Source organism: Mirounga angustirostris, unplaced genomic scaffold, assembly GCF_029215605.1.
Source record: "Mirounga angustirostris isolate CCGP_5_RB_7025 unplaced genomic scaffold, mMirAng1.0.hap1 SCAF_14, whole genome shotgun sequence".
In the NCBI taxonomy this organism is placed as follows: Eukaryota; Metazoa; Chordata; class Mammalia; order Carnivora; family Phocidae; genus Mirounga; species Mirounga angustirostris.
The window spans coordinates 82,797,222-83,077,141 of NW_026991722.1; the positions used below are offsets into that span (position 1 = coordinate 82,797,222).

Sequence of the window (279,920 nt, forward strand, 5' to 3'; positions counted from 1 at the left end):
CTCTTGTCAAATCTCTCAGTCTCTATGGCGCTAGGTCCGTGGCGCTGCTCCAGGACAAGCCCTCTGAGAATCAGGAATGACTCTAAGAGAGCATCAGGATGCTACCTGCCATCCCACACCAGGTCACCTTTGCAAGGTGGCCCTTTGGAAGCAATTCTGAGAGACAGACCAGTTCTAAATGTAGTTCACAGAGAAGGTAAGAGCACAGGATTGGGAAAAGGACTGCCTGTTTCCATTCCTTGTGATCCATATGAACTTGGGCCAGTTCCTAAAATCTTGTAAGCATCAGTTTGCTCATTGGTGAAGTTAGATGATGATAAGGAATAAATATGAGGAGTAACTATGATAATGTGAAGAGTGAATATGATAATGCCTGAAAGGATTTAGCATAATACCTGGCACATTGGGAATACTCAATAAGAGCTAGCTATTATTATTATTATTATTATTATTAATTATTATTATTATTCCTGATGACAGCCTCTTCTTAAGCTTGGTTAACAGAGAGGCAGGAACTACCAGATGGTGAACATGTGTTGTCTACTGGAAAAAGCACCCCAATTTCCCTGGGGAACTCTCTCTGCCAATATCAGTCTCTGTACCTTGGATGGGACTTATTTCGCCTCAGTGATCCAGCCTGACCAAAGGATAGGTTGAAAGATGGGCATGTGATCCCATGACAGCCAATCAGAGGGCACCCTGAGATTTTAGCTGGAGACAGGCAATCTCTTTTCCAACAGGAGTAGAAAGCAAGCCTGGACCTTCTGAGGGCCGTCTTATCACCCTGGGGAGGAGGTTATGTGCCTGAGAACAAAGCCATAGAAGAAAGCAGAGCCAAGACATGACAAGGACACTAACTGAAATCCTTGAATGCCTAGATCCTGTTGTGAGCCACTAATAATAATAATGATAACTATTTTGGGGGCACCTGGGTGACTCAGTCGGTTGAGCATCTGCCTTTGGCCCAGGTCATGATCTCCAGGTCCTGGGATCGAGCCCCACATCAGGCTCCCTGCTCAGGAGGAGGTCTGCTTCTCCCTCTGCTCCTCCCCTTCCTCCTGTGTGCTCTCTCTCTCTCTCAAATGAATAAAAAAAATCTTTAAAAAAATTGTTAACTATTTTTTGTTTGCATCTGTTTGAGTTCTCTGTTGCTTACAACCACAAGTTCTAACTAAATATGCCAATGATTCTCTCTCCCTCTCCTTGCCTACCTTCCTCACCTTCCTCTCTCTCTCTCCATATATATATATACATATATATGTGTATATATATGTATATATATATATGATTAAAATGACAGTGTGTGTTGAAGACTCACTTCTAATTATTACTTTTGCTTTACAAACTTAGGTCAAGAGAGAATGTCGAGTAAGACTTTAAGATTCACAACACCTAGGTACAAATTATGGGCCTTTAACTCACTAAACTTATACTGCCATGGAGTCACAGACTTAGAGTCATGGCTTGGCTTTAACCATGGCTTTCCTTTCTGCTTTCAGGAAAACATTTAATTTCCACCCCGGGCGTAGTCTACCCTGGCTTCCTTGTGGTGCGCTGTTTCTGTCTGCCCTTTTTCTGTGAGCTGGTGGTGTCAGAGCCGGTAACTACCTGTTTACGGTTTCAGACCGAAGCATTAATTGCCTTTTGAACCTCCCATTTTCCTCTCAGAGCTCCTCACTGACTGTCTCAACTGCCTCGCTTGTATTTCTTTCTGCACAAAGAGAAATGTCTACTTTTTTTTTTCAAAAAACCTGACCACCTGCAAATCCCTGCATATTCTCTTGTGAGTAGGCAACATGAGAGAAAAACATGTAGGCAGCAAGATATCTGTGTTGAACAGAGTTTATAGGACAAGTTGTCACAACCCAGAGACTTCTGGGCCAAACAAGAAGGCAGCTGTGGTGTGGTAGGAGGAACACTGGAATTGGGCTGAGATCAACATTTGAAATCTGGTTTTGTCACTCGTTGGCTGTGTGACCTGGGGCACTTTACTTCATTTGCTAAGCCTTGGTTTCGTCATCTATAAAATGGGCACGAGGGACGCCTGGGTGGCTCAGTCGGTTAAGCATCTGCCTTTGGCTCAGGTCGTGATCTCGGGGTCCTGGGATCATGCCTCTGGTCAGGCTCCCTGCTCAGCGGGAAGTCTGCTTCTCCCTCTCCCTCTGCCCCTCCCTCTGCTCATGCTCTCTCTCTCTCTCTCTCTCAAATAAATAAAATCTTTTAATAAATAAATAAATAAAATGAGCATGAGAGTGCTGGCTTAATAAGGCTGGATAACATAGCTACTTGACAAAAGCACTTTCCTTTGCCCTTTACTTGCCTGGTGTGGGTTCAAAATCATAATATAAGAGGATCAGAGAGAGGAGGTGAGTTGCTGAAGTCACACAGCTAAAAGACAAAGCTGGGATTCAAACCCAACAGTTGCACTCCACAGCCTTCTCCCACTCATTACTAGATGGCCCCAGCTGAGGTATAAGAAGCCAGCCACCCTCACTGGAGGCCAGGCAGGACCAAAGGCTGGGGTTGCTGCCTTTGATGCCAATCACATCATTCTCTGACTTCCCTGTCTCGCTTATCAGCTCTACTCCACAGAGAGCTTGATGTTCCAACGGTTTAGACTTCACCTAATCTCGAGAGGCATGGTGGGAATAAGGAATTGGCCATTTGGCTTTGGAATCCAAAGCCTGCCCCGCCCCCTGCCCCCCCCCCCCCCAGGCCCACACTCATGCCTTCTGTGTCCCAACAGGAAAGAGGGGAAACCAGGGAGATGCATCCTGTGGGAACCTGAATGGGGGACTCCATGTGCACATAACATCCCCACATGCCTTGCTCAGTCCGCCTCATGCCAGCAGAGCAGGGACCCATGCAATCACACTCACAGTGAACATACAGGTACACGTGTGCACGTGCAACCCCACAAGTACATGCATCCCCCCCATTCACACCCTCCCCACCCTGTGCTGAATTCCCGTGCTTGGTCAGAACCTCATTAGGAAGCGTAGTGTAGTGGTCAAGTGCATACACCCTAGCTCCTGACTGCTGGGTTTGAGTCCTGGTGCTGCCATATACCAGCTGTGTGACTTCAGGCAAATCCTCTCTCCTTTGTGTGCCTCAATTTCCCCACCTGCAAATGGGAGTAATAAAAAGTACCTATTCCCTGAGGGGCGCCTGGGTGGCTCAGTCGTTAAGCATCTGCCTTCGGCTCAGGTCATGATCCCGGAGTCCTGGGATCGAGCCCCGCATCGAGCCCCACATCGGGCCCCTGGCTCAGCGGGAGGCCTGCTTCTCCCTCTCCCTCTGCCTCTCTCCCTGCTCATGCACTCTATCTCTATTTCTGTGTCTCAAAGGAATAAATAAAATCTTAAAAAAAAAAAAAGTACCTACTCCCTGAGAGGTTGTCAGGAATTTTGTGTATATTACACCTGGTGAATAGCCTGTAAATGATGTTGTGTTCTTTCTCCAATAGGTCAGGTTCCCGAGAAGCAGACTCAGAGATGGAGATTAGCAGGCAGAACTTTATTAGGAGGTGCTCTTGGGCCAACACCTGTGGAAAGGCAGGGAAGGAAGCAGGAATAGGTAGAGGTGGTGATTCAGTCTCCATGGAGGCCTCAGCCACCCCACTAGAGGCTCTGAAGCTGAGAGGGTCCATCAGAGTTGCCCTGAGCTGACATGAGGGGGCTGAGGATTTATACCTGTGTTGAGCAGTCCAAGGATATGAGCTGCCCTGAGAAGGGGGTATCCCCTATGGGCAAGCTGCAGAGACGGACTCGCCTGCGAGCCATCAGTGCCCTACGCCTCCTGCAGCTAGGGACATACATGCCTCTGTCCTAAGAGGGGACCAGGGCAGTGCACCACAGCGTCTGCCATGCAGCCCCCGCAAGCCGCAGCCGAGGAGGTCCCCTCTCCCCTCCTCTCATCACTGGACTCCAAACGAGGACCCTGAAAACAGTGAACCAAGGAACAGGAACCTCAACTTCCCCTGAGTTGGCCCTCAAACCAAACTGTTCGCTTTTACCTCTGTGTTCCGCTGCATTTTATTCAAACTCAGGATCCCATTTAGCGCATCCTTGAATAGTAATAAACGGTGTTTTGAACCAGTTCTAAGTCCTTTAAGTGGATTGACTCATTTAACACTTACAACAACCCTATGAGGTTGATATGATATATTTTTTAATATTTTATTTATTTGACAGGGAGAGACACAGCGAGAGAGGGAACACAAGCAGGGGGAGTGGGAGAGGGAGAAGCAGGCTTCCCGCAGAGCAGGGAGCCCGATGTGGGGCTCGATCCCAGGACCCTGGGACCATGACCTGAGCCGCTTAACAACTGAGCCACCCAGGCGCCCCTGATATGATATTGTTATCTGCACTTTATAGATGAGGAAACCAAGACACATAGAGGCTAGGTAATTTGCCTAATGTCACAGAGTTTGTATGTGGGGGAGCCAGGATTCAGAGAGTCTGGTTCCAGAATTCAGTCTTAACCAGGATGTTCCTGTGGCTACTGGTTAGTGTTAACATAGATGATGGATATCCATGGATGTCCCGTGGATGGACAGAAGGGTAGACAGATAGATGAAGAGAAGGACTGACAAATGAATAGACAAATCAATGGATACATGAATGCATGAATGAATGGATGGATGGATGGATAGATGGATGGACAGATGGATGGATGGATGCATGGATGGATGGATGCCTACTGTCCTGGTCTTCCTGGAATTTTCCATCTCACTAGTTGCCTCTCCATCCTTGGCATCAGAGCATCTGGATCCACGTGAGCAGGGAGCATAGCCCAGCCCTGAGCAAGGAAGACAGATCTAGATCTTCACCTCCTGGGACTCTGACCTCCAGCCAAGAGGTGATGGGACAATATGACAGAAGGTAATGTCAGAGGCAATGGGGGAATCCCAGGCTTGCCGGCTCTGTGGCCTGCGGAGAGTCTCTCTCTCTCTCTCTCTCTCTCTCTCTCTCTCTCTCTCTCTCTCTCTGCCACAGAGGCCTCATCTGTAAAATCCAGTGGCTGGAACTTCCAGGCCAGACTCCCTACAATTCTTTGAAGTGGGAACTCAGACTAGGGTATTGAGTTCTTGCTTACCTGGTTCCAATTCACTTCTTCCAGACATCATTTCCTTCTTCACTGTCTCTTTTTTCAGTCTTCTCGCAAATGCACTCCTTCTTTGGGCATTTTCCTTCTCCTCTTCACTCATCTCTTTTCTGTTCATCTTACTACTTCATACTCCTAACCATGGAATGGCCATGGCTGAACATGCATTGGGGCTGCCCGATTTCCTCCCTGCCTGGGCATGTGGGTGCTTAACTGCTATTTCCTTTTTTTTTTCTTTTCCTTTTTTTTTTTCTTTAATGATGGATAGGCAGCACCCAGCCCTGGAGGGGAGACACACAGCTGAAGCTGTGGTTCTGAGAGACTCTGAGTTTTGTTGGAACCCAGAAGCCCCACAGGAAGATTTTCTAAGACAGAATTTTGGAGTGCCTTCAGTCCCGACTCCCTGGATTAACGCCCTGTGAGCAGACAATGGAGCATAGTGGGAAAAAGTCCAGCAATCTGAGCTAGGCTACTTCTCTGGGCAGCTCACATCCCCTTTTTTGCTTCAGTTTTTCTATCTATGAAATGAGAGTGTGACCCGTCTATAAATTCATGCAAAAGGAATCCGATTGCTTGGTTCAAATTTCAACCACGCCACTTACCATCTACGTGACCTTGGGAAGTACAGTTCTGTCTTTAAGCCTCAGTTTCTTCATCTGTAAAGTGGGGATGATGAGACCACCCACCTTTTAGGCAGAGAAATACAAATTCCAGGTGTTCTGACCCAATCTTGCCCAGCTGAACCCTCCCCTTCCCATCTTTTCTCCCCCTCTAGACTGTCTCTGTCATACACTCAAGAAACAATTGGACAATTCTTGTTAAGAGCCTGAAAAATAGGAGTGCTTGACTGGCTCAGCCCATAGAGCACACGACTCTTTTTTTTTTTAAGATTTTATTTATTTATTTGACAGAGAGAGAGAGAGAGAGACAGCGAGAGAGGGAACACAAGCAGGGGGAGTGGAAAGAGGGAGAAGCAGGCTTCCCGCTGAGCAGGGAGCCGGATGCGGGGCTCGATATGGGGTTCGATGCGGGGCTCGATCCCAGGACCCTGGGATCATGACCTGAGCCGAAGGCAGACGCCTAATGACTGAGCCACCCAGGCGCCCCGAGCACACGACTCTTGATCTCAGGGTTGTGGGTTCGAGCCCCATATTGGGTGTAGAGATTACGTAAAAATAAAATCTTAAAAAAAGAGAGAGCCTGAAAAATAGACATACCCTTTAGCCTACTAACTCTACTGCTGAGATGTGAGGACATCATTTGACGTGGAGGAAAAGATGTAACTATAGTGTTCCTCTGAGTTGTTTATAATCACAAAAACTTGGAAACAACTAGTGATCATTAAAAGGGGAATGTTTGAGTGAAGGACTTTTTGTTTATGGCTGGGATATTTTGTGACTATCAAAATTATATTTGTGAATCATTTACATTAACATGGAAAAGTACATAAAAATACACGAATGAATAAAAGGAAAACACAAATTTACATATATAGACGGAATGGTGTAAAAAAAAAAAGCAAAAACAAAATCAGCTCCCCAAAGAAAAGGTTGCAGGGAAGCATTCAAAGTTTATACACGAAAATATAAATAGTGGTTATTTCTGAATAGCAGGGTTTGAGTGGTATTTATTTTCTAACTTTTGTACAAATGCATCGTTTGTGTATATTTTCCCATTAGTATATTTTTTAACGTTAACAAAATATATTTAGAAATAAAACTAGAAGGAAATAAACCAAAATGTTAACAGTGCTTGTTTTTGGACAGTATAGGGGATTGTATTTTCTTTAATCAGTGTTGTGTTTTTTTAAATGAACTTTGTGTTTATTCAATGAAAATCGTATTTTCCTTAATAAACATATATTAGAATTATATATAGCTAGGCTACATTTTTATTAGTTTTTTTAAAAATTATGAATGTATGCTTACATTAAGAGAAAAATTCAATCAGTACACAGAAGTGTAAGGTGAAAGGGCGCCTGGGTGGCTCAGTCGTTAAGTGTCCTAGGATGGAGCCCCGTGTTGGGCTCCCTGCTCGGCGGGGAGTCTGCTTCTCCCTCTCCCACTCCCCCTGCTTGTGTTCCCTCTCTCGCTGTCTCTCTCTGTCAAATAAATAAATAAAATCTTAAAAAAAAAGTGTAAGGTGAAAAGTAAAAGTTCTTGACCCCTCTTTACCCCTTAGTCTCCTTCCCCAAAAGTAACTGTTACCAGATTCATGTGTGTTCTTCCAGGAGATTTTAAATTTTCTGTGCATATACACTTAGGTATGATCATCCATTTATATATAGATCATATATATTATTATCCTGAATATGTATATTATAAATATATATTTTTAAAAAGATTTTATTTATTTATTTGACAGACAGAGAGGGAACACAAGCAGGGAGAGTGGGAGAGGGAGAAGCAGGCTTCCCGCAGAGCAGGGAGCCCGATGTAGGGCTCGATCCCAGGACCCTGGGACCACAACCTGAGCCGAAGGCAGATGCTTAACGACTGAGCCACCCAGGCGCCCCTATTATAAACATATTCTGATACATAAATTATTCTGAAACTTGCTTTGTTATTCAATGCAGTATAAATTTGGGGGCTATCTTTACATGTATGGTATTCTCTTATAATGACTACAAAACATTCTACTCTAATGTCACATGATAATTTATTTAATTAATCCCCTATCGATGACCATCAAGGTTGATGGTGAACATCAACCTTGTTGCTAGCTTATGCTTTTATAAACACTGCTACAATGAACATATTTGTTTATACTATTTACCTTTTCCCACCCCTGTGAATATATCTGTAGAATAGTACAGATGTGGAATTGTTGGGGCCCAAGGGTTTGTGTATTTTTAAATTTCAAGATATTGTCATCCATTAACATAAATATACATAAGACACATGAAAAGACAAATGGGAAAAAACTCAATGTGTTAAGTTGTGCCAAAAGTGGGCAGTGTAAGTGTGCAAAACAAACACACAGAAATAAAACCGAAAAGCCTGGAGTAGAAATAAATCATCAAAGGCCTTATACTTAAATATTAAAGGTGACTTTCTTTGGGTGCGATCAGAGGTGGTTTTTACACTTCACTTTCTCAGTGTTTTACACTGATTCTGAATTTCTTTCCTCATCAGAAAACTGTATCGCAGATATTATGAAAAGTATCTTTTTTAATTACGAAAGGCAACACACAGTCGTCGTAACAAGCCCAAAATAAAGAAATGTGTTACAAGAACATGTTCATCATGTCCTCCTCATCTCCAGATTCGTTCCCTGAGGTAAGCAACATTCAGGGCCCGGTGAGAATACTTCCAGACTTTTTTTTTAGAGCATGCTATTTTTACACGGGAAAAGAGAGAATGAATAAAAGACCTTTGGGGGGAAAAAAAATTTTTTTTTTTTTTTAAATGTAAGGCCTCCCCTGGCCCTTTCGCAGACCATCGCTCCCTACCTCCTACTCTGCCAAAGCTGTTTGCCCTCTTTCCACGTCCAAACGTCTTGGCGTCAAAGAAACCCACTCGGGGCCCTGCTCCCCGGAGGCACCTGCGCCTCGGCCTTGGCCGGGGGTCAGCAGAAATCAAGGCCAGGCCCAGGAAGCGCCCGGCCCCGGCCCGGGCGAGCAGGCGCTCCCCAGCCCGCGGAGCGAGGGGCCCCGGCCGGGCAGGCGCGGGACTCCCGGCGAGGCCTCCCTCGGACGAGGGTGGAGTCTGCAGCGCCCGGGCCCCGCTCCCGCCCGCTTTCTCCAGGAGTAATTAAGAGTGAAATCCTCCTCCCGGTGACCCCGGTGCTCCCGGCCCGGGCTGATTTACACATGAAAGGTGCACGGAGGGCCTGGGCTTTCTCCTTTTCACATTCACAATGAGGCGCGGCCTATAAATAAAACCTCTCTGAGAAACAAGAAGCTTCAAAAATGTCTTTGTGTGTGTGTGTGTGTGCGCGCGCGCACACACACGAGCGCGCGCACACACACATCACCAAGTGTTTGTTTTGCACACTTACACTGCCCACTTTTGGCACAACTTAACACACTGAGGTTTTTTCCCATTTGTCTTTTCATGTGTCTTATGTATATTTATGTTAATGGATGACAATATCTTGAAATTTAAAAATGCACAAACCCTTGGGCCCCAACAATTCCACATCTGTGCTATTCTACAGATATATTCACAGGGGTGGGAAAAGGTAAATAGTATAAACAAATATGTTCATTGTAGCAGTGTTTATAAAAGCATAAGCTAGCAACAAGGTTGATGTTCAGAGACAGAGAGACCCAGAGCGAGGGAGAGCTTGAGAGAGCTAGAGCGGGGAAGAAGGAGAAGGACATCCCAGTAACAACGGGTGTTTATTGAGTGCTTACTGTGTGCCCGGCATCTTCACATCATCCCTGTGGGAGAGACTTGATGATTCCTATTTTACAGATGGTGAAACTGAGGTTCGGGGAGGGGAGGACCTGCCCCAGGTTCCGCAGTGAATCAGGCGGTCATCTTGGACCCAGGAAGTCGGATGAGCTGCGAACGATGTTGCTCTTTCTTCATCACGATAGTCGTCCCAGCACCGTCTGTATTTGTTAAAACTCACAAAGCAACAACAGCAAAAAAAGAAAGAAAAACAACTTCACGGGACTCTACAACTGAAAGGGGAGAATTTTACTCTATGTGAAGCATACTGCAATAACCTGACTTTTAAATGATAGAATTAAAAAAAAAAAAAAAAAAGAACAAGTACAAAACCCCCCCAAAGACGTTAATGGGCTTTCAGTGGGTGAGGTCCCCTGGGTGTGTGGGGCCTCTAGCAGGGCTGTTTCCTCATTCGCCGCTGTATCTTCAGCCTCAGGGCCTGATACGTGGGAAATGTTTGCTTGCTTTAATGAATGAATGAGCCAAATAATTCTCTCTGGACTCATTTCTCCATCTACACAATGAGAAATTGATGAAACACGAAGACGAACACCTCTCAACCAACTCAGAGGTCGCCTCCTCCAGGAAGCCTTCTAGGATTCACCTCCCACTCCTGAACTGGATCAGGTGCCTGTACTGGGTTCTCACAGAGCCAGGTTGTTTTCCTATGTCTGCAGTGACCCTACTGTATAGTATTTCTCTGCTTCTGTGTGTCCTTCATTTGAATATTCAGGTTCTCTGACGTAGGGCCCATGTCTGTTTTGCTCATCTCTGTACTCCCAGTGCCTGGCACACCGCAGGTGGAATATTTGATGAACTAATGATTGGATGCATTTAGTAGTTCTGGTCTGAGGTCCAAAATGGGATCATGCTGGTGTTGGCTGAAGCTGGAGGAGGGTCCAAAGCAGCAGAAGTGGGCCAGGTTACTGAACCAGGAAATCCTGGTGCAGCAGAGATTAGTTGAAAGTCCTGACTTCTAGAGCACCTTAGAAAGCAATCTTGCCATGACTCCTGCAGGAAATTCAAGTCTTCTCCTGCATGGGGCAGGGGGGTTGGGAGAGCAGCCAGACTCTAGAGGGCAGGTGGTTTGGGCGTGGGGGGAGTCAGGCCCTGGGAGCCGCCAATCTGCCTGCATCTGTTTGGAGCAGAGGGTGGGTTGGGACACATGGGGCACATGGATCTGGTCAACTTCCAGCTCTTCTTCTTAGCTGTCATTCAGCCTCACCAAGACCCAGTCTCCACATCTGGGTAGGGGGGAGAGTATAATTATACCTACCTCAACACGTTTATTAGATAAGGCAAAGGGACATAATGAGGTCAAAATGCTTGCTATCGTGTAGCTGCACAGAAATATTTAAAAACATCTCACATCTTTTCCCATTTCTCTCAAATGTTTTTAGCCCTAATTAGAGCTGCCACTTGTGAGTCTCTAATATCGACTCTTCCTAACGTTTATTGGGTCCCTGCCGTGGGTCAGGCACTGTACTATGCATTTTACATGTATTATCTCACTTAATCTTCACAATCTCCTTGTAAGGTAGGTTTGTGATCATTCCTATTTTCCAGAGAGGAAACAAGCTCAGAGAGGTGCAGTGACTTGTCTGAGATCACACAGCCTCTAAGTGATAAACCTGGGATAGGAAACATCTGTTCATTTGAGGGAGCACCATAATCCCCTGGAAGGCTTGTTCAAACACAGATTGCTGGGTCCCACCCCTAAATTTCTGATGCAGCAGGTCTGGGGTGGAGCTCGAGAATTTGCATTTCTAACAAGTTCCCAGGTGATATTGCTGTTGCCGGTCCTGGAGTGCACTTTGAGAACCACTGCCTAATACCAGGATCTCTCCACTGTCATTATCCCACTTAGGCATGTTATGTCACGTCCAACCTATCCTATTACAATGGGCTCAATTCAAAGAATTTGAAGTCTAGTATATTCATCTAGCACTTGGCATATGTTACTGTATATTCTTAATTAACTAAAAAAAAAAAAAACCTTTCACCCATTTTAAAGGTGCAGAAAAATAACTAAAAAATATAAGAAGGACAGAATCTGCTTTGGTCTTGCAAATGACTCAGAGAATGACTTTTTGTTATACGAGGTGGTATAGTAGAAGCTTTCTGGATTAACTAACTCACTGGATTAAGAACTCACTGAAGCTGGCTCACCGGATCAACCAACACTCATCTTGCCTACTGCAAAACCCGGAACGATGCCATGCCCACAGCAGCTGGAGGACTCATTCCCAGTATGACCAGCCACTAACTCCTCCTGATGACTTAACGATGTGACTGTGTGCCTCCCAAGAGTCAGCTGGGTTGGTTCTTCAATCAGTTATTCTTGTTTTTAAATCATGACATTGTGACAAATTGATAACACAGAAGTTGGAAAAGAAAACTGATGTTTCTATAAACCCAGCTGAGTGCTCTGGAAAGATTCTTTAAAAGTTAGTTAGTATGTGTCATTATACAATTGTCCAAACCTATAGAATGCACTACCTTAAGAATGAAGCCTAATGTAAACTCTGGACTTTGGGTGATGATGATGTGTCATTGTGGGTTCATCAATTCTAACAAATGTACTACTCTGGTGGGGGATGTTGATAGTGGGAGAGGCTATGCATGGGCTGGGGCAGGGAGTATCTGTATCTCTTGCTAATAATTGCTGTGAATCTAAAACTTCTCTCAAAACCAAAATCAATAAGAAAGAAGAGGAAAAAAGAAAAGAAAGAAGCAAAGCCCCAGCTTGACCCACTACGGTCATATAGGATGAGCAAAAAATAAACTTTTGTCATAAGCCACTGATTGTGGGGGAAGTGCGTTGGGTTAGGTGTGGTCTAGACAAGGAAAGACTCTCGGATGGGAATGGAGGTGGAATTCTAAAAATCTGGACAACAAGGGCCTTCAGATCTACATCAACTTTTAAGAAGGTCAGGGGAGTGGTTCCTGTAAGAAGGATGTGGGAAAACTCCAACCAGCTGGCTCAGATCAGGCCCAAAGACAAAGCTTTGGCCCTACATCAAAAGATTGGTGAATGAATATATAGCAACAGGTTTTTAATTAAAATAGAATATTTAAGGGTTATAAGTATTATTTTTATCATTTCCTGTTTCAGTGGGCTTTTTAAATAAATTTACCAACTACTCACTCATCTGATCAGATTACATAAGAGCTCCTACTACAGAATATTTTATTTAAAAAAAAAAGAGGGAAGGGGTTGTACAGTTCCTAATTATTTATTGATTTCTATTTCATCTCTCTCCAGCCAGTAATATCTAATATTGGCACAGCACTTTACAGTTTATAAAACACTTTCAAGTCTATTTGTCTCTCACAACTACTCTGGGCAGCAGGCCTTATTACCCTCTTTCTACAGGCTGGGAAAATGAGGTTTGGAGAAGGGAAATAAAGGCTTCGAGTAAAGCAGGGCATTCAAACTGGGGCAAGAACTTAGACTTAATCCAAGTGCCTAACTTACCCCCAGGGCATTGTGTTAACAAAGGAATCAGAATACAAGCACTGAGCTTTTATCAATTGAGGCCAAGAGGCCTTGGGGTGTGAGGTAGGGATTAAGGACTAGAGACTGTGTCTGGTTCACCTCTGGATCCTGGCACATAGTAGGCCCTTGGGAAATATTCAATGCTTGGTTGAAGAAATGAAGAGTGACTAAACGAATGAATGAACGAGTGAATGAAGAAACTTAGAGCAAGGCCCCTTCTCTCTCTGGTCTCAGTCTCTCCATCTTTAACTTGAAAGCTAGGGTTCTCTTAGGAAATATGAACAGACATACACAATTGTGTCCTCTATTTCTGGATGTTCGTAGAACAGCCTCCTGAACCCCCACTATAGATTTCCTGGGAAAGGGGGGGATCTATGGAACCTTGAGTAGGAAGCTCTTGAATTTGAGGATCTGAGATCCCTTCTAGCTCTGATGTTAATGGTTGTACTGATGGGGCGCCTGTGTGGTGGGGTCGGTTGAGCAGCTGACTCTTGGTTTTGGTTCAGGTCATGATCCCAGGTCATGAGATCCAGCCCTGCATAGGGCTCTGCACTTAGCACGAGAGTCTGCTTGTCCCTCACCCTCCCCCTTTGCCCCCACCCCATGCATTTTTTTTCTCTCTCTCAAATAAATAAATAAAGCATATTTTAAAAAGATTTTATCTATTTATTTGACACAGAGAGAGAGACAGCAAGAGAGGGAACACAAGCAGAGGGAGTGGGAGAGGGAGAAGCAGGCTTCCCGCAGAGCAGGGCACCCAATGCGGGGCTCAAACCCAGGACCCTGGGATCATGACCTGAGCCGAAGGCAGATGCTTAACCACGGAGCCACCCAGGTGCCCCAATAAATAAAATATTTTTAAAAATAGTTGTAATGATAACAACAACCATAATAATAGGATCCAGAAGTTTTTGGACACTGACTTTGGGCCAGGCACTATGCTAAGAGCTTTACCTCATTTCATCTCTCCAAAGCCCTATGATGCAGGCATTCTTCTTCTCCTTCTTCTTCTTCTTCTTCTTCTTCTTCTTCTTCTTCTTCTTCTTCTTCTTCTTCTTCTTCTTCTTCTTCTTCTTCTTCTTCTTCTTCTTCTTCTCCTTCTTCTTCTTCTTCTTCTTCTTCTTCTTCTTCTTCTTCTTCTTCTTCTTCTTTCTCCTTCTCCTTCTCCTTCTCCTTCTCCTTCTTCTTCTTCTTCTGCAGATGAAGACCCCGAGGCTTAGAGAGATCAAATATGTTGCTCGCATTGCAAGTAAGGAAGTAGCATCCTTAGTTTCCAATTTAACACTGTGGACAGCGGAGACTCAACACTCTCCCACCCCCATTCCAGCAGAGTATAAACCTATGACCTCCATGTGGCTATTTTGAGGCCAAACTCAAGTTGCTGTATCTGGAGAAGGTATTATAAGGCTGGCAAACATTCATTCATTCAAGCGTTCATTCAACAATCATGTATGAACACCTCTGATGTACCAGGCTCAGACTGGCTAATGGGGGTTCACAAAGATGATGGTCCCTGCCCTCAAACGTGCGATTGTTTATTGCATCATTCCTCTGATGCCCCTCATACCAGAATCACCGTGTGAGCAGTTACAAGGCAGATTCTCAGGCCCTACTCCAGTCTCTGGAATCACTCTCTGAGGTTGGAGCCTGGGAATCTGCATCTTACAAGCTCCCCCAGGTAAGTCATAGGCACTGAGGTGTGGGAACCCCTGCGTGGAGGGAGGGGCGACCTAGATAAGCAAACAAGCAATCATTGCATAGAGAAGTTTTCTATATGGATTGTGGGGGTTGCCAGGGAAGGCTTCTTGGAGGAGGTGTTTAAGATGAAATCTGAGGAGTGAGCAAGAGTGAACAAGGCAAGAGGAAAGAGGAACAGCAATGAAGAAGCTGGTCTCTGCCCTCAGGGAGGTCACAGCCAGGGGAACTGGGAGAGAAAGCTACAACCTAGCGGAATGGTGAGGCCAGGAGCCTGGGGGAAGAGGTGCCTGGCTTAGCCTGCGCTATTAAGAAGACTTTGCAGAGGAAGGAACTGCCCAATGCTTTCTCAGATAGAAGCATCTGCTTCATCCCACCTTGGGTGAAGAAAATGGGCGTGGAAGAGAATTCGGGCTGGCCGGGAGGTGTGGTCTCCCAGGACGTTAGAGGCTTCTCTTATCAGCCTAATGGTGGGTGGAAGCCGATCATCCTCTAATCTGGATGCTGTTTTCACCTCCATTGTCAATGCTAAGCCTTTGTTTGTTTGAACTAAGGCCTTCTATCTAGAGTCCTTAGCATCTAGCAGCAAATGGTGACATTTGAATAAGTGGAGAATTCCTTTGTAAAGGGCCCCGGAGAACACCTGCTCCTTAGATCCACTCTATTACAAAACAATTGCAGGATCTCTTCCCAGTTGGAATGACCCTCCTGGTAACTCATGGAATGAACAATGGAATGACACATCGATAACTCATACTGAGGTGGGTAGCAGGATTCTGGCCCTGGCTAGCCTGGATTCAAATCTGCCCTTGGCCACTTTCTAGTTACCTGTCCTTGGACACATGTTACTTGACTTTCCAATGCTTCAATTTCCTCCACTGGCAAAGGAGGCTAATAATAATACCTACAATCTCCAAAGAGGTTTGTTTTTCTTTTTTTGTGTGGGTTTCTTTAGGTTTTGTTTTGCTTTGTTTTTAAAGAATAGACTGAATTTTTCTATGAAATGCTTGGAAGAGTGCTTAGCAGACAGTAGAACCACAGAAAATGTTGGGTGTTAGCATTCAGGTGCCAGGAACAGTGCAAAGTGTTGGGGATACAACAACTAAAGACAAATTAAATGCCTTCATAGAACTCACACTCTAGGGGCGCCTGGGTGGCTCAGTCGTTAAGTGTCTGCCTTCGGCTCAGGTCAGGATCCCAGGGTCCTGGGATCGAGCCCCACATCTGGCTCCCTGCTCTGCGGGAAGCCTGCTTCTCCCTCTCCCACTCCCCCTGCTTGTGTTCCCTCTCTCGCTGTGTCTCTCTCTGTCAAATAAATAAATAAAATCTTAGAAAAAAAAAAAAAACACTCTAATGGAAGAGATGAAGAGCAAACCAAACTAAAAAACAAAACAGAACAAAAACAGGTTACGATTTGTGCTATTAAAAAAATGATACTTGGGACACCTGGGAGGGGCAGTTGGTTAAGCCTCCAACTCTTGGTTTCAGCTGAAGTCATGATATCAGGATAGTGATATTAATCCGTCAGGCTCCTCACTCAGCACACAATCTGCTTGAGACTTTCTCTCCCTCTCCCTCTGCCCCTTCCCCCTCAAATAAATAAATAAATCTTTTTTAAAAATGATACTTCCGTGGCACCTGGCTGGCCCAGTCAGAAAAGCTTGTGGCTCTTGACCTCGGGATCATGACTTTGAGACCCATGTTGGGTGTAGAGAGTATTTTTTCTTTTTAAGATTTCATTTATTTATTCGAAAGAGAAAGCGTGCATATGTGAGCACAAGCAGGGGGAGCTGCAGAGGGAGATGGAGAAGCAGGCTCCCCACCCGATGCGGGGATTGATCCCAGGACCCCGGGATCATGACCTGAGCTGAAAGCAGACGCTTAATGGACTGAGCCACCCAGGTACCCTGGGTGTAGAGATTATTTAATAAATAAACTTAAAAAAATTCTTTTAAAAAATGATACTTGCGATAAAGACAAGTATCACCTTTTCACCTTTGGAGAAAGTGACCAAGCAAGGCCTCTTCTGGAAGGCTGATATTTAAGGGGAGGCACACCACAGGACAAGCAGGGAAGAGGGTTCCAGACAGAGGGCCCAGCAATTGCAAAGGCCCTGAGGTGGGAATGAGGTTGGCTTGTTCAAGGAACAAAGAGGCAAACAGCTAGAGTGCGACACAGGAAGTGATGAAGACAAGATATGAACCTGGGTTCAGTTTGGCCAGGAATTTCATCACGTGTTTTAATTGCATCAGTTTGCTGCAGGGTTCAAGTTCATTCCATGTTCTCAAACTTGAATGGAGACCTAGAGTCTGATTGAAGTGTGAGAGTGGCCTTCATCACAGGTTAGGTTTATCCTTTTATTTTTTATTTTTTAATATTTTATTTATTTATTTGATAGAGAGAGATAGCAAGAGCAGGAACACAAGCAGGGGGAGTGGGAGAGGGAGAAGCAGGCCTCCCGCGGAGCAGGGAGCCCAATGCGGGGCTCCATCCCAGGACCCTGGGATCATGACCTGAGCCGAAGGCAGACACTTAACGACTGAGCCACCATAACCAGGGAGCGGATAGGGCCTAGAAATTAAGGAGAGGAACTGACCATGGGCAGCCCAGGCTCCCTTCTCTTCCTCCGCTGCAAAGTCTACAAATAGAAACAAGGTTATAGGTGCCATTTAAATCAAACAATAGCTCTATAGGGTGGGCCCACGGGGGACTTTTACCTTCTAATTTATTTCGGTCTCAAGTTTTTACAACAAGCATATTTCCTTTCGTCATTAGAAGAACAACAGGAGCAAAATAATAATAATAAAAATCTTCAAGGTAAAAAAAAAAATTTTTTTTTAGGACAATTCGTATTTGTTACTGTGCTGCCTGTCATGGGAAATGCAGACATAGGGGTGTGGTGGTTACCTGGGTGGAGTTTAGGCTCTAGCCGTAGAGTGCATGATGCTGTCAGATGAAAACAGATATGACGTTATATTGCTTGGTAGAGTCTAAAAGTTGTGTCAAAATTTAAAGAAGAATTTTGGGGTGCTGGGTGGCTCAGTCAGTTGAGCATCTGACTCTTGATTTTGGCTCAGGTCATGATCTCAGGGTCCTGGGATTGAGCCCTGCGTGGGGCTCCCCACTCAACGGGGAGTCCGTTTCTCCCTCTGCCTCTCCCCCTGCTCATGCTCTTTCTTTCTCTCAAGTAAATAAATAAAATCCTTTAAAAAATAAAGAAGCAGAATCACCTTGTTTAAAAAAATATTGACTAAGCACTGTTTGGTGTTGGGATACAGGAGTAAGCAAGACAGACAAGGTCCCTGCTGTCATGGAGCTGCCAGGCTCCTTAGACGTTAGGGGGATGAGGAGCAGAAAGAGCACTGCTGGCAGAGGAAACAGCATGAGCAAAGCCCCTGAGGTTGGAAATAAAAATGGAAACAGAAACAGAAAGAAGGCTAGCTCAGAGGATGTGTCCTTAGTGAAAATAGTGAGATAGACAGTGATTGTATCCTTCAGGGCGGTGGAGGTCAGAATAAGGGTTTTTTCCTAAGGGAACAGGAAGCCATTGAAGGGTTGCAAAGTGGAGTGGCGGCATAGTCAGAATTGCACTTTAGAAGGGTCACCCTGGCTGCTAAATGGAGAATAGACTGGAGGCAGTGAGCTGTAAGGAGAGAGACCAGCCTGGAGACTACTGCAATAGTCCAGGGGAGACAGAACAGTGGCCATAACTAAAGCAGGGGTGGAGAAGATGAGAGAGACATTTCCTTCTTTTCTTTTTTTATGTAGAGGGAGCCCAATGTGGGGCTTGAACTCACAACCCTGAGATCGAGACCTGAGCTGAGATCAAGAGTCGGTTGCTTAACGGAATGAACCACCCAGGTGCCCCAAGAGATATTTCTAAGGTAAAATCCAGTTGGTGGTTGACTGGTTGTGAGAATGAAGGAGGAGGAGACAATGAGAAAGACCGATCCCTAGTTTGTTAGTGTGGGGACTACATGGATGGTGATGCTGTTCTCAGGCCACCTAACCACTGACAAGAGATGCCTGAAATTAATAATCTAGTAGGAGAGCCAGGCAGGGAGACAATCATCCATCACACACAGGAAAATGAAATGTGCAAGAAGAGTGATGCTGGCAGGGCCTCTGGGGGCAAAGAGGGAGGGGGATGGGTTCTGGCTGGGGAGCCTCAAAGGGCAAAGAGATCATAGTAGATGGAACAGTTGGAGAGAAGCTGGAGAAAGGAGGCTGGGAAGATGACACATGATATAGGGCTTGGAGAAGACCTATGTGGTTGAGACATAAAGTGGGTGGAGGTGCTCCCAGGAGGCCCTACCTGGCTGTCCGAGGAGTCAGTGAAGAGAACTCACACTCAGTTCTAGAAGAGGACTTGGTTTTTCCTGTGTTTTAGAAAATCAGTGGTGAGTGTGTAAGAGGCAGTGAAATAGGTGCTTGTCTATGCACAGAATATCTCTAGAAGATTCGTTAGAAATCTCTAGTATGGTGACCTTCTTTGTAATAAAACTGTGGTTGGAGGGGCGCCTGGGTGGCTCAGTCGTTGGGCGTCTGCCTTTGGCCCGGGTCCGTGATCCCAGGGTCCTGGGATCAAGCCCCGCATCGGGCTTCCTGCTCTGCGGGAGGCCTGCTTTCCCTCTCCCACTCCCCCTGCTTGCGTTCCCTCTCTCACTGTGTCTCTCTCTGTCAAATAGATAAATAAAAAATCTTTAAGAAAAACAAAACAAACAAAAAACAAAACTGGGTTGGAGGACAGGGATGGGAGGTGACTTTCCCTTTTTTATTTTTATTTTTTTATTTTTTGGTAATTTGAACCATGTAGATGTATTACCTATTTGATACTCCAATACTTAAATAATTATTAAGAAAAAAGTATGTACTGGGGCACCTGGCTGGCTCAGTCAGTGGGGTGTGCAACTCTTGATCTCGGAGTCATGAGTTCAAGCCCCACATTGGACGTAGAGCCTACTTAAAAAAAAAAAAAAAAGGCATGTACTGGTTGAATGCAGAGACTGGGGTCAGACAGCTGTGCATTTGATCTTGCCTCAGTCAAGCTTGTCTCTAGTTGTGTCAGTTTTTGCTTCTCTAAGGCCCAGTTTCCTCATCTGTAAAATGGGGATAATAGTGCTTCTTACTTCATGGGTTGTTGGAAGAATTAAATGGGATAATCTATGTCAAGTGCCAGCACGGCAGTGAGGATAGGCTAAATAGATGCTATTAGTATCAGTAATTTAATGGTAAATTAGACGGGCACATACCCGCTCCAAGGGTAATCTCAGTTTGACACACAGGGTCGGGTCGAGGGAAGGCATTTGGAATCAAACACAGCTGAGGTCTCTGTAAGTGAGGACTACCTCTCTAAGCTACAATGGCCCTCCTCTGCAAATGGGGATGCTAACACACCTCCCTCCTAAGATCAAAGAGCTGCTGGGTGGGGACAGTTTGTCAATGCCAAGTGCAGGACCCTGTGAATTATGTTACAAAGATGAAGATTTTCAGGATGATCTCTCTTTCTCTCTCTCTCTCCCTCCCCCAACATCCCTATCCCCAACCCAGGGGGCCCTTCGGTCTCTCCTGTCTGCCTCCCACTAAGGGGTGAGTTGGGGGGGGTGGGGACATTCTCTAAGAATTGAAGTTTTCTCTTTTTGTTCCAATCTAGGGAAGATGCAGGAAAAATTTCAGAGGCAAGGCCTTAAAGAGTCCTGAGGCAAAGGCCGGGCTCCCTCTATCCCTCTCGCAGGTTCCACCTCCCTCCCTCCTTCAATGATCCTGAGATGGGACAGCCACGTTGAAGGTCGCAGGCACTATTCATCTCCGTCCAGACTCGTGGGCGGTACCCGCACATGCGGAGCCTGCCACCTACAGGGAGAGAGCGGTACTGCAGGCGCGAGTGCCAGAGACGCCCCATCCAGTCACCCTTGTGTCAATGTTTGTTCAGTGCCTTTTCTGCACCAGACGAAGGGGTCCTTGTCCTCGTGGGGTTTACAGTCTGATGGGAAGAATACCAGCAACAGAAGTGCTGGTAGCAACTTCATAATCTGCTTTTTCGTGAAAGCTTTTTTTTTTTTTTTTTTTAAGATTTGTTTAGTTTAGAGAGATAGCACGAGCTGGAGGGGCAGATGGAGAGGGAGAGAGAGAATCTCAAGCAGACTCCACGCTGAGCTCGGAGCCCGACGTGGGGGCTCGATCTCATGACTATGAGATCAGGACCTGAGCCTAAACGAAGAGTCGGGCTCTTAACCCACTGCACCACCCAGGTGCCCCTGAAAGCCTTTGTTCTTATAACACAAGTAATATATATTCATTGTAGTAAATTTTAGAAGAAAATTAATACCCAGACATTACTTCTGTTAACATGTGAATATAGTCCTTACAGTATTTCTTTGTGCATTTTACAAAAAGTGGAAACATATATTTCATAACATTTTGTAGCCTGCTTTGTTGTGTTTAATAGCTTTATTGAGATATATTTCACATAATATATGCCAGCTTTCCTTTTAACTTAACAGTGGGAGGTTAATAATAATTTAATGCAAATTGCTATTTGTTGAGCAAGGTGCTGAGATTTTTCACACACATCATCACATTCAGTCCTCCCCAAAACCATAGTAGGTAGGTACTAATATCGTCTTCATTCTGAGATGAAGAAGCTGAGACACAGAAAAGGAAAGTTAGAGGCACCTGGCTGGCTCAGTTGGTGGAGCATGCAACTCTTGATCTCGAGGTTGTGAGTTTGAGCCCCATGTTGGACATAGAAATAACATGAATAAAAAAGGTGTGTGTGGGGGGAGTGATTTGTCCAGTAAAAGTAGCAGAGCCAGGTTTTAATTCAGCCTTGTCTGAGAACATAAGTGTTGTTGTTTTTTTTTAAAGTAATCTCTATACGCAACATGGGGCTCAAACTCACGACCCTGAGATCAAGTTGCATGCTCTTCTGCCTGAGCCAGCCAGGTGCCCTGAAAACATGAGTTCGTTCTTTTTTTTTTTTTTTTTAAAGATTTTATTTATTTAAGGGCGACTGGGTGGCTCAATTAGTTAAGTGGCTGCCTTTGGCTCAGGTCATGATTCCAGGGTCCTGGGATCGAGCCCCGCATCATTGGGCTTCCTGCTCCATGAGGAGCCTGCTTCTCCCTCTCCCACTCCCCCTGCTTGTGTTTCCTCTCTCGCTGTGTCTCTCTCTGTCAAATAAATAAATAAAATCTATTTATTCATTTGAGAAAGAGAAAGCGCACACACAAGTAGGGGGGCGGGGCAGAGAGAGAGTGAGAAGCGGACTCCCTGCTGAGCAGGGAGTCTGACACGGGACGCAATCCCAGGACCCTAGGATCATGATCTGAGCCAAAGACAGATGCTTAACTGACTGAGCCTCCCAGGTGCCCCGAGAACATGAGTTCTTAACCATTTTGTTATGCCTGCTCTGTGCCAAGCTGTATGGAATTCAGAAGAATCAGGAAAGAAAAAGGGGAGAGGCTCTCATGGAGCTCAGAGTGGAAACGAAGACAGAATGGTCTTCATACATGGTACAGTGAGCTTAAACATCACTGGGGGACCAGAGCAAGGAGTCGATGTAATCAGGAAAGGCTGCCTGTAGGAGAGAGGACTTGGTGGGGTGTGTGTAGACATAGATGGGCAACGGAGTGGGAAGGGCACTTCCAGCCAGGAGGGGCCAGCCTCAGCAAAGTTTCAGGTGCAGATATGTGTATAAGCACAAACAGGGACAAGTAAGGGAAAATAATTGAGCACCAAGTTCTATGGGAATAAAGAGATGGATGACACCTGCGGTCCGCCCTCCAAAAACTACACAGAGGGTTGGGGGAACCATAGAAATAAATAATAGTTACCCTTCACTGTGCACACCCCACATTCCAGGTTCTCTACCTACACTATCACATTTAAGTTCACAATAGCTCTGGAAGATTGGCAGTTGTTGGCCCCATTTATAAATGAAGAAAAGAAGGCTCAGAAAAATAAATGCCTTGCTGTAGGTCCCTGAGTAGGGAGGACTAGGGCCAAGAGAGTCAACCGAGGAGGCTCAGGGTCTGAATCCAGTGCTCTAACCTGCAAGCTACGCTATTCTGCCTGCCCTAACTTTCACAGCCAGCCCCCTGTGCAAACCTCCAGGTGCATTACAGTCAGGGATCTTTGTAAATTGCAAGGCTGATGATCATCTCTCTCCTAGCTTAAAACCAAGCCTTCTCAGTACCCTTCAGATAAAATCTTAACTCAGCACGACCTGCAGGACCCTTTAAGTTCTTGCTCCCTCCCTGCCTTCACACCTCCAGCTTTAAGGCACTGTTTGGAATTCCAGATACAGTACCCTTATCTTTTCTCTGTGGTGATGTCTGCCTGGAAAACTCTTCTTATCTCCCTCCCAATCCAAATTTGTCCCTGACTCACTCATATTTATTTGGGAAGGAGCCATGACTTAGATGTCACCTCCTACAGAAAGACTTCCCAGATTGCCCCACTATAATCCAGGCCCTTCTGCTCTGCTTCCATGACCCTATACCCCGTCCCCTAATCATGGCAATAATAATGGTTAACAATTTTTGAGCATTCACTTTGTGCTAAGGTTACTTGAATTATTGAAGCAGTATCACACAGTAATTAAACATGCAAGCTTTAAGACCAGACTTTCTGGATTAGAATCCTGGCTCAGTCACTTAAAGGGCTGTAAAACTTAGGCAAATGGCTTGACCTCCCTTTGTACCTCAGATTCCTCATCTGTAAAATGGGGATAAGAATAGCACCTATCTCATAGGACTGTTGTACCTGTGAAGGACCCAGGACATGGTAAGTGGTTTTTTAAAAATATTTTTTAAGATTTTATTTATTTATCTGACACAGGGAGAGAGAGAGAGAGCACAAGCAGGGGGAGTGGGAGAGGGAGAAGCAGGCTCCCCGTTGAGCAAGGAGCCTGATGCGGGGCTCGATCCCAGGACCTGAGCCGAAGGCAGACTCTTAACCGACTGAGCCACCCAGGCAACCTGATGGTAAGTGCTTAATAAATGTCAGCTAATAACTTTTATTCTGTTAAGTCCTTGTAATGACTCTAATTCACAGGTGGAGAATCTAAGAGGTAACTTGACTTCTCCTTGATTACATAGGTAAGTAGCTCACCTGGGACTTGAACTTGACAGCAAAGTGCATGCTGCACTGCCTCCCATTGTAGAACCCATCACACTGGTTGTAATAACTGTTTACCTGTCAGTCTCTCCCTCTAGACTGGGTGTTCTATGAGAGTCACTTCTGTCACCCCAGTCCAGGGACACAGTTGAGACCCTAATTAAAGGAACTAAGGATGCTGAACAGCTCAGACAAGTTATTCAGAAGATAGAGGTGGTGGTCATAACACCCTGACTTCCCCTGCAGTGTGCTTTGGAAAAAGGTTTCAGTGCCTTCTAGGATTAGTCTGTTAGCTGTTGGCTCAGGAACTGGAGGTGCTCTTATTAGGAAAAGCCACATTAGGAATAGCAGGCAGGATACCCCCAGATAAGCTTTCCCCTAAGCAAGCCCTGTCCTTGGCTAGGCAGCCTCCCCCAGTCTTACAATGCCTCCCCTCATCAGCTGCCCCTGGTATTGGGATGTCCACCTGCCAGCTCCCTGTTTCAAGGAAATAGAGCATCAGAGACCTTAGTGGCTTCAGCATGAGCATAAACATCACCAGTTGCCAGAGAGGATGACGTCAAATCCAGGCCTGGCTGGCCATGGCCTTGGGGAGGCTCCCTGCACAGAGAGGCCTGGTGCCCTGGGGGGTCACTCTGAGAGGCAGCGCAAGCTGGGAACTGCCAGTTCAGTACCCTGAGGATACATCTGATGGTCCTGTCCATTCTCAAGGACCCCACGACTTGAAATATTTTTCTTTCCAAACCCACTGATGTCAGAAATCAAATAGCTATTCCTTTTCTTTTCAGAGCCTCAGATCAGCATGAATGTGACAGGGTGACCTCTTGGGCTTGATATTATTCTACCTAAAGCAAAGCCTGTATGGATTTGAGGTTAAAAGAACTAGCTTGAGTTCCACACTGCCTGGGTCTAAAGCACTTGTCTAAAGATTTCTGACTTTGGGCAATTTCCTATACCTCCCAGAGTCTCAGTTTCCTTATATGAAAAGCGGGTAGAATAGTATCTGATTCACGGGATCTTGGTTGGGATTAATGTATATTCAGTGAGTGCCTATCATGTGCCAAGTGCGGGGGGTCATACTGGTGAACAAAACATAGTCCGTGCCCCCTGGTATTTGGTGAAGGAAAGCAGACAATAAACCAATAAATATTTAATCCAGCAGATGGTGGTAAGTGCCATGAAGATAGATAAGGCACAGTAAGGAGGATAGAGTGTCAGGGTGGGGAGGAGTTATTTCACTTCTGGGTGGTCTGGGAAGGCCTTTCTGATAAGAGGATTTCTGAGCCGACCCCTGAGTGAAATGAGGAAGCAATTCATGGGGCCATCTGGGAGAAAACTCTCCCAGGCAGAGAAATGAGCATGTGCAACAGGCAGGAGCATGGGTGGCTCGTCCAAGGAAAGGCAAGAAGGACAATGTAGCTGGAGTGAAATGGGCAAGGGGGCAAGGAGAAATGATGTGAGAGAGGTGGCTAGGGGCAGGGGGTGGAGAACTCGGTAGCCTACTCTAAGGAGTTTGGTATTTACTCTGAGTGAGATGGGAGCCATGGGAGGATTTTGAGCCAAGGAGGAAGATGATTTGACAGATTTTAAAGGATCCTTCTGACTGCCATTTAGAGAATGGACAGTAGGGGGACCAGGTAGCAGGAAGACCAGTCAGGAGACTGTTCCAGTTGTCCAGGTGAGACATGAGAACACCTTTGATCAAATTGGTAGCAGTGGGCAGTAGGAAATGGTCAGATTCTGGATGTGCCTGAAGGAAGAGCTAGCAGGATTTGTTGATGGATTGGATATAAAGTGTGTGTGTGAGAGAGAGAGAGAGAAGAAGAAGGGAGAGAGAGAGAGAATAGAGTCAAAGATGACTCCAAAGTGTTTAACTTGAGGAATGGCGTAGTCACTTAGTGAGGTGGGGAAGACAATTTGTGTAAAGTGCTTACCATGGATATGGGCACAAAATAAATGCCCAATAAATATTAGCTATTCTTTGTATTGTTGATTTTGTTTTTGTTTTTGTTTTTTTTTAAGATTTTATTTATTTATTTGACAGAGAGATTGATAGCGAGAGCAGGAACACAAGCAGGGGGAGTGGGAGAGGGAGAAGCAGGCTTCCCGCGGAGCAGGGAGCCCGATGCGGGACTCGATCCCAGGACCCTGGGATCATGACCTGAGCCGAAGGCAGACGCTTAACGACTGAGCCACCCAGGCGCCCATGTTGATTTTGGTTTAATGGGCTGTCCAAACTCAGTCACCCAAGGCTTTGGAAATGGTGAGCATCCCTGATAATAACATCATAAGCATCATGCCTAAGTATGGGTGCTGTGAGCCAAGCACATGATAGAATCTTTACTTAGTACCACCCTGCAAAGTGTACAAAAGCCCTATGAGAAAATGAATATTTGTTGAATTTTTAATATATTTCAGACATTTTTTCATTTAATCCTTTCTCCAACACTAGAATGTAGGTTACATGAGAGAGCTCTTACACCTGATGTGCACTACCGCACATGCCTGGCACATAGCGGGCACCTTAGTTAATATTTATTAAATGAAATCTCATTATTATAGATGGAGGCTGAGTAAAATCTGAAGGTAGAGCTGGGTTCTGATATTTATTGCATAAAGGATGAATAAATGGGTATTACATTACCATTTTAGAGAAGAGGAAACAGCTGGTGGCAGACCAAAGAAGTGAACCCAGGATATCCTGATCCTTGAACATGGACCCTTTCTACGGCCACACTATGGAGCCTCATAGTGTGGCCCTTTGGCTGTGTTTGAGGATGCCTAGGGATTTGATGATCCTGATGTATCATACGGTGTACCATAATATGTAAAAACCCTGACTACTCAGAGAGAGAAAGATCTAATGCGAGATCAGATTGTGATGCTCTAGTAACACAATCCTAAAGTTTTGTCTTCATGAAACTGCATAGCCTTATTGTATCATATTTGCCCAAGGTCACACAGGGTGTAAGGGATGGAAACAAAATGTGAATCCAGTCTTCCCACAACAGTGTCCCTATTTGTTCCCCTACACAGGGGTTTTAACCTGGGGCACAAGGACTCTTAGGGGGTCTCTGGATATACTTTATGGTACCTTCTTCCCCCAACATTGTGTGCTTAGGAGCAGGTGCATTTTAGGGGGAAGGGGTTCATAGCTTTCATTATATTCTCAAAAGGACCTATGATCCAAAAGTTTCCTTTCATTTTCTCTTATGAACCTTTTTTTTTTTTTTGGCCTAAAAAAACCCAAATTTATTGTCTTACAGTTCTGGAGGCTAGAAATCCAAAATCAAGGCGTTAGTAGGGCCATGCTCTGTGCGAATGGTCTCTAGGGAGAAACCCATCCCATGTCTCTTCTAGCTTCTTTGTCTTGTGGCCATATCACTCCAATCTCTGTCTCAGTCTTCACATTGCCTTCCCCTCTATTATTATTATTTTAATTTTTTAAAAATTTTATAAGATTTTACTTACTTACGCGAGACAGAGCACAAGCAAGAGGGAGGGGCAGAGAGAGAGGGAGAAGCAGACTCCCTACTGAGCAGGAAGCCTGATGGCGGGGCTGGATACCAGGAAGCTGGGATCATGACCTGCGCCGGAGGCATATGCTTAACCGGCTGAGCCACCCAGGCGCCCCTAATTTTTATTTTTAAAACTGTTTTTAGATGAGTAGAAGGAAGAAAAAGGAAGAACTGGGGGAAGGAGATTGAAGAGACAAAACATGCTAATTTTTGTTTACAGAATTTTAATGGAAAGAAGGCTAACGTGACGGAAAAAGCCAAAAGTTAAGGATGTTGAGGCAGGATTAAAATCCAGATCTTCTGGCACCAATTCCGGGGCTCCTTTGGTTCCCGTTGCTACTCATTCATTCACTCACTCACTCATTCATTTGTACTGAGTACCTGCTACGTGCCAGGGACAATTCCAGGCTCTGGCAATGGTACCCTGGAAAACTCTGGCATCATAGAGTTTATATTCTAGTAGGGGAGACAGACATAATGATGACGACGATTATGTCACGTGCAAAGAAAAGTGACGTCACAGAACGGGGAGGAACAGGAATGGCATTTCAGATGAGGTGTTCTGAGCTCAGAACCTCCAGTTGCTGTCCGCGCACTCCAACGAAGACAGCGCTTCCGGACGCCAGCGTGCCCTCCATAAACCTCTCTTTCGCGCTTAGCCTCGCCGAGCCTCACCAAGGTGCGGTCTGTAGGGAGAGGGGCGTGCACACGGGAGGTGCAGAGCGCATGCTCCTTCAAGATCTGTGGCTCTGGGGATTTTAACTAGACTCCGACGGCCAAGAGCAGAGTACGCAGGCTCATCGCGTTAAGACAAGTGGGAAGGCTCCGCCCAATAGGAGCTTGCTTTTGAGGTTGTGGTCCCGCCCCCAGCCCATTTTCTACTTCCGCTTCCGGCGCTGAGGTTGTCCCGGTCGAAAATGGCGGCGGCGGCGGTATCTGTGTCCCGTCTGTCTGGGCTGCTAGGTCGTTCCGGGGCACAGCTGGGGCGTTCTATGTCGAGTGGCGCCCACGGCGAGGAGGGCTCAGGTACTGGAGCTGCGGTTGGCGGGGCGGGCCTCAGCCCCACTCGAGCGAGGCGGAGCAGGAATGTGACCTTGGCTTGAGGACTTGGGGTTGGGGGGTGAGACCCGGGCGGGGTCCCCACACCAGGCCTGAGCGGTCGTGCCTCCTTTGCAGCTCGCATGTGGAAGGCTCTCACCTACTTCGTAGCGCTCCCTGGCGTGGGTGTGAGCATGCTGAATGTCTTCCTGAAGTCGCGTCACGGAGAGCACGAGAGACCCGAGTTCGTCGCTTACCCCCATCTCCGCATCAGGTCCAAGGTAGGCCTTTGTAGGCTCTTCGAGCATCCGTTCTCCTTTTATTACAGATGCCTAGTCTGAGTTCTTCATGCTCTAAAATCGTGTAGAATTTGTCATTTAATTCTTACAGATTTTTATTTTCTCCGGTTTTATGGAAATGTAACAGACTTGGGGGGTCACGTTTGTTTTCTTTTTCAAGGTCATACAATAAGTGCCCTTCAGTTTTCCTTTTTTTCCTGATCCATCCCACCTCTGCCTTCTGATACTGTTCTGAAACAGTTGTCCGTTGTATGAGACTTGGAGGTTTGGGAATCTCCCTTAGAGTGGCAAAATCGGAAGGTGGTTCGCACTTCTAGGACCTGGGCATCTGGCAGGTACTAGCTGCATGATGAAGAGACTAACAGCTTCTCTTATTCCTACCTCTGCTGGTTATTTTCTCAACTGTTTTATCCTTTGCTATTGATGTAGATGTAATCATTTGTTTTCCACTGCTTGTTGTAAGTATTCTTAACAAGAGGCCCTGCTGGCTCTTTAATAACTATTATATCACTTAGCCAAGATAGGACTGGCCTTATAGAAACTTAAGCTAGAGTCTTAGATTCAGAAAGAATTTTTGAGTCTGAGCCCCATTCCTGCCCTTGTACAAAGATGTAAAAGCCATATACCATGGTTTTCAACCTCAATACTATTGACATTTGGGGTTGGATAATTCTTGTTGGGGCAAAGGGCTATCCTGTGAGTCCTAGGATATTTAACAGCATCCTTGACCTCTACCCACTAGATGTCCTCTCCCAGATGTCTCCAGATATTGCCCAGTGTCTTGGGCAAAATCATCCAGGTTTGGAAACCACTGCCCTAGAGCAATGTTTTTCAAAGGCAGCATGCAAAAAATTGAGGAGGGTAGGTTGGTTTCCAATCCAGAGGTTTGTTTTAGATCTGGAGTGAAGCCCAAAGTCTGCATTTAAATAAGCATCTTCTCTCATTTACCCACCTCTACCATTCTGATACAGATGATGTGAGGATTACACTTTCATAAACACTGCCCTCATAGACTAGTTGCCAGGGAGAGGCTTATGAATAATGAACTTGAGCTTGCTTTTCCTACTGCCTACTTTAAAGGCTCTCCTGCAAGTTAAAAGAGCTCCTTTAAATTATGGGAAGGCTGAAATACGCCAGTAGTTAAAGGACTAACTACCATTTTGTTTTTATGTATGGTCTGTCACCCTTTGTCTGAAGCAGTTCATGGCAGTGCTGTTTCTGAATTCTCTTCTGGAATTGCCTAACTGACATCTTCACTCCACAGCCCTTTCCCTGGGGAGATGGTAATCATACTCTATTCCATAACTCTCACATGAATCCACTTCCAACCGGCTATGAAGATGAATAGAGAGAACCTGGACCACCACCCAGTGGGGACCACAGCACTGGTTTGGACCATGACTCTGCACACGGACCAGAAAAATCTATGGGACCTTAAGCTCACCTTCTTTACTTGTATCAAATGATGACCAGTATACTGATCTTCCATCCCTTTGCTTACGGCAGGAGATGGCTTAAATAAATAACTTAGATTGGTCCATGATCTGAGAGTTGCATTCTTTGGTGTTTTTCCCTCCAAAATCAGCATTGTTATTTTCGTTTCTATAATGAAGGTTTATGGCTGCCTTGTACAGGCCTCTGGATAACGGTGTTTATAATAGGCTTGTCCTTGGTTTCTTATGCCTGGAGTGGGTAAAGCAAAGGGACCATAAATGGAGCTAATTTAAGTATCAAGATTGGGTCCTGACAGACTTTGGGTGGTAAAGATATTGAGTAGAATACCTGCAATTTACATCTGAAAGAGGTATCTTTGACTCTCCAGAAGAAGTGCTTTCTCTTGTCCCATTCCACCAGCATTTGCTGAAGAGTATTCCCTGTGGTCAGGTAATTGGCTCCAAAGTGTCAAGTTCTCACCTTGTCATCTCTCAGCACCATGAAGGTTAGAAGGGTCAGAAACTTTTGGAGAAATAAAGGCAGTATGACACATTTCTGCATATAGCAATTAGCTTTATTTGTTTCTGGAATTAAAACCTTCCTGTAGCATTAAGAGTTAGGGAGAAACAATAGTAAGAGTAACAAAGTCACCCTTACAGAGCATTTAATTTCTCTTCAAAATTTAAAATCTTTGAAGTAGCTGAGATAGTTGGAATCACTTTATGGGCAGGATGAAGTCAAAATAGAATGAAGAACAATTGGGCACCTGGGTGGCTCAGTTGGTTAAGTGTCTGACTCTTGATTGCAGCTCAGGTCATGATCTCAGGGTTGTGAGATCGAGCCCTGCATCGGGCTCCACACTGTGTGGAGCCTGCCTAAGATTCTCTTCTCTCCCTCTCTTAAAAAAAATAAAGAACAATCAGAAGAAATTATTCCCTCAGTAGCAGTTACAATGAAAGAACATGGTTGGCTTGGAGTGGTTTTATTCTCAAGGCTCAACCAGACAGTTTTGTAGTAAGATTCAAGAAGCTACCAGGTTTTGGTATTGCATAGTAACATACAGTAAACTAGTACTGCAAAGGTGAGGCATATGGACACACAGGGTATAAAAGCCTTTTACAGAAAGGGAGAAAAGGATCCCTGCTCCCTTTTCCTTTTTTTTTTTTTTAAGATTTTTATTTATTTATTTGAGAGAGAGAGAATGAGAGACAGAGAGCATGAGAGGAAGGAGGGTCAGAGGGAGAAGCAGACTCCCTGCCGAGCAGGGAGCCCGATGCGGGACTCGATCCCGGGACTCGAGGATCATGACCTGAGCTGAAGGCAGTCGCTTAACCGACTGAGCCACCCAGGCGCCCCTCCCTTTTCCATTTTGTGATCTAACTGCGCAGTCTGTGCTTGTACTTCCAAGTCCCCAAAGAACCGTTGTACTTGTGGTCAGTCTGAGTTCAGGACAGATGTACTTTACTTTGGCTTGCTGCCTGGCCTCCCTCAGCTGGATTTCAAGTATCCAACTTTTAATCCATGTATAGAATGGACCGTAACCAGTCAAAATGTAAATGTAGAATATATTGAAATGACATTAAGGACTGGTCATGTTAAATATGAAGTGGTCACTGGTAAATTGGAGAGAGGCTAATACAATTTCCATCTTCTGTAAATTGTTTCTTACTATATTGGGTATATATAATTGAACCAAATTACTCAAGACATGCAATTTGGTGACTACGTGACATTCCAAAGTGTGTAAGTGCTCACCTGATCCTGACATTTTTTTGCAGGTATAGAAGCATATTAAGTTATTTGTGTAGCTTACTGTGGGAATAAACTTTAGAAATCAGTGAGGTTTCTAGTTGTTTTAGCACACTATTTACCTTAGATAAATTTTCACTTTTTCTTCACCTTTAAATTATAAAACAAAACTTTCCCCAGTGTACATATGGGATATGTGGGGTTACAGTGTAATACTTGTTCTGTAAAGTGCACTGAGTTCTCCAGGGGCAAATAATGAAACTAAATGTTACAATTTATTCCATCTTCATGATTACAAACATTACAGGCAGGATAGGTACACAAGGCAAATAAAACAAACTTCTCCCATTTAACTAAATGCAGCATTTTGCCAGTTTAATGATAATACAGGTTGGCTTGCTTAATTTGGGCTGAAAGCTGGCAACAGCAAATCTTTGCAATTTAGGATCTTCCTCCATTGTTACTCCAAGGATCTTCATTCCTAAACTACACTATGAGCTCAGAAATGGTGTGTACTGCAACATTCTTCAAGCTTTCACATCTTAATCAGAAATCTGACCCCTCTTCTTAAGGCAGAGAACTCTTAAAGCTGTCTTCCTCTTGGCTAACCCAGTCCACCAGCAATCTTAAAAGTTGTTATTATAAAAATAAAACCGTGCTCCCAAGCATTGATTAAAACTGTTGTGCTGGGATCCCTTTTCAGAGCCTTAGCTCCCTGAGAGAAAAGAGAGATCGTTACCAATTGTTTCCATGAATAATAACCCTAGTACAATGTACCTAATGTCCTTTGCAGCAAAACTTAAGAGGTCAGGCAACCCTGATCATCCTGACAAGTTTATCAGTATTTACATACAAAGGATATTTAAAGCTGATCCCAGACCAAGTATTGCAACCATAATCCCAAGAAGTCATTCAGTTTAAGCACATGGAGTTCCTGCAAGATGCCAGAGCAAATGAGAAATCATCTCATAGCAAAGAGTGATGGTTCATCATCTTTTACAAGTGAGAGGAAATCAAGGAGGAAAGAAAACTCCTCCCTCCTAAACTCATCAAATCGATGGCTATTTTCACAGCCTTAATTGTCGAAATCCAGTGTCCTCAATTTCCTGATTGGAGGAGTCTAATTTCAAGGTGACTGTCAAGGTCAAGAAGAGCTTTCAGGCTTTTCTTTGCCATGGCCCATGAATTCCAGTCCTTCAATGGGAATCTCTTTCTCCTTTATTGCTTTCTGATGGAGAAGAAAACACATGACACAGGTCTATGTGAAGCTTAAGGACCAAACTTTGTAACTATGATGGTACAAAAGTAAATCAGATCAGACCAAGAGAACACCCAACCATGACTGGGTTGTACTTTTTTTACTGTACTGTACTTGACTACTTTTTTTTTTAACCTGAGTACCATTACAGAGAAATTAAATGTAAGACCAGAGAGAGAGATTGGAAAGGAGTTGTGAGGAATTGTCAGTGTTTCAGATGTGGAATGTGGAATTTAAACAGTTATCTCCACTCTGTTATGACAGACACAAATTCAAATCTGAGTTCCAGGACTTGGTGGCTATGTGACCTTGAGCAAGCCTCACTTTCCTATCTATATCCAGCAATTTGGAATTACCCTGAGGATGTTTTAACTTAACTAATTGGGAGTGTTGTGTCCAGTGCGGTTCTTAAAATCCAAAGCAGTTTCACATTCATTGAACTAGAATGAAAATTTCCTAGCGGGTTGAGAGATACAGCAAGCCAAAGAAGGAATTGTAACAACAACAAAATGAGACCCTCATGTCTAACACGCCAGAGAGACTAACACCCCTCTGCGCCCCCCAACAATAATAGTGGAATAGTGCACCACCGCAAAAATCAAGGAAACGATTCTGGTGAACTTGAACTAATCACTTCCTATTTGGGGAACGTTCCATGTATAAAATACCAACAACTATGCCCACTTTTACGAGTTTAGGAGGAGCACCAAATGAACCAAAGGATGTTTCTGTGCTCGGTAAAATGTAAAGCATTGTAAAAATATTTAACTTTGTCATTCAGAGAGATACCGGGCGGCCTTGGTGGTGATGGTGGGGAAACAGCTCCGGCCACTGTCCTCACTGAGGCTTTTCTTCACCCTCCCCATCCCAACCTCCGCGAGATACTACGCGTGTGGCGGGGACACCGCAGAGAGAAGCAGGGGCGGAGGGTAGAGACGAAAGGGCCCTGGCCACCTAAGGGCTCACCTGAACACACTGCTGATAGCGCTTGAAGAGGTCGGTGCACGGGTCTCCGGAGCCGTCCCCCTTGAGGAACTTCTCGGCAAACCAGCGATTGAAGCACTGGTCGTACTCGCGCTTCATGTCGGTGCAGGCCTCCCCTACGCTATTCATGGCGGCGGCGGCAGTCGCGGCGCGCTCTGATGTCGTCACTCTTAAGTGCGTCGTCGGCTTTACGCGAGGACGCACTACGGCGGCTGAAGAGAGAAATGCGGGCGCGGGCGGTGAAGCTGGGCCTTCGGTCCTGGATGGGCTGGCGCCGGGGCTTAACCTCCAAGGCGGATCCTCAGGTAAAGTCCGGGGGCGTCTAAGCGGGTGGTGAAGCAGGTCAGGAGGCGGAGCAGGCCCCACCGTGACCCCTATTCTCCGCCTCATCCCCCCAGCGTAGTGGCAGGGTCACGGCCGAGGTGATCGAACACCTGGAGCGTCTAGCGCTTGTGGACTTCGGCAGCCAAGAGGCCGTGGCACGGTTGGAGAAAGCCATCGCCTTTGCCGACCGGCTCCGCGCCGTGGACACGGACGGCGTGGAGCCCATGGAATCAGTATTGGAGGACAGGTAAACACTCGCGGCTGCGCACCCCCAAGCCTTGCCTGTGGCGCTTTCGCAGCCATTTGAGGTGGCGATGATTAGTGTGTCCTTTCACAGAAGGGAAAAGAGCTTTAGCGAGATGCAAGAACTTGCCCACGGTCACCCCGCGGGTAAGTGTTTTCATGCTTTCCTTTGTTCATTATGGATCTTGTCACTCCGTTTAAAGTCCCCTTGGCCTCCCAGTGTAACTAGGAACCGTGTCCCAACTGCTAATCATCGCCTTTGAGGCCTTGCTTCACAGAGTCCCTGCCTACCACTCGGGCATACTGCTCTTTTTACTCCAGCTACATTAGCTTCCTTACTGTTTCTCCAGCATGACAAATTGTTTCTTGTCTAGGATCTTTGCGTTTGCTACTCCCCTTTCCTTGGACAGCCTGTTTCCTTGGCAGGTCTTAGTTTATCTCCTCCAAGTATCTTCTCCCTTAACAGTCACCTACTCCTGATCTTGTTGGATTTTCTTCTATTTCTTGATTATCTTATTTCTGGTGATTTGTCTCTTGTTAATAGAATGTGAGCTCATGTTTGACTTGCCTACTTGTTGGATTCCTGTCTCAAAATATGGCCTGTACATATCTTCTGACCTAGTGGTTCCCTGTGGAAACATCTGTAAAAGTGCATCAAGATGTATGCACGAGTGTTCACGGTATCCAAACCTGTTTATAATACAAAACAACAACAACAAACTCGCTAACAAGGGGCACCTGGCTGGCTCAGTCCATAAAGCATGCTGTGCTCTCCAGGTCATGAGTTCCAGCCCCAGTTGGGGGTAGAGTTTACTTAAATTAAAAAAAATTTTTTTGAACCCCAAGAAACAAAAAACAGAAACAGTCTAAGTGTCCTTCATGGCTAAATACATCATCATACAATGGAATATTTGACAGTTGTTTAAAAATAATGAAACAACTGGGGCGCCTGGGTGGTTCAGTTGTTAGGCGTTTGCCTTCATCTCAGGTTGTGATCCCAGGGTCCTGGGATCAAGCCCCGCATCGGACTCCCTGCTCTGTGGGAAGCCTGTTCTCCCTCTCCCATTCCCCCTGCTTGTGTTCCCTCTCTCGCCGTGTCTGTCAAAAAAAAAACAAAACAAAAAAACTTAGGATACATTATATCCCCCCATTAAAATAAATAAATAAATGTAATGAAACAACTATGCTGATATGAAAAGATATATTTAATAAAAAAGGCAAAGTTCAGAACATTGTGTATGGGATTATCAATACTTTAATGTGTTACCTGTTTGACATATTCTGGTATATGCATTAAGTTTTGTTTTGTTCCCTCAGAGCATGCAAGAAACTGTAACAATAATTAGTTTTAAAAGAAAGTGGAAATGCAGACAGAGAGAAGTTCTAACTTTTCATCTTATACTGAGGGCCAAAACACAAATGCCTAAAGGAGCAGAGTAGTAACACAAAAAGTGATGTAGTGTAGTGCAATAGGAAGGAGCAGGTCTTTGACAAAGCAGTTTGGGAATATTATACTAAAAGGATGCACAGCCTCTCCCCCCTTCTACCAATTCTTGCCAAATCTTAATACATTTTTAATTTTTTAAAGATTTTATTTGTCGGAGAGAGAGCAGGCACAAGCAGGGGAAGAGGCAGGCAGAGGGAGAAGCAGGCTCCCCGCTAAGCAGGGAGCCCAATGCGGATCTCAATCCCAGGACCCTGGGATCATGACCTGAGCCGAAGGCAGATGATTAACCAACTGAGCCACCCAGGCGTCCCAAAATCTTAATACATTTTTTTATTTATATATATATATTTTTAAAGATTTTATTATTTGAGAGAGAGAGAGCACAAGAGGGGGGAGGGTCAGAGGGAGAAGCAGACTCCCTGCTAAGCAGGGAGCCCGATGTGGGACTCGATCCTGGGACTCCAGGATCATGACCTGAGCCGAAGGCAGTCGCTTAACCAACTGAGCCACCCAGGCGCCCTCTTAATACATTTTTAAAGAAAATGCTCTTTTCTGAAAAGCAGACTTGTTTGCTGGTTAGGACTACAGTTTCTTGGGCAGGATGGGTATGTGGCTCTTAAAGACAGAGGCAGTCTACAACTCTGTCCTACCCTTTTCTTGATGGGGTTTTTTTAAAAAGATTTTTTAATTTGAGAGAGAGTGCAGTGCAGTGTGCAGGAGAAGGATCAGAGAGAGAGGGAGAGGATCTGAGAGAGGGAGACAAGAAGACTTCTCGCTGAGTGGGGAGCCCAATTCTCCGCTCGATCCCAGGACCTGAGATCGTGACCTGAGCCGAAACCAAGAGTCGAACATTCAGCTGAGTCACCCAGGTGCCCCCTTGATGGGATTAAAAAAAAAATACACTCTTAGGATGCCTGGGTGGCTCAGTCAGTTAGGTGTCCAACTTTTGACTTTGGCTCAGGTCTTGATCTCAGGGTTATGAGTTTGAGCCCCACACTGGGCTCCATGCTGGGCATGGAGCCTACTTAAAAAAAAACAAACTTAAAAACAAAATATTCTTAATATAGATGGGAGCAAAAAAGATTAGCTGCCATTTGCACCATTTAGGAGAACCAGACCTATCTGTAACCATAACCTCTGTGTAAAGTGCTTGCTAGCCTCCCATTCTCACCTCCAGTCTTTGATTCCTTCACATTCTTTCTCTATTTTGTAATCTGATGCTCAAATCTACATAAGTCAGTGTTTCTCCAAAATTATATAGCACTTCGAAACAGACATTTTTATTAAAGTTTTTTTTTTTTTAAGATTTTATTTATTTGACAGAGACACAGCGAGAGAGGGAACACAAGCAGGGGGAGTGGGAGAGGGAGAAGCAGGCTTCCCGCAGAGCAGGGAGCCTGATGTGGGGCTCAATCCCAGGACCCTGGGATCATGACCCGAGCTGAAGGCAGATGCTTAACGACTGAGCCACCCAGGCGCCCCTAAAAGATTTATTTATTATTCATTTGAGAGAGAGAGACAGCAAGAAAGGGAACACAAGCAGGGGGAGTGGGAGAGGGAGAAGCATACTCCCCACTGAGCAGGAGCCTGATGCGGGGATCAATCCCAGGACCCTGGGATCATGACCTGAGCCGAAGACAGACAGTTAATGACTGAGCCACCCAGGCACCCCCAAAATAGAAATTTGAGGTTATTCTCCTACCCAGGCTCTTCAGGTGGCTCTCCAGTGTTCTTTAGGATAAAGACAAAAGCTCTACCATAACCTACAAAGCATCATTTAACCTAGCCCCTGCCCACCTCCGGGATAGGGCTGTAACTTTCAATTCCTCGAGCTCTCCATTCTATTTCCTTCTTAGAATCCCCTACCTCATCCCAGCCACTACTCTTTTTTGCCTACTTTTTCTTTCTTCAGATTTCAACTGCCTCTTCCTCAGATTCTTCTCTATCAAGTCAGGCTCCATTTCAAGACCTGTGGCTCTCTCATGGTATTCAATAGAGCTGTAATTTTACATGTGTTTATACATCTGAGTACTATTTATTTATATATTTATTTATTTTCCTAGGTAATCTGTACACCCAATGTAGGGCTTGAATTCATGACCCCGAGATCAAAAGTTGGATGCTCTACTGAGTGAGCCAGCCGGGCATCCCGTATCTGAGTAATATTTCTCTGTCCCTCTCCTACTGCTCATCCATGTTCCAGGGAGCATATCTGTTATTACTCATCATATGCTCAGTATCTAACACCTAGCACTCAGTAAATGTTTGTTGAATGTTCTTTAAAGATTTTATTTGAGAGAGAGAAGGGGGGCAGAGCAAGAGGGAGCAAGAGTCTCAAGCAGACTCCGCACTGAACATAGAGCCCAATGGGGACCTCGATCTCACGAGCCTGAGATTACGACCTGAGCTAAAGCCAATAGTCAGGCATTTAGCCAACTGCACTACCCAGGCACCCCACTGAATGTTCTTCATTAATATCTTTGGGAAAGGAGGGAATAGAAGCACAAAGAGGAGACAGCATTTCCCAGATCGTGTAGAGGGAAACTGTAAAGAAATGCAACTATTACTCAGGGAAGAGTTTGTGAAAAGGATGAGGGATTTGGATCTGGTAGCTGGAATAGTGACTTCATATTCATTGATCTGCAGTCTTGCCATAAACTTGGAAACCAGTTTAATTATTCCATTTTAGAGATGTAGCACTTGTAGGACTTTGTTTTTTGAACATATTGCCTCACTGAATCATGTTTGAAATGGAACCCAGTTAAGACAAGTGTTAAACCGTTTTAGCCCACACTAGGTGTAAAAGTGCTGACTGGCTATTAGAAAGCTCTTGGCACATTAATACCCTATCTTTTGGTTTTAGCTAAAAAGCATTTGGTGCCTTTATGTGTCAGGCGCTAAGATTTTATATGCATTGTCTGAATTATCACATACAACCCTGGGAGGTAGATACTAGTATCTCCTTTATAGATGAAGAAACTGAGGCACAGAAAGCTTATGTAACATGCCCCAGAGTTTCCCATGTGTAGTAAGAGAATCCAGAACTTGAAATTCAGAGCTTCAGTTCTCAAATATACTTCTAGATATGCCGTCCAAGGGACACCTGGTGGCTCAGTCAGTTAAGTGTCTGCCTTCAGCTCAGGTCATGATCCCAGGGTCCTGGGGTCTAGTTCCACATCGGGCTCCTTGCTCAGCAGGGAGCCTGCTTCTCCCTTTGCCTGCTTGTGTGCGCGTGCTCTCGCTCTCTCTGACAAATAAAAAATAAATTTTAGATATGCCGTCTAAAAGTCAACCCCTAGGGGCGGCTGGGTGGCTCAGTTAAGTGTCTGCCTTAGGCTCAGGTCATGATTCCGGGGTCCTGGGATCGAGCCATCATCGGGCTCCTTGCTTGGCAGGGAACCCGCTTCTCCCTCTTTGTGCTCTCTGTCAGATAAATAAAATCTTTAAAAATAAATAAAAGTCAACCCCTAGAACCTTTATTTTCTCCCATCTCCAGAGACTGACTCAGATGATATCTCTGACTGCAGCCAAATACTTCTTCAGTGCCTAGGATGTCCCTCAGAATCTTATTTGAACCAAAAATTCTTAGCCAAATTGATTCTCATTCCAGTCTGCATCAAACTAGAAATTAATTAGGAAGGAGGGAAAAGGCTTGTAGATGGAAATAGAGTGGTGCCCAGAGAAATGACTCCTGGCAGCCTGACACCAGCAGCAGAGTGGTTCTATCTGGTCTAAGGGCCAATAAAGAAAGGCATTTCTCCAGTGCTGCCATAGTGCTTTCCATTAAATTGCTTTTTATTAGCATTTCCCACAGTTACTGGTTAAAGTGCTTTGTGAGCCTTTCTCAACCAGGATTTCATCTGAACCAGAACACATAAAGATTCAAGTGATTTTTTTCAGTGCTTCCCAGGATAGTATATAATTAATATTAGCCCATATTTTATTATCTATCCCATAGTTATATTAGTCCATAGTTGATTTATTTTTTAAGATTTTATTTGAGAGAGAATGAGAGAGCACGAGAGGGGGGAGGTCAGAGGGAGAAGCAGACTCCTTGCCGAGCAGGGAGCCCGATGTGGGACTCAATCCAGGGACTCCAGGATCATGACCTGAGCCGAAGGCAGTCGCTTAACCAACTGAGCCACCCAGGCGCCCTCCATAGTCAATTTATTATCAAAATGGGTGTCCTATAGTACTTGGGCTAAAATTCTCTTGTAGAACCCTGAGAAAGAGGAAGTGAGATAGACATTTAGTCAGTCAGCAACTGATAGGCACCTGGTCCAGTTTGGAGTTTTATGCATGATTCTGAGGTCAAGAAAAGTTAAGCAACTTGCCAAGTGAACCACTGATGTGCCACGCTCACAGAGACACTGGGTTCAGTAGCCTATGATTATGAAAATAGGAAGGTGTGAGTTTCTTCTGCAAACAACTCCATCATAAACAGTATAACTAGGTGAAAATGTGTGGCATTTAAGGGAGTGAATTTTTTCTGGAAAACATTACTTACATAGGAAACCTGATTATCAAATGAGTGAATAAATCATTTGCTATTACATCTGTGGAGCAGCAGTAGCTTTTAACCACCTGTTGGTGGTAGTAGAGTCTCACTGCATCAAACTCTCCCAGCGCCAGGAACAATCAGCCTCCGGTATGTAGGGGCTAGGCAGGTATTGTGTGCTTACGGCAGGTTAAGTGTGGAGGTATACTCTGAATGAGGAGAGGTGACTGAGGTGTGCCCAGGTGCACTTTCTGAAAGGAGCAGGTGCTATTCAGTACCCACCTCTTACTGCAGTGAGAATGCAGGTCCTGAGAATTATCAGATCTTCTTTAACACTTACTCTTCCCAGCAGTTTTAGGAAGCATTCCACAAATAAGGAAACAGGTACATGGAGAGGGTAAGTAACTCGCACATGTGCCATGTGTGGTACTAAGATTTGAATTTATCTGTGACTCAGGAGCCCAAGCTCTTAGCCATTTCATTATACCACCCAACAGAAATACAAACTCCAGAAGGTCCAATGGTCACCTTTACAGAGGATTTTTATTTTGTTCTCCAAGTTCTCATAGGCCCCCATATGGTTTAAAAAGAAAAGAAAAAAAAAGTGCAACCTTTACTTTTTTGGCAAGAAAGTTAAGGTCTGGGAAGATCCATACTTGTCCAAGGCCACAGAGTTAAGCATGCCAGATCCTGGAATAGACTGCAGCTCTCTACAGTGCGTACCATGAGTGCTTTTGTATCTAGCCCTAGGGTGGGTGCCACAAAAGAAACAGAACAAGTCCTTTCCTAAAAGAATCTTATCATGACAACTTCACCCTCTGCAGCCTTTGCCTGGATGTTCATGTCACATCCTTGCCCTTTTGTCCCATTAGGTTTAGCCCTCAGTCTGTCTGGCTCAAAGCAGAAAGAGCTTGGCTGCTCCCCTATCAGTGATTGAGCAGACTGCTTATTTTTCAGCCCAAGTATCTGGAAGCAGGCTCAGCTATCTTGCCATGCACTTTTAAACCTTGAAACAGCAGTAAAGCCCCATAGATATGTTCAACCTCTGTTTGGTTTCACTAGTTTGCCATCTGGACATTTTAATGAAGCCACCAGGCCGAGAGAATAGTGGAATATTCTTCAGCTATGCAAGGGCAGGCACCTCCATGTCCCTGAAGGTGGCTGCTGTGAAAAAACAGCTCATGTTAGGGGCACAAGAACTGTGCCAATTCCAGTCCCGTCACTTGGGACCTACTGTCTAAGTCACTTATCCACTCTTGAGCAAGTTTCTTTCACCTGCCTGGAAGTCCATTTCCCATCCCACCAATCCATCGGTTTCTTGCTCATCCTTTAGCAGTGACATCACCTATTCTGAGTACCCGTTCCTCACCCAGGCTGGTTTAGGTGCCCCTTTCTACTCCCTTGGCAAGCTCTGCTTACCTATTAAACACATCATATTATAATTGCCTTACCTGTCTCCACCAAAGGCAACTTACCCATGGTAATCATGCAGAAGTATCTGTTGAACATACCAGTCCTCAGGAGTAATTACCACTTACCTCATTGAGTGGTTGAGAATCTATAAACTGTAGATTGTTATTTGGTCGACTATTGACAATAGCTCCTCCATCTTTGAGTAGTGACCATAACTTAAGAATATGCCGCTCCATTTTCTCCCATTCTTGACCCTCTCCACCCATGCTATAGAAGCCTGTTCTTTGAGAAGGTAACCTTGAGCTTCTGGTTTTGTAGATGTCTATACTTGAGATCTGACAATGTGGTAGAAGGCAACTGTGCTGAAGTACTACTACAAAATGCCCATCGAGTTGTGGAGGAGTATTTTGTGGCCCCCCCAGGTACGTGTTCCCCAAAGTGGCTTATTAACAGATTGTCCCTCAGGTGAACTAAGAATATAGTAGGAGCTGTACGGTCCGAATTTGCTACATGAAAGTACTTTAAGAAGTATAAAGTGGGAATTAGGTGGTCAAAAGGTACAAACTTCAGCATACAGCAGAATGACTGTAGTTAACAATACTGTATTCTGTTCTTATCACAAGGAAAAAGTTGTAACTATGTGAGATGATGGATGTTAACTAATCCATTTTGCTGTACATATATATATATCAAATCATTGGGTTGTACAACTTAAACTTAGACAGTGTTGTATCTCAATCTCTCAATAAAAGTGGAATGAAAAACCCCACATATATTAACAGTGAAAAAAAAGTGTAGGTAGTGGCAGTAGACTGGAGGGGTCACATGCACCTCTAGGGGCCAGTCTGTAATAGGAATGTGCAAAACAGGACTGGGGCGGGGAGGTGTGTATATGGTGTCAAATCCTGAGCTCAAGCTCTGCCTGAAGGGGCAACTAACACTCACTGCTTCTCATTCAGTGCCAGGCAGTAATGTGAGCCCATTTTCCCCAAGAACCCGGACATCTGGCATTTTCATGTGTGTGTGGTATTTCCCAAATTTTAAGTATGGGAACTAATTCAAAGATTAAAAAAAAAAAAAAAAAACCATGTAAATAAAACATACCTGCAAGCCAGATGCATCCTGTGAGCCATCATTTTGCAACCTTGGTGTTGAGATTTGCATCTTTAAAATTTACTGTGACTATTTTAAATAAAAATTTAAAATAACTCTGGGCTAATACTAAAATCCAGTCTTGGGTGGGTTGAACTTTTTAATCTCCTCTGCAGACACCTGCTGCACCCTTCTGGATATTTGGGAATGGGACTAGCTTGAGCACTCAGGTAGCTGGTTTTCCAAGTACCAGCCTCAGGTTCCGATCATCTCAGAGAACCATTCTAACTAGCCTCACAGACAAACACCAGTCCCCCAGCCCCTTCAGGGGTTACCTCTATGACCAAGACCAGCTAATTAAAGGAAAGCTTTGCTTAAAGCAAGAATGGGAAAGAAAGCTTAGAAAATTGTGGACTTGACTCTAAATCATGCCTCTGATTCACTAAACCACCTCAAATTAACTGGGAAGAGAAAAAAGATTTTATGATCTCTCTCAGAATCTGATAGTTGTCACTATTTTAGCAAACATAGCCATTGATCACATATGCTATTTGTCAAAAAGAATTTGTGTCAGACTTTGCTTCTTGAGACAAAGTGAATTCACAATCATTAGTCTTTCCTTCCACTCCTATATGCATAGAACTGGCTAAACTGTCTCTGCTCCTTATTGAAAAGTGTGCATTTATTAGGCTTCACTTACAAGTGTTACTCTTTCAGACACTCAGAAAAACAGGATAATAGCTACACTTATTTGCATTGCTTATTTTTCATCACAAACCAAGTGATAACTTAGCTCAGTAGAACCAGCTGGGAAGCAGACTCAGCTATAACATTCTTTTTTGTTACTGTTTTCAAACAGGTAATATCTCTTTGCCAAAGCAGGATGAACAAGAGCCTTTTTCACACAACTGAGTAGCTGTTCTGAGAATGGGTACCCTGTGAACACGTGGAAGCCCAAAGATAGTATTTCGTTACTGTGAACAGTAATGTTCCAACTTTCTTCAGTCACCTGAAAAAAACTGATGGTTAAGTATTTTTTAATAACTCTCTGAAGACAAAATTGGGAAATAATCTAGCCCAAACAAGGCAGTGAGTTCCTACTGCTACTGGAAGAGGTATTGTTACTTTCCAGGTATTTATTCACAGACTGTTCAGTATTTAAGATGTCATCCTCCTTTATCTCCTCTAGAGACTATCTACCAAACTGCACTTAAGTGAATTTTTCTATTGATGTAACTATTAGTGCATCTGATCACTATGTGACAACAGGTGTTGTACTTTTTAGTTGCTGTTTCTGTCAATCCAAGAAACCTTGTATCTTTATCAAATTCAGATTTGTTCCTGGGTACCCACTCTGCTGTTTGTTCCCAGCAGAAGGCTAACTTTCTCCTAAAGTGTGAAGAGTATTCAAAGTAGACTCTACAGCTTGTGAACTCCTAACCTACAATCATCCACTATCCCACAAAGTGATCACATGCAAGAGGGATGCTAGCCACAGCTACAGTTTTTCTGTAAAGAACCTGTCAGAAATAGCCCTGGGATAGCTAACAGTATGGTACTGTACACTAAAAATTTGCCAAGAGGGTAGATTTTGTATTAAATGTTCTTACCACAAATAAATCTTAAAGGAGTAGGGAAGCAACTTTGGGAGGTGATGGATATGTTTATAGCCTTGATGGTGGTGATTCTTTCATGAATACACACTTAACCCCAAACTCATGGAGTTGTATAGATTAAGTAAGTACAACTTTTTACATGTTAATCATACTTCAATAAAGTGGCTTTTTAAAAAAAGCCCAGGCCTGGAAAAAAAGTAACTTCCCCACCCCCACCATGGTTACTGAATTGAGTAGAATCCAAGATAGTTGAGTTTTTTGGTTTTGTGTTTTAAGAAAGTTCAGATACCAAGGATAAATGAAACAGATTTACGGAAAGAAGTGATAGAACCAAAATTTAAAGAGATCCCCCCCCCCCCAAACTGCCACATTTGGTTTTAAAATCTTCCAATGATCTTTATGCTGCTGCCAACTTTAAAGTCTGTTTTATTCTTTCCATTTCTTTGCCCTATCTTAAATGCTCCCTTCTTCTTTAAGGCAGCTTTATTTATAAGCTTGGCCTTGAATTATAAGATAATCCTGAAGCAACTCTTGGGATTGAAATTCTCAAACCACCAACATAGCAACTATCTTTTTCCCCAAATAGTTATCCACTTCTGCTCCTTACCAACTGGGTATAAGCTGCTGCTACTACAACTCAATTACTTTTTTCTTTTTAATCAGTGTTCCTGTTTGGTGAAATCTATTAACTTAATCAAGGACAACCACACATATCAATTACTAAACGTTTAAAATATATTTCTAAACAGAATGGGCCGACTCAGTCACAGTAACTGCTGATCTCCATAGTAGAGCAACCCACAAAGACACAGCACTGATTTTTTTCCCATAATCAGGGGTGAAAAATATACAACTTATTTCTGAACCAAAACCACAATTTCTGCAGTTTAAAATGCTTCACTGCCAATATGGCCCTGGTAGAAATTATGTATTTTATTTCCTTAAAAAAAAATTAAAAAAATTTCCTAAGACACTAAATCATCAATCTGGAATGTAGATTCTGAGCACAAAGCAGCTCAGTTCACCTAAAAAATAAAGAAAAATTTCCCATCACCTGTCTCAGTAGGGCCTGAAAGGAGAGAAGTAGTGTGGGGAACCCCTGCTTTGGTATGGAGAGTCACGGCCCCTTGACCCAGACCGAGACCGTGAGTAGCCATAGCTGGTGCTTCTCTCTGGATAAACTCGGATGTAGGAAGTTTCACCCTGCAATTCAAACAAAGAGTACAGGAAAAAATAAGACCCAGAAGAATACAGCACACTAATACCTAACATGGCTACTTAACAATAATAATTAAGTACTGAGCACTTACTGTTTTTCTGGCATGATGTTATGTCATTAAACCCTCACAATAATGCTATGAGATAGGTATGCTTACCAGCTCATTTCAAGAATCAGGAAAACAATGTTCTTATCTGGTCCAGGGTGACACAAATAATAAATGGCAACTTCACATATGGTAAATGCTCAAATACTAGCCACTACTGTTAACATACCTGAATTACTGCCACTGACCCCTGAATCTAAGAACTAGAAAGGATCTCAGAGGTCATACAATTCAATCCTCTGCCACTTCATATATGCATCTTTGGATAAATACCTATGGAAGAAGCTAACCTGTATTCAACACTTCTCAGGTGTCAGGATTTGGGTTAGATACTCAGTTATCTTCGTAAGTTAGCTTTTTGGCAAGTCTTACAAGACAGTGCTATTATTGTTCCTATTCTGCATATCAAGGAATCAAGGTTCAGAGCATAGCTCAGCTAAAAAATTATTAAGTGGCAGAGGAGTCATGTCCAGGCTGGCCTGTGCCCTTTGCCCTCAGCCAACACTCTCAGAGGATCTAAAAATGCTAGGATGAAAGAAGTCGGACAGATAAGTCCCTAGGTGAAGTCAGTAATTAGATTTATCCTTACTGAGGCCCTGCTTTGCAGTATAACTGAGGACCAGATCCTGTTTTGTTTCTGCTCCAAATTCAGTCTGAGCAAAAGCACTGTTAAGCTGTGTACTTTCCAAGTCATAAAATTAGGGAACTATATGACTCCTTAGAGAAATAAATGGACCCCAGACATAGTTAAACCCCATAGTAAGTCAAGACAAGATAACCAGAAAAAGCAATGTCCAGTTGGGTCTGCTGTCTTATCTCAGTGATATCAAAGGGATAGTCAGCATGTGAATCAAATTGAGAGATCTAAAGCAGCGGCTGCCTTCGTGAAAGGAAAAACATCAAGAACTAAGTCCTGAGGATAAGGTGATTGTAAGAAAATGCATTACTCTGGGAAAGGAAAAATAAGTGATAACTTGGCACAACGCAGTACCTTAGGAGAGCTGAGATGATGAGGTTGGCTTGCAGAGCCCAGACTAGACCCAGAGGAGAGACAACCATAATAATTAGGTTCACAGAAGTACATAACAGATTAAGCCAGTTGTGAAAGGGATGGTATCACAGAATAGCTCACCACATTATGACAGACTGCACCAGTATTCTCTCCAGGTTAAAAACACTATGACTACAGATTCCTCTCTGTCATGACCCTGAAGGGTTTGGGCACGATGAATTCCTTGGCTTCATCCACTTAAGATAGATCTTTAATGGTACTGTGAGGTCATCAAATGGCAAACACATGGCCTGTTCCTACTTCTGCTAGGTCAGCTTCAGGTGGAGTGGCTTAGGTGCAAGCTCAAAAGAAGGTGGGAACTCACCTCATGAGAGCGGAATTTGGTGTCATCCAGTTTACGCAGGGCGTATTCCATGTCTTCTTTTCTGAGATATTCAACCATCCCCATTCCATCCTTCTGCACATCTGCATAACAGACATCCCCAGCTTCTCGCATGTGATCCTTCAGGTCCTGCCAGCTGCCTGATGGCGGAAGTCCTAGGCATGGACAACATAAAAGGCCATATCCTTCAGCCATGTTAACTGACCTGTTAAGAGCCAGCAATACCTAGGTTCCCTTTTTCATCAATCATTACTTTACAATCCTGAGGATCCCCAAATCACAAATCGTAAGGGGCATAAAACCAGCGAAGAGTACTAAAGTATGTGTGGTAAATCACCATAAGAAGCTGGTCCTAGGCTAATCTTCCAGAGACCAAGCTCTTCCAACAGAGCAAGAAGTCCACCCCATTACAGATTTAATATCTCTGAGAATTCATAGCCTTTCTTTAGCCTTCGTATTTAATATCAAACTCCCAAGACTTTGAGTTCTAATTTTCTCCATTATGAAATTTATCAGTACCAATTATCTCTTGCTTGACTGGGTTCTCAGGACATGGGAATTTTGTGGTTTTTTTAAAGATTTTATTTATTTATTTATTTATTTGAGAGAAAGAGAGAAACAGCATGAGAGGGGAGAGGGTCAGAGGGAGAAGCAGGCTCCCCGCTGAGCTGGGAGCCCGATGTGGGACTCAATCCCAGGACTCCAGGATCATGACCTGAGCCGAAGGCAGTTGCTTAGCCAACTGAGCCACCCAGGCGCCCGTGGACATGGGAATTTTGAAACTATCCAATGAAAGTAACCAAGGCGTAGCCGAAGGTGACAACACAACAAAAATCTAAAGTTTGTTTTCTTGTAGGTGTCAATGACTAACAAACTAAACAAAGTACCTTTCAAAAGATCACCAACATTCTTCAATACAGTGGGGGAAAAGGTAAGACTCAGACGCTACAACTAGTCGGGAATTATACAACCCTACCTGATGTCATGAAAGGGAAATGTGCTCCTGCTCTCAAAGGCTGTGTTTACCGCTCACAGCTCAGGATTGCAGCCATTTCCTAATAGTTTTCTAAGCAGGATTTCAGAGCAGCATGGAGAGAAAAAAAGATATGTATGACATCCTGAAGGAGGGAATAGAGTTCTGGGGTTAAAAAATTACAAAGGGACACAAGATAGGCAGATACTGAGAGGATCACTCCTAAGTACCATGGGGGTCTGCTGTAACTGTGTGACATTCACATCTAAGAAAGTGCCAGGTTTCTCAATACATTTCACTCCACCATGGTCCTAAAATGCCCCTGCAATGTGCAGAAGGCCCCAGGTCTTTACCACTGTTTTAGTATTTTGAAAAGATGCATAAACCTCTGAGCTTGGCATTTCATCACTTGTCAACACTAGACATTTCATTCTGTATTCTGCAGTACAACCCCTAAAACTCCAAGTTTTTTGTTTTCTTTTTTATATAATTCCAAAGCCACCACCAAAATCTGGCCTTTTCCAGCATCCAAGGCTAGGCAGTAGTTCAAATCTGGTTCCTGGAATGTCTACCAAGTCTGATACCAAGTACATTACAAAAGAAAACATCTCTATAGAATTCTAGCTCACAGGGTTTTGCCCTCATCTTCCCTCTCAACACTAGAAAACTTTATAAGAAGCAAGTTGATGTTCTACCAAGGCTACACTACCACTGAAGTTTCATTTGCAAGATACCTGCCTCAGTGGCAAGACGGCAGGTCTTCAGACTGCACAGGCTATTGAAAAGAAAGCCCCACATGTCCCATGCACTGAAGAGTAACAACTAACATTTCTTGGAGGCCAGACTGTGTGCTAAGTATTTTACATGCATCATCTCATTCAGTTTTAAAGGAACATACCTGAAACAAGAACTCGGAAATCAGATCTTCTTGTAGGAGGACCATTCCTCCCACCACGGGGCCACCCACCCCGACCGCCATAAGTCCTGGGGAACTCCACACGAAGCCGACACTGGCCATAATCATAACCATTCCTTCCATAAATCGCATCTTCAGCATCTCTGCAAAGAAAGGTTTGGAGTTAGTGCTGCTCAGGAGGCTGACTTCCCAGTGAGGGACCTGAGGAACAAGTATAAAAGGGAAACCTGGAGTCAGAAAAATAAAAGTCTTGATACACTACTGGTTTTGTGTGAAGACCTTTCATGATATTAAAATTAAACTTTACAACTGTCACACACACGGTTTTCTAGGTATGGAATGATAATAAAGGGGTAAATAGATGACTTATAAGAGGACTAATTTAGAAAAAAAAAGATGTTGACAGAGGATTTGATTTCACCAGTATATTTATTTCTCTAACCCCGTGAGCAGTTTCTCAAAATGCCCAGCACACACTAGTCCTTTAATATTCTTCAACAAGGCCTAGTACCATTAAGTCTCTAGAAAGAAAAATTCATTTAAAAAGAAATCAGGGGCGCCTGGGTGGCTCAGTCGTTAAGTGTCCGCCTTCAGCTCAGGTCATGATCCCAGGGTCCTGGGATTGAGCCCCACATCAGGCTCCCTGTTTGGCGGGGAGCATGCTTCTCACTCTCCCGCTCCCCCTGCTTGTGTTCTCTTTCTTGCTGTGTCTGTCAAATAAATGAATAAAATCTTCAAAAAAACAAAAAATTAACTCTTCAAAAGAAAAAAAAAAGAAATCAGGCTCAAAAGACAGATGCTTTGTGTTTTGTGAGAAATTCGCAACTCTAGTGTACCTTTTCATCACGGTTTGGAAAACTTAAGTTGTGAAGACCACTCTCTGGGTACAGTTCTGCCAAAAGAGGAAATATTCCATGCAGTTACTTTCAGTCTTCCCTAGGGCTCTAGGAGAACCAAGCTGGTTCTCCAGTATTGGATTGGAGAAAGAATGGCCTCAGAGCTTGGATGGACAAGCAGAGCCAAAGATGTACTAATGAAGGCATCATTCAGTTGTCACAGGCACATAATTGCTTATCAAGATTCTAGTCACAAGGTTAAAAGCAATGAGGGCCACGACCAGTGCAACCCTGGCTATATTTACAATGAAGTGAAGGAGAGGCAGAACTGCTAGGGTTGAAGTGCAGATTTTGAATACTGATTGACAAGTTCAAACCCTTTTTCTGCTACTGACTAGAAGCCATCTTTGGATAAATGCTTATATAATTTTCACATCTCTTAAATGTGAGTAATATGTCTACCTCACAGGGTTATTGTAAGGATTAAATATGATACTATGTGTGCAGTGCTTTGCTAGAAACTTGGCATCTAGTGATATTAAAAGACAACTTTTCCATTACGGAAGAAAGGAGGGAAGAGATGACAATGTAGCATATCATACACTGTTTGTGTTTTAAAGAGCAGCATAGGGGGTTCAAATCCTACCTTGATCCCTTACTAGCATTCTCTTTTTATCAGCAACTCTAAATCCTCAGTTTCGGGCACCTGGGTGGCTCAGTTGGTTAAGCGACTGCCTTCGGCTCAGGTCATGATCCCGGACTCCCGGGATCGAGTCCCACATCGGGCTCCCTGATCAGCAGGGAGTCTGCTTCTCCCTCTGACTCTCCCCCTCTCATGCTCTCTATCACTATCTTTCTCAATAAATAAATAAAAATCTTTAAAAAATAAAAATAAATAAAAATAAAATAAATCCTCAGTTTCTTCATTTGTAAAATGTGGCTAACGCTACCTCTTTTGTAGGTTGTTGAAAATACTGAAGTGGTACTTGACACGTGGTGAATGTTCAAAAAACACACTGGAAGTGTTACAGAAGATTACAGTGCAACCTTCTCCAGTTTAGGTGTGAAAATACCCACTTCCGTTTTTGAGGCAAATGGCAAGGCGCTAAGAATGAGCTTTGTCAGTCATCAAAGCCTCAGGGTGCTTCCTACCTCCCTGTCCTCAGATGCCCTCCTTGGCCTATACCACCACACCAGGTAGGCAAGACACCCTATGGACAGTCCTTGTAGTGAAGCCTGCGGGGCGCAGACTAGGTAAAGCATTCCCTGGGTCACTGCTAGAAAAGAGAGTGGGCTCTTATTTACCCCAAGTGCAGTGACCAGTCCATGCGGCGGCTTCTAAGAACCATCAACCGCAGTTTTGAAAGTTCCCAGGCCTTTTCTGGCTGCAAGGTCGACAAAGTTTGCAAAATCACAAAGAGCCCTTTGAGCCAGTTTAGGGATCGAGAGCTTCCAAATGCTTGGGGCCCTAAGCATCTAGCGGTGCCTCCCTCGTTAGAGGAGTGGCGTGAAATCAGAGACCCCCTCAGACCGTTTTAGAAGTTTTTCCATATCCCTGGTGCTTTTATAAGGACGAGGTCGTGGCCTTGCAGGGCGGGGCGCGCGCGGATAGAGATCTGTTCCATCACAGAGACCCCTTTACGACCTCCAAAGGCGACCACCGCCCCGCAGGGTGTTCCCCCCTAACGGCGAGTTCTGGCTGGGGGGAGGGGTGGGCAGGGAGGGGCGAATGGCCACTTCTGCTCCTCACCGAGTCCTCTCCCGGCTGGTTCCGGGCCGCTTCCCCTGAAGGGTGTCTCTCCAGCCGTGAGGGAGAGGATGATCGTATGGACCATCCCCGAGGCCGGTCTGGGCGGGCCGGAGCCCTCCAAACGCCCAGCTTTTGTGTTTTTAAGTAAAGTAAAAAAAAATAATAATCCTAGAGGAAGTGACGACGGAGCAAGGAACGGCCGGAGCCTGCGGTGAGAGGAGGCCTCATCCTCCACCCGGGGGCGCCGTGAGGGGTCTGCGCGGAGGGGGGGAGGGGAGGCCCCGGAGGGGAGAGGGAGGAGGGAAGGCCGGGACCCGCGGCCTCAGGCGGGCGGGCGGAGCGGGGCCTCACCGGGGGTCCTCGAAGCGCACGAAGGCGAAGGGCACGAGGCCGTGCCGGTTCTTGAGCTCGATCTCGCGGATGCGGCCGTACTTGTAGAACAGGTCCTCCAGGTCCTTCTCGCGCACGTCGGTCGGAAGGTTCCCCACGTAGATGCGCCCGTCTCCCTCGCCGCCGCGCTCGTCCGCCCAGCCCGACATCCGCACCGCCCGACGCCGCGGGCCCGCCGCAGCCCACGTCGCCGCCGCCGCCTCAGCCGGGGTCCCCCCGCAGCGTCCCCGCGGGCTCCGAGGCGCTCAGCCGCACTGCATTGTGGGAACGGCGGAGCGGAAGTGAAGGGGTCGGAGGAAGCAAAAGGAATCGTCTTAAAGGGGACGCGGCTGCGATGACTGCGCGTGCGTGCCGGCCGGCGCCCCCTGTAGGTGCGTGCGGGCCCGGGGGCAAAGAGAGGGAGAGCTTGGAGTCGGGCGAATTGGGTTCGATTTCTAGAATTCTCTGAAGGCAGTTCCCTCGCCGGCTTCATGGACAAGTGGCCGGGACATGGGAAAGTGACTCGGGCCTCCTGGGCCTCTAGTTTTCTGCCTTCGTAGCGCTGTCTACCTCACAGGCTTTTGTGAGCACTCCCTGAGGTGACGCGGGTAGTGGCCAGTGTGGGCCCCGCGGGCTGTAACTCTGCGTGCGGGGCGCCGGAGGGAGGGAGCCAGGCCTCCTGAAGGAGTCCCGGACGGTGGGCTGGGTGGGGCTGTCGCGGCCCTCAGACTCAGGTCAGTAGCCCTCTGGGCGACCCTGCCCCCATTTTACAATCGCTTAGAACTGAGGGTCTAAGGTGGACTAAAGATGGGCGTGGGGGGCCTGAGATGGCCTCCAGAACTTGGGCTTGGCATTCAGGGGAGACTAGGAGGGAGTAAAAGCGTCTCCGCCATCTCAGCTGTCGCTATAGAGTGCCTCCCACTATTTGTGCTTTTAATCCTCACCAAAGATGATGGGATTCCGATATTACAGGTGAGAAAACTGAGGTCTTATGGTGGGGTCAGGGTTAGAACCTGAAGCCGTGCCCCCACCCTGTGGGCCGAGCCTCTCAGGAGCTCAGGGAGACTGCCATCTTGGCACTTCCTCACATTTACCTCCCACAGTTCAGGGCACTGAACCTGGGGACGTAACAAAAATAGACATCTAAAAAGAGCTTGTATATTCAAAATGAAACCTCTGGGGAAAAAAAAAAGAAACCTGTGGATTGATGCGTGGCAGATAGGCAAAAGCAAATACAGCGGAATGTCACGTGTAGAATCTAGACGGTGCGTTCAGTATGTTCAGTGTACCATTCTTTCAGCCTTTTTGTATATCTGAAAATGTTTATAATAAATGTTGGGGGGCAGGTCTGAAACTTGTGAAAAACAAACTCTAGGGGCGCCTGGCTGGCTCAGTCACGGATGACTCTTAGATCTCCGGGTTGTGAGCTTGGACCCCACGTTGGGTGCAGCGATTACTAAAACAAATAAACTTTAAATAAACAAGCAAGCAAGAACTCCATTAATGCTAGCAATAGCAAGAGAATAAAACTAAACATTTAATCTGAAGGTACAGTAGTTGCTTTGTAGTTATACCACCTCTGAGGCCTTTTTTTTTTTTTTAAGTAGGTTCAAGCCCAGCGTGGAGTCCAAGGTGGGGCTTGAACTCAGGACCCTGGGATCAAGACCTGAGCTGAGATCAAGTCTCAAGCTCAACAGACTAAGCCACCCAGGCGCCCCCACCTCTGAGCCTTTTAAAATTAAAAAATATATAAAAATAAAAAAATTAGGCATCCTCCGGGCGCCTGGGTGGCTCAGTTGGTTAAGCGACTGTCTTCGGCTCAGGTCATGATCCTTGAGTCCCTGGATCGAGTCCCGCATCGGGCTCCCTGCTCGGCAGGGAGCCTGCTTCTCCCTCTGACCCTCCCCCCTCTCATGTGCTCTCTGTCTCTCTCATTCTCTCTGTCTCAAATAAATAAATAAAATCTTTAAAAAAATTAAATTAAATTAAATTAAATTAAAATATATATAAAAATAAAAAAATTAGGCATCCTCCGGGCACCTGGGTGGCTCAGTTGTTAAGCATCTGCCTTAGGCTCAGGTCATGATCCCAGGGTCCTGGGAGCGAGCCCCCCTTGTCCCGCTCCCTGCTCAGCAGGGAGCCTGCTTCTCCCTGTCCAGCAGGGAGCCTGCTTCTCCCTGTCCTGCTCACCCCTGCTTGTGTTCTCCCTCTCGCTCTCTGTCTCAAATAAATAAAACCTTAAAAAAAAAAAAAGGCACCCATGCATAACTACTGAGTGTATAACCTTTTTGGAAGGTAGATTGATGTTATACATCAGGTCCTGATAATATACATACAGCTCTTGGTCCAGTAATTTCACTTGTAGGATTTTATCAGGAAATAGGAAATCCTTACAATAAATTATGTATGTTCATTGCATTCTGTGCAATTAAAAAATTGAACCCCTAATAATAAGGGAGTGGTTCAACATAATAATTTTGAATGTTACATAGTTATAAAATGATATTTTGAAGGATATTAAGGTCATGGTAATTTAGTTATAATTAAAATGAATTTAAAATGTTTAAGGACCACCTGCATGGCTTCAGTCAATTGAGTGGCTGACTCTATCTTGGCTCAGGTCTTGATCTCACAGTTGTGAGCCTACTTAAAAAAAAAAATGTTGTTTAATAAATACATTAGACACATGTAAGTATATGTTCTCAAGGAATCCATTAAATTGGTTGATGCCAGTTGTGTCCAAAGAATGCAGTTGTGGGAGCTTTCACTTTAGACCTCATACATCTCTGTAAAGTTAAAAATAGTTACTGCAGGGCGCCTGGGTGGCTCAGTTGGTTAAGCGACTGCCTTCGGCTCAGGTCATGATCCTGGAGTCCCAGGATCGAGTCCCACATCGGGCTCCCTGCTCAGCGGGGAGTCTGCTTCTCCCTCTGACCCTCCTCCCTCTCATGCTCTCTGTCTCTCATTCTCTCTCTCTCAAATAAAAAAAAAAAAAATAGTTACTGCAAGTATCTTTCATTTTTATATTCTGAAAAAAAAACAAAAAGGGAAACAAAATTTAAGCAGTACTATCCAGTTCTGTTCAAGGGAATACACACATACACACACATACGCACACACACTTACATATACATATTCATTGCTTGTAACGAGAAAGCATAGAAGAAAATAACTTTCCAAATGTTTGTGGAGATATCTCTTGTTGGAAATGATTTCTATATTTTTATTTATGCTGTTCTGTATTTATCAGATTGTCTGTAATTAGCATGTACTACTTTTATAATTGGAAAAAAGCACAATAAATTATTTCTAAAATAAAATAGAACCATCTGTTGTATTCTGGATTTGTAAAGTTTCTATTTGTTCTTTGCTAGCCTTCAGAAGTCAAGCAGGAAAGAGCCTTGGCCAAATATGATATTGAGTCAAAGTACAAAACCTTATAGGAGCTTACACATCCTAAAGGCATCCAGAAGTCCAGATGCCTCCCCATTTGGGGGGTGTGTTTAGGTGTGTTGATAGCACTATCTGACTCCTACCACTTCTACATAATTGTTGCCTGGGAAGACCCTCCCTCCCCCCCCAAAAAAAGTGCTGGTTGGAGACAATTTGGTTATCTCCTAGGGAGAGAAGTGAACTAAGTAGCCTACTAGGACTCAACGTGGAAGATTGCTTATAAATAGTAATGATTCAGCTTATATTGTGCAGTCTCGCAGCATGCAATCACCAGAGGGGTTCATGTCTAGCTTAGAAAATGTTGTGCCCTGATGTGGAGATAGGGCCAAGTCAAGCCTTCCAGAATTAGAAGGAACACAGCTAAATTGCTAGGGGGCATTTATGATCATCCATAGAACCCTAAAGGTGGATTTTTTTTTCTTTTCTGTGAACCCAGGTACTAACCTTTGCAGGTTAGAACACAAACGAGGCCAGAATTATGGGCTTAATGCTTAAGGGGCTCATGGATTCCATTCTCTACTAAGGCCACAGACCCTAGGCGGGAGGGAACATGCTTTTGAGCTTTTGTTTATCTAGTTATTCAGCATCATTGAGTACAACGCTATAATTGAGGCCCTGTAAGAGGCCCAAGGCATGCAGTAATACAATTCTGTCCTCGAAGTGTATATTCAAGCTGCTATTCAAACAGCCGTTGAGAGCACATTTGTGATAAGGGTAAACTGCTGTGAGACCACCTAACACAGTCTTAGAGATTATAAGGCAGGCTTCCAGGAGGAGGTGTTTAGGTTGAGCCCTGAAAGACCAGTAGGAGTTAATCATAGGGAAAAAGGGGAGCATGACAGATGACCCACATAGAAGAGAGCACAGCAGACCAGGGGCGATCCCCACTACCCTACGGTATGGCTGGGGCAGAGGGTTCAAGTGGGGAAGATGGAGGAGAAGGAGCTGGGGCTGGGGCTTGCAAAGCCTAGTAGACCATGTTATGGAGTGTGGACTCTACTGAGTGCAGTGAGTAGCCATGAAGGGCTTTAAGGAGTTCTGTTGGGATGATAGTTTCAGAAGGAAATGGCAGCTGAAAGGATTAGAGAGGAGTAGGAGATAGGGAGGAGGAGACAGAGAGCTAATTTGACTAGAGGGCAGCTGCGGGATAATAGGGGAAGAAAGGGAGTGAGGGAGAGGTGTGGCAATACCTGCCATAATGAGGTGGGGAGAGAGGAGAGACGAAGGGTCTGTGTAGGAAGTATTGCTGTGTAATTGCAGTTTAAGCCCCTTCCTGGGACTTCACAGATCCCTTCATTTAAAACTACATTATCCATTAGTGATTTTGCAGTTGGATTCTTACTGTTCTGGGAAGATATGACAGTGTAGTCAGAATGGCCTAAGGTGAGTAAAGGTAAGAACAAGGATAGCCCCAAATGGCCCACTGACTAGCAGGTTACAGGGGGAAGTAACATGGGAGCCAGTGCAGGGAGACACCAGCTGGGAGACCACTGCAGTCCTCCAAGCAAGAGATGCCAGTGGCCTGATGTAAGGTGATAGAGATACATACTAAGGAGGTGAGTTATCCCAAGGAGACAGTATCATAGGACATGGAGATAGACCGGGTGTGGGGGGCTGGGTGAGGAGGAGTTCAGGTTGATTTCCAAGTTCTTGGCTTGAGGAACTGGTTATGCAGTGGTAGCATTCTGAGATGGGGAATAAAGCAGAAGGAAGTGATCTACATGGAATGGACAATGATGACGAGTTCAGATGCGTGTGAAGAACATGAGGAAGGATAAGAAATGTGACGGCTCTAGGCTCTATGTGCCTTCTCCATTAATTCCGGGTGCATGACCTGATGATGGTGGATTGGCATCAGAGTTCTCAGATAGGACTGCTCTTTCTTTCCTTCTTTTTAAGATTTTATTTATTTATTTGACAGACAGAGACACAGTGAGAGAGGGAACACAAGCAGGGGGAGCGGGAGAGGGAGAAGCAGGCTCTCCGCTGAGCAGGGAGCCCGACATGGGGCTCGATCCCAGAACCCTGGGATCATGACCTGAGCCGAAGGCAGATGCTTAAGGACTGAGCCACCCAGGCGCCCCAGGACTGCTCTTTCTACAGGGATAAGCTTTCACCTGAAATACGTGGGAGCTCAATCCTAATATGAAGATAAGAATGGCACTGTTGGGCTTATCTTCAGATTGAAAAGAAGCCTTTGACCTTGGCAGAGTGTTAAGAGTTAATGTATTTCCCACAGCAAGCCATTCACTAGGGAGTAGGGCAGTGCCCAATAAAAAGTAATAATAAAACAATTATCAGTGGGGGATAAAACATTCTATGAACTGGCCCATCTGGTTTTCTCCCTTTCCCTATGACATCAGTTCCCTCTGGCATCCCAGCAAAATGTTTTCTTCTGGGTCAGGCTCAGTCATGAGTTTCTCCCAGACTCTGGTCCTTGGGAGGAGAGGACAGAAGAGGAAGTGATGTGGGGAGTAAACCATCAGTGGGAAAATGAGTCACCTCAGAGAAACTGGTCCAGACTGCCAGGGAGACCTGTGGGTTGGGTCACTGTGGAATATGTGCCTGGTCACATCACCCTGGAAGCCTTCTCTTTGTTATTCTTTGCCACTGTATTTGTGTGACAGAATAAAATAAAACATATTCTGCAGAGCTACATAACAGAGAACTTCGCCGTGCAGGGGAGGAAGAGGAGAAGCAGCAGTAGACTAGGTTTGGAGGGGGTTTGGATGCAGAGAGCTTTCAGGAAGCGAGTGCCATGTGTGGGAGGATGAGAAGAGGAAAAAGATAGGAAAGATAATTCAAGAAGATTTGCAGTGTGTTGTGAATATTATTCCCCTTTGGTGTCTTCTTAAGAGATTGCAGAAGATCCTTAACATTGTTTTTCAGTTATTTTTGGATAATAAGCTGATGTTGTTGTGGTGGTTTTAAGATTTTATTTATGTATTTGAGAGAGAGCTAGAGCGTGGCAGAGGGAGAGGGAGAAGCAGACTTCCGCTGAGCAGGGAGCCCGATGTGGGGCTCCATCCCAGCACCCTGGGATCATTACCTGAGCTGAAGGCAGACACTTAACCAGCTGAGCCACGCAGGCGCCCCTAAGCTGATGTTTTCTTTACATGTGGCTGGATAGGTAAGAATCCCCCTTTACATGAGGAGGTACAATTAAAGCAGTGAGCATACTGAATCTGTAGCAGCTTTGTTGCTTTATTTTTGTCAACTTGCTGTTTTTTGAGATGGAGTCCTTGCATTGCTTATCATATCAGGGCTTCTTTTTCTTGGATTCTGCGGCCTCAGCGACCAGTGAATGACTGACTACCTCCCCACCTAACCCCCACCCCAACCCTTCAAAACTGTAAAAGTTGTAAAGTTGGATGCAAAGTATTGCATGTGAACAGAAAAGTCTTTATTCTGGGGAGAATATGCATGCAGTGCTGTCCAATAGAACTTTGTATGATGATGGAAACATTCTATATCTGAGTTCTCTGTGGTAGCTATTAGCATCATGTGGCTATTGAGCTCTTGAAATGTGACTACTGCAACTGAAATACTGAACTTTTAATTGTATTTAATTGTAATTAGTTAATATTACTTTATTCCTTTATAAAGATATATTTACCTTAGAGAGAGAGAGAGAAGCAAGAGGAGTTGGGGGAGGGGCAAATGGAGAGGGAGAGAGAGAATCTCAAGCAGATTCCCTGATGAGCAGGAGCCCCACAACATGGGGCTGGATCTCACAATCCATGAGATCATGAACTGAGCCGAAATCAAGAGTCAGATGCTTACCTGACTGAGCCACCCAGGCGCCCTTGTTTATATTAATTTAAATAGCCAAATGTGGCTAGTGGCTACCATATAGGGTGGTGCAATTCATCATTCTCAAAGATCTGTAAATCTACATCCCCCCAGAAAAGGTTAAGAACCACTGAAACCAATCATTTCCCTTTACAGCAGCCATGTTACCTTGGCACATAGTAGGTGCTATTAAATAACAATAAAAATTTTAAATTTTAAGATCTAATTGGCTTTTTTTTTTTAGTTCATTTATTTATTTATTTTTAGTAATCTCTACACCATTGTGGGTTGAACTCAGGACCCTGAGGTCAAGAGTCACATGTTCCTCCAACTGAGCCAGCCAGGCGCCCCTCTAATTGGCTTTATTAATTGATTCATGAATCAGGCAGCATCCAGTCTAGCAAATAAACGAGAGCTCCAAAGGGGCTACAGAAAAGGAAAGGTTTTTAAAGGTAGAGAGGGAAGGGAAAGAAGCAAATGATTAGCACAGAATCCATTGTTTTAGGCAAAGTCACCCTCCCAAGGGGAACTGAAGGGGCCTATCAGTAAATTTCCTAGTGTTAACCAGAAAATTCTCATGTTGACTGGTTAAAGATTACATTTCTGGGGGGTTGAAACTACAGTTAGGTTAGCTATTAAGTCCTGCTTTACTGACTTGGGGTCTTAACCTCAGTGACACCATTTTGGGCCTGTGGTTTTCTTTTTAACAGTGCTTAATAAACACCTGTTGACTTTATTAACTAGTACTTAAAAAATAATTTTTCTGGCTCCAGAAAAGGGGAACTGAGGTACAAAATGACAGATGGGCTCCTGCAGTTCACTAAGTTTTATTTTCTCAGCCTCAAATTCCTTACCCTCAACCCAGAACTATTCCCTAAACATGCTCCACCCTATCACATACCTTTGAAACTCATTTTACGGCACAGCAAACCAGCAACACAAGCAAAGGGTTGAAGGGGTGCGAAATGATTAATGACGGTGCTAATGATGTATTTTTTTTTGATGCAGCGAGAAGATGCATTTATTTAATAGAATTCTAATGGTTTTGGACTCAAATCAGTTTTGTACTAAGCAGATTTTTAATGAACTCTGTCCATATAATTTGGTAACAGCACCTCAAAAATAAAAACATTCTTTAAAGGTAAAAAAAAAAAAATATATATATATATATATATATATATATATATATATATATATATATATATATATATATATGAAATACCTGGAGGTTTTTTAAAAGTAAAAAAATAAAAAAAAAATGAACGCAGAGCCAAGAAGCTTCCAAGCCACACATCGCTTAGTGCTAACACATGCACAGTAGCTGAACTCCTTTCTGTCTGGCTGAGGCTGGCTCTCCCCCTCAGTCAGCCCGTGTGCAGGACTTCTGTGAATGTCACACTGACAAACATTCCCCGGAGCAAGGCAGCTGGAGACCAGTTTCTTTTGTTACCCCATCCTTTCCTTTGGGTTGCCAGTTGTCTTGTGACAGACTCCTTGAAGGTCCCTGCAGGAAACCAAGATTTTGTCCCTTATGGAATGCTTCTTCCCCAGCTCTAAGAGCCCACGGTGCTGTATGTGGCATCTGGGACTTTGGTGGCTCCCCCACTCCTTGTGCACTTGACATTTGTTCATTCATTCAACTGATATGGGTTGAACCACAGAACGGCCTGGCTCTGCGGTGGGCGCCAGGGACAAAACAGTGAACAAGACCCAAAGTCTGCCATCACGCTGTTCATGGACAACAAAAAGGAAATTGTAACAAAGTAGGATATGTGCCACAAGAAATAACGGGGTGCTTCTGCGGCTCTTAACCCAGGCCAGAGTGGGTATTCAGGGAAGGCTTCCTAGAGGGAATGGCTTGTGAGACCTGAAGAATTAGCTGGTGTTAGCCAGGTACTGAGGAGAGGAGAAGGAAGAGCTTGTGCAAAGAATTAGCTGGGAGGGCCAAAAAGAGCTTGGTGCTCTGGGGGAAGCTCAGTAGCTCAGCACAATAATGGCATGAGTTGGGGGTGAGGTGTGTTCTTTCTACCTCTAGAACCATAGGTGACTTCTGGTGAGAAGCCCTAATGTAAATCAGAGCCTGGCTGGGTTAGGGTATATATGTAAGTCCTGAGTATTTCAGCTGCTCAGTAGAAATCAGTGTGAGTTGCTTTACCATACAAATGTTTATTGTATATCCCTGAATAAGATGATTGTAAAGGGGAGTAGGCTGGGGGAAGGGGAAGGCCTGAGGGGACTATAGTCTCACAGTCTCTGAGGGGACCATGAATAGCAAAAGGGTGCTTGTTTGGGAACCAAGAGAGCAGAACTGGACCAAGCAAAAATCCAAGGGATCCCTCCTGGCCCTTGGAAAGAAGGGCCACAGGGGGAGCTGTATTCTAAATGCTAGGATGTTCATTAATAATAACTATGATTCCCTAATAACTGGAAGCAACTTCCAGGTCCATCCAGTGAGATGGACCTGTCACAGGGGAAATGTGGAGACCTGAACACTATGCAGATGTTACAAAATCCAAGTCCATATATGCAGGTATGGAAAGATCTCCATGATATTTATAGAACATCTACTGTGTGCACTGGGCTAGATACTAGGGACTCAGCAGTGGAGGAGACAAAGTGTCTGCCCCCTAGAGAGAGCCCCATCTCCACACCCTTATCTTGGCTCTTCATCATGTGCCTCCCCCAGCTTCTCCTCATCTCCCACTACTCCTCAGCCAACTTCTGTGTCTGAAAGCCTGCACTTGATCTTCACAGGGGCTACTACTTCTTGGAACATTGATTTCTCCACCTCTGCTTCCCCAGTCTTTTGCTTGGCCAAACCCTCCGTGGCCTCCAGATCCCTGACTTGGTGAGTTTTGGTGTTCAGTGGTAGCAAGAACTGTATGACCCCAGTCTAGAATTTTCCTCCTATTTGTACCTCTGAAAGGCTTAGTTGTGTTGCTGATTTGCAAACTCTTTTGGGGGAAAAGGGGCAGAGGGAGAGGGAGAGAGAGAATCTCAAGCAGACTGCCCACTGAGCACAGAGCCCCACGCAGGGGCCTGATCATAACCTGAGCCAAGGTCATGAGTCGGATGCCTAACTAACTGAACCACTCAGGTGCCCCAGGAGAGAGAGAATCTTAAGCAGGCTCCATGACCAGCGCAAAGCCCTACCTGGGGCTCGATCTCACAACCCTGAGATCATGACCTGAGCTGAAATCAAGAGTTGGACGCTTAGCCAACTGAGCCAACCAGGCACCCCATGATTTATCTAAGCATAATCTAGCATCTTTCTGTCAACATCTTGTTGGTATTTTAATTGGGATGGTGTTAAATCTATAAATTTACATGTGGAAAATTTTTTCATTCTTGCTATATTTGGCCTTCCCATCCAGAACCTTGATGTTACTTTCCATTTATTCACATCTTTTCTTTTCTCCTATTTGTGGCTTATTTATATATTTTAAAGATTTTATTTATTTATTTGACAGAGAGAGAGAGCGCAAGCAGGGGAAGCAGCAGGCAGAGGGAGAGGGAGAAGCAGACTCCCAGCTGAGTAGGGAGCCTGATGTGCGACTCGATCCCAGGACCCTGGGAACATGACCTGAGCTGAAGGCAGACGCTTAATGACTGAGCCACCCAGGCGCCCTAAAAGATTTTCTTTATTTGAGAGAGAGAAAGCATGAGTGGCGGGAGAGCGGCAAAGGGAGAGGGAGAGGGACAAGCAGGCTCCCTGCTGAGTGCAGAGCCCAATCTCAGGGCCCTGAGATCATGACCTGAGCCAAAGTCAGACGCTTAACCGACTGGGCCACCCAGGCACCCCAATTCAATTTAATTCTGACACTACCCAGAGTGCAGAACCCCACAGGTTAAGGGCTCAGTCCCACAAAACTTATCCTTACTTTAGGCAAGGGCCACAAATGGGGTTCCAGTGTACCCAGTTTTTTTTCTGGCTGACTACAAATTTGGGGCTTCCTGCAGACTGAATGTTTATGCCCCCCGAGTGTGATAGGATTAGGAGGAAGGGCTTTGAGGAAGTATTAGGCCATAAGGGTAGAACTCTTAAGAATAGGACTGGGGCCCTTATAAAAGAGACCTCAGAAAGTCCCTTTCTCCTTCCACCATGTGAGGACACAGGGAGAAGACAGCCGGCTATAAACCAGGAAGAGGGCTCTCACCAGAACCCAACCATGTCAGCTCTCTGATCTTGGATTTGCAGCCTCCAGAACTGTGGAAATGAATTTTGGTTGTTTCTAAGCCCCCAAGTCTATAGTGTTCTCTTATAGTAGCCCAAGCAGACTAAAACAGGAGTTCTGGGCATGGAGCTGGTTTTTAGATCCATGAAAATAGAGACTATGAGACGTGGCCCAAAGAGTGAGGCCTGGGACACTCCTTCCTTCAGAGGTCAGGGAGAAGAGGCGGGCAAGCAGCTGAAGCTGAGGAGGAGCACCCAGGAGAGAGGAGAACTGTGAGAGTCCCGGGGATCCTGAAACCCAAGCAAATAATGAGCTTCAGAAGGGAAGAAAGCAAATTGTGACACAAGAACATCAATGTAAGTGCTGAGAACTGGTCACTGGATTTGTGGTAGTCACTGGTCACCTTGATAAGCTGTTTTGGTGCGGTGACTTGAGGAGACGATGGGCAAAAGTCCGTTCAGGCTGCTGTAACAAAGTATCACCGACTGGGTGGCTTATAAGCGAGCAAAATTCATTTCTCATAGTTCTGAATCAGAGACATTGAGATAGTAGTTTCCCTCCCTCCTCCCCATCCACGGTTTCACTTTCCCCAGCTCCAGCTTCAGTCTGGAAGCAGATGATCCTCCTCTGACTATCCTCAGAAGGTCAATAGGAGCCCAACGCTACATCACAATGCCTGCCATTCACCTCAATTCATCTCATCACACAGGCATTTTATCATCTCACATCAAAAGAAGGGGGAGTTCAGCACAATAGGATATTTTGAGAGAGAGATCATATTCACACAACTTTTAGGACAGTTCTATAATTGTTCTACAGTTATAATTGTTCCATTTTATTGTTAATTGTTACTAATTGTTAATTATTGATTGTTAGTGTAGCTATTGCTGTTCATCTCTTACAGTGCCTGATTCATAAACTTTATCATAGGTATGTCCGTTTAGGAAAAATATAGTATATATCTAGGATTCTGTACTGTCTGTGGTTTCAGGCATCCACTGGATGTCTTGGAACGCAGCCTCCATGGGTGAGGGGGCGTTAACTGTGTAGGCAACTCTTTGGAGGAGAGCTGAATGGGGTGGTAGCTAGAGAAGAATGTAGAGTTAAGGAAGGCATTTATTGAAGATAGAGTGTTGCAGGATGTTTGTACACTAATGGGAATAATCCAGTAGATGGGGGAAATTAATGATGCAGGATTCGACATGGTTCATGCCTGGTACCTGGAGGGGAGGCAGTGTGTGCATACAGATGTGTGTGGGCAGGTAGCAATCGTGGGGATTGGAATGTAGGGAAGATTATTGTAGAATGAAGCAGATTTATATGTCGTGACACAGACAACTCAGAATCATCTCATTTTGGTAAAAAGAGAGAAAAAAACCTATTCTATTCATTTAAAAAATCTAATTTTAACAGTTGTTATCTTTGAGTTGTAAGATTACCAGAATGTTCTTTTCCAGAGTCTCCATTGCTGCAGTGTTTGACTTTTATACAATGAGTACCTATTACTTCTGAAAGTAGAATAAAACAAAGATTATTTTTAACTTTGAAAGATGTTCATCAGAACAAAGTGTTGTTACAGTATTGAAAAACTGGAAACAACCCAAGTGTCCAATGATAAGGGATTGTTTCAAAAAGTGATTGATGGAAAATAATTATGGATGGACTATTAAGAAGCTATTGAAAAATTATGTTGGGGGCACCTGGGTGGCTCAGTCGTTAAGTGTCTGCCTTCAGCTCAGGTCATGATCCCAGAGTCCTGGGATCAAGCCCCGCATCGGGCTCCCTGCTCGGCGGGAAGCTTGCTTCTCCCTCTCCCACTCCCCCTGCTTGTGTTCCCTCTCTCACTGTGTCTCTCTCTGTCAAATAAATAAAATCTTAAAAAAAAAAAAATTATGTTGTAGAAGGCTTTTAAGGACATGGAATAGCATGTAACAAAAATTATATTTACAGGGGCACCTGGGTGGCTCAGTCAGTTAAGTGTCTGCCTTTGGCTCAGGTCAAGATCCCAGGGTCCTGGGATCAAGCCCCACATTGGACTCCCTGCTCAGTGGGGAGTCTGCTTCTCCCTGTCCCTCTGCTGCCCCCAGCTCTGCTTGTGCTGTCTCTCTCTCAAATAAATAAATAAAATCTTTTTTTTAAAAGATTTTATTTATTTATTTGAGAGAGAGAATGAGATAGAGAGAGAGAGCATGAGATGGGGGAGGGTCAGAGGGAGAAGAAGACTCCCTGCCGAGCAGGGAGCCCGATGCGGGACTCGATCCTGGGACTCCAGGATCATGACCTGAGCTAAAGGCAGTCACTTAACCAACTGAGCCACCCAGGTGCTCCATAAATAAAATCTTTTAAAAAATGATATTTACAGGGCGCCTGGGTGGCTCAGTCGGTTAAGCGACTGCCTTCGGCTCAGGTCATGATCCCGGGATCCTGGGATCGAGTCCCGCATCGGGCTCCCTGCTCTGCGGAGAGCCTGCTTCTCCCTCTCCCACTCCCACTGCTTGTGTTCCCTCTCTCGCTGTGTCTCTCTCTGTCAAATAAATAAAATCTTAAAAAAAAAAAATGATATTTACAGTGTGATAGGTATCACATGAGTATGGATATATATACATATGCATTGAAAAGTGATGATTTTTTTTTAAGATTTTATTTATTTATTTGACAGAGAGAGAGAGAGAGACAGCGAGAGGGGGAACACAAGCAGGGGGAGTGGGAGAGGGAGAAGCAGTCTTCCCTCAGAGCAGGGAGCCTGATGTGGGGCTCAATCCCAGGACCCTGGGATCATGACCTGAGCTGAAGGCAGACGCTTAACAACTGAGTCACCCAGCCACCCCGAAAAATGATGATTTTTTTAGGGCAAAATATTAACAATGGTCCTCTCTGTACAGTTAATCATTATAATTTAATTCCTTGTGTTCTTCTCTTTTACTTTGCACATTTATTATTATTATTATCATTTTTTAAAGATTTTATTTATTTATTTGACAGAGGGAGACACAGCGAGAGAGGGAACACAAGCAGGGTGAGTAGGAGAGGGAGAAGCAGGCTTCCCGCGGAGCAGGGAGCCCGATGTGGGGCTCGATCCCAGGACTCTGGGATCACGACCTGAGCCGAAGGCAGACGCTTAATGACTGAGCCACCCAGGCGCCCCGCACATTTATTATTTTTATAATCTTTAATAAAAAATGGATGTCAGGAAAGAAAACTGGTTCTCTAAATGTTTCACACCTGTGATGGCTGTGACATTGGCATTGAGACTGAGAACGGTTGCAATTAACTGCATTAAAATTATTTATTTTACTTTATAGCCTGATGGTAAAGGGCCCGTAAATCCAGGAATCTAATTTATATGAACTCGGATAGAAAATAATCATAGAGAAGAGAGTCACAGAGGCTCTGGCTGGAACAACCTGGCACCTCTGCTTAATGAAATACAGATATTCTTTGACTTTCGATGGGGTTTATTCCAATAAACCCATCATAAGTTGAAAATATCCTAAGTCGGAAATGCATTTAATACACCTTACTGAACATCATAGCTTAGCCTTGCCTACCTGAAAAGTACTTGGGGGGTGCCTGGGTGGCTCAGTCGTTAAGCGTCTGCCTTCAGCTCAGGTCACCATCCCAGGGTCCTGGGATCGAGCCCCGCATCAGGCTCCCTGCTTAGCGGGAAGCCTGCTTCTCCCTCTCCCACTCCCCCTGCTTGTATTCCCTCTCTCACTATGTCTCTCTCTGTCAAATAAATGAAAAAAATAAAAAAACTCAGAACACTTACATTAGCTTATAGTTGGTCAAAATCATCTAACACAAATCCTATTTTTTTTTTTTAATTTTTTTTTAAGATTTATTTATTTATTTATTTGAGAGAGAGAATGAGAGAGAGAGAGCACATGAGAGGGGGGAGGGTCAGAGGGAGAAGCAGACTCCCCGCTGAGCAGGGAGCCCGATGTGGGACCCGATCCAGGGACTCCAGGATCATGACTTGAGCCGAAGGCAGTCGCCTAACCAACTGAGCCACCCAGGCGCCCACAAATCCTATTGTATAATAAAATGTTGACTAGTTCATTTAATTCATTAAACACTGTACTGAAAGTGAGAAGCAGAATGGCTGTACGTGTATCATTAGTCTTTTACCCTTGCGATTGCACGGCTGACAGGAAGCTGTGGGCGAAAGCATATAGTACCGCATATCGCCAGCCTAGGAAGAGATCCAAAATCAAAATTCAAAGTATGGTTTCCACTGAATGTGTATCACTTTTGCACCATTGTAAAGTCAAAAAATCTTAAGTCTAACCATCTTCTAAACCAGGGACTATCTGTAATATCTCTGGAGTGGCTCCTGGAAGAAACAGACTTTTATGTCCAGCCTTAAATCTGGCTTTGAGATCCCCAGATGCCAATTTTGGGGGCACCAAGGATTCTACTCTTCTGAGAGAGGACATCCCTCCTGCCCTGGAGGGAACTGGGGCTCTACAAACAGATGTCTAAAATGGAGCAACCTAGGGGCGCCTGGGTGGCTCAGTCGGCTAAGCGGCTGCCTTCGGCTCAGGTCATGATCCCAGGATCCTGGGATCAAGCCCCGCATCGGGCTCCCCGCTCAGCGGGAAGCCTGCTTCTCCCTCTCCCTCTGCCTGCCACTCTGCCTACTTGTGCTGTCTCTCTATCTCTCTGTCAAATAAATAAATAAAATCTTTAAAAAATAAAAATAAAATAAAATAAAATGGAGCAACCTAGAGACCGAGGCAAAGGGGCAATAGTCAAATACTTCTTCAGTGGTGACTTGGCTGCCACATTGGCTCCCCTGCCCTGGCCTACCCTTCTTAGTGACCCTATGATCACGTGAAGCCCAACCTATAGCCTTTCAGGGCCAATGATGGCCCCAGGACAGAGTCCATGTGTCTTAGCTAGGCTCACAAGACCCTGAAGGTGTGGCTGTTGCCCGCTCCCACCCCCCCACCCAGCTTCATCTCTCCCACTCCCCAGATCACTTCTCTGTAGCCAAGTTGGCCTTCCTGAGCTCTCAACCTCCTTTGAGACTTCAGGTCTTTGTGCTATTCCTTTCACCTGAGAAGCTTCTGCATGTCCCCTTCTGCAAGCTCCTCTTCCTTTAGATTGCTCCTCGAATGTGACTTCCCAGGCAAGCCTTCCTACCTCCCAGGCTAGGGCACAGCCCTCGTTAACAGCTCTCATACTAGCCTACATTCTCTGTCATTGCATTTGTCACAACTGTAATCACATCATCATATGCATCTTGTTCAATGCCCACCTCTTCCACATACAAAATGTAAATACCATTAGTATGGAGCCGTATCTGACTTACTTCCTTTCATGATCCTAATGCCTAAACAGGGGCCTTGTACAAGTAGGTGCTCAATAAGTATCTGTTGAAAAAAATAAGTGACTAAGAGGCAGGGTGGGAACTCCCAATGTTTATCCTCTAAGTGGCCAAAGCACTTAGACAGGAAAAATTAAATAAGTAATGGAGCGTCTCTTGGGTAGGTGCCTAGGGATATACATCTCTGTACCTAGCACCTACCTTAGGGCCTGGCCCATGTTAAAAGCTCAGAGAATGTTGTTAGCTGAATAAGCATTACCTCTTCCATCTTCATGTACTCCTCCCTCCGTGATGACCTCATCCAGTCTCATGGCTTTAAATGTCACTTATAAACTGATGACTCCCCAAATTATAGCACTGGCCTGGACTACTTCCCAGAACTCATATATCACACCAACAAGATAGGTATCTTAAACTTAACATGGCCAAAACAACTTTTTGTTTCTGTTTTGTCCAGCCTTCCTCAACCCAATCTATTCTTCTCATTGTTCAGGCCACAAGATTTGGAGTCATGCTTGACTCCTCTCTTTCCTCACACCTTGCATTCAATTAATCAGCAAATCTGTCAGCTCCACCCTCAGAATATATCTAAAATACAACCACCTCTATTCCTACCTCTGTCTGGTTCAAGCCATCTGATGCAATAGCCTCTACCTGGCCTCTCTGCCCCCACTGGCTTCTCCACACTCTGTCCTCCACCCGGTCATCAAATCTTGGCTCAAATGGCACCTTCTTGGAGAGTCCTGCCCAGAAACCTCTATTTAAAACAAGACTCCTCGGGCGCCTGGGTGGCTCAGTTGGTTAAGCGACTGCCTTCGGCTCAGGTCATGATCCTGGAGTCCTGGGATCGAGTCCCGCATCGGGCTCCCTGCTCAGTGGGGGGTCTGCTTCTCCCTCTGACCCTCTTCCCTCTCGTGCTCTCTGTCTCTCATTCTCTCTCTCTCAAATAAATAAATAAAATCTTTAAAAAAAAAAAACAAAAAAACAAGACTCCTCATCCTGTCACCCTTGGTTCTCTTCTTCTACTTTATTTTTATCCACTGCACTTATCAGGGTATGACATATTTTTGCTTGTTTATTATCTTTATTCTCCTGTTAGAATATAGGTTCCATGAAGACAGGACATTGCACATTTTCTTCTCTTGTACATTCATTTAAAAAAAAAATTTTTTTTTATTAGAGAGAGAGCACGCGTGTGGGTGAGCAGGGTCGGGGGTTGGGGGGTGAGCAGCAGAGGGAGAGAAAGAATCTTGAGCAGGCCCCACGCCCAGTGTGGGGCCCGATGCAAGGGAGATCATGACCTGAGCGGAAATCAAGGGATGCTTAACCAACTGAGCCACCCAGGCAACCCTCTTGTACATTCCTAATAGGGTTTTGGTCACCAATTACCATATATGGGCGGAGGGTTTTCCCTCACACCAACAAGCAATTCGCTGGACACCAGCTGGGCGTCCTACAATTCACCTCAATTCTGACACTCTCTGTGGAGATAGCATTAGAATCCACAGGTTAAGGGCCCAGCCCTGCAAGACTGCCCTACCCATCCCACAGCAGACACCAGTCACAAGCCCGGGTTGTTACCTGTACCACCACGACCACTTCTTCTTTCTCTCCTTTGTGTGTGTGTGTGTGTGTGTGTGTGTTACCTACACTTTTTTTTTTAAAGATTTTATTTATTTATTTGACAGAGAGAGACACAGTGAGAGAGGGAACACAAGCAGGGGGAGTGGGAGAGGGAGAAGCAGGCTTCCCACCGAGCAGGGAGCCTGACGCGGGGCTCGATCCCAGGACCCTGGGATCATGACCTGGGCTGAAGGCAGACGCTTAACGACTGAGCCACCCAGGCGCCCCTGTTACCTATACTTCTAACTGGCTATAAATCAGAGGTTCCCATGACCCTCTCCTTGGGTTTGATTAATTTGCTAGAGCAACTCACAGAACTCAGAGAAACATTTTATTTACTGGATCACCAGTTTATTGTGAAAGGATGTAACTCAGGAACAGCCAGATGGAAGAGACACACGTAAGGCAAAGTATGGGGAAAGGGCTCAGAGCTTCCACACCCTTTCCTGGCATGCCACTCTCCCTGCATCTCCACATGTTCACCAACCCATAAGCTTTCCAAACCCTGTCCTTTTGGGTTTTTATGGAGGCCTCAAAACATAGGCATGATTGACTAGATCATTGGCATTAGTTATTATTGAACTCAACCTTCAGCCCCTCACCCCTCCCTTGGGTCAGAGGTGGGGCTGAAAGTTCCAACCTTCTAACGGTTGGCTCTGCTGGCAATCAGCTCCAATCCTTAGGTACTTTCCAAAAGTCACTTTATTAACATAAACCTTATTAACATAAACATAGTAGAGAAAGACTTGTTATGATAACAAGACACCCAATTCACCCATTTCACCCATTTCAGGAACTGAAACTAGAGACCAAATGTTATGACAAAAGATGCTGCCACAGAGACACAAACTGATTACAAATAAAATGATACGATAGCTGAGTTGTGTTTAAAAAGGAAAAAAAAGGGGGGCACCTGGGTGGCTCAGTTGGTAAAGTGTCTGCCTTCGGCTCAAGTCATGGTCTCAGGGCCCTGAGATCAAGCCCTGCATTGGGCTCCCTGCTCAGTAGGGAGCCTGCTTCTCCCTCTCCCTCTGCTGCTCCCTCTGCTTGTGCTCTCTCTCTGTCAAATAAATAAATAAAATATTAAAATAAAAGAAAAAGAAAAAAAGGATGCTGCCATTTCTCTAACTGCTCAGGAAATTCCAAGGTTTTGGGAGCTCTGAGCCAGGAACCAGGATGAAGATCAAATATATATTTCTCATTATAAGTCACAATATCACAATCCTCCACACCCAGAACAATGACTGACACCTAGTTCTCTCTCAAAAATCTCTCAGCAGTCCCTAAAATCTTTTTTTTTAAGATTTTATTTATTTGAGAGAGAGAGTGAGAGAGAAAGAGAGAGAGAGCACAAGCTGGGTGAGGGCAGAGAGAGAAGCAGATTCCCCGCTGAGCAGATAGCCCGATGTGGTACTTGATCCCAGGACTCTGATATCATGACCTGAGCCGAAGGCAGACGCCTAACTGACTGAGCCACCCAGGTGCCCAAGTCCCTAAAATCTTTTTTTTTTTTTTAAGATTTTATTTATTTATTTGAGACAGAGAGAATGAGAGACAGAGAGCATGAGAGGGAGGAGGGTCAGAGGGAGAAGCAGACTCCCTGCTGAGCAGGGAGCCCGATGCGGGACTCGATCCCGGGACTCCAGGATCATGACCTGAGCTGAAGGCAGTCACTTAACCAACTGAGCCACCCAGGCGCCCCCAAGTCCCTAAAATCTTAAAAAAAAAAAATCTTTCAGCAGTCATGAATGAAGGTCTGAATGAACTCTTGAGTTCTGGAGAGTCAAGTTTGTCCCTGTCAGTGAAAAAGAATGCAGATGCCAGAAATCAGATACCCACAACTTGTCCCTTTGTCTGGGCCCTAGAATAATTGAGAGTTAACTGGTGGCCATTTTGCATATAATTAAAGAGTGGCACTGAGGTCACTAGTGAGTCAGAGGGGGCTGTTAGCTCCCAGAGCAAGTACAGGTCCTGCTTCTTAGCTCACACTGGAGGGAACCTGTTCTGTAATTGTTGGATATCCCATCCCTTCATCTATAGTAGGCCTGCCTGCCTTGTGGTCTTTACATGGGGCTGTGAGTTTGGCATTCATGAAATTTGGACTCAGTCTAGATTGTTTACAGCAGTCGTTCTCAACTGGGGCCATTTCACCCTGCAGGGGACATTTGGTGTTGTCTGCAGACATTTTTGGTTGACAATTGGGCATGAAATGCAATTGGCGTCTAGGAGGTAGAGGCTATGGATGCTGAGAACATCCTCCAAAGCACAGGATGGGCCCCTAACAAAAAACTTTCTGGTCCAAAATGTTAGTGCCAAGGTGGAAAAATCCTGGTTTAGGGTAACATTAATAATAATTGGTAGCTGGCATCGTTGACTTTTGCCATGTGCCAAGTCTTGCACTATATACTTTATATGCACCATCTCAATCTTCAAATTGTCCCCGAGAAACAAGGACTATTGCAATCCCCATTTTACAAATAAGAAAACTGAGGCTCAGAGAGGTGGACTCACTCACCTAAGGTTACACACTTTAGTTGGGGTAGAGTCGGGATGCATACCCAAGCCCATGTGGCCTTTTAGCCTCTGCCCTGGGTTGCTCTGCCCATTAGTTGGAAGCCGAGGGGGGTGAACTAGGCCTCTCTGGATGTGCCTGAATTCATCTGCTGCCCCCCATGGACAGACGGCTGAGCAGTGAGCCTTCAGAGGGGTCTGTCCACTCAGGCAAGGCTTGGCTATTGGCCAGGGAGGAGATTTTTCTTCCCTGAGTTGTCCTAGCCTGTCTGGCCTCACTCTCCCTGCCCTGCAGTACAGTACTTGGCTCTAAAGCTCAGTTCCCCTGCCAGCCCCAGGCTAGTGCCAGCCCTTCTCCATGGGGAGGAAATTTCTGGATTCAGACCTAGGCCTTATGCACTCTCCCATGGAGCCCATCCTTTCTGGGCAGGAGTCCTTGAATCAATTCTGGGAGTTTGCAAGGTCACATCTCACATGTCCTTTCAGGTAAGAGAGGGCTAGGGCTGCTAGGTTGATGACAGAACTGGTCCAAGAAAGGGCTTGAGGTCCCAGAAAACCTTGAAAAATGATTGCTAGGCATGGCTGGGAACAGTGTAATCCCGGACCAGTGGCAAGCAGAGGTGGAGCAGGCTGTGGTCTTTTCTAGCCTGTTTGTGGGAGGGTAGAGCTCCAAGCCCTGCAAAGGATCTCCCAGCCTGCTTATGAATAATCTCAAGGGGCTTTCTGAAGGCCCTGGGAAAGTGTGGTGGCTAAAATACAAAGGTAGTTTGTCCAGGGAAGATCAAGACAGTCAAGGGCCAATCTAGGGTCAAGTGTGAAAGGAAGCCATGTTGAATTAGAAATATCCATCCTTCCATCCATCCATCCATCCATCCATCCATCCAACATATATGTAGGGGGCTTTGGCCAGGAGCCAGGGATACCTACAGTCTCCAGGAACTGGAGCATCATCTCTCTTTGTCTGGGGAGGTGGGGCAACTCAGAGTTTCCCCCTACCATATGTGACTGCAGAGTCAGACCAAGCTCTGCCATTTCTGAGCAGGGTGACTTTAGGCAAGGGACTTCACCTCTCTGAACCTTATTTTCCTCATCTGTGTAACGGAGAGACCAGCATCTGTGTAACGGAGAGATACTTGATATCCACCCCATAAAGTTGTGAGAAGTCAATGAGACAACTAAGTTCTCTTAGTATAAGTATATAAGCATATACTAAGTTCTCAATACCTAACAGCAATAGCTACCATTTTTTTGGACCTTGGTTAGGTCTTAGATGCATTATTTAATATAATCCTTCCCACCACCTTATAATAAATATACACCTTATACATTTGCCATTTAAAAATCAGGAACCTGGGGCGCCTGGGTGGCTCGGTTGAGTGTCTGACTCTTGATTTTGGCTCAGGTCATGATCTCAGGGTTGTGGGATTGAGCCCCTCAGCCACCCAGGCTCTATGCTCAGTGGGGAGTCTGTTTCTCTCCTTCTCCTTCTCCCTCTGCACCCCCCCCCCGCATGCACATGCTCTCCCTCTCTCTAAAATAAATGGATAAATCTTTAAAAAAAAGAAAATGCACATTTTCAGGTTTAGAAGATTTTTCAAGCAAGTTTTTTTTTAATATTTTATTTATTTATTTGAGAGAGAGAATGAGAGAGAGAGAGCATGAGAGGGGCGAGGGTCAGAGGGAGAAGCAGACTCCCTGCTGAGCAGGGAGCCCAATGCTGGACTCAATACCGGGACTCCTGGATCATGACCTGAGCTGAAGGCAGTCGCTTAACCAACTGAGCCACCCAGGCGCCCCTCAAGCAGGTTTAGTAGCTAGAGTGGAATAGAGTGAGTTGCCCAGATATGTGATGCTATGGAACCCCAGGTGGGCCAATTCAGTGGACTCTGGGAGGGAATCTAAACATTCATTTCAGGAGTTTGGGTTATTCCAAGGCAATTGTTCTTTATGCTCTTTGGGTTCTAAAGCCCTTCATACATCTGCTGGAAGTTATAGATCCTCTCCCTGGAAAAATGCCTTTGAGCACAACACATATTTTATGCATAATTCTAGGGGGTTTGTAAAACCCAACCATGGACCCGCTTTAAGAACCCTCCTCTTAGGGCAGCATTTCCCAAGTGTGGGACCATATCACTAGTGGTCTCCAAGATCAGTTTAACAATATGAGGACAAAATGTTTTATATTCTAATATTTATTCATGTTTTATAGTTACTTTCCATTTATGACAAATGAGACTGGTTTTCCATTTATGGTAATAATATACATTTGCCTTTTAAAAATATACTTATTTTAGGGGCACCTGGGTGGCTCAGTTGGTTAACCTCTGCCTTCAGCTCAGATCATGATCCCAGGATTCTGGGATCGAGCCCCGCATTGGTCTCCTTGCTCTGCAGGGAGCCTGCTTCTCCCTCTCCCTCTGCCTGCTGCTCCCCATGCTTGTGCTGTCTCTCTCTCTCTGTCAAATAAATAAATAAATAAATAAAATCTTTTTAAAAGTTTAATAAAATAAAAAAATAAAGGGAGTTTAATTAAAGAAAAATATTGAATAAATAGTAGTAGAGGTAGGGTGCAGGTATGGCAAAAATCATGAGAACGATTTAGGAAACTTCTCTGGGGTTTCTACTTGGTGGAGTTATAGTGGGTTTACTCTAGTGTTGTCTGAACTTCCAGTGGACCCTGGAAATGACCTATTCTCAGGCTTTCTAAATCTGATCAGATGGTTCTCATCAACGAAGAATGAGGTTGAGTCTCCACTTTCTCCCCTCCCCAGGGAATCTCCTAGTGCCTATGATGAGTTGTCCCCTCCCTGCTGCCAATCAGAACTACACCAGATATCGTCTTCGTGCAGCTCTAAGTGTAGGCATTTTGGTGCTATATCCATTCATTTATTCAGCACTCATTCCCCAAACATTATGTGCCATTTAGCAAGCATAGACCACACTCCATTCACTCCTAGAAAGTATCAAATCCCCGGCACCCAAGGATAAGCCAGCCTGTCGAATGTGACAGAGTACCAGATTTGGAGTCAGACCAGGCTCCATAACCAACTTGCTGTGTAATCACAAGCAGGTCCTTTTCCTTCTGGTCTTTTTTCTGACACCGCTTCCATCACTGTTTTCTTCCCCCCTAACACCAAGCCCTTATTTTTCCATACAGCTTCTTCAATTCTCCAACATCAACAATTCAATTCAGCTCTGACACTGACTTGATCTCGGGGTCCTGAGATCGAGCCCACATGGGCTCTGCACCCAGTGAGGAGTCTGCTTGGGACGCTCTTGCCCTCTGCCCCTCCCCCAAGCCTCTCTCTAAATAAATAAATAAATAAATAAATAAATAAATAAATAAATCCTTAAAAAAAAAAAAAGACTGTCCCCACTTCAGATGTCCCTGCAAGTGAGGTTCCCACTTTGCCCAACTGACTAAAAATTTTGGGGTTCCCATGACAGCCTCCTCAGGTTTGATAATTCTGTAGAACAACTCACAGAACTCAAGAAAGTACTCTACTTACTATTACAGATTTATTATAAAGGACAACTGAGGAACAGCCAAATGGAAGAGATGCATATGGGGGGGGTGCAGAGTTTCCATGCCCTCTCCAGGGGCGCCACCCTCACAGTACTTCATGGTTTGGGAGTTTTTATGCAGATCTCATTACCTAGGTGTGGCCATTGGAGATTGGATTTAATCTCCAGCCCCTCTCTGTTCCCAAAAGGTGAGGAAGTGCGGAGGGTCAGGGAAGGGGACATGGCTGGGGAAGGGGGTTGGAAAGTTCTAAACCTCTAATCACAAGATTGATTCCTCTGGGGACTAGCTATCTGGATATCTGAAGCTGGGGCACCTGGGTGGCTCAGTTGGTTAATCGACTGCCTTCGGCTGAGGTCATGATCCCAGAGTCCTGGAATCGAGTCCCACATTGGGCTCCCTGCTCACTGGGGAGCCTGCTTCTCCCTCTGACCCTCTCCCCTGTCATGCTGTTTCTCTCTCTCTTTCAAATAAATAAATAGAGTCTTAAAAAAAAAAAAAAAGATATCTGAAGCTATCCAGCCCCCCTCCTGCAAAAAGTCACCTCATTGGCATAAACTCAGGTATCAGTAGTTAATAGGGGCTCATTATGAATAACAAAAGCAGACTCCAGATAATTCCAAGGGCATTTAGGGCTCTGTGTCAGGAACTCTAGACAAAGACCAAATATATATATATTTGGCGCCCGCCTTCTCTGATTTTGTCTTCTGGTTGCAAAAAGAGAGTATTCAGCTAGATGAGAGGACCATAGGCTGTATCGAGACTGCACTGTATTTTAAAAAATCATTTTGTGACCAACATTTAAAAATGATATTTCTCTCAAAAATAATCCAGATGTCTCATCACTCTTGAAAAATCAGAAGATTTAGCAACACTGGGTCAGCATTCCCAAATGGCAATATCTGCCTGGCACTTTTAAAGAGGCTTTTCTGGGCGCCTGGGTGGCTCAGTTGGTTGGGCGACTGCCTTTGGCTCAGGTCATGATCCTGGAGTCCCTGGATCAAGTCCCGCATCGGGCTCCCTGCTCAGCGGGGAGCCTGCTTCTCCCTCTAACCCTCCCCCCTCTCATGTACTCTCTTTCTCTCTCTCAAATAAATAAATAAATCTTTAAAAAAAAATAAAGAGGCTTTTCTAGGGGCACTGGGTGGCACAGTTGGTTAAGCATCCAACACTGAGTTTCAGCTCAGGTCGTGATCTCAGGGTCCCGGGATCGAGCCCTACGTTGGGTTCAGTGTGGAGTCTGCTTGAGATTCTCTTCTCTCCCTCTGCCCCTCCCCGCTGCACACTCTCTCTCTAAAATAAATAAGAATTTTTTTTAATTAAAGGGCTTTTCTATTTGCCATAGTTCCTACCACTCCCACCTACCTCACCTCACTCACCAGCTGGGCCCCTTGTATTTCAAACCCTCAAACCTATGATACTAGAAGGATTAGGTTCCCGTTGACTAGAAGCTCCTTGAGGTTGGGACAGTAACTGATTCTAGGTACATATTTCAAGCATCCGTGCTGCACAGTGTATTTTGCTGATAATTAGGGGATGCCTCACTGTGGGATGAATAGATAGGAAATGAGAAATAATTCTGCAAAAATAAGTGATAAAGGAATGAAAAAGACAGGTATTTGGTTCCTAGAAACAATACCCCCCCCCCCAACAGGTCTTTGGGGGTTAGGCACAGACCAGGAAGGCATGGATTTCTGGTAGTGCCCTTCTTTCACGTTTATAGAAAATAATTATAGCGTCAAGAGCTGATTGAGATGAGCAGTACAAGCACAGAGATGCTAGGGAAGGCAGGTGCTACAAATGGAGAACAAGTTCTAGGCATTTACTAAACAAAATCCTATTATCTGTTAGAAAACTTTAATATCATTCCATTTCCTTATTTATTTATTTATTTATTTAAGATTTTATTTATTTATTTGACAGAGAGAGAGACAGCAAGAGAGGGAACACAAGCAGGGGGAGTGGGAGAGGGAGAAGCAAGGCTTCCTGCTGAGCAGGAAGCCCGATGTGGGGCTCGATCCCAGGACCCTGGGATCATGACCTGAGCTGAAGGCAGACGCTTAACGACTGAGCCACCCAGGCGCTCCCCATTTCTTTTTTCAAAAGATTTATCTATTTATTTATTTATTTGAGAGAGAGCACGTGCACAAGCACGGGGTGGAGTGGGATGGGGGTGGAGGCAGAGGGAGAGAGAGAGACAGTCCCAAGCAGACTCTTCCCTAAGCACAGAGATGTCACGATCACAGCAGAAACCAAGAGTCCCACTTAACTGACTGCACCACCCAGGCGTCCCAACATCATCCCATTTCAAACTCCTTTTCTTCAAAGTTATGAATAAGAAAAAGGTGCACTGTCTAATCAGCTAAATATATTAAGATAATACTGAAGTTAAGAGAATGGATTTAAGGGGCGCCTGGGTGGTTCAGTTGGTTAAGCGCCTGCCTTTGGCTCAGGTCATGATCGCGGGGTCCTGGGATCCAGCCCTGTGTCAGGCTCCCTGGCTCAGCAAGGAGTCTGCTTCTCCCTCTCCCTCTGGCCCTACCCCCTGCCTGTGCTCTCCCATTCCCTCTCTCTCTCTCTCTCAAATCAATTAAAAACAAAGAGAGAGAGAATGGATTTTAGGATCATCCAGACCCGGAACTTATTCATTTATTAACAATGTGAACTTGAGGGGCACCTGGGCTCAGTCAGTTAAGCGTCTGCGTTCGGCTCAGGTCATGACCCTGGGTCCTGGGATCAAGCCCCGCATCAGGCTCTCTGCTCACCGGGGATCTTGCTTCTGTCTCTTCCTCTGCTGCTCCCCCTACTTGTGCTCTCTTACTCTCAGATAGATAGATAAATAAAAATAAATAAATAAATAAATAAATGAAATCTTTAAACAAAAAATGTGACCTTGAGAAAGTCAACGTCCTAATCTGTAAAATGGCAATATAAGACCTGGTAATTTTAATTCAATGTAAATTTAATTCAATGCATACTATAAATTCAATGCAGACACTGAATTAGATGCTGAAGACACAGCAGTGAACAAGAGAGAGACAGAGAGACAGTAACCAAGCAAATAAATACGAGATAATTCCTCTGAAGGAATAAATGAAGCAGGTACAATGGAGGAAATACAAGGGTTGTAGAAAGTCACTAAAGGGTGGTGGTAGTGACAAGTAGAGATGGGAGGTCAGGGAGGGTGGCATTTGAGCTGGAATCTAAATGAGCAGACAGCTATGCCAAAAGGGAGACAGGAGGAAAGGGGTCCCAGGCCCAGCTGCTGTGAGGAATAACTGAGTGAATGAAAGCACTTGGTGGTAAACAACCACTCAATAAACAGCTGCTATTCTTATTATGGCATATACTTTACTCTCAGCTCCTTCTATTCAAACAAGGAGAAGCTGGCCAAGCCATAGATCAGAGGGATATATATATATATTTGAAAAAATATATATATGAAAAATAAATATAGGAGCACGTGGGTGGCTCAGTCAGTTGAGTGTCTGACTCTTGGTTTTGGCTCAGGCCATGTCTCAAGGTTGTGAGATTGAGATTCCCTCTCTCTCTTCCTCTCCCTCCCCGCCCGCATCCCTCCTGCTCCTGTGCCGGGGGTGCAGGCACATGCTTTCTCTCTCAAATAAATCAATCTTTTTTCAAAAAAGTAAATATAAACATATTCATGTAAAGTAAAGGCCCCCAAGAAAAATTCAGGCTCTGGCCTCATGAGGAGATTCCGTAGCTCTGAATCATACACCCAAGTCAGGTAGAAGCACTAACCCAGCCTCACCCCTGTTGCCAACCCAACTTCTACCTCCTTACACCATAAAGAACTATTTTTTTTTTTTAAGATTTTATTTATTTATTTGACAGAGAGAGACACAGCGACAGAGGGAACACAAGCAGGGGGAGTGGGAGAGGGGGAGAAGCAGGCTCCCCGCAGAGCAGGGAGCCCCATGCGGGACTCGATCCCAGGACCCCGGGACCATGACCTGAGCCGAAGGCAGTCGCCTAACCAACTGAGCCACCCAGGCGCCCCCAGAACTATTTTCTGAAACCCATAATCCCTCCACTGGAAACCTGGCACTGGGAAACGCCTCTTAATTTTATTTAATTGATACGCATATGTTGTACCTGAAGCTCTTCTCATTATTCTCATCTGTTTCTCTTTGGAATTGTGTGCCTGTCTGGTCCAATTGTTATAAGGGGCTCTGGGTTAACGAGAGTAATGGTCAAGAAGGAAAATGCAGAAATGTAAACAGAAAGCTTCCGTTTGCATGATGAATATGGTAACTTGTTTATGGAAGTGCAAAAACACATTATAGGCATTTAAGGATTGGTCAAAATCTTGCTGTGACTCTTGGGATAGTTCCATAAGCTGATAGTTTTTGAGAAGATGCACCGAGCACTTACTACAATGCCACACCTTGCGCTGAAGAATTTCAAGAACATCAGTTCCTTTAATATTTTCAACATGCCTAGGAAGTGGTTTCCTTTTATATTCAGTCCCCCTTCACGGATAAGAAAACTGAGATTCAATCAGCTAGTAAATGACAGTGCTGGGGTTTAAACCTGATCTGACCCTGCTCCCCAACCTCTCAAGACCACTTACTGGTTAGTCTCCCAAAGCCAGAGGAAAATACCCCTGAGGGACGCCCTTCTATCCGTTAGGGTACTTCCGCTTTAGAGATAAATCCGCAACCAAGAAACTCCCTCACAGGAAAGACTGCCTCAACGAGCAAGAAGCCCCAGCCGGGACACACACACCTGGGATCAGCACTTCCAAACCCGAGCCCCTTAAAGGAAGTCTTCCTTGCCCAGCCAGAATAAGGAAACCGCTCCCATTCCTGAAGACCTTACCACCCACCCCCAAATTTGAAAAGAGGCCCGGCTACATAATTTGTGGGACCCAATGCAAAATGAAAACGTGGGGTCCCTTGTTAAAAAAAAAAAAAAATTAAGAATTTCAAGAATGAGAGAGTAGAGCATTAAACCAAGCCCTGGGGCCCCTCTTCTGCAACTGCCCTGGTTACTCGGCCATAAAGCCAGCCCTGCTTCAGAAATACCCTTTAAGTGAACGGAGTGGCTACCTCACTTAGAATCCTTAAATCCTTTGGACCTGGGGTGGAGGTGGGGGGGACGTAGGACACCCAACTTCCCAAGATATTCGAGAACACACCCTGGGACAACCTTCGAAAATCTGGAGGCACTTCTCTTGGCTTGGGCACAAAGTCGCCTCGCACCCCTCTAGTCTCTGGGTGGTCCTCGCGACCCCACCCCAACTCCACCTTCGGGGTGTGTGGGCCTCACCGCGTGCGGCCCATTGCCAGGGCAACCGACGCCGCGAGAGATGCATTGTGGTCTGCAACAAAATGCAGGAGAAAGATCCTGAGGGAACCATTGAGTCTATGGACCAATGGGAGAGTCCTGGGGGGCTGCGTCAAGCCAATGGGGACGTTCCTCGGGGGCGGGGCCGGCGGGAGCAGGGCGGGGCCTAGGCACTAGGCGGCGGCGGCTGGTGTGGGGCTCCTTAGATGCGCCACGGCTTCGGTAGCGACGGTAGCTCCTGCCGGGTCTGAGTGTCGCCAGCCCCTCCCCCAGGAGACCGTTGCAGTTGGCCGTCCCCTGCTCCTCGGTGAGAGACTCGGGGGCTGCGGGGGGCTTCGCTGCCTGGTTACATCTCCCGCGGGACTTCTCCCGCTGTTCGGTCCGCGCGGCCCGCGCTTTCTGAGAAGCGGGGTGGGGGGCGGGAGGAGTGGGCTGGGGGAGCTGGCGCCTCGCAAGCGCAGCCTACACCCCAGCTCCTCACCCCTTGTCCGGGCCTCGCCCCCAGGTAACCATGTGCGACCGAAAGGCCGTGATCAAAAACGCCGATATGTCGGAGGAGATGCAACAGGACTCGGTGGAGTGTGCGACTCAGGCGTTGGAGAAATACAACATAGAGAAGGACATTGCGGCCCATATTAAAAAGGTGAGGACGGGGCGCGCGGGCGGGGGGGGCTCGGGCCGTTTGCGCGCAGCTGGGGCGAGTCACAACTTAGTCCTTCTTCCCGATCCTGCGTCCCCAGAGCGCTTGGCAGACATCCTTGGAGGCACGCAGGGCAGCTCGGGTGTAGAGGTTTCCAGAAAGGACGCAGATGAATTTTGCGCTCCTGATGAGAAGACCAGACCCTCCGCGCCCGAAGTTTTTTTATTACCCAGCTCCGCAGGGGGAAAGCGCCACCTAGCAACGGTTTCTAGGATCAGGGAGCAGCGGTTCCCCCTCTTCTGCATGATTCCTGCGCGGAGGATCCATCTGGGTGCTCCGGAGGGGGGGAGCTGCGTGGGTGTTTCCAGCCGGGCCGGAGGGAGATCTTGCCAGCCTTTCGGTGGGGAGTTAGTCGGCAGTTGAGGGAAAGTGGGTGGTAGTGGTGGTTAGGGGGCTGGGGTGAGGGCTTGGTAAATGGCAGTCTGTAGAAAGCTGGCAGGACTGCCAATTTCTCCGAGCTGTGTTTTCTGGAAGGGAAGGGAACTGGCAGCTTAAGCCGTGGGAGGGTTCCTAGTTGAGAATGGGAAGATGAAACACTGCAGAGGGAACAGAAATACCTTTTTTGACAAACGCAGCAGTGGGTTCCTCTAACTTTTAAGAATGTTATTCCAGTAGATGTAAAAGATGTTCATGCTGCATACAGCGTGAGAGCCGAATTTTGTGTAACTCCTCACAGAGACTTGTAAGAATTACATAGAGAAAGACTGGCTTTGGCGCCTGCCCTACAGTCACCTAGTGGAGAAATTACCACAGGCGTTCTTGTTCTCAGAGCCCCTTTGGCTGAGGAAAATAGGGAAAGTTGTTCCTGCAGTTTGCTATCTTTGTGTACTAGGTGTAGATTAGCACCATCAGGATAGATGTGGAAGAGAGGGCTGTTGAAATTAAGGATAAAATCTGACAGGTGACTATCAGATTCTGCGTCTAGCATTCTTTTTGTGGGTGGAACAGTGGATTGCAGAGTATCTGGTGCCCTTTAAATTTTGATCCACAGTGGTTTAAATGCGAATTGAGGCTTTGCCCTTCGGACATCTTTTGTTTTCATTGATACTGGAGTGCAGTTAAGGAATGGGGTATTTGGGGCTAAATATTTACCATTTTGGATTTTGTGGTGCATGACCTACAGGAGGATAATTTCGTTTGTTCTGTTTACACATAACGTGATAAACTAGAACTGTTATCACCTGCTGTCAATTAAAGAGAATATCATAGGAGCTATGAAGGCAAAATTACCATGATAACAAAGTGCCCTGTCTGTGAGGCTGCCCTTACTGCTTTTTACCTCCCCAGCCCCCATTCTCAGCTTAGCTCAGACTGCAAGTATGTATGCATTAATGCACTATGTAGGCGACTTGAAGCTGGGGAACATTCTTTCATGCTAAGAATTTGCAGATGCTAACGTTCCTTCTTTCTGCCCCTACAGGCTCTGCTTATCTGGGAGGCAAACTCTGACCTCTGGTTTAGCACTGAAATTCTAGTGTTCTTTTTCTTTCCCCCTCTCCCCCCACCAGGAGTTTGATAAGAAGTACAACCCCACCTGGCACTGCATCGTGGGGAGGAACTTCGGTAGTTACGTGACACATGAAACCAAACACTTCATCTACTTCTACCTGGGCCAAGTGGCCATTCTTCTGTTCAAATCTGGTTAAAAGCATGGACTGTGTCACACACCCAGTGATCCATCCAAAACCAAGGACTGCAGCCTAAATTCCAAATACCAGAGACTGAAATCTTCAGCCTTGCCTAGGGGAACACCTCGATCTTTGAACCTGTATTGTGTTGTTTTGTACAGGGCATTCTCTGTACAAATTTGTTGTGGTTATAAAACAATTAGCAAAACAGCTTACATTTGTATTTATTTTCTATTCCATACCTCTACCCCATGTTTTTTCTCCTCAAAATCCATTCCTTTCAAAATAAATCTGTTGGAGAAGTGTGTGTTAGTTACGATTTGTTCAAATCTAGGGTTGAAAATGGCTTATCACTTAATCTTGAGTAGGTTAGTGGGGGTCAGTCCTTGAAGTGAGTTTCTGTGGGATGTAATAGACTAGCCTATTCATAGTGCTCATCTTGAGTCTTTAGTTTCCCCCATCCTGCAGCTGTCGTGCATGGAAGAATACTGCTCAGAAGTGCATGTTGAGAAACACGTGGCACAGAAACTTTTGGGTTAAATCTCATTACTAATCTGATAAATACTATCCTTAAGTGCTCATTTTGTTAAAAGGGTGTTCTGGACTTTGGGCCTCAGGTGGTGGTGATGACTGTGTAGAACTTTATCGAAGTTTTGTTTTTTGTTTTTTTGTCTGTAAAATAAGCCAGTAACAGAGTTGAGCTAATGAGAAATTTGCTGGGCTCTAGGCTGTCCGCCCCCCACCCCCTTTTCCTGCCCTGTCCCAAAAGGACACTCAGATTAAAAGGGAAAATGAACGTTTTTGAGCAGCAGCCCTCCATGTGATTCCAATAAAGTCTCTGCAGGAATTTAAATGTGTAAGCCTGCTGTGCTGCGCTTTAACTAGCTATACTTAGAAACCCTGTTACAATTAAATGTGAATTGAAGCTTTCATTAAAAGGCCCAATTAAGGCTGTGGATAAGTAACCTTCATTAAAGGTTTCCTGCTATCAATTTTAAGAAGATTGAAGTCTTTTCTAGGAAGAAAATCAAATATAGCAGACTTGGCTTTTGTAGGCATAACGGAAATATGCCAGAGGCTGAAACAACCCACACTCCTCTTGGGAAGTTGCGAGGGTCCTGGCTTTTTCTAGTCTCCCTATGTTTTCAGTGTTCACACGAGGTAACACTTTTTGTTTTAAACTTTGGGTCTGTGAGATGCAATTAGGATTTCTGAGCAGCCAGGCTACTGCGACACAGGAGAGGATAGAGTTGAAATGACTCCATCTTAAGGACAGCATTAGGGGGGCGCCTGGGTGGCTCAGTTGTTGGGCATCTGCCTTTGGCTCGGGTCATGGTCCCAGGGTCCTGGGATCGAAGATCCGAGCCCTGCATCGGGCTCCCTGCTCAGCACGAAGCCTGCTTCTCCCTCTCCCACTGCCCCTGCTTGTGTTCCCTCTCTCGCTGTGTCTGTCAAATAAAATCTTCAAAAAAAAAAAAAAAAAATTAGGTTGTAACATCTTTGGGAGATTATTACTACCAGAACTTGGGGTTTTAAGAATTGTAGTGAAGTTGAGGGGCGCCTGGGTGGCTCAGTCGGTTAAGCGACTGCCTTCGGCTCAGGTCATGATCCTGGAGTCCCGGGATCGAGTCCCGCATCGGGCTCCCTGCTCGGCAGGGAGTCTGCTTCTCCCTCTGACCCTCCTCCCTCTCATGCTCTCTGACTCTCATTCTCTCTGTCTCAAATAAATAAATAAAATCTTTAAAAAAAAAAAAAGAATTGTAGTGAAGTTGAGCTAGGTTAGGACTGGGAACGTTTCAGGGTAGAGAGGCAAAAAATTGTCTTCCTGTTTATTGTGGCAGTTAAAATGGGAGAAAAATTTTCCCCCTGCTTTTTGCAGGAAAGAAGGATGAGGTTCTGTGGAACAGGAGTGTAACTGAGGTGATTTAGGTTTGTATTTGGACATACTGAAGATGTTCCATAATTCATCTTTTTTCTAGCTCCTTTCCCTCTTTAGTGACCTATGTTTCTATTCGAAGCCCCCAAAGCTGTATCGTTCTTGGTCAGTTAGCCCTACTTCCAAATAGTCTTCTGGCAATAGACCCTAGAGTTGATTTAAGTCCACAAATGGCTGGACATTGGGGGTTTTAATTTATCAGGCCCATATCTACTGCCTGGAAGTGGCAAGTTTTAACTTTTATTTTTTGATTCAGATGCGAAAAAACCACTTCGCCGGGGAGATAGGATTGGGTTGATGGTTTATCAAATTCCTTCAGCGTCTGCTCCTTGTTAATTCTAATTTCAAAGGCCAACAGGCTCCAGCTGGCTGAAAAAGTAAGCTAAAAGTTTTTTTAATGTTTAGCACTTTGTCGGATGCTCTTTGCTGTTCTTTGAGATGGTTGTGTATAGATAGCTGTGTGTGAAAGCTTTTTAATGATAGGGCAAAGCAAGATCTTGTGCGGGAAGGTACAGAAATGACCCCTACTGTGCTGGGCCTAGAGTCAGCATATCTAAAGGCTTTTGAAATAGCCTTGAACTAAGTTATCCACAATTAACAAATGGCCAGCCAAGTCATAGTTTGCTTTCTGCAGTGTCTTAGCAAAGCCCCTTAAAAACCGTAAGCTTAATCCACATTCAAAATATTTTTGGCCTCATTTTAACATCAAACATTGGACTATATTAAGGAGACAAGAGCTCTCTGCCCAGCTCTGCCCCTTAGTACCTAAGGGGGTTAGGCTAGATCGTTTTCAAACTTTTTTTTTTTTTTCTTTTTTGGCTATAAAACCCTTCAAATGTATTCTGATAAAGAAGCTCTCCACATAAAACACAAAAGCAGAAGTTTTCTGGAACATTTATTCTTTCATCAAGGGTTTGTTTTTTTCATGACAGGCATTGAGGATCCAATAGTAGTTTTTGGTAGAAGAGGACTGAGTGATGACAAAAATGTATTTCCTCACTCTCCCACCCAAGAAGAAATAACAAATACCACACAAATTGTAAACTCATTTAGTGATGCAGTTCATAATTCTAGTTGTGATTGTTAGCACTCTGACTTGGGCCTTGGGTTTTGGCCCCAGACTTAGTCCTAGGCTGAGAGATTGACTCAGGTACAGCTAGGACGTTTTCTGGTTCAAATCATCATTGGGTTCAAATGAGTCGTCATCCCTGTGGAAGGCAGCACCAGCAGAGAAGCTACAAATGCACTTCAAAAATGAGAAGTAGTGCTGGTTTTACCTTAACCACACACTGCACAGCCAAGAAAAATTAGCAGGAGTTGAGCAAAAAATACAGAGCAAGTATCTCTGGGAGAAGCCCTGAAGCAGCTCGTAGTGAAAGCCGCAGTAGGGTGACAGGGATCTGTTTCTAACACTTTGAGACTGGTCACGTCAGAACAGGAGTCCAAGGCACATGACCTTAAGAGGAGATGTTCTGCTGCTCGTCTCATTAGCCAGATTCTCCTTCAGTTTCAGGCTTTCGACAGGGTGTGACTGATTCACACTCCAGAATGGTAAAGGAATTACAGTTTGAAGCCAGAATGAATAGCCACGATGCCTGATGTTAGACTTTCATAAGTCACCTTCTCAAAACCTGCATCTTCTATCATCTCTTTGAACTCCTCCTAAAACACAAAGATACAGCAAGGAGCACCTGGATTTAAACTCTAGGGCCTTTATTGTAAAATATCAAAGTTTTGTACCTGAGATGGGAACTGTCGGATACTTTCTACAAGATATTGGTAGGACCTCCAATCTCCTGCGATGACCTCTCCCAGGACAGGAATGACCTGGAAGCTATATAGATCATAAAGCCTAAACACAAAGGCAAAAGATTAAGATTAGAACATGCCCTCTGATCAGAAGCAAGAAGGTTTAAGCATGGAGTTATAAATTCAAATGCCTATAGGGGTCAAGTCCCTGAAAGTAATGTGGGCCAGGTGTAAGACCAGTAGGGACTAGTGAGGATGTGGTGACAGGTGCAATTAGGAAGTAGCATAAAAGTGGAGAAGGGGCAGGTACTACTCAGTTCTGACTACTGCCATGTGGGAGTAAGTGCTCAGCGCTGCCCCATATGGTTCCTCAAGTGAAGCTGGAAACTCAGATTTTTATGTGAAACTTCCTGATTTTTAAATACGAACATCTAAGTCAATTTCTTAAAATACGATGAATCAAACAAAATATATCTGTGGGCCAACCTGAGCCTCTGGTTGCTGGTTTGAAACTCTTCTGGCTTAGGTGTTGTCATTCAGAACTGGCTGACTTTGAGGTGGCACTGACCCTTAGAGACTCTGAACTATGAGGTTCATGCTTATCGCTTACTGGCTGTTTTATGTCTGTTTTGGGATGGGGAACCATTGGCTAGCCAATGAGAATAAAGCCCTGTTAACAGTGCCAACCTGGATATGAGGGGATTGTTCACTTGACTAAACTCCAGGCAGAGAAACCGTCCTCCTGGTTTCAGGACTCGATGGGCTTCCTGGAGTGCCTGAGCAAGACAAGGAACAAGAGAACACACTCCTCAGCAGAACTCACTCAATTCCATGAGGCCGCAAGAGCTTTAACTTTGATGGGCATTATAAAAGTTAGCATTTCCCATAGATCCCTTGGCATTCTCAGTTGGAAAGCTGTAGCAGCAGAGATAACCCTACAATATCCTAAATTTTATAGGCATTCTGCTGCCCATGAAGAGAAGGTTACTTGGAGTACTCAGATTGGTACAATCACATGGCGGCCAATTTCACAATTGTCTATTGATTATTTATTTATTAAAAGCTCATCTCGGGGTTTTCTTTTTTTTCTTTCTTTTTTTTTTTTAAGTAAACTCTTTGCTCAACATGGGGTTTGAACTTAAAACCCCAAGATCACCCTTTACCAACAGAGCCAGCCAGGTGCCCCTACAATTACTTATTTAAATCACAATGGATATCCTCTTTGATCTAGGAATTTTACTTCAAGGAACCTATCTTATAGAAGTGCATCTGTTGTAGGGGCACCTGGCTGGCTCAGTCAGTTAAGCATCTGACAGTTTTGGCTCAGGTCAAGATCTCAGGGTCATGAGATCGGTCTCCATGCTGGGCATGGAACCTGCTTAAGATTCTCCCTCTCCCTGTCCCTCTGCTCCTCCCCACCCTCCAAAAAAAAAAAAAGCATCTATTGTAGAGATGATATGCATATAGGTTATTCCCTGCAGCACTGTTTGAACAGCACAAGATTAGAAGCATCTTAACTATTAATGAGATACTGGTTAAATTATGGAATGTCCAGGGGCGCCTGGGTGGCTCAGTCGTTAAGCATATGCCTTTGGCTCAGGTCATGATCCCAAGAGGTCCTGGGATCAAGCCCCGCATCAGGCTCCCTGCTCCACGGGAAGCCTGCTTCTCCCACTCCCCCTGCTTATGTTCCCTCTTGCGCTGTATCCCTCTCTGTCAGATAAATAAATAAAATCTTTAAAAAAAAATAACGAAATGTCTATATAAATGGAATCTACACAGCTATTTAAAAAAAGGAAGAGCCAGGGCTCCTTATGCACTGACATGGAAAAATCTCCCAAGATATATTTTTAAGGGAAAGAAAGCAATGGGCAAAATTTCATATGCTAATATTTGTATAAAAAAAAGAAAAAGAAAAATGTTTAATATTCACCAAACATCTCTGCAAAGGTACACAAGAAATTGGTAATTGGAGGGAGGGAGAGGAGGTGCTGAATGGTTGGGACACAGGGGTGGGAGGCATATTTTCATTGACATGCTCTTTTGTACTTTGAACCTACTCAAAAAATTTTTTTTAATTAGAAGAACTAATAAACTGACTGCATACAAGGGGCAGGTCATAAAAATCAAGCTGAAGTGCACCATAAAGATGTCTCACTTCATCTGGAGCCCCCCATTACAAAAACAAAATGTGGTGCCTTGCACATTGTCTTCAAATGCTTTGGGATAGAATATTGAAGTAGAAATGAAGAAGAGCTGCATTAGGGGGTGCCTGGCTAGATTAGTCGGTAGAGACTTTTGATCTCAGAGCTGGGAGTTGGAGCCCCATGCTGGGTGCAGAGATTACTTAAAGATAAAATCTAAAAAAAAAAAAAAAAAAGATGAAGAGCTAAATGTTCCCTTCTCCCTATAAAGGAACCCATGACTCTAGGTACCTTCTGCCAAAATAAGTGTTTGAGTGCCTTCTGTGTTGGCTTTGGAAACGCCTCTGATCTGCAAACTCAGGCTCAGACAACTTCACAAGTGAGCAGAAACAGATGGAATGCCAGAGCATGACTGACAGCTCAAAGATGTGAATACCAACCCAGGCAACAAAGGCTTCTATGGGGATCTGCTCTGTGGTTTGGGTCTTATTCAATTTTGTGACTAGGAAATTGGCAACTTCAAGGATTGAAACCCCTAAGCCGGAAATAGTCATTCCATTCAAGAGCTGGGCGGAGAGAAGAATCCCTCCCTCTTTCCTCATTTTCTGTGGGGCCGCTGCAGGAGATCTAACAGCACAAGAGTCACACAGGCTAAAGACGCAGCCATATATACCACCTGATCAATGTGTGTGACATTCCGGATCCCAAAGGCAATAGTGTAAACGTCAAACTTGTCATCATCAAAGGGCAGTTCTTCAGCATCTCCCAATACCCAAGCAAGTCCTGAAAGGGAAAATCATTTCTGGTCTCAGTCTGGGTCACTGTCTCTTATGTACCTGGTGAACTGTCAAACCTGAGGAGGGCATTGTGGGAATCCCCCAATTTGCAGTCAGCCAGGCAGAAGTGTGGGCAGCCCACACACCCCACTGATGGCTGACTTCTGAAGTGGGGGCAGTCTGCGGAATCTGAGACTAACTCTGCGAGTCAGTGTCAGAATTGAGCTGAATTATTGCACACCTAGTTGGTGTGGAAGAATTGGAGAACAGTTTGGTGCTGGGGAAAACCATACGTGTGGTATCAGAAACCATCACACATCTGCCTTCATCACTGGGTTCCTGGCCGCTGTCTTCAAGGTGTCACCTCAGCCTGAGAATCTGAATTTCTTCAAGTTTAGCAGGAAGTTCTTTCCCCATGGGTCTCAGAGAAGAACCTGATGAATACTTAGTTATGCCCACCCTCAAGCAATTTTTACCCAACTAAGTGTTTTGTGTAAAGTACCACGGTTAAGATCCCAGGTCTGGGGTTTAAACTGCCAGGATTTTAATTCCAGCTTTATTCACCATTTATTAGCTGTATAAGCTTGAATAAACTACTTTGCCTTGGTTTCCTCATCTGTAAGATGGAGTTAATAATAGTACCAACTTCAGAGGATCATTGGAAGTATTCTAAGTATGGAATTTAGCCTAGTTATACTGGTTCTATTAGAGAATCAAAGTGTCTAGACCCTAAATCTGGTCACAAATTCAGAAAACACCCAGGGAACCCCATAACAGGGTAGCTATGTCCACTAAAGGATCCTGATTCAGCTTTAACATTATTCAACTTGCAGCAAATTAGACATAAAATGCAATATAGAAGGAAGGCTCTATAGAGGAAAGTAAATGAAAACCCTCCTGGAAAGCAAAGTAGTAGTATTTAACAAAACCCTTAAAAATAACGATACCCTGGGGTGCCTGGGTGGCTCATCAGTCAGCTAAGCAGTGGACTCTTAGTTTCGGCTCAGGTCGTGATCTGGAGATGATGGAGGTCTGGAGATCTAGCCCTGTGTGGGGCTCTGTGCTCAGCAGGGTGTCTGCTTCCCCTCTCCCTTTCCCTTTGCCCCTCCCCCAGCTCACACACACTCTCTCTCTCAAATAAATAAATGAATCTTTCAAAAAAAAAAAAAAGAAAAACCATATCCTTTGAACCAGCTATTTGATTTTTAGGAGGATGACATTGATGACATCATCATCATCATAGCAACTGCTCTGAGCCCTTGATGGCAGGGTCTACATTATCACTTTACACACATTATCTTATCACATTCCCATATTAACTCCGTGGGATAGCTCTTACTATCCTCCTCATGTTTTAGGTGAGCCAAGTTGAGTATCAGGAAGATGAAAGCAGCTTGCCCAAGATCACCCCGATGGATTGGAACTCAGGTTGTTTTATCCCAGGGCCTGTGTTTTCTTTTTTTTATTTATTTTTAATTTTTTTTTAAGATTTTATTTATTTGACAGAGAGACAGCGAGAGAGGGAACGCAAGCAGAGGGAGTGGGAGAGGGAGAAGCAGGCTTCGTGCTGAGCAGGGAGCCCGATGCGGGGCTTGATCCCAGGACCCTGGGACCATGACCTGGGCTGAACGCAAACGCTTAACCACTGAGCCACCCAGGCGCCCCAGGGCCTGTGTTCTCAATAGCTATGGTATATTACCTCCTACTACAAGGTGGTTTTTATTCTACCATTTTATAGATAAGGTAATTGAGATCTGGAGAGTTTAAACACTTGTCCGAGGTTATATAGAAGGTAAAATTAACAAATGCATGCAAAAATTTACAAATAAGGATGTCACAATGCTGTGCTCTGTGCAAAAGCTTTAGAAAAAAGTGAAAGATCAATTGGTTGCTGGTTATGTAAATTGGTGATGTGAATCTTGGTGATTCACATCCATACAGGAGAATATCATAAATAATGATTTTAAGGAATTTTTAATGACATGGACCTCATGATACAATGCTGAGTTAGGGCAGGATACTAAATTGTATATACAGAAAGTCTTCAATTTTATAAAAAGGAAATGATTAGGAAAAGCTAGGAAGGAAATACATTAAAATACTGGGAGCATCTCTTGATGTTGGAATTATAGGTAACATTTACTTTCTTCTTAATACTTTTGCAAAATCCAAAATTCTCTCAAATATATCACTTTTATAACCTATCAAATACTTTTTAAAAAATATTTTATTATTTAATTAACAGAGAGAGAGAGAGAGGGAGAGAGGGAACATAAGCAGGGGGAGTAGGAGAGGGAGAAGCAGGCCTCCTGCCGAGCAGGGAGCCCAATGCAGGGCTGAATCCCAGGACCCCAGGATCATGACCTGAGCCAAAGGTAGACGCTTAACCAACTGAGACCAGGCGCCCCTCAAATAATTTTTTTTTTTTAAAGATTTTATTTATTTGACAGAGAGAGACACAGCGAGAGAGGGAACACAAGCAGGGAGAGTGGGAGAGGGAGAAGCAGGCTCACTGCAGAGCAGGGAGCCCGATGCGGGACTCAATCCCAGGACCCTGGGATCATGACCTGAGCTAAAGGCAGTCGCTTAACCAAATGAGCCACCCAGGCACCCTCAAATAATTTTTTTAAAGCTCCTGCCCTCAAGGGGCGCCTGGGTGGCTCAGTCATTAAGCTTCTGCCTTCGGCTCAGGTCATGATCCCAGATCGAGCCTCGAGTCGGGCTCTCTGCTCAGCGGGAAGCCTGCCTCTCCATCTCCCTCTCCCACTCACCCTGCTGTGTTCCTGCTCTCGCTAACTCTGTCAAATAAATAAATAAAATCTTAAAAAAAAAAAAAGCTCCTGCCCTCAGAACTTCCATTTGGGGAGGAAGTGCTCCATCCACATAAGATGTAAATAAAACACACGAGTGCTATACATAAATATACCTTTCTCATTAACTTACTATTACAAAATAATTTCTAGGATCCTCCTTAGTTTCAACTCTTTTCGTGTGATATTTTTTACAAAGACATCATTGTTGGACATTGAGGAAGCAAGGAAGAAAGATAAGGAAAACTGGCCTATGCAGCACTTAATAATTCATATGCCAGTGGATTTGTCTTGGCAGTGAGGAGAGGCTGAAGGACAAGCTATGCTATGGAAGGGATGATTCCAGAAATGGAGCATTCCCTATCATTTCTATCCTTGTTCTCCATTCCTTATGGTTGAGCACCAGAGAGAAGGGAAACAAGTTTTTCAGTAGGAGTAAGGAAACATAGTGCCTTTGTCTAAAAACACTAAGGACTGTCTGCTTTCTGATCAGCACTGAGGGTTAACAAAAGAGCCCTTCATCTTGGAGGCCAAGTGGGCTGTGGTCCGTCTAGGCAGCTCGTTCTGGGGGTGGGGGGTGGAGGAGGAAGAATTGAACTAAAATAACCATAGTCACTCCTGGGGGGAGGGGGAGCACAGGACCGCTGAGGTTGACCCGAGGACCTTTATTTTCTTTGTCCCAGACCACTGCCTCACAGTAGCTGCCTGCAGGGCTTGGTCAGCTGGGGAGAGGCCAGGGCAGTGGCTCCAGAGAGCCTGCCAAACCCTTACTTCTACTTGATAAAGTTGGGGGGAGTATTTTAAGAGATGAAAACAAACAGCAAAATGTGAAATCTACTTCTTTAAGCTTGGGCACAAATTGTCCATTTTCAGGGTGCAGTGGGTTCCCCGAGACGTGCAGTCACTCTCCTATCTGCTGCTGACAGGAGCACTGTTTCGGGGGTTTCTTTAATTCTATCAGCTGGGGCCTCAGAGGAACAGATGCCCAGACGAGGGAGGAGTGCAAAAGGGGTCTTCTTTGCGGGGAGAACATCTGGGGTTGGATAAAAGGAAGAGGAAGCAAGACTGAGTGGGGAAAGCCTGTAGACCTCGATGCAGATCCGATAAAGCCTTAGCCAGCCCAACAGGGAGCTCTGGAGCACGGCCAGCAAAGAGTCCAACCTGGAGGTGGAGGCAGAGCCCGAAGGATGTAGGAGCTTGTGTCCGAAGCACAAGTTCCTGCGTTAAGGTCAGAGCACCTTCCCAGCTTCCACATGCGTCAAACCCTCTGAGTACTGACGGGGACTGGGATGACTCCAAAACAGGACACTGGGGTCAGCAGGGAGTTGCTGGGAATTGAAAGCAAAACTTCCGTCTCAGAGTCCAAGAGCTAAGATCCCAAGACTCAGCTCCGATTTGGGATCTGCCGTTTAAAAGTTGTGTTACTTGAGCAGAGGCACTTTACTCAAGCAGCTCTTTGGGCTTTGGTTATCAGCTCCATCACATGGGGCTGGTCATCACACTAACTCCCTGGGTTGCCGAAATAATGTACATAACAGCACACGAACTGGATTCAGGCACACAAATTATCTTCGACTCCTGCCTATCTATGTTTTTGAAAATAAAGCACTTCAAGCTTTTATATATCCCATCTTACTTCATAAACACACAAACATTTCCACTGTGTCTACTTCCCATACGATTTACCAGCTTTGTGTCCTTGAGCACGGGCTTTCTGCTTTCCAATCTTTAGCATCTCCTTGTTGATGTCACAGACCACAACCCGGGAACCGCCCAAAGGATCATCTTCACTTTGGTACTTTTTGGCAATTTCTTCCCAGGACAAATTTTGCTGGGCCCGTAACTGCCTCTTCTGCTTTCCCTTATGCTGTGCCTGGACATAATTAAGGAACCGGAATGCAATGTCACCTGTGGGAAGCCAACAGGAGGAAAGATGCAAACATAAACACACGCAAAAATCCAACATTTCCAAAACCAAACAGAGCAACAAAGGTACAAGATTTGAGAATATCCAAAAATTGAAGTGTCTCTTCATTTCTATGCTAACTTAAAAAAAAAAAATTGGGGTGCCTGGGTGGCTCAGTCAGTTAAGTGTCTGCCTCCGGCTCAGGTCATGATCTCTGGGTTCTGGGATGGAGTCCCGCGTTGGGCTCCTTGTTCAACAGGGAGCCTGCTTCTCCCTCTGCTTGCTGCTTCCCCCTGCTTGTGCTCTCTCTAACAAATAAATAAAATCTTTAAAAAAAAACACATTTTTTTAACTTCTAATATTCTTTTTTTTTTTAAGATTTTTATTTATTTTTATTTTTTATTATTTTTTAAGATTTTATTTATTTATTTGAGAGAGAGAGAGCACATGAGAGGGGGGACGGTCAGAGGGAGAAGCAGGCTCCCTGCCGAGCAGGGAGCCCGATGCAGGACTCGATCCAGGGACTCCAGGATCATGACCTGAGCCGAAAGCAGTCGCTTAACCAACTGAGCCACCCAGGCGCCCTAAGATTTATATATTTTTTAAAGATTTTGTTTATTTGACAGAGAGACACAGCGAGAGAGGGAACACAAGCAGGGGGAGTGGGAGAGGGAGAAGCAGGCTTCCCGCTGAGCAGGGAGCCTGACGTGGGGCTCAATCCCAGGACCCTGGGATCATGACCTGAGCCGAAGGCAGACGCTTAACGACTGAGCCACCCAGGCGCCCCAAAATTTTATTTTTAAGTAATCTCTCTACCCAACATGGGGCACAAACTCACAACCTCAAGATCAAGAGTCCCATGTTCTACTGACTGTGCCAGCCAGGCGCCCCGTTAACTTCTAATATTCTTAAAAACCTTTAAAAAATTGCATAAGTAATGCATGGACACATTCTCGCTATAAAAGACTCACCCAAATTTATGATGATGTCTTGCCCCTCATCTCTGCTTGCCTCTATCTTCCCAATATATTTAGATCACATTTCATAGTCCCTCATAGATTCTTTTGTAAACTAGAGTAACAGACTAATATTTTATTTCTATTTCATCAATAGATGAAATAGATGAAATAGATTACAGATGGTACCTCTTGACTCCTTTCAACCTTCTACTGTGGGCACTTTTACACTGTCAAGACTGATAACATACTGTTTGTTCAGTAGCTATAATTTTGTCTTCTGTGCTTTGCTGGAGTCTACAAGCTGAAAAGTGTTTATGTTATTGTGACCAGGTAAATACTGTTTGGGCCAAGACAGTGCTTTCTAGGATCACATTTCCTTTCTTATAATGTTGTTTGTCTTTGTTTTTCTTACACCAGTTGCAAGAAATATATCCTTAAGTTTTTCTAGTCTCTTCAACAAATTAGGTATTCTCCAGTCCCTTTCCTATATATTTAAATCTTTTATATGAAACAGCTTAAAAACACAGGGATCATATTATACACATAGCTATTCAACTTGTTTTCTTTCTCTTCCCACTGAGTATGTCTTTGAGAACCTTCCATCAGTACTTATAGGTTTTCCACATTCTTTAAATAGCTACATGATATTTCATAGAATGGATGTACCTTAATTTAAAACAATTTCTTTACTGAGGCAGAAATAGGTTATTTCCAAGTTTTCACTACTACTAAAAACGATGCAGTGAGCATATTTGTAGCTATATATTTTTAAAAAGTCTTTTTTAGTACATGGGATTACCTTCCAATTACATTTTCTAAATGGGCAGTTGCCAGCACGTAGTAATGCTGCAGGTGAAGACACAGAAGTAGGCAGCTCTGACCGAAGCCTTTCTGTAGCTGTATCTTTGTGCAAGTTTTTTTTTTTTTTAGACTAGATACGGAGATTTGGAATTGTGGGATCCTAGACTATAAAGATTTTAGATTTTAATAGATTCTGTTAAATTGTCCTCCGTTGAGCAAACAATGAATCATGGAACACTACATCAAAAACGAATCATGTAACGTATGGTGATTAACATAACATAATAAAAAAATAGATAAATAAATTGTCCTCCATTGAGCAAGGTGTCTTACTACCTTCTGAGTTTCCACTGGGGAGAAGACCACACCAACAAAGACACACATAAACATGTTTCACACATGGAGATGGTTCCTCTGTCATTTCTTATTCTATATTATTCTATTGGTATAGATTATCAAATTATTACATTATATGACCCATTATTCTAATGTAATTTAACATGTACATTAACCATATAATAACATCACCAAGATGCATTGTAGAAACCCATGACGTTTTTCTCCCCAGACATCTAGTGTACACCAAGTAACAAAGGACCATGTATAAACAATTGAGCTTTTGATTTCTGATATGATAATGGATTAGGCAGAAAGCTTATGGAATATGAGAAAGGGCATCCCCCCCAAAGAAAGAGGGAAAGTGGATTAAAGGTTAAACGGAAAATAAAAGTCATTCACATGGTGAGATGTCACTGGAGTAAAAAAGTGATCTTTTTACTTTGTAACCCTGTGCATTTTAGAAAAATGACAGGCATAAAGCTGATATTTTGTGCTTTTGAGTGACATTTAGTTAAAAAGAGTAAACCTTTCTTAGGAGTGTACTGATTTTCTTTTAAGATTTTATTTATTCAGGGGTGCCTGGGTGGCTCAGTCGTTGGGTGTCTGCCTTCAGCTCGGGTCATGATCCCAGGGTTCTGGGATCGAGCCCCGCATCGGGCTCCCTGCTTCTCCCTCTCCCTCTGCTGTTCCCCCTGCTTGTGCGCTCTCTCTCTCTCTGTCAAATGAATGGATAATAATGAATTTCGTTTTTTTTTTTTTTTTAAAGATTTTATCCATTCATTTGACAGAGAGAGAGATAGCGAGAGCAGGAACACAAGCGGGGGAGTGGGAGAGAGAGAAGCAGGCTTCCCGCAGAGCAGGGAGCCTGATGCAGGGCTGGATCCCAGGACCCTGGGATCATGACCTGAGCCAAAGTCAGACGCTTAAGAATTGAGCCACCCACACGCCCCAGGAGTGTGCTGATTTTCAATTACCATCTTCAGCCTAACAGTAGGTAAGCTAGCTCATTCCAACAAGAGCACTAATTTCTACAAAAGGTGCTCAGCGATATTTGAGGATACTCGACTGGACATTACCTGTGCCTCCAGCAACATCAAGCAGCTGGGTCCCAGGAAACGGGTGCATCTTCGAGAGCAGTAAATCCTTCCAAATACGATGGATACCAAGACTCATCATATCATTCATCACATCATACTTCTTGGCCACACTTTCAAACACATGATAGACTGACATAGGAGAAATAAAACACAATTGTGCTATTAACAAGATTAACTAGGGGAAGTCCTAAATGAGAGAGGAGGAAGCTTTTCTCCCCTGAAGTTGCCCGTCTTTGTCAGGTGAAGTTAAGCTATACTGCTTGATACCCAAATCTGCCCCTTAACCTGTTTTAAAAAAGGCTTTAGTTACTTCATGTAAGAAACCAACCTCTTTTCTGCTGTCTTAGTTACCTTTATCTAGGACCACTACCCCATGCACCTACTTGGTACTAAGTAGGTTTCCATTTCTTAGAGGATGGGGGGGGGTAATGGAATTTTTCTAATAGTTATTATAATCGAAAACAACAGAATCATTAGAAATACATGACTAATGGATGGGAAAGCCTGAGCTCATCCCTGCCTGGATCACAGAGAAAAAGCTCAGGTACAATTAGGTGGGCAGATGAATGGCAAGATGTGAATCAGGGCCAAGCCACAATGCAGAGGGCCCTCATAAATGTCATAAATTTGACAGGATCAAGGGAGAATATGGAATCTGGTCTAGTGGGAGAAGGAATTTACTATTTAAGGCACTTTAAAACACAGGCTGCATTTAACTTCTTTATACCTGTTTCTCTGTCCATAAGATGAAAAACTCTGGGACGCCTGAGTGGCTCAGTCAGTTAAGCGTCTGCCTTCAGCTCAGGTCATGATCCCAGGGTCCTGGGATTGAGTCCCGCATCAGGCTCCCTGATCCGCGGGGAGCCTGCTTCTCCCTCTGTCTCTGCCTCTCTCTCTCTCTATCTCTCATGAATAAATAAATAAAATCTTTAAAAAAAAAAAAAAAGAAAAACTCAGAGCCAGCTCCCCATCACCCTGCTATAAGGCTGAATTAGGTAATGAAGGGGAGATGCTTTGTTTCTCAAATGAAATGTGCTGCATAGATCCACGACATCACTGTCCTCTGCTGAATCAGCAGACTATAGCGCCGCTCCTGAACTCAATCTTGAATGCCTTTCTCAACCCCAGGATCTCCAAGCTTGCTTTTTTTTTTGTTTTTGGGGTATTCACGGACACTACAGCTCAACCCACCGAGTATAAGCAATGTTTGCTTTGCATGGTTCCAATATACATGAATTTCAGTGACTGTGGTTTAGTTAAACAACACCAGTCCCCCAGCAACATCATTCATGTGCAGTGGTGTATCAACTGTGAGTAACCGCATAAAGTACCAACTTCACTGGTAGTTCTTCAGCCCATAAGTCACTCTGTAAATAACAGACATGCATCATGATCAGTAACCAATTATGTCACTTCTTTCAGTTTGCACTTGGTAGGTCACTACATATCAGTCATTCAGTTCACACACAGCAAAGCATGTAGATGTGTTACTTCCTTATCTCTCAGTTTTAAACACATGTGGGATTTTACAAAACTAGGTAATTGAAAGAGGAAATTGGCCAACGAAAATGAAAGCACTGCAAAGAAATGAAAAGTGGTAATACTGGAAGTGAAATGGCCATGGGGTTATAGGTGAAACAGCTGACTGTGGGAATGTTGATGCTCGAGAGACTCCAGATATGCAGCCAGAAGATCTATCTGAAGATGAACTTATGGATATAAATGAGGATGTGGTTGTGATGAAAAGGTTGAAGATGTCCCAGAGGAAATGATGCCAGCAAAAAATCTCACCCTAGAGGAATTCTTGGAGATATTTCATGACATTGACAGTGAAAGGATAAAATGTTACAAGCTGATTAAAATTTAGAAAGCAGTACAGCAATTTACCAAGGCATAGAGAAGATGCTTGCTCCCTACTATAAATTATATGACTAGAAGGTAGCAAACACTGTTCAAACTACTCTTGGTACATATTTTTTATGAAGGACTAAAACAACGTAATGTTTCTAATTTTTTATTAGAATTTTAATTAAAAAACAAACTTAAAATTTAAAAATTCTACATTAAGTTAAAACTAAACCTTATTTTAAATTATAGTTTGCTAAATATTAACTTTACTATTTATTTCATTTCTCTATACATTTATAACAAAAAGAGAGTTTTTGATGTTCAATAATTTCTTAATTTTTTAAAGTAAACTCTATGCCCAATGTGGGGCCTAAACTCACGACCCTGAGATCAAGAGTCACTGACTGAGCCAGTCAGGAACCCCTGATGTTCAATAATTTTTAGAGGTCCTAGGACATTTGTAATTTTCCCCATTGATTATTAATATCACTGTGCATGATTTCAGCATGCATGGTCATTTTTACAGTCCTGCACTACTGTGCAAAGGGAAGACTGCCTGTACTTCAGTGTTGGGTCTCCATCTGGGAGATATATATTTAGCTCAGTTGGATAACCTCTTCTTTGCTTGTGTGTGTGAAATACTGTTTTCGTTTTTTTTTTTTTTAAAGATTTTTATTTATTTATTTGACAGAGAGAGACATAGTGAGAGAGGGAACACAAGCAGGGGGAGTGGAAAAAGGGAGAAGCAGGCTTCCTGCCGACCTGGGAGCCTGATGCGGGGCTCGATCCCAGGACTCTGGGATCATGACCTGAGCCGAAGGCAGACGCTTAACGACTGAGCCACCCAGGTGCCCCTGAAATATTGTTTATATTTTGTAAAGTACAATACAGAAGTTAGGCATTATTATCATTTTGGAAGCAACCCACCTAGATTAAAATCTCTGGCTCTGCCACTTACTAGCAAAATCTTGGGCAAGTGACTTACTATCTCTCTTTCAACAGTTTCTTCATCTATAATATCAGGCTATTAGTCTCTACCTTATAAGGTATTTACAGGAATTAATGTAAAGTATTCTACAAGGTTTCAAGTCCTTAAGTTTACTATCCTTTTACTTGGCTTCTCTTATTTCACAAGCACTTATCAAGCTTTTAATGTGCATCAGGCACTGAAATACAGACATGAATGAGCCACTGTCCTAACTTTCTGGGGATTCACTCCAGTGAAATAAATTTAAAATCAATATTCAAAGAGTTACAGTAGAGGTATGTATTTAGTAAGGCTGAGGTCAGATGTAAGACAATGTAGTAGTCTTTAAGAGGATGGGATATTCCATTGTGATTTCTTTCTCTTTATTTCCTGGGTGACCACAGGCCAAGTGAAGGAAACTCTCAGACCTCACCATATCCACCTGTTAAATGGACATAATACCTTCCCCATTATAAATGGTACAGCTGGAGTTTAAAACAGTCCTTTCCTTTCACATGCCTATAGCACAATGCTGGACACAAAAACTGCTCAACAATATCTAACCTTTATTGGGCAATTACGAAGTGCCAGGCACTGTTCAAAATATTTTAATGTATGAAGTAATCTAATCCTCATTATAACTCTAAGAGAAAAGTTACTATTATTCCTACTCACACAATTTGAAAGCTGAGGGACAGGGAAGATAGTTTTCTCTTTCCTTTCTATAAAAAAATGGCCCTACCCTTTGGCAAGAGGTGAAGAACATGAGCTCTGTAGTCACACCAAAGTGGGTTGGAAGATTGGTTCGGCCACATATAAATTGGGCAAGTTCTTGTTTAATCTCGAAGTCTCAATTTCCTCATGTGTAATTTGGGGATAACAATACCATTGTTCGGAGGTTGAAATGAAAATTGAGAATAAGGGGTGCTGGGTGGCTCGGTTGTGTGAGCGTCTGCCTTCGGCTCAGGTCATATGATCCCAGAGTTCTCCGATCGAGCCCCGCATCGGGCTACCTGCTCAGCGGGAAGCCTGCTTCTCCCTCTCCCACTCCCCCTGCTTGTGTCCCCTCTCTCGCTGTGTCTCTCTCTCTGTCAAATAAGTAAAATCTTTTAAAGAAGAAAGAAAAGAAAAAAGAAAATTGGGAATAAAATCTGCATGGTGCCTGGCACATCATAAACACCCAGTTTTTGGGATTTAGTGATAATTACTGTGTTTAACAAGAGGAGGCATCTAAGCTCTGCGATGTCAGGCTGGTAGGGTGGGGGCGGGGGGACTCCTTGGAGGTCAGGACTGCACAGGCTACGGCATCCGCGTCAACAGGACGTTAAATCATCTCCTAGCTGAGCAGAAGAAACTAGATCGCAGATAGATCCCTCCGTCCGCCCTCTCGCCCCTTTCACCTTTGCCCCCCTTCTCCTCCTCCGACACAGTCTCAAACCCGAAATGTGTTTCCGTTTCCCGCTTCTCTTGGGACAAGTGCCGCGCACCCAACGGGCCCCTGGGCCAGGAGCTACGAAACCCGGGGAGCCGGCAGCACCGCATCACCCACGACCACCTAGGACCGCAGTAGCTCCATAGGGCGCAGCTCCTGTGGGTCGCCATCTTGGCAGTAGGGTGACGGCGGCCGGATATTACGTATGTTGCATCACTAGAGGGCCAACGGTGGCCGGTAGGAGACATTATTAGCCTAAGGCGTCCTGAAACCCTTTATTAGGGAGTTATGCGTGTGACCTCTGGGATCCGGAGGCTATTTAGTTTTTGAGTACCGGAAATCGCTTCTTCTCTCTCTTCCCACTTTGAATATAGAATTCACCAGAAATGAAGGGACCTTAGGATAAGCCCCAATCACCTCTCAGCGGCCATGTCTCTGAATCTTGTTAAGCAGCAGTATGAATGCTAACTCGCAAGATAACCAGTAACTCTTGTTTTCCGGTGCAGAAGTAGGAAACCAAGGTACCCTGTGGTTACAAGGCAAGAGATTACAAGGTCAATTCTCTTAAACTTTGATGTGCCTAAGAATCACCTGGTTTGATCTTTTTTTTTTTTTTTAAGATATTTATTTATTTATTTGACCGAGAGAGACACACCGAGAGAGGGAACACAAGCAGGGGCAGAGGGAGAGGGAGAAGCAGGCTTCTTGCTGAGCAGGGAGCCCAATGTGGGGCTCGATCCCAGGACCCTGGGATCATGACGTGAGCTGAAGGCAGACACTCAACGACTGAACCACCCAGGCGCCCCTGGTTTGATCTTTAAAATGCAGATTCCGGTGGGCGCCTGGGTGGCTCAGTGGGTTAAGCCTCTGACTTTTGATTTCCCTCAGGTCATGATCTCAGGCTCTTGAGATCAAGCCCCCGTAGGGCTCCATGCTGGAAGTGGAGCCTGCTTGGGATTCTCTCTCTCTTCCTTTGCCCCTCCTTTCTATCTTCTCCTCTCCAAAAGAAAAAAGAAGAAGAAGCAGCAGCAGCAGCAGATTCCTGGGCCCAAATATCAGAGATTTTAAATCTGTACAGTAGGGATGGGCATTGGGGATCCTTATTGAACAATCTTCCGTGGTGGTTCTTTTTTTTTTTTTTTTTAAGATTTATTTATTGGGGGTGGTGTAGCATAGGGAGAGGGAGAGAGAGAATCCAAAGCAGCCTCCACACCCAGCGCAGAGTCCCATGCAGGGCTGGATTTCAGGACCCTGAGATCATGACCTGAGCCAAAATTAAGAGTCTGATGCTCAACCCACTGAACCATCCAGGAAATCTGCAAACTCCTGTGGTGATTCTGATGCAAGGAATTGGCAGACCATTCTTGAGAAACGTGTGCTAGACTACTCTGAAAAATAAATGTATAGGGGTGCCCGGGTGGCTCAATCGTTAAGCGTCTGTCTTAGCCTCAGGTCATGATCCCCGGGGTCCTGGGATCAAGCCCCACATCAGGCTCCCCACTCAGCAAGGAGCCTGCTTCTCCCTCTCCCTCAGCCTGCTGCTCCCCCTACTTGTGCTCTCTCTCTCTCTGTCAAATACATACATAAAATCTTAAAAAAAAAAAACAAAAACGTACAAAAGGCTGTTCTTTGGTCTTTACATTTTATGTACCTAAGAAATTTATAAATGGGAAGGAAAGCTCTGGTGTCTAGTTAGTGAGTCAGACCCAATCACCACTCACCCTCCTTCTTCTGCTGTCACAAAGCTACACTTCTAGCGCCAACTGGCATAGCGTGGATGTTTACTTCCAACCCAGATTTTCCGGTTCTTTTTTTATGGAAAGGGTAATGTAGACCATCTTGAGCAAAAGAGGATGGAGGTGGTGAGTTTTGCTTGGATTTCTATGTTTCTGCTTTGATTCTCTTTTTAAATGTATGTTTCCTGTAAATATTTCACAAGGAGAAAGCGCCAAGGACCCTAAGAAACTATTTTGAAAATGAAAAATCTCTTCCTGGTTTAATGTGTAGCCTGACAGATGGACACCTACTGCTTTCTTTTGGAAGAGCTGCACGGGTTTTTCTTCTTTCCCTCTCTTTTATTTTTAAAAGTGATAGAAAGAAGGAATGATTCATCCATGTAATTAGAGTTCTCACATCATTGTTAAAGGAAATAAAAATTCATCAAGGAAACTTATATCTTCCATATCTAGTCATACATGAGAATGGACCTCAGGCTTTGGGGCTGTTCCTTGTAGACATCAAAGTAAATTTCCAAACAAACCAACATTATGTATTTGTTCTCATTTCAATATGACTTGCGGGGAAAAAAACTGCAAAAGGTGAAGCAGGACAAGGACTGATGAAGGCCATTTTAAGGAAATTTAAAAATACGAGATTAATATCTAGTTTTCTTTCTTTCTTTTTTTTTTTTTAAAGATTTTATTTATTTATTTGAGAGCCAGAGACAGAGATAGTGAGTGAGAACACTGAGCGGGGAGGAGAGGGAGAAGCAGGCTCCCCACTGAGCAGGGAGCCCAATGCGGGGCTTGATCCCAGGACCCTGGGATCATGACCTGCGCCGAAGGCAGACGCTTAACCGACTGAGCCACCCAGGTGCCCTAGTATCTAGTTTTCTTTATTCAAGTTAAAACTATTAATTTCAAGAAATTGATTGACTTATATATACATTACTTAATTTTTTTTAAAGATTTTATTTATTTATTTGAGACAGAAAGAATGAGAGACAGAGAGCATGAGAGGGAGGAGGGTCAGAGGGAGAAGCAGACTCCCTGCCGAGCAGGGAGCCCGATGCGGGACTCAATCCCGGGACTCCAGGATCATGACCTGAGCCGAAAGCAGTCGCTTAACCAACTGAGCCACCCAGGCGCCCCATTACTTATTAATATTTTGTATCGCACGTGATGATGTATAAGGAGCCAAAAAGGACCCAATTAGGGGAATTCTAGGATTTTGTCGATTTATTTGTTCATATAGGACTGCTGAAATTCCACTCACCCTTCTGTGCTCAGCTCAAGTGATGCCTCTCTGGGAAGCCTTCCTCTACTCCCCACCCCTAACTGTTTGTACACCTCTCCTTGGAGGCTTTGCTATAGTCAGCATTTTTAAATTTTTTTTAAATTTTTTATTCTTATGTTAATCCCCATACATTGCATCATTAGTTTTAGATGTAGTGTTCCATGATTCATTGTTTGTGCATAACACCCAGTGCTCCATGCAGAACGTGCCCTCCTCAATACCCACCACCAGGCTAACCCATCCTCCCACCCGCCTCCCCTCTAGAACCCTCAGTTTGTTTTTCAGAGTCCATTGTCTCTCATGGTTCGTCTACCCCTCCGATTTCCCCCCCTTCATTCTTCCCCACCTGCTACCTTCTTCTTCTTTTTTTTTTTTCTTAACATATATTGCATTATTTGTTTCAGAGGTACAGATCTGAGATTCAACAGTCTTGCACAATTCACAGCGCTTACCAGAGCACATACCCTCTCCAGTGTCTATCACCCAGTCACCCCATCCCTCCCACCCTACCCCCCACTCCAGCAACCCTCAGTTTGTTTCCTGCGATTAAGAATTCCTCATATCAGTGAGGTCATATGATACATGTCTTTCTCTGTTTGACTTATTTCGCTCAACATAATACCCTCCAGTTCCATCCACGTCGTTGCAAATGGCAAGATCTCATTCCTTTTGATGGCTGCATAATATTCCATTGTATATATATACCACATCTTCTTTATCCATTCATCTGTCGATGGACATCTTGGCTCTTTCCACAGTTTGGCTATTGTGGACATTGCTGCTATAAACATCGGGGTGCACATACCCTTTCGGATCCCTACTTTTGTGTCTTTGGGGTAAATACCCAGTAGTGCAATTGCTGGATCATAGGGTAGCTCTATTTTCAACTTTTTGAGGAACCTCCATAGCTATAGTCAGCATTTTGTGTTAACTTTATTATAGCTCTTGTTACCATCTTCCCTTGTAGTTTTTCATCCCTACTTGCTCCCTCCCTCCCTCCTTTCCTTTCTTTTGGGTGAATGATCTGTTATTTAGTCAGTTTTGTTTACAAGTGAAACTCTGGGAATTCAAAATTAACATCCTTGCTAGTGAACTTGCTACAGACAGCAGGAAAATCTTCACCCTTGTGTTCCACATTGTTTGGCTATGTTTTATCCAAATGCACCCTTATGAGCTGGCTGCCATCCAGTTTCACGTGGATTCTCTTGCCCATAATTTCATTTGGGAAGACTAAGCCCTCCAGGATTGTACCATGCACAACTGTCAGGGTGGAACACTTGCTTATTTTTTGTACAACTTTTTTGAGTTGGCTCAGGCAATGGGCAACAAAGACATTGCACTTCCCACTGAACTTTTTCTCCAGTTTATGAAATAGCTGGACTTAGATTTTCTGGGAAGATTTCAACTGAGGAATGGGAACAAAGATTAATAGCTTTCTGACCACCAATTTAAGTTTCCTTGGCTGTTGTTATATTCAACTCCCTTAGCTGGTCCTTGAGTTTTGAGTTCATTTTCAGCTCAAGGATAGCTTAGGAGGTGCTGGACTCTTCCATAGCTATTGGGCTTCATGATATTTTGGCTCGAACTGAACATGGCCTACTCTCTTTGGTGAGCACTGGCCTAACCACTATAGTTTCTTATTTGCTTAATTTACTTAGGAAACCGTGAGTATATTAAGACCTCAATCTGAATATATTTTGGCATTCCTTGTGCTCAGCACAGTGTCTGGCATATAATAGGTTTCTAACTAGCTGAGGTTAGTCTGAAAAATTATGTATTCATCTCTTTAACAGTGTGTGTATGTGATCCTTCAAATCTCAAACTGCTATGGTTGAAAGGAATCATTTATAATTTTCCAAAGTACAGATGGCTGTGATGAGATTTTCTAATCTCAGTGTCCATATTTGTAATATGGAGAGCTTGTTATCTCATAGGTGGTTGAGAACATCACTTATTAACTATGTGATGGTGGGTAACTGATCTAAACTTTTTTTTTTTTAAGATTTTATTTATTTATTTATTTGAGAGAGAGAGAGAGAAACAGCATGAGAGGGGATAGGGTCAGAGGGAGAAGCAGGCTCCCCGCTGAGCCGGGAGCCCGACGTGGGACTCCATCCCAGGACTCCGGGATGATGACCTGAGCTGAAGGCAGTCACTTAACCAACTGAGCCACCCAGGCGCCCTGATCTAAACTTTTTGAACCAGTTTCCTTGTCTTTAAATTTGAGTTAATGTGAGGATTAAGTGTGATAATCCATATAACCCACAATGCAATGCCTGCTAATGATAAGCACTCGATGATAATACTATTAACAATGAAATGAAGTATTAACAATGACATATATAGGGCACCTGGGTGGCTCAGTTGGTTAAGCGACTGCCTTCAGCTCAGGTCATGATCCTGGAGTCTCAGGATCGAGTCCCGCATCGGGCTCCCTGCTGGGCAGGGAGTCTGCTTCTCCCTCTGACCCTCCTCCCTCTCATGCTGTCTCTCATTCTCTCTCTCTCAAATAAATAAATAAGATCTTTAAAAAAAAAAAACAATGACATATATATTTTTTCTTGAGAGAGAGCATGCACATGCAAGTGGGGGAGAGGAGGGGCAGAGTGAGAGGGAGAGAGAGAATCTTAAGCAGGCTCTGTAAGCCAGGAGCCTGAGGCGGGGCTCCATCTCGTTACCCTGAAATCATGATCTGGGCTGAAAGCAAGAGTTGGATGCTTAACCCACTGAGCCACCCAGGTGCCCTGACAATGGCTTATATTAATAAATGACTGTTAACAATGAAATGAAGTTCTGTATGACGAAGTGCTGTAAAGTGATATTAAATGTAGGGTTTTGTCATTATTTTTGCCCTTATTATTATTGGGAGATAGAATAAGAGCCATAAATAAATTGATATTAATACTAGAATAAGAACTATAAATTAAGCAATACGTAAACGGATTCCACAGGTATTCCAATGTTTGGATCCGTTATTAGTAGTGGTGCATATTATATTATTATGCACATTATTAGCGTACTAAAAATAAAACCTGAACTACAAGTCCCATCATGCTTTCAAAGGCTGGCGTGGTGGTGAGGGGGTGGGGGGCGCCGAGAACCACTGGGACCGGATGTAGATAGAAAACTACATTTCCCAGAGGGCGGCACTCTCACATGGCCACTATATATATAGTCCATCCGGGTTCTTCGAGATGCTGTTTGGCGACTCGTCGCCATTCCCGGAGCACCTCGGCCTCGGCCTAGAGGCGAGTGTCGGTCGCTGTGTCGGAGACACCTGTCCCCGACACCAAGACAGCCAGCCCTCTCCGCTGCCCCGCGGCGGGAGAGCGTGTCCGGCCGGCCGGCGGGGCTCGCGCACCCTCCCTCGCCTCCCCTTCCCCCGCAGCCTCCGCCCCGCCAGGCCCGGCCCGGACCTCCGAGCCCCGGCCTCCTCCTCCTTTTTCTCTGTCACCACCGCCGCCGCCGGGCTCCACAGCCCCACCCGCCGCTTCTCTTTACAGTTTGAGAAGCTGAAGAAGGAAACAGGGAAAAATGTCGCCATGAAGGCCGAGAACCGCTGCCGCCGCCGACCCCCGCCGGCCCCGAACGCCATGAGCCTGGGTCCCCGCCGCGCCCGCTCCGCTCCGACCGCCGCCGCCGCCGAGGCCCCCGTTGATGCCGCAGAGCTCCCCCAGCGCCGCCGCCACCGCTTCCGACATGGACAAGAACAGCGGCTCCAGCAGCTCCTCCGCCTCTTCGGGCAGCAGCAAAGGGCAACAGCCGCCCCGCTCCGCGTCGGCGGGGCCGGCCGGCGAGTCTAAACCCAAGAGCGGTAAGGGCGGGCTCCCACGGGGCTGGGCGGGAGGGGGTGCGACTGCCCCGGAGGCTGGGGAGGATCCTCGCTCTGGTGTCTGCTGGGTCATCCAGGGACAGCTCCTTTTTCTACTATGGTTTCCTACCTTTCTCCCATATTTCCGTGGCTCCCATTATTTAAAAATTAACACTTAATGAGCACTGTGCAGAGTGGTTTACGTGAATCCTTGCATTAACCTTGCATTAATACTCGAAACAGATTGGTGAAGTAGGTGCTATTCTTATCCCCATTTTGCAGATGAGGAAACCGAGGTTCAGAAAAGGTAAGGTCACCCAGCCAGTATGTGCCTCACGGCCCGCCTTAAGACCTGGTTTGTCTGACTCACCAGTCCAAGCTCCTAAACCACCAAGTTGTGCTACCCTGTAATGTTGAATTAGCATTGGGTAGTGTTCAAGTTTAAACAGGGGAGGGTGGGGCCCAAGGATTTTTCAGACTCAAATTTCATATTTAATAACCTGGTCCCAGATCCATCCCTCTGTTGAAGAGGACTCGTCCTCGAATGGCTTTGTTCACTGTGGAGTAGTGGTTAAGAGCATGGGCTCTGATTCAGTCTTTTTAGATGGCCTTGAGCCTTCGAATTTCTTTTTCTGTAAATGTGCAGATAATAAAAATTAAATAAATTAACTTAGGAAGCAAATCAACTAAGAGCTTAGAAGAATACCTGACACCTATTATGCACCAAATACACATCATGCCTATTTCTCTGTGGTAGGTTAGAGTCCTTTCACAGGGAATATTTTGTCAATTTTGTAGTCATGCCTCTCAGTATTATGACCATTATGGTGATGATAGCTACCATTTATTGAGGGCTTACCATGTGCCAGGGAGTGGGCTAGGTTTATACTTCTGTTATCTGTACTCCAGTTATTAACCTATCCAGTAAGGTGGAATTGTTCATTTCTTTTTTTTTTTTTAAGATTTTATTTATTTATTTGAGAGAGAGAGCACATGAGATGGGGGAGGGCCAGAGGGAGAAGCAGACTCCCTGCTTAGCAGGGAGCCCAATGCGGGACTCGATCCAGGGACTCCAGGATCATGACCTGAGCCGAAGGCAGTCGCTTAACCAACTGAGCCACCCAGGCGCCCGGAATTGTTCATTTCTAAAGAAGGAAAAAGCCGAGAGGCCAGGAGTTTAGGAGTTGGCAGAGTCTGGAATTGAATATTCTTCTTACTTCAAAACCTATGTACAAATCTCTGCTATTTTGTGCTGTGATTATATTAGCAGTAATAGGAAGATGTTTTCAGTGGAAGCGGAGATGTGTGGCAGACAGGTGAACATTTGAAGTCCCCAAATGTGGAGGTCCAGTTTAAAACTTTTTAAGATTTAAAAACTATAAGGCTTAAAAACAAAAAGAAAAAAACAACTGTAAGGCTGACTTGTTCAGAATTAATCTATTGGATATAGCAAACTTGTTTACCTGGAATGCGGAGTACTTCTAGAAATTGGTTATAGAATTCCAGGTGGAGGGTAGTTGTCTTGATAATAAATGAATGCTTTAAATATCTAAGCAGAGATTAGTGTGGACTTTCTCGGGCAGTATTATGTAGATTAATTTGGGAGTTTTGCACATGTGTAGCTTTATCACAGATCCCTCTAGAGATAGAGGGTAGTCAGCGCTCTTGGCCAGTGTTGGAACTGCTGGTTTAGTGTGGTCTGAATATTTTTCAGGGTAGTTGATAAATAACTACTTTTGCACTCTATTCCCAGATATAAAGTTAAAGATGGTGATTTTCTAGCTATCTGAATTGTCAACTGGTTTTTCTGGGCTCCCCTTTAAGCCACTGACATAAAATAATGAGTCTCTTGCCATAAATGCCTTCAGTTTATTCTGTAATGAGGCGGTAGTTAAAGTTTGTGACAATCCAAACAAGAAAACTGAGGTATTTTAAAACATTTTACTCATTTTGTCCCTGACTTTGAATATGTTTATTAGGACTAACTCTGATTACCCAAGAGGTTGATAGAGAATTCTGTTGTAGTTTGACCAAGAAAATATTTGTCAGTGTTAATGTTTCAGATAGACTTGTATATAATATTTATTGTTGGGTTCATTTTGACTAAAGTGCTTTTTTAATGACAAATACTATAAAATGTTCTTAAAACACTTGTTCACCTTCTTAATTGAAAGCTTCTGAGGAAGGAAGTAAAAACTCCTGTAAAGGATTTTTTTTTTTTTTAAGATTTTATTTATTTATTTGTTCTTAGAATTACATCTTAGCCCTACTGGAACAAAGCTGTAGGAATATATCCATGGGATCCAGTCATGATCCCATGACCCTGGGATCATGACCTGAGCTGAAGGCAGACGGTTAACAACTGAGCCACCCAGGCGCCCCTCTTGTAAAGGATTTTTTGCTAAGTTTTAAGAAATATACAGTGTGCCCCCTGGTAGCATTAGGTTTTGTTTAGTATGTTAGAAAGCTTGTGCATGTTTGCCATTGCCAGTGCCTACTTTTCTGGTTACTGGTATGTACCCTTAGCAAATAGGAAGGATAGATTTGTAGCTAAATACAGAGTTGATAGCCATAATCCACTGCACGCATTTAGGAACAGACCAAAGGCAGAATAAGTAGATATTAAAAATGGCTTAGGAAATGCTGGATATTGGTTAACTTTTAAGGTGGAACTGAAGGGTAGCATATGCTACCTTAAGAACATTACAGCTAGCTAAGACCATGGCAGATATCATTTAGGACCTCTTATACAGTGATTCTGGAGGGCTGCTCTAACAAAACAGTAGGCTTAAATTCAGCGTAATTCCATGAGAGGTTTCTGTAGTATTTCAGAAGCTGACCCAACACTTCATGTACTAGATTCTGCTGGCAACTGTTGAAAGGACCTCTTGAGTTTCAGAATCCTGGGTTGAAGAAAGAAAAGGGAGGGTAAGGTGAAAATACATAACTTGCCTTCTTTTGTCAAAGTAACAGGAACAAGGATTGTTCAGATTTAAATATTTAATTCCCCTTTCCTCTCCTTTCCCTACCTCATGTGAGAAAAAGACCCTCTTCTATGTTCTAAACTGCATGTCAGAAATGGTCCTTTGCTTCCTAGTTACATGTTTAATATACTTGAGTCTTTGTTCCTGCAGTTGGCTTAAGTTCACGCACGCAGGAAATAGGTAAATTTGGCTCCTGAGATTTACTTGATCTTTGCTTTGCTTTGGCTAATTGCTTCAGACATTCACATAACATTCCTTTTCTTGGATATATTCCTACAGCTTTGTTCCAGTAGGGCTAAGATGTAATTCTAAGAACACTAACAGTGAGTAGCCCAGGAATATAGCCCAGAGGAGACAGGTGGTTTAGGGTTTGGGAAAAGTCATTTAGAAAAAGCAAAGAAAGTAAAAAGAGGCAAGAGAGGCTAAGCAGTTTATGGACAAACAATGGACCCTGGCCCAGAACCAGGCTCTTGCCCCATTCCCCTGGGCGGGGAATGGTACTACCATGGAGGTTAAGGGAAGGTCAGGTATTTTGAAGCAGTTATTTTGAGGTTGGTGATATGAAGCACTATCCTGACATACTTCCTCTTATTCCGGTACCAGGAGCCAGGTTACTAGTGGTAATCTGCCTTGAAGAATGCTTCTGAGTTGTAAATGGACCTGGAGGTTTTGATGGCTTTGAAAATTGAGGTGACTTGAACCTTTAATAAAAATCACTTAGAGAAGTTACAAGAATTTCTGGGCCTGTTGGCTGGAGTCCTTGGTTTATATGGCTTTGTTGGAAGTCTAGGGGGTGCTTTTGACAGGAGTGATTTAGATATATTAATAGTCTTCCAAATAATAATGGCAACTTTGTGCCAACCACTGTGGTAGACGTTTATAGAAGTTTTCTCTTAATCTTCATGGCCCTATGAGAGGCATGGTAGAGGATAAGCCTCATATCATGGACAAGAAAACTAAGGCTTTAGAGGGGGGTGAGAGTGATTTGTTCAAGTGAATTCTTTTTTTTTTTTAGAGAGAGGAGTGAGGGCTGGGGGGAGGGGCAGAAGGAGAGAGAGAATCTTAAGTGGGCTCCATGCCTGGCATGGCTCGATCACGCCCCTGAGATCATGACCTGAGCTGAAATCAGGAGTTCGATGCTTAACTGACTGAGCCATGCAGGTGCCCCTCAAGTGAATTCTTAAGAAGTCCTAGGCAGGGGGCCTGGGTGGCTTAGTCAGTTAAGTGCCTTCGGCTCAGGTCATGATCCCAGAGTCCTGGGATCAAGCCCCAGGGTCCTGAGCAGGGAGCCCGATTCTCCCTCTCCCTTTGCTGCTCCCCCTGCTTGTGTTCTCTGTCTCTGTCAAATAAATATATGTGCTGCCGAAGTGAGCACTCTGTCAAATAAATAAATAAAATCTTAAAAAAAAAGTCCTAGGCAATATTTATAAATTGCCCTTTGTATAAATTCACTTAACAGGCGGGTACCTTGGCACGTGTCATTCTTGATACCATCTCTCTCTTCCTTTCGTTCAGAATTACTAATTTCAGGGGTGCCTGGGTGGCTCAGTCATTGGGCGTCTGCCTTCAGCTCGGGTTGTGATCCCAGGGTCCAGGGATTGAGCCCTACATTGGGCTCCCTGCTCTGCAGGAAGCCTCCTTCTCTCCCCCTGCTTGTGTTCCCTCTCTAGCTGTGTCTTTCTTTGTCAAATAAATAAAATCTTAAAAAAAAAAAAAAAGAATTACTAATTTCAGCTGGATTCAATTTGTTGTCAGTTATTTCTATAGTGAGGCCCTATGTTGCCCCTCCAGAGGTGCTTGTCAACTACTCTGAGTGATGGGTAAGCAACTTGCTTGTGATTACAGCATGAATCAGCAGCAGAAACTTCCTGGCTGGTATTCTGACCTCTAGGTTGTGCCACCTGTTAGAACTAAAGCTAGAAATGTCGATGAAGCCAAATTATTTAACTGAAAAACTTGTGGCCTTTAATTTAGAAAGGGGGGAAAGACTGAGATGTGTTATTTGGTAGAGACTTTTCTGTTAGGGAGATGTGGAAGAACTGAGACACTGGATTAAGTTTCCAAGTCTCTTGTTGACTCTGTGATCCCGAGTTCTGGATTTGAGCCATTTTACTAATATAATGGTCTTGTCCATTTTGAAATGTGTCTTGACAGTAGTTCTTGGCAGTTGTTCTCAGCTCTGGCTTGTGCATCAGAAGTTCCTGAGGCTCTTTTTTAAAAATAGGGATGTGTGGAGCTCTTACTTAGGGATTCTTTCTGATTCTTTAGGTCTGGGTTGGGTCCTCGGACCCTGGCGTCCAGTTTTAAAAATCTGCGAGTGATTCTTCTGTGTAGCCACGATTGAGAACCACCACTTGGAAATTTAAAACTTGCAGCAGAGAATATGTTTCTGCTAGGAACTTGACTTTTTTTTCTGCTTTCCAAAATCTGATTCAGATCAACTTCATTGCTATCTCCTTTCAGAGAAAGGAGGACAGATTCTACCCCCACGTTATTCACATGTGTGTACTGGCAAGTTGTCTACAAGACATCCCAAAAACAGTACTCTGAATTTTATCTCTGGGTCACAGGCCTGACTGTACCTTCAATCTTTAGCTGCCTGTTGCCTGGGTCTAGAGATAAGAGCCAGCCTCTCACTTTAGATAGCTAACTTCATACCCTTAGGCAAGTGGAAGACAAGATGGAGTTGATTTTAGCAACCAAAATTGTGGATCCATATGTGGTCAGTTTTGTAACCTGTTTTAGAAATGAGCAGTTCCCTGTCCATCAGAAAGCAGTTCTGTAAATGTGATGAAACTGTTTCCTTGCCTGTGTGGTAATAAGTGAAGAAATGAAAATAGAACTTTCTTGGGGCGCCTGGGTGGCTCAGTTGGTTGGGCGACTGCCTTCGGCTCAGGTCATGATCCTGGAGTCCCTGGATCGAGTCCCGCATCGGGCTCCCTGCTCGGCAGGGAGTCTGCTTCTCCCTCTGACCCTCCCCACTCTCATGTGCTCTCTCTCATTCTCTCTCTCTCAAATAAATAAATAAAATCTTTAAAAAAAAAAAAGAAAAGAAAATAGAACTTTCTTGTTCAAATGTAGAATCTGGCTTTACCTGAATCTATGCAAACTGTTAGGTGCTTGTCTTGAAAGTATTAGGGTCAAATGCAGTATCATCCCAAACTGTCTTAGGTAATGAGGTTTGGGGAATCCATGTTTTCCGTATATACCTGTTTTCGTAAGACCTCATTTGTTTTCATGGTAAAGTTAGCTTGCATTTTATCCCTCTGAATTTTCTACTTATTTGAAATCTTATTATCAACTCCATAGGTAAGAACATTTGTAAGAGATCTGAAGCTTCGCTTTCTGTTACCAGTGATGCTGTGTTGGACAATAACTGTGGCTGACTGAAGTAGTAGGTAAAAGTGTAGTTCTTAAGTTGTAGCTTCAGGTTAAACTCTGGTCACTTTCCCTATCTGGGATTTAAAGGTGACTGGTAGGGGTAAACCTAGCCTGGCAGAGTTTCTGTGACCCATCTGTTCTCTTTCTGCATTGCTGCCGTCTCCCGTAACTGTTAGCTCGACTCCCAGGTTATGGTTTGGTCAGGTTTGGAGAGGATGGCATTAACTCATTTATCCCATGTTGGTGACAAAGTAAGTGTGAAGTGGTTGCTTTCAAAATTCAGACTCTCATTTTATCAGCTCACGTTTCCTTTTTTTCTTTGAGGATACGCTTCATCTTGGATTTACTTAGTCTGCTATAAGATAAGCTGGTCATCTTATCTAGAAATAATTTTTTCTAGGTACTTAATAGTTTTAAAAATTACCCAGAAGATAAAATTACCCAAACGATAAGTATACAGAACTTTTTGTATACTTACGTCAGAATCTTAGAGGGTGAGGCCTGAGCATAGGAATCCCTTAAAAGCTCATCTGGGTGATGCCTTCAAACTGGCAGAATTGAGAACCACTCGATTAGGTAAAAATGAAGCTGCATTTCCCAGAGTTAACTGTCTTAACAGCCTGCTGCATTGCCTTTCCAGACCTGTTTCTTTCTTCCTTTTTCTTTTTTTTAAGATTTTATTTATTTGTCAGAGAAAGCACACAAGCAGGGGGAGCGGCAGGCAGAGGGAGATGGAGAAGCAGGCACCCTGCTCTGCAGGGAGCCCGATGTGGAACTCATCCCAGGACCCCGGGATCATGACTTGAGCCTAAGGCAGACGCTTAACTGGCTGAGCCACCCAGGCGCTCCTCCAGACCTGTTTCTATGAGTTATATTTATATATACACAAACACACACATATATGTGTCCCTAGAAAAAAATTTTTTAATTAAGTTTTTACTTTTAATTCCAGTATAGTTAACAGTGTTATATTAGTTTCAGGTGTATAATATCGTGATTCAATAATTGTATCCATTACTCAGTGCTCACCATGGTATAAGTGTACTCTTTAATCCCCTTCACCTATTTCACCCCCCCCCCCACCTCCCCTTTGGTCATCATCAGTTTGTGTGCCTTAGGTAAGAATCTGTTTCTTGGTGTGTGTGTGTGTCTTTATTTTTCTATGAATTATATGTATTTATATATATATATATATTTTTTTTTAAGATTTTATTTATTTATTTGAGACAGAGAGAATGAGAGAGAGAGAGCACATGAGAGGGGGGAGGGCCAGAGGGAGAAGCAGACTCCCTGCCGAGCAGGGAGCCCAACGCGGGACTCGATCCCGGGACTCCAGGATCACGACCTGAGCCGAAGGCAGTCGCTTAACCAACTGAGCCACCCAGGCGCCCTGTTTTATTTTTTTTTTAAGATTTTATTTATTTATTTGAGACAGAGAGAATGAGAGAGAGAGAGCACATGAGAGGGGGGAGGGCCAGAGGGAGAAGCAGACTCCCTGCCAAGCAGGGAGTCCGATGCGGGACTCGATCCAGGGACTCCAGGATCATGACCTGAGCCGAAGGCAGTCGCCCAACCAACTGAGCCACCCAGGCGCCCTATAGATATATATTTTTAAAGATTTTATTTATTTATTTGACACACAGAGAGAACACAAGCAGGAGGAGCAGCAAAGGGAGGGGGAGAAGCAGGCTCCCTGCTAAGCAGGGAGCCCAGTGCGGGGCTCAGTCCCAGGACCCCGGGATCATGACCTGAGCCGAAGGCAGACGCTTAACCATCTGAGCCACCCAGGCGCCCGAATTCTATATTTTTAACATAAACAGGATTAAGCTATTTTGGGGGGAAAAACTTTGTAGTTTCTGAAGCTCATGGCGGAATCCTCTTGGCTTTGTAAACTACCATCCCCTTAAGGTTTGAGCCTCTAAGCCTAATGCGTTTATTCATTAAAAGTCTCCCAACTTCCATTCTAAGTTTCTGCTTAAATGAAAGCCATTAAATTAGTATGCAGGCTTGATTTGGTCAGATTTCCATGTTGAAATAAGACAACATGAAGTGATTATAGACAAATCCAAGACAGGATGGAAATCTTTTTTAAAATAAATTTTATTCTGGGGGCACCTGGGTGGCTCAGTTGGTTAAGTGTCTGCCTTCAGCCCAGGTCATGATCCCAGGGTGCTGGGACAGAGTCCCACATCAGGCTCCCTGCTCAGTGGGGAGTCTGCTTCTCCCTCTCCCTCTGCCCCTCCCCACTGCTTTCTCTCTCTCTCTCTCATGCTCTCTCAAATAAAACCTTTAAAAAAATAAATTTCATTCTGAGATTAAAAAAAAAGACAACATGGAATGGGCGAAGGGACAAGAAAGATAAAGTAGTGTTTTTTTTTTTTTTTTGTCCAAAGACTAATTTGGGTACCTCTTCCACATTTAGTTATTTAGATATATATGGTTCTCAGGTTTCATTTTCCTTTTTTTTTTTTTTTTTTTTTTAAGCCAGGTAACCTTGGCACATTTTAAATGTGTCTTGTCAGGATTCTTTTTTCAATTTGGGACAAAATATGCACTTAAGCCCCCAAGTAGAAAATATGGGGAAAAGAATACAAACAAGTGCTCTTTACACAAAATACAAATGGTCAATAGATTGAAAAAGTATTTGTTGCTACTTGTCAGAGAAAATAAAATTTAAAACAAGAATTTTGACCCTTCAGTTTAACAAAGTTTATTTCAACTCTGCATTGTCAATAATGTAGTGACCTAAACTTTCTCTTTTACAGTGTTGTTAGAGTATAAATAAGTAGGTATAATGGCTCTAGAAAGCAACTTGAGAATGCATAAAAGGTTTTTTTTTTTTTAAAGATTTTATTTATTTGATAGAGACACAGGGAGAGAGGGAACACAAGCAGGAGGAGTGGAAGAGGGAGAAGCAGGCCTCCTGTGGAGCAGGGAGCCCGATGTGGGGCTCGATCCCAGGACCCTGGGATCATGACCTGAGCCGAAGGCAGATGCCCAAGGACTGTGCCACCCAGGCGCCCCTGCATAAAATGTTTTAATGATCATACTTAATCTGCTGATTTCGTTTTGAGAATTTTTTTTTTTTTAATATTTTATTTGACAGAGCCTGAGAGAACACAAGCAGGGGGAGTGGCAGAGGGAGAGGGAGAAGCAGACTCACTCCGCTCTGAGCAGGGAGCCTGATGTGAGGCTCCATCTGGGGATCCACGGGGCTCGACCCCAGAACCCTGGGATCATGACCTGAACCGAAGGCAGACGCTTAACCCTCTGAGCTGCCCAGGCGTCCCTCATTCTGAGAATTTGACATAATCATACACACAGTCCTCTATAAAAGCGACTCGCAATGCTAACTAGCAAAAAACTAGAAACCACCTAAATATATAGCAGTAGGAGATTGGTTATATTCTATTATAAGCATATGGTAGACAATGCAGCCATGAATCATGCTTTGAAGACTAGAGATGCATGAAAATGCTCATGGAGTAATAGAAGACAGTATATTTTGTATGTCATTTTGTGGAAGATGTGACAAGTGTATAAAATGGAGAGTGAAAGGAAATTATGCACTGTGTGTAAGTTGGTATATGGATAGTGGCAAATTTAAATTCTTCCAGATTTCAAAATTGAACATATATTCTTACAACTGGAGATAAAAAAAAAGCAAAAAATATATTTAAAAAATTTTTTTTTCAGATTTTATTTTAGAGAGAGGTAGAGAGTGTGAGCAGGGGGAGGGGCAAAGGGAGAAGGAGAGAGAATCTCAAGCACACTCTGTACTGAGCACAGAGCCTGGCGCAGGGCTCAGTCTTACAACCCTGAGATCATGACCTGAGCTGAAACCAAGAGTCAGTCGGTCACTTAACTTACTGAGCCACCGAGGCGCTCCAAGAAATTTTTTTTTTTTTTTTAAAGATTTTATTTATTTATTTGGCACAGAGAGAGAGCGCACAAGTAGGCAGAGTGGCAGGCAGAGGCAGAGGGAGAAGCAGGCCTCCCGCAGAGCAGGGAGTCCGACGCGGGGCTCGATCCCAGGACTCCAGGATCATGACCCGAGCCGAAGGCAGCTGCCCAACTGACTGAGCCACCCAGGCACCCCAGAAATATTTTTTAAAAGGATATGACTCATGGGGCGCCTGGGTGGCTCAGTCGGTTAAGCGACTGCCTTCAGCTCAGGTCATGATCCCAGGGTCCTGGGATCGAGCCCCGCATCAGGCTCCCTGCTCGGCGGGAAGCCTGCTTCTCCCTCTGCCCCTCACCCTGCTTGTCTTCCCTCTCTCGCTGTGTCTGTCAAATAAATAAATAAAATCTTTAAAAAAAAATTAAAAAAAAAAAAGGATATGACTCATGCTGATTTAATATGTTCTTAGAACTCAGCTTCTTTTGTTTTGTCAATTTAATGGCTTCTCCGTTTGAGGTCTAGTGTATATGTAAATATTGTTTTGCTTTTATGCCTCTTGAATGTACCTGCCAGGGCCTAGGTCAAGCCTTTGCACTATAGAATCTAGCTATGTTGTAGTAATTTAAGAAGAAGAATGTCTTCTATCCTGCTTCCAGATAAAATACTTTTCCCTAATACAGATAGGCTGTTCTCTTTTTCTTTTTTTTTTTTTTAGTTAAAAAAAATTTCTTTTGGGGCGCCTGGGTGGCTCAGTCGCTGAGTGTCTGCCTTCGGCTCAGGTTGTGATCCCAGGGTCCTGGGATTGAGCCCACATGGGGCTCTCTGCTCAGCGGGAAGCCTGCTTCTTCCTCTCCCACTCCCCCTGCTTGTGTTCCCTCTCTCGCTGTGTGTCTCTCTGTCCGAAAAAAAAAAAAAATATATATATATATATATATATAAAAAATATACCAAAAAAATATGTATATAAATTTTTTCTGAAGTAGGGTCCATGCCCAACGTAGGGCTCCGGAACTTAGGACCCTGAGGTCAAGAGTTGTGTGCTGTATGGACTGAGCCAGCCAGGTGCCCCAGGCTGTTCCCTTTTCTATCACTTCATTTAAATAGACTTTAATAAGAGCAGTGGTTAAACCCTGTAAAAAAGGGAGACATTGTGATCGAAGAATCTATGTAGTTTCATCTGCATTTGTATCCCTCCTGAAGGAGGGACCCTTTAGGCTTTGTCATTTAAAAAGCAGAAGTAGGGACACCTGGGTGGGTCAGTTGGTTAAGCGCCTGCCTTTGGCTCAGGTCATGATCCGGGGTCCTGGGATGGAGCCCTGCATTGGGCTCCCTGCTCAGTGGGGAGTCTGCTTCTCCCTCTCCCCCTGCTCGTGCTTGCTTGCGGGCTCTGTCTCTCTCTCTCTCTCAAATAAATAAATAAAATCTTTAAAAAAAATTTTAAAAAGCAGAAGTAAAAACCACCTTACTATGAGATGTCTTGCCCAAAGTTCTTGTCCAAACCCAGATTTCTTAGAGGCTGGTAGGGCCTATTTACCTTTATTTTTAAAGATTTTATTTTCTTAAAACTCTGAGATCAAGAATCGCAGGCTCTCCTGACTGAGCCAGCCAGGCACCCCTGTTGTTTATTTTTTAAAAGATTTTACTTTTTTTTTTTTTTTTTTAAGATTTTATTTATTTATTTGAGAGAGAGAGAACACATGAGAGGGGATAGGGTCAGAGGACGAAGCAGACTCCCTGCCGAGCAGGGAGCCCGATGCAGGACTCGATCCAGGGTCTCCAGGATCATGACCTGAGCCAAAGGCAGTCGCTCAACCAACTGAGCCACTCAGGCGCCCCAAAGATTTTACTTTTTTAGGTAGTGTCCACCTGATGGGGATGCTTGAACCTACAGCCCCGAGGTCAAGCATTGCATGCTCTTCCAGCTGATCGGCCAGGAGCCCTGTGTATCATTTCTTAACTAATTCTTCACATTTCTTGCTTTCAGATGGAAAGAACTCAAGTGGATCCAAGCGTTTTAATCGCAAACGTGAACCTTCCTATCCCAAAAATGAAAATTTTAGCAACCAGGCCCGTCGCTCCAATTCACAGAAAAGCAAAACTTTTAACAAGATGCCTCCACAGAGGGGTGGTGGCAGCAGCAAAGTCTTTAGCTCTTCTTTTAATGGTGGAAGACGAGATGAGGTATGGAATTTAAGAATGGTCTTTCTAGAATAAGAAGCAAGAGCTCTGATCCCCTCCCCCCCCAGTTTATCATTAGTTGGGGAGGAGGGGAGAAACAGATGGAAGAGTAAATAACTAAAGCAGTGTTGAATAGGTGAGGATTTAACTAGGTTTGGAACTTTGCCTCCTTTCTTCCCTTGAAAGTTATGAAAATTTCCTTGGAGGAAGAAGACATCATAATCCTGGATTGTGAGAAATTATAGCAAATTTGGGGTACCTTACTTTGTATAGTCCTTCTGTCATCACTCCTGAATTAGAGGTACCTCTTGAATATTTAGGTAATAAAGTGACTTCAATTAATTAATGACATTTGCCCTATAGTATCTAGCAGAATGCAAGATGCTATATCCTTAGTCCCAGGTACTCTGATTTTAGGAGTTTCTTAGGTACCTTTTGTACAAGGGGGTTCATTGTAACATTGTTGGTAGTTGCAAAATCTAGGAAACAACCTAAATTAGCAAGGGGCTGGTTAAATTATCTTTCTTTTTGAATGTTCCATACGTTGTAACCATTATAGAATAAGACAGATTTAATGTACTTATGAAAGAATTCATTCATTCATTCACCAAAAATTTAGTTCTCCTCTACTGTGTAACAAATACCATTCAGTTTGGAATACAGTACTGAGTGGAATACAGTACTGAGTGGAATATTGTCCCTCAGGAGCTTATATTCTAGTTTAGGGAGACAATAAAAATGATTACACAGTTGACTCTTGAACAACACAGGTTTGAACTGCATGGGTCCACTTATGTGGATTTTTTTTTTTTAATACAGTACTGTAAATGTGTTTTGACTTTTTTTTTTTTTTTTTTAAGATTTCATTTATTGAGGGGCGCCTGGGTGGCTCAGTGGTTAAGCGTCTGCCTTCAGCTCAGGTCATGGTCCCAGGGTCCTGGGATCGAGCCCTGCATCGGGCTCCCTGCTCAGCGGGAAGCCTGCTTCTCCCTCTCCCACTCCCCCTGCTTGTGTTCCTGCTCTTGCTATCTCTCTTTCTGAAATAAATAAATAAAATCTTTTAAAAAAAAAGAGATTTCATTTATTGAGAGAGTGTGTGAGGAGGAGGAGGGGCAGACGGAGAGAGAATCTTACGCAGACTCCACGCTGAGCATGGAGCCTGACATGGGGCTTGATCCCATGACCCTGGGATCATGACCTGAGCTGAAATCAAGAGTCAGACGCTTAACCAACCAAGCCACCCAGGTGTCCCTGTTTTGATTTTCTTAATAACATTTCCTTTTCTCTAGTTTTATTGTAAAAATAACGGTGTATAATACCTATAACATAAAACACGTGTTGAGTGTTTATGTTACTGATAAGGCTTCCAGTCAACAGTAGGTTATTAGCAGTTAAGTTTTTTTGGGAGTCAGCAGTCATACATGGGTTTTTGATTGTGCAGGGGGTCAGTGCTCCTAATGCCTGCATTGTTCAAGAGTCATCTGTATAATAAATCCAAAGGTAAGTGCTTACTGAATTAGCGAAAAGTAGACTAAGAGTTAGGGATAGAGAGTAACAATACAGTTTATTTTTTATTTTTTTAAAGATTTTATTTATTTGAGAGAGAGCGAGAGAGAGCATGCATGAGTGTGTGGGAGGGTGGCAGTGGGAGAGGGAGAAGCAGACTCCCCGCGGAGCAGGGAGCCCGATGTGGGGCTCGATCCCAGGACCCTGGGATCATGACCTGAGCCAAAGGCAGATGCTTAACAGCTGAGCCGCCCAGGCTCCCCAAGGGTACAGTTTTAGAAGGTGCCTAAGGAAAGCTGCTCTGAGAAGGTGAAGTATGAGTAGAGTCCTGAATGAAGCAAGGGAGCACACCATACAATTTTGAGGAAGAGTATCTTAGCCAGAAGGAATAACAAAGTGCACAAGCAGCAAGGGATCAGAGGTGGTAATGTTTTTGGTTTGTTTGAGGTAAACAAGTAGGCTACACTGGGAGGAGGAGGAGGAGGAGGAGGAGGAGGAGGAGGAGGGAATGAAGCTAAAGAATGGGAAAGAGGGGTCAGATCATGTGGGGCCTTGCAGGACTTTGGCTTTTGTTCAGAGAGATGGGAAGCTGTTGGGGGTTTAAGAAGAGAAGTACTATAATCTGACCTGGAGTTTTAAAGCGAAGAGTGGAACCAGGGAGGTTAGTTAGGAGGCTGTTAAGATTTCTGGTGAGAGTGATGGAAGCTTTGAAACAGTGATAGCTGGTGAGAGGCATGCCCACTGGGGTGATATATGAAGGTAGAGCCAACATGACTTTCTTAATACGTTAGATATGGGGTCTGAGCAGAGAAATGAATGACTTTGAAAAAATGAATGTTTTTGGCAGGAGCTCAATTCAGATACCATATGCACAAGTGTGGAAGATTTTCAGAGAAGTACAGGGTTTGGGGGTGGAGGGGAGGGAAGGGGAGTTGAGATAAAGAACTTCATTTTGGAAATATATTTGCGTGAAGATGTTTACTGGATTTCTAAGAGATAGGCAGTCAATGGGATCTGGAGTTAGAGGAGGAGGCCCGGGCTAGAGCTGGGTATCTGTACGCATTTGGTGTTTGCAACTGTGGAACTAAGTGGGATCATTAAGGAGTAGTGCTGCAGAAAGGGAATAGATTTAAGGACTGAGGCCCGAGTCAGGATCATGAGGCATCAGCAAAAAGGGAGAAAGCCATTTGGAGAAAGTGGTTAGTTTTGCCCTCTGCCGGTAGGCAGAAAATTAGGACTGAAAGTGGACCAGTAGATTTCATAATGGGAAGGTAGGTTGTTGGCCTTGAGCTGCTTTGGTGGAGTGGTGAGGACAGAAACCTGATTGGCATAGATTTAGAGAGAATGGAAGAATGGGAGGAAGAAACAGCAAGTTCAGACAGTACTTTCTGGTGGCTTTGCTCTAAAGGGGAGCAGAGAGGTGAGGCAGTAGCTTGAGGGAGTATGAAGTCGAGAGGTTTTAAAGTTAGAGAAATTAACAGCATATCTCTGGTAATGGGATTGTCCTGTGAGGGGGCAAACATGATGCAGAGGAAAGGGGGAGGATTGCTGGAATAGTGTCCTTGAGTCCTTGAGGAGTTGGGATCTTGTGTACAAGTGGAGGAGTTGGCTTAGATAGGAGCTTTTCTGGTTCATCCTCAGTAACAAGAGGAAGGCAGAGTACTGGTAGGAGGATGTAGGAATTCTTTACTGATTATTCTTATTGTCTCGGTGAAATACGGAAGGTGAGCTGAGGGAGGAGCCTTGGAAGCCTTGAGGAATGGATGACTGGGTGACTGGTGAATTAAGCGGGTACAGAAATGTCATCAGGTTGTGGTAGTATTGCCAGGCAGCCTAAGGGTCTACTTAGTGAGACTGGTCAGTGTGGTGTGGTTGTGTTCTTGTGTATAACTATCTGGTGCGGGTGTGGAAATACATAGGCAGAGAGTTGGGTTAATCAGGGAAAGGTTTTGCCAGGTGAGTACAGATGACAAAGAGAAGCGGGTAGTGGACCATAGGATCTAGGCCAAGTAAGGAAAGAAAATTGTAGGGGTGGGTTGGATCACTGGTTTGGAGATCCCAGTGGGGCTAAAGAATTGTTGGAAACAGGACTAAAGGGAACAAGCTAGGAAAGGAGGGAGTTGCTGCTTGGATGTTGGGTGCTCAAAGTTAAGATGGTGCAAGAGGTGTGATTGTTATTCTTAACAGCCTAGATGTAGAGTAGTGCTGTCCAGTAGAAATGCAGGCCACATACATAATTTAAACTTCTAGTTGCCACATTAAAAAAGTAAAGAAATGATGAAATTTTTATGTTTTTACCAAATATAGCTAAAATGGTATTATGTGGCACTGGCCACATTTCAGGTGCTCAGTAGCCACATCTGGCTAGTAGTGGTTGCTGTATAAGATGGCACAGATCTAGATGGTATGTCCTTGGGAATTGCGTTCCTGAGGTAGAGTGGAGGGCAAGCTAATTGAAGGAGGTGAGGGTCAAGGAACTGAGAGGTCAGTGTTTTGGAAGGATAATTTATCAGGAATTGTGGTGGGCAGTATTGAAGAGGGTGGCCGTGGGCCAACTAGGATAATAAGGTGATGATAGAAGGTTGAAGGTGTGGAGGATTTTGTGGAGTGAGCACAAGCTCTTACGTAGGGTTGGGGCATTGGGGGTGGAAGACTGATGAGGGGATAGCAGAGCTACATGGAAATGAGCATCCCGGGGATGAGAGGCAACAGATGACCTGGAAGTCATGAGCTCCCTGTGGTCAGTTACATAAACAGTCGGAGGTGTTGTCTCCCAGGATCTATTGTTGAGATGAAAGGAAATTGTTTATGGTTTGCCACTGTACTTTTTTTTTTTTTTTTTTTAATTTTATTTATTTGACAGAGAGCACAAGCAGGGGGAGCAGCAGAGGGAGAGGGAGAAGGAGGCTCCCCGCTGAGCAGGGATTCCCGATGTGGGGCTCGATCCCAGGACTCTGGGATGATGACCTGAGCCGAAGGCAGACGCTTAACCAACTGAGCCACCCAGGCGCCCCATTGCCACTGTACTTAATCATAAGGGTCGTATACTTTGGTCTATATGCGTAGGATATCTCAGGTCATATTGGTTGCCTCTGCAGTGTAAGGTATTTTTCACCATATCCCTTTCTGTACTCTTAGATTTTTTTTAAGATTTTATTTATTTTATTTAGAGAGCATGAGCAGGGGGAGGGGCAGAGGAAGAGGGAGAGAGAATCTCAAGCAGACTCTGTGCCAAACATGGAGCCTGATGTGGGGCTCCATCTCACGACCCTGAGATCATAACCTGAGACGAAATCAAGAGTTGGATGCTTAACCAACTGAGCTACCCCGGCGCCCCTGTACTCTTTATGACGTCTGTGCAGGTGCTGCTTACTAATCTCTAAATTTGATTAGGTAGCAAAAGCCTTAAATTTATATTTCCTTTGACCTAGTAATTCCTACTATACATTCCGAAGAAATATTTTCGTGTGGCCAAATATTTGTGCACAAAGATCTATCCCAAAATAGGTTTATCATAACATGATTTTGTTACAGAGGAGAAGCTATGAATAGTGTGTCCTACAGGGGGCATTATAGTATACCTATATGATGTAGTGGATTTAAAGTGACTATATGCTAATATGACTGACATGGCAAATTGTTCATAACATTAAATGAGAAATTGGGATTAGGAAATGTACTAGCTGACTTAACAGGTAGCTACCATTTCAATTTGGGAATGTTAAGAGAGCCAAGAAAAGGGGCGCCTGGGTGGCTCAGTCGGTTACGCGTCTGCCTTCGGCTCAGGTCATGATCCCAGGGTGCTGGGATCGAGCCCCACATCAGGCTCCTTGCTCAGCGGGGAGCCTGCTTCTCCCTCTCCCTCTGCCTGCCGCCGCCCCCCCCCTGGCTTGTGCTCTCTCTCTCTCTCTCTGTCAAATAAATAAAGCCTTAAAAAATAAAGAGCCGAAAAAGCCCCAGCATGATTTCTTCCATCTTTGTGTGCAGTGGTATTTCTCCCATGTGGTTTCTTGCCACTTTCTAAACTGTTTCTGAATCTGCTGATTGGGTTTATTTCTGGACACAGAGGTAGTCTGCCTACATGTTCTAATTCCGTCAGTTTTAATTAACAATGAACAGCAGTGCGTGTCTTACACAGGAGGTCTCTCTGGCAGGATCCTGAAGCCCATGGCAGTTAGCAGCTGCCTGCAAGCCACCTCCAGAGTATAGTTCCACAGACTCGCTTTTGCCAGAAACAAACCAAAGAACAAGTAGCTAATAAGAGTTGAAGGTGTAGGAGTCCTATGGGACTGTCAAAAGATTAATCCAGTAAGTAAATCTTTGTACTTCCAAGATAGCTAGAGGAGTTCATGTTGGGTTTTGTCACTTAATGGTTAATTGCCTTTTCACAGGCCAGGCTGAACAGTTTAAGTAATTGTATGTTAAAGGCCCTGGTCCCCCTCTCCACTCGCATCCACATCTTAGGTGGACTTTTGTATTACCGTCTCCTAGGAAGATATTTAAGCCTGTGTTTCATTTAGTTAGTATTTTAAGCCATGTAGAAGGAGGGTTTGTGCTAGTTTCTGCTATAAATAAGTAATAATCTGAAATACTTGATTCATTCTTGTTCTAGGTAGCAGAGGCTCAAAGGGCAGAGTTTAGCCCTGCCCAGTTCTCTGGTCCGAAGAAGATCAATCTGAACCACTTGTTGAATTTCACTTTTGAACCCCGTGGCCAGGCGGGTCACTTTGAAAGCAGTGGACATGGCAGCTGGGGAAAAAGGAACAAGTGGGGGCATAAGCCTTTTAACAAGGAACTCTTTTTACAGGCCAAGTGAGTATGTCTGCTCTTAGGAGGAAAGTGCAGTTGAGCCTCTGGGCAGTTGCTGGAGCTGAGAAGCATCTTTTATTTTATTAATTTAGGAGAAGCTCTTATTTTATTTAAAAATATTTATTTGAGAGAGAGAGAGAGCACGAGCAGGGTAAGGGGCAGAGGGAGAAGTAGACTCCCCTCTTAGCAGGGAGCCCAACTTGGGGCTCGATCCCAGGACCCTGGGATCATGACCTGAGCCAAAGGCAGTTGCTCAACTGACTGAGCCTCCCAGGTGCCCCAGAAGAGGCTTCTTTTAAACTGCTGTGGGAGATGGGCGCCTGCGTGGCTCAGTCGTTAAGCGTCTGCCTTCGGCTCAGGTCATGATCCCAGTGGGATCGAGTCCCACATCGGGCTCCCTGCTCTGCGGGAAGCCTGCTTCTCCCTCTCCCACTCCCCCTGCTTGTGTTCCTGCTCTCGCTATGTCTCTCTCTGTCAAAAAAATAAATAAAATCTTTAAAAAAACAAAAACAAACAAAAAAACTGCTGTGGGAGAGAGGTAGAAAGGGGATTGATCTGGTTCTTTTTCTCCTCTCCCTCTCTCTCTCTCTCTCTTTGAGGGGGGGCGGTGGCAAGTGTTGAAAAACAGCTTTTCAAGCGGATGTTCTTGATGTTTAAAAGAATATAATACTTAAATAAATTAATGATAAAATTAATGCTTTTAGTGTCATGATGAGGTAGTAAAAGTGTTTGCTTTGGAATTGGACCCAAATTTGAATTTTATTTTGGCCTTCAACCTTGGGTAATTTGTTTAGCCACTTTGGGACTCAGCTTCTCCCTATAAAGGAGGAGAATTACTTAAGGAAGAATTGGATGACAGGTTGGAGTGTTTGGCATATATTTGCTCAAATACTGATCCCTTTTGTTTCCTTTTGTGTGTCATTAGTCATAATGTAAGTTTTGACCTTGGATCTAGACTGAAGTAACTGGTTAGTACCTTATATAAATTGGTAGTCAGATGATTGAGAATAGTCTTTCTACTGCCTTGAAGATTAGCTGTGTGCTGAGGTTTCTCACAGGGAGGGAAGAAATCTGGCTCCCTGCTGATTGATGGAGCCACAGTCTGGGTTAATTTTAGCTCAGGGAGGCCTACAGCAGCTTGGCTGGGCTTGGAAGCGGAAGAAACAGAGTTCATGGTTTTAGACTCCTACTTGCCAAGTCTTTGGATTCCCTCCAGAGCCAGGGCTGAGAACTGAGGCTGAAGTCCTAGTTCAGTGCTTCACAAACCATGGCTGCTGATGGCCTGTATTTGATTACTAAGTGAAGGAGTAATGACTCTCTGCTGATGGCATGTTGGTGGATTCTGACAGTCTGCCTTTTCCTTGTCTTTTTCTCTATTTCCAGCTGCCAATTTGTAGTGTCTGAAGACCAGGACTACACAGTTCATTTTGCTGATCCTGATATCTTAGTCAACTGGGACTTTGTGGAACAAGTGGTGAGTAGCTCAGCTAAGCTTGTAAGCTGTTAGTGGGAGAAAGAACTGAGGAAATGGACCAGGGTGACACAGCAGCTGTTGGCTGGTTTCACTGTTGATACATTTTTCTGCATGGCCACACTGTAGACATTCCCCAGAGATCAGTTCTGGTTTCTCCTCGAGTTCGTTTTGTGCTCTCTAATTGGCTGGTCTGCAGGATTGGGGAATTGGAGGACTCTCATCTAAAAGGTATCAAAGCAGGGGCTCCTGGTGGCTCAGTCGTTAAGCGTCTGCCTTCGGCTCAGGTCATGATCCCGGGGTCCTGGGATCGAGCCCCGCATCGGGCTCCCTGCCCCGCGGGAGGCCTGCTTCTCCCTCTCCCACTCCCCCTGCTTGTGTTCCCTCTCTTGCTATGTCTCTTTCTGTCAAATAAATAAAATCTTTTTTTTTTTTTTTAAGATTTTATTTATTTATTTGACAGAGCGCACGAGAGATGGAACACAAGCAGGGGGAGTGGGAGAAGGAGAAGCAGGCTTCCTGCGGAGCAGGGAGCCCGATGTGGGGCTCGATCCCAGGACCCCGGGATCATGACCTGAGCCGAAGGCAGACGCTTAACGACTGAGCCACCCAGGCGCCCTCAAATAAATAAAATCTTAAAAAAAAAAAAAGGTATCAAAGCAGTCCTTTCTACGACCTCTCCTGGGAAGAAGGAACCAGGGAAATATATGAGCAACTCTGGTTACCCTCCTGAACTAGGATGGGCTCATTGCATGGACATGGCTTCGTTGGTAGCCGTTTGTAGTAATCAGTATCAAATTAGGCCTCAGTCTTGTGGCAGGTGAATGAGCCATTAGCTGCACTGCTGTCTAAGCCACTGTTGCGTTTTGTTTTCTGTTGAAGTTAGGAGCTCTGGGTATTTCCTTGCTGCTCTTAGCTTATAGGGATGTAAAATACTTTTTAAAACTATAGGCCTCGCGGGCGCCTGGGTGGCTCAGTAGTTAAGCGTCTGCCTTTGGCTCAGGTCATGATCTCAGGGTCCTGGGATCGAGTCCCGCATTGGGCTCCCAGCTCCGCGGGAAGCCTGTTTCTCCCTCTGCCTCCCTCTCTCTCTCTGTCTTTAATGAATAAATAAATAAAATCTTTAAAAAAAAATAAAATAAAATAAAAAATAAAACTATAGGCCTCGGGGCGACTGGGTGGCTCAGTTGTTAAGCGCCTGCCTTGGGCTCAGGTCATGATCCCAGGGTCCTGGGATCGAGCCCCCCATCGGGCTCCCTGCTCCGCGGGAAGCCTGCTTCTCCCTCTGCCACTCCCCCTGCTTGTGTTCCCTCTCTCGCTGTGTCTAGCTCTTTCAAATAAAGAAAATCTTTAAAAACAAAAAAAACCAAAACTGTAGGCCTCAAAGCCTGGCTTCCCATTAAGTATGAAAATCCATAAAATCATCAGAGAATGACAAAGAAGTCCTATGAAACCTAAGTTTTATATTCATTGGTTAAAAAATAAAGATGCATATAAAGTGAGTCTCATTGACTTCTCTGCTGGAAAATTACTGGTACATTACCTCTTGACCTTTTTAATGCCTTTGTGTATGTGTACATATAAATCTTTTTTTTAATAAATGGGATCATAGGGGCGCCTGGGTGGCTCCGTCAGTTAAGCGTCTGCCTTTGGCTCAAGTCATGATCCCAGGGTTCTGGGATCAAGTCCCACATTGGGCTACCTGCTCAGCCAGGAGCCTGCTTCTCCCTCTCCCCACTGCTCATGTTATCTCTCTCGCTCGCTCTCTCGCTCAAATAAATAAAATATTTTTAAGAAAATGGGATCAGGGGCGCCTAGGTGGCTCAGTTGTTAAGCATCTGCCTTCGGCTCAGGTCATGATCCCAGGGTCCTGGGTTCGAGCCCCACATCGGGCTCCCTGCTCGGCAGGAAGCCTGCTTCTTCCTCTCCACTCCCTCTGGTTGTGTTCCCTCTCTTGCTGTGTCTCTCTCTGTCAAATAAAATCTAAAAAAAAAAAAAAAAGGGGATCATAGAGGCGCCTGGGTGGCTCAGTTGTTAAGTGTCTGCCTTCGGCTCGGATCATGGTCCTAGGGTTCTGGGATTGAGCCCTGCATCGGGCTCCCTGCTCAACAGGAGGCCTGCTTCTCCCTCTCCCACTCCCCCTGCTTGGATTCCTTCTCTCGCTGTCTCTGTCAAATAAATAAATAAAATCTTTAAAACAAAAGAAATCGTATATTGATTCATATATTGATTTTTGTCACTTTTTCCCTTTGTGGAACCTCTAAAATACCTTTTGTGTAGTTATATATGTGTGTATATATATACATATATATATATTTTTGAAGATTTACTTACTGAGAGAAAGCATGCACATGTGTGTACACATGGGGTGAGGGTGGATAGGGAGAAGGAGACAGACTCAGTGCTGAGTGGGGAGCCTCATGTGGGGCTTGATCCCAGAACTCTGAAATGATGACCTGAGCTGAAATCAAGAGTGGGATGCTTATGGGGTGATTGGGTAGCTCAGTTGGTTAAGTGACTGTCTTTGGCTTGGGTCATGATCCCGGAGTCCCAGGATCGAGTCCTGCATTGGACTCCCTGCTCAGTGGGGAGTCTGCTTCTCCCTTTGACTTTCCCCCCCTCATGCTCTCTCTCTCTCTCTAATAAATAAATAAAATTGTAAAAAAAAAAAAAAAAAAAGGGATGTTTAACTGACCGAACCACCCAGGTGCCCATTGTTATTAAGCCATTGTGGTTTCCTTAATGATTTACTTAAAGTGTTATTATATACCTGCTTTTTTTTTCTTTTTAATATACCTGCATTTTTGAACAGTTTTGTGAAGATGTATTGAGTAGGAGATGTACAGGGTTGGGGATGGGAGAGAAGAGACTTTAACTTTGACAGTGCTATGTCAGTTTGAAAGCAGTGTAACTTGTGGTTCTGTTTTGTTTCAGCGCATTTGTAGCCATGAAGTGCCATCTTGCCCAATATGCCTATATCCACCTACTGCAGCCAAGATAACCCGTTGTGGACACATCTTCTGCTGGGCATGCATTCTGCACTACCTTTCACTGAGTGAGAAGACCTGGAGTAAATGTCCCATCTGTTACAGTTCTGTGCATAAGAAGGATCTCAAGAGGTGAGATGGAGACATTTAATAGATTAGACCCCCATCTGCTGACTCCTTGCTCTTTTCCATCTAAATGTCCATGTTACAGTGTTGTTGCCACAGAGTCACGGCAGTATGTTGTTGGTGATACCATTACGATGCAGCTGATGAAGAGGGAGAAAGGGGTCTTGTTGGCTTTGCCCAAATCCAAATGGATGAATGTAGACCATCCTATTCATCTAGGAGGTGAGTTCTATTAATTTAGGGGGTAAATAATCCTGGGTACATCCTTTAAGGCTACTGAATATATCTTTCTAATCAGAAATTGAGCCTTTGGGGCAAGCCATTTCTAGCATTTCCAGATCAGTTTTAGAATTCTGGTAGGTTAGAGGGGAGTTGGCAGAGAGCAGCTTAACCCTTGGTTTCAAGTATGATTCAGTTATATATATTTTAATTTTAAAGATTTATTTATTCACTTATTTGAGAGAGAGAGAGCGGGAGAGAGCATGAGGAGACGCAAGGTCTCCGCTGAGCAGGGAGCCCGATGCGGGGCTCAATCCTGGGACTCCGGGATCATGACCTGAGCCAAAGGCAGCCGATTAACTGACTGAGCCTCCCAGGCACCCCTTAATTTTTCATTTTGTTGAAATGGTGCCTGTCAAGGAACTCTACAGTAGTCTAGTAGAAGAGACATACTGGTGGCCAGGCAATTAGAATATAGAATGTGAGAAGTATTCACAGTGAGGAAAGTGCACAGGGCTGTATGTTCTGTATTCCTTGCAGAAACGAGTATTGATTAAAGTGGCATTTCAGTCTCTGGGCAAAAGATATTTCTCAGTAAATAGTATTGAAACAATTGATTCTTCTCATGGAAGAAAAAGTTAGATCCCTGTCTCATACCATTCATAAAAATCAATTCTTCATGGATTGAGTAACTGAATTTTTAAAAATCTAAAACCGTTAAGAAAAAATATAGGACAGTATCTTTATAAATCCTCAGGGATGGATTTTTGAACCAGGCTAAAACCATAGATGCTATAAAAGAAAAAATAAATAAATGTGATTTTATAAGAATGAAATCTGACAAGATTCCTTGAAGTCAACAGGTGATAAACTAGGGGAAGATTTATACATTTTTAATTAATTAATTAAAGATTTTATTTGTCAGAGAGGGAGAGCACAAGCAGGAGGAGCAGCAGGCAGAGGGAGAAGCAGGCTCCCCGCTGAGCAGGGAGCCCGATGCGGGACTTGATCCCAGGACCCTGGGATCATGACCTGAGCCTAAGGCAGATGCCTAACTGATGGAGCCACCCAAGTGTCCCAGATTTACACATTTAAAACTAATGTACAGGACATATTAGTGTCCTATAAATTAGATTAACAACCCAGTAGAAGAATGGGCTAAGCATGTGCAAAGCATTTTCTAGAAAAGGATATTGGAATACCTCCCAAGAATTATAGAGATTTAGCTTTGCTAAGAGTATATAAATCAGGGCGCCTGGGTGGCTCAGTCGTTAAGCATCTGCCTTCAGGTCATGATCCCAGGGTCCTGGGGTCGAGCCCCGCATCGGGCTCCCCACTTGGCGGGAAGCCTGCTTCTCCCTCTCCCACTCCCACTGCTTGTGTTCCCACTCTTGCTGTCTTTCTGTCAAGTAAATAAATACAATCTTAAAAAAAAGAAATTATGTAAATCAAAATGCCTATCAGATTGACACACACAAAAAAGAAAAAAAATGTTGGAAATACCAGGTTTTGGGAGGGGTAGGAAAATGAGTACTGTTGTTCTTGGTGACAATATAAATTGATGTAGCCTTTTGGGGGGAGCAATTTGGTAGTATTTAAAATATGCACAGGGGTGCCTGGCTGGCTCAGTTGGAGGAACGTGGGACTCTTGATCTCAGGGTTGTGAGTTTGAGCCTCACATGGGGTATAGAGATTACTTAAATAAAACTTAATAAAAAAAAAAAGCACAACCTTTGATCCAGCATTTATATTTAAATATCATAAGGAAATTATTTGCACCAGAGAGCATGTATAAGGATTTTTTGTTAAAACGTAATAGAAGTTGGGCTCCTGGGTGGCTCAGTTGGTTAAGTGACTGCCTTCGGCTCAGGTCATGATCCTGGAGTCCCGGGATCGAGTCCCGCATCGGGCTCCCTGCTCAGCAGGGAGTCTCCTTCTCCCTCTGACCCTCCCCCCTCTCATGTGCTCTCTCTCTCTCTCTTTCTCTCTGTCTCAAGTAAATAAATAAAATCTTAAAAAAAAAAACAAAACCATAATAGAAGTTGACAATAAGCTGGATGTTCCATAAGGAACTTATTCAAAGTAGAGGGTATCATATTGTGGAGCACAATACAGAAGGTAAAAATTGGATCTCTGTATTAATATTTTGAGAGATTGTAGCACACATTGGATGAAAAATGAACAAAGCTTAGAGTTTATAATTTATGGATAAACCTTTATTTCTTTAAATGAACATGGGTATATAAATGTATAGAGAAAGATGTGATGAATACATATTGAAATTTGTAAATGGTTATTTCTGGGTGGGTACTAGGATGGGAGAGTGCGGAAATGGTATTTGGAGGGTTTCTCAAAAGAATATTGTCTTAAACTTTTGAAAAAGTACAGAAAATATGGGGGAGGGAAGTAAAGGAAATAAATCCTCCACGATCCTTTTACCCAGAGGTACCCCAAAATTGTAGATTTTTTTCTATGCATGTATATTTTTGGGAGATTAGGATTAAATTTTCTAGTTTGGTGTCTGCATTTTATTCACGTAATGTATTTCTACATGTCAGTAAGTGTCCTCAGCAAACCGTTTTTATTTAAAAAAATTTTTTTAAAGCTTATTTATTTATTTATTATTTTTTTAAATTTTTTATTCTTATGTTAATCCCCATACATTACATCATTAGTTTTAGATGAAGTGTTCCATGATTCATTGTTTGTGCAAAGCTTATTTATTTTTATTTTAAGTAATCTCAGCATCCACCATGGGGTTCAGACGCATGACCTGGAGATTAAGAGTTGTGTGCTCTCCCAACTGAGCCAGCCAGGTGCCCCAGAAAACCATTTTTAATGTCTGCAAAATTCTCTTTAATGAATATGCCATCATGTCATTAACTATTTCTTTGTTATTGGACCATACTGGTTGGTAGTAGCTTTTTTGATATTATAGATGATGATGTAATTATTGAATATTGTTTGGCTAAAATTTTTTTTACTGCATCTTTTGTTTTCTTAGATTCTTTATAAAATGGGGTCAGAGTTAGAAACCTTGTATTAAAGTCATTGTTTAATTATTTTTTAGAAAGTTACATTAAATTACTCCATCTTTACAACTTAGGGCAAAAAAGCTGTGTGTAAAAGTTCTCTGTAGCCATGCGGTTGCTTTGAATGTTGCATTTTTGTGATCTTGCTGGCTTTCCTGTAGATGAGCAGCACAGCCAGTACTCCAAGTTGCTGCTGGCCTCTAAGGAGCAGGTGCTGCGCCGGGTAGTTCGGGAAGAGAAAGTAGCTCTGGAGCAGCAACTGGCAGAGGAGAAGCACACTCCCGAGTCCTGCTTTATTGAGGCAGCTATTCAGGAGCTCAAGGTAAGACGATGTCTGGAAACAGGATAGGAAGGTGGGGATAAGTTACCTCGGTCCCACATTTAAGATAGTGACCAGAGAAAGGCTAAAAAAGCCCGTTTGCTCTGCGTTTTGGTGATGGGAGGGAAGGGCTGACCTAGTGTTGTTTTTTTTATTTTGACGGGGGCACCTAGTGGTTTTCAAAGTGCTCTCTGGAGCTGAAAGGAAGAAACTAAAATGATCTTATAGAAGAAACTAAATGATCTAGTTGAGTCACTGAAGTCTCTTAGGTTCTGAGTTAAGCAAGGAAGACTTTTTTTTCCCTAAGAAAACACTTGGATGTATTTTTAGAGATGTTGTATTTGAGGGGCGTTTTGAAGAAAGTGTGGCCTACCCAGCAGGCCCCAGCAATGCCGGCTGAGGATCTGGAGCAGCAGGAATTCCCCAAGTACAGAATTTCCCAAGCTCTGTACCCTTTAGTAGGTGTCAGAATCCCTGGTTGTCGGGCTCCACCCTGAGAAGTGGATTCAGTCAAGGCTGGGCGAAGTAGGCTTAATAATTTGCATTATAATGCGTACCAGGGTGATTTTGATGTTGTTCATCCTCAGACCATATTTTGAGAATTACAGATCTTAATTAGAGCAACAGAAGGCCTTGTTTATTGAGCGATTGGCATGTGACAGGCCCTGTGCGAAGGTACCGCTATTTACATTTATCTCACTTAAGCGTCATATCCTGGTGTGATAGATACAACTATCCCCTTTCATGGATGAGGAGATGGAGTCATGGGTTACGTAAGGTAATTTGCTTGAGGACATATAACTAATAAGAGGTGAAGCTGTTATTTGAATTCGTCTTTTCTGAGCCTTCTCTGGCAGGGTACTGTGTATTTAATTTGGTTTTTTTCCTGTAATGCAGAGTATTTGTTCAAGTGCATTTCAGAGAAGAAAAGCTGTATCGAAGTAGAGCTGTCCAGGGGCGCCTGGGTGGCTCAGTCGGTTAAGCGGCTGCCTTTGGCTCAGGTCATGATCCCAGGGTCCTGGGATCGAGCCCCGCATCTTGCTCCCTGCTCGGCGGAGAGCCTGCTTCTCCCTCTCCCTCTTTCTGCCGCTCTGCCTACTTATGCTTTCTCTCTCTCTCTCTCTCTCTCTGTTAAATAAATAAAAATCTTAAAAAAAAAAAAAAAAAAAAAAGAAGTAGAGCTGTCCAGGTTGAGGTGGGTGTTGGCCAAACCCCTGCCTCCTGCACTGGGGCTCTTTAAGCGTAGCTTATAAAGACAAGAAGACGAGGGCGCCTGGGTGGCTCAGTTGGTTAGGCGACTGCCTTCAGCTCAGGTCATGATCCCAGAGTCCCGGGATCAAGTCCCACATCGGGCTCCCTGCTCGGCGGGGAGTCTGCTTCTCCCTCTGACCCTACTCCCTCTTGCGCTCTCTCTCTCTCTCAAATAAATAAATAAAATCTTTAAAAAAAAAAAAAAAGACAAGAAGATGAGTTCCGTGTTCTTGGATTTGTATTCAGGAAGCTTTTGTGTAGTGTTACCATTGTCACTGTCACAGATTCTAAGCAGAATACCATCCCATTTGGGTACCAAGTGCTTTTTGCTTCCTGTTTCCTTTGAAGATTGAGGATTTTTAGTACTTAAAATCCAGGCACCCCTGGCAATTACGTTCTAAGAGCAAGATTGAAAATAGTCAAAATAAATAATCAAAATATATAGGATTAGATGAAATGAATGCTGTGGAGAAAAATAAAGCAGTGAGGGGGGATGGGAGCACTCTTCCCATTGGGTCTTGTTGCCTTTTAACTTACGCTTCTGTGGAGAGAGTCCGTTGTAAGCCCTTGCCAAATTCAGTGTTTCTGGAAACTTAGCTTTCTCTGGTCTTCTCTCTGGTGGTCTAGACTCGGGAAGAGGCTCTGTCAGGATTGACTGAAAGCGGAAGGGAGGTCCCTGGTGTTGTGCCGGCCCTGGAACAACTGGTGCTGATGGCTCCCTTGGCGAAGGAGTCCGCTTTTCAACCCAGGAAGGTGAGTGTGTCCCTGTTCCAGACTAAACGGCTGCCGTGCGTCAGTGCTGCTGTTGAGGTTGTAGGCGCTGGACTTTGTGGGGGGAGGAGGGGCTGTGAGATTTCCTGCGTGCTTATTAGTTCTTCACCCAGGGATGTTAAATCTGTGAATGTGACAGCTAAAAAAAAACATCCAGAGAACTGGGTTCCGGTGCCTGCCTTTGCCACATGTACTTTCTTTTGATGTAGAATTTGTCCCAACAGGGTGTGCTAGAGTATCTGTCTGCTTTTGATGAAGAGACCACCGAAGTTTGTTCTCTGGGCTCCCCTCGTCCTCTTGCTCTCCCTCTGGTGGAGGAAGAGGAAGCAGTGTCTGACCCAGAGCCCGAGGCCTGTGATGACTCAGAGTTAGCAGATGACAGTCTCGGAGAGGGGACCATTTGTCCTGAGTCCAGCCAGCAGGAACCCATCACCAAGCCAGGCTTCACACACCTGAGCAGCTCTCCTTGTTACTACTTTTACCAAGGTGAGTGTCCCCGAGAGGAGGGCTGGGTTGCCATAGAGAGGATTCAGCCATATGACCTGGCCTCTTAGCAGGAGGAGGTATTGCTGCTGGTTGTGGGCGCTTGGGTCTGTTGTGCCTTTGGCCTTGGGGAGGGAGAGGCAGGCCTAGCTCTGCGGGGGGCCCTCTCTTGAGGACCGGCCAAGACTGTTGTGTGAGAGAGCGCTTGTCTTCAGCGGAGGACGGGCAGCACATGTTCCTGCACCCTGTGAATGTGCGCTGCCTTGTGAGGGAGTACGGCAGCCTGGAGCAGAGCCCGGAGAAGATCTCGGCGGTAGTGGTGGAGATTGCCGGCTACTCCATGTCCGAGGTAAGGTCCTGCCTGCCCTGAGGGGCACGGTTCCGGAGTGCCATCAATCTGTTCTCTTTGACGTGGGCTAGCCAGCCCATGCTCCCAATCCTTCAGGGATCGTAGCTCTTGCATTTGTAAGTCTATTTTTGTCACTGACGATGCCCGCAAAGTTTTGAGAGATTAGATCGTGCTCCCTTATCATGCTGAGGTTCTGTTAGTCGCCACTGCTCTCTGCTTCACAGGCTCATTTGTTGTGGTTTGTCCCAGTTTCACTCAAGATGAGTTTGTTTTTCTCTTTTTCTGTATGGCTTGGGAAAAATGTCCAAGGAATCGAAAAGTTCTTGGATGCTCTACACTAGGTTATACAGGCTTGAAACACATTTTTGGCTCAGCAGATAACCTGTTAATTATTGTCTGATAATTTACATATGTGAGTTTTTACCCTTTGAGAGTTATCCCTGTGTTGATCACAAATTTGTTACAAGCCTCAAAATTAGAGACTATGAGTACCATAAATTTTCCATCAAACATGCAGAAAATGAATGGAAAAGAAACTTAAATTGATGGCCTTAATTTTTTTTTTTTTTAAGATTTTATTTGAGAGCGAGAGAGAGAGAAAGCATGAGAGGGGAGAGGGCAGAGGGAGAAGCAGGCTCCCCGCTGAGCCGGGATCCCGATGTGGGATTCGATCCTGGGAACTCCACGATCATGAACCGAGCTGAAGGCAGTTGCTTAACCAACTGAGCCACCCAGGTGCCCCAGATGGCCTTCATTTTTTCACTGTTTCAGGCCAAGCTTTATTCATAGGGAAATCTGCTTTATCTGCCTTCCCAGTTACCATTAATTTTGTCTGTGGATCCCAGGTTTTCAAATACTCTTTTATCTCCCCTTGTTCTCCCCCCTCAGTTGTGGGCCCCAGAAAATCAGAAATAGCTGATCAGCTTTAGATTATTTATTACCAATTTATTCATTTGCAGCACAAACCTAAAAACTGCCTTTTGGTTGCTCATTCTACCTTACTGTATGTTAATTGACAGCTTCTGTTTGGCTTTGCAAAATGGTGGTAACTTGAGTACTGCTCTTTGAGCCCCCGTGCTGTGTGTGAGTGTGCGTACTGTTGGCTGTCTGGGGTGGGAACCTCTGTCCTCAGAGCCTGGCCCGGTGTTAGTTGAGTTTTGGTCCCTTTTCCATGATAGGACGTTCGACAGCGCCATAGATACCTCTCTCACCTGCCGCTCACCTGTGAGTTCAGCATCTGTGAGCTGGCTCTGCAGCCTCCTGTGGTCTCTAAGGAAACCCTAGAGATATTCTCAGGTAAGAATGCACCCACTCTGCTTCTCTTCATGGAGGAGTTCAGGGGTTCTTCTGACTGGAAACCCAGTGTGGGAGGAATTAAGGAGCTCCATCATGAGCCTCCATACCTCCAGAAACACTCCATCTATTCATCTAGTCCAGCTGTTCCCTTATGTGGCCTTAGCTACTAGTCACCTGGGAGGAGTTAATGGTTAGGCTGTCCTTGGGCTGCCTCCTCACCATCTGACCAACCCACAGATGACATTGAGAAGAGGAAGCGTCAGCGCCAGAAGAAGGCTCGGGAGGAGCGCCGCCGGGAGTGCAGGATTGAGATGGAGGAGAACAAGAAACAGGGCAAGTGTAAGTTCAGGAGCTCCCAAAATTGATTAGTACAGCTGTGCGTGGTCTTAGGAGCGTCTCAGTGCTTGGGCCCAGGAGCCAGACTGCTTGGTTCACATCTCAGCCCTGCCACTTGTTTTCTTCAACTCTTATATGTGAATCATGAGGGTACCTCCTTCATAGGCTTGTTTGAGAATTAAGTGGGTTAATGTGAGTCAAAGCTCATAGCTCTTAAGGGATGAGGTTAAATTCATCCTTGGCGTAGTGGTGAAAAAACATGTTCTGGGAAGAGAATTGGAGATCTGAATTTGGTGTCTAATTTGTCTCCTGTGCACTCTAGATGGAACATTGATCCCACCTTTGACTGTATTAAAGGGGACATCTATACTTAGTAGAGCATGTCTGCCAAGGGGGTCTGTATAGTAGAAACCTTGACAAACTAGGAAATATGTCCAGGTTAGATTTTCATACCAGTAAGTATAGAGTCTTTTGATCTGCTCCTCCAACATAAGCTTCATTGAACCCAGGAGATTAGTGTGACATGAGGGCCTACTTTCCTCCAGAAAACAAAGAATTGAGTCCTCTGCTAGGAAAGGACTTCACTGTTTTTGACTACATATAGTATGGTAAACATAAATTTTACTTCTCTGGGGTACCTGGGTGGCTCAGTTGGTTAAGTGTCTGCCTTTGGCTCATGTCATGATCTTGGGGTCCTGGGATCGAGCCCCACGTCAGGCTCCTGGCTCAGCAGGGAGTCTGCTTCTCCCTTTCCTTCTACCTCTCTCCCCTGCTCATGTTCTCTCTGTGTGTCTCAAATGAATAAATTAAAAAAAAAAAATCTTAAATTTTTTTTTACTTCTTAAACTAGGTTAAGTATATAGCTGGGGTCCCAGTGCTATATAGCTGTTTGGGACATTTCCCAAATGTTTGAAAAACTGGTGTTTCAGGAACAGGGGCTTTTTGTTTTGCCTTCTTTATTATGGAAATATTCAAAGACAAGTATATAGAATAATATAGTTAAGCCCCATGTTTATCGTCTAGCTTCAATTAGGAATAGTAAGAACAAGGGATTTATTTATTTTTATTTTTTATTTCACTTTTTTAAAAGATTTATGTATTTCAGAGAGAGTACATGCACAGGCAAGTGGGGGGGGGGATAGAGGGGGCAGGGCAGAGGGAGAGAATCCCCAAGCAGACTCTCCCCTCTGAGGGTGGAGCCCATGGTGAGCTCTATCTCACGACCCACGAGGTCAAGACCTGAGCTGAAATCAAGAGTCAGACGCTTCACTTGCTGAGCCACTCGGGTGCCCCTAAATTTGGGTTTTAAAGCTTCTGTTTATATCCTTTTTTTAGATCCTTGGGGGATTCATATTGATGGTCCTCAACTGTTGGAAAAGATTTGAGGAATATTCTAAATGGGCCTACCATTCTCATCTTTTCTTTGCAGACCCAGAAGTCCACATTCCCCTAGAGAATCTACAGCAGTTTCCTGCCTTCAATTCCTATACCTGCACTTCCGGTTCTGCTTTGGGTCCCACCAGCACCGAGGGCCATGGTGCCCTCTCCCTTTCTCCTCTTAGCAGAAGTCCAGGTTCCCAAGCAGGTAAATGAACTGGGATTTAAAGAATGAAGTTGGCCACCAGCCACAGACCTTAAGCAAAGCCCTGGTGTCTGAATTTATAACTCTGACCTACTCAGCATGGTGGGATCTTTAGGTGACTAACATTACTTTGGGTAGTTAATATATTCCTGAGGTACGTCAGATTTTTGCCATTTGATTCACCTTTCCCATTGGCGGTACTGACTACTTTATACCCTGCTGTCTTCTAAAAATCTCAAAACCTCAGGGCAGTTCATATGGCAGGACAGTTTTACTTAGATTCTTCCCTGTGACCCAGCTGTTTTATTTCTAGTTTATACTTGTGATATAATCCCCTTGTATGCCTAAGCGTCTTTGTACATGTCTCCTTATTGTAGCATTGTTTATAATGGGGGTGGGGGAAGCTTATGAAATCTGGTGGTAAGGTAATGGCTGAATTGTATAGCATTTATACTATGAAATACTTTACACCTATTGAAGAGGTTAATAGCCATCTTCATAAACTAATGGGTGGACTTATAAAAGGAGGTTGTAGAACAAGACAAAGTATGATACCACTTGGGGGTTTTATTTATTTTTTTTAAGTAGGCTCCATGCCCGATGTGGGGTTTGAACTCATGATCCTGAGATCAAGTTGTATACCAACTGAACTAGCCAGGCACCCCACATTTGTGGATTTTAAAAGAACAGAAAAATCAGCATTTTGTTATGGGTTTATATATCTAAATGTGTAGAAAAATACTGAGGGGTGCCTAGGTGGCTCAGTTGTCAAGTGTCTACCTTCAGCTCAGGTCATGATCCCAGGGTCGTGCGATCGAGCCCCGCATCAGGCTCCCTGCTCTGCGGGAGGCCTGCTTCTCCCTCTCCCACTCCCCCTGCTTGTGTGCCCTCTCTCTCTGTGTCTCTCTCTGTCAAATAAATAAAATCTTAAAAAAAAAAAAAAATACTGAGATGATTATGTTCCAAACTGGTAATGGTGTTTTACTCTAGGAAGTGAGGTAAGGATTCAGAGGTTGTTCAAAGAGGCTTTAGCCTTTTAAAATACTTTTTTAAAGAGAGAATGTATTGGGCGTCTGGGTGGCTCAGATGGTTAAGCATCTGCCTTCGGCTCAGGTCACGATCCCAGGGTCCTGGGATCGAGTCCCACATCGGGCTCCCTGCTCCTTGGGACCCTGCTTCTCCCTCTGCCTCTCTCTCTCTCTCTCTCTCTGTGTGTCTCTCATGAATAAATAAAAATTAAAAAAAAATGTATTGTGTTATGAAATTAAACATTTATCTTTTCTAATCTTCATCCACATGGCTGATAGTTTTTGATAATTAACATGTATTTCTTTGCCAGCCATTTTAATAAAATGTCCAAAGCAGAATGTTAAAACTCTTGGTGACCCTCTTGTGATCATATGCCTGTCACTTTGCAGATTAGGAGCCTGAGGCTAAGGCAGGGGCTTAGTGACAGGAATATGACTGAAACATGCATCTTGAGGGCCATGCGCATGACCATTATGCTCTTTAGTTTAAGAAGAGAGCTGCTATACAGAGGAATATGGCAGAACATCATCATCTCAGCTGACTCTCCAGGCCTAGGTACTAGGGACTGTCATGGACTAGTTTTATGTGAATGAAAAAGTTTCAAGAAAAATAAAATGTGATCAGGTTAGCCTTTATGTTCCGACCAGATGTCTCTGACCTGGGAATATTCAGTTAGAATCCAAAATACACACACACACAAACACACACAAACAAAATCCAGTATGAAGATGCAAGCTTTTCCTTGATACTCCCTAGGTAATAGTCTCCATCCTTTCTGACCTACAGTTGAGCATTTCCCACAGGTCTATCCACTGTCCTGATCACTGCTGGGAGGGAAGGGCCTATTCACTCTCCCAGTAGTAGACCCTTCCGCAGTCAGCCAAGGCTATTTAAGTACTCTCATTCCTAGCACCATCCAGCTGCTCTTGCATAACATTAACTACATTATCTGTGATATAAAAATTGTGTTTGTGTATGTGCTTTTCTAAGGCAAGAGTCAGCTGCTTTGGAAAGGGTTTTTCTTAGTGTGGGAATAGATTCTGCCATGCTTTCTAGTATTACTGTGACTACTAAACTTTTCTCTCCCTAGATCACTAGTGTGAATAGTGGGCCATGTTCTTGACTTTTTAAGAACATGGCAGAATTGAAATTGCATCAGGTTTGCTTTTTGAGGTGGGGCTGGTAATTATCCAGACCTGATTCAGGGTTCATCTTTTCTCTCTTAAGAATAGACTAGCTCGGGGCGCCTGGGTGGCTCAGTCATTAAGCGTCTGCCTTCAGCTCAGGTCATGATCACTGGGTCCTGGGATCGAGCCCCGTATCGGGCTCCCCACTCAGTGGGAAGCCTGCTTCTCCCTCTCCCACTCCTCCTGCTTGTTCCCTCTCTTGCTGTCTCTCTCTCTCTCTCTCTCTCTCAATTAAATAAATAAAATCTTTTTTTTTTTTTTTAAGATTTTATTTATTTATTTGACAGAGACAGAGATAGCGAGAGCAGGAGCACAAGCAAGCGGGAGTGGGAGAGGGAGAAGCAGGCTTCCCGCCGAGCAGGGAGCCTGATGTGGGACTTGATCCCAGGACCTTGGGATCATGACCTGAGCCGAAGGCAGCTGCTCAACCGACTGAGCCACCCAGGCGTCCCAATAAATAAAATCTTAAAAAAAAAAAAAGGATAGAGTAGCTCGGGGCACCTGGGTGGCTCGGTCGGTTAGGCAGCTGCCTTCGGCTCAGGTCGTGATCATTGGGTCCTGGGATCAAGCCCCGCATTGGGCTCCCTGCTCAGCGGCGAGCCTGCTTCTCTCTCTCCCTCTGCCGCTCTGCCTACTTGTGCTCTCTATCTCTGTTAAATAAATAAATAAAAATCTTTAAAAAAAAAAAAAAAAAAAGACTAGCTCCTTGGAGCTTGACTTACATAATCAGGTCTCTGGTTTCCTTTCAGACTTTCTGCTGACCCCTCTGTCACCCACTGCCAGTCAGGGCAGTCCTTCATTCTGCGTTGGGAGTCTGGAAGAAGACTCTCCCTTCCCTTCCTTTGCCCAGGTAAATCTTTTGCTTGTAAAACAGCCCAAGGGTATCTAACATGAACTCTGCTGCTTGTTCTTTCTGGAAATCTTTCCGTTGGAAAAGGAGAGACTTACAGGCTAATGTTGCATGGATGGTAATAATCGTGGAAAGCTTTTTTTTAAGAGGAAATCTCATGGATTTAATCTCAGATATTACTGTATAGACTTACCAAGGAAAGAGGCCAAGAGTAGCTGAGGGAGAATCAGAGCTTCAGTTATTTAGCAAATCATTAGATACTTGCGTAGTAAGCACTGTTGTAGAGGCTGGGGAGACATCAGTCAATTTTAGCTGGTCCCTAGTTCTAGGACCTTGGATTCAGGTAGTGTGTATCTGTTACAGATAATAAACCATTCCTCTTCATTTTGGGAAGGGAAAGGTCTTGGTTGTTCTATAACTAGCCAGATCAGCTTTCTTGGGCAGCTGGGTTAGAGGAACACTAGGCTAGTGACACTTGTCAGACCCCCCCCCCCCCCGCCCCAGTAATTGAAGTATTTTTATTTTATGTACGAGTTAGCATTAAGGTAGGTCTCTTGAAGGAAGTTCACTTAATCCAATTTACTGAAGCCTGTATCCTTTGAGTACTGATGGAAACACTGGTGGCACATACTGAGGCTCTATTTCCAGATCTCAGACCGTGTGGCTTTGAGCAGACACAGCAAGAACAAGAACCCTGGCTAAATTTCCTTGGATGGCTCAGGTAGAGCTGCTGGTGACCCAGCTTGCTCTCTCGGATGCAGCGACACAAAAGGATGTCAGATGACTTTATTAATCTTTAAAACAACAAACCAACACTCAGCATTCCTGCATTGAGATAACTAAGGAAGATGGATGGACAGCTTGCCAAGCACCCTCATTAGAAGTTATTATTAACCTTTTTGGGGCTAGTTTGGAATCATTAGCTTAACAGTTTTTTAGAGCAGGTTTCTCACAACGAATGGCAGTGTGTGCTGAGAAATAAGCAGGAATTGGACTTTGGTAAGGAGAGTCCTGAAGTCAAGGAGGAAGAAATAATTGAGAGCAATCCCAAGTATTAACTGGTAGGCTTCAGAGGTGATAATTATGCAAGTGGCTCGCAGGAGTTACGTCAAATGCTTAAGTTGTTTTTTTATGCTAGGTTTTATTGCCATTGCTTTTTTTCAGCATTATATGGTGAACAATTTCAAACTTAAAAAGCGTTGAAGGAATAGCATAGTGAACGCTTTTACCTCTCACCTAGGTTCACCAGTTGTTAGCATTTTGCTAACAATTCTCTTTTTACTGTTTTACTATGTTGAAAATAAGTTACAGACCTCATGAATGACAGTTCACCACCAAATACGAGACAAATGGCCCCCAAATGACATTCTTCTGTATAAGCACAGTTGTCATGACCACATCAAAGAAATTCAGCTAATTAAATACCTCATATAGTATATGTTTCTATTTCTCCATTTGTCTCAAGGGTCCTGTATTGTTTTCAGTCAGGTCCAATCAAAGATTGCTCATCGTATGTATTTGTCAAGTCTCTTTAGTCTTCTTTGATCTATACCGGTTTCTCTAGCCTCTGTTTGTTTGTTTGTTTTCTTCCTATGGCATGGATATTTTTGAAGCATCCAGGCCATTTGTTGTATATGGAGCTCTAGAGTTTGGATTTGTTGGTTTCTTTTTTTCATGAGTAGATTCGGGTTAAACATCTAAACATTCTGGCAAGAATAAAACATAGGTGATATATTTTTTAATGACCTTTTAAGAGTAAGATGATTCAGATGCCATATTATTTGAACCCCAAACTCCCAGGGACCAAGGGAAAAGATCATGATAAAGGAAGGTTATTCAATGAAATCAACCTCTGCCAGCCCAACTCCATTTGAATAATATCGTACCTCACTTCGGGACACATACTTTAGGACAAGACGTTCCTATTTGAATCTTGTTGGGGCTTGTCTTGTGGTATTTTTCCAGGAATAAAATTCCCCCTGCTTTGAGCATGGCATGTGTGGCAGATGGGACTCACACTGGCCCTCATTAATTAAGAAGCTGCCCTTGGCCAGACGAGATGAAAGAGTTCCTCATTCAGGGGCAGGAAGGATCGTTCTGATTTTACTGTACATGGAGGAATCTGGTCTATGGCTGGATCTAAAAGTTAATAATTATTAAGGAGCCATTGGAAAAGCAGACTGAAGGGTAATGAAGGTTGTTGGAGCAGTTTCAGGATAAAGTTAAATTTATTCTGGTTTTCTTGGTCTTAAAATAACTGGAGTTCAATAGCCAGGTGGTTCATTTTAAAATAGGGCACTGCACACTGCTTATTCCAAGAGGTTTATGTTTTTAGGGGTCCCAAGAAGAGCGGGGAAAACTTATCAGAAGGGAGTGACACAAAGTCAGTTTTCCTAGCTGAGTAAGAACCTCTTGTGCTGTCTATATACTATTCTTTACCTGTTTCCTAAGGAACAAAACAGGCTTTGGTCTTAAACCTTGGGAACTTCACTGCTTGTTCTACTGGTCAGGATATAGAGAACATGACCGAAATAGTGTGTTGAAAGAAGTACCTGGAAAATCCTTTTTTCCAGAGGTGATAATTCTTTGTCCTCCTAGCCAGTTAGTGTCAAGACACAAGTCTGGAAAAGAAATTGTGGACTGGTTACTTACATTTTTTTCTCCCTTCTTTCCCACTTTGGCAGATGCTGAGGGTTGGAAAAGCAAAAGCAGATGTGTGGCCCAAAACTGCTCCCAAAAAAGGTGAGAATGACCTTCTGGTGGAGGGGGAGTTTGGTCCCTTTCAGAACGTCAGTCTCTAGAATCGTCTCTAAAATTGTAACACTGGCATTTTATAGATGAAAACAGCTTAGTTCCTCCTGCTCCTGTGGACAGCGATGGGGAGAGTGATAACTCAGACCGTGTTCCTGTGCCCAGTTTCCAAAATTCCTTCAGCCAAGCTATTGAAGCGGCCTTCATGAAACTGGACACACCAGCTACGTCAGATCCCCTCTCTGGTAAAGGCAAAGAAATGGAGTGCTCAGTACAGGGTTGTCATTCCCACCTGGATCCGGTGGTGGACATCCCTAATGAGGCACTTTTCTCTGAGCCTGTAGGTTCACATGCTGTCGTCAGCTAATAGTCCTTTCGGTATGTCAGATAGGACCTTTTTGCCACCCCACATTAATTCTTGAGGCCTAGATGGGAAATGCTGAGAAAGTCTTTATTTTTTCCCGTCTAAGACATAGTTGTGGAGAGTATTTTAGAATCCTGAGTTTGGTAGAGGGTGGCTAATAGAGAAGTCAGGCTTGAGGCCCACACCACTCTGTGGTTATTCAGTTAGACAAGAACGTTAACATTTAGGGGGTGCCTTCTCTGTGCTTAGCACTGTGCTCATTTTATTCTCCCACCAACTATATTAAATGGGTAGAACTATCACAGGTAGAGCAGATGAGGAAATGGGTCTAGGGACGTAAAGGGACTTGCCCAAATACCTGGAGCACGCGAGGACTGGTACCTGGATCCAGGCAGTCCTCATCCTAGACCCTTAGCTGCCTCTTTGGGACTCTCAGGAGTGAAAACTGGCTGTGGGCAAGGGGATGGCATTCAGAGCTAAGCTCTTTCTGTGTTTCCATTTAGAAGAGAAAGGAGGAAAGAAGAGAAAAAAACAGAAACAAAAGCTCCTGTTCAGCACCTCAGTCGTCCACACCAAGTGACACTACTGGCCCGGCTACCTTCTCCGTCTGGTTTTCTTTTTCCTGTGCTTTTGTTTTGCTGCTGTAATTTTTAAGTATTTGAGTTTGAACAGATTAGCTCTGGGGGGAGGGGGTTTCCACAGCGTGAGGGGGAACCAAGAAAAATTTAAATACAGTGTATTTTCCAGCTTCCCATCTTTACACCAAAATAAAGTATTGACACTCACAAGAGATCTCTTCCTGCCAAGATTTTTAGTTTGTTACCAGGGTTAGTCTTCTGACCCATGTGTAATTAGTTCTGCTCAACCCAAGTAAGTTTGAGTGTGAGCCCACACCCGAGTGTTCTAGCACTTGTCTGCTGACATGTCAGAGCCTCATGGTTTCAACACACCGCTTAGTGTGTCTTTTAATAATAGTGAGTCTTTCCTGTTTAGTTTTCCTCTTGTTAAAGAAACAGAGGATGGGAATAAAATGGATTTAGGACACCCAGCTTGAATTGCAGTTTTTCTTCTGAGAAATGGCCAGGCTACGGTGCCGGGGCCTGGGTTGCTTACCTGTGTGCTAGAGGGTTTTGGATCTTGTATGTGGCTCATTTGGCAAGGAAAGCTGTAATTGTCACTAAAGCAGCCCTGGAACCTGCCAACCGTTAGATGAAGCTTATTTCGAGTGACAGTGGCCTGAGCTGTAGGAACAGGAGTCTGGCACACCTGGAGGCAGAGCCAGGCAGTTCTGAAAGCAGTGGTGGTGCCCACTGCCTCCCTGTTTTCTAGAGCAGTCTATGGCTTTGGAGCGGAATTTGAGTGATGTGAATTATTTTGCTGCTTAATAAAGTGACCTCTAGGTATAATAGAATGTGAAGGCAAACAGTTGCAATAAATCACCTGCACAAGCAACTTTGAGCTTTCTGGTTTTTTAAAGTTCATCACAGGTTAGCTAGACACACTTCTTAAATAGGTTAAAGTAACAGCTATTACAAGCTTGAGCACTCTGCCGTCATGGGGCGATGTTTTCCCTAGTGTCAGGCCTAAGGGGTTCTTGAGTAGGGCTTAGCTTTACGTGTCATTCTTAAAGAGGTTCAGAAATCCTGGGACAGGAACTGCCCTGGGTGCATGAGGGTGTTCCAGCCCTGAAAGTGAGGGGACACATTGAAGCAAACATTACAAATCTTTCTGTTAAATGTAAAAGTGATTTTGAATAACATCTGTTTTGTTATACAAGAAAACAGATCCTATAAGTAGTGGATCCAAATCCTCCTATAACCTCTGTGAGTGTGGCGGTGTCACTTGGTTTCAGGTGGCCCAGCCTGTGGAAAACGAAGTTGATAGCTGCTGCTTGGCTTTGTAATGTCAGGCAAGGCCAGGTTTTGTCACCCCCCCCAACCCCCCCAAGAAAAGTACAAGAACCATGTTATCCTGTTACCTGATTAAGGATTGGTAAGGAATCTCGTATTTTTAAGGCCCTGTGGGTCAGTACGGAGACCAGCTATAGATTTGTGCCAGTTCAGTTGTCATGTCTCACTAATAATTTTACTCTAAATAACCTGGATTGGTTAGGGTTCATCCTAGGGGTGGGGGCACAAGGCCTCAAGTGGGAGACTATACATCTAGCATTATAGGGAGCCAGTCTTCCTACTGAGGCCAGGGATAGAGAGGGAAGGAAACCTGGCCAAGCTTGAACTTCGTAAGTATACTAAATGCTACAGAAGCCAAGTACATTTCTTTCTTTTTTTTTAAAGATTTTATTTATTTATTTATTTGACAGAGACACAGCAAGGGAGGGAACACAAGCAGGGGGGAGTGGGAGAGGGAAAAGCAGGCTTCCCGCTGAGCAGGGAGCCCGATGTGGGGCTCTCGATCCCAGGACCTGAGATCATGACCTGAGCCGAAGGCAAGACGCTTAACGACTGAACCACCCAGGTGCCCCGTACATTTCTTTAAGATATTATTTATTTGAGAAAGGGGCGAGGGAGAGAGCAAAGAGAATCTGAAGCAGACTCCCACACTGAGCACAGAGCCCGACTCAGGGCTCAATCCTACAATCGTGAGATCATGACCTGAGCCAAAACCGAGTCGGATGCTTAACGGACTGAGCCACCCAGGCGCCTTGCCACGTACTTTTATTAAACCTACTCAGCCAGGCAATTAGATAGAGACATCTGTAACTACTGGGGATTCACTGCCTGCAGAACCACTTAACCAGGCAGCGCTAGGTAAAGGTGACTTCAGTTTAAGTGAACAAGTCCTCCATTTTGAGCTGGTACCTTGGCCTCTGGTCCGCAGTCATCCAGTTTGGCAAACTAGCAGATGCTGCTGCCCTCCAGAATGTCCTGTTCCAACAAGTGGACCCTGAATCTCAGGCCCAGGACAGCCTGCAGAGAGGTTCACTCCATCGCTTCAGCAGCCTCCTCACCGTCATTGTCTGAAAGCTCCTCCTCATCTGACCTCTCTTCTAGTAGACAGCTTCTGGTGACAGACTTCTGGATAGCTTCCCGTTCTCCTGCAAAGGCAAGCAGAGCAGAGATGAAAGAGGTCTTTGGGAGTGACCTCTTACTCAGCCAGGCTAGTTACTGCTCAGTGGGCACTGGCTAATGTTGCTTACCTTCATCAGTGCAGTTCTGCAATAAGATCAACAGCTGTCTCCTGTTGTAACGAATCAGGAACTTCTGACATGTTCTAATTGTACCTGGCACATGAAAGAGCTCCGTGGTCAACAGCTTGTGTAAGGTGTCTGCCTCAAAGACTTTCCAAGCTAGGCGAAAGCCTCTCGTTCTTGGCAGGATAGCAGGAAGACCCACCTGCCTGTCAAGACTGAACCCTGGACCTGTTATTATTGGAAATCAGCAGCCATAACACATGCACCCCTACCTCCCACATGTAAGGTGTTGAGGAAACACGGGTAACGGTGTCCTTTGTTTTCCAAGTATGTGACGAAAGGAAGAGCTGAGCACACGAGTTGGTAGAATTCCTTCCGGCATCGAAGTAGCACTATTCCAGTATAGGCATTGAGGTATCGCACTACAGCGGGGGGAAAAAAAATCATTTTGGGAAACTGGATTCACTTAAAAATCTTAGAGTAACTGAGAGTCTACTGTGTGCCAGGCAGTGGCACTTGGGATGCATCAGTGAGTAAAAACCAATTTCTGAAGGAAAAAAACCTTAGGACAGACCTTTATTTATGGAAAAGGGATAAACCACACCCAGGGCTTTGCACACCACTCAGAACTGGTGAATGAATTTGGAATTTTAAATGCTCCTCTAATTCACTGATTAACTGATAAGTGGGGTTGGGATTGGCAGGGAACATCTTCCTCAGAGGAAACCCTTGGCTGAAAAACAGGTGGTGGTGGTGTTTTCTTTTTAAGATTTCATTTATTTGACAGCACAAGCAGGGGGAGAAGTAGGCTGCCCCTGAGCTGGGAGCCTGATGGGGGGCTCACTCCCAGCACTGTGGGATCATGACCTGAGCCAAAGGCAGATGCTTAAGGCACTGAGCCACCCAGGCACCCCCTGAAAAACAGGTTCTATTGCAAATGGACTCTCTAGGTTCTTGAAGAGGCTGAGAATGACCCAATGTAAATGAACTGTGCCTATGTGCATGTAATTCAACAGTATTCAATTTTAAGCAAAGGGTAAAAGAGATCATTTAAATATTAAATAGTGTGGCTAGGGGAGTCACAATAGGGTGGCTCAGTCGGTTAAGCGTCTACCTTCAGCTCAGGTCTTAACTCCAGGGTCCTGGGATGGAGCCCTGTGTCAGGCTCCCTGCTGAACGCGGAGTCTGCTTCTCCCTATCCTCTCTGCTCGTGCTCGCTCTCTCTTTCCAATAAATATTTAAATAAAATCGCAAAAAAACACCACAAAACACTTAAAAAAAAGCGTGCCTGTCAGAAGAATCCTCTTCCTCATTTACATACGGTGGTGGGTTCTGTATTTTATCTGCCCTATTAAGGGCTTTTTAGGGGTAATTTTGACAATTTTTCCCCCATGGGATGTCAATGTAACCAAGTAACTTAACTCGGAACTACACATGGCTTCCCCCATTTAATTCATTATCCTGCTCAATTCAATCACAATCCCCAATATACACGTGTGAAATAAAGTAGGTTCTTGCCCAAAGTGCCACTGCCTTTCAGCTCTCCGCCTAACCTCGGACTCGTCCAGACTCGGGCTTAGACTCCGAGGGGCCTCAAGAGGACGATACTGTAGGGTGAGGTCTGTGTATCGGGCTTGGAAGCTCCTGCGGTCGCTCGTACCCTTTCTTTCTCCCTCTTCCGGCCCCCGTTCCCTCCCAATCCCGCCGTCCGCCTAGCTCCCCAGGACCCTCGCACCCGCGAAGCCGATGGAGCAGGAGGCCGCGCCGAAAGTCCCGTGCACGCGGGCGATCGTGTCCCGTATGAGGCCGCCCAGCACTCGGTCCTCCAGACTCAGGCGGCAGCGGGGGTCATCAGACACCACTTCGCAGAGCAGGTACCTGCGGCGGGCAGCAGGAAAGTGAGCGCGGGGCCGAGGCCGCGGGGACCCGGCAGGGCAGCGGGTGTTGGGACAAGGGCTCCTTACCTGTGTTTGAACCGCACCATGGCAGCCTCCGCGCCCGGCGGCCCCGCGCCCAAACCGGATATCTGCGGTTTTGCTGGCTGCCAATGGGAAATTACCCTCCGCAGTCTTGCAACCACTCAGAGAGGGAAGCAGGGTAGGAGGGCGGGGGCTAGAGGGTTGGGAGGCCGAACCCAGTGTCAGTCTCCTTTAAGCCCTACCTCCCTCTACGTTTGTAGAGCGCATGCGTCCTGCTGACAGCCCCGCCGAGTTAGCTGTTTGGGGGTGGAGATCTGCGACGAAGTGGCGTGTGGTTGCGTTGGGTGTGTCTGCAACACGCCAGAGTTTGCAATTCTGTGTAGGATGAAGCCGCTGCATTGGGGGCTCTCGGGGTATTTACTTTTTATTACCTTGCAATAAAGTTGTGTATGCACTTATATTCGCTCCCTAAGCTAGACGGCAGAACTTTTGAGGGCAAGACCCTGCATTTACACGCCTGGGATTGACACGGTAAATCGGACCCTTAGTTTCAGGTTAGAGCTCTGTTTAATTTTTTCGTACAGCCAAATATATTATTACTGTTTGGGTCTTTCAACAATCTTATGGAAACATGTATATTGCCTCGGCTTTTGTTTGCAGAAACAATTCGTGGTTGTTATATTTTACTTAAAAAAAAAAAAAGTACAAAGAAGGAAATAAAAAATTATAATCTCAGCACCGGGAGATAATTTCTCATGTAGTGTATTTTCTTCCTTTTCTTTCCCCCTGTGCCATCGGGCCTCAAAGTGAGGTCCAGGGACCACTGGGTTTTCTGAGACTCTTTCCAGGTGTCCCTAATGTCAAATTACTGTCATAATAATACTAAGATGTTTTTTGCCTTTTTCACTTTCTCAGAGTGGACAGTAAAGTTTTCCAGAGACTATGTGACATGTGCTGACATTATCACTCTGATGGCTAATGGGACTTTTTGTTTTAAACACTTCTCAGTTTTATTTGTTTACTTGGAATCTTTGCATTTCTCAGTTTTAATATTCATAATAAGTATCAATATATCCTATAAAAACAAAAGCTCTTTGGGATCCTCAATAATTTAAGAATGTAAAGGGGTCCTGAGACAAAAAACTTAGAACTGCTGCTCCATGATTAATTATATTTTTCCTTTTATTTTCTTATTATGAATAGGATCAAACTGTTTAGCACTTTTTTTTTGCTTGAGTATCTTTTTTTTACAACTGAATTATTGAGGTGTACTATACATAAAGTACATATTAATTGTAAGGCTTAATGAATTTTTACATATGTGTAGACTTTTGTAACTACCACCCATATTAATAGGGAGCATTTCCACACCCAAGAAGGCTCCTTGCTCTCTTCCCAGTCAAAACCTTCCCAGAAGTAGCCTCTGTTTTGAATTCTATCATAAGATCAACTTTGCCTGTTCTTGAACTTTATTTATTTTTAAAGATTTTATTTTTTAAATTTATTTGAGAGAGAGTGCGACAGAGCACGAGCAGGGGGGAGGGGCAGAGGGAGAGGGAGAAGCAGACTCCCCGCTGAGCAGGGAGCCCTATTCTGGGCTGGGATCCCAGGACCTTGGGATCATGACCTGAGCTGAAGGCAGCCGCTTAACCAACTGAGCCACCCAGGCGCCCCTGTTCTTGAACTTTATATAAAAATCCAACAATATGTTTGTGTGTGTGTGTATGTGTGTGTGTGGCTCCTTTTGCTCAACATAACGTCTGTAAGATTCGTTCTTGTTTGACTATGTTTTCATGTCAACCATTCTGCAATGTTGTTTTTCAGCTGCACAGATGTAACACTGCTAAATTGGTCAGTATTCCCACGATAGACATTCAAATTAGTTCCAGATTTTTTTTGTTATACCCAGCACGCTGGTTCACAGCTTTGTAACTTGATGTTTATACCTATCCCTATTTGTAGAATTGTGGAATTGGCTGGCCCTGTGAGGTCCATGAAGGGAGGCCAAGTATTTGCAAAGTCTGGAATGAATCCTCAATTTCCTCATCTCTCAACTCTTTGCCACCACTAATTTGACATTAGGGACACCTGGAAAGAGTCTCAGAAAACCCAGTGGTCCCTGGACCTCACTTTGAGGCCCGATGGCACAGGGGGAAAGAAAATGAAGAACCTGAGGGACCTGTGCCTACGCTTTCTCCTCATTCCAAAACAACCTGTTTATCCAAAAACGGTCTCGCCAGCGTCCCCCTTTGGCCAGCAGGGGGCGTCAGAGGCCCGTTGTGCGCGGAGAAGAGCCTCAGAGCACCCCTTCCTGCGCCTCGCGTCCCTAAAATAACACCAACACTTCCTAGCTTTCAACTCGCTTAATCCCAACACCGCGCCCATTTTACTGATGCAGTTGGGGCTCAGACCAAAGTCACATCCAGTAAGGAGCTAGATTAGAATTCGAACTCAAGGCCACCCTGCTCGAGTCCTTACTCTCGCCCACGCAGCAGCTGCTGTCCTGTGCACGGTTTTGCCTGTCCCCACTCTATTTTCCAGCCCCTTGCTGCCGGGGAGGCTAATTCACGTCCCTAGACCTCAGTTTCCTCATCTGTGCAACAGGGTGACGGTGGTCCCTCGCTCGCGAGTGAACCGGAGAGAAACGCGATAGCGTGGACGAAACGCCCGACACGGGGAGCGCAGCGTACACGCCGTTTTGAGTGAATGGCCTCCTCCTCCCCGGCCCCCGCGTAGCCCCGGGAGCAAGCACACTGGGGCAGTCCCGGGCCTCCCCTCCTCGGGACCAGGGCCCGCTGCCCCCGCCGGCCGCACGGGGCGTCCAGACACCCGCGGTGGCCCGGCGGCCGGGGCGGCGGCGTGGGCGGCGCAGCCCGCTCCCCGCCGTAATTAGCCCGCGCCTGCTCCGGCTCCGCCAGCCGCTAATTACACGTCTCCTAATGAGGCCGGCGGCTGTTTGCAATCACCCGGGTCCCGCCGCGCGGCGCGGGAGGCCGCGGGGGAATCCGCCCGTGGAGGCGTGGACGCGCTCGGCGGCGCGGGTCCCCGGGATGCCTGCCGGGCGGGGGCGGGGCGCTCGCCCGCAGTCGCTCCTCGAACCTCCACCGCAGCGCCCGAGTGATCCCCACCCTACGGGGAGGAGGGCCCCGAGGCTCGAGCTCACAGGTACAGAACTCAGGCGGGAAGAGGCTAATCGCGATCTGACCCCGAACCTGGGCACTTACCTGATCGGTGGGGGTACTTGCTGTTGTTACTCCTGGGACTTCTCTGAAAGGGCAGAGCCTAGATCAGATCAATAAGGGGAAGGTGGGGGTGCTCGGGAAACTTCCTTCCAGTGCCTTCTTCTCACTTGAGAGTTCCCATTTGCTCTTTTGGATCAGACACAAAATGGAATTATTCGCTTTGGAACTTTAAAACTTACTTGGAAACATAAGTCACACATCTCATTTTCCAGACTGGGACATCTGGAACATTCCCTAGGACGTGGTTGGGGCAAATGCTAAATCGCTCTCTTTAGATGGGGATGGGGGGCCACCGCTGTGTACCTTGTTCCCAGGCTCTTCTGGGGTGGGGTCCAGAGTAGCTGCTTTTATTCTTCATCTGTATCTTTGGGGCTTCCATGTATCAGGCTCTCACTGTGTGCCAGGCACTGTGTAAGCACTTTCATTTAGCCCTCAGGACAACCTTCTCTGAGGTCAAGGAGCAAATGACTTGTCCAAGGTCACAATGTAATGTCAGCAGACAAAAGACCTTTTTTGTCTCCCCCCACACCTGTGCCCTTAACCCCTTGCTCTCTATCTCTTCTGGGATGTCTGGAACCTAGAAGGATGTTCGGAGAAGGCGAACCCGATTGGGGTGTCATTCTGAGGTGACACGGGCATCCAAGCGTCCCTACCAGGGTGTGGATGCTTGCTGCCATGGTGCATGGTGGTAAAGGGAAATTGTATCTGCTGCAGCATTTTGTTAAGCAGCTGCTGCTCATTAGGGGCGCCTGCCCCTCTAATCCAATCAACCAATTCCCTGTAAAACATTTATGGGAACAATCTGTGTAAAATTCAACCCTCCGTCTGCTTGGCCAGGGGCTTAGGGAGCTGCTGCATCCTTCAGGTTCCAGGGGGGACAGACATGGCCCTCTCTGGGCCTCAGAGACGGAGCACTGCATCTCACTCCTCCCTCGTCCTCACTGCCTTGTGGACCTCCTTCCCTCTTCCCTCTTCCCTGCCTGCCGCGAGGGTTCACTCATCCAAACATTAATTGAAATTACAAGGGCACTACGGTTTGACCCAGCAATTTCTCTGCCAGGAATTTATCCCACAGAGATTCTTGCAGTCCACAGGTGAACGAGGATGCGTCTTGCAGTATTGTTTCTGATAGCACGAGGCTATCTCAATGTCTATCAGAAAGGATCCACTGTATGTGTATATCTATCGGACACCGTGGGCCAGAGAATGTTCTAAACACTTTACGTAGATTGACTCATTTAACCCTCACAGCTACCCTTTACATGAGATACTTTAATTTTAGTAACTCATTTACAGGTGAGGAAAGGGAGACCCAGAGGGAACAGGTGACTTGCCCAAGCTTCACATAGATAGTAAGCAGCAGTACCAGGCAGCCCATATTCTAAATCCCTATGCGAATATAACTTCTCTGTCTTTATGTGCATGGAGAATTTCCAAAAAGTGATCCAAAAGCAATCGGCGGAAGTTGCCTCTGGGGAGAAGAATTAAAGGTGTGGAGTAGGAGGGGAACTCCCTTTTTCCTGGGTCCCCTTTTGTACCATTCTGTTTTACCAGGTGCACGTGTTCGTTTCATAATTTAGAGGCGTTTCTGAGTCCCCAAAGCATGTTATTGCTAGTCCTTACCTCAACTCTGGGAGTGGGTAATATCATCCTCATTTGGTAGGTGAGGAAGTTTGAACTCCCTGCATGGGCTGGCAGCCACGTGACTGGGGATGACAAGAGGGGGTTGGCTCTCAAGCCAGTGCTCATTCCCTTAATTTATATTAGCCCCGTGGGCTTGCAAGATTCAGAGGGAAGAAAAACAAGGTTCAGAGGGTTAAAAGCATGGATGCCGGGGCCAGCTTGCCCGTGTTCAAGTCCTGACTCAGCCACTCACCCTCTGTGTGACCTTGGGCAAGTCACTTACCCTCTCCAAACCTCAGCGAGGTTTTCCTCTTTGTGAGGATTAAAAGACTTACCTCCGTGTCAAGTGCTTGGAACAGGGCCTGTCTCATCACAAGCGCTCAAGAAATGTTAGGTATTTTTATATTATTGCCCCGAACATTGTCTTCCCCGATTTCAAGCTCAGAGCAGTTCCTCCTCGCAGCTGGCATGTCCAGCTGTGCATGCTCCAGTCCTTTCCCGAAAGGGCAAGGCCCGGCCTCCCTGTGCTCCAGCCTCTAGTGGAAGTCCTTGGGAACTGGTTCTCCGGGGTTATCCCACCGTGGTGGCTGTGATCAGAACCGATCACATCGCCAAGAGCTGGAAGAAGGGGCAGAGCCGCAGGGCTGGTGTGGCCCAGATCCAGGGTGAGGCTGCGACGGGCGGCCTCCTAGTTCGGGATGTTCCCAGCGCCTTCCCACCGCTTATGCTTGGAGGGAGAAGGGCCTCAAAATAGCTGTTGCTTCCCCAGCACGGCGCTAGGCCAGGGACAGGAATAGACATCTGGGGGTGGCCGCCTCAGCTTTCCTCAGGGGCCCTGGGGAGGGGGACAGGAATAAGCAGAGGCCAGACTCCTCCCAACGTGGGGAGATAGTGCGGTGGTCAATATGCAGTGACCTCCTGTGACAGTCCAGCCCATGGAGAATATGGCCCCGGCCGGGGCTGGCTGCTCAGCAGGTCCCCAGCCCCGGCCAGAGAATGACTTGGGCCTGGATTCCACACTGGCTCCTGGCTCCTACAGTTCTCTCTTGGCAGATGGGGAAACTGAGGCCCAGAGAGAGATTCATGTGCTTGGGACCACAAAGCTGCTTTGAGAAGCCAAGCTGACAGGAGGAGCAGGCCTTGGGTGTTGAGAGGCAGTCTGGGTGGTGGTTGGAGGGTGAAAGGGCTCAGACTGTCTCGATCCAAATCTAACCTCCATTACTGAAGACCTGCGTGCTCTTGGGCCTCAATCTCATTACCTATAAAATGCACATCGTAACAGTACCCACCTCCTTTAGTGGTAGCGAAGACTGAAAGAGTTAATACTTGTGTGCTGTTATGATTATTATTGTCTTATCACCAGACCCCTTCCTCATTCATTCCTAAGGCATTGGCTGAACAGCCACCATATGCCAGGCACCGTGCTAGGCCTGGATCCTGCAGCTCCCGTGTGGCAAGAAGAGACCAGTTACCTTTCAGAGAGCCTGCCATGGGCCAGTTACTGAGCTAAGCATTTTTACCGATATCATCTCATCGATACCTCTCTATGAGGCGCCATTATCACAGAGGAGGGAAGTGTGCCCAGAGAGGTGAAGTCACTTCTTCAGAGTCACACAGCCAGGAGGTAGCAGACTCAGGATTTGAACCCCGAGCTGCCCGCCTACATAGCTCATACAAGGAGCCACTGCATGTCACTGTCTCTTTACTGGGGAGACAGATGAGTCAGACAAGTTGTTCTGTTCGCGCAGTCAGGCTTTGGGCATATGGGAGGGCTCCACTCTCCCAGCCTTGACAGTCATTATTCTGGCCCCAACACAGTCCCGTATGAGATGTGAGGGGGTTCCCAGCCCGCACTCCCTAATTCCCCTGGGTTTCCCTGGGTACTTGCTATGTGCCAGGCCTGTACTAGGCTCTGAGAACACAAAGACGACTTTGTTCCTACCCTGAAATTGCTCACAGTGCGGCGAAATGTCAACAACAGTTCAGAGGCAGCTACTGTGATGAGGGTTAGAAAGGGGACAAGGTACCCTGAGGAGGTACCTAACTCAGTCTGGGAGATCAGGGAAGGCTTCCTGGAGGTGGTGATGTCTGAGCTGAGGCCCAGAGGCAAAAGAGAGCCAGGAGAAGAGAAGAGGAGTAGGAAAGAGTGTTCTGGGTAGGTGGACAGTTTGTGGTAGTGCTGGCTTATAGGAAGTGTGAGTGGTAGGGGCTGGAGGTGTGGGTGAAGGGCGCCGGGACTGCAGAGATGGATGGGCTTGGGTCATTCAGGGCCTTGCTGCCCACACTAACGGGCTTGGCTGCTATCTGGAAGGCTAGAAGTTTCCCTCCAGCTTTGGAGGAGGGTGAACCTCAAGAGGCTGAACTGAAGGAGGGGAGCCAGTGAGGAGGCAGCAACTGCCTGGAGGGAGACGAGAGACTTGGCCTCCGGTGCCGGGGGTGGGCGTGGAGAGCCACGGGCGCTTTGTGAAGTTTTTAGATGTAGAATTGGTTATGTATTGCTGTGTAATAAATCACCCCCAAACTTTGTGGCTTAAAGCAACAACTTATTTTTTTAGGATTCTCCGGGGGTGCTTCATGTGGTGACAGCCGGGGGGGCACTGGGGTGGCCGGAGGGCTCCACAATGGCCTCACCCACATGGCTGGTTGCCAGCTGGGAGTTCAGCAGGAGCTGCTGGCTGGGGGGCCCCAGCTCACCTCCATGCGGGTTCTCACGGCGTAGCAGGTGGCTTCTGAGAAACAGACGCTGTCGGGCTTGTTAAGGCCTCGGCTCAAAAGTCTCAGAAACATTACTTCTGCTGCGTCCTGTTGGTGAAATCCAGCCCTAAGACCAGCCTGATTTAAGGGTTAAGGGAAACAGCACTTCTTCCTCTCTTCCTCCTCCTCCTTCTCCTCCCCTTCCTTCCTCTTCCTCCTCCTCCTTCTTCTGTACAGTTTAGTGGGATTTAGTGCATTCACAATGTTTTGCAACCAACATCTCTCCCTAATTTCAACTTTTTAATCACCTCATAAGAACACTCCATCCCCATTTTGCCATTACTCCCCATCTCCTGCTCCCCAGTCTCTGACAACCTGCTTTCTGTCCCTGTGGATTTGCCTATTCCGGGTATTTCATGCAAAAGGAATCCTATAAATGAGAACTTTCCTGTCCGGCTTCTTTCACTGAGCATCATGTTTTCAAGGTTCATCCAAGTTGCATACATGGGTGCTTCACTCCTTTTTATGGCTGAATAATTTTCCATTGTATGGATAGACCATGATTTGTTTATTCATTCATCTGTTGATAGACATTTGGGTTGTTTCTACCATAATGTGAATCATGCTGCTATGAACATCAGTATATAAATACCTGTTTGAGTTTCTGTTTTACATTCTTTTGGGTATATACCTAGAAATGGAATTGCTGGGTCATATGGTCACTCTATGTTTAACTTTTTGAGGGACCACCAAGCTGTTTTCCACGGTGGCTGAACATTTTACATTCCCACCAGCATGTATGAGGGTCCCTATTTCTCCACATCCTTGCTGACATTTACTATTTTCTGTATATTTTTATTTTTATTAAAGCCATTCTAGTAGATGGGAGGTAATATCTCATTTTGGTTTTGATTTGCATTTGCTTAGTTACCACTGATGTGGAACATTTTTTCATGTGCTTTTTGGCCTTTTGTATATTTTCTTTGTCCTTTACTTACTTGGGTTGTTTGTTTTTTTGTTGCTGAGTTCTTAAGAGTTTTTTTTTTAAATATTCTGGTTACTAAACCCTTATCAGATATACGATTTACAAACGCTTCCTCCCATTCTGTAGGCTGCCTTTTCACTGTTGTTTTTTTTTTTTTTTTAAGATTTTATTTATTTATCTGAGAGAGAGAGAGAGAGAGAGCATGAGCTGGGAGGCAAGAGGGGCGGAGGGAGAGGGAGAAGCAGACTCCCTGCTGAGCAGGGATTCCTCACACGGGGTTCCATCCCAGGACCCCAAGATCATGACCTGAGCTGAAGGCAGATACTTAACCGACTAAGCTCCCCAGGCGTCCTTGTTTTTTTAAGTAGGCTCCACACCCAGCATGGGGCCCAGCTCTGGGGCTGAACTCACGACCCTGAGATCAAGACCTGAGCTGATATCGAGTCGGACACCTGACCAACTGAGCCATCCAGGTGCCCCTCACTTTTTCTTTTTTTAAAATTTAAGTAAGCTTCATGCCCAATGTGGAGCTTGAACTCATGACCCTGAGATTGAGAGTCATATTCTGTGCCAGCTGGGCCAGCCAGGCGCCCCCTTTGACTTTCTTGATAATGTCCTTTGACGCACACAGATTTTTACTTTTCATCCCATTTATCTATTTTTCTTTTGTTGCTTGTGCTTTTGGTGTCAAATCTAAGAACCCATGGCCAAATCTGAGGTCATGAATATTTACCCTTATGAATTGTTTTGTCATTTTAGCTCTTACATTTAGGTCATTGATCCATTAAGTTAATTTTTGTCTATGGAGTGAGGTAGGGGTCCAACTTCATTCTTTTGCATGTGGTTAAGCTGTTTCTCTTGACTGGAGGTCAGCATGCCCTTTCAGCGAGGGGAAGGAATTGTTGGGGTTTATCTTTGGAGACAGTTTTGGTGATGGGTTAGCTGTGAGGGGTTGGGGAAGGAGGGAAGAGGAGAGGGCGGGCAGAGTGACATCTACATTTCTGATCTGGGCAAATGGGGAAGACTTAGGTGAAGGGAAGAACTCAGTCTTGAACATGATGAGTTTGAGCTCCTTTAGCATCCAGGCACCGAGAGCATTGGAAATCACATACATGATAAATGAAATATGGAAGGACACTAAAGTTTTCATCCATTCAACAGATAGTTATGGGACACCTAATACACTAGGTAACATTTGTGTGGCACGAACCGTGGGCCAGACACTTAACACTTTTTAAAAAACTGAGCTATAATGGTCATAGTATAAAACGAACAAACCTAAAGTGCACAGTTCATTAAATTTTATATATACCACCTCCCAGGTAAAACTATAGTCCATTTCCAGCCCCCAGAAAACTCCCTCTTGGGCCCGTTATATTTAATTCTCACAGTGATCCTATGAGGCATTATTCCCATTTTTTGGATGAGGATACTGAGGCTTACAGAGGTGAAGCCACTTGCCCAAGATCACATGAGGTGGAATGTGGATTCTAACCCTGGCCTATAGGACTAGGCCAGGCTGAGGAACAGTCCACCCTCTCACTTGGCTTGGACTAGACTCAGGCCTAGGGGATCCCTGAGGGCAGGGGCAAGACAGTTTAGCCTCTGCTGGAGGCCAGGAGGCCCTCATGGGTGGGTCTGTGGGGAGCCCAAGGAGAGGCAGGATGTGGATTTAGGACTGGCGGTGAGAAATGAGAGGAGTCCTTCCTTCCGGTCCCCGTCAGTCATGGAGGTGGCCGCCCAGTGGAGGTGTGGCAGCAGATAAACAGTAGGCAGGCAGCCCAGCTAAAGCTCTTTCCCAGCAATAGACCCTGGGGGAAAGCTCAGCTCTGCCTGGACCAGATTGGCCTGAAGCGAGGAGAGGAGGGTGCCACGCTTGTCAGAACCGCTTTGGCCCTAGCTTCTCGGCGTCCCAGCTGAGAAGATCCTGGGCGCATCTCCTGCATCTCCTCCCTCCCTCCCTCCACGTGTCTGCCCTGCGCCCCTCTGACCTGTTCTGTCCCTCCGCTCCATCGGAAACTGGCCTCCTTCTTCCTCTTCCACCCTGGGAAGCCCCTAGCTGCCTCAGGGCCTTTGCACTCAGTGTTGCTTCCATCTGGAACCTTCTGCCTCCTGGACTTCCCATGGCTGGTGTCTTATTATGTGTCTCAGCTCAAATTTTACCTCTTTAGAGTGTTTTTCCCTGAATGAATTGCCCTATTTAATGCTGTCCTCACGATGTCCCCACGATGTCCTCACAATGGAGCCAGATGGCCTGGGTTTGAATCTCAGTAATGCTGAGATGCTCCTAGCTGTGTGGCCCTGGGCAAGTTGAGTGCCAGTTTCCCCAGCTGTAAAATGGGGATGGTGATAATTGCATGTACCCCATGGATTGTAGTAAAGATGACATTATTTAACACCTGCTCACAATGCTTGGCCCCTATTAGGTGCTTTACAAATATTTGCTATCATGCATCGAGCACTTGTCCCATCCTGGAATTATCCTGGTTGGTGGTGTTTACTTGCTTTTCCCCATTTCCCCCAATTAGAATGTGAGCTCCCTAAAGATGGTGGTTTCATCTGTGTTGTTCACTGCTGTGTCCTCAGTGCCTAGAACAATGTCTGGCTCATGGTAATGAACATTGGTTAAATCATCGAGTGGATGAATTAATGGGGCTCCTAGATCATTCTGCTTGCAGCCCTCCAGACATGCCATGCCTGCTCTCATCACCTGCGCTTTGCATTTGCTCTTCCCTCTGCCTAGACCCATTCCCCAGAGGAAGGGAAGGGAACATGAAGGAAACACTGCTTCTGGCTGCCCAGGTCTCGTTTCTTTTCTTTTCTTTCTTTCTTTTTTTCTTTTAAAGATTTTATTTATTTATTTGAGACAGAGAGAATGAGAGAGAGAGAGGATATGAGAGGGGGGAGGGTCAGAGGCAGAAGCAGGCTCCCTGCCGAGCAGGGAGCCCGATGCGGGACTCAATCCAGGGACTCCAGGATCATGACCTGAGCCGAAGGCAGTCACTCAACCAACTGAGCCACCCAGGTGCCCCTCGTTTCTTTTCTTTTAAAGATTTTATTTATTTATTTGAGAGAGAGTGTGCATGCGTGCATATGAGCGAGCTGGGGAGAGGGGCAGAAGGAGAGAGAGAATCTCAAGCAGACTCTGAGTTGAGCAGGGAGCCCAAAGAGGGGCTTGATCTCACGACTCTGAGATTATAACCTGAGCTGAAAATCAAGAGTCGGACGCTTAACTGACTCAGCCACCTGGGCACCCCTGCCCAAGTCTCTTCCTTTTTAAAAAAATTTTATTTATCTGATAGAGAGAGACACACAGAGAGAGGGAACACAAGCAGGGGGAGTGAGAGAGGGAGAAGCAGACTCCCCACTGAGCAGGGAGCCCGAGGCGGGGCTCAATCCCAGGACCCCAGGACCATGACCTGAGCCGAAGGCAGACGCTTAACGACTGAGCCACTCAGGCGCCCCCCCAAGTCTCTTTCTTACTCCCTTCCTCACTGCCTCCTGCACCAGGCACTGGGAGAGAACAGCAAGTGAGAACCTAGACTTTCCAGGACTACAATCACCTGCTACCAGCCCCTTGTTCAGCAACTGAGGAGTCAGAGGCCCAGAGAGGGGAAAGGACTCAGCCAAGGTCATATAGTGAGTCGAAGGCAATGTTCTCCCCAGTGGACCCTACGTGTGTCACCTGGAGACTGTTTCCAATGTCCACGCTGGATCTGCCTTCCTACATGGGGCCTGGAGAGAGGTAGTGGGTGAGGGGTTGAGCCCTGTCTGTACGCTAGTGAGGCGGGGCCGGGGCAGCTTCTGACTTAGACTGACCTGAATCAGACTCCTGACACTTCTACTTATTAACCACGTAGCTTTGGGCTCTCTGAGCCTCAGTTTGCCCCCTGGTAAGATGAGGGGATGGAAGCCTACCACCCCACCTCCTCGGGGTTGCTGGGCAGATCCTATTAAACATTCTCATACATTGAGCTTATTCTCACCTACCCTATGGGGGCAGGTATGAATTTTATCCCCATTTTCCAGGTAAGGAGGCAGGCTCAGAGTGGGGGAAAAAGTGACTTGCCCAAGATCACACAGCCAGCAAGAAATAGAGCAGGGATTCAAACCCAGGCAGGCTGACTTCAGGACTCACGTCCTTAGCCAGATATTACAGCGCTGGGCACGTGGCCGGTGCTCCACAGACGGGACGCTGGGGAGACCTTGCTTTCCTGTCGGCTCCATCTTCTAGGACAACAACTCCTCACTGCAAAGCACATCTTTTTGTTAAGGTCCCTCCCCTCCAATCCCTACTTGGAGACACAAGCCCTCTCAGCACCCTCCTACTGATGGATTTTCAGATTATCCCCATCTTGATTAGTTCCAGAGCCTCCCAGCAGAAGCAGGAGTTATTTTGGGGCCTTGATGGCTGCCTCTGACCTCCCCCTCCACCCCCCACCCCGTTGCACACACCTCTCCCACGGACTGTAGGGTTCATTAGCTACCGTTCGGGCTGCTCGCTCTCTGCCCCCTGCAGCCCTCAGCTCAGACTCCAGCCCCAACACCTGCTCTCCACTCAGCTCATCTCCTCCCCTGCCCCACAGCCCTCCCCTGCCTTCCTGCTGTTTGGTCGGGATGAAGGCTGCCCACTCTTTCCTGATCCTTGGCCCCTGACTCTGCCTCATAGCAGTGACCCTCCCTTCAGTTTTAGGATTTTTCCAGACTTGAGCAAAAATCTCACACACCATTTGGACACAGATATTTTTGGCTGGTGATCTGACTCCCTGTTCCTGTTGGAATTCATTCCCCAGGGTCATTCAGCCTGGGTGGGAGTGGCTCAAAAATTCCCAAGGATACATTTTATGGGATGTGCATCTTGCCACAGCTAATAAAAAAAATTCCCAAGGGGATGCAGGACACCCCCCCCCCCCCCGCCGCCGCCGCCGCCATGTTATGTCACAGTGCGTGGGGCTGACGTCACAGGGACGGGGCGTGGGCTCCGCTGTATCTGTCTGTTCTCTCTGCTTCTGGCTCTCTCTTCCAGCTCTGCGCTCTGCCAGGGCCGCCCGCAGGCCTTGCTTGCTTTTCAAAAATAACTCCTGAGTCTCACTGAGGTGGGGGGCTGCTTCCTTGGTGTCCCAGGCTGTGTGTTAATCCTTCCAACGCAAGACTTCCTGAAGCCAACTCTGGGCTGGGCTGGGGAGCTGGGTATCAGTTGTCTGGCTGAAGTAGTTCAGCTGCTGACATTGCTGTTTTAGTACCGATAGCCCTCAAGGAAGCAGGGCGAGTGAGTCCTTCCTGGCGCCCACCAAGTCATTCATTCATTCATTCATTTATTCAACGAGCATCTTCAGTGCCCATTGCCTGCAGAGCACACCTCTGGGTGGCCTGTTGCTTTTCCATGTATTTCTGAGTAATCTCCTTGGTCCTCTTCGAATTTCTACTTCCTTCTGTAAAGTAGGGGGATTTTAATTAGGGTGGCCAGTCCGTCCCAGAAGGAAACAGATGGCACGCTCAAATTGGGTAACTTGAGGAAGGCTGAATAAAGGGACTAGTTAGGTGTCAGCAGGGTGTCGGGGACTCACCAGGGTAGTGCGTTCCTGGGCAAGTTACAGTGTGAGAGCTCCTACCTCCTATACCTGGCTGCCAAGGGAGCAGTTCCCCCGGCTCAGAAGGGGTTGTACGGAGAGAACCACCTTGAGGGAGAAGCTGTGACCTTCTGTTGAGGAACAGCACCAGCCAGAGGTGCCCTGCAGGGAGGGAGCGCAGGAAGAACTATCCTGACCTCACTCTTCCTTCTCCTTTCCATATCTCCCTGGGGGCTCCCCATTGGCCAAACCTGATTAAAAGGCAAAGGATATAGGAGACTGTTGAGTCTGAACAAGTCAGTCTCCGTGGGCACAGAGCCGAGTGGAAGAGGGTGGAGAGTGGTTCTAGACAGGTAAATGGAAGATACTCCCCCAGTTTCTCACCTCCCAGTAGTCATAGTAGGTCACATGGATAAATGCTCAAAAACGTCAGCTCTTATCTTTGTGCTTGTATTTGTTGTTCATTGGTGCATGACAGATTACTGCCAAATTCAGCAGTTTCAAAGCTTATGAACATTTCTTACCTCACACAATTTCTGTGGGTCAAGAATTGGGAGCAGCTCAGCTGGGTGGTTTTGACTCACAGTCCCTCCTGAGGTTGTAGTCAAGCTGTTGGCCAGCCATCTGAAGGCTGAGCTGGGAATGAAGGATCCAGCTGGCCCCCTTCCATGGCTGGTGCCCGGGTGCTGACTGTTGGCAGAAGCTCTCAATTCCTTGCCATCCCGACCTCTCCACAGGGCTGCTTGAAAATCCTCATGACTTGGTGGCTGGCTTCCCCCCAGAAAGAGTGATCCAAGAGCAGAAGGCTCGATGAGTTTTTTGACCTAGTCTCAAAAATTTTCGACATCCTATGGGTTACACGGGTCAGTCTTTTCAATGTGGAGGGGACTCCACGGGGGCAGGAACCATCGGAGTCCTTCTTAGAGGTTGACTACCACAGTTCGTAATACATTTGCTCATTTAATCCTTTCAACAATCCTATGAGCTTATCTAACGAAAGAAAACAAAATGAAACGAAACAAAAACCTAACAAACATGAGGCACCTGGCTGGCTCAGTCGGTGGAGCATGTGACTCTTGATCTCAGGGTCATGGGTTTGAGCCCCACATGGGACACGGAGCCTACTTAAAAAACAAGAACAATAAACAAACAAAACAAATTCTATGAGGGAAGTATTATTGTTATTACTATTGTCACTTTTCTGTTGGGGAAATAGAGGCACAGAAAAATGAAATAATGTGCCCAAGATTACGCAACTAGTAAGTAGTAAAGCCAGGAATTCAACCCAGGTGGTCTCTCTCTTTTTTTTTCTTTTTAAAGATTTATTTATTTTAGAGAGAGAGAGAGAGTCCGAAGCTGACTCTGTGCTGAGTGCGGAGCCCGACCCGGGGCTCGATCTCACAACCCAGAGATCACGACCTCAGCCAAAACCAAGAATCGGATACTTAACTGACTGAGCTACCCAGGCACCCCAACCCAGGCGGTCTTTTTTAAAAAATCAATTTTATTGGGGTATAATTCACATACAATAAAAAACACTAACAGAGTCATAGAACATTTTCCTCCCCCCCGCCAAATCTTTCCTCATGCCCCTTTGCGGTCATTTCTGGGCTCTGATCCGGCCAATCATCTGCTTTCTGTCACTATAGATTAGTGTCTGTTTAGAACTTCATGTAAATGAAACCACACAGTATGTTCCTTTTCGTGCCTGGCTTCTTTTGTTGAACAAAAATGTTTGCAATGTTCATCTATATTATTACATGCATTGGTAATTTTTTCTTTTTTATTGCTGAGTAGTATTCTGCATAGATATAGGAGAAGTCCCTGATCCAGTTTTCCTGTTCAATGACATTTGGGTTGTTTTCAGTTTGGGGCTATTATGAATAAAGCTGGTATGAACTTCATGTAAAAGTCTTTGTATGGGGGCGCCTGGGTGGCTCAGTCATTAAGCGTCTGCCTTTGGCTCAGGTCATGGTCCCAAGGGTCCTGGGATCGAGCCCCACACTGGGCTCCCTGCTCCTTGGGAAGCCTGCTTCTCCCTCTCCCACTCCCCCTGCTTGTGTTCCCTCTCTCTCTGTGTCTCTCTCTGTCAAATAAATAAATAAAATCTTAAAAAAAAAAAGTCTTTGTATGGACTTGTGTTTCATTTATCTCAAGTAAAAAGCTAGTGGAATTGCTAGATCAAATGGTCAGTGTATATTAACCTTCGTAAGAAACTGCCAAACTTTTCTAATATATCTGTGTCATTTTATACTCCTACCAGCAGAGGATGTGAGTTCTAGTTGTATCATATCCTCACCAACATTTTGTATCACCATTAATTTTAGCCATTCTAATCTGTGTATATCTTTTTAATTTAATTTAATTTATCTATTAGAGAGAGAGAGAGAGGGTGTGTGAGAGAGAGCATGAGTGGTGGAGGGAGAGGGAGAAGCAGACTCCTCTGCTGAGCAGAGAGCCCGACATGGGGTTTGATCTCAGGACCCTGAGATCATGACCTGAGCGGAAGGCAGACGCCACCCAGGCGCTCCTAATCTGTGTATATCTTATTGTAGTTTCAATTTGTACTTCCCTGTCAACTAAAGATATTGAGCATCTTTTCATGTGCATATTGGTCATTTGTGTGTTCTTTTTTGGGAAGTATTTATCTGATTCTTTTGCCTATGTTTTACTGAGTTATTTGTCTTCTCATTATGTAGTTGTAAGAGTTCTTTATCTATTCTGGATATAATTTCTTTGTGAGATACACACAGACACACACAGACACATCCATAAAATGAATATTTTCTATAAGCTTGCTGCTTAGTTTCATTTTTTAATAGTATATTTCAAAGAACAGAAGTTCAAAATTTTGATGAAGTCCTATTTATCAATTAATTGCTTTTATTAATTGTGCTTTTGTGTGCTTAAGAAATTTTTGCCTACCCCTAGGCCACAGAGGTTTTCTCTTATACTCTTCTCTAGAAGTTTCATAGTTTTGGTTTTTGCATTTAGGTCTCTGATCGATTTGGAGTGAGTTTTTGATATGGTGTGAGGTAGGGGTCATGGTTCATTTCTTCTTTGGCACAGACATGTTCTACCAGCTTCCTTTCCCCACTGAATTATCTTGGCACCTTTGGCAAAATCAGTTGATTGGATGCATATGGATTTTTGGAATTCAGTCTGTTTCATTGATCTATATGTCTATCCTTATGCTAATTCCACACTGCCTTGATTACTGCAGACTTAGAGTAATTCTTGAAATCAAGTAACATTAGGTGTTGCAACTTTGTTCCTGTTTTTCAAAATTGTTTTGGCTCTTCTAGTTTGTTTGCATTTCCATATACATTTTAGAATCTACTTGATAATTTCTACAACAACAACAAAAAACCTGAAATTTTATTTTATTTTATTTTTAAAGATTTTATTTATTTGACAGAGAGAGAGAGACAGCGAGAGCAGGAACACAAGCAGGGGGAGTGGGAGAGGGAAAAGCAGGCCTCCCAGGGAGCAGGGAGCCCGATGCGGGGCCCAATCCCAGGACCCTGGGATCATGACCCGAGCCGAAGGCAGACGCTCAATGACTGAGCCACCCAGGCGCCCCAAACCTGCTGAAATTTTAATCAGGATTGCCTGAATCTATAGAATCGGTATGGGGTGAAGTGACATTTTATACGTGAACGTGGTATATCTCTCCATCTATTTAGGTCTTTCATTTTTCTCAGTACGATTTTAGAGTTTTCAGTGTACAAATCTTGCACATGTTTTATTAACTGCATCCCTAAATATTTTATGTGTTTTGATGCTTTTGGAAATGTTTTCATACATTTAACTTCCCAATTATTCGTTGCTGGTTATAGAGAAATGCATTTTTATATATTGACCTTGTATCCTTTCATTTTGTTAAACAAGGTTCTAATAGTTTTGTTTTGTAAATTTCTAGGATGTTCTACGTGCATAATCATGCCATCTGCAAATAAACACAATTTAACTTCATCCTTTCCCCATTTTTTTCTTCCCTTGTTGTCCTGGCTAGGACCTCCAGTCCTATGTTGCATAGAAGTAGTGAGAGCAGATATTCTTGCCTTGTTCCCAGTCTTAGGGGTGAAATTGTTTAAACTTTCAGCATATGTTAGCTGTAGGTTTTTTGTTTTAAAGATTTAAAATTTTTTTAAATTTCTTATTTATTTAAGATTTTATTTATTTGTCAGAGAGAGAGAGCACAAGCAGGGGGAGAAGCAGGCAGAGGGGGAGGGAGAAGCAGGCTCCACGCTGAGCAGGGAACCCCATGTGGGACTTGATCCCAGGACCCTGGGATCATGACCTGAGCGGAAGGCAGACGCTTAACTGACTGAGCCACCCAGGCATCCCTCTTTTTAATTTATTCTTAAAAGATTTTATGTATCCATTTGAGAGAGAGAGAAAGAGAGAGTGAGTAGAGGGGGAGAATCTTTAAGCCAAATTCTCGCTCAGCATCGAGCCTGACACGGGGCTCGATGCCATGACCCATGAGATCACAACCCCAGCTGAAACCAAGAGTTGGACACCCAACCAACTGAGCCACCCAGGCGCCCCTAAAAAAATTTTTGTTAAGTAATCTCTTCGTGGGGCTCGAACTCATGTCCCGGAGATCAAGAGTCTCATGCTCTACTGACTGAGCCCGCCAGGTGCCTCAGCGGTAGGTATTTTGAAGCTGCCCTTCAACAGGGTGAAGAAATTCTCGGGCGCCTGGGTGGCTCAGTTGGTTAAGCGACTGCCTTCGGCTCAGGTCATGATCCTGGAGTCCCGGGATCGAGTCCCGCATCGGGCTCCCTGCTTGGCGGGGAGTCTGCTTCTCCCTCTGACCCTCCCCCCTCTCATGTGCTCGCTCTCATTCTCTCTCTCTCAAATAAAAATAAATAAAATCTTTAAAAAAAAAAGACCTTTCCTGTCGGGGCGCCTGGGTGGCTCAGTTGGTTAAGCGACTGCCTTCGGCTCAGGTCATGATCCTGGAGTCCCTGGATCGAGTCCCGCATCGGGCTCCCTGCTTGGCGGGGAGTCTGCTTCTCCCTCTGACCCTCCTCCCTCTCATGCTCTCTGTCTCTCATTCTCTCTCTCAAATAAATAAATAAAATCTTTAAAAGAAAAAAAAAATTGAGGTGAGACTCACCTAACGTACAATTAACCGTTTTTAAAGTGAGCCCTTCCGTGGCATTGCCCAACCACCTCTATCCAATTCCAGCTTTATCACCCTGCAAGGAAACCCTGCACCCATTAAGAAGTTACTCTCCATTCTCCCTCCTCACAGCTCCTGGCAACCATCAATTTGCGTTCTGTCTCTATGGATTTACCTATTCTGGACCCTTTGTATGAATGGGGTTGTACAATATGTGACCTTTCGTGTCTGGCTTCTTTCACTTAGCATAACATTTTTGAGGTTGATTGACACTGCAGCATGTAGAAGTACTTTATTTCTTTTTTTTAATATTTTATTTATTTATTTGACAGAGACACAACGAGAGAGGGAACACAAGCAGGGGGAGAGGGAGAAGCAGGCTTCCCACCGAGCAGGGAGCCTGACCCAGACTGGGGTACGATCCCAGGACCCTGGGGATCATGACCTGAGCCGAAGGCAGACACTTAACGACTGAGCCACCCAGGTGCCCCTAGAAGTACTTTATTCCTTTTTATGGCGGAGTAATATTTCATTGTATGGAAACACCACAATTTCTTTACCCAGATGTATTCTTTTTTAATATTTTATTTATTTATTTGACAGAGAGAGAGACACAGTGAGAGAGGGAGCACAAGCAGGAGCAGTGGGAGAAGGAGAAGCAGGCTCCCCGCTGAGCAGGGAGCCTGATGCAGGCTCGATTCCAGGACCCTGGGACAATGACTTGAGCCGAAGGCAGACGCTTAACGACTGAGCCACCCAGGAGCCCCTACCCAGATATATTCTTAACCACTATTCTATGCTGTCTTTCCACGTGCCAGGTGCTGTCGTTAGCTCTCCAGATACAGCAGAGAACAGAGGAGAATTGGCCTTCCCCAAGTGGAGTTAGTCTCTTCTGGAACTTAGTATGCTCTCTGACGATCATGTATGTCCATTCCTGATCACACTGGAGGCCCTGTCTGTTCCTGCTCATTCATCTCCATAGCCCCAGTGTTTAGCCCTCTGCTCTTAGCTGACCAGATAGGTGTTAATCTGGGAAGGCTTCATGGAGGAAGCAGCTTTTGAGTGGAGCCTTGAGGTTTGAGGAGGAGAGCAGTTTCCTTGAGCCCACAGTGATTAATAATAATAACCATCGTTTATCAAGCACATACTATGTGCCACACACTGCAATGAACGTGTTAACTTCCCAGGGTCAGCCAGCTAGTGAGGGGCAGAGGAGAGTTTGGATTTGAACCGAGACCCACACCCATAAGTACTGCCTTTCCAAGCCTCGTTCTAGATTGGGGTTGGGTTTTTTTTCTTCTCTGTATTCTACCTCCCCTGTCGTTCTTCTTCTGGGGACATCTGGATGGGACTAGAGAGTGACTGCATGATGGGCAAAGCCTGGATTTGGGGCACCCCACGTCTTGGGAAGGACTCTTCAGCTCCTATCCTTCCGGGTCCTTTGGACTTAGTTGGAACCTGGGCTTCTGGGGGACCCTCTGTCCTTTGTAGCACCCTTTCCTCCCCCAGCCTCCCTACTCCTCCTTCCTTAGCCCCTCTAACTCATCGGGCTGTGCTGGAGTCTGTGGGGAAAGGAGCAGGATTTCGGCTAAATATAAACCAGGCTGTTCCAGTTTCCAAATAGAACAAAGGAGCAGGGTGTTAAGTTGATTTTTATAAATAAAGAGAGAGGGAGTGAGAGAATATTTTTTCGAGATGTTTAATAAAATCGCCTGTGAGAGGCAGGAAAATCACTGGGCTGCAGTGGGAGGGTTTGGAGGAGGAAGGGGGTGAGAGAGAGGGTGGGAAGTGCTTCCTCCTTCCTGCTGTGATCCTTGCCAGTGTCCTTGTCTTTTTCCTGGGACCAGGGAGGGATGGTGGGGCAGAGGGGGCCAAGAGGCAGGGGCGGGACATGAGGGTCCTTGGGAGGAGGAGGAGGAGGACAAGGAAGGCTCATAAGCATAACAGCTACTGCGTATGGAGCACCCACCGCTCGCCAGGTCCCCGGCTAGTGTATGCATCCTCTCGCCAAATGCGCACCAGCACGCCGAGGCTGGGCTGCTCGACACTGGGCGCTCTGCGATCTAGTCCCTGCCTACCTCTCTGACCTCATCTCCCTGCTCTCTCCCCCTGGCTCACTTCACTCCCACCACGCCAGCTCCAATGCCTTCTCCAACTCATTCCCTTCTCAAGGCCCGAGTGCCTGCGCTTCACTCTGCCTCGAGGTCTCCCAGCCAACTCCTGCTCGTCGTTCGTTCGGAAGAAGCAATGCCACTTTTTCTTGACCCCCTGTCTAAGAGCGAGCTCACGCTTGCCCCCACCCCAGTTATGAGCACACTGCCTTGTTTCATTTTCTTTATTCTCATGTCACTTTTTTTTTTTTTAATTTGAGAGAGAGAGAGAATGAGAGACAGAGAGCATGAGAGGGAGGAGAGTCAGAGGGAGAAGCAGACTCCCCTCCGAGCAGGTAGCCCGATGCGGGACTCGATCCCGGGACTCCAGGATCATGACCCGAGCCAAAGGCAGTCGCTTAACCAACTGAGCCACCCAGGCGCCCTGTCACTTCTTTTTTTTTTTTTAAAGACTTTATTTATTTGAGAGAGAGAGAGAGAGCTTGAGAGAGAGAGAGAGATCACAAGCTGGGGGGAGGGGTAGAGGGAGAAGCCGACTCCCCACTGAGCTGGGAGCCCGATGCAGGGCTCAATCCCAGGACCCTGGGATCATGACCTGAGCCGAAGGCAGATGCTTAACGACTGAGCCACCCAGGCGCCCCTCTACTATTTTATAAGGCTTCCAGCATGGTGGAAGAGGGGACTTAAGGGGATGTCTCTGGCACCTGGAGGTTGGGGGGGGTGACTAGACACAACTCTGGAGGACCAAAGTGGGGGTGTCAATGAAAAGCCAAATTGTCACCATCACCTGCATCTTTAAACAAAGTGTGTGACCTAAAAAAATTATTAAGCAGATCTTTTGGGGAGCCATCAGGTAGAGAGTTTTACTCAATATCACCCAAAGGAGAGCTAATCTGTGCCTTGGGGAGTGGCAGAGAACTTCTCATCTCAGGAAGTGGAAGGGATGCCAGGGGAAGCAGAGATATTTTGCACTCCCACCCACCTGCTCCCCTTCTCCCCCGGCTCCGCTCACAGTGCTATGTCAGATGGGGGTGGGCTAGGAACAAGCAGCTGCACATGCCCCCAGGGCCCGAGGGGAGGTGGCTGGGCCTTTCTGCTGATGTCACGTTCTGCCTCACCAGGTACTGCGTGGCTTGGACGAGTCACACAGCTCCCTCCGAGTCTCAGTTTCTTCCTCTGTAAGATGGAGATGGTGACATTTGCTTGGTTATGGAAGATTAGGGATATGCATTATATGTCAGGAACCCGTACTTCAAACACATGGTGGATGCTCAGTAGAACAGGTGAAAGCTGCCGTTTTCTTATTTATTCTTACCTTTCTCTGGGTTATAATCTAATTGCGCACAGGCTCTATCACTCCGTTCGCTGAATAGCTACTGTCTGCCAGGTTCTGGGCTAAGCAGTCTAGGTGGGGTATCTTGTTGCATTCCCCGCACCACTTCCACGAAGTAGGTATTATCATTATCATCATCATACTATCATAATATCACATTGTCATCATACTGTTATTATTATGAGTGAGGCAAATGGGACTCGCAAAGGGGAAGTGACTTGCCCAAGGTCACACAGCCAGAACTGAGCAGCCCTGGGCCTGAAATCCAGGTAGGCTCAAATGAAGATCTTGGGCTTTTCAATATTATGCAATCCTGTCTCTCAGGTCTAAGGAATCAGGGGGCTTTCTGGAGCTACAGGGGTTAGAGCCTGGGATAATTGGGGAGTGACAGGGCCAGAGAGGGTCATGGTGAGAAGCAGAGGCCTGGCCTTGATTAAGAGGTCAGTGAGGGAGCCGGGGCTGGAGTGGTGGGATTAGGGAGTGATGCTGCAGTTTGAGGGGCTGTGGCTCCCAGCCTCTGACTCACTCACACGGAGCAGCTCAGTTCCCAGGCGCAGGAGATGCTATTTATAACCTGCAGGTTCTAGCAGCCTCCGGAGCATGGAGCCTTGCAGCTACCTGGGGCCCTTCTCCCTGGGCTGCACAGCAAGGAGGGGAAGGCAAGTGGTGGGGGAAGGCCACCAGCTGAGCCTCCTTTCTCCTTGCTCTGGACGCTCTGATCAAACAAAATGCACACCCAAGGGCCCCATGGCTCACGCCGGGGCTGTCTAGCTTGTCATGAGCAGAGTGCCTGGCACCTAAGACGCCTGAATGACTGAATGAGTGAATGAATGAATAGCAGTAGCTCCAGGGTTTTTTTAAGTTGATTAATTAATTTGAGAGAGCAGAGCGAGAGAGAGAGAGCACAAGCTGGGGGGAGGAGCAGGGGGAGAAGCAGACTCCCTGGGATCATGACCTGAGCCAAAGGCAGACGTTTAGCTGATTGAGCCACCCAGGCGCCCCTCCAGGTTTTTTTTTTTTTATTGGGTCAGATCATGTCATTTCCCTGCCCCAAACTCTCCAGTGCTTTTTCGTCTCATTTGGAGTAAAAGCTAAAGTCCTCCTAGTGGTCTACAAAGCTCATACACCATCTGGACCCTGCTTCTTCTGACTTCCTACCCTCCCTCCTGCCTACTTCGCTCCAGAGGCCTCTTCGCGGCTCTTGGGAACACACTAGGTATGTTCCTACCTTGGGGCCGCTGCTCTGTTTCCTCCCCCTGGGACCCTCTTCCTCCAGATCCTGGCAGGTCTTCCTCCCTCACCTCCTTCAGCTCTTTGCTTAAAGGCCAACTTCTTGCGAGGCCTTCCCTGACCATTCTACTTAAAACTGCACCCACGCCCGGCACCTGGGTGGCTTAGTCAGTTAAGTGACTCTTGATTTCGGCTCAGGTCATGATCTCAGGGTTGTGAGATCGAGCCCTGCATTGGGCTCCCTGCTCAGTGTGGAGCCTGCTTAAGAGTCTCTCTCTCCCTCTGCCTTTGCCTCTAACCCCCCCCACCCCAGCACATGCACAAGCTCCCGCATGTGCTCTCTCTCTCTCTCAAAATAACAGCAACAAAAAACCCTGTACCTTATACAATACACTCCTTATTCTGTTTCCCTGCGCAGTTTTCCCCCACAACAGTTACCATTATCTAATATGCTGCACATATTACTAATTTCTCCTTTGTCTCCTTCTTTTGGAATGTTGGTTCCAGAGGGCCGGAATTGTTGTCTGTTTTGCTCACTGCTGCATCCCTAGCACCAAGAACAGTGCCTGGCACATGTATAGTGCTCAAAACATTTGCTGACTGTGTGAGTTCAGGGAGATTTTCGTGGACTTGCTGTGTACGCTTGGACAGCCAACTTCACCTCTCTGGGCCTTAGTTTGTTGGACTCTGTGGCCTCCCAGTGTGGACAGTCCGGGGGCTCTCTTGCTTCAGCCTGGCTCCTGAGATTTTCCTTGCTAAAAGGAGAGCTGGCCAAGGCCTGGCTTGATATTTTTTTCCCAGACTAGACTTCTCTGTGCAAAGTGTTCAAGTGTGTGAGCGGGCATGTGCCAACACTCTTGGGTCTGTGAGGGGCTTTGAGCAGATGCGTATGTGTGAAGGAGCCTCCACATGTATTTGGGAACCTGGTGGAGATAGGACATTCCAGCAAAATGTCAGCACAGGTCCTAATTCTGTCTTCCTGCTTCTTTTTGTTTCCAATGGAGCAAAAAGTAGAAATTTCCAAGGGCATGGCAGACCCTTCTCGAATGAACTGATGGAAACACCCACTTCTCTGGAGATACAAGGAAAGAGCTTGTTGGCTGTGAATCCCCGTACCTGTAACAGGCTGTTTCCACTTCCTCAGGATCAGCTGTGAGAAACCCACAGCAGAGCTGCCCACCTTCCAATAAGGGAAGCCCGCAGAACTGCGAGCTTCAATGGGGATGCCAGGCCCATTTTTAGATCTCATCTGTTCTTAATGGGAGATGGGTCCAAACTTTCCCAGGTTTCTAGAATAATCCCTGGCTGGTCTTCCTCCCTCATCTCCTCAGGTCTCTGCTCAAATGCCAACTTCTCATGAGGCCTTCCCTGACCATTCTACTTAAAACTGCACCCATGCAATACATTCCTGACTCCCTTCCCTGCTCAGTTTTTCTTCCTGACACTTGCCATTATCTAACACACTGTATAGATTATTGATGGGCTTTGGAGTTTATTAGTAATGTTCACACGCTATCCCATGATTACACGATCTCTTCTGCTTCGGCACACCCCAGGCCTACCTAGCACAGTACCTGGCATCTGGTAGGCAGGCATCGCTACATTTTTGTTAGAAAAGTTAATTTTCATAAGTAATGGGCGGAGGGCAACACTGTCATTTTACAGATGATGAAACGGAGACTCAGCAGTGACATGACTTGCCCAAAGTCACACAGCCGGGACATGAATCCCGGCAGACAGCTGACTCAGGTTGAACAGGGAAGGAGAGAGGACACTCCCGCCCAGGGGCCACGATACTTTGGGAAAAGAGACTTGACTTTTGAAGGATGAGCCAGGGCCTCAGAGGGCTTGGGTGTTTGGGAAACAGAGAAAATTGAGTTCAAATCCCAGGACTGTCATTACCTGTGCCTTCGGACAAGTCCCTGGTTTTCACCACACGAGCCTCAGTTTCTCCATCTGTAAAACAGGCACATCAACCCCTAGCCTACACAAAGCCCTTGGGAGTATTCATTGAGATATTTCAGCCGAATGCCTGGCACTGGGCTAGGCTCAGTACATCCCAGGCCCACCCTGACCTCCCAAGTGACCTCGCAAACCCCTCTCCCAGTTCTTCCAGCCCTCCAGCCCTCCATATTGAAATGCCCCAACATCCGGGCTAGGGCGGAGAGATCACGTGATGAACAATTCTCCCGCGCATGCGCAGCTTTCGCCTCACGTGGCTAGGTGCCACACAAGTGCGCAGGTGTGAGGCGGGAGGGAAGCCATGCTCCCGTTGGGAGACGTGGGACTGGTACGTTCTCGCCTCAGCTGGAGCTCCGGGTCGTAGAGCCCCTGGGTGTGCGCTTGAGTGGGAGAGAGAAAGCAAAGACCTTCTAGAACCTTAGACGAGGTTCTCTTGGCCTTTCTGTTTTTGAGGGAGGCTTTGCCAGGCTCCTGGGGCCGAGACAAACCCCTGCTCGGGGAGGGGTAGATGGGGCCACCGTGAGACCGGGCAGCCCTGCTGGGCGACCCTTCCTCGTTGGGAGGAGGAGGCAGCCGTGAGCGTTCAGCCCGTGTCTGGTTTTCAGCATTGGGATACAGTGATGTAGGCCCAGCTGGGGAGACAGACATTCCCTGGGAAGTGTAAACTGAGCGGAAAGCAGAGGGATGAGTCTGAGTTAGTCTGAAAAAGAAGGGAGAAGAAGTGGTTGCAGACAGTTCTAGGGACAAAGAGGGCAAAGGCCTTCAAGTGGGAAGAAGCCTGGATGGTCAGGAGTCCTGAGGCTGGGACGGTGGCCGTGTGAAGAATTTTGGACTTGATCCTAAACACTGGGAAGCCACTGAAGCTGGGGAATAATGTGATCTTTATAGCCCTGCATTGAATATTTTGCCTTGCCTTCTCGTTCAAAAAAATGGATTTTTGAATTCCACACCTGCTATTCTAATTTTTTTTTTTTTGAGAAGTAGAAAATAAGAGAACAATGGAATACATATATACCTCCAGGATTAAATGTGCTAACAGATGCAAACTGCCTAGCATTCTGTATGTGGTCTATAAATGGTAGTTCCCTTGTCTTTCCTCTAAATTCCATTCCACAATTTCTCCTATTCCAGGAGCATGGAAGGAGACCGATCTTCCCTGCAGACCAAAGATAAATTTCACTTGAAGTACTCTGGATGGATGAAAAATCTGGATTGGTTCAAAAGATCAAAAGGTGATTGTTTTACCAAATGGTTATTCAAATAGTAAGCTTGCCCCGATCATATAACCTATGTTTTGATTTATGGAAATACAATTTGTATTGAACTTTTTTAGGAGCACATTTATCGCGTAAAACGAGAACAAATTGCATAATGTGAGAACCCACGTCTGTGTTGTTTCTTACTAAGATCACCACCTTTCTGGCCACATTGTAGGCTCTTGAATATTTGTGTGATTGATTTAAATACTGGAATATGTTTTCTGCTAAATCTCCAGTTGGGCATCAGTTCTGTGGTTCTCCCTTTATAGTTGTTAACATGAATTTTGATGACATGAAAAAGCTTGTTCTCCGAATTATATTTAGCTCATACAAACTCTACTGCACAATTATGTTGTAAAGAGGAATTAGGTTTTATCTTTAAGTTGTTATTATAGCCTTGTGAGAAGGTGAACGTTGAGAATAAGCATAAAGTAGTAGCATATCGTATTATTAATTTTGCTACTTTTTAAAAACACTGCGGGCAGGGCCTAGAACAGACTGACACCCGTGGTAGGTTTATCAGTCAGGGTCTGTAAGAAACAGATGGCACACTCAAATTAGATAATTAGGGGAGGATTTAAGAGAGAGACTATATACAAAGGTCGGTAAGGTGTCAGGAAACCATAAGGATAGTGCAGAACCCAGGAGGTTCGTCATAACTAGGGTCTTTATCATTTCTAGATCTGAATGTTGAAAGGAGGGAGAAATTACAGAACCCAGAAAGAGAGGGCCCCCTTGAGGAGGAGTGGTGACCTGTTATCTATAGGCCCAACCAACTGGACCAGACCCCAAGGTGATCTGGGGCAGGGGGTGGGGGAGGCACTGCAGGAATAAATACTTTGACCTCACCCTCCTTCTGCCCTCCAGTATTCTGCTGTGCCCAGATGGAAGCTAAGAGGACAAAGGAGTGAGTTGATGTAGTTTATTTTTTTTATGTAGTTTTTTTTTTTTAAGATTTTTTATTTATTTATTTGAGAGAGAGAGAATGAGAGACAGAGAGCATGAGAGGGAGGAGGGTCAGAGGGAGAAGCAGACTCCCTGCCGAGCAGGGAGCCCGATGCGGGACTCGATCCCGGGACTCCGGGATCATGACCTGAGCCGAAGGCAGTCGCCTAACCAACTGAGCCACCCAGGTGCCCAGTTTTTTTTTTTTTTTTGAAGATTTTATTTATTTATTTCAGAGAGAGAGCACAGTGGGAGAGGGAGAAGCAGACTCCTCGCTGAGCAGAGAGCCTGATGTGGGGCTCAATCCTAGGACCCTGAGATCATGACCCGAGCTTAACCGACTGAGCCACCCAGGCGCCCCGCGTTGAGGTAGTTTAGACAGGTGAGCACCCCAGGGCAAACAGCAGAATGGGTAGAAAAGTGGATCTGAAGGGGCAAATGGAAAATATCTGGTGGAGAAGACTTCATTTCCTTGTTGAGTAAAGACTTGACATTTAAATCTTGGTATTTTAGTAAGAAAATAAAAGAACCTTTAGGAACGGCACTCTGGTAGTAGGTTGAGGGTTATTGTTCACTTGTTCATTCTTCTAGTGAACGTACCATAAAAAGCATTGTGCTGGGGCACCTGGGTGGCTCAGTCGGTTAAGCGACTGCCTTCGGCTCAGGTCATGATCCTGGAGTCCCTGGATCGAGTCCCGCATCGGGCTCCCTGCTCGGCAGGGAGCCTGCTTCTCCCTCTGACCCTCCCCCCTCTCATGTGCTCTCTCTCATTCTCTCTGTCTCAAATAAATAAATAAAATCTTAAAAAAAAAAAGAACAGTGCTTGGCATTACACAAATTAAAAAAAAAAAAAAAAAAAGCATTGTGCTGGGCATTTTGAGAGAAGCCCAGCAATGGCAGAAGAATCCCAGACATGCAATGAATTTTCCTTCTTGATGCATGTATGTAAAAAAAGTTTATTATCAAAGTATAGTTGATATACAATGTTCTATTAGCTTCAGGTGCACAGCACAGTGATTCAACAATTCTATACATTACTCAGTGCTTACCAGGATGAGTGTAGTCACCATCTGTCACCATATAATGTCACTGATGCATGTATTTTTAAGAACACATCCCCACTCTATCAAAGCACCTGTTTAGAGCTCTGAATAGTAAACATGACCCCCCTGGTCTCAAAATTGGATACTGCTCCCCCAGAAGCAAGTGAGGTCAGTTAAATCACCCAGGTTCTGAATCTCTTGGGGGGCGCCTGGCAGTTAAGTTCCTTGCCATGTGGGTACCTACTAGGTAGTAGTGAATAGTCATTTTTCAGGCAAGGGGAGCAGAGTAGGATTTATCGGTACCACTCTGGAAATTGGACTTGCTGTTGCTTTTTTTTTTTTTTAAGATTTTTATTTATTTATTGAGAGAGGTAGTGATAGAGAGAGAGCATGAGAGGGGGAGAGTCAGAGGGAGAAGCAGACTCCCCGCCGAGCAGGGAGCCCGATGCGGGACTCGATCCCGGGACTCCAGGATCATGACCCGAGCCGAAGGCAGTCGCTTAACCAACTGAGCCACCCAGGCGCCCCTTGCTGTTATGAATGGAGTTGATTGTGGTCTCACATGTTCTGAATCTGAAATCATGCCCCTCTTTAATGAGGTCCTCTTGGAGGAGGAGGGAACGGTTCTCCTTTACTGACAGGACTCTGACAAGCAAATCAATTTGTTCCATTTGTTTCCTCTTTGAAAACAGCAATCCTCGAGCCTTACATAATCTAATCTTCATGCCTCGCTGGTTTGTTCTGTCCTCCTGAGGAATTGGCAGATGGTGCCAATGCGGAGACCCGCGCGCACACACACGCCTCGCAAGCCTCATGGTAACAGGAGAGTTGCTCACAGAGTCTGTCTCTTTGCTGTGGGGTCCCTCGCTGGCATTTGCTTCCCTGGATCAGTTTGCTCTTTAGCATTCCTCAGGCACCACTGGCTTCTTGCCTCGGGCTCTCATTCCAAGATTAATTGGAAATGCTGAAAGCAGATAAAAAGAGAACAGAAAGTGAAGTTGAAAGGGCAGAGAATTTGCCGGATCTTTTCTAAAAGCCCTCCTCCATTAAGGGCTGAGTGTTTTCGGAGTGTTAGCTGCAGACCTTCAGCTTCCTCATCCAGCCCGTCCCCGTCTCCGTCGCTGTTGCTGGGTTACCCAGAGCCCAGGGACAGGGCTGGCTGTGTCAGGGCTGGGGGAGCAGAGATCTGCTTCAGAATGTCTCTGGAATTCTCCGTTTCCCTCGCCTCTCTCTCCCTCTCTCCTCTCTCTCTCAGTGACTCACACACCAGCAGGAATGATTGTTCTTCAGATAGGGCAGTTGCCTAGAATCCACCTTCAGACCAGTGATGTCAGCCTTGCTGAAGGAGAATTATCTCGGACTCTGTAAGGTGAGGAGCCTCCCCTCGGGGCCCTGTCAGCCAGAGACACTGCCTATCCATCTCATCTGAAAACGGGGACACTGCAGCTTCTGCGGAAGCAAGGGCTTCTCGGACATCCTGTGCTGGGGATAGTTCTACTGATGCTCAGGCCTGGGAATCAGCGGATCTGCGCTGGAACAGGCTTTCGAGTGTGAAAATACTGACATACTTCCACGTGAATTGGTAAATAATTCTACCTTTGAGCTCCCAGTGCCTCCCATCCCTCTGCTACTACCGAAGTCTACGGCTGAGAGGGTCTTACTGTGGGTGACGTCATGAGGAGCCCGGCCATTCCCTGCAGCAACGATGAGTTTCCTTTGCTGAACCCGCTTTGTTTCCAACCTCGCGGTACCAGGCGGGCTCCTTGCTGTAGGGCCAGGCACAATTCCAAGTGCCACAGATGTAACCGCCCTGCTCACAGTCTGCACTGTTGGCTGACTCTGATTTTGGATGAAACCTCCAGGCAATTAAAACCTAGAACCCTCCTGCCTGTGGCAAGAACAGGCCTGGTCCTTAAAGGTCACACGGACTTTCCTGCGGGCTGGTCGCTCGGACCCAGATTTGTAGATACCACAGAAACAATCTGTCTGAAGGGGAAAGCCAGACCAAACCGTGTCAGTGCATCTTTCAATTCCATTTCCCCCCTACTGAGTCTAAGCACAGGGGACTCATTTCCATGAAAACAGTAATGCTTTGCTACTTTTATTTGTTATTCCTGCACTAAATATTAGGTGACCACCTATAATGTGTCAGTCCCTGCGACAGTGCTGGATATCCGGTAGTGACTAAAACAGGCCCGTCTCTGCTTTCGTGGGACACACAGTCTGGGGGCAGGACGGGTAATAAAGGAGGCCACCGTGCTTGGAGTGCTGTCCGGTCACCCGAACATGGGTTGCATTTCAGCTCATGAAAACTACCCGGTTGTAACGGTGACTTCCAGCATGTTGTGTACTGATGGTGTGTATCTGCACCACAGAGTGCAGGGGGCTGTGGTACCGCACTAAAAGGTGGGGGAACGAGGACTCCTGCATCCAGTCAAGATCTCAGAGAGGCTAAGAACTGCTCCGGATGGAGGAAGGAAAGGGAGTACGATTCTGAATGAGACCAATAGTCCTGATATGTTCTAACATTTGGAGATCAGATAGGCTGTTCTTAGAGGATGGTAGCCAGTTCTGGAATGAATTCAGTCACAGGGATGGATGAAAGGCACAGCACAGGGAACATGGTCAGTGGAAGGGCAATGGCCTTGTCTGGTGGCAGCGGGTAGCTACACTCGCGGCGAGCACAGCATAATGTGTAGACTTGTCGAATCACTGTTGTACGCCTGAAACTCACGTAACGTTGGGGGTCAACTATACTTCAGTAATAATAATAATAAAGATGGTAACTTCTGACTAGTCCTCTGGAGCGGACAGAATTTCCCTCATGTGTGCTCTCTCTCTTCTTTGTCCTTGAAACCAGGAAACAAACACGTACAGAATTTGCTAGCCAGGATGAGTGGTACAAACCATACCCACAAAACCATGGAGAGCTAGTGGCCTACATAGGAATCAGCTCATGACAACCTTGGCCTCGTTGTCAGAGGCTCCTAACCAATGGAGTGCAGTTGCTACGATTTTGAAAATCGTAATTATATCCCTAAGACGGTCCAGTAGTTGGTTCTACTTGGCAGTACTAATGATTTTTGCTCTCTCTGTTCCTGCTTGTTTGATTGATTTTTTGTTGAGTTATGATGTATACACGGTGAGATGTACAGTCTTATGTGTACAAGTCAGTTTTGACATACGCATATATTCCTGTAACCCACATCCCTTTTCATTTTATTTTAAAAATCTTGGAATCCTCTTAAGTGATGAACATTTGGGTCCAAAGGCAGATTTCTGGAAAGGAATCCCCTATTCAGTCCACCGGCTGCCCCCTCCCCGTGAAAAACAACAACAAAAAATTCTCATCCAATCCTTTCCTGAGTTCCCCAATCACCACAGAGGACTTAAAGCCATAAGAACATTTTGTAATCCCAGCTTTCCGAAACCTAACAGAGAGATTTTGTCATCTGAAAACAAGGGAGAGATTAAGTGCGGAATTTGATTCTGACAACAGCAGAAAGGAACGAGCTAGACAAGAAACGTCATGGAGAATTAGTTCAAGCACCACTGTGCAAACGCTCCACAACCTTTTTCTAGACTCCAAATATGACGCACAGTCCTGGTCAGGGAAGCACAGTTTTTTTAGAGGAGTTTGCTGCAGGGACGTGACATTATCAGGGTGGAAAGTGTTAAAGGAGAGACCCATGTACATTTTTCAGAATTTTGCCTTCAACCCTGCCTTACTCCTTCTGAATGGCCCTCTACACGGCTGCCACGGTCTCAGACCCATCTTCTCGAATTAACTGCCTTCGTATGCCGGGACGTCTTCCCAGCGCTCCAAAACAGCTCTTCTTTCACATCGCTTTGACCAAGGGTTATGCAGTCGAATAATACTACAACATATAATTATTTAATAATTACAATTTCTTGAACTCTTAAGGGCAAGTGAGACATTTTATGTGAAAATGCTCTTGAAGCTCTAAAGGCGTATATAATCCATATAGAGCATTTAAAAACTATTTCTCCGAGACAGGATACTTTGCAGTAACTGTATTCAGCCTTTCTCATTTTCCACATCCAGAACTTTCCCTGTCTTTTTTTTTTTTTAAAGATTTTATTTATTTGCGAGAGAGAGAATGAGAGACAGAGAGCATGAGAGGGAGGAGGGTCAGAGGGAGAAGCAGACTCCCTGCCGAGCAGGGAGCCCGATGTGGGACTCGATCCCGGGACTCCAGGATCATGACCTGAGCCGAAGGCAGTCGCTTAACCAACTGAGCCACCCAGGCGCCCAGAACTTTCCCTGTCTTAATGATGGTATTTCTGAAATATTTCCTGAATCTGACTCAACCTCTACATTTAGTCCTTATTACCTCCCCACCAGACTTAAAATCCATAAAGAAAGGCACAATGGCCATTTATCTACTGCTCTCTTCCTGATGCACATGGGGCACATGGTGGGCACTCACTCATTTTTGTGAAATCAATAGACCTAATTTGCTAAGGTCCTCTAGTCCACTCCACGATGCATCAGAACACAGTTCTGCCTGTGTCATGTACATACTTGTAAAACCTTCAAGGACTCTCTGTTGTTGGTAGAATAAAGGACACACTACTGAATGTCACATTCAAATTCCTTCAGTCTAGTTCCAAGCACCTTTCCAGGCTAGTCTTCTAGCCCTTGTCCACCCCCCCCCCCCCCGCCTGCCCCCATAGAATTCCCAAACACTCCATGCAGGCTCATGCTCCCAAACCTTCACTGAAGCTGTTCCCTCTGCCTGGAATGACCTTCCTTTTACCTTCTTTATTCACCTGGTGGAATTTCACTTCTCCAAACACAGCTCAAATGTCACCACCTTCTCCAGCACCTTCCCCAGCTCCCCCTAAAAGGCCTGTTTTGGTGCTCTCCTACCCAGCTTGTCATTCCCTTATTGCCTGTTTCCCATTACATTATAGTGGCTTTCATCCTCTTTTGATTTTTCTGTGAATTCCTTGAGAGCAGGGACTGAATCTCACCATCATTCCTTAGATATCTCCCGAATCTGACCACTTCTCACCACCTCCCCCACCAATCATTCAAGTTAAGCTGCCAACCTCTCCCACCTGTTCCATGTGACAGCACCTCACCGGATCCATGTTGCCACACTGCCGTCCAACAGAGGACCTGCTGCAAAGCAGCCAATTGTCCTTTAACAATGTAAACAACCATATGCCACTCCTCTACTGCAAACCCGCTAGCGGCTTCCCCTCACACTTAGAAAAAACCCAAAGCCCTCGGCTGTCTGGCCCCTGCCTTCCCCTCTAATTTCACCTGTACCATTCTCTCTCTTGCTCACTCCAGCCCCATTTGTCTCTTTGCTTCTCCTTGAATATGCCAAGCTGTTTTCTCCGCGGCACTTAGGAACCATCTCCCCTCTGCTAGGAAAGCTCTTCCCCTGGATGTATGCATGGCTTGTTCCTTTACTTCGTTGTGGTCCCTGCTCAGATGTCCCCTCCCCAGAGAGGCCCTCCCTAATCACTGTTTAAAAGAGCACCCTCCATTATGCCCTCCTATCTTACCTGCTTCATTTCTCTTCACACTAAACGCCACCAGTTGTCACCATTAATTTCCCATGCATTTATGTAGTTGTTCAGTTGTCACTGAGGAGAGAGACTGTTTTGTTTCTCACCGTGTCTCTCGCGCCTAGAACAGTGCCTGGCAAATAACAGGCACTCAAGTGTTCATGGAATGAATGGATGAATCTGTGTATCCCAGGTGTCTAACATGGTGTCTGGTTCTAGAAATCCTTAAGTGAATGAACAAATTAGCAAATTTTACAAATGATGCGGAATCTTGCCATATATCCAGGATGACCCAGGATCTGAGTGCAAGCATTTCATCCATTCGCTCCATGAACATAATCTTGATTGCTTTTATTTAATATCCTAGGTGATGCACCTAGGCTCCTCACTTTTTTCAGAAATTGGTTGTTGACAGAGGTCCTGCCCAAGAATACTTAGGGGATTTCAGAAAGACAACCAAGGGTGGCACGGCAGGGACTTTTTTTTTTTTTATAAAGATTTTATTTATTTATTTGACAGAGAGATAGAGAGCACAAGTAGGCAGAGAGAGAGGGAGAAGCAGACTCTCCACTGAGCAGGGAGCCTGACGCGGGGCTCGATCCCAGGACCCCGGGATCATGACCCGAGCCGAAGGCAGCCGCTTAACTGACTGAGCCACCCAGGCGCCCTGGGACTTTGAATACCCTTCTGCCCCCCTGCCTCTTGTCAGCTCCTGAGGGATTCTGATAAGGTATTTTATCTCCTGTGATTTATACAGAACGTACACTTGCTGTTAATCCCGCCGAACACAGATTATTCTGAGGGCTGGAACAGGTAGGACAGTGATTGACCCCAAGCTCTGAGAGGGTGGGCCCTTTACACCCTTCGTATCGGGGTGGATGTTGCAGCGAGGCTTCTGGGCGGCTGCAGCGCAGGCTGCCTTAGTGTTTGTGCTTTAGGACCCTGAGTGGCTTTGATATGGCAGTTCGGTCCCTTCTAGGTGAGCTGGGGAACAATTTGCCACACTTTTCGTGTCCACTTTGGCCTCTGGCAGTTGGTTTTCCTGCCCATTTTGTTTGTTCTTAATTCCTTGCATATGGGTATGTAAAAGAAGCAGGCAGTGCAGAGGAGGGTGAACTCTCGGCGGGGGTGAAGTGTAGCATATTGGCAATCTGTCCATCTGTCCTCTTAACGCCAAGCGGTGACCAGATTTGCCTGATTCTCATGCATGGATGGCATCAGGGCCAGAGACCAGAACAGGGAGATCTTGGGAGGTTCACATCCCATCCCCCCCTTCAAATCTCAAGTATCCCATTACTGGAGAAGAGTGGTAGATGGGGCCTCATAAGGTGCAGAGGGAAGGGAACTAACTAGGTTAACTGCCTGTGGGCCATGTTTCAAGTACTGAGCCAGGCCTTTTATGTGCATGGTGTCATTGGATGTTAACCAAGAGTTGGTTAGGATTGTTACCTGCATCTCAGAGAAGAGAAAAACAAGGTTCAGAGAGGTTGATGACACTTGCCCAAGATGGTAAGTGGCAGAGCTAGGATCTGAGATTCCAGCCAGGCCTGTGTGACTCCCTGGCTGCCCACCAAGAGCAAGGATTTCTCTAACATCTGGAAGGACGTGGAGGTGGGGTGCGCGGGGGGGGGGGGGGGCGGGGGGTGCGCGGGGGCGGGGCGTAACAGCTGGAGGGGCAGCAAATGGGTCCTACCTGAAACTTGATCATCACCAGGCCCTGCAAAGTCCTGGTTATACAGATGCCACCTGGCTTCTCTTCTGTTTTGAAAACTGAAAATTCTCTGGCTGATGTACCAGGGTCATCCTGGTCGCACTCCGCGGTACTGGAGTGGATGAAGTGCCCCACAGACACTCCTTCCAGCAGTGTCCTTCCACGCCATTCTGGCTCCGGTGTCTGCGCGTAGGGCCGTCATAGAGTGCCTTCCTCCTCCTTAGGTCGCCAGTTTACTGCACCTCTCTCGTTTCCAAAGTTGTACCCCCTGGGGCATGCACCCCGCCCGCATTTCTGGAGGTTCCGGCGGCTCCGGGTCACTGTGGGAACCTCCGGGTGTGTTAAGAGGCACTGCCGGTCCCCAAAGTCCGAGCATCTTTGGGGCCATTCGCCAAGCCCCTGCCCCAGCGCTCCCGGCGACGCGCCGCAGTGCCCCCTCCGCCGCCAGGGGCCGCCCGGAAGCGGGGCTCCTGGAGCGCGGGGCGGGGAAAGGGGCGGGGCGGGGCGCGGCGGTACCTGGGCCGCCGAGGATCCGGGGGTGGGCTCTCCGGGGACAGCCGGCGGCCCCCCCAGATCCGCATCGCCAGCCGCCGGGAAGCTCGGGGCTCCGGGCGTAGAAGCTGCGCTGTCACATGGGCGGCGGCGACGGGGCCGCATTTAAGCGGCCGGGGGACGGCGCCCGCCTCCAGCGCGTCCTCGGGCTTGGCTCCCGCCGGGCGCCCCGCTCTCTGCCCGCCGGGGGCCCCGCGCCGCGCCGCACCGCGCCGCCCCCGCCGGGCCATGCGAGCGCGGGCCCCGCCGCGATGAGCTCGCACATCGCCAAAAGCGAGTCCAAGACGTCGCTGCTGAAGGCGGCGGCGGCGAGCGGGGGCAGCCGGGTTCCCCGCCACGGCCCTGCCCGGGAGCCAGGGCTGCCTGGCCGCCGACTGCCCGGCACCGGCCCCGGCACGCCGCCGCCGTCCGGGGACCCCAGTTCGCGGAGGCCCCTGTGCCGGCCGGCGCCGCGAGAGGAGGGCGCGCAGGGGAGCAGGCGCGGGCTCCCCCAGGCGCACTGCAGGCCCCGGGAGGCTCTGCCGGCCGCGGCGTCCCGACCTTCGCCGCCGTCGCCGCTGCCGCCGGCCCGCGGGCGGGATGGGGAGGAACGGGGGCTGTCCCCGGCGCTCGGCCTCCGGGGCTCGCTGCGAGCCCCGGGTCGTGGGGACTCCGCTCCAGCCGCCGCGTCCGAGGCAGACCCGTTCCTCCACCAGCTGCGCCCCATGCTCAGCTCCGCCTTCGGCCAGGTAAGGGCCGCGCCTCCCGCCCGCGCTCCCGGGCAAGGCGCTCGGGACCCTGCGCGGCTGCGCGCCCACAGCCCTCCTCCCGCTGCCCGCGGCCCCCGGTCACGCTCCCGGTAGTCCTTCCGCAGCCCTGCCCCCTGGCCGGCACTCCTCCTCCCCCCGGTGCCTGATTCAGCACCCTGTGCGCTGTCCACGCTCCGGGCCTCGCCGCCCTCCACCTGCCAGAATAGGCCAGTCCTGGAAGGGAACGACCGCCTCAAACCGTCTGGAGATTTGCAGGGGTCAGCAGGGGCGCTCCGAGCAGGTGGCGCCAAATCCACTCCTCTGGTCTCCAGCCAAGACTGTCAGTGAGCGACCCAAAGGAGCAAGGGGTTTGGAGTCGGGAGCTCAAGAATGGCTACCTCGGGGCACACAGCCTTGCTTGGGGATGGGGGACGCTGGTCACGGGCTGTGGTGGCCCCAGAGACCTGGGAAAAGTTAGGAGAGCTAGATGGAGACTCAAAAATATGAGAAAAGTGTCTGGGTAGGCACGGAGGGGCTACACAGAGCTATGGCTCAAATCGGAACTTCAGGGGTGTTTTAAGGAGGTTGTCACTCCAGGGATGCCACTAGGATGGCGGTTGGGCACTTGTCAGGTCGTAGGACGTGGAATAACACCCTAGCCTGAGTCGATGTGCGTTCTAGGGTCAGAAAGGTCACTAAGGGGTCACCAGTGGCTACTCTCGTTTCCTCTAGGCCTTTCTCTCCAGGGTCCTGGGCAGCTGAGCATCTGTCCTCTAATCCAGGTCTCCAGTCTGGTGTGCGCTGCTGGGGAGAGAGGTTCGCGGAAAAGAACCTGTGAACCCCCGAGCAAAGCCAGGGTTGCCTCTGAGTTCTGAGTTCATAATTAATTCAAACTCACTGGCACAGCGTTGAGACCGTTCTGCGGCAGCCGAGGAGGGGAGTAATGCAGAGGTCTGATGGCAGAGTTTGCGGGGTGTGTGGAGGAAGAGAGGGCCCTGAGTGGTTCTGTGCTGGGCTGTAGTGTAGAGAAGCCGTTTCAAGCTCCTGGCTCGCCATGCGGGATCGGAATTCCAAGGAGGCCGTGTGTGTGTTCTGCCTCAGATCTGCACATTCCTTTTCAAAATACTACTCCGTGGCGGCTGAGGCCGGTGGGGGTCTGACATGAAGGAGCTGCACGTGGATTCGGGTTGCGCGGGGCTGCTGTGTGGTGTGATAGGGCAGCAATGTGTGGCTTTGTTCCTGTGGGGAGCCCTCGTTAGCCGAGTTAGCTGGAAGCAGTTCTTCAGAGGAGAGATTTGGAGGCAGAGCTTTGAGAGTGTTGAGCGCAGCGACGTGTTGAGGTGGAAGTTCACTGCAGTGGCTTCTGTATTAGGAGGTGTGGGGTGTTCGGGTCTGTGGAGCGGGTCTGGGTCATGGAATCGGTGACATCTGGTCATACATGTATCAGATATTTGGGGGCATCTACTTTGCCCGGGCATTTGTGGGGCACGAGGGAGAGACCAGTGGACACGACAGCCAGGCTTCTGGCTGTTCCAGAGCTTACGATCTAGCAGTTTGTAAGGGTGAGTCCCTGGCCCAGAATCACTCATTTTCTGGTTATTCATTTTGCTGCGAATATGACTTCGTTCCTAGAAAAAGAGCCTCTTCTTTTTCCAGTCTTAACAGAATTTGCCTGCATGGGCCCTTTGTGAGCTCAGAGCATTTCAGCTACCTGCTTTTCTTCCTCCTTCTACTTTCTTAGTCATTATTGAAGACTACTCTCCAGCCCAGTGTTCTGAAATGTCACCAGGGTCACCTGAGTCAGGAAGAGCTGGAAGGTCCTATCAAATATTTACCACCTCCCTCTGGAAGCTCTTGACTATGGAGCTGCAGACTTTTTCTGTAAAGCTCAGCACGTTCAGTTTGGGCTTCCTGCTGACAGCTCTAATGCATCTGCTTGAACAGCAGCGGCAATGACAACAGAACCCAGCCTGGGACTTTTGGGTCAGAGTCTCCAGTCTCTTTTTCTCATGTCTCCCAAGCTCTGGGTTTTTTTTTTGTTTTTTTTTTTTAACCTTAAGTGAATCGCTTAACCTCATTAAGCCTCTGTTTCTTTATCTGCAAAATAGGGAAGATCGTAGTACCTCACTGGGTTTGGGGGAATTAAATGGGACATGGAGATATGTACAGATTTTGGCCAGTGCATGGTCCAGAGCAAGGGCTCTACTGATATTAGTTATTATTATTATTGTTGTTGTTGTTGTTGTTATTGCTGATTAACTACCAAGTGCTGTCCAGGACCTTCTTCCTTCCATTTGTAGTAGAGTCAGGGAGAGCCAGGGCTCAAAGTAACACTGAAGGGACTGAGATAGACTCCCATGTTAGGGGGAACAGGAATTAAGATTCTTTCAGTGACCTCCCAGAGCATCCTTACTGCCTGCAGGCAAATGGTGTGGTTTTGAGTCGAAGCCATAGAATGGTAGCTTGAGAGAAAGTAGAGCTGTAGGTTCCAATCCCAGCTCTGTCACTTCCCATTACTGTGATCTTGGGCCTGTTCTCCTCTCTCTCTTTCTCTGGTCTGGGTTTGTTCATCCAGAAATGAGATTGACAAAAACTACCTTGCAGAGCTATTAACGAGGGTCACACAAGATTAAGGATGTCAAATGGACTGGCTCCAGTATGTTCTGGAAAAAAAGGGTAGCCTTCATTAATGTTATTGTTAATAAAGTAACTGTCTGAATGTGGGCCTGTGTAAGGTACTTTGAAAGCTGTCTCTGAGCAAGGTGAGAAAGGCCATTAAAGGTAGGAGCTGAATGACAAGGGACCTTCCCTAGTACCCTTTTGTGGCCAGCTAAGGACATGCCACCCAGTGGCCTAGAGAGATGTGATATTAGACATTAACTCAGAATAGGCATGATTTGGGGCAACTCTTGGCAATGGGTCTTGTAAAACTATTTTAAGAACAGTTTTTCTGCTCCTTACTCTAAGCTGGGGAAGAAACACCCCTTGTAGAGGAGGCAGATGTGTATAAAACCCACATCTCTGTCCCATCCTTCCCCTTTTTCTAGCTCTAGCGACATCTCTTCTGATTTGAATAGACTAGCCCAATTCCCAAACTGCTTTGCACATAACAAGGTCACAGTATCTAATGGGCAAATGACCATTATCTCCAGCCTCAGGTCTACAGAGGTTTCTTAGTTCCTATAGCTTAGAGGGCTGTGTACCTTATTCACTCCGACCCTGCAAAGTCTCTCCCTACTTGGGCAAGAAGCCCCTATTGCTTTTCCCCTGGGGTCTGGGGAAAGGGAAAGAGAAGGTCATCTTGTGGTTGATATCAATCCTGTGGAGTCCTCCCAGACAGCTGCGTTTGCCTTTAGCTGTTTGGGGGAAGCAGCATGAGTGCTTGAGACCTCAGTCAAGAGCTCACTAAACAATTGCCCAAGTATCTTCTCAGCCACCTGTGAAGGTTGGCATTATCATCCCCGATTTTAAAGGTGAGGAAACAGTCTCAAGAGAGGGGAAATGGCTTGTCCAAAGGCCACACAGTAAGTAAATGGCAGGACTGTGATCTCTAAAGAACTGGTTGGGTGGGAAGTCACAAAAGAGTGTTTCCTATTTGTCAGAAGCATCCACAAAGCACCTCTCAGGTTACGACCCAGCTTTCCCTGAGTGTGTTCACCCTGGGCTGTCGTCCAAGTTTGAATGCTGGTGATAGAACCGATTAGGGCTGGAGGCCAGCCTCCCTCCTAATCAGGAATAATCAGCAATGGGTTTATCCTTCTCATCCCTCTGATCCTATTATTCCATTCCAGAACTCCAAGTGTAGGCTTCCGGAAGCCCAGGGGCTGCTGCCCCAGTGAAGAGGGACAGGAATGTGGGGCTATGTGATGTGCTTTGCTCCTTAGAGAAGCCCCTATTGTTCAGCCCTTTTAAAAACTTTCTGCTAAAGGTCAAGCCTCCCTCTAGATTCCAGTTATGCCTGTCACTCGGGACCACCACGGCCTGCCCTGCCCTGCCCCAAATAGCTTAAGTGAAACTCTGAGTTTGAATCCCTGAGTCTCTTGCTGCCTTCAGCCTCAAGCTAGGGTCAACATCCTTCCCTCTAAAGAAGGATGGGATTTATTCAGAGTGCATGACTTTTCCACGGGTGCCTGGTTTTGCTGTCTTCTGTCTCCTGCTTCCAAGGACAGGCATATTCCAAGGTCGGCAGGCGGGTGCTGTGCTCGGGCTGGCCTGCAGGGGGCAGGAGTCACCAGGTCTGACTGACTGGGTGTTCTGCTGAGTATGGAGAGGCGGGCACAGCTGGCCCTTTAAGACCAACGTTGGGCAGGCGAAGGGGCACCTTCTAGGTACCCGGCACTGTGCCAAGCCCTTTGCCTGTATTATCTCACTGACTCCTCACAACAGCCCTCGGAGGGAAGGGTTATTAGTGTACCCATTTTATAAAGAAACTGAGGCTCAGAGAGATTTACAAGTTCTCAAGGTCATAGAGTTTGCTAGGCAGCAGGGCAAGATTTGAACCCAGGTTTGTCTGCCCCTGCATTCCAAGCTCTTAGTATCCTTGTCCATGGCCCTCAACACTGGCTGCAGATCAGAATAACCTGGAGCACTAACCACCACCAATGTCCAGAGCTCACCTGCACCTATTAAATCAGAATCATCTGCATCTAGCGTTGAGAATCTTCACTTGACGCTGCGCTGCCTTTCCGTATATCTGCCCAGGTAGTTAATATGAATTGGGTTTGTACCTGGAACCTAACTGGATTTCCCTCTGGGGTCCCTGGTGAGCCCCAGCTTGTCAAGAGTCTGCAGATGGTTGGTTTCCTAGGCTTGATCTCCAAGTCTTTCCCGATCCCCCCCAAGACTAAGTGAGATTCCTTTGTCTCACATTCTCAGTGGTTTCGCGTTTCCTTCCCCCTTCATTGCATTTACCGGAAACGTGATTAAATAAGTGCATTCATAGCTCTTTAATAGCTCTTGCCCGCCTGCTAGAATGTAAGCTCCCTGAAAGCAGGGACCATGCTTATCTTGTTCCCCACAGCATTCCCAGAGCCAGGCACAGTGCCTGGCACATAAACACTGGACAAATGATACTTCTTTCTTCCATTTTAAGAATTACTCATTGAGTACCTGGGTACGCGCTGGGTACTTGTCCACATCCGTTTTATAAGGAAGATAAGGGGAAACCCCCTATTCCAGGCAAGGAAACAGAAGCTCTGGAATATGAGAAGTCAGAAGCTGGTGACAGAGCCAGGATTCAAGCCTGCAGTCCCTTCTCATGCACCTGAGTCTCATGACCCTGACCTCGGCCCTGCAGAGAGCCTGGTTCATGCTCTTGTGGAGGAACGCATCTTTGGAGAAGGCACTTATGTTAGCTGCTCACTCTTCGGTTTCATCTCCCGGGTGTCTCTCCTGCCCTTTGGGCGTCAGCACCTCCCCAGGCTCCTCCCTCTGTCCTCAGGGGCTGCCCCTCCTTCTCGTACCTCCTCTGGAGGTTTGGTCCACACAAGGCTGCTGAGTAACTCCCCTAATTAAACCATTGCAACGTCAGCAGCAGCACGGACGTCAAGAGCTCTCCAGGGACTTTCTCCCCCGGCTCCCCGGGAGCGAGCGAGCCTGTGGCACCTTCTGGGCAGCACCCCACCCACTCCCTTAATGGAACTTCTGACCGGCCACTGAAGCTGGATAAAAAGTCCCCGAGAAAGCAGCCTCTCTGGACTGAAACTCTTCAGCGCGGCATGGAAGGGTTGTTGCATCAGGGGCGGGGAGAGTTCGGCTTCCCATCCCCTCCCTGGCGCCCCCTGCTGGGAAAAGCTGGCTGCCGGGAAACAGGGACACTTCCACTCTTGGGTCATCTGGCTCCTGCCCTAGATCTTGAATGTGACATCTGAGGCTTGAGATGAGTTCTCATCAAACCTGGAACCCAGAGGGACAAGGAAGAGCCACTCACCTAAAAAGTTCCAGTCGTGGGACCTTGAAGACCACTTTGCAAAGGGCGGCCCCTCTGCCCTGCACCCCAAGGAAGCCTTGAAAGATCCTCGCTCAGGATTAGGCAAAGGATTGTTCTAGGGTTGGCAGCCCTCCATCACACCCTCTGCGTCAGCACTGCCTCCATCATGCCCCCCCCCCCCGCAGTCTCTTGGTTTCTCTTGGGTTGGAGAGACCCCACATAGCAAAGGGAGCGGAAGGATCTGCTTGCTGCTGATGGCTCAGCTTGTGCTTCTAGCCCCGGAGCTTCATCCCATTTCAATGACGAAGCAAGTGTGAAAAATGGGGCGTGATGGGGACGTCACATGATCTTCCAGGCCCTCAACTGGAACTGCCTGCTCTCAATCCAGCTGCGATCGCCAGGGGGCAATTAAGATGTGTGTCTGTCCCTCGGTGCTTGCGTGTGCGTGTTTGTGCGCAGATGTGTGTGTGTGTGTGTGTGTGTGAATGCACACACAGGACTGGGAGCTGGGAGGCAACCTGGCTTTGGTGGCCCAAACTAGCCTGCTTCCCCTTCTAGGTCTGCTGGCCTAATTCCCAGCTGCAGCTGCCATTCTGGGCCCCCCTCCCTGAAGCAATCTCCCTGCAGATTTGGCAGCGGGAGAGGAGGGGCTGAGGGAAGGGAAATGAACCGGAGAGAGGACTGAGCTCTAATCTGATGTAGATGATCCGGCAACCTTCCCCAGCTTGCTGCCCTCTGCCATCAGCTCCCCGGGCGATTTTCTCTGTGCCCTGCACTCTCCCCTCCTGCCTTCATCTCCTTAAGAAAGTGTCCAGAAAGTTAAACCCAGACACACAAACACACACACAATCAACCAAAAAAAAAAAAAAAAAAAAAAAATCAGAGAGCCAGAGCAGGCAGACGAGTAAGAGAGCACGCGCGCAAGAGACAGGGCTCAGAACGGGCCAGGAGGAAGAGCTGCGCGGGCAGAGGGAGGCTGGGGTTGGCCGTGACAGGGACTAAGGTCTCTTAGTCCCCAGGAGCCTCCTTCATGGACCTGGGGATCCTGAGAGGGGCTGCCTCAGCTTAGGATGGGCAACTGTGTCAAGTCTCCACTGAGAAATCTCTCAAGGAAGGTATGTTTCTGGAATTCTCAATACCTGGGGCAGGGGAAGGGGGCCTCTTGCCATCTGTCCGAGAGTTGGGGACGGAGGGGTTGGGCATCTGAAGTTTGCTACCCTTTCCATGGGTTCTGTCGAAAGCTGCTTCCCTGTTCCCACCTCCAGATTCCCTCTGATGCCTGTTTTCAGTGTCTCGGGCTCTGAGCTGAAGTTGGGACTTACAGCTGCATGGGGGTGGGGGGGCTGTGTTTGGGAATTAGCACAAGATTTAGAAAAGAAACCAGGTAGTTACTGGGCCATAACATGACAAGCCCAGGTCCATAGAATGTGAGTGGACAGATCCCCTTGGGGCTGCTGGATCCGAAGAAGGTTGAGCTGGGCTTTGTGACCCTGCCGCTACTGAGGTAGGGCTTCCCAGCTTGGGGGGGGGGGCCGCTCATTCATCTCTTTGAGAGTCTCTGGTCCTCTCTCTGGTGGTCTCTAAGCCTTCTGGCTTGTGGGTTTTGAAGTAGATCCCATTGCTACTGGGGTATGCCCTGCTACCCTCAATAATTCCTGAATCCGCTCAGAGAATCTCAACTAGGACCAGGCTGGTTCAGGGCTCCGGATTGTTTTTACTGAGAAATAGGATATTGAGCAAAGGTGTCTATAAGTCGCTTTTTGTCATGGATTTATTGCTTATACACCAGGATAATATCCTTTTGCAAGAATTCCTTTTGGAAAGCAAATCACCACCTCCAAAACACTTTTTTTATGCAAAGCTGGGCTTACATCTATGGGGTTTTGCTTCAGGCAGGCTCTGCCTGTGTTTCTAGCCCTCTGTAGTCAAGCTGGAGAAGAAACTCGTAGATATTATTTAAAGGAAGAAGGAATGATAGGGATGTTTTCCTCCAGTTCTGTCATTTTCCAGTCAAGGAACTTGATTACCACTGGGGTGAAGTGACTTACCCAAGGTCTCAGGTTAACTAATGGCATCTCTGTCCCTAACCCCGTACTACCTCCTGGGTCGGTTCGATAGTCTTCTTAATTTAGGACATTCCGGGCTTTTCTGTTCATCATCTTCCTATTTAGCTAAGCTGCTCACATCAAATTCCCTTTAATCCTCACTGGTCCCTTGGATCCTTCCGAGGGTTGACTCTTCCTTCTGTGCGTAAAGCCCACATCATCTGTCATCTTAGGGAAGTCTTTGGCACCAGAGGTGGGCTCCACGCTGTTGTAGAGAAGCGGAAACTGACCTGAATTAGTCTAGAGGACGACAGGGTGAAAGATTTCCCCCGGAGTTCTGTCCGGAGCTTAAAAAGGTGAACTTTAACAACAACAAGCATTGTCCCTCTGCCCCACCCCACCCATCTCCCCCCCCCACTACACTGCAGAGTGCTTAAGAGACCCACTTCTCAAACCTTTTCTTTCCAGCCATGTGACTTTGGGCAAGTTACTTAACCTCTCTGGGCCTCAGTTCCCCCGCCCACCAGGTGGGAATACTAATATTTACCTCCTAAGGTGATCATTAGAAGCAAATAAAGTGCTGTGCACACTGCCCGGAATGGAGTCCTCAATAAATGGCAGCTCATATTACCATCATCATGATCCTAATTTTACCACTCTGGGTGTTCGGAGAAGGCGGGGTGGAGGGAAGAAGGAAAATAGGTGAGGTTTTGTTTGAGTCCGCGGAATAAGGTAAAAGACAATAAAACGCATTGCATTCAATTTCGTGTTCTTTTGTAATAGTAATAATTGCTTTCTTCTGAATAGCTACAACATATCCAGCGTCTGTGATCTCATTTGCTCTTTTCCACCAAGTAGTTCTCTTGGCTGTTTTATAGAGAAAGGAACTGGACTTAAGAGATAAGAGCTTTCCTAAGGTCACACAGCCCAGTGGATGCAGAGTTGAGAGTTTTGAAATGTCGGTCCATGTGAATCCATAGCTGGTATTTTATTTGTATTTTTGCCTCCGTGAGAGGCTGCCTCTCTCTTCCCTTCTGGCGGAAGTGTTATTCACAGATTCCCGTGTCGGACCTTACAGGTCATCCGGACTCCCACTCGCTGCAGCGATTCCCTCTCCCACCTCGCCAAACCCTGATTCATTTAACTGCTCCTGAATACCTTCCAGGAGAGAGAGTTCTGACCTGCCTTCTCTTGGCCGGCTTGGGTTGTTAGAAAGCTGTTGGGTCGTGAGGCCAGCTGACCCCTCTTGTTGCCATGCTACACTTGGGAGATGGCCCCGTGGTGCCAGGAGACATTGTCAGCCTGTGGACCGCTGCCCACTTGGCTTCCTGAGTGTGGCGGCCGGGGAGCCGGGGCCGGGGAGAGGTGGCCTGCTCCGGGCTCTGTGCAGGGCAGGACCAGGCTGTCAGGTGCCATCACTGGCCGGGGAAGAACAGCAGCCTCCTGGGGCAACTTGGTGCCAGGCGGTATTATGATCAAGACATGCAGTGGAAAATCCCCAGCCACCACTGGTGCCTCCTTCGTGGGGACACGTTCTTCTCCATCCCTTCTCAGCTCTTCCCCGACGGGCACATATTTTCCCACTTGCTCTGGAACCAGAAGTAAATGCTTTCTGGCTCCCAGCATCTCTTATGCTGCATGTCCACCATGGGCACCCCCGGCATCCCCGTCATTGTCATCCCCACGGCAGCTCCATGTCTTGGGCTCTTACTGTGCTCCAGGTGCTAGGCAGTAGCTCGTTTATTTCTCCGCTGGGCAGAGATGGCAACTAGAGCACAGAGAGGTGAAGTCACCTGCCCGAGGTCACACAGCAAGCAAGAATTTGTCCCCAAACTGTTGGAGCCCAAAGCCAGGCACTGAATCACCTCTCAGAGTTCTTTGCTGCCTGCTGCCTCCACCCTCCGGGCTTGTGCTCACTCTGAGCCAAGTGTGCAAGACTCAGCCAGAAATGAAAAGGCTGATTCTCTACACACATCTCGGGAGATTGTTTCTTGGGGTCCAGCCGCTCTCTACTCCCGGGCTTCCTCTGAGCCAGCCTCCCAGTTGGGAAGATCTCTCTGGTTCTGCCCTCACTCTAGCCTGGGTCCTGGAAGCCTGTGTGAGTATGGCTAAGGCTCCGAACTCTTTTGGACATCAAACCAGAATGGCCCTTGGCCTCTCTGACATCTCTCAAGTTCTGAGACAACCAAAGACCCACCCTTATTGCATTCACTGGACTTGGGCCTTGCACTGAGGACCTTCACCCAGGGTCTGAACTAGGATACTGCTCCTCCCTCTCTAGGCCTGAGAGGCTTAGGAAGTTGGAGGGGAGCCTAGTCTGTAGCCCCAGAGTGTGGGGCTTTGGGGAGAAGAGGCAGGAGAGGAGAGGGAGGATGAGGTAAGCCGGGGGGAACTAGTTCTGCTTCTCATCTTGGGAGGACAGGCTGCCCCCTAGGTCACAGGATCTTCTCCTCAGCATGACCTTCTGTCAGCTGGAGGAACCTGGCAGCAAGTGGGGGTGGGGGCAGCAGGATAGAAGGGTAGGGCCTGCAGCTCTGGGGTTCTAGGACAAAGACAGCCCTCCAAGTATTAGCTGCTCTGTTTCTCCTTGGGAAGGTTTGCCTCCAAATCCTCACACTGAGGGGAGGCATCCAAGCTCAGGACTGAAGGCAGAGCACCCTGTCCTGGATCCTGGGGGGCCCTGGGCATCCTGTGGAGGCCAGAATGGAGTAGAATGTTGGGTCTGGATGCTGCTATTGTCCTAAGGGGACGGTCTATGGACAGTTCTGACTTTTTATAGCTGCATGGGAACCAGCAGGGAGGAGGAGGGGAGGGCCAGGGCCTGGGAGCACAGCTATATTCGGTAAGCAGAGAGGGCCCCTGCCTCAGCCTCTAGAGGTCGGGCAAACTGGGCGGGGAGCCAGAGACAGACAGGAGGGGGAAGAAAGAGAGCTGCTGGGGGCAGAGAGTGTCTAGTCTTGAGGCTGCAAACTGGGAAGAATCTGAGCCACAGATGGGCTTTGCCTGGCCCAGCCAGTGCTTTAAGTCAGAAGGAAACATTGGGCTGAGTTAAGTAAGGCTCTGCCCCTTCAGAGGCAGCCTACAGCCTCTGGGGAGGGGAAGAACAGCAGCCTCCCGGGGCAACTTGGTGCCAGGGGGTATTATGATCAAGACATGAAGTGGAAAATCCCCAGCCACCACTGGTGCCTCCTTCGTGGGGATGTGTTCTTCTCCATCCTTTCTCAGGTCTCCATCCCTTCTCAGGTCTTCCATTTTGCCCTAGGCCTCCCTCTTCTCCCACCTGCTTGTTTCTGTTAGTGAGGCCCCTGTGTTTGCACCTGCCAGTCCAGCAGCGCACCTGAGCCTGCTTTGCATGGTTCCAGCTCTGACTGTCCTCACTGCCTTCCAGTGGGGTCCAGCGGGGGCACGGCCACAAATCCGTCTGGGAGCATCTTGGGCAAGGATAGTACTCATTAGTCTCTGAGTGAGCATTTCCCATTGGTTGGAGCCCAAGCCCTGCCCCGCCCCTTCTCTCTGTAAGCTTCCACATGCACGTGAGTGTGTGATTCTCTGCGTGTGTACGTGTCGTGAGCGTGTGTGTGCACATGTCCCACACAGTGGGTGTCACCCCCAGATCTCCCTGGAGCGGCCGTGACAGTCAAGGATCAGAGACTCCATCTGTTGAACCAATTTGACTCCTGCCTCCCATGCATCCTGAACCCTGCTGTTTGACTCTCAAGGGTCTCCTCTTGAGGCGAGCCCCTTCTAGGACCCGGAGCCAGGCTGAGGCCAGGAGGGCCCGTGGGGCAGGGAGGTGACACCGTGCCTCTCTTTTGTATTTGCTTGGTGCTGGCTGAAGATGCGCCGGGAGGAGAAGAGCAGCTACACGGTGGTGCAGATGAGCCAGGAGGGGCCGGCAGCCAGCGGCGAGCTCCCGGGACCGCTCCTGATGCTGGCCCAGAACTGCGCCGTCATGCACAACCTGCTGGGCCCCGCCTGCATTTTCCTGCGCAAGGGCTTCGCCGAGAACAGGCAGCCTGTACGTAAGTTGGCCCCAGTGGAGCCGCACTCGACTTGGCTTCAGAGGGCATGAGGTGCTGGGAAGAAGAGGGGCTCTGTCCGCAGCAACCCGTGTCCCCTCATGGATATACCCCAAACCCTCAACTTGTGAATCTGACCCCCCCCCAAATTTCCCACCCATGGCTGCAAAGCTCTGGTGTGTCCACATGCACCAGCAAGAAGTAACAATAGCAACTAACGTTTTCTGTTTGCTTGCTTGCTTGTTTTTTTGCACACATACTCTGTGTGAGGCTCTGTGCTAAGTCCTTTGGTGCATCGCCTCATGTAAGGCTCAGAGCAACTCTGAGAGGTAAGTCCTATTATCACCCCCATTTTACAGATGAGGAAACTGATTTGGAGAGGTAAACAGACTCAAGATAACAGCTAGGGGGTGGTAGAGGTCGGCTTCAAACCCAGGGAGTCTGACTCAAAGGCTTCCTGTTCTCCTAACGGCAGCACTGAATACACAGGCCTGTCCAGGGGAACTTCCTCCAGTGGTGGAAATATTCTACGATCCGTGCTGCCCGATACAGTAGCCACCAGCCACACGTGGCTACTGAGCACTTGAAACGTGGCTAGGGCAGCTGTTAATTTCATTGGCTTCCGATTCCAATTTAAATAGCCACACGCGCGGCTCCTATGTCCGGGCAGATATCTGAACAGTCACAGGGAGGAGGGTAATAATGATGATGTTACAGACACAAACATTTGCAGGTTCCACTTACTGAATGCCACATGCTAAACACTTTACATATCTCGTCTCACGGGATGCTCACAAAGGCCCCGTAACATGGGTACTGGTATTAATCTATTTTACAGATGAGGAGACTGTGGCTCAGAGAGCTGAAGTGACCTGCCCAAGGCCCCACGGCTAGGAAGTAGCAGATCGGGCTTTGCACTTGAGTTTGTCTGACTCTAGAGGCCGAGCTCTTCTCCCAGACCGCATGTGTTGAGGAGAAAGGAGTGTGCATGTGCTGTCTTCCCATCTGACCCCTGGGGATGGTGCTCATGGTTTCCCTGTCACATTGGTGGGCATCCCCTGCTCTACTACACATACCCCCACTGCTCCGCAAGGGGAGTGTGTGATCCAACGGTCGGCCGCCCGGACCCCGCCAGACCAGCTCTGCCAGAGGCACACGGAGCAGGGGTACCTGGCTTTCCTGCTCCCTGGCTCCGGCTATGCAAGAAGGGGAGGGTGCTGCAGTGGGGGTCAGCAGCACCCTGTTCCTCTCCAATCGTGCAGAGCTGCGTCCTGGAGAAGTGGGATGCTGCTTGAGGCTTGAAGGGTGGGAAAGGACTCATGTCTGAATGACTTGTCCTAGGGTGTGTGCATGCATACACTTGCCTACTTGCTCACTTCACTTGCTGGGGGTACAGGGCATTGCAAAAATCATCCTTTTTGGCCACCCAAGATGTTGCTCTGCAGCCCCTTTCTTTTCTTTTTTTTTTTTTTTCCTAATTTTATTTATTCGTCAGAGAGAGAGCACAAGCAGGGAGAGAGGCAGGCAGAAGGAGAAGCGGGCTCCCCGCTGAGCAAGAAGCCCAATGCAGGACTTGATTCCAGGACCTTGGGATCATGACCCGAGCCGAAGGCAGACGCTTAACCAACTGAGCCCCTCAGGCGTCCCTCAGCAGCCCCTTTCTAGAAGATTCTCAGAGTTCCCGGAGCTGGCGTCTCTTGTCCTGGGGCCAGTTTCCAGTGGGTGGGCAGAAGCTGTCTCTTGCCTGCCCTGACCCTGTTGGCTAGAACAGCCTGCATGCACAGCTGAGATGCCTCATGCTTGCTGGGGCCCGCCTGTGTGTGTTCATGAGAGGTGTGCCCACACCTGGCGTGCGCTTCCTTAGGGCAGGCACACCCTGCCCCACATTCTTCCTGCCCAAAGTCAGAGAGCTGTGACATGTGGGGAGGCTGAGCCCTGCGCGCCAGTTTGGGAGCCTACTGAATAGGTCCAGCTGGGCATCCATTTCGTGCTGATCTGTCTGCCTCCTGGGAAGGCCTGGAGTGACTGGCACCTCATGGGCCAGAGCCCACCCTGTGCGTCCTCTGGGCCTGCTCTTTGGAGACTTCTCTGCCATCTGTTCAGATGCCCTAGACCCAGGGCTTCCTTGAGTCCCCAAGGAGACCTGGGCACGGCTCGAAGCTGGAGATGTGTGCTTTGGACCCTGGCGGCAGCCCCTGGCACTGGCAGTCCCCAGGGTCCTATGCTGTGTCCCACGACGGGGCAAGGTGTAGGATGGGGGTCAAGTTGGAGAAGGTGGGCCATGCCCAAGAAGGAGGGCACAGCCCTAAATCTGCCTCCACGCCCGTGGCTCCTCCTCCTCCCCTTCCTCCCTCTCAGGCAGCCTGTCTAGTCCCGGCTTTCTGTTCCTCTAGCCCTTCTCCCGTTGCCTTGCAGACTTCTTCTCTGTTGTGACCCACAACAACCTGCCCACCCCGCTTTATTTACAGGTTTTTGCCTCCAGACCAACTCTGTTCCCTGACACCATTCTTGTGTCTGGAATGGGGACACAGATGGGGCTCTGGGGTCCCTGGGCATCTCCTGTGTCTATGGGGGATGTGGGGCTGAACTTTTTTCCCTCAAAGACATGGTCTAGGCACTCTCCCCACCTGGTGCTTGCTGTCCCAGGTTGGGCATGTTGTGACTTCTAGGCCCCTCGCAGCTGCTAATAGGACACGTTCTTTTATTTCAGGACAGATCGCTGCGGCCAGAGGAGATTGAAGGTAAGACCTTTCACCTAAGGGGAAAGGGTTGCTCAGCTGTCCAGGAAGGTGAGGGAAGGGAGATTGCTGGGAAGAGAGGAAGAGACATCTTGGCCTCCTGGGGACGTGGCCTGGTATAGGGCTGGGCATCCTCTGTGGGGCCAGGTGTCAGAGGAGTGCAGTCCTGGCAGCTCCGGGGCCTGGCTTTCCCAGCCGGTGGGCGGGCGCTCGGGCCGCCTCTGCCCGGAGGCTCTGTGGGTCCCATTTTTCGTCTTTTCTTCAGCCATGCCCACTTTTATTCTTTTCCTCAGAGCTCCGAGAGGCCTTCCGAGAATTTGACAAGGACAAGGATGGCTACATCAACTGTCGGGACCTGGGCAACTGCATGCGTACCATGGGCTACATGCCCACCGAGATGGAGCTCATTGAGCTGTCCCAGCAGATCAACATGAACCGTGAGTCCCTCCACTGTGCCCTCCTTCCCTTCCCGGCCCCACCATCGTGGTCCTCTGCGGTCACACAGGCCCGGTCTCAGTTCTGGGGCCATCTCTTCCAGGCTCTGTGACCTGGGGCAAATGACTTAGCCTCTCCGAGCCTGTTTTCTCAGGAGGAAACTGTAAAATGAGAGAAGCACAGGAAGTCCATGAGGGAATATCTGCGAAACAGCCCCGGGCCTGGCACACAGGGATTGTTGAACAGAAGGAAGCTATTACTCCTATGTTATTCTCTGTCTTAGTTTGGGTTCTCCCAGAAGCAGACCCCGAGACAAGTATTTGAGTGCAAGCAGTTTATGTGAAGGTGAAGGGAAGCGTCAGGAGGGAGTAGAGAGGTGAGACCACAAAGAGACACAGCCCACAGAGTCACGGTGAACTCTCAAGCCAGCTAGCACCACGAGTGCTGAGAGTCTCATTCTGCTAGGCGGCTCCAGGAGTTTGTGCAGTGTGCCCACCTTGAGCCCTCCCCAGTGTTTCTTTCTTCCATCCGTATCTGCCTCTGTCCACCTCCTGACTGGTTCCCTCAGCCTAACCCTGGCCACCCCCCTGAGCCATTCCTTGACAGACCAACTGTCCATAGTCACCTCTCTGTCCTCATTTGGCCTTTGGTTGTACCCTGGACCTGGCACTAGATAGGTCAAGGAGGGGTTCACAGTGCCTTCCTTTGCTTAATTAGAGATGGGGAGTGCTTGGATGGATGACCTAGCCCTTTCCTCTGTCTCCAGTGGGTGGCCATGTGGATTTTGATGACTTCGTAGAGCTAATGGGACCTAAACTCCTGGCAGAAACAGCAGATATGATCGGAGTGAAGGAACTGCGAGATGCTTTCCGAGAGGTGAGTAATGGGCACTGGACAGGCAGGGGTGGGGGGTTTGTTAGAGTTCCAACCCCAGGACGGTTACTTGAAGAGAAATCTGAGCCCTGGATCACATACCAGGGGAAGGAGCTTGGACAGAGAAGGGTCTTTGGGGAAGGGGGAGATAGTGAGGCTAGAAAAGGAGCCCAAACTTGGGATCTGCTTCTACATTCCCCCATGTTGTAGCTACTCCTCTCTCCTCTTTGCCCTCTCCAGTTTGACACCAATGGTGATGGGGAGATAAGCACCAGTGAGCTACGAGAGGCCATGAGGAAACTCCTGGGTCATCAGGTGGGACACCGAGACATAGAGGAAATTATCCGAGATGTGGACCTCAATGGGGATGGACGAGTAGACTTTGAAGGTAGGTGGGGTTTGAATGTGGAAGAGAAGCGAAGGCAGTAGTGATGATCCATGGAGACTTCCAACTGTGTATCCATCATGATTCCAACTTTCCATGCTCCTACCCTTCCATTCTCTTACCCCTCCATCCATGCACTCCTATAATCCACCTTCCTATTCATTCCTACCCCCATCCATCCATCAGTCCATCTTGCCATCTGTTCATTTGCCCATCTTTTCATGTGTCCAGGTGTCTATCCACTCATCCATCTCTGAACAATTATCCATACTACCATTTATTCTTGCACTTATATAACTATCTATGCATCTGTTTGTTCTTCTGTACATTCATCTATGTATCCACTTACCCATGTACATCTGTCTATCCATACAGCTATACTGTTTTTTTTTAAAGGATTGTTTTTTGTTCGTTTTTTTTTTTAAGATTTTATTTATTTGAGAGAGAGAGACAGATCATGAGCAAGGGGCAGGGGTAGAGGGAGAAGCAGGCTCCCCGCTGAGCAGGGAACCCAATGCAGGACTTGATCCCAGGACCCTGAGATCATGACCTGAGCTGAAGGCAGAGGCTTAACTGACTGAGCCACCCAGGTGTCCCATACATCTATACTTCTGTGCCTCTGTTCATATATTCATGTATTTCCATCTGCCTATATCTCTGCCCACACTTCCATTGATCTATCTGTTTGTAGAGTCATTTCCCCATCTTCGTCCATCTTCTCATCGATTGGTCAATCCATCCATCCATCCATCCATCCATCCATCCATCCATCCACCCATTCTTGTGTCTACTGACCCCATCCATCTCTACCCATTTATCTGTCCATCTGCTCCTGCTTCCATCCATGCTAGATATTTTCAGAGCACCCCATCCATCAATCTGACACTCAGGCCCCCTGAGATCGGACCACAGCTCACCTGCCCAGTTGCAGCTCCACCTGTCCCTTTACTCACCCTCTGCTTTAAAGCCATACTCTGGTACTTGTGACCCATGATCCTGCCAAGCTCTCGTTTGAATGCACTGTTCTTTTGGTCAGGATGCCTTTTATTCTGCTCTTCACCTGGACTAAATTCTCTTCACCCTTCAAGACCCAGCAGTGGGGCCACTTCCTCTGGCACTTCCTCGCTGGTTGCAGGCTGAATTCCTCTTTCCCGGGCTTTTACAGCACCTCGGGCTCGCCCTCGTTCTTCACACTGTCCCTCAAGTGCTAGCTGTGTCTCCTCCTGACGGAACTTTTGGAGAACATTTTCTTTATCTCTGTATTTCCTCATAATTCAGCACCTGGCACATAGCTAATGCTCAGTAAAAGTGTTTTTTTTAAACGAATCAGTAATAATTCCAATAATTATCATTTATTGTACATGTATTACATACCAGTGTACTAAGTACACTTACACATATTGTCCCATTTTATTCTCACAACAACCCTCTGGATTGCACTATTATTGCCTCATGATACAGATGAGGACGCTGAGGCTCATGTGAGAAGTCATATGACTTGCTTGAGATCGCCTCACTATTAAGATGCAGCGCTGGATCATACTCCACGTCTGGAATCTCAACCACTACATACATTACACTGCGTGATAACCATTCAGGACAACTATGGGATACAGGGCAAAAATGTAGTAAAACATTGACTCTGAACTCCAGGAACTTGCATTCTAAGCAGAAAGACAAGATAAACATGTGCCAGAATGTGAGTGTATCCAGAACCCAAAGGTTGGGAAGTCTTTTCTGGGGAGCAGGTAGAATCTTTGAAGAGAGTGTGGCTACATGGAAAGATGGCTTTGCTGCCACCAGATTTGAAAATTTCAGGTCGTCCTGTGTCCTGGCAGTGCCCCCCCCACCGCCACAGACAACGGCCCTTCCCTACAAGCCCAGCATCCCCCATTTGTTCTTCTAGCATGTATCGTACTCCTACTGTATGTCGAGATTGCCTTGAGGAACCCAAGACCAGCAAGGAGAACAGAAGCCAACAGTATAATCCATGCTGTTTGGGGAGGGATACAGCAAGCTGTGGGGTACAGAGGGGGCATCTGTGCCAAGCTGGAGGGGGGATTAAGGAAGGCTTCCTGGAGGAGGCTCTAAATAAGTAAAGCCCTAAGGGATGAGTAGGAACTGCCAGGTGAAAAAGAAGGAAGGGGTATTTACCCAAATGAATTGAAACTTACGACCACACAGAAACCTGCACTCGGATGTTTATAGCAGCTTTATTTACAATTACCAAACCTGAAAGTAACCAAGACGTCCTTCAGTTGGTGAGTGGATAAACTGTGACAATGGAGTATTATTCACACTAAAAAGAAACGAGCTATCAAACCATGAAAAGACAGGGAGAAATCTTAAGTGCATCTCGCTAAGTGAAAGAAGCCAACCTGAAAAGGCTACATAATGTGTGATTCTGACTGTGCGACATTCTTGAAAAGACAAAACTATGGAGATGGTAAAAAGATCAGGGGTTTCCAGGGGTTTAGGGGGAGGGAGGGACGAACAGGTGGAGCACAGAGGACTTTTAGGGCCGTGAGACCGTTCTGTATGACACCGTAGCGGTGGATACACGTCCTTGCACATTTACCCCAACCTATGGAATGGACAGCACCGAGGGTGAACCTGAATGCTACTGTGGCCTCTGGGTGATAATCACACATCCATGTAGGTTCATCGATTGTAACAAACGTCCCACTCTGGTGCGGGACGTTGATGGTGGGGGAGGCTGTGCAGGTGTGGGGCAGGGTGTAAATGGGAACTCTGTACTGGCTGCATAGTTTTGCCGTGAACCTAAAACTCCAAATAATCAAGTCTAGTTCAAAGGAAAAGGAGAGAGAGGGGACAGGTTGCAGGCAAGCTGAGAGGTGGAGGGAGGGTGAGTGTGCCCGCTGCCCTGAGAGGGAGATCCGGGCGGTTGGAGCTCAGGGAGGGTGAGCCGTGAGAGAGAGACGTCAGCTGGGGCCACAGCGGGGAGAGCCTCGGGGCCAGCGACAGGATATTGGACATTTTCCCACGGGGAGCCCTGAGAGGTTTCAGAGGGGTCAGCCATGTAGATGAAACAGCTCCCCTTCCCCCGCCAGCTGCTGTGCACAAGATGGATTGGAAGAGGCCCGATGGCAGTGGGGGGGCCTCGGATCCGAGGGAGATTTGGAGGCGGCGGCCTGAGCTGGGCCTGACTGTGCTGTTTTCTCCCCACCCCGTCCCGTGCCCTCGCAGAGTTTGTCCGGATGATGTCCCGCTGAGGCCGCCAGGGCCCCTCCAGGACTGCCAAGCTCCCGGGCGGGAGAAGAGGAGCCCGAGTGCGCCTCACCCCGCCGCAGCCGCCGAGAGCCCAGGATGGACTGGCGGACGGGGCCTGCCTGCACCCCGGGGAGGTGCCCACCCCGGACCCCCACCCCTCCGCACTGTGAAAGACTCACAACTCCTGCAACTGGAAAGGGGGGGCGCCCGCCGCCGCCGAGGCCACCGTGCCAAGCCGGCAGAGGTGACGCCGGGCGCCAAGTGCCACGGACCCAGCCGCTGCTGGCGGGGTGGGCCAGGGAGCCCGGCCGGCAGCCCCCACACAGCATGTCCGCCCCGGGGCAAAGCCTCTCGCCGCCCTCCTTCGCTCTGTGCCCGTCCCAGCTCGCCACAGCCCTGTTCTCTCGGAACCAATAAACGTATTTCCCAGGCAAGGGCAGCTGTGGGGGTCTTTTGCTTCTTGGGCCCGGTCAGATGACGTGCATTTCCCGAGTACCGACTGCACGCCCGGAGCTGGCCCAACAGTCCTGCGTTCAGCATGCATTTATTGAGCACCGTTAGGGACCCGCTGTCATCTCAAAAGCCAGCATCTTGTACCTCTAACTGGAGGGGAGCCTGGGGGAGATAGTGATCTGGCTGGGTACCCAGCTGCCCCAAACAAAGTCAGGCTCTGTAAGAAAAGGAGAATAGGTACTGGGTGAGCATCCAGCAGGGTCTGCCCACTTCCTCTCTTCCTGGAGCTTCCAGCCTGGCGGGAAGACAGACATGAAGTGCTTCAGTATGCCGGGGTTACAAATCGTGATGCTTTTATGCACAAAAAAGGCAGGGGCCTGTGGTAGGCTCTAATAAGGAGGCCTAGCGTCCTCCGGGGAGGTCAGCAGAGGCTTTCCTGAGGAAGCGATGACAAGGTGTTTGCCACGGAGGAAATCCCAGGGTGTGTGTAAAACAGATGTCCAAACAGCTGCCCCCCACTCAGCAGAGTGGGCAGTGGGAGAGTAGAGTGCTTAGGCCCTGGGTTTACTTGCTCTGTGACTTTGGGCCAGTCGTGTCCCCTCTCTGAGCCCCATATGTAGTAGGGGAATAATAAAGGCTAATAAAATCCTCTCCGAGGGCCGCCATTCACATAACAGCTGCGCAAGGCACTGTTAAACAGGACCCATTTGTAATCACTGTAACTAAGTTCCGTAGGTGAAGGGTTGAAGGAGTCTAACGGAGATGTTAGTGGGTAGAAGTTGCCCAGAATCTTTGACAGGGTTAGTGTGAAATCAGACAGGTGTGTGGGACGGACCCGTGTACTTCGAGCCTGTGGTTCTCAAGCTGTGGCGTGTGAGAATCACCTGGAGACTTTGTTAAACCAGAGATCTGGGCCCCCCTCTAGTGATTCCGATTCAGGGTCTGGAGTGGGGTCCGTGAACGTGCATCTCTAACAAGCTCCCAGGGGGGGTCCTTGCTGCCAGTCGAGGACCATACTTTGGCTTTTAAAAGCCTCAACAAATCAAGAGCACCCATGACATGAGAGTAATGAATAGTTTTGCCAGAGAATATGCATTTCACCAAAGCATTGAATTCCACAGCCACGGTTATAGAAGTAGGCGGTGGATTCTGGCGGAACTAAAGGCTCATCCCCAGGAAAGGGCACTGAAGTGAGTCCTCCTAATTGCTGGGCCACAATTTGACTGACACTGCTGTAAGTCCCAGACACGTGGGAGGCAGGTGTGTTCCCAGGCAGCAGGGTGGGGGTGGGGGGAGGCTGTGGGCCAAAGGCTGGAAGTGGGGGCTGGGTGGAGAGATCCCTGCCCTCATGCACAGCAGCCGCAGGATCCTTGTTCTCACACTTGGCAGGGAATGTGGGAAGGACCGAGGGCCCCCGGCCAGAGGCCTGGGTAATCCCCGTGTCCCTGAGGCTGGGGAGGAGGGGGGGTTTGTTGCTGGGAGTTCTAAATTCACTCTCGTAATCCAATTCCGAGACTAAGCCCTTGGCTCCGCGCCCCGCAAGGCAGGCCTGCAGCTCTGCTTGCTCCTCTGTTGGGTTGGCTCGGCCCGGAGCCCTCCGATCTACATGGTTTCAGAAATGGGATGGCCTTGGGGGCCCAGAGGAGCAGTTCATAGAAAGAGGGCTTCTGTGGGTATGAAGAAGGGATGAGCCCCCGGCGGCACCACAGGGATAGGGTGGAGTTAGGGTGTCAGCTAGGACACTTCTTTCCCCAGTGTGGTGGCTTCCTAATCGCAGACACAGTGGCTATGATAAAGCAACTTGAAAATACAGGCAGGCCACTGTTCAGAGAAACCCTAGTGCTCAGGACAAGGGAAAGCCCAGGGGCTGGGCTTCTGCCTCCTCCAGGGCTGAAACACGAACTCCTCCTCTTGAACTTGGCTTATATTTAGTGGTTCCTAGTAAGATTGAAGAGAAAATTCTGCTATGTTCCAAGAACCAAGACTCATTTTTCTAGATGGATTCTATCCCAGGTGTGAATTCTTTTTTTTTTTTTTTTAAGATTTTATTTATTTGAGAGAGAGAGAGAGAGCAGGAGCAGGGGGAGAGGGAAAGGGAGAAGCAGACTCCCCACCAAGCAGGGAGGCCAACACGGGGCTGGATCCCAGGACCCTGGGATCAGGACCTGAGCCAAAGGCAGACGCTTAACCGACTGAGCCACCCAGGTGGGAATTCTTTCTGTGATCTGCACCACACAACTGCTTAACTACCCACCCCGGGGGGGTGGGGCAACTGGGTGTGTGTCATCTTAGAAGGGCTCTCATTGTCTGAAAGGTCCTTCAGTCCAAGCCTGGATTTGCCTCCATGTGATTCGTAAAGTCCAATTCATTCATTGGTGCATGCATGCATTGGACAGACATTTACTGTGCACCTACTGTATGCCAGGTCCGGGGCTAGGGTCCCTGTCTCTAGCAGGGAAAATGGTTAAGAAAACAAGCAGGTATAATGTAGTGGCATTGGTGCTGCTTACGAGGCTACTTACGAGTTTAGCCTAGGAGAAATGAGGCTCTGTAAAAGGTAATCTGGCAGGGTGGGGGTAGGGTGGGAGGGACAGATTTGCTAGGACCCGAAGGATCAGCCATGCTCAGTCGGAAGAGGTGAGGGGAAGAGTGTTTCTGGTTGAGGCAACAGCATGAGCAAAGGCCGAGCGGTAAGGGAGAGCCTGGGTCTCTTGGGAAATGACGCAGAATTCCATCTGCCTGGTGAACTGGGCTGGAGGGAGAAGCAGACAGAGGTGATGCTCATCAGGGAGGCAGGGCCCCATCCACCGCAGCCCCTGGAGTGTGGAGAAGCTCAGGTGGGACCTCTGAAGGGCTGCCTTCAAGCGCCAGCCAGGCTCTCGGCAGCAGCAACCGTGGTGCCTATAAAAGGCTTGCTTTTGGAGACAGATATGTCCAGGGGGTGGAGCAAATCATAGAGCAGCTGAGGACACTGGGAAGCATCCCTATAGCAATGTGGTTAATGGCATGGGCTCTGATCAAAAGACAGAAGAAAAGAGACATTCCATGCCCCTGATGGAAGAATATGCCTCCCCCCTTGCTCCGCCTCCCTGGACCTTGCCAGAAGGATAGAACCTGAGTCTGAGCATGCCTCTAGATCCAGCGGGCAGTTGGCAGGAAATTCAGAGGACAGAGCAACGTGCTGAGTTGTACTGGGCGTATTCCACCAGCAAAATCCAGGCTGGGAAAAGCCACAGGTCGAACAACTAAAGCTCTTCCATAAATAATTACAAGGAAAAGAGAGGGATGGAGGGAGAACGTATAGATTGAAAGAGACTTAAAAGGTACCAAATTTGGGCTGACTAACCAGCAATGACTAGGGATACGCACTCGGTGAGAGAACTGCAGAGAAACACAGGGAATTCTTCCTAAAAAAAAAAAAAAAATTCTTCCTATAAAAATCTGAATTGCGGTTGATTTTAGAGAGAGGGCAGGAGGGGGCTGTGCCTGGGAGGGGCGCACAGACAGGGGCTCCTGGGGTTTCTGGCAAAGTTCTATTTCTTGACCTGTGTGCTGCTTAAAAGGGTGTTTGCACTATAACAATTCACAAGGTTATACATTTGTTCTGTGTGTTTTTCTGTTTGTCTTCTTTTGTCATAATAAGGCTAAAAGAAGTGTGAGCTCTGGAATCAGCCACTTGGGTTCAAATCCCTGCTCTGCCATTTATCAGCTGTGCCATCTTAGGTAAGTGATAAGACCCTCTGGGCCTCAGTTTCCTCATCTGTAAAATGGGGGTGAAGTTAGAGGCTTATTTTGAGGATTAAGCAAGTTAGCATAACGGAAGCCCTTGGGACGGTAGCTAGCACCGGAAGCATTATAAAAGTTTTTGCTATTATTATTGTGTTGTTATTCCCCATTTCCCTACCCGTCTCTCCCATATGTCGTCATGCTTCCATGATCCTGTCTCGAGGAAAGAGGCAAAGAGAGCCAGCTAGGGTATCCTGTAATGGCTGTGGTGGAGCCTCTCATCGACAGTGACGAGATACTCAGCTTAAACCTGGGATCTGGCTCTATGACCAGGGAGTGACTGTTTGTGCAGCATGGTCCTGCCAGGTGGCCCCGAGGCTGCTGGCTGTGCCTGTGGCATCAGCTGCAGGGCCAGAATATCCCTTCATCCCCTCTGGAGGTGCTCTGGTGATGCCCGTCTTTCTTAGAGGACAGAGGGGCTGAGTATCACGACTGAGGCACGGGCTCCAGTGGTAACATGAACCTGCGTTCGAATCCCAGCTCTGCCACATGAAGGCGTTAAGGGATGGATGTGTTCAAGGAGTCCGTCTTCCTCTTCGAGCCTCATTATCTGTTATTAGTAATAGTGTCTGCCTGGTGCGGTGGTGGTAAAGTGATGATCCCTGCACGATGCTAAGTAGAGGACCTGGCTCAAGGCCCTCACAGTGCTGTTCTTTCTGCCTAGAATGCTTTGCCCTGCACTTCCTATAGCTGGATCCTTCTCATTTTGGGGGGCTGTGCTTCAGTATCCCCTTGACTTCCCTATTGAAGGAAGGTAGGAAGCCATGGCCACATCCCACTTATGCTAGTTAGAGATAGATGACATTCATGTCCTGACATACTATGTTTATTTTATTATATTTTTGGTTTTCTGCTTATTATGTGGCACCCCTTGCCCCTCACGAGAACGGACGCTCTGTGTTGGCAGAGACCACCTGTGCCTTGCTCACTGCAGTATCTCCAGTGTTTAGTAAGTACTCAGCAATTATTTATTGAATAGATGGACAAAATCCATGGATATATAAATAAATATATTTGTTCGCCCCTCTATCATCTGTCTTCCCTGCCTTGCTTGTGCGGGACAGAAGTGCAGGATCTTATCTGACCTGTTCTCCGCTGGGTCTCCTGAACCCCTTGCACTCGGCCAAGTGCGTACTGCATGCCCAGTAGATACTTGTCAGATGGATATGAGCGAGGGGGTGCAGAGGGGGGCAGCCATTTGTGACTGCTACCCTCACCTGCAGGAAGGGCTCTAGACCCCGTCCCTGGTGATTCCCCGGACCTCAGGTCCCGATCTACTCAGTGTGGAGTCTTTTTGGATCATTTCCTTGTGCTGGGGGGGACCGTGAAGTCATGAAGGCATGTGCCGTGGAATGGGAAACAGACCAAAGATTGGGAGCTGGACAGACCTAGATTCTTGTCCTTGACCTATCATGTACAATCTCTGGGACCTTGAGCTAGCTGGTGAAGCTTCCATTTTCTCATCCGTTCCAGGGGAAATAATAACCATAGCAACAATTAACAACGTATTTGCCTGGAAGGGTTTTAGTGGTCAGATCAGGTAGCAGACATGAAAGCCCAATGTGGGTTGGAGAGTCCCATACACATGTGCATTAGTAGCTACAAAGGTGTGAAAACAGCCATTGAAAACCAAATCCTAGGGCGCCTGGGTGGCTCAGTCGTTAAGCGTCTGCCTTCGGCTCAGGTCATGGTCCCAGGGTCCTGGGATCGAGTCCCACATCGGGCTCCCTGTTGGGCGGGAAGCCTGCTTCTCCCTCTCCCACTCCCCCTGCTTGTGTTCCCTCTCTCGCTGTCTCTCTCTCTCAAATAAATAAATAAAATCTTTAAAAAAAAAACAAATCCTAGGGTGAAACTCGAATTCGGTGGAGACACTGCTGGGTGTCCATCAACATTGTTCTCTTCATCTTCCTTAGTAATAAAACTCTCGATTTCTACGACATTCAGAATCAAGACTACATTTCCCAGCCTCCTTTGCAGCTCGCTGTGGCCTTGTACCCAAGTTCTGGCTGATGGGATAGAAGTGTGTGCAGTTTCTGGGAAGTGTCCTTAAAATGAAGACCTGGGTTCCTTTGCCTTTCTTCCTCCTTCTTGCTAGCTGGAATGTGGACTTGAAGCTTGGAGCCTGAGCAGCCATTTTGGACCATGAGGAAGTCAGTGTTGAGGTGGAGTCAATGGAACGTCAATATAGAAGGAGCCTGAGTCCCTGACACCTTGCAGGAGCACCCCCTCCAGAGTCCTTTACCAGAGAGAAAAAACCTCTGTGTCTTTTAAGCCATTATTACTGTGAAATTTTCTTTCACATGCAACCTAATTTAAATATAATGGATACATTCCGAAAAAGACAAAGTCACTTGGGCTAGGTATTTTTTTTTAAAGATTTATTTATTTATTTGAGAGAGGGAGAGAGAGAACACGAGCTGGGAGAGGGGATGGGTGGAGGGCAGAGGCAGAGGGAGAAGGAGAGAAGAAGACTACCCTCTGAGCACGAAGCTGGGACTCGGGGCTCAATCTCATTGCCTGAGATTAGGACCTGAGCTGAAATCAAGAGTCGGAGGCTTAACTAAGACTGAGCCACCCAGGAGCCCCTAGATGGGTTTTATTTTAATTAACAAACACTTGTACAACACCAGCTCTGTTGCTGGCATTCTATCAAGCCCTTTACAAATATTAACTTGTGAATTCTCATTATACCTCTAGGAGAGAGAAATCACTATTATCCCCATTTTACAGGTAAGTCTTGGGAACTTCGCAGGAAGAGGGAAACAGATCTTGGAATGTTCTCTTGTCAGTTCTGCTTCTGGTAATTCTTTCAGTCAACAAATATACACTGAGCACATACTATGTGCCAGGTCCTCTGCTGGGTGTTTGGGATATAAGGACAAAAAGACATCTGATGGCTGGTCTCATGGAGCTTACAATCCAAACTCTGCTGTCCAGCATGGTAGCCACAAGCTACATGTGGCTATTTAAATTTAAATTCATTAAAATGGGATAAAAATTTAGTTCCCCAGACAAACCAGCCCCATCTCAAATGTTCCATAGCCATAGGGGGCTAGTGGCCACTGTACTAGATGGAGAAAATGTAGTACATTTCCATCATGATAGAAAGTTCTGGTCTAAAGGGATAGCTGCAAGTAAACTAGCCATTTACAGTCCAATGTGTGAGCACTGCCTATCATATTTCTTATTGCCTCCCTAATTTGCCCAGCTCCAGGAGAGGGAACAGAAAGGAGAAAGCAGCAACTTTATTTATTTACATGGTATTGTTGGGTATAGGTTAAGTTTTTTTTATTCATCAATTCACTCCATCTTTATAATCACCTCATTTTACAGATGAGGGAACTGAGGTTCAGGGAGGGGATGTGACTTGCCAAGCTTACACCTCGAGTAGACAGTAAACACTCCCTGATGTTCCTGGCTCCATAAATTGTGTCCTCAACACAATGAAAAGAATCTGGTAAATAATAAGAACATTTAGCTTATGTGGAACACTTACGATGACCATGGAAGGCACTCTCCTGAAGTCTACTTTCTATAATCCTCATTCCAATCTTAGGAGGCTGAAGGTTGTCATCACCTCATTTACAGGTGAGATGCAGAAAGGAAGTGACTTGCCCAAGGCCACATAGATGGGAAGGCGCTTGCTTTTTCTGTCCACATCCTAGGCAACTCTAGTCCTGCCTGACTTCTTCCCTGTGACTCATATCCTCCTGGGGGAAGTGAGGAAAAGCCGAGTCTATTCTCCCTCCCCTGAAGTTCAGTTCCAGTTGCTCGCTGGGGGCCAGGACCAGGAGACACCATGGGGCTGGTTCCCAGGCTCTCTGGGTAGATCTGGTCCCCTGCTGTCTGGCTGCTAGAGGCCCTGGGTGAGGAAACTTGGCTTTGGGACCAGACCACCCACCTCTGAGTCCAAGGGCTGGCAGGGGTTGCTGAGCAGAAGGCAGGACTGCCCCCCCCTTCTGTGTTTACCTTTTGAACTTTAATTGTGAGCTTATCTTTAAGGGAAAGAATATTCCATAAACTTAAAATAGGCAAGACTTAATTAATAGAATGCTTTGTTCTTCTGATCCTTATCTGTTCAGGAAGACACACCCCTTTTCAGTTTTGTGGGTCAAGGTGCCTGCCTCTGGGGGCTTACCAGCAGCTGTTCCGTTTTCCACTTTTGAACTCTGGTTCCCTTTGGTTTTTCCCTTCTCCTGTGTGTGGGAGGGTTTTTCCCAACTTTTTAGCCAAGACCTTTTCTATTTATTCAGTTGCCAGTATTATATGTTATAATTATTTCTTTTTATGTGATTAATAGCTACTGTTCACTGAGGGCCTACTATGGGCCAGGCATTCTGTTAAGGGCTCCTATCACCCTAGTATGGTGGATCTTCTAATTATTACCATTGCACAGAGGAGGCAACTGAGGCCCAGAGAGGAGAAATGACTTTCCCGAGGCCACACAGCTCTACAAAAGTAGAGCTAGGCTTTGAATCCAGGGCTCTATGCCCCCAAACACCCATGACGAATATTTATTGAGCATTTAGCTGTGGGCTTCAGGGTCTCACCATGCTAGCTTGTAAAACATGTCCTTTTTGTTTTTCTTGTTTAAAATATGTATTTTTATTTTTCACAATTCTACAAGGTATGTACAATTATTCTATCCATTTTGCAGATGAGGAAACTGAGGCTCAGAGAGATGAATTCATTTACCCAAAGTCACACAGTATTTTAATGGCAGAGCTGCGATTCGCACCAAGTGGTATCTAAGAGGTTCAGAGGCAAAGTACTAGATGAGAAACCAAAAAAACAGATTTTGGCCCTCATTGTGTAGGCAAATCACCTAACCCTACTGAACTTTAGCTTCTCATCTGCAAAATGCTGGACATTATTTTCCCAACTTCTTGTGGTGGTTGTGAGAATAAGTGGGTGGGAAGTAAGGGTTATAGAGAAACTGTCCATCAGGGCCCAGGTTTACAGGTCTTATCCCACTTTTGGATGGAATTATAGTGAATTTTATCTTTTTAAAGTTCTCTTCTGAGTTGTCTATATTTTCCACAAAAAGTGTGTTTTTCTTCCACAAACAAACAAAGATGTCTATTAAAATTTTTTTTTGTATTTTTCCAATTTTAGTGAGAAATCATTGATGTACACCAAATTTTTTTTTTAATGGCTATAGCATTATAGAATAGCTTGAAATCATGAATTGTGATGCCTCATGTTTTGTTCTTCTTTCTCAGGATTTCTTTGGCTATTTGGGATCTTTTGTGGTTTTAGGAGTGTTTTTTTCTACTTTATTTATTTATTTATTTATTTATTTATTTATTTATTTGACAGAGAGAGACACAGCGAGAGAGGGAACACAAGCAGGGGGAGGAGTGGGAGAGGGAGAAGCAGGTTACCCGCCGAGCAGGGAGCCCGCCCGATGTGGGGCTCAATCCCAGGACCCTGGGATCATGACCTGAGCCGAAGGCAGATGCTTAACGACTGAGCCACCCAGGCGCCCTGTTTTTTTCTACTTCTGTAAAGAAATGCCATTGGAATCTTGACAGGGATTGAACTGAGTCTATAGATGGCTTTTGGTAGTATTGACATTTTAACAGTATTAGTTCTTCCAGTCCATCCACTGATGTCTTACAGTTTTTGGAGTAGAGATCTTTCACTTAGTTAAGTTTATCCCCAAATACTTTATTTTTTTTTCAAGATTTATTTATTTGAGAGAGAGAGAGAGTTTGCACGCACAAGGGGGAGGGGCAGAGGGAGACGGAAAGGATCCTAAGCAGACTCCCCACTGAGCACCGAGCCAGAGGTGGGCCTCTATCTCAGGACCCTGAGATCATGACCTGAGCTGAAACCAAGAGTCAGATGCTTAACTGACTGAGCCACCCAGGTGGCCCTTTATTTATTTATTTATTTTTCACATTTTAAGCTTTATTTCCTAACATTAACTGACAAACTGAACTCTTGAGTAGCAGCTAATCCAAACTCATCAGGCCTTCCAAAGGACTGACCATCCTTCTCCAGACCCACTGGTCCTCGCGAGTCTTTACTTCCTCCCGCTAAGATTTTATAATTCATTATTTCCATAATTGCTGCCAACATTGTAGGTCACCCTGTTGCTCTGTCTTCATCACATTGTTCTGGAAGAATCCTGAAGTCTTCATCCAGGCATGTTCCTGCTCTAGTTTTAGGCCTTTCTCCTTTGCATTTTCAGCAGATGGCCTTGCCTCTTATATTACAAAGAAAAGAGAAGTCACCAGGGTGCCTGGGTGGCTCAGTCATTAAGTATCTGCCTTCGGCTCAGGTCATGATCCCAGGGTCCTGGGATCGAGCCCCGTGTTGGGCTCCCTGCTCTGCGGGAAGCCTGCTTCTCCCTCTCCCACACCCCCTGCTTGTGTTCCCTCTCGCTGTGTCTCTCTCTGTCAAATAAATAAATAAAATTGTTTTTTTCTCTGTCAGTGTTCATGGTGCACGGCTCTTGGTCATGCCGCTTCGAAGAATGAAGAGGTAGAGCAGATGGACTGGTAGGCAGCAAAGCAAGTTTGTTGAGTGATAGTAAAGTGGTAGTACAAGCTCCTGAGAAGGGAGGGGACCCGAGAGAGTTGCCCCCCCTTTATTATTTTTGATGCTGTTGTAAATGGAATAGATTTCTTTATTTCTTTTTTCAGATAATTCATTGTTAGGTGTCTATTTTTTTTTTTTCCTCGTTTAATCCTTACAACTGTGAGGTGGATGATCATATGCATTTTAGGAAAGAGGTCATTACAGAGAAAAGCAGTAACAGATGTAGTTGGGAAGCCACTGAGAAAGGAACTGAACCAGTTTTGTGTGACCCCAAAATCTCAGTTCCTGTCACTCCATGGACGGCAAGTTCTCTATCCTGAGAGGGTGCTGTGGGCTTCAAGTAAATTATTAAAAAAGACTTTAGGGCGCCTGGGTGGCTCAGTTGTTTAAGTGACTGCCTCAGCTCAGGTCATGATCCCGGAGTCCCGGGATCGAGTCCCGCATCAGGCTCCCTGCTCGGCGGGGAGTCTGCTTCTCCCTCTGACTCTCCCCCCTCTCATGCTCTCCCTCTATCACTCTCTCTCTCAATAAATAAAATAAAAATCTTTAAAAAATAAAATTAAATTAAAAAATAAAAAAGACTTTAGCTATCATCCCCCCACCTCCCTTTCCCCCGGCCCCAGACAACCATGAATTTGTTTTCTGTCTCTATAGATCTGCCTATTCTGAACATTTTATATAAATTCAGTAATACAACTTGTGGCCTTTTAGGTCTAGCTTCTTTCACTCAGCATGTTTTCAAGGTTCATCCATGTTGTAGTGTATATCAGTACTTCATTACTTTTTCTGGCTCAAAAATAGTTTATTATATAGATATACAAGTTTTGTTTATCCATTCATCAGTTAATGGACTTTTGGGTAGCTTCCACTTTTGCTGCTATGAACATTCGTGTACAAGTTTTTGTGTGGACACTAGTTTCATTTCTTGGGTAAAATGGAGTGAAATTGCTGGGTCAAATGGTTGCATTATCTTCTATAAACCTCAGATCTAGCCTTCAAAGTAGGAACTACTACTTCCACAGTTGAGCAAACCGAAACTCCGAGAGGTACATAACTTGCCCAAGGCCACAGTGAGTAAATGGTGGAGCAGGGCTTAGAACCCAGGCAATCTAGCTCAGATTCCATGCTCATCCTGCCTCCGGGTCTCAGAACTCTTGTTTTACCTAAGAGGTAGTCTAATCCACCAGCTACTGAATCTCAAAAAACCGGGCCAGGCTCCTTTGTACACAGGTAGCCCAGCCAGGAATGGAATCTGAGGAGCCCAGTGGGGGCTAGCCAAGTATCTTATTTATCTCGTGGGGTGACCAAGGCTCTGGGGAACTGAGAGGAGGCATAGGTTAGGTCTTTTGAGGGCTCCCCAAAGATTTAATCCATTTTTGTGATAGCTTCTCCTGGACTAGGCTGCCTTAAGGATAAAATAAACATGAGCTCCAGGAGGTGGTGTAGGGGGTGGGCTAGAACATGGGCTCTGAAGGGCAACTGCCGGGGAGGGAAGAAGCCCCCCATCACCTCTTTGTACCTTTGATCCCCATTTGCACTACACCCCCGCCCTGAGGGCTATTCAAGAGCTGACTTACCAGGTTCCTCCAAAGACAAGTTTTGAGAGAGTGGAGAGTGGGATAAGACACCCGAGTGCAGGACTCCAGAGGTGCCTTGAGGCGGGAAACATGGCTGTAGGAGCAAGCTAGTCCAGATCCTTGCCATATAATATAGGGGGGAAGTGGGACCAAGAGGGGATACTCTAAAAGTTACTCCTGTGGGGTCTGACCCTGGGGGCTGGGGAAGGAATTATGGGGCATTTAAATTCTTCACTGATGCTCTCCATTTTGGTATCCCATTTTGTTTCTTTATCTCTGTTCTAACTAAATAATTGAGCTGTGGGTAGTTCAAAATCTGCAATTCTCATTCAGGACCCTGGGTGTGTTTTTGTTCACTGCTGCACAAAGCCCATTGCCTGGCATGTAGTAGGTAAGGTTGTCGGGTAAAATGCAAAAATCCCAGTTAAATTTGGATTTTAAACAAAATATGAATTATTTTTTCATATAAGTATGTCCCATTTGTTTATCTGAAATTCAAATTCAACTGGGCTTCCTGTATTTTATCTGCTAAATCTGCCAACCATAGTAGTAGGGTCTCAAAAAAATATTTGCGGAATTTGCCTTGGCTCTGCCCTCAACTTGCGGTGTCACCCGTTTGGCCAACTCTGCGACCCTCTTTGGGCCTCACTGTCTCTGAAAAGTGGGGAGTTCGGACAGCGACCGCAGCGCAGGGATCGCCAATGTAGGAAAATGCTGGGTGAACTGCCACGGAGCAGAGAAGGAGCTCCGGTCGAGCATACACCTCCAGACTGGGCACCACGCTCGACTGTCCACACCAACGTGGGGGAAGCCCCGATGCCGTCCCCGAGTCGCTGGGGCGGGGCCGAGGCTGTCGCCATGGATACACGGGTAGCTGGAGCCCCTCCCCCCCAAGGCCACGCATTTCCGCTGTGTTGGAGCCTTCTGATTGGACGGCCGCCTGGACGCTACCACAAGCCCTGAGCCCGCTAAGGGGTGGGGGCGGGGTGTTGTCCTCGTGGGACGCGTGCTCTGAAGAGCTGTGCTTGTGGCCTCTCTAGGGGAGAATGGGTTCTCTGCCTCACAAGGAGAAAAAGACTGAGGCTCAGGTCGGAAGAGTGTACACTCCTACTAGAGCTTATGTTCATGCCTCTCCCTGAGAAAGGAAGAGGGGGCGGGAAAGTCAGCAACGCCCCCTCGGGAGCCTATTCGGTCCCAAGATCTGGAGCACCGGAAGTGTTGGCGACGTGTCAGTGCGCCCTACTCTAAACCTTCCCTCCTAGGCCACCTTTCCTATTCAGCTGCGGGATTCCGGGGCCGCCTGGGCGCTGCACCCCGCCACTTCCGCATTTAACCGCCGCTTCAACCGAACTCCCAACCTGTGCGCGCGCTCCCTCTCGAGCCTGATGGTTGGGCCGGCGCCTGGGAGTAGCCACGCCCTTTCCCTCGCCTGGCAGCCAATGAACGGGCGTTTCTCGGCGGGGTTATGGGTAATTAATGAGGGTCGGGCGCTGATTGGCTGCAGCGTCGTGGCCGGGGGCTGGGCGGCGGGGTAGGTTGTTCCTGAGGTGGGAGGCGGCACCCGTGGCTGAGAAGGAGGCCTGAGAGCGACATGTCCCCGGCGGCCGAGGCAGAGCGGCCCGTGGTGCTGTTTTTCTGAGTCCGGGGCGGCCTGGCGGCCGGCTGAGGACGAGGGTCGGCGGAGGCTGCCCCCGCTGTGGTGGCCGCCATGCTGGGGGCCCGGGCGGTTGAGGGAGCTGCGGTGGCGCTCCTGCGACTGCTACTGCTGCTGCTGCTGCCGGCGCTCCGGGGGCCGGGGCTCGGCGTGGTCGGCTCCGCGGGGGCCGGGCTACCCGAGAGCGTCATTTGGGCCGTCAACGCGGGCGGCGAGGCGCATGTGGACGTGCACGGGATCCACTTCCGCAAGGACCCTTTGGAAGGCCGGGTGGGCCGAGGTGAGAGCCCCTCAGCCGAGCAGTGGGATCCGGGGCCTGCCGTGCTGGGAGCAGCCGGCCGAGGGCTGCGGGCCCTGAGCCCCCTCCTCGACCCTGGGGCCACGTCTCTGGAGCCAAGTGTCTCTCTCAGCAGTTTCCTGGGACCCGGTCCGAGCTCAGAGCCTGGCGCTGGCTCGAAGCTACGAAGAACAATTGAGGCAGAGTTGGCGAGAAGTTATATTTGGACCTCACATCCTGCATTTTCTTAACCCCTCGCTTCCACCCGATCTGGGAAAGTAAAGACGAGGGCGGCCTCTTGCCACCTCGAGGCCTCACGGGTTGTTGTAGGTTATCAGAGCCCCAGGCCTGGGTGGTTTTGCTCTCCTATCAAGACAGTTCCTGGTAGATTCCTGCCATCCCAGAAACGAGCCGCTTTTCTTACCCCTTCTGCAGGAACGGGGCTTGATTCTTAGCCAGCATAGGAAGGAATCTTCGAAGAGGATGGGCCAGGAAAGTTTGATTGTAGCCTCCTCCCGCCCCCCTTTTAGAGCTAGGAATATGTGTGCTTAAAGGTGGAAGTTGAGGCCACCCCAGAGGGTGGTTATATTGAAGCCATTCTGCACGTGAGGCTGATAGAGTGTCAACTGGGTCAGCCAGTGTAAGATCTGAGTATTGGGTTCCAGAGTGTGTAGAGCCTACCCTAAGTGGCCTTGAGAGGTATGATTCCAATGTATGGGAAAAATGATTTTGACTTAACTGACGAGCAACAGCGGTTTTTAGAGAGCTGCGCAGTTCTCAAAGCTAGGGTAAGAATAGCCAGGGCAGCTGGTTAAAAATGCAATTTCCAGACCTAGTAGATTAAACCCACCTTTCTGCACCAGGGGCTTCTGATGTTGGTCATCCCCAGACCAGACTTTGGGAAAATCTGCTCTAGACTCTTGTTTCTTCTGTAAGTGGGATTGGACAACAGGTTTAAGAGGGAAGTTCCTTACTTCATGTGTTGGAAGGAGATTTATGTTGTATGCTGGGTTCAGAGGCTGCCAAATTGGCAGTATGCCATCTCCAGAAAACCAAGAGACAGACTTTCTCTCATTCTTTCCACGATGCCCAGATTTGGCTCTTGCCTTTAGGAAAGGGTTTAACTTAGTTCTTCCAAGATAATTGCAGTGTCCTGGAGTTTGTTATATTAGCGAGTTTATTGCTTCCATACATGTGAGGGTGTTGGGACACAGGGCTGTTTTCTGAAGTTCTATGTTTGTCTTGGAATTTAGTTAGCCCTGGCATGTAGGTCTCAGTAGCTTGGGTTCAGCTGAGTCAGGGCTCCAGTCTTTAGCAGCTGTAACAGCAGCCAAAGCCAGACTTGATATTTAAGCAGGAGGTCATTGCTATCTCCATCCTGGACCCTTCCTCTTTCCTCATGGGTGTGGGCAGGGAGGAAGGAGCCCTTGAGGAAACTAGAGACCATTTGTGGACTTTGCCTCTTGAGATAGCAGTGGTGAGGACAGTGTGCAGATGGTTTCTCTCACTTAACAGATACCAGGCTTCACATAGGTTACATTATCCTATTAGGTTTATTGTGCAGAGGAAAAAGCTAAGACCATACAGGTTTAGTTCCCAGCTTCTTTCTCCTCTTATTCGGAAATCCTGGTTTTAATTTGCTGGTGTAGGTGATTTTGGGGGTGGAGCGGGGGAGGTGCTGGTGCTTGTCAGCATTCATCCAGTCTCTGTGTCCTTCGGTTATTGGTTCATGGTTGCACTTTCTTTGGAGCTTATTGTAGCAGGTAAAATTACATGAGACCTACCCAAGCCCATGTGTACTGGAGCCCGACATTTGGGGCACTCTATAAACAGGTTCCCTGCTCCACTCTGTGAGAGTATGACAAACGTGGACCATGAATTGTAGCAATAGGAAGGGGTAGATGAAGAGTGGAGGCTGGTTGTCAGCTGCAGCTTGGACCAGCCTGTTGCAACATTGCACACTGGGTTCCTGAGAGTAATTTTTGGTGGCCTTAGATCTGGGCCTGAGATGTGGTTCAGCTTCCACTCTCGGGAGGCAACTCTAGTTTCTTTCTGTGCTAAGGAGTCGGCACCACAGAGGGAGGTGTAGCTGTTCACTCTGCCTTCCCTTCTCTGGCACCGTTTAGGAGGATGTGCCAGGTACTTGGAGACCCTTGCCTCATGCAGCTATTTCCACTAATTGCGGTAGGAGCTGTATGTCTTATTTCTTTTGCCACATGCCTCTGATACTGTTCTGTCATGCTGAAGGAAGTTCATTTTATGTTGACTGAATTCAGGTATTTGTTGCCAAGTTAATCCAGATAAGGGTTTGGCCTGCTTTTGAACTTGGTGTTTCTCTGTAGTGTCTTTGTAGTTCAGCATTCTTGTAACTGAGTGGCCTAGGGCACCTAGTGGCCTTTGCTTTCAAAGGCACTCCATAATATTTATTGAAATTCGTTTCTGCCTTGAGGATAGCTAGTGCTCATCGGAGATACTTACAGCTTGGGAAAGGCTTTTTCAACTTGTGTGCTTCACCAGATGGTAGTACCACTATGCTTCGGCAGTGCTCAACTTGGGGTTTTGGCATGCTGAACATTCTGGGTTCTTTTCAACTTGCTCATTGTGGGTTCCTCCTGACTGAGGAGGAAAAGACCTGGTTATTTGGCCTGAGAGCATAAAACTTGGCTTGGTTTTGGGAGAGGCTATTTCCTCTTCATAGAAAGATACCTGCTGATCATTTGTATGACCTTGAAGAACACACTTTACCTCTCTGGGCCTTGTTTTCCTTTTTTAGTATAACTTACGATGCTTTAGAAATCAGTGGCCCTGAGTCTGAAAACTCTTCTGTCCAGAATGGGTTAAAGTGTATCTTTTTCTGTGCTCAGTGACCTTTTACATGAAGTGACAAGTAGGGCATATCATGATTCCAGAGGGGTAAAAAGGTAGCTTAGAGCCTGAGCCTATCAGACTACTGATTCTGCAAGCCTAAGGAAGACCCTTTTCTGGGCAACCTTCCTTTTGGCTGGGGAGGGATTTGGCTTTGGGGAGATAAGAACTAAAAAGAGGATGAGAGTCACTGCTCCCTCTGATTTGCTGAAGGCCATGGGATTTGTTTAGAATTCTCTCCCTGTACTGTCACCTAAGAGGCAGGCTTCATCTTCAGGCCCTCCAAGTAGTAGAATTTCATAGGTAGAGAATTTAAGTGGGTTGTAGCCCCCATTTTACAGGTGAAAAAACACCTGGAGAAAATAATTTGTTCCAAACCCCGTCATAGGTGGCAGAGCCAGGATTCAGATCCAGGCCTGTCTTATAAAACGGGCTGAATTTTTCGAGCAGCCTGGCTCCTCCATTGTCCTGAACTAAGAATCTTAGCAGCAGACATAATGTAGGCCCTTTGGCCCCCTTCCTTTCTGGTTAACTGTCTGAACTATATTGTGCCAACTTCAGCAGTGTGCTGATTGTGTGCACTTCACTGTATTTTAGAGAAAGCTGTTTAGCTGTGAATACATAAAGTCTAAGGGGGAAAGAAAAAAATCCTTTTTGCTGCTGCATCTCTTGGGACTTGGGCAAATGCAACTTTACATGTGGCAGATCTCTTGGGAAAGCCACTTGGGCTTTAAAGGGAAAATATTTAAAGGTAATTCCAAGGTTGTTAAGTAGTTTTTATTCACATGGCTGAGTTTTCTTAGTTGTGAGACTGAGGCTGTTACAGATTACATTACTGTCAGTTTCTCACTTTTTCCACTCGGCAAGAAAAAAAAAAAATTCCCCACACATGCACAAAATTTTCTGTGTATCTAAAAATCAAATCTAGTTAATGTTCCAAATTTGTAAGGATCATGGTTCTCATGGAAGAAGGAAATTCTTAGAACTCAAGTGGAAGAGAAATAGCAGTCTTTTAATCTTTATGGGTTTGTGCCCTGGTGTAATGGTTTGAGCCTGGGAAGGAGCTGAGGCGTGTTGGCAGTACATCCTTTGTAGTGCTATTTCTTGAGAAGAAATAAGAAGAAAAAGGTCTGAAGACAAAAGGGCAGTGAGTTTCCTATTGCATTGTCTCATCAGGTCCATCTGATGTCATGGCTAACTGTCCCCTTACAGGAACTGTTAACAGTTATGTTTATTTTTTTGAGGGCTTGACCTTAGCCACTGGCTCTTTTAGTTACTCTTTTACCTCCCTTGGAGATAAAAGATCCCCTTGGAGTTTTGATGATTCAGAAGGTAAAGCTCCAGGGATGACTGCTCTTGGACATCTCCCAAAGGACCTAGGTGCCAAATGTCTTCAGAGTCACTGTGTGAGATTGGAAGGTGGTTTTGAAATCTTAATTCCGGGCTGGAGGAGCGACTGGGCCTGTACCAAAATCATTGCTAAGTCTGTAGTTTGGAAAGTAGATTTATGGAGCACTGGAAAGCCTCATTGTGTTTACATGATAAAGGAATCAGAGAAGCTACTTTCGAAGGAGGAAGCATAGCTATTCACCTCTGGGGCTGGAGTGTGGTTGGTGTCTTATGTTTGAGGAAAGACCCCAGTCTAGTTTGTTATGGAGCAGGAGAAAAACATACATAGTTTTGTCTTCTACCAAGGCTGGGGAAGAGGGCTGGGGGCAATAGAGGTTTTCCGCTCTTCTGATACCGACCCAAGATATGTAACTTTTTACCTTTTTTTTTTTTTTTTTAATGTAAGCTCTATGCTCAGAGTGGGGCTTGAATACTCATAACTCTGAGATCAAGAGCCACATGCTCGACCAACTGAGCCACCCAGGCGTCTTTTTACTTTTACCCTGCCTTATTCCTTGTCAGTCTATGACATGGGAAAGGTGGCTCCCCAAGGACTTGGGCATCTTAGGCCAGAGGTGCCAGTAGGACCTTGGCAGATTTTTTTCTTGCTATAGGATGGCTCTAGCCCTGTGGAGAGAATAGCATGGCTTCACTGCTGTGCAGGCACCTCCTTTGTTGCTGTTTGTTAGTTCAGCAAATCATATTAAGTGCCTCTTTATGTGCCAGCCACCTTGTTAGGTGCTGGGGACACAGTAGGAACTTTTTTTCTTCTTTCAGTTTAACTGAGGGAATGTGCAAGAGAGAGTAGGTGAGGTTGAGTTTTGTGAGTTTGTGAGAATTAAGGTGCTTGCATGTAAAGGAAATTAGCATCACACCCTTCTTATGAGCATGTTTCTCTTTACCAGCCTTGGAACTTTGTGAATGAAAATTATAAAAAGCAACTAAGCTGGTATCTTACTTGCAATAAAGACAATGCAGAAATGACTTTCCTAACATAGCCTGTTTGTTTTAGACTCTTGAGCTTTTCTGAATGAAAAAAACAAAACAAAACAAACCACACACATTCTCTGAACTTAATCATCTTGCAGAGTTCTTGGCCATCCCCCCCTGTTTTATGAGCTTTCTCTGAAGTTCCCCTTCTCAGGGAGCCAGGAACTGTAGCTATCGCCTGTTTTCTTCCTGTCACTCTCTGTGCAGTTGAGGAAAGTCATTTTAACAGGCTTTTAAAAAGTTCTACTCTGAGGGTTAGGGAGCTGTTGGGGTAATTAGTGTTTGGTTTCTCTCACTTTACTCTTCCTTGGTAATGGCTCTCTAATTCTTGCCTTTGTGTCTGGTCTCTTTAGAGCCAGGCGGATAGGGGGTGGCCCCTTCCCCTGGGAAGGTTACTCGCATTGCCCTGGAAATGGCTAGCAGTTCTGGGGTCTCTCCTTTTTTTGTGTGTCTTGCCTCTGATGTGGTTTCTCTTGTTTTTTGTCCATAGCCTCTGACTACGGTATGAAACTGCCAATCCTGCGTTCCAACCCGGAGGACCAGATCCTGTATCAAACAGAGCGGTACAATGAGGAGACTTTTGGCTACGAAGTGCCCATTAAGGAGGAGGGGGATTATGTGCTGGTGTTGAAATTTGCCGAGGTCTACTTTGCACAGTCCCAGCAGAAGGTGAGGCCTGGTCAGTGGGACATTGCCACTCTTGGATAGTCCCCTGCTATGGGCCAGAGAATGTAAGAGCCTCCCCAGAAGGGAGGAACAGGTGAGCTTTGAGGAAAAGCTGGATTCCTTCTGCCCCTAGAGAAGCAATGTCCCATTGCTCACAAGGCTGCACTTGCCTTGGGGGTTGGTGACAGAAGGCAATGCCAGAATCTTAGTTCTTGGCAACTAACTGATCCTGGTTGTCTTCCTTGGTTGTCAGCACTTTCTTGTATTTAGCCTTATTCTTTTCCTGTCTCTTGCGAATTTCCTTCTGTCCATGTTGAGCTTTTTGTTTGTATTCTTTGTTCCTAAGGACAGTGAAAGAACTTGGCTTTGATTTAGCTCATGTAAAGAACTTGGTACCCTTGACTATATCCAGCCCTGTCATTTTAAAAATTATTTCTGAACTTGAAGATCCAGGCAGGTAATGTCCAGCTGCTAAAGGGGTATGAAGCTGATGGTTTTGACATTGTCTCTCTCTCTCTCTCTCTTTTTTTTTAATTGTGGAAGGTATTTGATGTGCGATTGAATGGCCATGTTGTGGTGAAGGACTTGGATATCTTTGATCGTGTTGGGCACAGCACAGCTCATGATGAAATCATCCCTATGAGCATCAGAAAGGGGAAGCTGAGTGTCCAAGGGGAGGTGTCCACCTTCACAGGGAAACTCTACATCGAGTTTGTTAAGGTAATGCTCTCCCTCTGCCCTCCCTGCTGAGGAAATGTTTAATAAAAGAATGGGTGCAGGGGGAATGTTTACTGCTGTGTGGTGCTGACCATGGTTTCCCATTTCCTAGGGGTACTATGACAATCCCAAAGTTTGTGCACTCTACATCATGGCTGGGACAGTGGATGGTAAGTGGCGTCTTTAACCTCCTTTTTTCCTTGGGCTGAAGGATATAGTTGAGGAAACCCTTGGGGGAATAATTTAGCTGATCACTCTTGTGAGAACACTTAAAGCCAAATTGTGGGGAATCCAGAGCCAGATGGATGGGGATGAAGTGTAGCATGGTGCTGGCCATAAGCTTTGGAGTAAGGTCTGTGTTCAAATTTTGTTGCTGCCACTTAATCAGCTCTTTGGTTTTGGACAAATTTCTTTAACTTCACTGTAAATTTGGCTTAATAATGGTACCTACTGGTGTGCCCTGACCTTGTAGTCTTTTGGAATTGCCTAAAACTTGTCCATATTCTCTTTCTTTGACATCTATTTCCTGGGAGCAAAAAGGGAAAAGACAAAAGGAGGAGGAGTCCTTTAGCATTTTGGTATGCTCTGAGAGAGTCCAGAATTGCTGGACTGTACTGGACAAAAGTTTACTTACCAATGTCTCCTTGTTCTTGGGATCCAGCCTTAGGGTGTATCGCTTTCTCAGCATTGCGATGATCCTACCCACCAGCTTCCCAGGCTTATTTTTTGCAGAGAAAGCTTGTGTCTAAGTGACTTTTCACCTCCATTCCACCTCTGTACATTTTCCCAACTCATCCTGAATGCACCAGGGGGCTCATCCTGTTGTCTTGATGTGTCCCCAGATGCTGGTATTCTGACATCTAGGCAGAAGTCTTGCCACAAAAACAGATTTGTAGCTTGATCCCCTAAGGAGGAGGCAGAGCAGAGCGGTAGTGAGTGCTAACAACCCAAGGCTCTGTGGCTCAGCTTTTCCTCAGTTGCTTTGTGAATCAGAAGGGAATGTGGGATTGCGGAGGCTGCAGGAGGGATTTGAAAAGGTTAAGTTTTGGGTGTCGGGTCATTGTCTCTGTTCAATCTGGTCCTCCCGTGGTTCTGAAGAAGTAGGACAGGAAGGGGAGATAGCGAACCTCCCTGGGCGCAGGGCTTTTACTGTGTTTTAGTTAAATCTAAAGAAGACTAAGTGTTTGCAGCAATCTGCTATCCTCTAGGCCAGGAGCTATTTCTGCTACTTCTTTTTTTTCCCTGTGGACCCAGCATAGGTCGTAGCATCTCTTTGTTGTGGCTCATTTACGGCTCTTAAGGGTCTCACTCAAATGCCGTGGATCTTACTTAACAGGCCTCTGTTTTCTCGTGTCAGATGTACCAAAGCTGCAGCCTCATCCAGGACTGGAGAAGAAAGAGGAGGAGGAGGAAGAAGAAGAATACGATGAAGGGTCTAACCTCAAAAGACAGACCAATAAGAACCGGGTGCAGTCAGGCCCCCGCACGCCCAACCCCTATGCCTCGGACAACAGCAGCCTCATGTTTCCCATCCTGGTGGCCTTCGGAGTCTTCATTCCAACCCTCTTCTGCCTCTGCCGGTTGTGAGAACAAATACCATCCTGAACTGGGTGGAGGGGTGAGGGAAAGAAACCAAACATACTCGTTTTGGTTTCTGTATTTTTCACAGTGATTAACAAAAAAAACAAACAGACAAAAATCACACACAAAAATTAAAGGAGAAAAAAGGAGGCAGAGTGGGTAGAGAGCAGCCCTCATCCACCACTGGTCCCAGCCCCGCTTCAGTCCTTGTGCTCTCTTTGTGGCTGGCCCCAGCCGTCTCTTTCCTCTCCAGGGTACTTAGGGTAAAGCGGATCCTACACGTTCAAGGATCCTCGTCTGCACACCTAGTGGAAAGAACTCTGAACCCAGAGCAGACATGGTTCCTTTTTTTAGGTTAGAAATTAACAGCAGGGAAATGTCATCTTATTACCTGAGAAGACCAGCGCTGGGAGTTGGGTATGTTCCGAAGTGATGTCCAGATAAGTTTTCAGATGTCCTGGGATTGAAAGTGTGTGTGCTTTGTGTATGTGTGAAGGTGTATAATTTGTATGATAAAGATGAAAACAGGGGGGGATTAAACAAAAAAAGAAAGAAAAGTAGATACTTCCTTACTTGGAAGCCTTTCTGGTTTCAGCCTAATGATGCTTCCACCTTAAGTGTTTGCGCTTTGTCATTGCTTGTCTCCCTGACATGTGCCAGTTAGAGGACTGTCTGGTATCCAAGACGAATAGTTTATGTCAGGTCCTCAAGTTGCCTCTGACTTGTTACCACAACAAATCATTTTAATTTCAGTGCCTGTTGGGGACTTGATTTCCTCTCATTTCCCCCCCTTAATCTGGCTCATTTGAAATCCCTTCTCTCTCTCCCAGTCATCCTGCTAAGTTATTGCCAAGAAGGGAAGGAGACATGGGGATTTGGGGTTCCCTTTGCTTGAATGTCTTATTCTCTACCACCTCACCTTGTTGGTACTTCCCTCCCTGGATCTCTGAGCCAGCAGCCAGGAGGACCTGACCCAGCAGTTCTTTTACTGGCCCCTCTGTAGGGTCTTGCTGCCGGGGGACAGGGATGCTTTCCAGCCTGCAGCAACACAACACTTGACCTTAAAAGTCTCTTCTGGTCTTTGGATTAGAAAAGGCTTATGTTAGCATAACTTAAGAGCCACCTCAGAGACTTGAGCCCTACTAAGTGACTGACCACTGTTTAGAGTGTCTGTCTAGTGTCTGATGTTAGTTTTTCCCATCTTGTGTCTGTGGCACAAGTCAACCAGTTTTGGTTTATGCCCAGGGCTGCCCCACAGAGCTAGACTGATGGTATCTGGCCCGGGGGTGCCTCTCACTGATCTTAATAGTATGCCCCTCTGCCCTTTCATCTCCCTATCCAAGTTACAGTTGAGTTCTTGGTGTGACGGGGCTGAAAGATTTCCAGTCAGCCATAGTCCTGGCAGCTCTGAAGCCAACCTTAGCATCTAAGTGTCTGTCTTAAATTCCCTGGAAAAACTTCTGCAGGAAATGAAGCTTCCCTGTTCTCTTCCTTTCTGGTCACTGTTATCCTTTTCCCAGTTAGGGCAGCAATGAGGGAGGACCCAGCCAAGCTACAAGGAATTTTGTGGATGGAAGGCAGCAGGATTAGCTTCTGCTTGGGCTGGAGCACCATAGAATCTCAGACAAAGCTCATCATTTTAGAATGTGTTTAATTTTGTCTTTTTTTTTTTTAATGTTTTTAAAGAGCTCCATATATTTGAACTGTTTGTTATGTGACAAAGTAAGTAGCCTTTGGGCTCATGTCCTGGGTTTTGACTCTTGATGAGTTACTCTGGGCCAGCATTTAGTCCTTTGAGAGTTGGAGCCCTTTATTTTAGCTGTGACTTAGGCCTCAGTAGTAGGGTATTGAGTCAGGCATCTGGATGGCTGTGGCCTGAGGCCGCAGTAAGAGGAACACTTCTGGAGTGCTTCACAAAGCTCCCTGCTTTAAAGGATGGCATCCTATGGCCTTGATCCTGGGGACCCCCTGCCTGGGGCAGTGGACATCCTATTGACTGAGCTTCTGACAGTGGCTTCGGTTCGTCTTCCATCAGAAGTCCCCACAGCTGTAGTCCACTGCCAGCGAAGGAGACGAGATGAGGAAGGAGGATGTGCTGCCTCCATTTTGCCTTGTTTGTTAGTTTGCCTGGGTCTCTGAGGAAGGAGGGGTCCCGCCTCCTCACCTCAACCCATCCCTTCAGTGACTCAGAGTCTCAGAAGGAAACCCTGGCTCCTGGGGCCATTTCCTAATGGTACTGTAAGCCAAGCAGCTTTGCTTCCAAGCCCACTCCTGTTTCCAAGCCCACTTCTTTCCCCTGAGCTCAGGGATAGGGATGGGCATTTTCCTCTGCTTGTGTCCGAAAGGAAGGAATATCTTTCTATGGCTCACAAAAACTAAAGGAGAAGTGAGGAAACAGGAAGAAGTATGGTGGGGGCCTGGGTAGAGTCCCCTGGAGCCAAGCCCACCCAGCTAACAGAGCTGCCCAGGGCCAGTCACAGCTGGCCCAGGATGCTGAACTTGAAAGCTTGTTTTTTGTTTTGTTTTTTTTTTTGTTTTTGGCTCCTCCAAGATGATATAGGTACATGAAGTTTAGGTTAAAGGGGTGGGGTGGGGCACTCTGTATTTTTATTTTTGTATTGTGTGTGTCACGAATTACTCTGTTCATCGTTTGCTTTTTGCACTGTGTGTTCCCCTGCCTATATTTTGAGCTAGTGCGAGGACCAGGCAGCCACGCTGCTGGGAGACTGGGGTTGGGGAGGTGATGAGGGATGCCACTGAGGCCTGGGGAAAGGGATATCTGGGCACTTCTACTGGATCCATGCTCCCCTAGGTTTTTAGATTTCCCTGACCCCAGCTGGCCAAAGCCAAGAACAGATGGCCAAGATGAAACTCCTTTTTTGGTTCAGTTTCTGGGTAGACCACACAAAGACGTCTGCTGGGGATGGGCTGAGAATCTGCAGCCTAGCTCTGATTTGGGTCAGGGGCCAGGTGGCCGTTGTGGGTTTTACTCACGCTGACTGAAATGTTGTGCCAGGAAATAATCTGTGGGACCCATGTCCCCTAAACCAGGTCCATTTTCCCATAAAGTCTCCGCTATGGAGGAGAAGCTGCTCAGTGGATATCTTGAATTCTGGTGACTTGAAAGATGGTTCTCTTCACATGTCAGTGGGGTCAGACTCCCGGGGGGGGTCATAGGGCCTACAGGGCCACCGGCTGGTTTGAGAGTGTGACCTTGTTCTCTTTTTCCCACTGTTTGCCTAAGAGATACTGGCCTGAAATTGGGGGATCACATTAGAGGTCAATTAGACTTTGAAGAGATGAGGTGAAGTTTAGGTTTACCTCCCCCCCTTTCTGTGCCTGGAAACTGTTTAATCCAGTTTCAGAATTGTGTTTTGACTTCTTTATCTTTTTGGAGAAGCTTCTGTTTTAAGGAATTTCTCTTCCTTTTTATCCTGCCTCTACTTTCTCCTGAGAAGGCCTGGCCATGGCTTCTAGAATCTCATTTGAACTTCAGAAAACAGCAGGAGGTATACTCCTTTCTCTAGAAATTGGCTCACCTTGGGAAGCCTAGGGAAAGAGTCCACAGGTTCTCTACCCTCCCTGGAGATTGGGGCAGGACCCACCCCCGGTCAGCACAGTGCCTTTTCCTCTCCTGCTCTGAGCCAGGGTGGGCATTCCCTCTAGATTCAGGTCTGGGCAGGGGTCTTTCAGTCCCTGCCATGGGGCTGCTTCCCCATCCCTCTCTCCCCTTCCCCTTTGCTGGCCGGCTCTCACCTAATTCAAGTGTCTTCTTGCCTCAAGGAGCCTTAATGGCATCAAGTGGCAACATGTCATATTGTCCTCCATGCCTCTCCAAAGGGCCTAGGAGAGCAGGTGAGCTTTCCAAACTGAGAGACTAACAGATGCTCCTGTTCAAAAAGGAAGGAGGAGGAGATGCTTTGGGCCTCCTTTTGCTGTGGCCCTGGGGAAGGAGCCTGGGGTAAGGCTAAGTGATAGTGCAGAAGCAGAACCAGAAACACCTGGGATGTGTTCAGAAATTTTAGAAGTCTGCTTCTCTTCTATGGAAAGATCTAATTAGGGTTCAAAGAGCTCTAAGAAAATTGCAAAGAAGCCTTAATGTTCAAGCTTCAGAGAGATCAGAGTAGTTTCTCCCTATCCATCCGAGCTCGGACTCTTTCTGTATTTAGACCTCTCCTGGGGCAAGAGGGCTAGGTTTCCTCATTTTATTATGAGACCAGATTGGCATCAGTGGGTCAGCTGCCCAGCTAGGGCGGGTTTCTTTGTACAAGGGTGGCTTGCTGCCGATCTAGTTTGTCCTTCTCCAGCTGCCTTTTGGCTAGCCTGCCTTTGGTTGCCAAATCATTCTGATAAGAGCAGGTGATTTGGGGACTGGCTGGGTTGGCAGGAAAAGAGCAGGATGGATCTCTTGGGACGGTCCCCTTCCACCCCCCCACCCCCCCCAGGAGTATAAAAACAAGGAGCCAGGATTGTGCTGGCAGCCAGGGAAACAGTAGTCCTGTTAGAGTTGGCAGGGAGGGCCCTGGCACCTCTCACATCCAGGCAGGCTTGTGAGATGGGGGCACATAGCACCAGGAGAAGCAGAACTTCATTCTCACCTCTATTTTGAGCTTCAGTGCTTTATTTCAGTATGAGGGAAAACAACAACAAACTGAAGTGTGCTTTCCGTCCTTTCAAAGGACAACTGTCGGGAAAGGAGAGCTGAGTTGCCAGGTGGGAGGGGAGAATTGGCAGGGAGATCTTCACGGCAAACCAGGAATGAGGCGTTCTTGACTCTTCTCTTCCCTGGTGTGTCATGATCCAGGGAATGAAAAGAAATTTGACCCTGGATTAGTCCCCTCCTTGGATTTTCCTTCCACCATGTTCTCACACGCTAGGAGCAGCTGCCCATTCTGAGCTCAGGGCAGCCTCTTCAACCATTATCGGCCTAACCTGGCTTGTCAGGAAACCTACCCTGCCCCTCCAGATTGGGCCTGGCTGCTCTGTTCTGTACCAAGTACTGGAGAATAGTGTCAAGTTCATAGTAGCCCTGGTAGTTCCTAGATTCCCATCCTCTCCCTGCAGAGGTCAAACCAACTCTTTGTCTGTGGCCACAACATGCATTTACAGCAGCACAGTGAGGGGCTTTGAACCTGGCTGGCCCGGGAAAGCAGTAGGGGTGGATAGAGCTGTCTTTCCTTCTGGGCTGTCTCCGTCTGTCCCTACCCTTTACATGCCCCACCCTACTCCCACCAAAAAGTAAAAAAATCAGGATGTTTTTCACTGTCCATTGCTTTGTGTTTTAATAAACAATTTGCAGTGACACTCTGTTGAGATTGAGTTTGAACTTGATTGCAAAAAGGTGAAGTGATGGGGTGGGAAAAGGGAGACCCGGGGGCTCACTTGGCTGCGAAGGGCTCTCCTGTGACAAGACTAGGGGCTTTTGTCCATTTTTTTTTTTTTTAATATTTTATTTATTTGACAGAGACATAGCGAGAGAGGGAACACAAGCAGGGGCAGTGGGAGAGGGAGAAGCAGGCTTCCCGCCGAGCAGGGAGCCCGATGTGGGGCTCGATCCCAGGACCCTGGGATCATGACCCGAGCCAAAGGCAGACGCCCAACGACTGAGCCACCCAGGCACCCCTGGGGCTTTTGTCCATTTTAGCCAGGATGTTTGTTTAAGGGAATGAATTTCTGTAAAACTCTGCCTGGCCATTTCAGCCAGCAGTGCATTCAAGGAAAAATAAACAGTTGTTTTGTTTTGTTTCCACTTTCACTGGAACTCCAGGCCATGACTGTCTCCCTCCCAGTGCACGTCTTTCACTCAGCTTCCATGACAGCCTGTGGACAGACCAAGCCCTGGGACAGTTTTCTCTGCCCCCCCCCCCTTTTTTTTGAGAGAGCGAGAGCACGCACTGTGGGATTGGGGTGGGGAGTGGGCAGAGGGAGAGGGAGAGAATCTTCAGCAAGCTTGACATGGGCTCAACACAGGGTTCAGTCTCAGAACCGTGAGATCATAACCTGAGCCAAAATCGAGTCAGATGCTTAACCAACTGAGCCACCCACATACCCTAACTGCTTTCTCTTTTTCTAGTGTGTTGTCAGTGTTGAGTGTACATTGGGAAGGGGCAGAAAGACCAAAGGATGTTTTTCCTGTAATTTATCTGCCTCGTTTTACAGCTAAGGAACATGAAACTCAAAAAACTTAAGTAATTTACCCCAGGCTAGTCAGCAAATGGTCAAGGCAGGCTTCGAATTCCGTCTGTCTGCCTGCAAAGCCCATGTTCTTTCTAAGGCTGTAAGGACGATGGTAGATACCTCTTATGAAGCCCTCGAAATGGATGAGGCACAATGCCAAGCACTTTTACAGATGTTACTCCTGTTTAATCTTCCAACAAACCAGTTGGTATTAGCCTTTCATAGGTGAAGTGACTTGCCCAAGGCCATACAGCCAGCAAAAGACAGAGCTGGGATTTTATACCTGGACTCTGGCTCTTGATCATGACGCCCTTATTACTCTCATTACCTTTCCTTTACCCACGATGCTATGCGACTGGCTCCAGACTCCAGAACCTACCTGCTAAATTTCCCCAGCAGGAATGGAGGCTGCTGGTACGAGGAGAGGGAGGGAGAGTTTGGCCTACCTCCCTCAGTTACCCCTTGAAGGGCAGAATTCAGTGCTCAGCTCCAAGAATGAGGCCAGTGTTGATGGAGTGTTCTCAGGGCCCTAATAAACCAGGAGGCCCACAGAGCCTCTTTCTTAGCTCGAGCCCACCCATAACTGGAATTCTTTACTAATTCAGACCTAGCTGTTACTATTTCAAGTAGCTTTCCACGAGCTGCCAAATGGGGGAAGAGACCTGAAGAAGCCTTGCTCTAGGGAGTTGCAGGGAGGAAAACTGTCTGACAGAAGATCTTGGGCCAAGTGCTGGGGGTTGGGTTAAACCACTCCTTGGGTCCAGATCTTAATCTCGCTAAGGAAATCAGGCTCCCGGTTGGCTGGAGCCGGTGTGCTGGACCTTTCTCCATACTTAGTACCCCTACACCCCCACCCCTTATAGAGGAAGAGAGATGAGTTTTCCCCACATTTACTGGAAAGCTTGTTGCTGTTAGCAGTTGTGAGGGGTCAAGGCAGAGAGGAGGTGGAGCAGGGAGGTTCTGGAGCAGGATTGCCTCTGCTCTCTAGCAACCTGAGATGGCAGGCACCTCACTGCAGGACTCTGGCCCAAGAGTCGTAGTTTGGTTGCTACCCACGTATATGTTAGTAAAACATAACCCCACTTGCTTTTCGGTTTGACCTTGTGCTCAGACTTGCTCTCCTAGGTTTCCTTGCTGCTGCCCCTGGAGTCTGTGTGTCACTTCCTCAAGCCTGGTTTCCAGCTTGTTTCCCCTCGGCTCTTTCCAGTCAACACACTCTCCCGTCCAGCTCCATGTCTTCTCTCTGTCCAGCATGCCTGCCCTCAGCGGAGGGGTCCTGCAGAAAGGCCACCGAAATAGGTTGGCATATTGACCATGCATGAGACATACTCCCTAGCACCAGCATCGTGCTTTTTGCTTTTCGTTGCTCATTTTCATCTCTTCTTCAGTGTAGCCCTAGGGGAGACGTGTGTCTAGCTCGACTTATAAAGGAGGAAAGGAAAGCTCAGAGGGGATAGATGACCCATGCAAAGTCCCACAGCTGGTCAGTGGCAGAGTGAGGACTGGGACGGTCAAACCGCACGCTCATGCTCTCAATGCCACCACGGGCTCTTCTTTTTTTTTTTTTTAATTTTTTTTTTATTGACATACAATGTATTATTTGTTTCAGGGGTACAGGTCTGTGATTCATCAGTCTCACACAATTCACAGCGCTCACCATAGCACATACCCTCCCCAGTGTCCATCACCCAGCCACCCCATCCCTCCCACCCACTCCCCTCCAGCAACCCTCAGTTTGTTTCCTGAGATTAAGAGTCTCTTATGGTTTGTCTCCCTCTCTGGTTTCGTCTTGTGTCATTTTTCCCTCCCTTCCCCTATGATCCTCTGTCTTGTTTCTCAAATTCCTCACATCAGTGAGATCATATGATAATAGTCTTTCTCTGACTTATTTCGCTTAGCATAATACCCTCTAGTTCTATCTACATTGTTGCAAATGGCAAGATTTCATTTTTTGATGGCTGCATAATGACCTCATTGTGTATGTACGTATATATATATATCACATTTTCTTTATCCATTCATCTGTCGATGGACATCTAGGCTCTTTCCATAGTTTGGCTACTGTGGACATTGCTGCTATAAATGTTGGGGTGCACGTGCCCCTTCGGATCACTACATTTGTTATCTTTGGGGTAAATACCCAGTAGTGCAATTGCTGGGTCGTAGGGTAGCTCTGTTTTCAACTTTTGAGGAACCTCCATACTGTTTTCCAGACACCACGGACTGTTCTTTAAAAAGAACTGTTTGAATGAAAGTAACTAATGATGCTGGGTGATGGTTATGTGGAGGTGTATCATATCATTCCTTCTCTGGAAAAGAAAGTAACCCTTTAAGACTTAGTGATACAGGAAATGCATAAACATATATATATTTTTTAAGTTCTATGGGGTGCAAAATGTGAAAACTCAATCATCCTCATACCTACCTGTGTAATCCCTAGAGGATAATACAGGTGACAGTCTGGTGTGTATATTTCCTTTTATATGTATTTTTATATATGTCCATATGCACATATTTTCACATATGTATTGTGCACACGTACAAGTGTTTCTTCAGACTCCATTAGGGAATTACTGGGTCAAAGAGTACATGCATTTACAAATTCACAAGGCTCCATGAATTTTTGCTCACCAATCTTGTGCTGTATGATTTGGGATGAGGCCAGAAATCCTTTTTGGAAACAGGTGGGATATAAATAATAAATTAATACTTTGTAAAAACAACCCTCAGCCAGGGAGAGTGGTGACTTGGGTACTAGGGAAATACACCAGCTCAGTCCCAGACCACAAGGCATGCCTGCAGCCCCAGCCTGACCCGCTGATTTGATGCATGCCACCTTTAGGAGGCACTTGGAAGGAGGACTGAATTTCCCAGTCTTTGCAGAAAAAAGCCCTCTAATGTCTTGCTTACCTTGGCTGCACCAGCTCCAGGCCCCACCTGGCCTGATTTGAGGCAGACTGCCTGGCTACCCTGGGGCTGCCCTGGAAAACAGCTCCTGTCACATCTCTTACAGCGAGGAAAACAACCAGCTGAAGGAGAGGGACTTGTGGAGCTTGGGGTTGGGATGAAGGGAAGGCCATCCTTTCCACGCTGGTCTTCACCCATCTAGCCCAGGGAAACCTTGGGGTTACAATTTAATGCAGTAGATCTCTGTTGTCCTCGTTCCCCCAAACACAGTATTAGTTTATGTACTTTACAAAAAATTTTTAAAAGAGCCTTTTGATATGCCTTAGGAAGATTTGGTGAAGAGAAGCAGAGGCAGATTGGAGTTTATAGCCCTTATTTTTCCTACTCCTTCCATATATATAAATACATTATTATATATATGTATTATTTCTGTGTGTGTTTTCTAAAGACAGCCTCTTCCTTTTAATCACATTCATAGGTGGTGACCTGAGAGAGTACAGGCCCTAACTCCCTTATATGGCAGTTTTTATTTAACTTTCTTTTGAGCAGAAAAAAGTGATCAAGTGTGAAGTTGCTTGTAAATTTTAAGAGCAGAGAAGGCTACTTTGGCTTTGCATTTTTTTCCAGACAGAGATCCTAAGATATATATATACAAGCAACCTATGATCACATGCCTGCTGTGATAAAACAGTGCAGAAGTAGCTCTCGTGTCTTTCCAATACTCTCCTCCTCAGAGGGAACCATGGGTAACACTTTAGTGCATTTCCAGACCTCTTCCTTTGCAGTTACAAATACAAATCCATATATTCATGTCCTTTTTATTTTAAACAAATGGGATTCGGAGGCTTCCCCCCCCCCTTAATATATCTTTAAGCTCTCTCTATACTGGTACATATAGATGGATCTCATTCTTTTTAATATATTTATTTATTTATTTATTTATTTGAGAGAGAGAGAATGAGAGACAGCATGAGAGGGAGGAGGGTCAGAGGGAGAAGCAGACTCCCTGCCGAGCAGGGAGCCCGATGCGGGACTCGATCCCGGGACTCCAGGATCATGACCTGAGCCGAAGGCAGTCACTTAACCAACTGAGCCACCCAGGCGCCCGGATCTCATTCTTTTTAACGGCTGCATAACATGAATGGGTGCAACTGTAATTTATTGTAATTTTTCAGTGTTACAAATGGTCCTGTGGTAAACATCTTTGTGCTAAAGGATCTGGAGTTGCAGGTAAGGGGGGTAATACATTTCTTATAATTCCTAGAAAGAAAAGTGGGGATCCAGGTAACTAGTCCTGGTGTTCTGAGAACGAAGGTTTAGTGAGTAAGTGAGTGTGGGAAATGGCTGCATGCTGAGCCTCCCTCCTGGTGATTCACAATTAAGTAGCGTATTAAAAGTTCTGGAAATTCTTCAGTAACCACTCACTGCTGAGTGGTTTAAAAAGAGTTGTTTGCGAAGGGAAGGACTTTAATTCTTTGTACACATCTATTAAATTTTTCCTGAACTGGGCACCTGGGTGGCTCAGTCAGTTAAGCGTCTGCCTTAGGCTCAGGTCATGATCCCAGGGTCCTGGGATTGAGTCCCACGTTAGGTGCCTGCTCAGCAGAGAGTCTGCTTCTCCCTGTACCCTCCCCTTGCTTGTGATCTCTCTCTCTCTCTCAAATAAAGTATTTAAAAATAAATAAATAAATAAAATTTTCCTGAACGGTTTGGTAAATGCCACCCAGTTGTAATCTCTCAAAGATAGGGCAGCATTTAGATAGGAACTCGGCCACATACTGTTCCAGTAGGCTGGGCAGCTGGGGTGGAGTCAGGTTTGGATTTTGTCCAGGAACCAGGCTAGGCCTGTCAGCTCCTCCCAAGTCCCTTACATAAGGTGAGAGGGACCGAGCAAAGCCTGGTATAAACCAAGTCTTGAGGCTGATTGTGGGGAGAGGGGTGGAGTTTCACTCTGGTCTAAGTCTGGCTAAGAGGTGATATCAGACCTAGCAGACGCAGTACAACAGTTGGACCCAGGCCTCTAACACAGAAGATTGTTGACCCAGAATCCCTAGAGAAGGAGCCACTTGGGGTGTGAGAGGGCAGCCTTAACCCACCCTCCACCTACCCGCCCAACCCCTTGGCCCACCTCCTCCACTTAGTGAAATCATGATTAACTTCCCCCGTTCTGTGCAGATGTTACCTCTGTGAAGCCCCTTCTGATTCGGCCAGGCCACTCCTGTGTGTTCTGGTAGCACCATTGCTGTACCTCTGTTGGAGCAGTTAGCAGTCTGGCTCGTCTTCTATTTCATTCATACTGGGCTGGTCAAGAGGAAGCGCCACATAATGAATTATGTACTTCACAGTCTTCCCCAACAAAGGGGGAGCTCCTTTATTGTGGGGCATGCCTTCACTCATTCAGTCATTACTGAGCACCGACCGTGGCAGGCATTAACTCTGCTGCCAGAATACAGTAGTGAATAGGGTGGACCTAATCCCTGTCTTGGTTCATATTCTTACATTTCCTGTAATCTAGCCCGATGTCTAGCTCAAAGCTTAGCACAGTAGGGTTTAAAAATGGTAATCTAATTGGGAAAGCTGCTTTTGCATAGCAAGCACTTGTTTTAACTTCTGTGCTACAGATTAGAGAACATTTCCTCAAGATGCCTTGCCTAGTTTATATGACAGAAAGTCATTTGTGTGAAATATTTTAAAGACATTTGGAGTGACCTTCGGAGCCTGATGGAGTCTGGGGGGTTGGCACCCCCCGGCCACCCCTAGGGCTCACCACCTGGCTGGGACCTAGCTGGCAGAGGAGGCGGCTGGCTGCAGCCCGCAGGCCCCGCCCCCAGCCCCGCCCCGCCCCGCCCCCGCCCCCAGGTACCACCCCGGACCCCGCCCCCGCTCTCCATAGTTACGGCGCTGCGGAGGCGGCGGCCATCTTGGCGGCGGAGCGATGAGCGGGTCGAACCCGAAGGCTGCGGCCGCGGGGTCGGCGGCTGGGCCTGGGGGGCTGGTGGCCGGCAAGGAAGAGAAGAAGAAGGCGGGCGGCGGCGTGCTGAACCGACTCAAGGCGCGGCGGCAGGCGCCCCACCACGCGGCAGAGGACGGCATCGGGGCGGCGGTCACGGAGCAGGAGCTGCTGGCTCTGGACACCATCCGGCCCGAGCACGTCCTGCGCCTCAGCAGGGTCACCGAGAGTGAGTGCCGGCCCGACCGCGCCCCTGCCCTCGCCCCGGGACCTGGGCCCCTTATCGCCTTCAGCGGAGTCGGCCGCTGGCCCCCTGACCGGCCCGGGGTCCACCCAGACCCCCCCGGCCGGCCAGGCCGCGTCGCCCGCCGCTCTGCCGGGACGGCCCTGTGCTCCCCACCCTCACCCAGACCTGGTGGGAAGGGGTTCTCCTTGAGCTTGACCGCGCTCCCCTGTGTCCGGCCACGCCAGGCTCCTCCTGGGCGGGCCCCAGCTGGGCCTCCAGGCTGGGCCGTTCTCCTCCTCAGCTGGATCCGTTTGGGTAGGGAGCCCCTTTAGCTTAACCGGAACCTCCTGACCCTGGTTAAATGGGACCGCTGCCCCTCGTCCTGGAAGACCCACGGGTATCAGTGAAGTTCCTGCTCAGCCAGGCTCCCTCAACCTGCCCACTGCCAGCCTCTGCAGTCTCTGCCCGCCCAGACCCCTACCTGCTTTCTCTGCCTTTCCCTCCACTCCGTCCCCCGACAGCCCCCTCTCCAGCCTGCCTTGGCCCCCTTACTCCTTTGGTCCCAAGCCTTGCCCCTTTGTGTGCAGGGGGGCCCTTCTTCCTCAAACATACTGCCGTGGCGTTTCATGCAAATTTAAAACTGCCACTTTAGAAAATATGTTAATAAAGTTTCAGTTTATGTACCCAGTCTAAAATGTGAATCTCGCTTTTGACACCTGTTCTAGTGAATTAAGAATGTGTCAGGGTTTAAGAATTTCTTGTGTAAAATGCAACCATCCTACGAGGTTTCATTGATAATAAGGAAGGGTGGGAAGAAATACATTGCCCACCCCCTGTCTTGGTTCTTCTCCCTTTTTATATTCTCTTCCAAGCCAAGCCCTGACTTGCCACCCTTTCTCTTGCTGCTGTTTCCCCCTCTCCCAGGTTAGACCCTGCTTGCCCTGCCCATCCTTGCCGCCCTCCAGATTTCTAACCCTGCGACACCAGCACTCCTTCCGTGGATCTAAGGCTGCCACAGCGTTACCTGCTGAATTGCTTTAGCTGTCAGCCTGGGGCTGCTCAGGTGTACCTCAGGTAGCTGGTGGCAGCTCCAGTAATTTGCGGGCAGGAGTTTAGACAGTGGGCCTTGGTCCAGCCTGTATGAAAAGGAATTCCCATCTCCTGATAGGTTTAACTTGATTCTTGATATTTTAATGTCCCCCCTTTCATTGGGTTGGGCCTGTCCTTTGCATGCCTGAGTATATCTATAGAAGGTCTTGCTATTCAGTTTATTGAAGCATTGTGAAAACTCTGCTTCTGTTCTGTCCCCGTTTTCATATGGGGCTTCTCTGAAGGTCCAGAAGTGCTCATCACCTGAGCTTTCTAGCCTCCTGCTTTCTCCTGATACCAAGGGTGAATCAGGCCATTCTAATGCCTGGCCCTTAGCGGCATTCTCAGTGGGCACTCAGGTCATGTGTAAGAGCTTGGGATTGGTGCTCTTGCTCAACCTCACCCCAGCAGCCTACTGGAGACAGCCACAGGTCAGAGCGTGGTGACCTCTGGATTTTGTTCAAATCTGTTCCATTCAGCAAGTTATTTATTGAATACCCTCAAAAGGTGCAGAAGCCATCTCAGTCTTTTTAGGATTTACAAAGTAATCAGTGGCTCTCAAGTTTGCCATATTACTGGAGAGACAGCTTGTAAAACATGGAACAACTAACACAAGCAGACAGTGTAAGAAAAAGTGCTCAAATGAGTTGTGGAGAAGAAGATGCTATCAGGAGTCACATCGTAGAAAGAAATCAGGGAAGTTTCCTATGATCAGTACCATACTGACCAGCTGCTCAGGTTGTCACGGGCTCCACTTCACTTTGGCCCAGTGCCCTCCCAGCAGATCTGCCCTGTCACCTGTGTAGGTATGGTCCACTGCCTGATTTTGTACAGTCTGCAAGCTAAGAGTGGTTTTTACATTTTTAAATAGTTGAGGGAAAAAAAAATCTCAGCACACATGGTTATATGCAATTCATATTTCAGTGTCTGTAAATAGTTTTATTGGACTACAGACCTGCTCATTTATATGCAGGTTGTCTGACTGCTTTTTGCTACAGAGACAGAGTTTAGTTGTGACAGAGACAGTGTGGCCCCAAAGTCTAAATTATTTGGATGTGGCCCTTTACAGAAAACATTTGCTGATCTCTGCTGTGCGATACTCACGGCCGGCAAACAGGCACTATATTGGCCATTAGATCAGCATAAATGTTTTAAAATGGATTTGTAAAAAAATTCTGTTGTGACATCAAGTTAATAGATTATGGAAGCCTTGTAGGCCATTTTGGGGGTGTTTCCAAAGCAAGCCCCTGATACTATCCCTGTTTCTAAAAGTGTTATGATAATCTTTCATCCCATCCAAATCCATGCTCTTGTTTTCTTTCTTCGATCCCCTTATTCTGCTCATACAACTTTTGCTTGTAACATAAGAGGAAGTTTTTGGGTGTATTTTAAGTGAATTGTGTAGGAAGAAAAAGCCTGACTTTGCTTCAAAACTTGACAAAGAAAGAAATGATAGTTTTGGAGGATTATTAAACAGCATTTGTCTTTCTCTCTCTCTCTTATTTTCAGATTATTTATGTAAACCCGAAGATAACATCTACAGTATTGATTTCACCCGTTTCAAAATTCGAGACTTGGAGACAGGGACAGTGCTCTTTGAGATTGCCAAACCCTGTGTTTCAGGTAGGCCTCAGTATTGTCGCAGCCACTTGAGAAGGTCTCCGAGGCTCCCGTTTGTGTGAACCGTTGCATCCTGCAGCTTGTACTCCAGCATGTCCGTGCAGTGCCTCCTCCTGAAACCTGGCCTGCCTGGCGTACTGGTTGGAAGCTGCGCTGAGAGGCTGGTGTTTGTTGAGTATCTACCCTCTGCTGGTTATACATGTGTTTCTGTTTGCATCAGGTCCTATAATCCTCACATTTCTGGGAGGAGTTACTATTCCCATTTTACAGATAAGGAAACTGAGGCCCAGAATTTCCAAGTGACTTTCCTAAGGTTGTGCTCGTTCATCTTACCATGTTGCCTCCACTTAGGATAGGAAGCCTTGGAATTAAAGTAGAATGAGGAAAGTGCCCCTGAGCCTTGTGTCCAGGGAACACTGGAAGGGTGATGCTGAGGGTCCCGGTCTGGGCTTCCCTGTCTTCTCCCTCGCTTTCCTTTAAACAGTGCCTCCTATTTCCCTGTAAGTCCTAGTTTGGATTTTAATCTTCACCATTTTCTGGATGAACAGAAAGCCCAGACCTATGAACTACTTGGGATTCCTTAAATTAGCTTTGAATAGATGCTTCCGGTGCTTGTGATGCAGCCCCAGGGTGATTCATTCCTGGCTAGGGGACCACATGTCGGTCTTGGAGCTCATCATCGGAGACGGAGCGCCCTCTGGCATTAGTTTTTAGAACACCAGCGCGGATGACTGCAGAGTATTCACCGAGGTCTGTATTAATAATTCTTTTTGCAAAGCTCTTCTCGTCTGATTCGCTGCTCAGAAGAGCCTGTAAATTTGGTAAGGCAGGTATTAGTATCCCAGGTAGGTCGAAAGGCTTTCCTGAGAAGATCTCCGCTCAGGTTCGTTGTACAGCCAAGGTTGGAGCCCTAGTCTTCTCACCCTATCTGGCATCCTTTGTGCTCTCATAATCTAGGGCTGACCAAGGCACCTAACGGCTCCAGCCTGTGGGTGCTTAGCTGGTGTTGGGAGGATCAGGGCCAGCCAGCTTCCTGGGTCTGTGGCATTCACATCCCTAAGTGACCCGTCCCAGTACTTCAGATGTTTCATGGACCCCAGGGCTGCTTCAGATATGTGGATTTGGATTAGGCTGGGCCCATAGTAGTCATTTCAGTACAAAATTGAACTGTCTCAAGAAGGTCAGCTGCAGGGCGCCTGGGTGGCTCAGTTGTTAAGTGCCTGCCTTCGGCTCAGGTCATGATCCTAGGGTCCTGGGATTGAGCCCCACATCAGGCTCCCTGCTCTGCGGGAAGCCTGCTTCTCCCTCTCCCACTCCCCCTGCTTGTGTGCCCTCTCTCACTGTGTCTCTCTCTGTCAAATAAATAAAACCTTTAAAAAAAAAAAAAAAAAGAGGGTCAGCTGCAGATCCTGTAAAAATACCTTGATTTTCAACTTCTCCAGTCTTTACCTTTAAGGATCTTGATTCACTTAGAATATGCTCCCACTGAATCAGTACCCTCCTGCTGCACTTGTTCTGATGAGTTTGAATTCCTGAGAAGATTCGGTCTGATTCTCTCTGAATCACATTGTTGGAGCAAGGACTCTCCAGTGGCTGGCTCTGAACCCCTGCTCAGTCTGGTTGCCCATATGCTCTTGGGGTTGTTATTGGCGGAGATGTTTGGGGCTAAAAAAGATCAGTTGCACCCATATTCAGCCTATACCTGGAGAAAATATTTTTGCTGGACACTGGATGGCTACTAGTGGGAACTACGTTGTTTTTCACATTAGAATGGTTCTTTGATTCATTTTACAGAACTTCCACTTTCTGGGTTCAGGAATGGACTAGACTGGCCCTCATTCAGGTCCCACACGTTGGTCCATTGCCCATCTATCTGCCTCACTGTTTCCCAGGTGTTCAGTGTTGGACCTGGCGTGGCCTGGAATAGGCATTACGGTACGCCAAGACTGTAGGCCAGTATCTTCTATTTAAATAACAAGGTTCTTTCTTTCCTTTTTTTTTTTTTTTAAATATTTTATTTATTTATTTGACAGACACAGCCAAAGAGGGAACACAAGCAGGGGGAGTGGGAGAGGGAGAAGCAGGCTTCCCACAGAGCAGGGAGCCCGATGCGGGGCTCGATCCCAGGACCCTGGGATCATGACCCGAGCCGAAGGCAGACACTTAACGACTGAGCCACCCAGGTGCCCCAACAAGGTTATTTCTAGGGGTTATCTTTGCTGCCTGTCAGAAATTTTTGCATTCTTTGAACTGGGCTTTTGACTAGTTTCAGCCTTTGTAGTCTCATTCTTCTGGTTGGTGGCTAGGACTGCAACCTCGTCACCAGCAGACGTGTCTGTATGCTATCGACCATGCTGGGGGCCTAGCACCTGGCTTATGTTTCAGGCCGGCTCTCTTAGGATATGGCCCAAGCCCTTAAACTACATAAAAGGTAAATAGCTTAGTGTTTGAGAACAAGCTTTGAGTCCCTGGGTTCAAATCCTTGCTTCCTCCATTTACTGCTTGGGGGACTTTGGACATGTGACTTAATGTCTCTGAGCTTCTGCGTCCTGATCTGTAACATGGAGATGATGATGACACCCCCACGGGGTTACTCTGAGGATTCTGGGAAGTGATCAGCACAAGGCCTGGTATGTAGCAAATGCGCAGTTGATATTGGCCATCCTTCTGTGGGTGTTAGTACCATTTGTTGGTTGTGCTGTTGGGACCGGTGGTGCCGAGACAATACACTCAAGATTCTGTGTGCTCTTTCAGACCAAGAGGAGGAGGACGACGACGAAGGTGGAGACGTGGATATCAGTGCAGGACGTTTTGTCCGCTATCAGTTCACACCCGCCTTTCTCCGCCTCCGGACAGTCGGAGCAACGTGAGTACCAGTATTTCTGGAGGGGAGAACACTCTTTGTCCACAAAGAATGTTCTTGGTTGGGTTCTGGATTGACTTTAGAGGAGGGAGGAGGCCAAGTAGAGCTCACAGAGGTTTATTTTGCAGAGTGGAGTTCACAGTGGGAGACAAACCTGTGTCAAACTTCCGGATGATCGAGCGGCACTATTTCCGGGAACGCTTGCTGAAAAACTTTGACTTCGATTTCGGCTTCTGCATCCCCAGCAGTAGGAACACTTGTGAACATATCTATGAGTTTCCCCAGCTTTCTGAGGATGTCAGTATGTATCCCCTGACTTCTGTATCATTCTAGATTCTTAGGGCTAGAAGGAACAAACTTTGGAGTCCATCTGGTCCAACGCCCTCATCTGGCAGAGGAGGGAGGTGGTGACATGATGCCTTTGTAGGCATTTGACCTCAGGCTTCTCACTTCCTAGTGCTCCTGTCTAGGGTTTCAAACTCTGCCTGTCTGGGAGCATCGAAAGTTTTAATAATGCAGGCCATCTGCTTTAGGTGCCTGCTGCGGGAAAGGAGGTGACTGATGGAGAGGAGGGGAGGCCCATGACGATCCCCGGGCCTAGGGTTAGCTGGAGCGCCTCTCCGAGCCGCTTTGGTTTTCCATTATGTTCTGGTCATTGGCTCCTGCCCGGCACTCCTTGTTCACCCTCCCCTTTCTCCTTAGTCAGAGGGAGAAGTGAAGCTGGGGGCCAACTAGAATCAGAGGTCTTTCTCATCCTCTGCTGTCAGAATAGATCCACAGGAAAAAGGGAATTGTTACAGAGCTTGGAGCAGTGGGGGTGGCCAGATGGAAGCCATGTCTTAGGAAGAGTAATCCTATAGTTGTGAGGAGGGAAAACTCAGGAGGCCCCAGAGGGAGAAGCTGAGGCAGGGGAAGAGGTGGACTGATCGAGAGAAAGAACAGGCTTTATCAGTTCCTGGGACTCCGGTGGCGCTCTCTTGGGTTAGCATTCTCTGTTGGTAACCAGGGAAAATGGCTCCAGAACAATGAGAATGTGTGAGCGGGATCCTGTGAATAGTGAATAGTCGGGGGAGTTTGGCTGAGTTGTAGGGAAGGACCTACATACACTACATATATTTTCTCAGAATCCCAGGTCCCTAAAACTGTTAGATTCTGAAAACCAGAATATTCTCCACTCACATTGACGGTGCTGTTTCCAGGTAAAATGAGGATTGCTAACGTGGGGCAGGCTGTTGATGATGGCCTCTGATCCCGCTCCCCAAGCTGGGCCAGAATAGGTAGATACTTGCAGGAAAGGATTATGTATAGTATTTCAAGTTTTTACCCAAGGCAGTAGAACTTTTCTTCTTGAAACCAAATAAGCTGAAGGAATGTGGAGGTCAATATTCTGGATATAAACCAAATAACTTTTTGGCCTGAGTGGGTTCAAAGGACTTTAAACAATCCGTTTCATCTTTTGAGAACTGTGGTAAACAAGCGCATTTCCTCCAGAGGAGCCAAAATAGCATGTGATCATTAACTCAAAACTGATCAGAGGTTGTGACTGTTAATTAATTATCTTGACTCTCTAGTATGGCTAAAGAGGTCTGGGCAGTTGCCTGAGCAAACAGAAGATTTAAATCTGGATCCCAAGAAAGCAGATCTTTTGCTGGATCATTGGCAACTTAATACCCTGAGCCACGCCTGTGAAAGGCTCCTCGCTCTTTGTCCTCCTGCACTCACGCACACCTAGGCTTCCTTTGGTTGTCAGGGATGCCCGTGGGGGGTGGGCACAGTGAGGCACAGCTTTTGGAATTTGGACCAGAATGTCTAGAGATGGGGAACAGACCAGAAGTACTGAATAAACAGTCTTCGGTGGTCCATGTTGGCAAAAGGGTAATCTGGTTCCCTGGGGTTCTGATTAAGGGCTGGAGATGCCCAAGTAGTGCCATGTCAGAGTTGATTGCATCCTTATGTTGAAGTGGGTATTGTGTTTAATTTGGGGGCCTCTGTGGTTCTCTCCAGCTCTCCAAGCCCGCCCCGCTCTGTTCTGACCTCACTATTCTGGCAGAGTACGCTCACACGTTCTAGAGTGCTGGCTTAGGAATTACTGAGGGGATGCTACGTTTTTTCCCACCTAGCCCAGGGGGCAGACTCACACATATGTCTTTGCTGTTTCCCTTTCTCTGACTTGCAGTTCGTCTGATGATTGAAAATCCCTATGAGACCCGTTCTGACAGCTTCTACTTTGTTGACAACAAGCTGATAATGCACAACAAGGCTGACTATGCCTATAATGGAGGCCAGTGACTGCTGCAGGAGTGGACGGGGAGGTGCTTTGCTGTGGCCCAAGGTCCTGGCACATGGAGGTGGTTGAACCTGTGTTCGTCCACACACATCTGGAGCCTGGTCCCGGGAAGCCAAGGCGGGCGTGGTAGTTTCCTGTGCTCAAGAGAGGTGCCAAGCAGTGCTGTGTTTTCTTCCCCAGTATTTTTTCTTCCCTTTTCCCTGCCCCGTAGGTCACAGAGGTACTAGAGGATTAGGGTCAGGCTCCTGGAGTCCAGAGAAAAAAGAAAGTCTATTTTCCTGTTGTCCGAGCTGCCTGCTGGTTGTGCTGATGAGCCTGGGTCCCTGCAGGCGCAGCTGCGTCGGGGTGAGGGGGCTCTGGCCGGCCGGCTTGCAGCGGCTTCTCCGTAGCTTCCAGGGCACGGTGAGAAGCTGAAAGCCGGGCCTCTTCTAGGCGATTCCTCCTCTCACTTACAGTGTTGCTGTCGGCATAGTCTGACCTCAGCTTGTGTGTAGTTCTAAAGCAACTGGAAAGAAAGGGGGGTGGTGGAGGGGTGCCAAGAGTGGGGGCACCGGGGGCCGCTAGGGTTGCCAGACTGAAAGGTCCGTGTTGTGGCGAGGCCTGCTTCTCTGTCTGACTTCCAGGCTCCTCCACCAGCCCTCCTGGGGACACACCAAGGCTGCAGCCTGGCAGTGCCCTCCTGTTGCCATTTTGGAGGAAGGATGAGCTTGCTCTGCTTGTCCTCGCTCCTAACTTTTGAGTATCTCCTGAAATAGACGGTCAGTTTTGTGCTCTTGGAACAGTAGGATCTCTCGAGGCCACAGCAGGCCGTGTATTTTGTGTTGGTTGGTTGGTTGGTTGGTTTCTTTCCTTAGTCTTCTTTCGGGGAGGTTTTCTAAGACGACCATGGTGTTCCCAGCATATGTGATGTGTGGTTAGACTTCTGATAGTATTAAACAGGCGCCTGGGGCTAATCTGGCTCATGTTGGGGCCCGGGATGGTTACGGACCAGCAGCTACTTAAAGGAGGGATTTGATTTTCTCTACCCAGGAGAGCCCGCAGGACTGGCTTATGATGTGGGTTTGCCTCTGAAACTCTTTGTAGATTTCTTACTGAGGAGGATTTTCCTGTCTGCCTTTCTCCTGAAATAATTTCGGGAACCATCCCGGCAAGTCAGACCTCAGTAATGCCTATTCTGGTCCTCATACCGCTAGTTGGCCTGTTTTTGGGTGCTTGGAAAAGGTGAGTGAAGTGGGCCGAGGTCTCAAAAGGTCTTCTCAGAAAACCCTCCCTGCACATCCTCGTGGGCCGCTTTTGTCCTCAGGCCCTCCCTGGATAGCCTCCGCTGCTCCCGGTTGTCTGACGGGTGGCTGACCCTCTGATAAGACTGTTGCTGTGGCCAGGGTTTAGCCTTGATAGGAAGGTAGCAGGAGGAAGGGCCGGGCATGTGGGAACAGTCACTGTGAAGCATCGTAGTAGCTGAAGGAGAGCAGTCTCCCAAGATGTTTGGGACAAAGGCCACACGGGGCCCAGCACTTTGCCACAGAAGCCCCCTGTGCATTCGCTAACCAGTGTTGCTCCCTCTTTGGATTCTAGAGTGTGAGTGGCCTTGAACCTTGGCCCAGTGCTCTGTGCCAGGCCAGAGTCTGGGCTGTGCCAGATGCTGGCAGCTTTCTACTGAGAAAACCCTTACTCCTGTGTGCTGGCACTGGATCCAACCACTGAGGGAGGGAAGAGACCAGGCACCCTGCACATGGGTTACTCATCACCAGACCGGGTGAATCTCAGAACTGGAGTCGACCACAAATTCAGGTGCCTTATGTGTGGCTCTGTCCCACGTGCTACTGGGAAAAGCTGCATTGCCCTCCTTCCCTCCTCATCTGTGGACAGACATCAGTACTGCCTCCTTGCCTGGTTTCTCCTTATGTCTCCTCTAGCATATTCGTGTGTGCATACTGAGCTTCAGAACCACCCCTTCTCTATTGGACAGTAGCCTAATTGGGAGATTTTCTACTATTTGATATTTAATTACTATCTAGGATGTGGTTTCTGGAGCTGTCCAGAGCTCTACTCAATAGTGTCTTGGAAATGTGTCCCAGGACAGACCACGCAGTGTGGACTAGTGGACTGTCTTTTCTATGCAGTGTTAGCCTTTGCTAGGGGGAGCGCAGGGGAGCTAGGCATGCTGGCTTGAGTCGGGCCGTGTCCTCCTCCCCATTAGCTTGCCTTAGTCTCACTGGACCATCTCGAGGTCATATGCTCCGTCTGTGTCCAGGAGGACAGGAGGACAGAGATACACCATCTGCTCCAGAAGGTCTGTCTGGTGTTCTGTACCTGGGAGTCCGGATTCTTGTGTCTCATTACTCAGGAAATCTGGAGAAGCATCACCACTCTGGGGGGTTAACCGGAGTGAGTTTGGAATTCACGCTTTTGTACCTGACCTAGGGAAAGAATTGGAAGTCCTCCTTTCTCTGAAAGTAGCCGAAGCCGTCAGAAGTTGAATTGGGAGGCCATGTTAGTAGGGAATCGGGGCTGGTGATAGCAGTTGTCTTGGGGGTGCTGCCGGGGGAGGGGAAAAGTGACCTGCAAGGGGACACCCTGCCTCCTGGTCAGAGCTGGCATCTGGGTGGCAGTTCCTGGAGGGACGCATTCCGGCAGCCTGGCAGGCCCACCCGGCGCCACGGGGCCAGATGCCTGCACCTCTTCCTCTGCTATCCTGCTCCTATCCCTCCGCCTGGGAATCTCCAGGAAGAGCATCTCGCTTTTCCTTCAGAGCCTTGGGCTACGATGCTCTTCTTGCTTCTTCAAAGAAGATCCCTGTTGATTTCATTTTGTCCTAAAGAGCAAACAGAAGAAATAACCAATAAAAGTAGTTGTGGGCTAAAGTAGGCCACCCTGTCCTTATGTGTTAGCTCAGTGATCCCTGCGGAGAAGGCAGTTTTCAGGGGCCTGCAGAACTCCCCGAAGACACATTCCAGCCTTTGGGCCATCTGATTCTCCAGCAGGGGCAGTGATTTAGGGAAGGTGGGGCTCACTGTAGACTGGTGATCCTTGAAATGGCAGTGATGGGTAATCATCGACCTATTTTTCCAGTTGAAGTGGAATTCATTTCTGGGATGCATTTAATAGGCTGTGTGTAATGGACAAATTGGGGGAGTCTTGCCTTAGTGTGTCCTGCCACCCCCAGTAGGCTCCCAGGGTACTCTTTTTTTTTTTTTTTCCCTCTGTCAAGTTACTTTCTTTTGGTGGCTCTTGTCACCACGATGGCAGTGAGGTTTGGGGACTGGAGACAGTCTGTTCCCAGACCCACGGCATAGATTCCTCGCCAGGGCCTGAGGATTCCTGATGCAGAGGTGCTGCTGTAGCTGCCGTGAGCGCCTGGTCGTCCACTTGTCGTTTCCTCACATTCCATGTTACAGAACATCTTTGCCATAAAAAGGGTCTGGTGGAGGCGGATTTACCCCTTGTTTTACAAAGGCTCATTGAAGTTGTGAAAGTCTATTTTTTTCCCCCTGTAAATCTATTTTTCACAGAATATAAGAAACATCAATGACCTGATCTGTCCTTCCTCCTCTTTCCCCTTCACCTGAGATCCTCATTCCAGTTTGTATTGTCTTTGTGTCCAAAGTAAACTAGGTGACTTATTTGTACAAAATGTTATTTTGCCACAAGAGACAGTAATAAAAGATTTTCACAGTTCGTGCGTCCTCTCTTGTCCCCTGCCTGGGCCCTGTGGGTTGCTGGGGGGGGAGCAGGTAGGGGTGGGGGTGGGCTCCAAGTTTCTTTAAATGACCTTTCTGTAAATAATGAGTATTGCTGGTTTTTAGGGTGATCGGGGAACAGTGTTGGGCTCTAGGTTTAATATTTTTGCTTTGTTTTGCTGGGGGGCTTTGTGAATTAAACACGTATGTAGTATTTATTTTTCTTTAAAGATTTTATCCATTTATTTGACAGAGACACAGCTTGAGAGGGAACACAAGCAGGGGGAGTGGGAGAGGGAGAAGCAGGCCCCCTGCTGAGCAGGGAGCCCGATGTGGGGCTCGATCCCAGGACCCCGGGATCATGACCTGAGCCGAAGGCAGTCGCTTAACCAGCTGAGCCACCCAGGCGCCCCTGTATGTAGTATTTTAATGTTAGGGTTATTGAGATGCATTAACTGCGGTAGAATTCACCTGGTTTAAGATACAGCTGGACGAGCACGCAGCCATATCACACCATCACAATCATGATACAGCGCTGTTGTATCACCCCCCAAAGTTCCCTCAAAGGCCAGTTCCCTTGAAACCATTGTCTGGTTTCTGTGTTTACTGGGAAATTGGCATACTTCTAATATTAAACTAACATTGTTGTTTAAGGTAACAAACAATACAATTTTGAAGTAAGTCTGGTTTGGATGGTCTGTGGCAGCCCAAGCAGTCATTGGCCCGTGTCCACTCACTGATTTCCCCCTCTCCTGCTTTTTCCTTTCTTCTTTCACCCAGGACTGGCACCAGGGGGGGCAGTGGAAAGGTAAGGAAGGCCTCAGAGCATTAGCCAACCACAGTCATTGGTTCGGGTCTAAAGTACTGTGGATTTAGAGGCTTTCTTTTAAATGAGAGGTAACATATTAAGGACTTTGCTACATCTTTTCATTGATCTTGGGGAGGGAGAGCAAGGTCTTGGCGGAAGACAAATTTTGGCATGTGTGTCAGTGGTGGGGACAGGTGCCTGGCTGAGTTACAGAGGCGTAAAGATGGATAGAGGGATGTGTGGGTGCCCGGGAGGGTGTGGAAGTCTGACTCATGCTTGTGCTGAGGGAAGACCCTTGTCAGGGCACTGGAGTCGCCAGTTTCCTGGGGAGGGTCAAGGTGTCTTGATGAGGATGCCAAATGCATGGCATTGGGGGCAGTGCCCGCTGCTCCCAAATGGGCTCTGCCCCACGACTGGGGGTGAAACAGATGGGACTACAGTGGAATAAGGGGGTGACAGCTCCACCCCACCTGCACAACTTCTGGAGGAGAGAGATCCCCCCTCCCACGCAGCCCAATTCGCTGGGGCTGAATATCGAGCATCAGGGCAAGACAAGATCCTTGTGCCTCTCGGAGCTCACAGACTAGAGGGAGGAGTCGAGAAGATGTCAGACGCTGAGTGCCAGGAATAAATAAAACAAACGCTGGGGTGGAGAATGTGTGGTCAGAGTGAGACCTGGATGGAGGGAAGGAGCCTTCCAGGTAGAGGAACAGGGATTGCGAAGTCGCGGAGGCAAGAACAAGCCGGAGTGTTGGAGCTGCCTTGAGCGGCTGCAGCAAAGACAGCGAGGGCACGGTGGGCACGGGGCGTGAGAGGTAGGCGCAGGTTGGTCATATGGAGCATTTTAGGCCGCGGAATTGGATTTTAGGAGAGATGGGCCACCGTCCGAGGGTTTGGAGAAAGGATGAGGGCGGACCGCGGAGACCTCGCAAACGCCGGAGCGCGCTTTGAGCGCTCCGGGGAGGGAGGCGGGGCCGGGACCTGCCCCCGGGGCTAGGGGGCGTGTCGGCCGCCCTGGCCCGCCCCCCGCGGCCCGGAACCGGTGCGCTCCCGCCGGAGGTCGCCGAACAGAAACCCCGCGCCGCGTCCGCGTCCATGGCCGCCACGCTGCTCGCCCGGGCCTGCGGCCCCAGCCGCGGAGGTGAGTGCGCTCCGGCTCTGCACAGCGGGGCGGCGGCGGCCCGGGCCGGCCGAGCGGGCTCGAGTCCCGGCGGCCGGACGGCACCCTCTCCGGGAGCGCGCGCGGCCTTTGCCCCACTTGGGCCGCTGCTGGCGCCTGCACGGCCCCGGCTCCCGCTCCGACCCGCGCCCGCACTGCCCCCCCAACCCCCGCTCAGTTCCTCGCCCGCGGAGGCCCAGGGGCGCCCGTCCTCCCGAGCCAGGCCTGGGTCTGAACCCAGACTCTGCGTCTGTGACCTTGGGCGAGACGCTCGGCCCGTCCGCCGGATTTGGCCCGTGTGTAAAATGGCCCCAGCGATGTGTCCCTGTTCTTGTGGAGTTGTTACAAGGATCAGATCGCACGCAGGCTGGGTAAAACACTCAGCACAGCGCCTGTCAGATGGCTTTCAGTAACTGTTGGGGCTTGTTGATTATTTCATACCGCGCTTTCCCAGCTTATGTCTCTCACGTGGCCAGGGCTTCCTTTGCCTGCAGGACAACAGTAAGGGGACCCCCGTGGAGGGCTGTGTCTGCCAGGCCCTGTGCTGGTGCTGCAGTCAGCATCTCTTTCACCCTCCCACCCCCAGGAGCTCAGTACTGCTGGCCACCAGGTTTTCTAGGCACGGAGGCTCAGTGAAGTTAAGATCCTTGCCTAAGGGCGCCTGGGTGGCTCAGTTGGTTAAGCGACTGCCTTCGGCTCAGGTCATGATCCTGGAGTCCCGGGATTGAGTCCCACATCGGGCTCCCTGCTCGGCGGGGAGTCTGCTTCTCCCTCTGACCCTCCCCCCTCTCCTGCTCTCTCTCTCATTCTCTCTCTCAAATAAATAAATAAAATCTTAAAAAAAAAAAAGATCCTTGCCTAAGGTGGCAAAGCTGTGGTCTTAGTACGACTGGTGTCGTCCTGAAGATCGACTGGGATAGTTGTGTAGCAAGTGGAAGAAACATTCAGTTGGTGTGGGTTTCTCAACAGCGCGCTATTGACATTTTGGGCCGATAATTCTTTGTTGTGGGGTCTGTCCTGTACCTCGTAGGGTATTAGGCAGTATCCCTGGCCTCTACCCACTCCATAGTAAGAGCATTCCACCCTACAACTACCAGAAATGTTTGCAGACGTTGCCAGATATCTTCCGGGGGGCAAAATCATCCCTGGGGTAGGCCCACTGAGTCACTGGATGGCCATTACCATGATGATCATGCAGCAGGACCGCCTGCATTCCCCTCCCACTACTACCTGTTCTTCCTGCCCACAGCTCTGCATCCTCGGGCCTGGCGTCGGTTACATACTATCTACCAGTCTGTGGAGCTGCCAGAGACGCACCAGATGCTGCGCCAGACGTGCCGGGAATTTGCTGAGAAGGAGTTGGTTCCCATTGCAGCCCAGATGGACAAGGAACATCGCTTCCCGGCAGCCCAGGTGAGAGTTCCAACCTCAGCAGCCCCCTGTGGTGGTCTGCCAGCCACTGCGGGACTGGCGGTGACAGGGACAGCCAGAGGCACTGAGACTCCAAGCCAGGAATCCTAAGGTGGGTCCTGGAACCCAGAAGATGCTCTGGAGGTTTCCTTCATCCAGCACGAGGCCTGTTGCCCGGATTTAACTTCCGCAGTAACAGTCATAATGGTGGGTGGGCGTTGTACTTACCGTGGGCCAGGCATTGTGCTGCTAGCCACAGTTAGCGCTTGCAGGATGCCCTCCGGGGGCTAGGCCCGGTTCTGGGCCCCTCGAGGTGTGCCAGCCCATCTGCATCTCACAATCAACCTGTGAGGTGAGGGTCCAAGTATCACATACCCTGCTGGATAGTTGGTGAACTCACATGAACTGGGGGAGGGGGTGTTAAATATTGTGCCCCAGGTCATGGAGCTAATGAGATGCCGAGTGAGGGCCGAGGCCCAGCTCTTCTGCCCGACCCTGAGACCCCAGGGAGCGTGCTCCTTCCGTGCCTCTGTGTGTTTCCCTTGCAGTCAGCTCCTCTGTCATTTCCTGGGTAAGATGTTTCTGCTGGATCCCCGGGGCCTGGCAAGCCCTGTGGCACATGGCATAAATATCCAACAAATATTTGTTCAGTAAAGGATTTGTGGAGGTGTAAATCTTTCTGGCCTCTTCTCCTGGCCTGTTTGTCACTCTAAGGAGTTCCAGAGTTTTCTGATTGCCATTTCATGTTTCCTGGGCTCTGGGGCCACTTTTCCAGCTTAGAAAATACCGTGCTGTTCACAGCGTCTTGGGCACCATGCCCGGACTGTGGTGACACACGGAGAGCTCCGAGTGAGGTGGGCAGATGGCAATCCGGGCACTGACGCTGTTTGGGTAACTTCGGGTAACTTTTGGGTCATCCTGGCTAGGTCTGAGGACATCCTCACCTGCAAATCTGATCCCCATTTGGCTTCTAGAATGCTTGCCAGGATTAAATGAGCCAACACATGTCGAATTCTGGTGCCTCCTGCTCCTGGGGACATGGGAACTGGCAATACTATGATTGTTTTTATTACAGTTGAGAAATTTGAGGCAGAGGGGGGGTTAAGTGATTTTCCAAGGTTACCGATTTGTGCGCTAGAATTCACATCCCAAGCCTGGCTGGCTCCAGGACCTCCTTCTCCATCCAGTTTCCCCGAGGTTGGCCCAGAAGCCCGGCTGGCGGGCAGGGAAGGCCTGTTCTTGTTGGGAATATTCCCGTCAAGGGCCTAAACTACCCTTCTGCCCTCCGCTCTGTGACCCCACCCAGCACGTTCCCTTTACCGTTCAGTGCCATTAATGGAGATGTGACCAAACTCCAGCTCTCGGTGAGCAGAGGATGGGAACAAGCCGAGAGGAGTTTCAAGACGTTGCCCCCAGAGCAGTTGCCTGAGACATGGCTGTGTGTTGGGGCTTTTCCTACCAAAAGACAGACGGCTTGATTTACTTTTCCTCCGCTATTCCTCTGTTCCCTCAAATTCTTACTAAGATGACAGGCCTAGATTTGCTCTGGGCAAGAAAGCTGGCAGTAGAAACAGACTTTTTTCCCCCAAGCTCCTCTGATCTAGTCCTCTGGCTTTATCATCTCCTCCGATCTAGTCCTCTGGCTTTATCATCTCCTCCGATCTAGTCCTCTGGCTTTATCATCTCCTCCGATCTAGTCCTCTGGCTTTATCATCTCCTCCGATCTAGTCCTCTGGCTTTATCATCTCCTCCTTGCTTCCTGGGGCTTGGGAGTTTGCAAGCTACCCCTCGGAGCAGTGGCAGACACAGGTGTGGAGGGAGGAGGCCACGGCATCAGCCTCCCTCCCTCTGGAAGCCAGGAGAGCTCATCAGGACTCGCCCAGGGCACGGCCGTAGCTCCGAGTTGTGATGGCGTCTGTCTTTGGGTCTGTGTTGGTCTAGGTGTTTTCGTGTCGCTGATCACGCATCCGGCTTGCACTTTCCCCTTTTCGGAGATGACGAAGGAGCCACTGTTTGAATGGTATGGGGTTGTAGAGCTAGGGAGGAGCTGTGCCTCATCTTCTGATCTTGCCACCACCCCTCCCGTGCCCCGGACTCTTGTCTTGGCGGCTGATGGGACGCGGAGGTTAATCCGTGTTTGCTTCCCTTCGTGGCAGATGGAAGCCTGCTGGATTTGTGCTTTTGTCCCCGGCTCTGTTACTCTGGATGGCGCTCAGCTCCCAGGTACCGAAGGGAATCCAGGGCTTACGCGGGCAGAGGGATCAGAGAACTAGACCCACAGATAATATGGCAGGTTGCCCAAATCAAAATAATACCACTGAACGTTACCCAATAAAACGGTGATAAGAACAGGAATAGCTATCATTTGGGGGTTACTGTATTCCAGGTGCTTGCATTATGTCTTCAGCACAACACTCTGGGGAAGTTACTCAAAGTGTCCTCAGTGTTTAGATGAAAAAACTGAAGCCAGAGGTTAAGTTTCTTGCCTAACAGCCCCACAGGTAGGATGGGAGGAGCCAGATACAGATCCCTGAGCACCCGCCTGGCCTATAGTAGGTGCTTAGTTAGTGATTTCTAATATTTTTTCCTGAAGAATTTTTTGTCCACCCGGTTCCCCCAGAGAAAGTGGGTTCATGGGGGAAGATTCAAGGGGAGAAGAATTGAGGGAGGCCAAGAATTAGGTGGAAGGCTAGTGCCAATTTCTGCTTGCTTGGCTGGTTTGGGAACCTACACTGAGCTTCAGTTTTCCTGTATTCAAACCAAAAAAAAAAAAAGAAGAAGAAGAAGAAAGGAAACAGGAAAATTTACAATGTTACTTTGTTATAAAGGGAAATAAGAAATAAAACGGTGTTTCAACTGATTTTGGACTCACCAGCCTTCCAGCACGTGGGGGCTGTATATCTATTGTGTAAACTGGGCCCCTGGCCTGGCGGGCTCAGTCAGTAGAGCGTGCGACTCTTGATCTCAGGGTCATGAGTTCGAGCCCCATGTTGGGGTGTGGAGCCTACTTTAAAAACGAAACAAAACAAAAAACCAAGCCCCGTTTCTTCTCCTTCACTTGGTGACTGTTTATTGAATAACTTTAGTAGAGCAGGTGCAAGACCCACTCTTCCTTGTCGTGCTCTCTCTCCGGTGATGGTGCTTCCCTGACCCAGTTAGCCACATAGAAACCTCTAGAACCATGCCCCGTTGTCTTCTTCCTCCTACCCACTGAGTCCTGTTAATTCCACCCTGGAAGTGTGTCCCGAATGCCGCCTCCCCTCTGTCCCAAGCGCATTCCTCCATCTGTGTCCTGGGAGCATCCTGTTCCTCACGGCGACTCTGTGGCTGGCCTCAGCACAGTGCTTTGTGCTGTCTCGGGCGGTCGGCTTCCTGCGCACACCCGCACGTCCCTGTCCACACGACCCCGTGCTCTTGGGAAGAGCCCGACAGTCCGCAGCGGGGTTGCTGACCGAGCGGGGAGGCGAGGTGACGCCGCGTGGCCGTCCTGGCCCAGCACGTAGGACCCGCCGGCCACCAGCGGACACTCGAGGCGGCGGCAAACAGGGCTTCTCTCCCTTGAATAAGCAGCAAATCTCCGGCAAGGGAGGAGTTCGGATCCTTTGAAGGGAGTCAGTTTTGACTGTGTTGAGCTCATGCAAACTCAGGATACGTTTGATTCTGCGAAGGCGTAAGCTCCGGGGGCGCCTTACGGCGGTGCGTCTCTAGGAAGTGCCCGCTCAACGTTCCCCAGCGGGAAGGACACACATGTTCTTCCTGTTTCCGCTGCTTTGCGTCTTGTCCCCGGTCTCTTTCTCTTTTCCATGCTGCCATCTCTTCCCTGCGCTGCCAGGCTGGCTCTCTCCCCCGCCGCCGGTCCATTTGCCCGGACACACCACCAGCATTGTTCTGTCTCTGTGTTTTCCCTAGAACGTTCCTGCGAGCTGGCTGTAGCATCATGCCAGGGATCTGGTGACCTCTTTTCTTTTCTTTTTAAGGATTTATTTATTTATTTGTCAGAGAGAGAGAGCACAAGCAGGGGGAGCAGCAGAGGGAGAGGGAGAAGCAGGCTCCCCGCTGAGCAGGGAGCCCGATGCTGGGCTTGATCCCAGGACGCTGGGATCATGACCTGAGCTGAAGGCAGATGCTTCACCTACTGAGCCACCCAGGCGCCCCTGGGCTTTCTGAGTAGAAAGGTTGGGAAAAGCAGAGCCGGGCATCACTGATGAAATTGGGTGAGCCGGATTGCGTCCAGGCTCTGGGTCCAGTGTGGGCGAGCTCCTGCCCTCCAGCAAGCTGGAGCTGGAAGCTTTTCAAGCAAACCCTGGTGGCAAGTAGTGGGGGCAGAGTGGACCTGGGTGAGACTTGAGGGGAGTGACTGGTCGGGGTGCAGTGAGCTCCTGCAGTGAGAACCTTCAGGAGAGCCGGTGGGGGGGCGCAGTCAAGGGGAGAGGGCCCCCAAGCTCTGGCTTCTTTATGGCCTGGACGTGGCTTGACGTCCTATGTCCCGGAGGAGTCGCCTCTCTGTGGAGCTCCCCCCCGCCTGCAGAAGGAAGACGGATCATCCTCACTCCGCCCACACCCCACCTGGGGATTTCGGTTCCCTTTTTGTTAATTGGGGTGAAGTGGAGTTGTGGGGTGTGGGACGACTCCGTCCTTCATTCCAGGGATGTACCATGAAGGGCTGTGAGATGAAGAGGAGGTTGGGTAGCACCTGCAGCATGGGACAGTTTTGCCGGGAGGCCAGAGAGAGCCTTCCGGCAAGGCACCCATCGAGGCCTGCGCGTGTATCCTGGAGGCCCGCGTGCTTCCAGCCCCCGGGGAGTGTGGCCCAGGCTCCTGACCCCACACCGCCTTCCCCAGCGCAAGGCCGCGTTCCCCCTGGCGTGGGTCTGTTGGCTGCCTGGAAGGGTGAGTCTGACGGTTTCTGTTTTGAGGCCCCGCTCGTGCTGGCACCGAGCCCTGTGAGCCCCCACGTGGGATGAGATACGGTGCTGTGTAGACCACAGCCCGCCGCCGTGCTGCAGTGCCTCTGAGCAGGCCCACCCCTCCCGCTGCAGCCGTGTGGTCACCACAGAATGTTTGTCTTTTTCGAGATTCTCAAAGTGACACATCTGGGGTACCTCTGAGTCCCCCCTCTTTTTTTAAGACAGAGCGTGAGCAGTAGGGACAGGTTGTGGGCGGGGGAGAGTCGTAAGCAGGCTCCGTGCCAAGCGCGGGGCCCAACCCGGGGCTCGATCCCGTGACCCTGAGATCATGACCTGAGCGGAAATGAAGAGTCCGACGCTTAACTAAGTCACCCAGGCTCAGAAACTGTCAGTTTCCTCTTGCGCTGTTGTGACAAATGACCACAGACTAGAGACTAGCAGCTTAAAACGACAGCGGCTTATTATCCGACAGTTCCTGGAGGTTGGAAATCCAAAGTGGGTCTCGCTGGGCCGAAATCAGCACGCTGGTGGTTGTGGAGAAGGGTCCATGTCCTGCCCCTTCCAGCATGTGGAGGCCGCCTGCGCTACCCGCCTGTGACCCCCTTCCAGCCAGCACTAGGGTCACTCTGACACCTGCTTCCACTGTCACCTCTCGTTCTCCTTGTCTCCCTCTTCCCCTTGTAAGGACCCTTGAGATGCCATTGGGTCCCCCTGGAGAATCCACGATCCTTAACGGCATCTCCTCTGCAGAGGCACCCGCGTCTGCCCTCTTGTGGCCACAGGGCGCCATCAGCTCTGTGGGCTCGGTAGGTCAGTGCCACCCCGGGGACAAGAAGTGTCTGCCCCCCCCACCCCAGGTGTTTTCGGGAGACACTGAGGGGGGAGTAAGGCCACCCCAAGCGTGGAGGCTTGTAGGAGGGTTTCCTATGGGAACAGTTCAGGGCAGAGTCTGGTAAGAATTCCACAGAGGGGCGTGTAAATCATGATGGGAGTGCTCCTCATCCCGCTCACCCTAGTCCAGGTGACCACTTGTCAGCCACTTCGTGATGGGAAGTGCGTTCACCCATCGTCCCACTTGCGCCAGGCGCCGGGCTCCGCACTTGATATGCATTTTCTCAGTCCTTCAACAGTCCCGTGACGCAGGTGCTATTTGCGAAGGGGGTGCAGCACTTACAATCATGGAAGTAATATTAATTATAGAAAAATGAGAAAATATTGTGAAAATTCTTATGTTTGCTTTTTTAAGTCCAAATAGTGTAAGAACGTGGTTCCAGGAATCAAATGACACCGAGGGGCTCTTGGAAAGCAGCGCTGCCCTTCTCCTCGTGCCCCCAGCCGCTCCCCACGGGCACTTGGTTTTAGTTGCTTCCTTTTGAAGCTCAGTAGGTTCTGTGTGGTCCGTGTCGGTCCCCCAGAATGCAGGCTCACCTGTCCCAGGTCAGAGGGGCGGAGCTGGTCGCTGTGCTGAGCTGGTTGTGACCCTGGAGTCACCGGGGTGCGGTCCGGCCGCATTATTCATGAGCTCTGGCCCTGAGCAGGTTGCTCTATGTGTCTGAGGTCTGGAGAGACTCAGATGCGGAGTTTGGCTCACAGTAGGCACTTGCTGGTTGATGGTTACTGTTATTGTTGTTCCAAATCAGAAACTCCAAGCTCTTAGCATTCATTCACTCATTCGTGGGCACTGCGAATATCGCAGTGAGCAAAAACCAGTCTTGGCCCTCATGGTCAGGGAGAAGGATTTTTTTTTTTTTTTTAAAGATTTTATTTATTTATTTGACAGAGACACAGCGAGAGAGGGAAAACAAGCAGGGGGAGTGGGAGAGGGAGAAGCAGGCTTCCCGTGGAGCAGGGAGCCCGATGCGGGGCTCGATCCCAGGACCCTGGGACCATGACCCGAGCCGAAGGCAGACACTTAACGACTGAGCCACCCAGGCGCCCCCGGGAGAAAGATCTTAACCCAAACCAGCAGAGTAATAGGTGTGAACTTCCAGCTGCATAAGCCCCGCATTGGAGGGGCACAGGTTCTGGGAGAGCTGCAAGAAGTGAGGCTTGAGCTGAGATCTGGAGGGAAGGAGACCACAACAACTAGTTGATAAAGGGCATTACTGACCGGAAACAGCATGTGCAAAGGCCCTGTGGTGGGGAGACAGGGGTATGTGTGTAGAGCTGAGAGAAGGTCTGTATGGCATTGTGCTGTCCTGCTCCTTACCCTGGGGGCCCCTGAAGGTTTTCTGTGCCTTCTGCCTGCTTGCTGGCTGTGGCTGCAGACACAGAGGTGAGCCAGTGTGGAGTGTGGGGGCAGAACAGCTTGGATGCACGGTGCTGTCAGGCAGACCTGAGCTGAGGCTGGGTCTTCAGCGTCTGGCCTTGGGGATCAGGGGATGGGTGGATGGGACCACATGGCCCGAGTTTCCGCAGGCACTGGCTCAGGAGCAGGAGGGTTTGGAGTTGGGCGGGGTGGGCACGGGCCCCCAGCTGCCCTTGCCATGACATCCTCCCTTTGCGGCCAGGTGAAGCAGATGGGCAAACTTGGGCTTCTGGCCATGGATGTGCCTGAGGAGTTCAGTGGCGCCGGCCTCGATTACCTGGCCTACGCCATTGCCATGGAGGAGATCAGCCGGGGCTGTGCCTCGACAGGAGTCATCATGAGTGTCAACAACGTGAGTCCCCACTCCTGGGACACACAGGTGGAAGGGAGGCTCCCGTGGGCAGGTGGGCACTCTGGCCACGTGTTCTGGTGTCCTGGGCATGGCCGGGCTTTGGCACCCAGCCCCCGACCTCCTCTGGGCTCGGTTCTTTCAGGTCGGGTCTTGGAGTGGGGTCCACAGGCCCCCTCTGACCACCCACCCACCCCTTCTGCCCACCCCCACAGTCCCTCTACTTAGGGCCTATCCTGAAGTTCGGCTCCAAGGAGCAGAAGCAACAGTGGATCACCCCTTTTACCAGTGGCGACAGAATTGGCTGCTTTGCGCTCAGTGAACCAGGTACCACGGTGGGACCGTGGTTGGCCCCCGTGCCTTGTGCAGAATCAGAGTGACAGACTCGGGTTGGAGCTGGGTTGCCGCTGGGGCAGAGGCAGGAGCGGGGCCATGAGACACAAGGGCACAGGCCTTCGGTGTGGGCAGTGGGGGCTGAGCTCTGGCCACCTGGCTCTCTCTTGGGCGTGAAGATGCCCCACTCTGCCCCCCCGCCGCCCAGGCCCTCTTGGACTAGTCTCTGAGAGCTCTCTGGTTGCTGGTGTGGCCTGGGAGCTTCCTCTTGGGAGCCAAACCCTGATTCTTTGTGCTGGAGCTGGGGGCCAGGCTGGGTCCCCTGCTCACTGGCGGCAACAGTGGCTTCTGAATCTGTGTCGGGGGCAGGGAACGGCAGCGACGCGGGAGCCGCCTCCACCACTGCCCGAGCAGAGGGGGACTCATGGGTCCTGAACGGCACCAAGGCCTGGATCACCAATTCCTGGGAGGCCTCCGCCGTTGTCGTCTTCGCCAGCACAGACAGATCCTTGCAGAACAAGGTGGGGACCCCGGGGAGAGGGTTGGGCAGACCTCTGGGCCGCAGATGTTTCTTAGCTTCTCGATGCGAATTCCCTGTGGCTCAGTGGAGCTGTCCCTGCTCTCACACCCCTTGGGGCGGGCCCTTTGCTTCCCTGGCCTGCTGGTGGCCTGAGGCCCGAGTCTGCACGTTCCCCTAAGCAGCCAGCAGAAGGCGCCCCGGCTGAGGTCTGAGGGAGGTGGCGGGAAGGGGCCGGTTTGCTCTGGCGCCCTTGAGTAAGGGGTGTGGCCGGGCCAGTCTCTGAGAACATCTCTGCCTGAGTCTGGGCCTTGCAGGGCATCAGTGCCTTCCTGGTTCCCATGCCGACGCCTGGGCTCACGCTGGGGAAGAAGGAAGACAAGCTGGGCATCCGGGCCTCATCCACGGCCAACCTCATCTTTGAGGACTGTCGTATCCCCAAGGACAGCCTGCTGGGGGAGCCGGGGATGGGCTTCAAGATAGCCATGGTGAGCCTGGCGGTGGGGCCGGGGGCCCTGGGGCCCAGCTGGCCAGCCACTGACCGGGGCCTTCCCCACAGCAAACCCTGGACATGGGGCGCATTGGCATCGCCTCCCAGGCCCTGGGCATCGCCCAGGCCGCACTCGATTGTGCTGTGAACTACTCTGAGAATCGCAGGGCCTTTGGGGCGCCCCTCACCAAGCTCCAGAGCATCCAGGTAACGGGGAGCCTGGCCCGGATGCTGGAGGGAGGGCAGCTCGGCCTTTCCTCTCTGGCTCCCAGGTTCTCCCTCCTCTTCCCACCCCCCTCCTTGGAGGGAGGGGCGGCCACTGACTGCTGTGGGGTGGGGGTGGGGGGCTGGGTTGTTGCAGTTCAAGTTGGCGGACATGGCCCTGGCCCTGGAGAGCGCCCGGCTGCTGACCTGGCGTGCTGCCATGCTGAAGGATAATAAGAAGCCTTTCACCAAGGTGCCTGTGGGGAAGGGGTCTCCCCAGGCATGGCCCAGAGCTTTGGTGTGTGGAGCAAGACGTCTGGGTGGGGTTCCAGTTCCTCGGGCCTATGGGTTTATTGCTGCAGGGGGAGGCTCCCCAGGACCGGCCCCGCTGAAGCGCCATGTGCCGGTGGCTCCCCGCTGAAGTAGTTTCTGACCCCACTGTCCCCTGTGCCTAGGAAGCGGCAATGGCCAAGCTGGCCGCGTCGGAGGCTGCCACTGCCATCACCCACCAGGTGAGCGTCCCGGTGCGAGAGGGGGGCGCCAGGCGAGGCCCCCGGGGGGTGAGTGGCAGGAAGTGGACTAGCGTCCCCGCCCCTGCTGGTCCCCCAGTGTGGCCGATCCTGCCCCTGGCGCGGCCTTTTCCCTCCTGATGGGCCGCTTTCCCCGGTAGGCCATCCAGATCCTGGGAGGCATGGGCTACGTGACAGAGATGCCGGCCGAGCGCCACTACCGCGATGCACGCATCACCGAGATCTATGAAGGCACCAGCGAGATCCAGAGGCTGGTGATCGCCGGGCACCTGCTCAAGAGCTACCGGAGCTGAGTCGCGAGGCAGGGCCGACGAGCGCCCCGCTCAGGTGCCAGGCTGGCCTGAGGACCACGGGAAAGGGGGGCAGGAGCCGTGAGGCTTTAACCCTGACGCTTGGTCTGGGACCCTGGGGGGTGGACAGCTGGGGGCCATGCCTCTTCTTGCCAGGACCTCCTGGCCCCAGCCCTCTGCTGTGGACTCACCTGCCGCGCCCACCTCCACCCACCCCAGACCCAACTGCCTGGGGGTAAGTCTGGGAGAAAGGAAAGGTGAGGGGCGGTGACCTGCATCGGAGGACCCCCAGTCTTCAGCTCCATTTTTTGACTTTGCTTCCTCTTCACACCTGTGCCTTGTTCTCTTCATCCAAGTGTACCTGGCCTCCTGGAGGCGGGGCCTTGGGAAGGGCTGACTTACCACTATGGGACCCCCATTTCCGTTCTCAGCAGGAGACCCAGGTGGGACAGGCTCTTGGATGCGCCTGCTCTTTTCCCTGAGGTCAGGGGTCAGGAGGAGGAGTGGGGGCCTGCGGTGGGGGCCAGAACGACCGGTGGTCTCGGGAAGGCGAGCTGGCTCCTCGGGAAGCACCTGGAACCCCATAAACCGGTTCTTCATAAATTATAAATGTGTGGGAAGGGGTCTGAATCATTCTTGAGGACAATCGATTGTGGAGACGAAGTAATAAAGCATACCTGTGCCCTGGTCCTCGTGTCCTTGCCTGGGCGCTGCTGGGGGGGGGACGTGGGCGGCTAGTGTGCCCGGGGACAGCTACCACCTGTGAGTGTGTGTGCGTGCACGCGGGTGTGAGGCAGACTGCAGGGGCGTCGGTGTCGAGGGAGAGCTCCAGCACGAGGCAGGGTTGACCTGCTCCAGGAAGGTACAGAGCTGTACCTTCAGGTACAACGCGGTCCCCAGGCCGCGTTGAGGGTCTAGGACAGTGACTGCCGCGCACGGAGGGCGGGTCGGGGCCCCTGGGTCAGTGGGTGCTGTCCAGATGGCTCCGCAGGGTGGGTCGAGCCCCTGAGCAGGAAGGAGGAAGGGACGGTGCGTCACAGGTGGGAAGGGCGACTGGGAAAAGCGATACAGGCCTGCAAGCCCGGCTGCGGAACGGTGGACATGGGGCCGCCACAGCATCCTCCCCTGGTGACGGGGGTCTGGTGCCCCTGGAGCCAGAGCCCAGCTTTTAACGGCAGCCACCCAATGCGGCGAGGCAGCGGGAAGAGAAACCCTGCAAGACAGAGTTCCAGGGAGCGGGGGTCAGCCCTCCGCAGGGCGGGGAAGCGGGCCTGTCGTCGCGGTGAGGTCTCTGCAGGAAGTGGGGACGGAGACATGACCCATTTGGAGTCCCCATCACGTGGGCGCCGAACAGCCTCGATGCCCTTGGCGGAGGAAGTCGCGGGGAGCTTCGCGCCTCCCCTGGGGCGCTGCCCTGGACCCGGGCCCAGGCTCCCACGCCAGGGGCTCGCTGCGTGCGCGGCGCGGCGCGGCGGGGGGCGGAGGGGTGGGGTCTCCCTGCGCCGCGGGGCGGGGCCCACGGGCGGCGGGGCCCGGGCAGCAGGTGCTGCGTCCCGCCAACAAGCCGCACCCGCGGCCGCTCGCCGCTTCCCGCGCGCTCTCCGGCTCAGGCCGGCCCGCGGACCTCCGGGTGATCTGCGCCCCCTCCTGCAACAGGTGAGCGCCCCGAGGGGCTTGGCTCCTGGCTCACACCCTCCGCGGGGACCTGCCGCTGTCGCCGCCCTGGGCTCAGGTGCAAGCCGAAGGTGCGGGGTGGGATTCGGGGCTTCTCCCCAGGAGCGGCCAAGTTTGACCTCCCCCACCTGGGAGGCAGATGAAGGTCAGTCCCTCTCTGAGTCACTGACCCCGCGAACAGCCAGGAGGGGGTGTTCGGGTGGCTCTGTGACCCCTGCAGCCTGGTAGCACTGGCTCCCTGGCCCAGCTGAGGGGTGAGGGAGCAGGCAGGTGGGTCGTGTTGTCTGGGCCATTAGTCTAGCTGGTGTGTGGGGGGGGGGGCGGGCAGGTGATGTGGAGGCTCAAGGGGAACGCAGGGGATCCCCACCGAGCCTTACCCTCCCCCCCCCCCCCCGGCCGGGTAGCGGAGCTGGAAAGCCAGCTCTCGTGCTCAGGCTTCAGGCCCACGCGCCCCAGCTGCTGAAACGCACGTGCCTGACGAAGGGCCCGGGAGGCGCGCGGGCTGGAGCGGCGAGCCCTGCTCCCGCTGAGGGGAGGGCTGGGCGCCAAGGAACAGGCCTGTTGCCCGAGTCGCAGCTGGGGGTCTGCTTCTCCGAAGTGTCGGCCCGGCGGGCGCCTCCTGCACAACCGTCAGTGCACGAGGGCTTTCTCAGTTGTTGTCCCCCCCCCCCAAGATCCGGGGTCCCTTGTTGCATCGAGAGGTCTCTTGTCCCCTTCACGCCAGGACGGTGTCTCAGACTGCAGGTTTGTCCCGACGTTGGCATATTTGAAGTGTCCGAGCGGTTAGGTCCCGGGCTGCGCCTCAGGCTGGATTCGCCCGGCGGTTTCTCCGACTGGCTGGCTTCGTGGTCCGGGTCTGTGGCCGCGAGCATGTGGTGACGTCCCCGTTTTACTGCCGACTTCCGTTGTTAGTTATGTTACCCTTTTCCGAATTACCCTGAGGTTCTCCGTTTTTGCAGTCTTTCTAGGGAAACGACTTTTGGCTTTACTGACTTTGGGTATTGTGGTTTTAAATTTTATCTTGTTTGATGCTTTGTTTCCTTCTATTTTTGGATTCCATATGCAGTGCTTTTTCCAGCTTCCTGGGCTGAATGTTCATGGATTTTTCAGCCTTTTTTTTCTAATAAATGAATTTAAAGTTATACATTTCTCTCTGCGCACGGCTTTAGCTTCACTTCAGAAAACTCGATATATTGTATTTTCATTCTTTGGGTATTCTCAGTTCCATTGGGCCTTATCCTTTGACTTATCAGTTGTTGAGAGGAGTATTATTAACATGGGACTTTCCTTGGTATTTTTTGTTATTGATTTTTTTTAAATTGTGGTGAAATACACATAACGGAGAATTTACCATTTTTCTTTAAAAATATACAGTTCAGTGGCATTTAGCACACGTACAGTGTATGTAACCAGCTGCACTATCTTGTTCCAGAACATTTCCTCACCCCGGAAGAAAACTCCATACCCATTGGTATTGATTTTTACCTTAATTGCATTGTGGTCTCAGAACATTTCCTGATTATTTAAATTCTTTGAGGGGCGCCTGGGTGGCTCAGTTGTTAAGCGTCTGCCATCAGCTCAGGACATGATCCCAGGGTCCTGTATCGAGCCCCACATCGGGCTCCCTGCTCCGCGGGAAGCCTGCTTCTCCCTCTCCCGCTCCGCCGCTTGTGTTCCCTCTCTCGCTGTGTCTCTCTCTCTCAAAGAAATAAATACAATCTTAAAAAATATATAAATTCTTTGAAACGTATTGGGATTTACTTCATGGTCCCTAAGTCACTTTTTTTGTAAAAAACCAAATATTGTTTAAGGGATTCTTTTTTGATGTGATGAGCACTGGGTGTTATATACAATTAATGAATCATTGAACGCTACACCAAAAACTAATGATGTACTATGTGTTGGCTAACTGTAAATAAAAAAAGAAAAGAAAAACAAAAACAAAAAAACAAAAAAAAACTATCTTCAGGAAAAAAAGATTCTTTTTTCCACTTTGATACATTAACTCTAGTTCATTTATTTTGATCGATGCATGATGTCACATTGTATAAATGTACTTAGGAAGTTTCCAGTTTTTTATTGACACAAACCGTGGTGCAGAGAGCATTCTGGAATATGTCTCCTTGTTCACAGGTGACAACTTTTGCGTATGTAAGTGGAAGCGGTCTTTGGGTCTTTGCCGGGCTTTGGGCTCTTTGTTTCTTCAGCTTTACCAGATATGGCCAAATTGCCTTCCACAGCAGTTGGATCAGCACGCAGCCTTCCAATGGGGCAGGAGGCCATCCATCCCTCGGTACCAACGGCTTTACACTTTTTCTTCAACCGGACTGTGATTTTAACTTGCATTTCTTTGGTTGTTATTGCACATCTTTCTCACATGTTTATTGGCCATTGTGGTTTCTGCTGTGAATGGCCATTCACATCCTTTGCTCCTTCCCTTGATGATTCGTAATGGTCTCATGGGTTATAGTTCAGATGCTGATTGCTTGTCAGCTGTATAGTTGCAAAAAGGCTCATCTAGTGTGTAGCTTCCACTTTTTAAAATGGTTTTGCAGGGGTGCCTGGTTGGCCCAGTCAGGTAAGCATCCAACTCTTGATTTTGGCTCAGGTCATGAGCTCAGGGTCCTGAGATCCAGCCCTACGGTGGGCTCTGCTCTTGCTAGAGAGTCTGCTTGAGATTCTCTCTCTCCCTCTGCCCCTCCCCCCAGTTGCACTAAGTAAGTGAATAAATAAAATCTTAAAAATAAAATGGGTTTTGCATTTCAATGTTTACTCTTTAAAAAATTGTCTTAGAAGTTTCTTCTGTCCTCTGCAAACATTTCAAATACACATTTTGTGGTAAAAAGTGACAGTCCCTTCTGGGGGTGCATCGTTCCAGACCTTTTCCTGTGCATCTGTGAACATCTTATTTATGTGTCCTCTCCCCTGCCCCCCAGTGAGATGAATCCTCCATGCATTATTTAGTTTTATTCACTTTACATTTCTTCATGTCAATACATTTGAACAATTTGTTCTTTGTAACCGATTTGAGACATTCAGTTGTATGGTTTTACCTCCAGTTCTGCCCAATTGCTCTCCTTTTCCACTCCTCCAACGCACTGGGAGGTACCTGTTTCCCCACATCTTCCCAACACTAGAAATCACCAGGCATCTGGGGTGCCTGGCTGGCTCAGTCAGAGGAGTGTGTGACTCTTAATCCTGGGGTCATGAGTTTGAGCCCAATGTTGGGCGTAGAGATTACTTAAATACATAAATAAACTTAAAAAAATGATCAAGTCAGACACCTGTCTAATTTGTGCCAATATGACACTTGAGAAATGTGACTTGGCTTTGTAGTTTTCAAGGGAGTTTGAGCATATTTTCGAATATTTCTTGGTTATTTTCCTGTTGTCCGTGAATTTCTTTTTCATATCCTTGATCTGTTTTTCCTTCCTATCTTTCTCTTGTTAGCGAAGATCCTTATAGTCTAGGTAGGAATAATCCCTGCTGGTTTTAGACATTGCAGGCACCTTCTTCTGATCTATGACGCTTCTGTTAGCTTCATTCCAAAGCCAACCCCTCACATGTTAAGCAGCTTGTCCCTGTTCCTTCCTACCTCCCAGCCCTAAAGGCCCTGGCAACCACCAGTCTGCAGACTTACCTATCGTGGATATTTTCTATAAATGGAATCACACAAACAGGGCCTTTTGTGTCTGGCTTCTTCTTTTTTTTTTTTTTTAAGATTTTATTTATTTGTCAGAGAGAGAGAGAGCACAAGCAGGGGGAGCTGCAGGCAGAGGGAGAAGCAGGCTCCCCGCTGAGCAAGGAGCCCGATGCGGGGCTCGATCCCAGGACCTGAGGCGGATCATGACCTGAGCCAGAGGCAGATGCTTAACTGACGGAGCCACCCAGGCGTCCCTTGTGTCTGGCTTCTTGCACTCAGGATCATGTTTTGTAGGTTCATCTATGTTATGTCACGTATCAGTATTTCATTCCTTTTTATGGCTAAATAATCTCTCTTTATCCATTTGGGTCATTTCTTTTTTTGTTTTGGCTCTTACAAGTAATGCTGCTGTGGACCTTCGTGTACAAGTTTTTGTGTGAACCTATGTTTTCACTTCTGCATACCCCGGAGTGCTGGGTCATATAGTAACTATGTTTATCTTTTTGAGGAACCCTTGCGTTTTTTGGTTCATATTTTCCTAATATATAAAATTTCATTTTGTTGTTGTTGTTTTTGGCCTTATCTTCTTGTTGTAAGTGTGTGTCCCTGGAAAAACATATTATTGGATCTTCTCTCCCCTTCCTCCCCCCACCTTACCCAAAGCTGAGTCTCAATTTTGCTTGGTGAGTTTAACCCATTTATATCTGTTGTAATTGTTTCATATTTGGACCTACTTCTGCCATTTTATGTTTTCCTCTCTCCATTTTATTTTGTTTTCATTTTTCTCCCTTTCTGCCTTTGATTGCATACATTGAATTTTCTTATTTTTAAAATGCATGCATTCTAGTTTTATTCTTCTGCTGGTTGAGGTAACTTAGACCAGTAGTTATGTTTAATTTTTCCTATCAATTTATTTAACTTATATCTACATCCTTTCCTAAGACAGGTAAAGAATGTGAGCATTTTCTCATTGTCTGGTCTCTCCTTTCTCTTCTATCCCCCCCCCCCCCCCCCGCAACATTCACGTCTGGCATTTTGGTTCAGGGTTGTTTGAGACTTTTCCTCCCCTTTCCTCCCTCCCAGTCCCTGTGAACGACCAAGGTGTTTTCTCTTATTTCCATGCATCTCCACATTCTCCTGGACTTATTTATATTCTTACTGAAGGACTTTATCCAAGATTGATTCACTGAGGTCCTTCGTATAGAAACTGTTCTGAGAGCTCAGAATATCTTTGTTTTCTTCTGCTGTCACGCTTTAAAAGTCTGGCCCTATTTTTTTCTTTCTGTTATAAATTATCTGCTCTTTATCTCTAGAAGGCCTTCCATTGTTTTTCTTTTTATCTTTAAAGTTCTTAAGTTAAACCATAAAGTGCTTGGAGGTGGGAGGCAGGGCTTGAACACACGATCCTGAGATCAAGACCTGAGCTGAGATCAGGAGTCTGGATGCTTCACTGAGCCACCCGGGCACCCCTTGGAGGTGGGATTTTTATCATTTGGTTTGTATAACTCTCAATGAGCCTTTGTTTTTATCTGTCTTTAATTTTGCAACATTCTTGGGTATAACATCATGACTGAGCTATGTACTCTACCATCCCTAGGGGCTTGGGGTATGATGTTGCAGATTATCAGATGTTAAGATATTTAACATGACTATTAGGACTATTACAGCTGGTGTCTGTTTTGGAGTCCTAAGTTTTAGTCACCACCGCTAGTCATGTAGCATGAAGGTGCCTATGTGAGCATCTTCTAAGAACTCTGGGTTCCAAGACCTGAGTGGCTTTCCCTGGGCACCTCTCACCTCTCTGCCCTGCACTGAGGGCCCCTGAAAGACTCTGTTCCCAAGGGGACGGTCTGTGGGATGCTGAGGAATGACGGTTGACTGTCCGATGCAGGACTGTCAGTCACAAGTCCCCCCACCCCCTTACCTCCTAACTGCATCTGGCTGTCCCTGGAGGCTGCCACGGTGGGGAGATGACACGTTGGAGGGGCCCAACTCTGCTCAGCCTTTCTCAGTGGAGGCATCAGGACCCCTCGACCTCTGGCTGCCTTGATCTGCTTGGCCAAGGCCTCATGCTCTCATAGGCCACAGAGTGACTGCAGGCAAGGGAAGCAGTAGGGACCCTGAAAACCTTCCCTCTCCCTGCCATACTCTCTGCCATACCCCATTCCCTTCGGGCTCTGTGGATGCTGTTGTGATTACGGTTTGCATATTAAAGGGGTTTTATATGAAATACGTTTGGTCTAAAAATAAGCACTTCATCTAAAAAAAAAAAATCTGGGGGTGCCTGGGTGGCTCAGTGGGTTGGTTAAGCATCTGCCTTAGGCTCAGGTCATGATTCCAGGGTCCTGGCATGGAGCCCCGCTTGGGTTCCCTGCTCAGTGGGGAGTCTGCTTCTCCCTCTCCTTTTGCTCCTCCCCTCCCCGCTCTCGTGCTCTCTCTCTCTCTCTCAAATAAAATAAATCTATGCAACCCTTGCAGAGGGTCTGCTCTTGACCTCTCTGGGCTTTACCTATGCATATCTTTCTCCTGCTCTTTCTGTATTGTATCCTTTGCTTAAGAAACCTCAGCTATGAGGTAACTTGATATCGGGTCCGCCGAGTCCTTCTGGTGAATCACCAGAGTTGAGGGTGGTCGCAGGACCCATGACACATCTGCTGAGGCTCTTGTCTCCCCCCGGCTCTGGGCTGCTGTGGTTCTCTCTCCATCTGATGTCAACCACCCTCACTCCTGGGAATTTTCTTGCGATCTTCATTCACGTGAGTTCCTTAATGCTGTATGCTTTCCTTTAACCTCGGTAGCATTCAGAGTTTGGCTGAAGAGGGGCCAGCAGCCTACCCCAGTTCATCATCTTGCGGGAAACCAGAGTCATCCATTATTTTTTTAGAAATTGTTTATTGCTGATGTCGTTTTCGTTCTTTTATTTCTGTGTGTTTATCTGGTTATGTTGAAGAGCTTTCTTGTCAGTTCTTTCAATAGATTGATTACTCAGAAAAGCTCAGTCATCACTGCCAATGATCCTTTCTATATGATCTCCCTCATTTCTTTTTCTTTTTTTTTTTTTAAGATTTTATTTATTTATTCGTCAGAGAGAGTGAGAGAGCACACAAGCCGGGGGAGCGGCAGGCAGAGGGAGAAGCAGGCTCCTCACAGAGTAAGGAACCCGATGCAGGGCTGGATCCCAGGACCCTGGGATCATGACCTGAGCTGAAGGCAGACGCTTAACTGACTGAGCCACCCAGGCGCCCCCTCATTTCTTTTTCTTGTCATGTTGCATTGACACTGCATGGCCACCCCTGCTTTACTGCTTTGCTGTTAGGTATGACATCTCTTTGTTGTACATTTCTGGGGTATAACCTTTAGTGAGTGAAGAAAATTTCTATCTGTTTCTAGTTTATGAACAGGTTTTTCTTTTTAAGATTTTATTTATTTATTTGACAGAGAGATAGAGCCAGAGAGCACAAGTGGAGAGAATGGCAGAGGGAGAGGGAGAAGCAGGCTCCCCACTTGAGCAGGGAGCC

The 279,920-nt window shown here is 47.2% G+C and overlaps 13 protein-coding genes and 2 pseudogenes across 23 annotated transcripts; 8 read left to right on the forward strand and 7 right to left on the reverse strand.

Annotated features, from left to right (window-relative positions):
* Window positions 1-9,480: 9,480 nt before the first annotated feature.
* Window positions 9,481-15,217, reverse strand: LOC135362463 (uncharacterized). Its single transcript, XM_064577693.1, has 3 exons — window positions 15,075-15,217; window positions 13,957-14,196; window positions 9,481-9,679 (listed from the first exon to the last, which is right to left on the reverse strand). The coding sequence occupies exons 1-3, from the start codon at window positions 15,215-15,217 to the stop codon at window positions 9,514-9,516; spliced, it is 549 nt and encodes a 182-aa protein (XP_064433763.1). The 3' UTR covers window positions 9,481-9,513.
* Window positions 15,218-28,201: 12,984 nt separating this feature from the next.
* LOC123853007 (cytochrome c oxidase subunit 6A1, mitochondrial) lies at window positions 28,202-30,215 on the forward strand. Its single transcript, XM_045887503.3, has 3 exons — window positions 28,202-28,361; window positions 28,512-28,654; window positions 29,937-30,215. The coding sequence occupies exons 1-3, from the start codon at window positions 28,253-28,255 to the stop codon at window positions 30,018-30,020; spliced, it is 336 nt and encodes a 111-aa protein (XP_045743459.1). The 5' UTR covers window positions 28,202-28,252; the 3' UTR covers window positions 30,021-30,215.
* A 1,896-nt stretch (window positions 30,216-32,111) lies between these two features.
* On the reverse strand, window positions 32,112-34,226 carry TRIAP1 (TP53 regulated inhibitor of apoptosis 1). The gene is made up of 2 exons (XM_045887504.3): window positions 34,080-34,226; window positions 32,112-33,083 (listed from the first exon to the last, which is right to left on the reverse strand). The coding sequence occupies exons 1-2, from the start codon at window positions 34,224-34,226 to the stop codon at window positions 33,000-33,002; spliced, it is 231 nt and encodes a 76-aa protein (XP_045743460.1). The 3' UTR covers window positions 32,112-32,999.
* A 29-nt stretch (window positions 34,227-34,255) lies between these two features.
* GATC (glutamyl-tRNA amidotransferase subunit C) lies at window positions 34,256-44,116 on the forward strand. Its single transcript, XM_045887502.3, has 4 exons — window positions 34,256-34,402; window positions 34,496-34,668; window positions 42,341-42,444; window positions 43,974-44,116. The coding sequence occupies exons 1-4, from the start codon at window positions 34,256-34,258 to the stop codon at window positions 44,024-44,026; spliced, it is 477 nt and encodes a 158-aa protein (XP_045743458.2). The 3' UTR covers window positions 44,027-44,116.
* A 1,331-nt stretch (window positions 44,117-45,447) lies between these two features.
* Window positions 45,448-52,585, reverse strand: SRSF9 (serine and arginine rich splicing factor 9). Its single transcript, XM_045887501.3, has 4 exons — window positions 52,276-52,585; window positions 49,321-49,481; window positions 47,432-47,604; window positions 45,448-45,933 (listed from the first exon to the last, which is right to left on the reverse strand). The coding sequence occupies exons 1-4, from the start codon at window positions 52,461-52,463 to the stop codon at window positions 45,790-45,792; spliced, it is 666 nt and encodes a 221-aa protein (XP_045743457.1). The 5' UTR covers window positions 52,464-52,585; the 3' UTR covers window positions 45,448-45,789.
* A 9,723-nt stretch (window positions 52,586-62,308) lies between these two features.
* Window positions 62,309-84,642, forward strand: DYNLL1 (dynein light chain LC8-type 1). 2 transcript variants are annotated; one of them, XM_064578497.1, is made up of 3 exons: window positions 62,309-62,386; window positions 82,515-82,652; window positions 84,218-84,642. In XM_064578497.1, exons 2-3 carry the CDS (start codon window positions 82,521-82,523, stop codon window positions 84,353-84,355), a joined length of 270 nt encoding a protein of 89 aa, XP_064434567.1. In that variant the 5' UTR covers window positions 62,309-62,386; window positions 82,515-82,520; the 3' UTR covers window positions 84,356-84,642. The 2 variants fall into 2 exon arrangements, with proteins under 2 accessions (XP_064434567.1, XP_045743456.1); XM_045887500.3 differs by lacking the exon at window positions 62,309-62,386 and adding an exon at window positions 82,160-82,316.
* A 2,509-nt stretch (window positions 84,643-87,151) lies between these two features.
* COQ5 (coenzyme Q5, methyltransferase) lies at window positions 87,152-103,318 on the reverse strand. The gene is made up of 7 exons (XM_045887499.2): window positions 103,070-103,318; window positions 98,834-98,983; window positions 95,439-95,660; window positions 90,843-90,949; window positions 88,710-88,798; window positions 88,014-88,125; window positions 87,152-87,935 (listed from the first exon to the last, which is right to left on the reverse strand). Exons 1-7 carry the CDS (start codon window positions 103,269-103,271, stop codon window positions 87,834-87,836), a joined length of 984 nt encoding a protein of 327 aa, XP_045743455.1. The 5' UTR covers window positions 103,272-103,318; the 3' UTR covers window positions 87,152-87,833.
* A 3,396-nt stretch (window positions 103,319-106,714) lies between these two features.
* LOC123852414 (small ribosomal subunit protein eS7-like) lies at window positions 106,715-108,133 on the reverse strand (annotated as a pseudogene).
* Window positions 108,134-109,321: 1,188 nt separating this feature from the next.
* On the forward strand, window positions 109,322-239,204 carry RNF10 (ring finger protein 10). 6 transcript variants are annotated; one of them, XM_064578498.1, is made up of 17 exons: window positions 109,322-109,930; window positions 122,178-122,374; window positions 128,490-128,689; window positions 130,070-130,160; window positions 133,092-133,276; window positions 133,356-133,492; window positions 136,683-136,843; window positions 138,719-138,844; window positions 139,087-139,348; window positions 139,561-139,694; window positions 140,873-140,990; window positions 141,228-141,329; window positions 142,756-142,911; window positions 145,874-145,974; window positions 148,659-148,716; window positions 148,812-149,103; window positions 149,593-150,541. In XM_064578498.1, the coding sequence occupies exons 1-16, from the start codon at window positions 109,774-109,776 to the stop codon at window positions 149,090-149,092; spliced, it is 2,466 nt and encodes an 821-aa protein (XP_064434568.1). In that variant the 5' UTR covers window positions 109,322-109,773; the 3' UTR covers window positions 149,093-149,103; window positions 149,593-150,541. The 6 variants fall into 6 exon arrangements, 5 of the variants coding, with proteins under 5 accessions (XP_064434568.1, XP_045743453.1, XP_054366460.1 ...); XM_045887497.3 differs by having other exon boundaries at window positions 148,812-148,970; XR_010407433.1 differs by lacking the exon at window positions 145,874-145,974 and having other exon boundaries at window positions 148,812-148,970.
* LOC135362575 (small ribosomal subunit protein uS14-like) lies at window positions 146,508-146,770 on the reverse strand (annotated as a pseudogene).
* POP5 (POP5 homolog, ribonuclease P/MRP subunit) lies at window positions 151,367-154,319 on the reverse strand. Its single transcript, XM_045887496.3, has 5 exons — window positions 154,205-154,319; window positions 153,976-154,118; window positions 152,513-152,662; window positions 152,247-152,330; window positions 151,367-152,144 (listed from the first exon to the last, which is right to left on the reverse strand). The coding sequence occupies exons 1-5, from the start codon at window positions 154,222-154,224 to the stop codon at window positions 152,029-152,031; spliced, it is 513 nt and encodes a 170-aa protein (XP_045743452.1). The 5' UTR covers window positions 154,225-154,319; the 3' UTR covers window positions 151,367-152,028.
* Window positions 189,357-212,233, forward strand: CABP1 (calcium binding protein 1). Of its 2 annotated transcripts, XM_045886442.3 has the most exons (7): window positions 197,074-198,869; window positions 203,638-203,817; window positions 206,529-206,559; window positions 206,850-206,993; window positions 207,758-207,867; window positions 208,105-208,252; window positions 211,457-212,229. In XM_045886442.3, the coding sequence occupies exons 1-7, from the start codon at window positions 198,825-198,827 to the stop codon at window positions 211,480-211,482; spliced, it is 684 nt and encodes a 227-aa protein (XP_045742398.1). In that variant the 5' UTR covers window positions 197,074-198,824; the 3' UTR covers window positions 211,483-212,229. The 2 variants fall into 2 exon arrangements, with proteins under 2 accessions (XP_045742397.1, XP_045742398.1); XM_045886441.2 differs by lacking the exons at window positions 197,074-198,869; window positions 203,638-203,817 and adding an exon at window positions 189,357-191,825 and having other exon boundaries at window positions 211,457-212,233.
* MLEC (malectin) lies at window positions 225,406-237,868 on the forward strand. 2 transcript variants are annotated; one of them, XM_045887495.3, is made up of 5 exons: window positions 225,414-225,776; window positions 231,508-231,686; window positions 232,227-232,403; window positions 232,513-232,570; window positions 233,758-237,868. In XM_045887495.3, the coding sequence occupies exons 1-5, from the start codon at window positions 225,551-225,553 to the stop codon at window positions 233,985-233,987; spliced, it is 870 nt and encodes a 289-aa protein (XP_045743451.1). In that variant the 5' UTR covers window positions 225,414-225,550; the 3' UTR covers window positions 233,988-237,868. The 2 variants fall into 2 exon arrangements, with proteins under 2 accessions (XP_064434571.1, XP_045743451.1); XM_064578501.1 differs by lacking the exons at window positions 232,227-232,403; window positions 232,513-232,570 and having other exon boundaries at window positions 225,406-225,776.
* A 6,747-nt stretch (window positions 239,205-245,951) lies between the features above and the next one.
* Window positions 245,952-257,778, forward strand: UNC119B (unc-119 lipid binding chaperone B). Its single transcript, XM_045887493.3, has 5 exons — window positions 245,952-246,244; window positions 248,840-248,953; window positions 251,705-251,816; window positions 251,942-252,114; window positions 253,990-257,778. Exons 1-5 carry the CDS (start codon window positions 246,001-246,003, stop codon window positions 254,100-254,102), a joined length of 756 nt encoding a protein of 251 aa, XP_045743449.1. The 5' UTR covers window positions 245,952-246,000; the 3' UTR covers window positions 254,103-257,778.
* Window positions 257,779-259,576: 1,798 nt separating this feature from the next.
* Window positions 259,577-271,774, forward strand: ACADS (acyl-CoA dehydrogenase short chain). Of its 3 annotated transcripts, none has more exons than XM_045887492.3 (10): window positions 259,577-259,729; window positions 260,997-261,160; window positions 268,575-268,724; window positions 268,937-269,048; window positions 269,424-269,575; window positions 269,889-270,059; window positions 270,131-270,268; window positions 270,423-270,518; window positions 270,721-270,777; window positions 270,936-271,774. In XM_045887492.3, exons 1-10 carry the CDS (start codon window positions 259,684-259,686, stop codon window positions 271,086-271,088), a joined length of 1,239 nt encoding a protein of 412 aa, XP_045743448.1. In that variant the 5' UTR covers window positions 259,577-259,683; the 3' UTR covers window positions 271,089-271,774. The 3 variants fall into 3 exon arrangements, with proteins under 3 accessions (XP_045743448.1, XP_064434573.1, XP_064434574.1); XM_064578503.1 differs by lacking the exon at window positions 259,577-259,729 and adding an exon at window positions 263,314-263,380 and having other exon boundaries at window positions 261,028-261,160; XM_064578504.1 differs by lacking the exons at window positions 259,577-259,729; window positions 260,997-261,160 and adding an exon at window positions 263,348-263,380.
* The last annotated feature ends 8,146 nt before the right edge of the window (window positions 271,775-279,920 follow it).

Bases quoted from the DNA above. Each gene is read 5' to 3' on its own strand.
- LOC135362463 (XM_064577693.1), bottom strand. From the start codon at position 15,217: ATGGAGGTGAAAACAGCATCCAGATTAGAGGATGATCGGCTTCCACCC. The intron at 14,197-15,074 runs GTGGGATGAAGC...CTTCATCTGCAG, and splicing joins GCCCATTTTCTTCACCCAAG to AAGAAGAAGAAGAAGGAGAA. The intron at 9,680-13,956 runs GTAAAGCTCTTA...TTGCTTTGTGAG, and splicing joins CTTTGGAGAGATGAAATGAG to TTTTAACAAATACAGACGGT.
- LOC123853007 (XM_045887503.3), top strand. From the start codon at position 28,253: ATGGCGGCGGCGGCGGTATCTGTGTCCCGTCTGTCTGGGCTGCTAGGT. The intron at 28,362-28,511 runs GTACTGGAGCTG...CCTCCTTTGCAG, and splicing joins CCACGGCGAGGAGGGCTCAG to CTCGCATGTGGAAGGCTCTC. The intron at 28,655-29,936 runs GTAGGCCTTTGT...TTCACTCCACAG, and splicing joins ATCTCCGCATCAGGTCCAAG to CCCTTTCCCTGGGGAGATGG.
- TRIAP1 (XM_045887504.3), bottom strand. From the start codon at position 34,226: ATGAATAGCGTAGGGGAGGCCTGCACCGACATGAAGCGCGAGTACGAC. The intron at 33,084-34,079 runs GTGAGCCCTTAG...CTTCTCCATCAG, and splicing joins GCTATCAGCAGTGTGTTCAG to AAAGCAATAAAGGAGAAAGA.
- GATC (XM_045887502.3), top strand. From the start codon at position 34,256: ATGTCGTCACTCTTAAGTGCGTCGTCGGCTTTACGCGAGGACGCACTA. The intron at 34,669-42,340 runs GTAAACACTCGC...CTGGTTTTGTAG, and splicing joins GAATCAGTATTGGAGGACAG to ATGTCTATACTTGAGATCTG. The intron at 42,445-43,973 runs GTACGTGTTCCC...GTTTTCAAACAG, and splicing joins GTATTTTGTGGCCCCCCCAG to GTAATATCTCTTTGCCAAAG.
- SRSF9 (XM_045887501.3), bottom strand. From the start codon at position 52,463: ATGTCGGGCTGGGCGGACGAGCGCGGCGGCGAGGGAGACGGGCGCATC. The intron at 49,482-52,275 runs GTGAGGCCCCGC...CTTTCTTTGCAG, and splicing joins GTGCGCTTCGAGGACCCCCG to AGATGCTGAAGATGCGATTT. The intron at 47,605-49,320 runs GTATGTTCCTTT...GTCCATGCCTAG, and splicing joins TTTCCGAGTTCTTGTTTCAG to GACTTCCGCCATCAGGCAGC.
- DYNLL1 (XM_064578497.1), top strand. From the start codon at position 82,521: ATGTGCGACCGAAAGGCCGTGATCAAAAACGCCGATATGTCGGAGGAG. The intron at 82,653-84,217 runs GTGAGGACGGGG...TCCCCCCACCAG, and splicing joins TTGCGGCCCATATTAAAAAG to GAGTTTGATAAGAAGTACAA.
- COQ5 (XM_045887499.2), bottom strand. From the start codon at position 103,271: ATGGCGACCCACAGGAGCTGCGCCCTATGGAGCTACTGCGGTCCTAGG. The intron at 88,799-90,842 runs GTGGTATATATG...TGTCTTGCTCAG, and splicing joins ATGTCACACACATTGATCAG to GCACTCCAGGAAGCCCATCG. The intron at 87,936-88,013 runs GTACAAAACTTT...TTTGTGTTTTAG, and splicing joins TCCGACAGTTCCCATCTCAG to GAGGAGTTCAAAGAGATGAT.
- RNF10 (XM_064578498.1), top strand. From the start codon at position 109,774: ATGCCGCAGAGCTCCCCCAGCGCCGCCGCCACCGCTTCCGACATGGAC. The intron at 128,690-130,069 runs GTGAGTATGTCT...CTCTATTTCCAG, and splicing joins GAACTCTTTTTACAGGCCAA to CTGCCAATTTGTAGTGTCTG. The intron at 130,161-133,091 runs GTGAGTAGCTCA...GTTTTGTTTCAG, and splicing joins GGGACTTTGTGGAACAAGTG to CGCATTTGTAGCCATGAAGT.
- POP5 (XM_045887496.3), bottom strand. From the start codon at position 154,224: ATGGTGCGGTTCAAACACAG. The intron at 154,119-154,204 runs GTAAGGAGCCCT...TGCCCGCCGCAG, and splicing joins ATGGTGCGGTTCAAACACAG to GTACCTGCTCTGCGAAGTGG. The intron at 152,145-152,246 runs GTAAGCAACATT...TTGCCTTTGCAG, and splicing joins GCAGAACTGCACTGATGAAG to GAGAACGGGAAGCTATCCAG.
- CABP1 (XM_045886441.2), top strand. From the start codon at position 191,178: ATGGGCGGCGGCGACGGGGCCGCATTTAAGCGGCCGGGGGACGGCGCC. The intron at 206,560-206,849 runs GTAAGACCTTTC...TCTTTTCCTCAG, and splicing joins GCGGCCAGAGGAGATTGAAG to AGCTCCGAGAGGCCTTCCGA. The intron at 206,994-207,757 runs GTGAGTCCCTCC...CTCTGTCTCCAG, and splicing joins CCAGCAGATCAACATGAACC to TGGGTGGCCATGTGGATTTT.
- MLEC (XM_045887495.3), top strand. From the start codon at position 225,551: ATGCTGGGGGCCCGGGCGGTTGAGGGAGCTGCGGTGGCGCTCCTGCGA. The intron at 232,404-232,512 runs GTAATGCTCTCC...CCCATTTCCTAG, and splicing joins TCTACATCGAGTTTGTTAAG to GGGTACTATGACAATCCCAA. The intron at 232,571-233,757 runs GTAAGTGGCGTC...TTCTCGTGTCAG, and splicing joins CATGGCTGGGACAGTGGATG to ATGTACCAAAGCTGCAGCCT.
- UNC119B (XM_045887493.3), top strand. From the start codon at position 246,001: ATGAGCGGGTCGAACCCGAAGGCTGCGGCCGCGGGGTCGGCGGCTGGG. The intron at 248,954-251,704 runs GTAGGCCTCAGT...GTGCTCTTTCAG, and splicing joins TGCCAAACCCTGTGTTTCAG to ACCAAGAGGAGGAGGACGAC. The intron at 252,115-253,989 runs GTATGTATCCCC...TCTGACTTGCAG, and splicing joins CCAGCTTTCTGAGGATGTCA to TTCGTCTGATGATTGAAAAT.
- ACADS (XM_045887492.3), top strand. From the start codon at position 259,684: ATGGCCGCCACGCTGCTCGCCCGGGCCTGCGGCCCCAGCCGCGGAG. The intron at 261,161-268,574 runs GTGAGAGTTCCA...CTTTGCGGCCAG, and splicing joins ATCGCTTCCCGGCAGCCCAG to GTGAAGCAGATGGGCAAACT. The intron at 269,049-269,423 runs GTACCACGGTGG...TGTCGGGGGCAG, and splicing joins CTTTGCGCTCAGTGAACCAG to GGAACGGCAGCGACGCGGGA.